The sequence below is a fragment of the Pantherophis guttatus genome, chromosome 1 (genome assembly GCF_059756535.1).
Source record: "Pantherophis guttatus breed Tessera chromosome 1, ASM5975653v1, whole genome shotgun sequence".
Taxonomy (NCBI): domain Eukaryota; kingdom Metazoa; phylum Chordata; class Lepidosauria; order Squamata; family Colubridae; genus Pantherophis; species Pantherophis guttatus.
Genome location: NC_142063.1, coordinates 265376058 through 265619850, shown reverse-complemented (window position 1 = coordinate 265619850; position 243793 = coordinate 265376058). Strand labels below are relative to the sequence as shown.

The 243793-nt window shown below is 37.8% G+C and overlaps 2 protein-coding genes and 1 non-coding gene across 5 annotated transcripts; 1 reads left to right on the top strand and 2 right to left on the bottom strand.

Annotated features, from left to right (window-relative positions):
• Positions 1-1283: 1283 nt before the first annotated feature.
• ESR1 (estrogen receptor 1) lies at positions 1284-231612 on the bottom strand. 3 transcript variants are annotated; one of them, XM_087882848.1, is made up of 10 exons: positions 231466-231612; positions 222251-222358; positions 141440-141945; positions 99896-100086; positions 73517-73633; positions 58307-58639; positions 23829-23967; positions 14319-14452; positions 8207-8390; positions 1284-7195 (listed from the first exon to the last, which is right to left on the bottom strand). In XM_087882848.1, exons 3-10 carry the CDS (start codon positions 141871-141873, stop codon positions 6967-6969), a joined length of 1761 nt encoding a protein of 586 aa, XP_087738974.1. In that variant the 5' UTR covers positions 141874-141945; positions 222251-222358; positions 231466-231612; the 3' UTR covers positions 1284-6966. The 3 variants fall into 3 exon arrangements, with proteins under 3 accessions (XP_087738974.1, XP_060548269.2, XP_087738973.1); XM_060692286.2 differs by lacking the exons at positions 222251-222358; positions 231466-231612 and adding an exon at positions 202624-202676; XM_087882847.1 differs by lacking the exons at positions 222251-222358; positions 231466-231612 and adding an exon at positions 143655-143815.
• Positions 118079-158978, top strand: LOC148116845 (uncharacterized). The gene is made up of 5 exons (XM_087882849.1): positions 118079-118246; positions 137601-137701; positions 139392-139533; positions 141907-142060; positions 158595-158978. The coding sequence occupies exons 2-5, from the start codon at positions 137696-137698 to the stop codon at positions 158728-158730; spliced, it is 438 nt and encodes a 145-aa protein (XP_087738975.1). The 5' UTR covers positions 118079-118246; positions 137601-137695; the 3' UTR covers positions 158731-158978.
• LOC148116844 (small nucleolar RNA SNORD36) lies at positions 161512-161582 on the bottom strand. Its single transcript, XR_015731643.1, has one exon. It is a non-coding gene; the product is annotated as a small nucleolar RNA SNORD36 (small nucleolar RNA).
• Positions 231613-243793: the final 12181 nt, after the last annotated feature.

The following is a 243793-nucleotide window of genomic DNA, read 5'->3' as shown; positions in this document are numbered from 1 at the left end:
ATAATAATAAAAAAAATTAGTTTCAGAACGTTAAAACCTTTGTGAGTCTTGTCAATCACTTAACTGTGAAATTAAGTGCTAAATTGCTGGTGTCTAGAAAAGAATGGCACATTAACCAAAAATTGCCCAAAGCAAACTTTCAATGCATGAGGCATCGGCACAAACAAATAATGCTTTCACATGAATGTTTCAGTAAGACTGAACAAAAGTAAACAATGTTACTTGTTTTATTACTCACGTCACATTTAGGAGTCTGGCCTAATGGTAATGAGATAGTACTGGTCATTAATCACATATCTGGTCAGTGTTTGCCAAGTGTAAGTTAAGTCCATTTCCCCCCAAACATGTGGTCATGTTATTTTATGTAAACTAGGATGATTGAACTGTAGACTACCTGCAAGCCAACATACAGTTCCCTGCATACCAATAATCAGGAGGTACATGTAATGCATTCATATTCTCCCAAGCCATGGTTAATTTATTTAATGTATTAAATTTATTTGTTAATAGCTTCAGTATAAATTATAGTTAATTTTAAGGCAATTGATCTCATCTCCTTGCCCTGATTTCTCTCCTAAAATGCCCTGCTCCCCCTTTATTAACTGATCTGGAATTTACTAATGACTATGTTGGTATAGCATCTGAAAAGAAAATATTGTTGCGTGTATGGCTAGGATACCATAAGACAAGCCTGCACTCACAAAGGCTAAAATTAGGATATGCCTCACTTTAACATGACGTCAATTAATCCAAAGTAGATCTCAGCTTCTGACCAAGGAGAAGAAATTCACTTTGATACTGGTACATATCTACAGACCTCCAATCCTGAAATGTGCTTCTAAATTTTAAGAGTGCTGTGATTTTGCTTACAAATTTGTTTTTTGCAATTACTGCTGGAGTAAGGGACAGATGAAGAATGAACAGCATGGTCTTGATGTAACTAGGGGGTAATTAGTTTTTTTGACTGAAACCAGCCGACGATTGTATATTTAACAAATCTGCTTTAAGAGGATAAATTTCATGATTTGCCCCTTTTATCTACACTTTAAAGCCATTGGAATTTTTCTTCATTCTGTTTTAATTATTAAGTTATTTATTTAATTATTTAATTATTTAATTAATTCCTATCCTTTTCTTCACATCATTAAGCATTCTATAACATTACTTTAGATTCAAAGAGAAACAAATACAAACTACAGCTAAATGAGACAAAGGTAAGTGTTAATTAATTAAGTGATTTAACCCCCTCCGAGATAAACTTAAGAAATCCACTGACATATTCCAATGGTATAATTCACTTTTTTATTTCAACATCAAAGCTGAGAAAATTTTGACAGATCAAGTATCCTGCTGATTTTTTTAAAAAGCTGTTTTTAACATTCTTTCAAATGTGCAAAAAAAAAAAGAAACAAAAAAAGGATTAAACCTTCTTTTTTTTTTTCATTAAACAAAGCAATTCTAACAAAACAAATACACCAATTATGCTATTATGTGCTTTAGCAAAAGAGCAGAATAATTCAACAAATACATTATGGCACACAAGCCTCATAATAAAGGGAAAACTTTACAATGAAAAGGTAATGTAGTGCACAAAGCTTCATTAAAAAAAAAAGTACAATAATGTGGCATAAAGTAGCCTGTTTGGGTTTATTTTCTAACTAGCATCTTTTGACTATTAATGTTTATCATAATCCAGCGGGCACCTCAAGATTGAGGAGCAAACGGCTTTGTTTTAAAAGGTGCATTGCAGAATAACATTCCTACTAAAGACAGATTGGCAGCATGGCAGCATATAAATTCAGGCACATTTGAATGCAAAACAAATAGGTTCATTACAAAAATCTTTCCAGGACAGTGCAAAACTGTAAAGTCCCTTAAAAGGCAACAATTGTTTACAAAACATCATTCAAGACCGAAATACATCCAGAATTGAATTAAAATGAGAGAATGCACCAATGACAGGAAAAAGGTTTTTGAGCATTAAAAGTATTTTTGGTACCTCCAAGGTTTACTGTATATGACAATTATACTTCAACAATGTTAGGCTGATAGCTTAAAAGCATTGCAAGAAGTTCAGATCTTGACTAGTGCTCACTTCAGATCTGAAGGATCACATTACAAAGCCATAGTGCATTTGAAAAGAGCTTTCAGAAGAGCGAGCTTGCAAGGCAGAACAATTGATTCATTTGACTGATTCTGCAAAAAATATAGCTTAAGATCCAAAAGTCCGCTGGTCGAACGGTTGGCTTCTAGCTTAGGTGTTAAAAGCAATAGCATTAAGAACATGTGTATAAAATGAAGGCTCAGGTTCACACCAAAACATATGGCAAACACTAGCACCAATATCCAGCAAGAGTTGGGCACAGGACCACTGTGTGAATGAAGACATTGCAATGCTTATTGAGGTGCCTTTTAAACCAGATGGATGCATTGTTTGATGTAAATAGGAATGCACATTTCAATTCAGGATGATTAATAAGGCTGTGATATATACGATAAAGACCTAGCTGATTGGCAATTTGGTGGTGTCCACCTTCTGAAATCATAGCAACGTGATTGATTTTAGAAACTGGGTCTCGCAATGAACCCTCACAATGATTGCCATTTTTTTCACAGAGAAGCAGAGGCTTTGTTGTATAGGGTTATCAGAAAGCTGAATGAGGACAAATAAGGGAAAGGACATGGCATCTGTGACAAAAATTACAGGGGGGGAAAAGCCCCGAAAGCTTAAGCCTGCATATACAAGTATATCAAAATATTTTTTCAACATCAGAAAGACTAATTTTCCAATTGCAGAATGTGCTAGAGGCATGTAACTGATTAAGGTCTTGTCAGTTTCAGATAGCAGCCGAGCCAGCAGGAGGGTATTAATCAAGGTCACAGTGTGGAGCTTGTTAACTTGTTGTTAGCACTCATTAGGGGAGTGCTGCACTCCAGAGAAAAGCTACTCAGGAAGTGATAGTTTGTAGATACTCAAAAAGCCAACGATATTTGCTTTTTAAGGCTGTGCCTGCCAGGCAGAGAACCTGAAGACATGCCCTCCTTTTGCCAGACAACTGGTAATCTTATATTTGTACTCTTGTTCCAGAGCTGCTTTGGAACTTAATCTGTGTCCATCTGACTATCAAAACATCACAAAAGGTGAATGTTTCTTAGCCGGAGCCTAAGAGGACAATCGTGGGAGGGACTGCCTTAATTGCACAAAACAGAGGGCAATCTTGTCTCAAGGGCTTAAAGAGCAGAGAGAATCCTGTGCTTTCTACAGCCATGGGATTGCAGCTGTTAATTTGTGTTCTCTCCCTATTTGCCTCTCACTGAGATTCCTTCATGGTGAAGAATTCTCAATAGTCTCCAAAATTACAGATTTATATGTGGCTGAAAAAGCAGAATGGCTGTTGCCATTTCACTGAAGGGCATAATTCATAACAACTAAGCCTCTTCACCCAGGAATCAGTGATTAATCTTTTTATAGATTGGGTTGTGAGTAATGGGAACTTGACCAGAGGGGCTAAGTACATCCTGCACTGCCTCAAGAGGAGGGCTGGAGGCAGTGGAGATGGTTGGCAGGAAATCAGCCTGAACTAGAATCCACAATGACACTCAAATTTAAAGAAAGGTTTTGCACACAGAAAAATCGCCCTTATAAAAGCCCGAATAAAAATTTACAGCTCCCTCTTTTCTTCTTTGAGCCTCTAAATCAGAGGTGTCCAACTTCGGCAACTTTAAGACTTGTGGACTTCAACTCCCAGAATTCCCCAGACAGCAAGGTGGGTTACAAACTCATATTTGCCTACTATTAGGAACCCATTTGAGGAAATGTCCTTTGGATGTGGAGAAAAAACAGAATTAGCTTCCATGAAAGTCCTTTGTTGAAGGACAAGGGTTTTTTTTTGTGTTTACTCCTAGACCTGTCTCGTCCCTCAGGAATATAACATTTGATTGACATGCAGTAATGATTTTTAACAATCGCTAAGCCTTAGGCACACCTGATTGCATATGAGAGAAGATAACTGAAAAGGAATTTATTTTCCTGTGGTTTTGTTGTATTTTAACCTGTCGTCTGGTTATATAGAAGAGCTACATTCAGTTGTCTGATAGGTGAGCTTTGCATGTGTGTATTAAATGCACAGAAACACACACACTGCATTCAGTAAGGTGCTTTCAACAAACAATAGCAATAAGGGTAATACAACGCTTCCAGCAAACTAACAATAATGACAACTAGATATTTTTCTTAAGTTTCACACATTTAACAAAAAGCGATTTCAATTCCCAAGCCGGACCTGTCCCAGGTATGCTGGCATTAAAACTAAACACATCTCACCTTCCCGTGCTAAGGACCTAGTTCCATTCCTTGCCATTTCCGGCTTCCTTATTTGCATCCCTTTTGCCTGTTAATTTGTCAAGGCAAAATCATGGTTTTTGTTAGAAAAATGGATGTAGTGTACATCACTTAAATAGACTGAGACCAATTTTAATCTTTTGCACTGTATGAGGATAGACAGAAACTGAGTTACAGTTACGTATATCTACTCAGAAGACTACCCAATTGGCATACAAAGGACCTACTGAGGTCCTGTACTTGAAATGTTCACCATTCACTCGGATGGGGAGGAAAGCTTCCAAGCCTTCTTTTTAGGTCTTAGATGGAATTTCCAATCCAGCAGAAGTGAAGGGGGGGGGGAACCGACCAAAGCAACACATACAATTAAATCTTTCTACCCTTAAAGAACCAGTAGAAAAATAGCAAAAGTGTTTTCCCTTATAAAAATAGAAATATTGAATTATATTACTGTAGCCTGATCCTATGCTTGTCTATTCAGAAGTATGTCCAACTGCTTCTGTGGGGCTAAACTCCCAGTTAAAAATATCTAGATTTGCAGTAAACAGCTGGGTATAAATGACTACGGTAAAATTTGCATTCTTTGATTATGGCCCTACAAGAACCCTTTTTGTTATTAATATATCATGCAATATATTACAATATAATATGAACAATGTAATATATTGTATATACAGCATATATACATTTTGGGCATTTTGTCTTATTTCAAAGGATACAAGTGTACCCATTTTTGGCAAGGCACTTCATATCAAATGTCAAAGCAGGACCATTGATTTTTGTTCTTTTTATGTTTTGAAAATAGGTACTTTATGCTATTAATAAAAAGCAAGGCCATTAGCAACGACGCTCAGGCTAGAAGTATTGGCAAGAGCACTATAAAAACAAGAGGAGATCCATAACATTTAGGCATATATTTGGGAAGGGAATACGTTTTAACAAAAGTGGTTGCTGTCGATCATTTGTAGATTTTGACCTGCCCTGCCCTGGATGTGTGCACTTCGCTTCGGAAGGGGTCAATATGTGCAGGATCCAAAGGACAGGTTGTGATCTCAGCTGCAGTGCAAAACTTTCTTGTCCTTTCTTCATTGTTCTCTCGCCACCAGTTGTGACTCAACATAAAGCTCTGTTGTTTTGTGTATAGAGATTCTCAGTCATCCAAATCATGGTTGTCCCAAAGGTGCTTTTTTTCAAGAGGCAACTGGACTTTCTGGTTTTTCTTTGAAGACATTTTGCTTCTCATCCAAGAAGCTTCTTCAGCTCTTGTCTGGATGGTGGGGAATGGAAGGAGAAGCAAAATGTCTTCAAAGAAAAACCAGAAAGTCCAGTTGCCTCTTAAAAAAGCACCTTTGGGACTTTGTTGCTTTGGCTGATATTGGGGAGCATCACATGCAAATCCAGGACCTTGCTCAAGGAGACAGATGACTTTCCTACTATGGAGCGCTGATTGGATTGAACAGACCTGGGATTTTCTGAAAGTTATTTTCAGATACCGCCTAGATATGTGCAGGTGCAGCTCTCCCACAAAGTTACCTCCAGTGGAAAGCGAGCGAGTAGAATGGACAGACCATTCCATTCCTGGCAGTTGGCAGCATGGACGTAATTTTTCACATGATCAGTTGGGTTTTCACAGTTCTTATGTGATCTGTCAGTTAAGGTATGAAGTAGATGGTGTACTATGTATAAACTGATCAATTATATTTTCAGCCAGAGGTCCTGAGGCGATTCACAATTAATTGATACAATTTCATATTTTAATTGGGCTATGGTTTATTAGCTTTTGTAATGGTCAGCACAGAAATTCACCCTCAGATTGATATGGGGAGACATCTGTTACGTTTGGACCCCTCATTGTGAATTTAGCAGGCCAATGAATTGAATTATGCCACTTTTTAAAAATAATGATATGAATTTTCAGTCCACCTGCTTATCTTTACTATGGTAAACTGTAGGGCTAAGCCATCCCCCTTGGGGATACCCCAAGAATTTAGCATCTCACAGTTATCTTAACAAGTTAACTGAGGGGCTTTTCTTGCTGAAATAAACTGGAGCATCCTTCGAAGTTTGAGAGGATAGATGAATCTATTTGAAAATTGTATATATGTCACTGAAAGGAATGAATCCCAACAGGGAAATATTAAATCCATATTTTCCCTTCTCTTTTCTCTTATTTTTTTTTTTTTTAAATGGGAGTCTAACCGAATCTTAGTCCTTAACCACCATTGCTTTGTATACTGTCTCTGGGTGGTATACTTTTCTTGTATCCACCAAACAGCCAATAAACGTTACATGTAAACATCATCTACTCAACTCAGCTGGGATTTTTGCCCAATTGATTTAAAAATGAAAGATCATCCAATTTCTCTATATGATACCAGCAAACAGAGTACAGGAATCCTCAGGCTTGTGTTTTACTAACACAAACACACTTTTTTATATATATAAAACCACCTATTATGTCCAAAATTATGAATGTTCTGCCATTAATGAAGTTGACCATCATTGTTTTGGGAATCACTGGTAATCGTTGAGTATTGGAGTGCTTAGATATGGTAGCAGTTCATCTAAGCCTGGCGTTTTTTGATGGGATGCTCAGAATCCTGTAGGCTGTTGGTAATCTAAATTCAGACTGCTTCTGGCATAGGTTCATCTTCCTGTTTGTTCACATAGCAAGGAGGTAAGGAATGCATTGAAGCAGGTGCCACGGCCAGCTGGTTTGAAATCTCCTCTTCATTGTGGGGCTTAGCTGCAGGAGCATGCAGACGGTGAGCATCCAGCATCTCCAGCAATAAATCGTAAAGTGGGACCACATTCTTGCACTTCATGTTATAGAGGTGCTCCATCCCTTTATTGCTAGAGGTTCACATAAAAATAAAATTAAATACCATTATCCCAAGAGATTCCAAGTTTGACTCTACTCTTGTTTGGGGATTTGTTTTGAATGATGCAAAGCATGTTCAAATATATTGATGACTAGCCTGCCTAAGTGGGGCAGTAAAATGTAGATTGTGGATTATACTGGAAAAGCAGCAATCTGACTATGGATAATTTAGTCATTTAATTAATTAAATTTAGGGTCCATCCAATTCCAGATTATTCTGGGTGGTTTACAGTTTAAAGAAAGAAAAAGAATCATGCACATCCAGGGGAAAAAAAATTCAAAATAAAATACCCAACAGGGGCTCAACATACACCCTACCCAAAACTTGGGAGAATAACAGGAATTCAAAGATTTCTGGAATTCATTGGGGAGGGAACTGTACAAATTTCAATGGAGGGAGATAGTACTCCAGAGACAAGGCATCAAGCCAAAAGAGTCATCTGAAAACCTCAGATTAGTACCCCATTTTAAGAACAATGGTACTATAGCGCTTTTTAAAACAAACACAGAATTTTCTAATCACATTTGACCTTTACAGTGCATTTGAAAATATTTGGGCACTGTATAATGGAATGATCCAAAATGAATGAATAAATTGAAAACATACAACAAACAAAAGAATGCAATGACAGACGTGTAACATGAAGTAAATTTGGCTGTCATAATAAAACTAGCACATTTACCATTGCACTATCCAAAGTAACTGAGGTCAAGCCCAAATAAATCTTGAGAACATCATCTAACACACCTCCCTTTGCATTTGCAGCACAAATGAATGCTAAAGTTTAAATGATTTCCAGCATTCTAGCGGCTCTCAAGGGATTTTAAACATTGGCAAAGTTTACCTTGTACTGTCAATTTCCCCATGACTCTTATCATTCCATTAAGTTTAACCATGATAGCACATTTCAGGAAGAGGTCTCTTTTACACAGAAGACAGCAGCAAGCAGCCATGTGCTAAAGCCTGCTGGGTAACCACTCACCTCATGTGCCTGATGTGGGAAAGGATGAGGAGGAGCTGAGCCAAGCGCCTATGTTGCTGCTGTTGGGAAAGACCGGATTTGGCCATTAAATGCATCAAAGTGTCAGTAATCTTATCCAGAACACGATGGATATGTTCTTTTTCCTCCAGGGATTTCAAGCTGCTAGAAAGAAATGTGTAGATCCCTGTGGGAGGAGAGGAAAATTAGAGGAGAGGAGAGGAGGGGAGGAGAGGAGAAGAGAGGAGAGGAGAGGAGAGGAGAGGAGAGGAGAGGAGAGGAGAGGAGAGGAGAGGAGAGGAGAGGATGCCTAGCATTATCAGTATATTATAGCAGATTTATTGATGAATCTAATGAACATATCATATAAAATGATAAAACAATATGGTGATATAAAAATATTCATTTAAATAATCAGGTAAGATCATCCCTTAGTAAACTGATCACAATCAGTTGAGAGTTATCTATCTAGATCACTCAATTGAATGGCTCACCTACAAATATGGCAGTCTTTCTTACTACCCATGTATTTGAATCTTGGGGGAAGTACGATAAGCTTTTTGATGGGGTCCCAATGGGCTGTCCTGTCAATTGGCAACTTTAAATGCTGTTCTAGGGCTAAAACATATAGTTGGTAGTCGGGGGGGGGAAATGTGTGACCAGGTAAGCTGATTATTATCGGAGTGCAATTTATCTGTTAGAAAGTTTTCTGGTTTTTTTAAAACATAGAATACGTATTAGCATAGCTGACCAGCACACTGTGCTCACCTTCAGGAGGTTGGACGAGGAAGGTACTATAGACAGAGCTTAATTTTGTATACATGTATCTGAGAGTAAGGCCCAAAAAAGTCAACGAGTCATCCTTCTCAATAGAAAGAAATTAACAAATGTTCAAGGCAACCTTCCTCAATCTGGTGCCTGCCAAATGAGATGGGACAACAGCTTCTGGAGTTCTGGAAGTCTGAATCCAAACGTATTTGGAGGGCACCAGCTTAGAGAAAATTTTCTCAAACTCTTAGTGAGCTAAATAAATGAAAACAAAACTGTTAGATAGGGGGTGCAAATAGAAGAGGCAGGACGCCGTAGTCCGTTCAGTACTTTATTTCCAGCTGCTATCAGGAGCAAGAGGGAGGCAGGCTGTCGGAGCTCTCTTTTTTAAAGAGCCCCGGCAGTCTTGCCGGCCACTGACAGTGGTTTATTTTTCCCGCCACTAAATTAACCAATCAGCGGCAGGCATGCAAATGGGTGCTCCATATGTCCGTATGTAATAAAAACACAACAAACTTGAAAAATTGATTTAACACAAATATTATACAAAAATAATTTGAATTGAGGTTCTGATCCTGACATATACATATGCAACAGAAGAAAATAACTGTATGACTATTAGCAAGCCTAGAAGTTTAGCACTGATCAAAACATTTTGTGGTAAGATGTATTTATTTGTTTGCTTGATTTCTATAGCTGCCCATCTCAGTAAATGACTCTGGGAGGCTTACAATTGAAAGATGGCCCAATCTTGCCAGATGACTTTGACGAGCTCCATAGGAAATAACATCCTTATGTGACTTACTGGTATGTCAGTGTGACATATTGAATCACAAATGATCAGCCTATGGCTCGACAAAGTGAATAAATCATGATTAAGTTAATCATAAGTTTCTGAATCATGATGGCCATTATGGCAACAAAGCATTCTCTCAGAGATGGCCATTTTTGAAACAACAAGCCTTTTATTCAGACCAAAAAGGGGGTGAGGGGGAAAGGAACAGAAAGAAAAGAGAGAACCTAACATAAACATTGATCACTCTCACAATAAGAAAGTCACATTGTCACAGGTTACATGCCCCTTTATCAGATCATCAGTATTTTGGCTGTATAGCTCAGGCTTTGCAGCTGGGTTCTTGGACTACAAGCTGAAACACATTAACTCCAGAGAATTCCTATAAAAGTCAGTCCGTCTCTTTCACAATATAGGAGGGAGCAGACTAGAAGCCAAGTTCTTAGTGCCATCAGTCTAAGTGCTGAGTATATGCATGGTTTTTTTTTATTATTTCTTTAAAGCAAACAATTTGAAATATATATAAACTTGGGTCTTTGGTTTAATTTTCTGACTTTATTTCCTGGTTTCAAAAGCTCCATTCTAAAGACAGTTACTTAGGTGGACACATGATAATCAAGTGCAAAGAACATCCTACCGGAGATCTAAATCTAGTGCAAAACACAATAGTTATAAGGCTTCTCAATAAAATCAAAGTATTTATTTTGGGATGAGACTCTTGCTTATGGCTATAATTAATTAAAACTTGGACCACACGTTTTCTGAATAGTTTTTATCCCAGAGCTATAATTACACTCAACAATGAACTAAAGGGCCACCATCAGTGAGCTCTTGGACAGCATTACTTGGTCTGGTGTGTGGATGTTTGGGTGGTTTGGGGTGGGGAATTTGTGGTGGGTGGGTGGGGGTGTTTGGGGATTGTTAGGTGTGTTGGACCTGGTCTTTGGGTGTTAAGTGAATTTCATTGTATGGGTATACTGTATATACATGTACAATGACAATAAAGTTGTTGTTGTTGTTGTTGTTGTTGTTGTTGTTGTTATTATTATTATTATTATTATTATTATTATTATTATTAAGCATGGCACTCAGAAGAGTCCAACGTTATGTTGCAGAGTCGCTTTAAAATGAGATGGGCAGCAAATACATTTAATAAATATGATGCTTTATTTTTATGCAAAAGATAACTCTATGTAATTAAATGGGCAGTACTTATGCATAGTAAACAACATCATGTTTGTTACTGAAATGACATCTTGATTATGCCTTTATATCAAGAAGCAAGCTGTTGTCTTAATACCTGGAGAAATTCCACTTGTAGTGTCTTGAATTGCAGAGGATGTGTGTAAATACCTGCCATATACAGTTAGGGATCCACCACATTTAACCCATTTTAACATGTACCCCATGTTTGCCAGATCTCTTCCATCTCTCTTCCCCCAATTTTTAGTTGGACAGGACCGGGCAAGTCAAAATCAGTGGTGAAATTCAGCCGGTTTTATCCGGCTCAGGCGAACCGGTAGTGCCAGCAGCGGGAGGCTCCACCCACCCGCCCAGGCTGTGCACATGCGTGGATGAGGCGCGTTTGCTCACATTTGCGAACTGGTAGTGAAGTGAATTTCACCCCTGGTCAAAATACATAGGTGGTGAATTGTATTGACCTTCACGAGACATTAATTGTATAGATCCAGGAGTAAAATGCTACCGGTTTGCTCCGGTTCGGGTGAACCAGTAGTAATAAAAGCTACCAGTTCGGGCAGACTGGTAGTAAAAAAAAGCTACCAGTTTGTCAGAACCAATATTTCCGACGATCAGTTGTGCTGTGTAATTTAGATTCGCTATAAAGCACGGTTTCCTGCTTTCTAGCGAATCTAAATTGTGCGGCACAGCTATTGCCCCCCTCACTGTTCTACTTACCTTCAAACAGTGCACATTTGGTGTGCACTGCGCGTGCGTGCTCGTGCAGTGTGCGTTTGGTGTGCACTGCACATGCACAGCATGCATTTGGCATGCACTGTGGATATGTGTGTGCGCAATGTGCATTTGGCGTTCAGCATGCATGCGCGGGCAGCAAACCAGTGGCAACCCACAGAGGATTTCACCACTGTATAGATCTGTAGAGTTTTTTTCACTTGGGACTCTGGGGGATTGCGTTATGGACATTTAAGATACAGCAATTTATGATTCTAACTAAATTATATTTGTTGCATACCAAGCTACGTTGCCGGCGGCCCCTAGCGGCCAGGCCGGTAACCCCGATGGTTCTGATTGATTGAGATGTTGACAGCTCGGGTATAAAAGGAGCTGTCAAGCGTGGGAGTTGTTGTTGCTATGCCTGCCAGCAGTTAGTTCAATAAAGTTACCAGTTACCTTTCCATGTCGCCTCAGCTCTGTCAGTCCAGGCCAATATTTATTAATATTAGCAGGTTGTACTGTATTTTTAAAAATTGTAAATTGCTTTTAAATGTAATTTAATTTTAATTGGAAATAATGTGTGTTCACTTTGGCATTGTTCCTCAGGAGAAAGTAAATATATTATGCATTATACATGATAATTGTATGTTGGATTTAATCCTGCTTTTTCTTTATGAGTTTACATTAATATGATATGCAGCCTGGCATATCATATTAATGTAATTTAATTGCAGTGGTACTATGTTGCTTTTGATTGCCTTAGTCAGAGATAGCCATTCAAAGTTCGTTTTCTGCCTCTTGCTCTTGATTTTCTTAATCACAATAACTGCTGTAAATGCTGTCTCGTCTTCTAACAAATCTTACTCTTCAAGCAGTTTCTAAAATAAAGTATGCTTCTCAGTGCTGTATCTTGTTCTTATTTAACATTAGCATTGCTATCCTATTTTGTATATATTAATGGTGGTTTTGTTTTGTTTTGCTTTTTGTGAAAACAGAAGCACTTCCTGCATAATCTGTTCAGAATGCTGATGCCACAATAATTTGTGTTGTTGGTTGCTTTGACTACAGCAGCTTCAATCCACAGAGAGTAGGCTAATGAGAATAAAATGACACTCAAAAAAAAATGAATAACATGCTATCCCGTAAGCACCTAACATCAAAGTGTTAGTTGTAAACAATAAGGGCCAGTTACTATCCTAATAAGATGGACTTGGAGGTAAGAATGCACTATGGGAGTCCCTGTGGATTTTATTCCGCTAGTCGTTGCTGACTATAGGGGATGGTGTTCATTTCCATTTCAAGGCCATTGAGCCAGCACTGTCCAAAGATATTACTGCAGTCATGTGACCAGCATGATATCATAGAATGCTGTTACCTCCCCACCAAAGTTGTACCTATTTATCTATTCGCATTTGCATGCTTTCAAACTGCTAGGTTGGCAGGAGCTGGGGCTGGGACAGGATTTCACCCTGTTGCGTGGTGCTTGGGTCTCGAACCTGGGCTCCCAGCTTTCCAGCTGACAAGCCCACCATCTTAACTGCTAGCCACCGTGCCACCCCAAGAATGTACTATACAGAACATATTTTTTGAGTATTGTTACTCTAAAACAAGACGGTTTTGCAAAACATTGTCTTAGCTCCAAAGACAAGTCGCTGTACTAACAACAATCAAAGAACTACACAGAAGAAAAATCTTCTCTTCCTGCAGTTGTCTCTATGGGATTTCCTATTTTGATCAGAACAGCCCAAATGTACATGTACATGGAGTGTTTTTCATGGAGCATGGGTGGCAGTGAGGAAGAGGAGAGAATGCAAAACTTTCCATTCTTGAATACCTGAACTATAGTAGCCACTGTCCATGCTACTATGTCAAAGCCAAGCCACAAATAAGGCCAACAGCTTAGAAATTCCTTTGCTCTCTTTCACACCTCAGATAATCTGCTCAAACATATACAGGTAGTCCTTGACTTACGACCATTCTTTTGGTGACTGTTTGAAGTTACAATAGCAGTGAAAAAAGTGACTGATGACCATTTTGCACATTTATGACCATTGCAGCATCCCATGATCAAAATTTGGATGTTTGGCAACTGGCTCATATTTATGATGGTTGCAGTGTCCCAGGGTCCCAGAAGATTTTGGGACCTTCTGACAAACAAAGTCAATGGGGAAGCCAGATTAATCTAACAGCCTTGTTACTAATTTAACAACTACAGTGATTCACTTAAGAACTGTGGCAAGAAAGGTCGTAAAATGGGACAAAATTAACTTAACAACTATTTCACTTAGCAACTTAGCAACTTAGAAATTTTGTGCTCAGTTGTGGTTGTAAATTAAGGACTAACTATATATCATATCAATGATAAAAGGACAGAGAAATAGAACAGAAACTTGACAGGTCCACAGCAGAATGCCAGGGATCAAAGGACCTTCACAGAACCATCTTCTGGAATCAATCTTCCAAATAAGAATGCCCTATAATATGGTGCCACCTAATAATGCTAGGAAGGATACAATGGTTGGTGATATCTAAAGCCACTGAGATATCCAGGAAAAAAATAATTACATTCTTCTATCCTTCTCCTGGAATAAGTCATCCATTAGGCTAAATTGTAACTTTAAAGATACATGTCTTACTTACCAGAATTGAGTAGGATGATAGATTTAAGGCATACAAATTCTTCCCCCTGGACATTCATCATTCGAAAGCGAGAAGAAGTGGCCAGCAGCATGTCAAATATTTCTACCATGCCTTCAACGCACTTTCCTTGATTCCTGCAAGAACAAATAAGTATCTAAGTGCATGAGTGTTCAATGAAGAGAGCTGAAATGGTCACGTGCCATTTGTCCCAGGCAGAAGTCTCCAAACTTGACAACTTTAAGACTTATGGACTCCCAGAATTCCTCAGCCAGCCCCCCCCCATTTCATTCATAACTATTCCCATGCTAATATTTGAATTTGAATACAGATGTTGGGTAAGGAAAATACTAGATTACAGAAAACAATGGAATGGGGTATACAAGCAAGCAATTCATAAATGCAACCGGTTCGCCCCAGTTCAGGTGAACTGGTAGTGGTGGAGCCAGGAGGTTCTGCCCACCCGCCTGGATGTCATCACGGATGCTCTGTGCATGCACAGAAGGTTCGACGCATGCGCAGAAGCACCGCACGCGAGCACTCACAGTTCCGAACCAGTAGCGAAGGTAAGTGGAACCCACTACCTAATACAACCATCCATTTTAAAATTCCCTTGATTCCGATACTGTAATCCAAATACATGTATCTGAGAAAATTCCAATTTCTTTTTTTTTTAATAGACTTTATTGAGATTTTTTACAGAACAAAAAGGAAATAAATGAGAAAAACAAACAAACAAACAAACAAACAAGCAAACAAACAAAACAATCATTCAAACAATAACGTAGAACACATAAATATAATAAACATTTTCAATTTGTATCGGATATGCAGTGTTTTAACTATTTACATAAATAATACTTGTTGATATTTTGACTCACTTTTAACCAATAATTAACACACCTTTGATCTTTCTTCCAATTTCATTTCAAAATTCCAAATATTGAATAACATCTATACAAATAATACCAATTTAATGTTTGACTTATTACCTACTCTTCCTATTCTAAACATAAATAGCTCACTGCTGTAGAAACTATCAGATACTTTTTCCTCCAACTATCCTGTCTACAGGACAAGGCTGGAAATTTACTGCCATTGCAAAGGCTTTCAACATTAATCCTGACTATGTAGCTGTGATAAAGCTGCATGATTTTTAATTATCAAAAATGCATTTTTTAAAAAATGTTCTTATAGATTGCTATAGGTAGAAGATTGCTTAGAAAGAGTTTCAGCCACATGTCCTATATTACTTAGCTTTCGTCTTTTGCATAGCTTTCAAATCTTGGCTCAAAAATTTCTAAGGAGGCCTGTTTGGTGATGTCTCAACACAATACCTACTGTGAGATGGTAAATCACATCATACAGTCAGAGGCAGACATTTCATCCAAGTGACTGAATGCATTTTCTTATACAAAAGTAAATGGACATATTTTAAGTGTGTGGTTTAATTTCTTTCCAAAAAAAGGGGATGATTAACAGTGATTATTTATGACTGCTGCTTAGACTTCTGAGCAAATATTCAAGTAAGTAGTCAGCCAATATCTTAATGTTCCTGAAAAAAGTACATTTTTTAAAGACTGAAAACAATCCTTAAAGTAAATCAATCCCTTTGGAAGGTGTTTCTGCTGCTTCAGGGAGTGGCAACGTTTCTATTGAGTCTTCCAACTAGGCCTTATTCTGGTAAATGGTAAAGAAATTCTGCAAAATATGATTCAAAGGACAGAGATTGTGCTGTGTCTGTGTCATCCAGTAACCAGGGAATTGGGTTAGGTTTTTCACTCCCTGGTCTCTCAAAAGCAGTGTGAGTCTGTTCCCTGAATAGCTTCACTTTTGCCAACTTGGGTGCCTGAGAACAAAGAACAACGTATTTCCTTCAATTGGTTGACAGGAGAATGTGGGGTGGTGGGGAACCCTGCAAGCATTTAATCAGGGCTCTGCCTTGCCTATCCCTTGAAAGTCTGGTTAAAAAGATGCACGTCAGCAATTTTGCAACAAGATGATTTTTATTATACTGCCACTCCCAGCTGTTTGTTGCTGTTAGGATTGGAGATTGGGTTAATTTAGGATTGGTGGCTTTCACTGCTTTCAGATTCTTGCAACTCTTCCTAAATGCAGGCAAGCCTAGATGTATCAATTTCATGTGTGAAATTGACAATGATTCATTATATTTCCTCTATTTTTCAGAAGGGGATCAGCCAGTTGCAAAAGGAGGGTTACTGTTCCGGGTGGGGGTGGGGGTTTCCCTTGTGACTCTGGTCCCAAAATGAAGAGAGTAATTGGTGCCTTCATTTTAGGAGCTAAGTGGCAAGACCTCTCACCAACTGGGAAGACAGACTAGCAGCAAATTCAAGGTTTCAAATTCTGCAAAAGAAAAGATTGACTTCACTGGGCTTTCAAATATATTGAAAGACAAGCATGTAGCTTTTTGGCCTATGTGAAAGCTACTTGGAATTGGGTTCAGTGAGATGCTGTCCAACCATCATGATAACGAGGTTCTCCTCTTGGGGGTATTTGCATTGTCTCAAAACTTGTGCTATGAGAGTGGCAAATACAATTTAAATAAAGATGTTTAAGCAATGCTAATTGTTTTCAAAAGCAATAAAAAAAAAAGCTGGAGAAAAAACAGTAGACCTCTTTCTGCAAAAAAGGTTTTAGCAAGTGCAATTCCAAGTTCCAAATCCAATAGTGACAGGAGCAATTTCCACGTTCCTGCCACTATTGGGATAGCAAATATTATCTCAGAGACTAAACAGGGAGAGGAAGCAAGAGATTTTGTAGAAAGTGATCTACAATGATGGCAGTTGTTTTCTTGCCACAAGAACTGGTACAATCTACTTTTATTTCTTTGGCAGTTCTTATGGACAGCTCATCCCAAATTAAATGGTTCAAATAAAATCTCTCTTCCCACGCTGTTTTCATTTTCCTAATAAGCTGTTGGTAAATGGGAGAGTACATTCATTCTCTTCTTTACACTAAGAAATTAAATTAGCAATACGGTGTCCTTTTAGGATTCTGGAGGTATTTTAGAGGTGGAATTAGGGGCAAGGGTGATATTTTAAATCAGGAGGCCTCTGGAAGGCCAGCATCTCCCTTTCCCACTTTAAAGCATCCAAACCTCCTCAGAACAGGCTGAATATGCACCCCTCAAAGCGACCATCTTATCAACAAACTTCAGTAGCATGGTTTTAGAGTGGAAGGAGGATACAAATGCATGCTGAAGTTGCATGCAGTCCTATAAGTGACTCGCGTGGTCTGTGGGTATGTATGTACTGCATAGGTGGATATAATTAGTCTCTTTCTATAGAGTCAGCATAAAGGGGTAGATTTACAGCACCAAGAAAACTGATGTGAAATAATATGAGCTGTATTGTATTTGGTGTTCTCAAATACTATCTAAATAGATCAATTTATCCAAGCCTCTAATCCAACTATCCATGGCTGGGTAGATAAATATAGTAACAAAGCAGTAATAAAAATCACTTCTCTATATTTCTTATTCTCTAGGTTTTTGCCTAAATCCAGCGGAATTGTTGGAAGCTACAGGTGCATTCTCCTTCCATTCTTCTCTAGAAAGTCCTAATTCTTTGGATTTGACTATGTGAAATTAGCTTTTATGAATATATATAGATTTAAAGATGATTCAGTCTTCATAAAAATCTAAATGCTTTAGGGGGAAAAATAAGTACGGTATAGTGATTAGTCTATGTAATCAACAGTTTATTAGCATATGATAATGCCACAGATGGGATGCTGTGACTTAGTGGCTAAGACGCTGAGGTTGTTGATAGAAAGTTTGGCAGTTCAGCAGTTCAAATCTCTAGTGCCGCGTAACGGGGAAAACTCCTGTTACTTGTCCCAGCTTCTGCCAACCTAGCAGTTTGAAAGCACGTTAAAAAAATGCATTTTGGTGGGAAGGCAACTGAGTTCCATGTGCCTTTGGCAGTTAGTCATGCTGGCCACGCGACCATGGAGAAGTCTTCGGAAAGCACTGGCTCTTCGGCTTTGAAACGGAAATGAGCACTGCCCCCTAGAGTTGGGAACAACTAGCACATATGTGCGAAGGAAACCTTAATGCCATAATTTGGCATTATGTTAGAAAAACATGAGTTAGAGTCAGTCAGACATCTTACAAAGTTAAAAAGCTTAAAAATAATAGAGATGAATATGTTATCAAAGGTCTAGGTAAGAGAATTCCTTGGACTTTTATCAGGTTTGCAGATGACACCCAGCTGGGAGAAGCGGCTAATACCTTAGAAGAAGAAAAAAGAAGATTCAAAAGCATCTAGACTGGCTCAATCACTGGCATTTAAAAATATACCTATAAAATTCTGCCTTCTAGATATGAAAAACCCTAAGTATAGGTTGGGGGGGGGAAAACAGGCTTTGCAAATAGTGCATGTGAAAGTGATCTGGGTGTTTTGGTTAGCAAGTTCAATATGAGCCAGCAGTATGATGCAACTGCTAAAAAGATCAATGCTATTTTGAATAATATTAACAAGAGCACAAAATCGGGGCCTCAGGGAAGGAATTGTTCCACCCTACTCTTTCCTAGACAGATCCCACTTGCTGCATCCAATTCAGAGGAGGGCTATGAATATAATAAAGGCCTTGTTATCTAGCCCTATCAGGAATGGTAAAAATATTTTTTTTTAATACAATATATGTTTAACTGACAGAAGAGCTAACTGATGGAGCAGTTGAAGGGGTTGTCACATAGAAGAGGGAACTTCTTTATTGCCCTAGATCAGGACTCTCCAACCTTGGCAACTTTAAGGCTTAAAGTTGCCAAGGTTGGAGAGCCCTGATCTAGATACAGTGGCTTAAACTACAACAAAGTTGGTTCAGGTCCAATATGGGGGGGGGAGAAACATCCAGATTGTATGAGTTGTCACCTGGCAGATCGGACTCCCAGTTGAGGTGGTAAGCTCTCCTTCCCTGGAGGATTTCAAACAGAAACTGGATGATCATCTGACAGAAATGCTCTGTGGTGGATCTTGCAATGACCAGGAAGTAGGACTAATTGACTTCTAAGATTAAACCCAACTCCATGAGTCTCAATAAAAGTGTGTAGGATAAGGATTACAGTGCTTTGCTATGATTGCAGGATCATTTACACAGAAACAAATCAATGCACCTGATTAGATGGGAAATGGTAGGTGGGAGATTATTACTAATGAACAGCACAGCATTATGGAGCCTTCAGTTTTGTTCATGCCTTAACATGGTGTTGCTGTAAATATTTTCTTGGAGTAATCTTGAACAGACATGCTAGCTGGTACATTCCAGATGTGCTGAGATTACAGTTTCCAAATTTCCCAACCATCCTGGCCAATATTCTGATTGACTGGGAATTCTAGGAACACTAATCCCCACACATCCAGAAGGCACCAGGGTGGGAAAGAATAATATATGTTAATGTGATGAATCACTGCAATCTCCCTATTGTAAATCAGGGTAGCAAGTTTTCAGTTAAATATATAGCAACTTTTGGCACAAATTAAGGATATCATGCAAGGTAGGGAACAGGTTCAACTACATTAAAGCATGAAAGAAAACAAAAATTGCTGAGAGAGAAGTGGCAGGTTGGATTGATAATTTATTTTATCTGAGAATTTTAAAAAACTGTAGAATTGAGGCATTAGTCAACACAGTCCAGTTTTTCTTTCCATAGAGACGGTAAATTGCTATGCCATCTTTAGAGGCTAAGCCTGGTTATTGCTGACAAAAATATTTCCTTTAGAAATGAGACAGACATGTGGCATTTGATGTCAAGGATGGGTGGTCCATCACAACATATCCACAACATTAAAAAAAACCTGCCTTTTGGCAAGTGTTTCTCATGTTGTTCTCATCAATATCACTCTATTTTGCTTTTACTGAGTGATGTTTTATAAATAGTCCTGAACAAAATTGCCTCAAAATCTGAAATAGCAACTTGGAACATAGTCAAGGTAAGAAGTGGACTTCTTATACATTGATGCCTGAAGAATTGGTATCACTGGTCAGAGTTTCGGCAAATGGAAAATTAATATCCTTGGTTTTTTTAAAATCAATATTTTTCTTCATGTTAAACAGCCAATAGAATATAATTTTGACCATAATATCATGTTTACTCAAAAATAAGCATCCCTGTAATCAATATTGCTTACTTCTTGTTTAGTGTCCTTAACAACTGCAGTTTGAATATGAACCTAGTCTTCATTTAAAAAAAAAAAGCTTTATACCTTGTTTTCAGTGCCAATACCCACAGGGTAAAAAGTCTCAATGGAAAGTTAGGCAAGGTTTAATTTTTCCTGAAAAAATAAATATTTCGGTTCTCTCTCCTGCCTTACTGTCTTTTATATAACTACTATTTCACTAGTAGACAATATTATTTCAGGAATATATTTCAGTCCAATTATCAGGTAGTGATCCAAAAGCAGAAGGATGAAATATTGTTGGCTAAGTAACAATGCAATCATAACTCTATTTGCACAAAAGTAAGTTGCACTGATTTCAATTAGATTTGTTGCTCCAGAAATCTGCTTCAGACATTGACCTAGATATTCCAGATGAAAAGTTCTTTCTATTCATTCTGTTCTCCACAAACTTAGGTTCCGTTAAAATTAAATCTATAGTGCCAATCCTGGTTAGAGACTAGACAAATTTATTATGGCATAAGTTCTCACAAGCCACAGCCTACATTTGAAGTTATCAGATAATATTTCATAGTAATCATCAAAGACACTTGAGTATTCCTGGGGTGTCATGTGAATGACTATTTTATCAAGGGGTAATTCTGAGGAAGAACTGATTGTACAGGCTCTTTCACCCAAAATTACATTCCTTTGAATCCACGCAATATGGTTGTTGTCTTGCCCTTCATGGGAAGTGGCCCCTTACCCATATACATCATGGCAGCTGTAATGAGCAGAAGAAATTGCCGTTAGGTACAGAAGGAAGAGTCACAATCAAGATAATGATCAGATAAAAGAAATTTGAGACCAAAGCAAAGATGTAATTTGAGAAAACGTCTCTGACATGATTGTTCTTAGTTTTCTTAAAGATAAAGGCAGGGATAGGGGGAAACACATTCAAAAGAGTTACTTTGAGGTATGATGGGCGGTGTGTAAATTTTATAAATACATGCATACATGAAATAAAGGCTCAGCAGGTCTCACAGAAGAAACAAATCTCAGAGCAATAAACAGTTTATGCTGTAACTTTTCTAACACAAACATCCTTGCAAATGATTGTTCTTAGGTGGAGAATTCTTTTCACCAAGCCTGCTGAGATAGAGCAGGTGGTGTTTTCAACATGTAAAATATTGCCAAGTGAAGTTCAAGAACAAATCTCCTATTTTCATAACAAGGCAGCTGACAGACAGATGGATGGCCTTTTACACTTTCCTTTTAGACATCCGCATAAAACCATTTATATTTTTATGTAAATCCATCATGTTATGTTTTACATAACATGCTGGATGGAGAAAATTAAGACTATTAGGTGGTAATTTTTATAATAATTTCTGAGTTGGAACTTTTTTAAAAAAATCCATAGGATAGAATAATGGCTCCTGACTCATAATTTAGATCATTTGGAGTAATGGGGGAAAAAAAGTATTGTCAAAAGAAAAAAAAACATTTTTTTTCTTGCTTGTAAGCCTTTGAAAGACAGAGAAATGGCTTTAAAATGTGTAACAAATACTGTATTGTTGCTGCACTTCCAAGTCAAAAATCCTATCTTTGCTCAGAATCGTATACCTCATACCAAGAAAAAATTTTCTCTGGGGTTTGAACCTTCTTCGTAGCTGCTTTTGATCTCTACAGTGGAGTCTTCTTGTAAATAACATTTTAAACAATATTAGTCTTTAAGACTTGGGAACCACATTTTCTTGATTATTTTAACTGGAATTTTTATAGTTTTGAATCACAAGATGTTTATTAGTATTATGTTTTATGAATCATATTGAATTTCTTAGCTATCAAATTGCTTTATACCATATAAACTCAAAATTTGTATCTTTTAATATTGGTTGTAAACTGCCTTGAAAGATTTAACCACTGAAGTGCTGAGAATGGTTGAGACAGTGGATTGGCTAATTTCTCTCCCCTCTCCCCCCCCCACATCAGCATTAGTATTCCTACAGTTCAAGAGACCCAACATCAAAGTTATTTTGGTCTATTTCCCATTTCCTTCATTACATATGCCTAGGTACATTGAGTTTAAGACCACTACTGCAATGAAACTTGAAATTTCAACTTTATTATGGCCAACAGCCATTATAAAACATTATAGAATGTCAAAGGTTTTTCAAAAGTCACATGACTTTTGGGGAAACATACAAAACCAGTCAGAGTATAGTTGACAACTGCCTTTGCTGGCACTAATAATCAAAATAATAAGTCAAAGCTATGAGAATACATAATAGGCAAACTAATCCTAATTATTTAAATATGATGGCTGCCCCTTCCAACATGCTATTTATTTATTTATTTATTTATTTATTTATTTATTTATTTATTTTATTAGTCATATTTCTATGCCGCCCACTCTCCAAGGACTCTGGGCGGCTTACACCAAAGACAGTATACTAAATAGCATATTGCCCCCAACAATCTGGGTCCTCATTTTATCCACCTCGGAAGGATGGAAGGCTGAGTCAACCTTGAGCTGGTGAGATTTGATCCGCTGATCTGCTGAACTAGCAGTCAGCTGAAGTAGCTGCAGTACTGCACTCTAACCATTGCGCCACCTCGGCTCATAATAACTGCTATGGGCAGTTTACAGCTCCCTCAGAAAGACACTACATAAAAATAAAGATACAATGCATAGACTCAAAATAAAACTAGACCCATTATACAATTATCCTATATAGAATATGCTAGGTGATGCATAAAATTAGAAAGTATCAGTTTATAAAAAAGTGAATCTAAAAATCCAGCCACAAAAAAAAAGCATAAACATAAGAAGTTATTCACTGTTCCAATATATATATATATATATATATATATATATATATATATATATATATATATATATATATATATATATATATATAATATTATATAATATTATATAATATTATATATATATAATATATTATATTATATATAATATATATAATAATAATATAATATAATATATAATATAATATAATATAATATAATATATAATATATATAATATAATATATAATATATATAATATAATATATAATATATATAATATAATATATATTATATATATATATATATATATATATATATATATATATATATATATATATATATATATATATGTATATATATATATGTATACATATATATGTATATATATATATATATATTACAAAGGAGTTTAAGAGGCTTGCATATTTTAGCAGGTGTTTTTATTACAGAAACCCTTCTTTCCTTTTGGCTATAGGATCTCACTAGTAACAAAATGGATAGGTCATAAGAGTTGCAATTATATTGCATAGCATGGCTTTTACAACAACAACAGCAATAATATTACCAAATTGCAGACCAACCTGTCCAACAATAAGTTGGGGGCAAACAGCAGCTTTCCTGGATGCTCCACCGATCTCCACACTAGGCCAATCATCAATATCTCTAACCAGGCACATTCTAGTAGATGAACTTGATCATGGAGTGTTAAGTCCACAAAGCCTAAAAAAAGTGGAAAGGCAGGATTTATTCAGTAATGAGAACAATTTATAAGAATTATGAGGTCTGTGCCAAACTGCAAAGCTTTGATTGACTCATTCAATTGCAAAAGGTTCATGGATCAAAATGAAAATCACTTTGACATAGTGAATTGGATCAGAGGGGCGCAAATAATTGGTAAATATATATGAAAACAAGGCTGGTAATTTGACAAGTTGTTGCTTTTCTGTGCTTTAAAAAAAGTAGAGAAACAAATCATACATCTTATCCAGTGGTGGGTTTCTACCGCTTCACCCCGGTTCGGGCAAACCAGTAGTGGCAGTAGTGGCGGCGGCAGGAGGCTCCGCCCACCTGCCCGGACATCATCATGGATGCTCTGCTCATGTGCAGTTCTGAACTGGTAGCGAAGATAAGTGGAACCCACTACTGATGTTATCATAGAATCATAGAGTTGGAAAGGACCTCAGAGGACTTTCAGACCAACCCTCTGTTCAAGGCAGGAGAACTTATACCATACCGGTCAAATGATTGTCCATCTATTTTTGAAAACCTCCAGTGATGAAGAATCCACAACTCTGAGAAGCAAGCTACTCCACTGATTAATTGTTCTCATGGTCAGAAAATGTCTCCTTACTTACTTATTTCTCTTTAACAAATTTCCATCCATTACTATTTGTCCTGCCCTTTATGCTTTGGAGAATAAGTCGATCCCTTCTTCTCTGTGATAGCCCTTCAAGTACTGGAAGACAGTTATCATGTTTTCCTTAATTTTTCTCGTTGACAGGTTAGACATACCTAGCTCTCTCAACCGTTCATCACACGATTTCACTTACAGACCCTTTATCATCTTTGTTGCTCTTCTCTGCATGCTTTCCATGATTATGATGTAAACATTAGAAGGCAAGTTCCTGTTTTTATAATGGAATCCTAAATGAAATGTGTAGTGGAATAATAGTACTTCTACATTTCAAAACTATTATGTTTTACAATGACTTACCATTCTAATGTCTTAAACCATGTATTTGGAATCAAACATATATTATATGCAAACACCCAAGTGCCCTACATGAAATTATGTTTGTATGCACGTACACACATTTATGTACACTACAGGCTTTATAAATTTATGACTTTTATTATTAGACAATCAGAACTTATTTTTGAGCTACGAAAAATATGATTTAAAAAAAATATTTCTCTCTGTTTACTTCCTAACACTGTTGTACCATCCAGACCACCATCCAGAAGCCAGACCACGGTGGCATCACCAGCTGCTGCGTCCCCTCTGATCGCCACACAAAGCAAACTGACACACTTCATGAACACATGGCAAGACCTCAAATTCGGAGCCAAACCAAAGCCCGGGATGTGGCATCACAGCCATCTGCTCAGAACCTTACATCAAAAAATTCATGATATCACAACACTAGAACTCAGGATGTTAATACACAGCCCATTACTCAGGTCGTTAAAACACAAAAGACTAATGGGCACACATCAAAGACCTCACCCACACAGGATGTTACGAAACAGCTGACTAATCTGCAAACATCAACTCATCAAGATGTAACAACCCAGGCAACCAACCCGCTCACAACAACAAAGCCAGCACCCCACACCTCCCCACCAGTATTTATAGAGAGTTGGCAGCTCTGATCACGCTTTCCTCGCACAAGCACGAAGCCGAAGACACCAGCCTGAAGATGACGAGTGGGACCTCGTCGAAACGTCGCCAAGATACTCTCAATCTTACACGGGAAAAGACCCGAATACACCAAAACTTGCATACCTCTACCCGTGAAAATCTACAAAAACAAACAAACACACACACACACACACACACACCAAATTTAAATTAATATATAAAGAAATCTTGAGTTATTTTTGATTTTGGGGTTAGTCCATTTTAAGATTGCATTATTAGTACTAAGATAGTAATCTCTTTAACAAAATAGTTACTATGTCCTGTTCATACTCTTAAAGAGGAAAGTTAGAGATTATATGATGGACATATTTCCCCATTGCCTAACATCTTTTGATTTTCCTGCTGCATTAAAATCTCAGATTTATCACTGAATGCAGTATAAAATTAGCTCCTTAACATAAATCTAAAAATGACACATCTATATCTATCTTTATCCTTCTCTTTTTTAAGGTACTTTTTAAGACACTTTTTTTCAGATTTATTCTCTGTCTCATTAAATTCTCAATTGTTTTGGCCTCAGCCAACATTTTATCCATATGGAATATTTTGCTTTCCATGAGTAGCGCCCCTCCATGTCCACAAGAACTGAATGGTCTCCAAGTATTGGATTTACCACAAGTGAAGTGGTGTAGGGCTTCCTGCCTAAGCAGGGGGTTGGACTAGAAGACCTCCAAGGTTCCTTCTAACTCTGTTATTCTATTCTAGTCTAATTAAGGATATATCTCACATTCATGGTAGAACCTATCCACAGGTGCTTGAATTAAAAATAATCAAAACAGTGTGGAATATTAGAATACAGATACATGTATTCTATGTCCTGAGCAGAAATTGGATTATTTTGAGCACTGCTATATTTCCCCACAAAGGCTAATTCTCCACAAAGGTAGAACTGTTGTACATATAGTCCTTGTTTAGCAACCGCCTTGTTTAATAAGTTTAATTTGCACTTAGGACTCTGATGAAATGTTTTTACGACCTTCACAGGTCTTTAAAACAAAAGAAAGCTGAAGTAAGATCATAAGCGTAGTCACAGTTTTCACCTAGTGACCGCTTTGCTTAATGACCAAGTTGCTGGTCCCAATTGTGATCACTAAACAAGGATTACCTATGCAAGAACTGAACAAACAAGTTTGTGCAAAAAGAAAAATAATCTATCTAATGTAAGACACTAAACAGCCCATCCTTATATTATTTGATAATAAAAAGAAAACTTTAAGGGTAAGCCAGAATGTAGCCAAGTCAGCAGTATCTCTTATATCTAAGTTTATTATAGATTTCTGCTGTAGTTTATACTTGAACATTATGCTAATTAGAAGTTTAATAGGACACCTGTAATTGATTGCTCAGAGCAGTTAGTTGCACTATTGATTGCTAAAACTCTACATTCTACAATTGATTGCTTAGAACTAGGAACAGGATGCTCTGATTAGATCTGAGAACTATATGTCTTCATTCTGGAGCTGGAAACAAAGCATTCTGCTTTGAGGATAGGAACTGTTCCTTCTTCTATTGGAGTTTAAACTGATGAAATACTGTTTCAACTAATCTGTCCATTCTGGTATATGTAGATAAAAATACAGGTATTCCTTTTTCTTTTTCCCGTTCTTTGAAATACTGTTTTCTAGTATATCCAGAGAGTACTAACATTATTGACAATATGAGAAATAACAGCCATTGAAGGAGACCAATTATTCAAAAACCTACCGATTACCAGTTAATGATAAAACAGAAGAGTTACCAGTTAAAATATTTGAGGCATCAGACGTGCCTGTTCATATTTCAATCTTTTGAAACGTATTTAAATGAAATTACAATGTACTCACAATGAACTGAATTTGAGGCTTTATTCTAATACTCCTATCACCTCTGGTATGGGATTGGCTATATTTTTGCACATCTATTCGGGCATCCTTAGCTTTCAAAAGATATCAGCCAGTGCTGATCTAAGCCAGGTTAAGTCATAAATGAACAAAACTCCATTCAGCTTCCTCCAAAACAAAATGAAAGATCTCACTATATCTCAACCCAATAATAATAGATGATCCATGTACTTGTCCAAAATTGCTGCACGAGTGGTGGGATAGCAAAAAAACCACACAGAGTAGATTTTCGGAGTGGTTGTAAATAAAGTAATATGCTAAGCAGTGGTGGGATTCTGCTGGTTCTAGGGGGTTCCGCCAAATCCTTTGTTAAATTGCTGGCTTGCCCCGCCCCTCCGCACCACTATTTATTGCCAATAAATAGTGGTGGGCGAGGGGCGGGCGAGCCAGCAATTTAACAAAGGGTTCGGTGTTTTTTTGTAATTTTATTGGCCTGCAGAGCTTCAGCATAGGCTAATTAGTCCTTGCTTAGATCGGCTCCCGAGTCTCAGCTGATTTGCTCTCAGCTGTTTTGCTCAGGGCTCTGCTGCTTGCTTGCAAAGAGTGCTGATTTTTTTCCCCCAGCTATACTGAAAAACAAAACAGAAAGTAAAGCAGGCTGTTGGCTTTGCACGTTAGAAAATTAGGCAGGCAGATTTCTTTTCTTTTTCCTCACCAAAAAAGGTAGGTGCAAACAATGGGAAATTTAGGGGAAAAGAGGAGAGTTCAAGATTTTAAAACACAAAAGAAAAAAAGCTCTATTTAACTAGGGAATTGTAATAATTGAGATACTATTAATTGTATATTGTGTTGAAAGCAGAAATGATTAAGTTGTGGTTTGGAGGAATATATGGGGAAAATTATTTGGTTTATTATTATTGGTAAATATAATTAATTGATTTGTAAGAAATTGGATTGCATGGAAATAATTGGAATATTCATGTTCATATTGATTAATATACAAAAAAGGTAGTTATATAACTAATTGATTTATATTAAAATGTTGAATTTATATTAAACAACTGTAATATTACATAATTAACCAATGTGAGGATGGATATAAAAATAGATGACAATGGGAAGGGGTATAATATAGAATAGAAGGGAAAAATTGAATTTGATTAAGATTAGAGATGAGGATGAAGGGTAATATTGGTTTTTTACAAAAATAGATGAGGAATAAATATGGCAAAAAGGAAATATAGAAATTGTAAATTTAATTGAAATGACTAAACACTGTTTAAATTTGTGAACCGGCCAAATACTCTGTTCAAAGAAAATACATTGTATGTTTGTATGTGTGTTTCTAATTATTGTTATTTATTCATATTTGTTCTCTTTTATTCTTTAAAGTTTAACAATTCATTCTTTATCTTAATATCTTGATATTTGTTTGGGGTTGGCTTTCTTCCCTTTCATCTTTTTTATTGTACAGCAATCTTTCTCCTCAAACCTACCACCTCTCTCTTTTCTTTCCTTCTTACTTTCTCTTCCTCCCCTTCTTCTTCTCCTCCCTACTTCCTCTTCCTTTCTCCTTCTCATCCTCTCTTCCTCCCTCTCTTACCCTCACTCCTACTCTAATTTCCCTTCCCTTCCTTCATCCCTCTCTATTGCTGTATCCTTTTATGCATATGGACTACTCAGAGGACTGAAAAAATTATTTTTGACTGGTCCTCGCACTTTTGACCAGTCCTCGAACTTACGACTGTCCTCACATTTTACGTTTTTGCCCTATCTTGTCACCATGGTGAAGAGAAGCAGTTGTGAAATGAGTGATACGGTTGTTAAGAATGCTACAATGGGCATAAATGATGACAGTCATAAGTGCGAAGACTGGTCAAAAGTGCGAGGACAAGTCAGAAATCACTTTTTTCAGCCCTCTGGGTAGTCCTTTTGTGCATATGGACTACTCAGAGGGCTGAAAAAGTTATTTTTGACTGGTCCTCGCACTTTTGACCAGTCCTCGAACTTACGACTGTCCTCACATTTTACGTTTTTGCCCTATCTTGTCACCATAATGAAGAGAAGCAGTTGTGAAATGAGTGACACGGTTGTTAAGAATGCCGCAACGGGCATAAATGTGAGGATGGTCATAAGTGCGAGGACCGGTCAAAAGTGCGAGGACCAGTAAGAAATGACTTTTTTCAGCCCTCTGTAGTCCCTATGCAGATAGCCACACCCACCGGTCACATGACCAGCTAGCCACGCCCTCCCGGTCACATGACCAGCTAGCCACGCCCACCCGGTCACATGGCCACCAAGCCACACCCCCAACTAAGCCACGCCCACAGAACCGGTTGTTAAAAAAATTGAATCCCACCACTGATGCTAAGTATACATGAACAAAGGTCTTATGAATGATAGGGAGGGGGATAATGACCAAGAAAGAGCTATAAATAATACACAAATACCATTTAAAGAAATGCCCAGTTTCTGAAAATAGCAGATGAACTGTTTGAGTTTCAAAAACATTATTGAAATTCCATACAGAGATTAAATGAATCCTCACATATTGTACAGCAACTATTCAACAACAAACCTTTCAATCAATGAGCTATAATAAAACGAATAGCATGTATTCACTGAATTTTGAATTCAGATTAACATCCGTGAAATCATTGTGCAGTGGTTTTGTAAAATAATGAATGTATTCAGTAGTATAAAATTGAATATCAATTATCAAATTAGTAGCATTTATGAAAGATATTTAAAAAGATTTGGTAGGTTTAATTATCCTACATGAACAATATTTGAAAACAATCCCATATATTTGTGTGGTATAGATGATTCTTGTGCTCAATCTTAAAAAGGCAGAGATATGTACATGGTTTATATATCTATTTTATAATCTACAAGGTACAGATGGTCATAATTTATATACTATTTGGTTAAAGAAAAGTAGAATAAAAGAGAAATAGCCATATTTAAAAATGAAAACATTAGAAAGGTTACAATGAAAAAGGAAAAACAGTTTGGAAAAGGTTAGATTTATATGGGAAATCATTATGTATAATCAATACACATGAAGTTGTTATAAAGGTGTTTTAATTAAAGGAAAAGGAAAGAAATGACGGTAATGTTTATTTATTTAAGAAATTGTATATGATTACGCAACTCATTTCAGTGAATCCAGGCAGCTTACAAACATAAAAACCTAATATAAAACAATAAAAAGTTATTATCCCAATTGCCCTGGCAACAACAGTTAATCAAACAAACCATCCCACTCTGGGTTCCCTAGGCCCATTAGCAAAACCAGGATCTTATGAAAAACTGTCAAAGTGGGGGCAATAAATGAACAGTACAAGTGAGATGACTTTTCTAGTTTGACTACTGACCTGCAAATGAGGAATAAATATGAATCTGTACTTTTAATCTCTCAAATGTTAGAGCAGATAATACCTTTTCTAAATTGTGGGACTCTCCTATGTATAAGAAAGTTTTTTTTTTTTTTAATAATTTGCTATTGCTTTCCCCAAAGAAAGGTTTCCCTCCCTCCTTGGGTACAGATAAGTGAGGCAATATCAAACTCCATTACAGATGGTCCTCTATTTATGATCACAATTTCTGTTACTAAGCGAGACACTTGTTAAGTCACATTTGCGGTATTTGGGGTATTTGCGGGACCGCCTTCTGCCGCTGATAGCCTCCCACCGACCAGTATGCTCCCACAGAGAGGGACTCCTCAGGGTGCCGTCAGCCAGGCAATGTTGGCTGGCGACCCCCAGGGGGAGGGCCTTCTCTGTGGCAGCTCCTGCCCTCTGGAACGATTTGCCCCCGGAGATACGAAGGATATCAGATCTCCGGGTTTTTTGCCGTGCCCTAAAAAATTTTTTCTTTTCCATCAAGCAGGGCTGGTGTGAACCCCCCCCCCTTTTTTTAGTCTTTTTAGCTTTTTAAATTGTCAAATGGCTTTTAGTTTTCAATGTTTTAAATTTTTGGGCCACAGTTATTTAATTCTTTTAATAATTTTAAATTTTGTATTGATATGTGTTTTAGTTCTGGCTGTGCACCGCCCTGAGTCCACTTGGAGAAGGGAGGGATATAAATTGAATAAATAAATAAATAAATTTTAAGACCTTTCTTGCCACAGTTCTTAAGTCAATCACTGCAGTTGTTAAGTTAGCGACACAGTTGTTGAGTAAATCTGGCTTCCCATCGGCTTTACTTGTCAGAAGTTTGCAAAAGGTGATGACATGTCTCTGCAACCATCATAAACATGAGTTAGTTGCCAAGTGTCTGAAGTTTGATTATGTGATCGTGGGGATGGGATATAAGTCACTTTTTTCAGTGTCGTTGTAACTTTGGACGGCCACTGAGTGAACCATTGTAAGTCAGGACTACCTGTATTGTCAGCCCGCCTGGGTAAACCAGGATTAGATGATTAGATGAGTATTTTATTGATTTTACTTTATTGTAAGGCTACATTAACAGAATCCTGCAAGTCTGCAGGTATAAACCTCTGGCCACTATTTCAATCACCTGATCAATTAGATTAAGGGTGTCAAACTCAAGGCCATGGGACGGATCCAGCCCATGGGGGTGCGTAGATCTGGCCTGCAGGGCTGCCCTGGAAACAGTGAAGGACCTGCCCGCGGTGCCTCTGCCGGAGAAAATGGAGCATGGGAAGGCCACGTGCAGCTCTCCCAAGCTCCATTTTTGCTGGCAGAGGGTTGCGGGAGGTCATTGCACCTGAAAATGGAGCTCACAAGGGCTGCGCGCAGCCCTCCTGAGATCCATTTTCCCTGGCAGAGGGTTGCAGGAGGCCGTCCCACTGAAAACAGAGATCAGGAGCCCGTTTTCACTGGCAGAGCACTCGGGCCACCACAGGTGCCCCCAACACAAGTGACATCAAGCTGGCCACACCCACCGTAGCCAGCGCCCCCCCCCCACACACTTTGAGGTCAAACACAACTCTGATGCGGCCCTTAATGAAATAGAATTTGACATCCCTGAATTAGATTGTAAGCTGACCAGAGTTGTACAACAATGAGATGGCCAGTGAATAAATTTAATAAATAAACAAACAAACATATCTATAAAATGATCTCTAAGTTTCTTCCTCTGACTGTTAAGTCCCTGAGACTCCCTATTCTGTCATCTATTTCCTAGGCAGCAATTCTTCTACTCGTCTCTCAAGGTCATTGCTACATAATATTGCATCATAAAGAAAGTATATTTTCAAAGGTAGCTTTTCTCTCTAACCCAAAAACTCCTTCCATCACTAACACTTTCTTTGAGTGACAGTCACCGAAAGTTGACAGCATGATTTGGAACCAGTATCAAGTTGCAAAGGGAATGATGGGGTGCCACTTTGGCTTCAAGAGCTTGGAGCTGCTGGGGAAATTTGGAAGCATGGAATCAACTTAAAGAAGAAAAATGTTTTTGGTTCTCACGTTTTGGTGCTTGCACCAAGTTTTTCACCCCCTCTTAAATTGTATGAGGAGAATGAAACCAAACCAAAACAAGTTGTTTTCTGTCTATTGATGCTCACCAGTGGGGAAATCCAAATTTTTTTTACTACTAGTTCTGTGGGCGTGACTTGGTGAGCATGGTGTGGCTTGGTGGGCGTGGCAGGCGAAGGGTACTGCAAAATTTCCATTCCCACTCCATTCCAGGGGAAGGATATTGCAAAATTCCCGTTCCTATCCCACTCTGGGGCCAGCCAGAGGTGGTATTTGCCAGTTCTCCAAACTACTCAAAATTTCCTCTACTGGTTCTCCAGAACCTGTTAGAATCTGCTGGATTTCACCCCTGATGCTCACCCAGATCCATTCAACTTCAACTCTCTTCCCAGCCAGCATACCCAAAATAAATTGAAGACCAACATATCTGGAAAGCATCAGTTTGAAGAAATCTGCCTTTCACCATAAAGTAACATGTTTCTTATCACTAGGAATAAGGGTACATTTTGTTTCCCACCAGTACACTCGACTAGATTAAGTAAAATTAAAAAGATCTTTTGAAATGATCTAAATTGCAAAGTCAAATGTCAGGATAAACTAGCAAAAAATAAAATAAATGGACTATCAGCGTCTTCTCCTGTTCTAAATGCAGCAGTTCAAATTTTGAAATCATTGCAAAAGATATTTTCTAATTTCAAAGGGAAAAGAAAATTGTGCTATTTAGAAATCAGATTGATCAATAGTGTGTCTGTGAATCTGTATCGGAATTCATTTGTGTTATTCAGTGTATTTCAGTGTATTCCTCATGGCTTCATAAGGATAGAAGGAGCACAGAAGAAGGACAGAAGGAGAACAAAATTCCTTAAATTGAATGTAGACTCTGAGAAACTGCCACATCATTCCTGTCGCAAGGATCATGCTATTCAATCTATTTTTGTATGCAAGCAAGGTTGCATCAATAGCTGATACTTTGGCAACATCAACCCACAACAGTACTTCTTTCATTTTAAACTCAAATTCAAACTTTTGGATGGGCTATCTTTCCAATCTATGTTCCAGACCACCAAGAACACAACTCTGCAGGAGAAAACACCACATTGTATAACTGCTGCCTTTTCCCAAATGTGTATTCAGATTTTTCTCAGGTAATTCCACCAAATGTACAGAAAAGGCTGCATCATCCATCAAAGGGCAGGTACCCTCTTGCAGACTTCATTCAGTGACTACATTCTCTGTAAGATTTAGCTTTCAGTTAATGCACATAGAATTATTTGCATTGTTGGTTTGCCCATGCAACTATCTTTGGCCATAAGAGAAAAAAAAATTATGATCATTCATAAGAGGACATTCAAATGTCCAAGCAATGCTTCAATTGTTGAATCTTATGTATCCTTTCCTACTGCCAGAAGCTGAGACCCTCAGTTGGTTGTTTTGGCTGTGGAAATCACTTTGCCAGAAATGACGAACGAAGCTCTGCCTGTATATACAAGACACAGAAAGATTTATTGGCTAAATCTTTCCTCTTCTGAATAACATCATTTAAGTTTTGCATGGCCTAACCCAGCTGTGGGTTGTTTAAGAGATAAAAATATCGTTGACAGTTTTACTGTGTGTATATTGTTTTCTGAGTAGCACAAGCAGGAAAAAAAAAGAGAGATATAGCTTGATGCTATCAGCAAATGCAAAGCTTTTCATTGCCATATTTTATTCTTTCTTAATAGAAAGGGGGGGGGATCAAAATTTATGAGTTGTCTTTTGTAGCACAGAAGAAAAACAAACATTACTATAGGTTGCATGGCACCTTCCTAATTATTTAGTTTAAGCTTCAAATAGGAATCCAAGCAGGGAAAAAAGAAATTGCATTTAGTCAAAAACTGAGGCAACGTGTTTCCCCTATAGCACATAAAAATATGGATTATATCCAGAGTCCAGTGATTGAAGCCGTCCAGGAATACCCTGAAGATATGGGTGAAATATGGCAAGATGGCAGAAACACCAGGCAGTCAAAGTTCCTTCTGTTTTTTTATGTGCATCACACAAATTACCCAAATAAAAAATAAATAAGCAGTCCTTCAATAGGGTCATGGACACTATTGGCTTTTTACACTCCACCTGAGGAAAACCTCTGAAGCCATCTTGTCTCGTTCAGATTTGTCAATTTACATGTTGTGTTAGATTTCCTCAATCAGAGTTTAGAAAAATATTTGAAATAATCTTACTCCTCAGCAAATGTTCTCTCGCTGCTCTTTTCCCTCTTTTCAAAAGTGCATTTTTTTACTTGTTCTTCCTTTCTTCAAAAAGATTTCTCTGACGTTTCCTCAGAGCTGCTGTTTTATATCTTTATTTTATTTTTATTTTATTGGAAGCCACCCAGACTTCCTATATCGGTGAAATAGGTGTGTGTCTATGTGTGTCCGTGTGTATGTATGTATGTATATATGTATGTATGTACATACGTATAAATAAATAAATAAATAAATAAATAAATAAATAAATAAATAAATAAATAAATAAATAAATATCAGGTCCAGTTACAAGTTTGAAAAGAAAAGGAATTGGAGAAAGAGAGCTAGTGCAGTGTGAAGGAGCTAAAATGAAGCACATGGATTTTTTTATAAGTTTGTTTTAGTTATTCATATATTCGTCTGAGTTATAAATGTGCCATATTCTGGGATTAGTTCTCTTTCCCAACTCTTTATAGTATTCTGGATACATCTTTCTTCTCTTGTACATCCATGTTCCAATAAGGCGTTTACACAGTTGACCGTTTTATGTGCTAAAGAGTCCTATTTGCAGAAAATTGTGGAAGATGATTTCTACTAAAATTAGAGATACCCTATCTTAGCTACAAAACTCCTGCTGATTATTTAGACGGCAACAAAGAACTACAGAAAACTCTGTCTTCTAAGTGCCATCTAGCGATCATCCAGAATGTCTGAGTTCTGGTAGATGTAAAGCACAACAACTTTATTTTGTACATAAATAGTTTTCTTTTTAAAGTATTGGTACATGTGTGTGTAAAAGTGCCATCCGTGAGTGTTGCAGGAAAAATAGTCTGTTGCAAATTGCTAGCTCCAGAACTCATCACCTTTTTTTTAACATTAAGACAAAAATGATATCCTTAAAAAAAAATGGCAGGGAGTTTGTTTTGGGCCCTTTCCTTTTTCATCACAAAACAAATCTGTGCATGTAGAATGAAATCCTTTTAAGCTTAATTATTTTGTAGCTTGCATTAGGGTCATGGTCCAAGATACCACATCTGGTGTTAATTATTTTAAAAGATCATTTTACATTTGCTATTATGGACTATCCTATATAAAAGTCAGAAGAAAACCTTTTAAAGGAAAATGGAGATAGTATTTACAATTGTAATTATAGAGATGGCCATAAAAATTGTCAGCTTTGCATTAAGTCCTCTATTTTAAAGGCCATGACAACTATTTTATCTAAACTGGTCAAAATTATGACTTCAGAGGAAATTTACAATAATCCATCTGTACAGTGTTCAGAGAGGGAGAGAGGGAGAGAGCTTCTTTATATAATCACATAATATAATTAAATGATTGCTCATTTCATCAGGGTACTTAAATATAAAGGAAGAAAGGCAGAAGCATCTTTTACAGAGACATAAGCCAAATTGAAGCCAATGTATGCTTGTTTTCAGTAACTGTTACAGTTGTACGACATTCTTTAGTTTTAGTTTTTGTAATAACAACTGTTCCTCTTGAAAGAAGATAGATAGACAGACAAAAGCCAGACAATATTGTCATAGCAGAAAAAAAATCTCCTTAATTACAACCATTTATGTTAATACATATGTATGAGACAGAATTTGGTGTACTGGTTAAGGCACTAGGCTAAAAACTGGGAGATTATGAGTTCTGGTCTACCTTAGACATGCAGACAGTGGCATAACTATGAACCAGTCACTCTGTCTCAAACCTAGGAAGAAGTTAATGTCAAACCATTTCCAAACAGCTCGCCAAGAAAATTGCAGAGACTTGTACAGGCAGTTGCCAGGAATCAAGAATAGCTTGAAGGCATGAAAAAACAAAAAAAAACCACAAATATATACCTATTATGAACTATAGCAAGAGAGCTTTCTTTTATGTTTGTTCAAAGTGACTTCCCCTTTTATTTTATTGGCAAAATAAATCTGGCATTGTCAACCAAATCTAAAAGAGCAAAATCCAAGCCACGTTACTAACATAATATAGGTTGAGAATGTGACCGGCATATTCTTCCCTTTGACTTAGATCCTACCACAGGGGTGCAACCAGTTTAGCCTTTTTTTCACAATTTCACACACAGCTATTTGCATAATTTATTTCTAGCTCTAGAACTTATTGAACTGTGAAAGTAGTGTTACCCTGATTTTGACTTCAAAAATCTGAACTATTATTACTGGATGATAAGATAAAAATGACATTTCTCTGGATTTTTTTAAATTGCCATCTGTAGTTGCCTCTATTTTTTCAGCCCTGGTAGCCCAAAGTTATGCAACCTGATAGAAATGCAAGATCAATGTAAGAAGAGTTGTGCTGGATCAAGCCAAAGGCTTAAAATTTAAAATCATGGCCTCCCAGCTACCGACTAGATAGTTCCCTCTTTTAAATTGTAATAATATATGATAATACCATATACAGGTAGTTCTTGACTTACAACAGTTCATTTAGTGACCAAAGTTACAACGGCACTGAAAAAAGTGACTTATGACGATTTGTAACAGTAACAGAGTTGGAAGGGGCCTTGGAGATCATCTAGTCCAACCCCCTGCTCACGCAGGAGACCTGGAATTCAAACCGCTGCACTGCTGACCTTTCTGATCGACAAGCTCAATGTCTTCACAGTTAAGACCTTTGCAGCATCCCCATGATCATGTGATCAAAATTCAGATGCTTGGCAGCTGGTTCATATTTATGATGGTTGCGGTGTCCCGCGGACATGTGATCCCCTTTTGCGACCGTCTGACAAGCAAAATCAACAGGGAAACCAGATTCACTGAATAACCGTGTTCTTAATTTAACAACTGCAGAAATTCACTTAATAACTTTGGCAAGAATAGTCGTAAAATGGAGCAAAACTCAATAAATTTCTCATTTAGCAACATCAAATCTTGGCTCATTTGTGGTCATAAATCGAGGACTACCTGTAGTGTTCAGGTGGATTAAATAGCAGTCAACTCATGTAGGCCATAGTTCCCATCTCCAGTTTACATAAATGTCCATGTAAATGGAAATGCATGAATGGATATTTTCCACACCATTTCATTATCTTCAAAGTTGGGCATTTCTGAAAAGTTCCTATCCAGTATGAGTTCACTCAATATTTGGGAAGCAATCTAGACTAGTAGCCTTCACATATCCCTGTTTCCCCCAAAATAAGACATCCCGTGATAATAAGCCCAATCAGGCTTTTGAGCGCATGCACTAAAATAAACCTCCTCCCGAAAATAAGCCCTTCCCGAAAATTTTTAAACAGAGCTGGAAATCAGATAAGATGGCAAGAGGAGCCCCATCTTGCTCCACACACCCCCAAATAATAAGACCTCCCCGAAAATACGGCCAAGCGCTTATTTCAGGGCTCAAAAAAATATAAGACAGGGTCTTATTTTCAGGGAAATAAGTACTTCCATGCTTTGTATTTCCATGCTTTGTAAGTGTTTTGAAGGATAAGAGTTTCACAGTTTTGTATTTTGATCCCAGAACAATATGCCTAAGCATCTCCATTCAAATCCTAGCATTATTTCCAGATTCCTTTTGTTAATGAGATGGAATCCTGGGCTACAATCCGTCAGCTCCGTTGCCACCTTCCTTGGCTTTCCATTTGCCTACAAACATGCTTAAGGGCTGTTTCTTTCAAGAAGACCAAATCTTTCAAGAAGACCAAATTTTAATCACCTCATTAAGCAGTATGATTAGTAGAAGGCAAGGTTGCTTACACTTCCCTGCCAGATAAATGTTTCAGACAAGACACTGTTTATTTTTGTAGTTGGTAATAAAACAATATTTGAATAAAAACCTTCATCTTATTACCATTATCTTATCACCCTCTGTACCAGCCATAAAAGACAACAGCTACTGAACCTCTCCTTCTGGCAGACAGCAACTGCTACTAAGGGCTTCATGGGAACTTTATAATAGACACATTAGTGTCCAGGGGGATACTATTTTGGAATTTCAAACTGGACCCACAGCACAAAAAATGCATTTATTCAATATCTCCATGTCCTATTAAGAATCAGTACATTTGTAATAAATTTTATAGCAGAAATTTCAAGTCCTATATACAGATCTATGTAGAGGAATACAGTGGTTATTGTGATATACATTAATCCCACTTTTGATGGGTCAGATCTCGTGGGGGAGGATGCCAGCACCTGAGCCAGGTTTCAGCTTCCGTAGAAGGAAGTCACTGGAGACTGATGCATGTTCCTGGGCTGTAAGGTTTATTTACTCATAAATACAGGCTAAGTATAATACTGTATGTGACACACATTCAAAAGATGCATCCACAGGTTTTCTTTACCTCAAAAAGAGTGTTCGGGGGTTGGTTTGTTTTTGGACCTCATCACCTCCTTTCCAGGGTACATTATAAATTGCTTAAGATTCTATTCTATTCTATTCTATTCTATTCTATTCTATTCTATTCTATTCTATTCTATTCTATTCTATTCCACTCCACTCCACTCCACTCCACTCCACTCCACTCCATTCTACCGTACTCTACACTACACTACACCTATCTGTATTTCAACCATGAAAATAGCATAGAAATTTCTTTTAAATAATTCCCTACACACTATTTCTTTGCCATCAACCTGAATGAAAATAATTCAGCACACATTTTTATTGCAGAAATAAAACGTTTCCCCCATCTGATTTCTTGAAGGACTTGGACTTTTAGAAGGTTTTAGGGAAAACATTTCCCCAAAGATTTTCTCCATCTTTCCTGGCCTCCTTAACAGTGACTGTTCAGTGGCAAGCCAGGATAGTAGCCACCTCTCTTTGGCTGATGGGACACTTCTCATTCAGGTAACTCCTCATCAGAACACTGTTTTGATCTTAACACAGATTCAGTTAGCACATTCCTTAAGGTGTGGAGAGATCTCTTTTCACAGATTGAGAAGTAGCCAAATTAAACTTGACTGACCAGTTTCACTACTTTCAAGCAATTTCTTTTCAGCAGCACATACTGTAATACTTGTTTCAATCATTCCACATTACCCTATTTTAAAATAAAGAGCTAACTTGCAGGTTTATTTCCCTCAGTTTCATTGCAAATACACAGCGGTTCTCCTTCCTATCTTTCCATAAACATGATTAAGGCTTCAACCTTATTAACTATGAAAAAAACGTGTCATCCTCACTAAGACTACTAAATAACACATGCAGGATACTAGCAAAGATTTCTGTAGCATTACCTAAACTCGCTGCAAGTTTCTTCCAAGGCTGAAAAACTGTGCTGCCTTTACTATATGTGTTAGATCACATTTATCTTGCAGACAGTTTTTTTAAAAAATCATTTTTTTAAAAAAACTGTGATTCTCTCTCAGCGAGGAACTTAACTTCCGAAACCAACTTGATTACTCCAGCAATAGCAAACTCTTCCACAAAGAAGCTTTTCCATCACCCATAATTCCTGGAATGTCCCTTTTACTAGGTTGAGCGATTGTCACACTGACATTCCAGGAAATGATACAGAAGGAGAAGCCTAAAACAAATCACATAAAACAGATGAAGTAGTAAACCAAATGTACCAAAGAATATGGCATTATGACACAGACTGACTTGACGAAATGCTACACAATATTGAAGGACAGTGTTGTGACCTGGCAAGTAATGTCCCCAGAAAGTAAGCACATCCTTTGTAGACAGCTGCTACAAAGTAGCACTAGCCATGACCAGTGGGGGAACTGAAAGAGTTGTACTTCAGATATAATGGGAGGAATCAAAATCTTAGAAATGCTACAACAACTGGAAGGGAAGCAGCTAGATATATAGCAGAATTTTGTCACAGAATTCATAGTGAGAAACACTTGAGGGTTCTGTTCACACATTAGATTTGTGGCCAAACACTTTTTCTCAAGGAGAAAAAAAATCAGCATGTAGTAATATATTTTCATTCTAGAACAGGGATGTCAAACTCACGTCATCATGGTGGTGTCACATGACGTATCAAGACTTTTTCCCCCGTTGTTAAACTGGGCATGGGCGTGGCTAGTGCATGACATATCTGGCCCGCGGGCCAGGAATTTGTTCTAGAAAGTATTTGAGAAATCTCCTCATTCTTGACTTTTAAAATATACTGCATGTAAATAAAATAAAATAAAGTGTTACTATCTTGGGAAATTGAAATTTTAGTTCCTAATTTCATCAAGAAGCATTCATTTCAAAAATAAATATTAGGGAAATAAAAATAACATTTAGTAGATTTTTTAAAAAGTAATTAATGCATTTCTGTAACGATCAGTGATCAGTGGCATAGATGCAGAAATGTGATCCTTCAGTTTTAAAAAATGCAGGTCTATAATATACTTGAATGCAGCAGAGCTTGATTTAGTAAACTGAACATACTGTGCTGTACCAAAGAAACGAATAATATCTTCAGAGTTCATGGCCTGGTTATTTGTTTAAGTCATTGAAAACTAGAATTAGTCTTTGGCAGAGGCATCTGCAGCTCTTTGATATCTCCTTACAAGTTAAACTTAACCCTCGTTTCAGAATAGCTAATAAATCCTTTGAGCAGAAAAGCCTCTAGTAAATTAGGTGTCTATTGAAATAGTTTTTAAAACATGAAGAATGAACAACGGAATTTGATGTAGCACAGATTCCTGTCTGATTCAACATTTGGCCTTTTTGGGGTCTATGCCACAGCTAGCTCTATACTTGTGGACATTCTTAAAAGAATTAACTGAGATTTTAAAGTCTTGCGTTTATAAGCAGTCAAAGGAAACAATGAGCTGGAGTGTTGATTTTTTGCAAACTAGGGGCAGGCAATTTTAAAACTCTAATTAGCCTTCCTTTTTGTTAAAATGCAATGATTGCATAAAAATTGTCTATTATTGTCTTGTTGTTGGACATATACTACATGAATTGGAGTATTATGCTGCTATTGTAATACTTTAATTCCTAGAATTATTAATTATAGTTATGTATATCCTAATTGTTTGGAATATATGAGGATGTCTGGCAGGTAGACAGGATACTGAGAAGATACATCTACAACTGATTTGCAACAGCAGATGATTGACATGTAATATTCATCAACATTTGAACTGATTCTTTTCTTGCTGGAAAGGCAAGAAAGTGTAATTTTGAGAAAGCTGGTCAAATTTTGTTGAGTTGTTTGGTATATGATACAAGCTTTCAGGCTTCTTTCTCTTTTTTCTAATTTTTTTAGGTTTTTTTTATCATATACTGAGTTTACATTGTTATTTTAAAATTCAGATAATATTCATTGTGAGTATTTGTAATAACTAAATATACATTTGCCATTTGTATTTTAATTGGTGCAATGGTACCATTATTAATCTGTTGGCATTATTAATAAAGCAAAAAAAGTAAACCATATAGCTTACATATTTAAAAGAAACCTATCAGTTTGTGGATTTATAGGTGTATACACAGATGTAGCTGTACTTCCACAATTCCTACATTATTAATTAACTTATTTTTATCTGGGCAGAACACTGATAATTTCAGTGGACTGGACCAATCAAATATTTATGAGGGAAAATCTCAACTTATTCTTTTAAAAAATATATTTTAACACAAATAATCTATTTTGTACAAGAGAAGATACAAAAAACTACTTAGATCTGTTTTCCTCAGCTTTCAGGCTCAAAAGTTATAGAAAGGAAAAGGCAAAGTAAATTTTAGGAATTTAACAAATGCAAATGCAGGAAGAAAATGCTTCCAATGCTCTATGGGAATTTCACAAATGGATGATTTGTGTTAAGGTTATATTATTATTAACTATTGAAGTTGCATTGAGGGTGTCTAATTTGTACTTTATTTCCTTCTTGAAGAATCAGAACCAGGTAATAAGCAGCAGTTCCTAAAAATCACTTGGTTATAACAAACTTGAATTTCTTGTATGAGATCAACAGTAACAAAAAAAATCAGAAAGTCTTAACATTGCTCTTCTACAATGTCTCTGAGTTCTGTTTCTTAGTCACATGTAACATGTTCAATGTAATTGTTGAATTTCAGGTGTTCAACTTTTTCAAGAAACTTTGGGCAAAGGATATAATCCTGATTTAATGAATCAGTAATTCTTCACAATTTATACAGCTGTGCAGGGTTTCAGATTTGAAGGCAAAAAAGTAGCTTGGAGTCCACAAAAATTTAGTCTCCTCTGTCATGTATGCTTCAACTAATGAAGACTTTGACTCTAAACCATTGCCCAACTCCAAGAATTATTACCAGCATCATCATCCATTTATTTAGATGTTTATCTTATGTTGGGGACCCCAGGCTTAGCAAATTCCTTCTGAGTACATGAACTGGCAAATGGCCCCAGGATGATGGTAATATTCTATTTCTCAAATATGACAGCATGACTTGTGACAATCAAGTCAAGACAATCATTCAAGTGGTTCTACAACTTTGTTCTCTTTACGCTCTTTCAGTATTTGGAAAATAGGAGATTTGCTACAGGACGCAATCTCGTTGGGTTTGCAAAAATAATCTTCCAATTCAAAATTGGCAAAGTCCCCTAGGAGTCTTTTTCTTCTTGGTACTGCCAATAATACAGAAGTTTTGAGGAGTAAAAGCTCCAGTGGAGGTGTGGCGTCTCGGAGGTGGTTAATGGATTAGACAGACTCTACCTCCTCCCCAGCCGTACTTTGCTCCCTTCCTCTCCAACTTGGTTAATTGAATTTTAACTGAAAGTATGATTTTTATTTATTGTTTTAATGTTTTATATTATAGTTTAATTGTATGACTGTAACCACTTAGAGTCAGGTCGGTGCCTGACTCTAGCATAGAAATTTAATAATAATAAATTTTAATAATAAATAAATAATTTCTAGGTAATACAGGAGCTGTCAGACTAAAAACTGCTCTGTTTCGTCGTGCAGTTTCCCCTTGAGACTTATTTCACTGAAAATCTGTAAGGAAACAAGGATGAATTCATCCTCTGATTTGGATTCAAATCAGAAGACTCTGCATGGAGCATAATTTAAAAACAAATAAAAATATGTAAATTTAATCCCACATGAATATGTTATCAGGTCTCTATTATTCTAAGCATTGGATCTTTTGAAAGAATCATGCTTGAAAGATCTCAAAGAGAGACTGGGGGAATAAATCTGTTTGTCTCCTAATTTCTGTGATAGGGTTTCATTCACTTAGGGATCAGCTTCATGTAGGAGTACAGATTTTAAGTAAAAACAACTTTGGAAAACAACATGATGTTTTTATGTTCATTCACGGCCAAATCTAGAAAAGAGAAAAACAAACAAGTGGCTTAATCTATTGCTTGAATGTGGGGGCATATGGATGATTTCTGAGAAACAGTGTGATAGACTGTTCTGTCACTGAGTATGACAGGTCACTGGATAAAAAATAAGGATGTGAAGAATGGCCTTCATTTTAGATAATGTAACAGCTAAATAAGATGGAGCTAGAAGATCGTCCTACAGGAGCATACAAAAATGAATGTATGGAGATGTTCTCACAAATTTTATATAGGGTGTGTATTTTTTTTTAACATGCATAATTAAATCAAGTCCAGAACTAACTATATTACAAAAAAGTTAAGATGTTAGCTTTTAAATCAATTGCTGCCTACCCACAGGGGCCAAATTTGCATTACCACTCTAGAATATTTTTTCTAGCGTAGCAGTTAGAAATATGGTCATGCTCTGTCATGCAAAGAAATAATAAGCAAAGAAAAGAATGTTCTGGCAAAGGAAGAAAATAAACCAGAGAAGACTCATGAGAACAATAGATCTTCAGGTTATTACTAAGGAAAACTCCTAAGCATCTCTGAAATATAACCCAGAAGGAAGCAGCATGGAGTTTCAAAACTTGATTCCACGAGCAAATTCCACTCAGGATTAACTAGTCCCATTTCATCTGTTATACTGGATCTCACGGTGGCCAACAGGATGTATTTGGGACGCTTACATGATTTGACTGTATCAAAATAAACCCTTTGCACTGAAGCTTTCTAACAATCAGCTCACATTGCCAGGAGTTTGATTCCTTCAATCCTGACTGGCTCAAGGTTGACTCAGCCTTCCATCCTTCTGATCAGTAAAATGAAGACCCAGATTGTTGGGGGCAATATGCTGACTCTGTAAACAGCTTAGAGAGCTGAGTAAAGCACTGTGAAGGGGTATATACTGTAAGTCTAAGTGCTATTGCTATATAAAGCTATAGTCGGTAGTGAAGAGGGGGTAAACAGCCAATAGTATTTTAGCAGCCACTGATAGCCTGGCTGTACATAAAACTGCTAGGTCCTTTTAAAATTATGCAAATTGATTGCTGTTCCCTCAGTTGCTGACAGACAATTTCATGTGACAAAGTACATTAAACTTTAATTTAGCAGACGTCAGTTTAATGGACTCTAGATAGCTCAGAGACATTTCTCACCTGGACTTCACCCTGATTTGATGGACTGATATCTGTTAAATCAAGGTTAAATGAAATTGGCATTATTTATGTCAATTAGGTAATTACACAAATGATGTAAATTGACACAAATAATACATATTCAACAGACACTCTCTGCCCCCAGAACAGTCTATTAAATTTAGGTTTTACTGCATTTTGTCTAGCCTGGGACTCTGTGCATTTAGAGGAGAGGAGAGGGAGAGGGAGAGGGAGAGGGAGAGGGAGAGGGAAGGGGAGGGGAGGGGAGGGGAGAGGGGAGGGGAGGGGAGGGGAGGGGAGGGGAGAGGAGAGGAGAGGAGAAGAGAAGAGAAGAGAAGAGAAGAGAAGAGAAGAGAAGAGAAGAGAAGAGAAGAGAAGAGAAGAGAAGAGAAGAGAAGAGAAGAGAAGAGATGAGATTTACATTCCTAAGTGTAGATTGGAGGTATGGAGCATTAGCCTAATTTCAAAATTACATCAAAAGAAAAATTAACTCCAATCTCTGGAGTGATCTGTGTGGTCTACAGAGTCTGATGTACTGAGACAAAGGCAAAGAAGCTGTTAAAAAGGATCTCAGAAATAGGAAAAAATGGGCTCTCCCATCCTTAATGGCTCTGGTTCTTCCTGCCACTTGTTTCAGTCCTGCCCAATGTTGGTATGTAGTCAAATCCTTCAAAGATGACTCCCATGAAAATGGAGTTCTCAGCCAAGCGAAGTTTCCCACCCATATTCTAGACAATGGGAGAACTAAACCAAATACATTTGCCGAGTTTGCAAAGCAATTTATAAAATTTACTTTTCAGCAGCAAATTGTTAATTCATTTTTCACAATGCCACTGGAAGACATTGACATTGCTTGCATTTTCATCCTTTATTTCAGCCAGAAATAAATTTTCTGTATTTCTACAAATGTAAACATTTCTCAGCTGCCTAGGCTCTGACTGTGCCTAAATGTTCCTTTCACTATGATCTTGTTAAAACCGTCAGCAATTTGGCTTTCACTTAAAATTCATTATAAATGGACTTTGCTCCCAAGAGCACTTTTTTCTGGCTCACCTCTCCCCCCTCCCTTCCTCACACACTTTGAACAACTGCAAATCCTACCACTCTGATTTCGGGAGCCAAACATAATTCAGCTTTTTTATCAGTGCTCAGCAACAGACTTTAAACTGTAATAATCTGTTAAAGTTAATAGTAGCTGGGTTTGAAAGTCAATAACAAAGTCTACATTCAATAACTGGATTAGGATTATTCACATTAAGATACAATTACAGTTAGGAGCATAGAACATAAGAAGCATGAACAGACAAGGGCTTAACAGTGGAAGATAAAATGAAATGACTATGAATCAACCTCTTTGGCATCAGCAAATTGAGATGGAATGGGATGGGACATCTTTAGTAAGAACTTCACATGATTTATTATTCAAGACATAAAAAACAAAGAAGAAATAGTTTTACACTTACGAAGAGTATAGCAAGAATATTACTTGACTACATGCATTCAATGACAAATAATATCTAGTAGACTTTATGGACAATCCTTTTATATGATGATCATTCAAGTTTATACTCCAACCACTGAAGCAAAGGATGAAAAGGATGCTCCTCTATGACCAAGTTCAATTTGAAATCTACAGAACATGTGCTGCTTCTGATTGGAGACTGGAATACCAAAGTTGGAAACAGGAAACTGTAGTTGGATTGTAAAACTTAGAAAACTGAAATGAAGCAAGAGGCCGATTTATCAATCTCTGCCACTCCAATGATTCATAGCTAACCTTGTCTTCAAACAAGTAAAATGATTCCTGAGTACATGGAGATCATCAGATGAAGTATATAGAAATAAAATTGACTCCATTTGTTAGATCATGGGGGCAAGAATGGGCAGGACACGCAATAGAAGCAACACTTTTATTAGCAATGGGGAATCCTAGCTGCGGCAGCTCCTTTTATAGCTAGGACCTGTCCGCGGCTTCAGCCACTGATGTTACTATGAATTTCCTGCTCTCGTCCCTGATTGGTCCGTTCAAATCTGCCATTCAATACTCAACACCATTACTGCTAAAAAGAGGTGGAGGATGTTAATTATAGCATCGAAGACATGGCCAAATGCTATCTGTGGAACAGGTCATGAACTTCTCATGTGTGGATGGCAAGTGAAGCTAAAAAGAAGAAGAAAGCCAATCAATTTTCACAATATGATCTTGAATCACCATTTGCAAGAAATTGCTTTGAAGACCTTAACTTCATTGAGGAATAATGGAATGAACTTAAACAAGTCATTAAGGATGGATATGAAAAAAGACTGTCAAAAATTAAAAAAAGAGAAGAAAGTAAACTGGATGTCAGAACAAACCAAGAAAAGAAAAGAATCAAAACCAAGGAAGACAAAAATCTCAGAAAGGAATTTAACAAAAGTTTCAGAGAGCTGTCAAAAGAGACAAGACAGCATATTACAATACTTGTAAAGACACTAAAGATGGAAACAGACATTTAAAAACAAGCAAAGTCTTTGAAAAAAATATCTGAACTCAGAAGGTTGTTCCAATCTCTAATTGGTATACTAAAGGATGCCAATGGACATTGAAAGGAAATTAAGGGAAGGTGGAAAGAATATGCTGAAATACTATATAGTAGAGATGTCAATGCCCAAGATATCCAACAAATTATTCCTTACTTTTAAGAGTCTTCAGTATTGGAAGATGAAGTTAGAACAGCACTATAATCATTATCAAGTTGGAAAACTATAGGAACTGATGGAATACCCACTGCAAGCAACAGAAGAAGTATCAGTCAAGTTTATAACCAAGCTATGTCAGCAAATCTGGAGGATACAATGGCCAACTGATTAACTGATTCAATACCAAAAAAGGAGGTTTAAGAGAGCGTGCAAACAGTTGTACAATATGCTTAATTCCACATGCTAGCAAAATAATGCTTAGGATCATCCAATGCAGATTGGAGCCTTACATGGAAAAAGAGATCCCAGATGTTTAGGCTGGTTTTAGGAAAGGAGGTAATGCAAAATGGATAATTGAGAAAGCCAAAGAATACCAAAAAGAAGTCAACATTTGCTTCATTTGCTATATAAAAGTCTCTGATTCTGTGGAAAGTGTTCAGAAAAATAGAAATTTTAGAATATCTCATTGTCCTCATGAGAAACTTATGTACAGGTCAGGAAGTCACAGTCTGGACAGAATTTGATGAAATAGAATGACTCCAGATGGTAAAGGAATGTGGCATGGCTTAATATTCTCCACTTATTTATTCAACCTATATGTGGAATATGTATTAGGGAAAACTGAATTGGAAGAAAATGAGTATGGTTTTAAAACTGGAAAAAGAAACATGGTACTACCTTTTTAGGATGGACCATCAACAGTAAAGAAATAAGCAATCAAGAAATGCATTGCATTTTAGTACCCAGAAAAGCAGTCATGAAGGTCTTGGAAAAGATATTCAAATGCCATGATTTATATCTACAAAGATCTGAATCATACAAGCATGGTATTCTCTGTGACACACTATGGAAGTGGAAGTTGGACTTTAAAGTACCGTTGTACTTTAAAGTACTGTTCCAGGATAGGAACAGTATTGACACTTTTGAACTTGATGTTGGAGAAGACTCCTGAGAATACTATGAACAATCAAGAAAACAAACTGATGAATCATTGAACAAATAAATCCAGAGTTTTCACTCAAGGCACAAATGACCAGGCTCAACTTATTTTATTCTACTGTGGACACATTATGCAAAGACCCAGCTCTCGGGAAAAGTCCTTAATGCTGGGAAAAGTGGAAGGAAAGAGAAGAACAAGTTCATAGCAGTGATGAGTGGAGAAGACCTATCTATGTGGTCACTAGGAATCAAATATGACTTGATGGCACTCAACTAACACAAATTTCTCAGCCTCTAATAAACAGAGAATTTTATATCCTACCCAAGGGAATCAGTAAATTTCTTCTTCTTCTTCTTCTTTTTTTTTTAAAAAAAGGCAGAATTAATGAATTTTCTATCAAACTAAATAACAGTTATTGAAAGAAATGCAGAACTTTTTGGCACAGTCCTAATTAGAAATGCTTTGGAAATGATTACTTTACTACTGAGTTATGTGTGCTAATACATTCATTTCAGAGCAGTGAGGGAAAGCAAGAGATAAGGAAACCTTGGCTACGGAGAAAAAGAAAAACCATGGAAAAAAGCAGAAGAAAAGAAATATAGAAAAAAATAAATAAAGGATATACTTATACTGAAAAGAAGTGAGTTCATTACATTACTTTATTTCCTGCTAAATGAGAATAAAATCCTCTTAGCAAAAAGAAGCAGCTACAGGATTAGAGTTTTTCGTGAAAATGACAAAAGCAGCATCACACCTTTGTGATAGAGACTCTGTCCCTTTTATCCATGCATGCAAGAACACATGTACAAAAGGAGTTGAACATCATTGCACAATAGTGATGCCATGTTCATCATTTTGTCATCCTTGACCCTTGACTACCCACCAATGGTTGGTGAAAGAGACTTCTTTCTATCTCCATTCTGTTTTAACTTCTTTAAAGATCTTGAATTAATTAGGGAGTTACAGGTTCTGGTATCCTCCAGCCTGAAAGGCAATCAATACATCACCCAGACTGAAATTAGAGCTTTGAGCTATAGTTGTACTCAGTCTTCTTTATTAGAGTTGTGCACTCTTAAAAAAAAAATAAATCAGAAGTAATTTGGCCCATAGCACTTCATTGCTACTCATTAAAGGACTCCGACTTCCTTTCAGGCTTCTAGAACAGTGGTTCTCAATCTTCCTAATGCCGCGACCCTTTAATACAGTTCCTCATGTTGTGGTGACCCCCAACCAGGGGTGGGCTCTAAATTTTTTTACTACCGGTTCTGTGGGCATGGCTTATTTTGTGGAGGTCATGTGGAGGTCATGTGACTGGGTGGGCGTGGCTGGTTGGTCATGTGACCGGGTGGCCATGGCTATGTGTATAGGGACTACTCAGAGGGCTGAAAAAAGTCATTTCTGACAGGTCCTCGGACTTTTGACTGGTCCTCACACTTATGACCATCCTCACATTTATGCCTGTGCAGCATTCTTAACAACCATGTCACTCATTTCACAACTGCTTCTCTTCAACATGGTGATAAGATACGGCAAAAAACGTAAAATGTGAGGACAGTCGTAAATTCGAGGACTGGTCAAAAGTGCGAGGACCAGTCAAAAATAACTTTTTCAGCCCTCTGAGTAGTCCCTGTGCACAAAAGGACTACCCAGAGGGCTGAAAAAAGTGATTTCTGACAGGTTCTCGCACTTTTGACCGGTCTTCGCAGTTATGACTGGTCATCATTTATGCCCATTGTACCATTCTTAACAACCGTATCACTCATTTCACAACTGCTTCTCTTCACCATGGTGACAAGATAGGGCAAAAATGTAAATTGTGAGGACAGTCGTAAGTTCGAGTACTGGTCAAAAGTACGAGGACCAGTCAAAATAACTTTTTCAGCCCTCTGAGTAGTCCATATGCATAAAAGGATACAGCAATAGAGAGGGATGAAGGAAGGGAAGGGAAATTAGAGTAGGAGGGAGGGTAAGAGAGGGAGGAAGAGAGGAGGGGAAGGAGAAAGGAAGAGGAAGTAGGGAGAAGAAGGGGGGAAGAGAAAGTAAGAAGGAAAGAAAAGACAGGTGGTAGGTTTGAGGAGAAAGATTGCTGTACAATAAAAAAGATGAAAGGGAAGAAAGCCAACCCCAAACAAATATAAAGATATTAAGATAAAGAATGAATTGTTAAACTTTAAAGAATAAAAGACAACAAATATGAATAAATAGCAATAATTAGAAACACACATACAAGCATACAACGTATTTTCTTTGAACAGAGTATTTGGCCGGTTCACAAATTTAAACAGTTGTAGGAGGTTAGCACCCACCCCTTTCCTAGAAGAATGAAATATTTTGGGAAATATTAAAAAGGCAGAATATTATATTTCCCTGGATGAGAAATGGAGAAGCATATTTTACAGACAAAGCAGCTCCCACCTTCCTGCCCCCCACCCTTTGTTAATGGGTCAGAGGCAGAAAGTCAATCCTTTGTCAAAGGACATTTGCAACACAATAGCAACAGAAACTAACACAATGGGCCCCATCAAGCCATGTGATCCTGTCCACCATTAAACCATCTTTCCAAGCAGTCTCCATGTTTCCAGTGCCTTTTTCCCCACTTGGAGCAGAACCCAGAAGGATATTTCTTCCAACACAGTATTTAGTCATTTCAATTAAATTTACAATTTCTATATTTCCTTTTTACCATATTTATTCCTCATCTATTTTTTTAAAAAACCAATATTACCCTTCATTCTCATCTCTAATCTTAATCAAATTCAATTTTTCCCTTCTATTCTATATTATACCCCTTCTATTTTTATATCCATCTTCACATTGGTTAATTATGTAATTATGTAATACAGTTGTTTAATACAAATTCAACATTTTAATATAAATCAATTAGTTATATAACTATCTTTTTTGTATATTAATCAATATGAACATGCATATTCCAATTATTTCCATGCAATCCAATTTCTTACAAATCCATTAATTATATTTACCAATAATAATAAACCAAATAATTTCCTCCATATATTCCTCCAAACCACAACTTAACCATTTCTGCTTTCAACACAATATACAATTAATAGTATCTCAATTATTACTCCCTAGTTAAATAGAGCTTTTTTTCTTTTGTGTTTTAAAATCTTGAACTCTCCTCTTTTGCCCTAAATTTCCCATTGTTTGCACCTACCTTTTTTGGTGAGCAAAAAGAAAAAGAAATGCCTCTCCCTGCCTCATTTTGTCAGGTTGCAGCGAAGACCCTTTCAGTTTCATTTTAGCTAGGGAAAAAAAAATTGCTCCAGCACTTTGCAGCTTGGAAAACAAGAGCTTGCAAAGGAGTCTGCACAAAACAGCTGAGAGCAAATCAGCTGAGAGTCCAGAGGCCGAGCTAATCAACTTATGCTAATTAACCTATGCTGACGCTGAAAGATCTTCTCATTTGTTTTCTTTTAACACTGATCTGCTGTAGGGCGGCCCTTTGAAGCCCCGCGGCAAGAATTTAAACAGTTTTTTTCCCTCTAGCCATCAGCTGGGACTCAGGAGGCAGCAATAGATTGGGGGTGGGCGGGGTAAGTGAACAGCGAACGGCGATCCAGCAGAGGCAGAGGGTGAGGGTGAGTGAAGGCATGGGGGGGGGCGAGAGAGGGCTTTGGCGACCCCTGTGAAATGGCCGTTCGACCCCCAAAGGGGTCGCGACCCCCAGGTTGAGAACCGCTGTTCTAGAATAAAGGTGTGTCTGATTTAACAAATCAATTCATTAATATTAATGAGACTCTTAAAGCAGTTATGTGGAAGGCTGAAAAAACTCACACTTTTCTAGAAATAGCACAGATGTGCAGTGCAATGCACAAGGATCATAGCAATTAAAAATATTTTCAAACCATGCACACTTCTTTTTTTTTTATTTCCTTTAACATCCTTTAGGAAGTTTATGATCAAATCTGCTGTAAACCATTCCGTTGCCATTATCTAACTGTAAGCACAGCTGCCTGAGGACATAAGGGGGCAATTGGTGAAGAGATGCAAAATTTCAGAGAGAATTTCCACCCAATTAACCAAGAGATGAATTAGTTACACTAATTAGATGGATCCAGAACTATCACCATCTTCCTGGTATTGTATAGAAAGAAAAAAAACATACATTTTTATTCTTGGGGTTGTTTTGTTTTAGCAGAGCTAAGCAGAGCTAAAGTTCAAATATCAGTTGTTCTCCTCAAATATTGGGAATATTTCTAAATTGCCAGATTCACATTAAACAGTGTGCATATGTACATATGCACAAATATATCACCAAAGATCTACTTGTGAGAGAAATAGCTTGTGTTACGTAGAGGTTGGACAGATAGGTTAGTAGTCATTTAAAAACCTGGGAAATCTCACTGTGACAGAAAGGAGGAAGAAAATGCTGTCTACCATCCTGTCACATGATTCTCTCTCTCTCTCTCTCTCTCACACACACACACACACACACACACACACACACACAACATTTGTGCACGTACCTTCAAATCATTATTGGCTCCTAACAACTGCCTGGACAAATCCCTGCACTTTTTAGGTAATATTTTGGAAGTAGTTTGCCATTGTGTCCTTCCTAGAGCTGAGAATGATTGGCCCAAAGTCACCCTGCTGGTTTTGTGACTAAGGTGAGACTAAAAATCAATTGTCTGGTTTCTAGCCTGGTGCTTTAACTATTACATAAAACTGGCTTTTATATAAACTCCACTTCTGTGGTAACCTAACACTTCAGAAGAACTGAGGAAAAAACACCTCAGGTTTTTCCCTCTCAGAAAGAGTCTCTCACAATGGTGGAATTCATTTTTTTTTTACTACGAGTTTTTACTACCCACTGTGGCTTGGTGGGCATGGCAGGGGAAAGATACTGCAAAATCTCCATTCCCACCCCACTCCAGGGGAAGGATACTGCAAAATCCCCATTCTCTCCCTGCCCCTTGGGGAAGGGTATTGCAAAATCTCCATTCCCCCCTCCATTCTGGGGCCAGCCAAAGGTAGTATTTGCAGGTTCTCTGAACTACTCAAAATTTCTGCTACCGGTTCTCCAAAACCTGTCAGAACCTGCTGAATTTCAGCCCTGGTCTCTCGGCAGAAGAGGAGAGCAGGAATAGACTTGGAGCAGAACTAGAAGAGAAATGGCTAGCAAACCAAGATTAAGAAATAGTGAGTTCCTGAACAGATGCAGGTTTCAGGCTGATTTAAGAATTCCCAAAGAGGATTCTGCATAGAAATCATTATGCCAGGAGGATAACTACATGGTGTGGGATCTATCTCCTGGTACTGAGATTCAGAGGCAGAAGAGGCTCTGGAGATATGAAAAGAAGATCTAGGTTAGGCTGCCAATGAGAGGTTGCCAGCTAAGCTTTACCTGAAAGCTTTGATTCACTCTTTGGGAAATTTAATTATAGCTATATACTTTTAGGATAGGATGCTGTCACATTAGCAGAAGCAATTTGGTTAGGCAGGGCACTTATCTTGGAACAGAAAATTGCATGGAAAATGTAATTAGGTCATAAAGCAATTTACCACATTTCTTTAAAATCAGAAGCCAGAAAGAGAAGGGGAGCTGAAGCTCTGGTTGTATAATCCTTGTCTAGTTAATTTACTAAAAAAAAAAAAAAATCAATCAGAGAAACTAATATTTTGTACTCATGAAATATTACAAATAAAAAAAATTGACCTGGTTCGTTAGAAGTTTCTTGTGTGCCGTGTCTTGCCTGTTCAATCCTAAAAGTTCACAACATTCACAGCAATGTTGAGTATCCAAGCTGAATTCCATCCAGCATCCAAGGCAAAAAATATTTGTGTTGCTTTAGATCTTTTCTTGCCAGGATAATTAAATTATGGCAAGACATATCTCTGGTACTAATTAAGAAGTACACAATAGCAATTCTAATCTAAATATTGTGTAAATTATTTTTAAAAAATGATTCTCATAATGACATTCTAGCACTGCATTTTAGGAATTGCAACTGGATAATTTTTTAAATTTGTTATAAATGCATCTAAAGAAGTAGTAACTCTCACTAATATTCAAATGACCAAATTCATGGTAAATATCATAGTATCTACTATGTATCTAATAGTATCATAGTATCTAATACTCAGATCCCTGAGAATAAATATTTTTAAATGCAGAAGGATAAAACTGGTTAGTGTAGCCCAGAGTCTCTGGGTGTTGGATGGCATATATAGTTACTAAATTATTATTATTAATATTAAATCCAAGAGGTAATTTTCAATTATGCAATTTTTAAATCAGGATCATTGGTGTCAGATAAAAACACGTCTATTATTGGTTCATCATAGTGTTCTTAATTTAATAAAACTGATGGTTAACTAAGACAAATTTAAAAAGAAACAATGTCTTTAGAAAACCAGCAGCTTTGGCAGCTTTTTAAAAAAAAGCAAGGTATTTATCTTTTCGCTTCAGAAAACCACAAAAAATAACTACAATGCTGTGAATAATCTTGAAACTTCAAAGCCTACATGCCCAATGTAATGTTTTAAGGTCATTAAACTACAGAGCTACTATAGTGCAAGTCAATAATTACCCAAGCTCTTTAAGACCAATGCCAAACATTTTGCTTATGATTAACAATAACAAACCCCTCCTCACAAACGGAATCCTTTTTTTCAACTTCAGTAGCTACTTGTTAGTACCCTGAGATACAACTGAACATTACTGTCTCCCTTCAGTAGCTACTTGTGGGTACCCTGAGCTACAACTGAACATTACTGTCTCCCAAAGAAGAGGACGATAGTGTTCTCTGTATCTTCAGCAACAAATTTGGCTTACGCATTATAGTTTATATTGGATTCAAGAAAAAGAAACTATAGGAAGTGAATCTATGTATGTTACCATCTCATAGAGAAAGTTCCAGAACTGAATGGATCTTTCTTTCTCCCATAATCCGTGTGCTACCTCCTGTGTTGCTGCAAATGTTTCTAAACATCTAACTGGCCAGAGCTGGTGGGAACTGTAGTCCAAATTATGTAACAAAGTCAGTTTGCCTACCTCTGAGCTCAATAGATTGCTACACAAATTCATTTCCCACTTGCTACTCATGGAAACCTCAGTTGAACCAAGAACCTTTTCTAACTGAAAGGAAACCGTTAAATATGACCCTATATAAAATTGCAAGGGACAATTTAGGCCAGTGCTGCTTTCTTAATACATAATTTAGTTGTGATGCTGTTATCTGCAATGACAGATAAGTAAGTCAAAGTAGTCAGCTCTTAGGTGACAGTCCACTATCCCAAAATAAGAAGAACCAGATAATAGCAGTGAGCTGCATTTGGAACAAGAGAAAGAATAACAGGAATAATCTGCATAAAATGACTTTTTTTTTAAAAAAAAACCCTGCTTCTGGGTGGTAAGAAAAGGGATTTGACATTGCTGAAAGTGAGGGAAGATGGCAACAATCCTAAAAAACGGTCCCTAGGATATGCAGCAAAATTAGACTTCTGCCATGCATTCTTCCCTGACCTATCTTGTCAGGCCCAGCCTAAGAACAACATAGAACAATCCAGCCAAAATTTAATTCTTTATTTGCTCTCACCCTATAGACACAAGGTCAGTTTTTTCCCTAATGCCATCACTCTGCTAAACAACTAATTCCCAGAACACTGTCAAATTATTTACTAAGACTGTATTACTATTATTCTTCTCATCCTTCCTATTACCTACCTCCTCCCACTTATGACTATAACCTTGTTGCTTGTATCTCTATGATTTATATTGTTTTGTTTCCTAGTATGATTTGATTGCTTATTTAGTAACCTATGACTATCACTAAGTGATATCTTATGTATCTTATGATTCTTGATGAATTTTTTTGTCTTTTATGTACACTGAGAACATATGTACCAAAGACAAATTCCTTGTGTGTCCAATCACACTTGGCCAATAAAGTTTTCTGTTCTGTTCTGTTCTGTTCTGTTCTGTTCTAGTTCTATCCTATCCTATCCTATCCTATCCTATCCTATCCTATCCTATCCTATCCTATCCTATCCTATCCTATCCTATCCTATCCTATCCTATCCTATCCTAACCTAACCTAACCTAACCTAACCTAACCTAACAGATGTACCCTGAGAAATTCTGGGAAATGGCTATGCTAAATCTTTTCCTCAGACTTTAATCCAGCTCTGGGCTGTGTTATCTCTTGTCTCATTCCTCTCCTTGAAATATGCTCCTTCCTTCCTGGGAAAGTGCCACTTCTTGGTAGTCCATCATGCCACCTCCTCCTTCAGAGACACAATTCATCACAATACAGTCTACAGTGTATAGTTACTTTAAAATTTGGCTGCCCAACTTCTCTCTGCTTCCAATAGATCTTTTAGCAGTTTTAATTGTTGCCATTTAGTTACTGGGCTAACTTCAAAGGGCTTGTTTTGATTTTTGAATCCAAAGTCCAAAGAGTTGTGGCGGGATTTTCCAAGAATTTCATTGGTTTTGGCTGGATCTATTGGGAGTTTATAGACATGCCAGGAAATAAAGCAGGTTCAAAACAAGAAGAAACTATGCCAAATATACAGTGAAGTCCATATGTATGGTAAAGTGAGATAGGCCATAGCTAGTGGCTGAAAGCAGTATTATGCAACAACAACTGAAACTACAATCTTCCTATATCACCTTACCAAGTACACTTGAGGCCTGTTGAGGGCAGCAGTTCCTTAGTTTTCTAATTATTATTGCACAACAATTATACCTATCTTTATCATGTGATTTGCAATATGGATTCTGCTTTACAGACCACAACCCATTTTAATTACTATTGTTGATACAAAGATGTGAAACAAACATCTTTATAACATCTTGAGGGGGAAGGCAGAAAGAACATAGTAAAACTTAGTCCCACATTTATCAAACTTTTGTTGCAATAGAAAAAAAAAATGATCCAGATATCTCCTTGAAGTTATGGACAAGTCAATTGCATCCAAAAGAATTTTGATGTGGGAGTTACATTAGAATTAATTTCATCTTAATGCTGTGATATCCACAATGATTTATGTAATTTACATCATGATGGAAATTATATATATTATAAAACAATATAGTAAACATGTGTCTATATGTGGTAGCATGTTTTGAAATGTGGAACAATATGAATAGTTGTTTAAATATCTTTTGCTAGTATTCTTACCTGGAACTCTTTTGGCCCAGTTGATCATATGAACCAGTTCTCGATCAGCAAGGTTGGTCAACAACGTCATCATTGAAGCTTCATTGAAGGGTCTGTTAGGGTCATATTCTGAATAGACAATAGGAGGTTCTGCCTCTAGCAAAGCAGAAACCATCTGATCTGCAGAGAGGGAGAGGGCTGGACTGTTTTTTTTACTATGTTTGATCATTAGTGGACTTGGCCAAAGATTTGGGCTCCTTGCCTCTACTACTGTGCCTATGTTTCGGCTATCATGTTCTTCTCTTTGACGTTTGTGCTTCAGTATTCGGCCACCTCTGCGATCTTTTCGAATTCCTGGAAGAAGATATAAATACAAATAATATATATTATCCACTGACTTCTCTAACGTGGCAGTATTGAAACATAAATCTGGAAACTATGTAATGTTTATTTAAGCCATCTTCAGACATGAGATACCCTGCAGTTAGCAATAGTCCATTCATAGCATCAAATCTTACAAAATTATCAGTATCTTGATTATAGAATGCAACAAACAGCATGCAGAAATAAAATATAGGATACTAACCTATATTTGAGCAAAAAGCATTTTATAGGAGAATTGTGACACAACATTAATTGCAACATTGTAAAGCATTATGAGGAGCCTAATGCATTGCAGGAATAAAATGCCTTGGGCCAGTTCTGAAATAAATTATTTCATACCAGTTATTTATTTGTTCAATTCCTCCTAAATTTACAAACAATTTCTGGAATATCTGATCAAGTCATATTCTTCTGTACAAAACATTAAACCAGTCATAGACAGTTAGGAATCAATATTCAAATATACTGTTATGCATTGGAGATAACTGCTAGTTGAAGGTTTTAGCCTGGTTATCTGTTGGACCAGGAGGTACTCCGCTATCTGTTTTGCCAATCCTCCAGGCCTATCCTTGCCAGTGCTTCCTTTGCTGATTGGACCATCTGCTCATCCTGGCCGTTGCTAGCAGGATGGAATGGTGCAATCAGGGCATGACGAATGCTATGACCCACCAGGAACAGCTCAAACTGACTTGATGTGAGCTGTGGCCCGTTATCTGAAATGAGGATGTCTGGCAGCTTGTGGATCGCAAACAGCCTTTTAAGGGTCTTGATCACGGCGTCCGAGGTGGTTGATGTCAGGAATATCACCTCAAGACATTTTGAGTAGGCATTCACTGCCACCATAAAAGTCTGATATACTTTCTGATTATTTTCAATTTTATAACATTTGGTTTTGAAGTAAGTCTTCTCTCAAACAAGCAAAGCATACATCTGACAAGGAATAATTAGGAATTGGAGAATAACCTTTTGGCTTAATTCCTAAATGGGAAAGAACATGGCAGACCCAGACTCTGAAAGAAAAGATTACATTATTATCAGAACTTTCTCACAAGTGAAAATTTGGTCCTGATTTATTTCTTAAATGCTCAAACTAACAAAGCTTGTTTTATGATTCCTGGAGATCAGGCATCAAAGTTTTATTCAGACTTGGTATTGTTTAGGTTCCAAGCTTTGGCATTCTTTAACAGTTTCACAAAGAAATTGTTTTCTCCATGTTAACAAATGTGCATGAAACTTGTGAAACTTTTAGAAAAGATATCCCCAAGATCAACAATGATTCAATTGTGACAGTCACAGGTAGAAATGCTTATATTTACTTAAGTTAGAGAAAGCAATTCTAAGCTGTTTGCACATCATCTGGTTGAATCATGAAAGATATAAAGTTCTGAATATCAGCACGTATAGAACAGAAGACTGATCAGAATGTTTATACCAGTATTATTTTTCATCTGGTGAAGAGTGAGGCTGAAGATAAGTTTTTAAACTTGTGGGAAATTGAAGGTAAAGTGGAACACAGAGTTTTGTGATTATTTTGATCAGAAGATTAGAAAAATATTGTGACAGATTCATCTTGGGGGAAAATAGCAATTATAAGAACAGTTTTGGCTTTTCTAGAAATAACCTAGAAAATATGGATGCTGAGTTAAGAAGCTTTTTGACAAGAAGGAAATGAGCAAGGCTGAAACTCTTCCACTTTTCTGTTTTATTCAAATATGAAGATAAAGACTTTCTTCAATTGAGCTTGATTCCTAGTGATTACATAAATGGGTCCAGGGGTGAAATCCAGCAGGTTCTGACAGGTTCTGGATAACCGGTAGTGGAAATTTTGAGCAGTTTGGAAAACCAGCAAATACCACCTCTGGCTGGCCCCAGAGTGGGGTGGGAATGGAGATTTTGCAATATCCTTCCCCCAGGAATGGGGAGGGAATGGGGATTTTGCAGTATCCTTCCCCTGCCTCACCCACCAAGCCACACTACACCCACCAAGTCATGCCCACAGAACCGTTAGTAAAAAAATTTGGATTTCACCACTGGATGGGTCCATGTAGTTTTCTTCAGCAATGATACAGAAATAGACTGCAATTGCATTCTGTGGGAAGTTATTTACTTCCCAGCTCTGGAATTTCTTTCTTAGGAATTTGGGAATAAATAAATGGAATTTATTTACTCCCGCGTTCTTATAAGTCTATCAGCAAAGGTGGTCCACCAGTAGATCCTGGTCCTGCTTAGATTTCTAATGTCAACTCAGGTTGGCTATGTGTTGTGATTTGCTACTAAGAAGAAATTCTAAAAAACTAGGGGTGTTGGGAATTGTCATGTTATTTTGATCAATGGATCATTCATTCATTCATTCATTCATTCATTCATTCATTCATTCATTCATTCATTCATTCATGTACGCAGGGGGGCACCCCAGGGCTCTGTTTTAGGCCCAGTACTCTTCAACATATTTATCAATGATTTGGACGAGGGGATATATGGGGAACTCATCAAATTTGCAGATGACAGCAAGCTAGCAGGAATAGCCAACATTCCAGAAGATAGACTTAAGATACAGAAGGATCTTGACAGACTTGAACATTGACAATAACTATTGCCTATGAAACACATATCACTGTCTCTGTTTTTCACTCTAGAAAACAAATAAAAAGTTGCATATACTTATAAATTTGGTAGAAATTTTCCCTGAAAGCTCTTTATGTTGTAATTGTGGGCATAATTTATGTATTCTGTTCCACTTACATCAGCAGTGGAAATGTACTGACTTATAGAAATTTGTATATGCAACACTTGCTCATAAGAGATTTATATGATTTTATTTCTATCTCGTTCTCCATTTATCCCATAGAAGGATAGGAAACAAGGAGAGAGCATTATTAATTCTCTGGTACTGAAAAGGGAGTATGAATGCTTTTTCTCTTGAAGGACAAAAAAAAAAAAGCAAAAAAAATGTTCCTATTTTTTTCAGCTCATCAAATTTTGTCATGATTCCTGATGTAATAAAAAGAGATAGAACCTCAGCAGCAGACAAGAACAGATTCAAGGGGCAACTGCTATGCTAGCATCTGAATGAGTCACTTCTATTCTGTTCTTTTTCAAAAGCTTTCAAACTACCTTATTTTAAAAGGGAAGGAAGGAAGGAAGCTTTCAATTTTATTTTTAAAATTGTAATTACCACATGTTTTATTCTAATTCTGCTACTCTAAAAGAAAAACTATGCAAAACGATTGACTTTCTTTATTTAATTTTTGCTACTTCTAGATAAATCAGTATAATTGTTGCACCTAATTGTTGGACCTAATCAGTATAATTGTTGGACCTAATGTTTGCAATATGTCTGTTTTTACATTCTTGGTACAGTATTGGAATATGTTATAAAAGGGAAATTCAATATAAATAGTACCTCCTCCAGATTTCCTATTCCCATTGTTCTACTACTATCACTAGTCAGCCAAATATTTCCAACAATCTCCAGATCCTTGTACAAGCACACAGAGAATTGGTATAGTATAATACACTAAACACTAATTTCCCTGCTTCCTCCAAACAGAAAAGACCAATCCCTTCAGAAAATAATTAGGAAACTCCCCAACTGCACATCAGACTAGATAAAACTATGTATTTCTAACCCTTTAAATTATATACACTGTGATAATCCCCTAGACCAGTGATGGCTAACCTTTTTGCCATTGTGTGCCAAAAAAGGGGGGAGCATGCAGGCCCACACCCATAATTCAATGCACCCCTCCCCCTGCGCATGCGCGCATGATCACCCCACGCTCCCCGCTTTTGGCATGTGATGGCACGGTGGGACCGGAAGGCCCGTTTTTCACTCTCCCCAGGCTCCAGAGGCTTTCTTGGAGCCTGGAGAGGGTGAAAACAGCCTTCCCGACTCCCTCAGAGGCCCACCAGAGGCCAGAAATGGCCCATTTCCTGACTTCTGGTGGGCCCAGAAGGCCTGAAAATTAGCTGGCCGGCGCACGCATATGTGCTGGAGCTGAGCTAGGGCAATGCTCATGTGCCTACAGATATGGCTCCACGTGCCACCTGTGGCATGCGTGCCATAGCCATCACGGCTCTAGACTGATCCATGCAATATTTGTTTACAACTACCTCTGAAGAACAAGCAAAATTTTTGAAAGATGTGTTAAAATACATCAAGTAGGCAGCAAACATAAGATGACACCTATAATATATTTCTTATAAGAGTCAAAAGTTGCTCTAGTTGAAAATGGACAAATTTAGGAGGTGTGGGAATCTTTCAGAACATAAAATACTAAGGATCAAAAGAAGCAAATGTTTTCCTTTGTTACATCAGTATATACCATATAAATGAGACAACATATGTCCGAAAAAGAACCTATTATCAAATGCAAATCTCATTTTAAAAACGCAGTTAACTATTAATTAGATCTACAACTAGCATCACCTGTCAACATTTTAGACAACATTATAAAATTTACAAATCACTTTCCCTATTTTCAAGCATCCCAGGAGGTTTTCCATCCTAGCTGCTTTTGTATTGATCCAAATTTTGCTGTTTTCTGCTCTGAGTGTATTTATGCTCTAGATAGTATGTTCTTTATGAAACATTGTAGGATATTTGGTTTTTTTCAGAAAAGTATTTCCTGAAGCTACTATTCCTGTTGTACTATTTAAAATATCACTTAATGCAGCATCTATTTATTTCTATTTCATAAAATATCAAAACAACTTTTGTTATTGAAGAGAACTTTATATAGATAGTATATTGTGAATAGTAGTTTCTTTTTTTAACTCAATGCTTCTAAGGTTATTTATGCTCTCTGATTTCTTCCATTTACTTTGCACCTTAAATGAGTTCCCTGCTCTTGAATCATCTTATCTAAATTAAGAAATTTTTCTTTTATCTATTATCTATATATGAAAATATGATTGGTCTACTGTGGTCCTTCTTCAGATGCCTCTATATAAATTTGTTACATAGAGTTAATAATCTTAATTCACTGTCTTCCACAAATGTCTACTTGGATACAGATCAGTGGTGGGTTTCTATCAGTTCGCCCTGGTAGAAAGCATGTGGGTTGCTCCTGGTTCTGTCCGGTTCTATAGAACCGGTAGTAAAAGCGTTGGGAGGCTCCGCCGACCCACCTGGACGTCATAATTGATGAACTGCACATGCGCGCATGAGCAAAGCAAGCATGTGTGTGCGCTCCTATTGCGAACCAGTAATAAAGATAAGTAGAACCCACCCCTGCCATGCACGAAGCGAACCGGTTGGTACACCGGTTGAAACCCACTATTGCTACAGATAGTTGTTGGATTATGCCTACTTGTTCAAAGTTCCAATGACACTGAACAAGAAAGACTTACAACCAACCCTCAGAATTCCAGGCATTCATGTGTCATGTGATTGAAATCCAGGCATTCAGTACTTGGACCACAATTACAATGACATGGTAAGCTGAGATCACATGATCACTATTTCCAGTGTTTCCTGCCAGATTCCCAGAAGCAAAATCAAAGGGGAAGCCAGTAGGAAGTCAAAGTCACTCCCACTGCTTTTTCACATGCTGTGTGCTCCATAACACGTGCCTGCAACACCAAATAAGAATTGCAGATGATATTAGAATGGAATGATCTTTAGAGTCCTTGGCTGGGTTTCCTAATCAAGGATTCGCAACAACTTGACAGAGAACTATATTGGCATGAAAATATTAAGATAAATGTTAAATCACAGTTGCATTCAAAATGAAGAGGGATGCTACATACAGTCTAATACCAGCAGGCCACAAGAATTCAGGCCGTTTCACAGAATAATTTAAAAACAATTCTAATTGTTTAATATTATGACATGCATCTATCATAGGAAGCATTAACATGCAAATTCAGGCATATTTACAGTCAGCTGTTATTTACTTGCAATAGCATTTTTCTTGTAACCCAGTACAAGCGAGCATCTGTTATTGTACCTACTTGCAGAACAGTGTGGAAATTGCCAGGAGACTGGCATTTCACACTTCCCTTCAATGTTCTGCAGCAGTGCTCAGAAGATTTTCTGAGAAAATTCATAAAAGATAGTTGCATAGTTGACTGCAGAGATTAACATCCAAATCCTATCCAAAACAACCACAAGAAAGGCTGTGATTAGAATTATGATTAAGTATGCTGCCCGTGGCAGAATTTGCTTTCATTGTCTGTCCCTTATGTAGAGATTGTTGATGATGAATTCCTCCAGCAATAAGGGGATGACTTATTTTTGTACACACACCACTATGAAAAATAAGTGTGGGTACTACATGGAAAATATATTTTGTTTTGCACATAGACAAAACAACCCCATTCAAAATATTTTATTGGAATTTTTCATTTGGAGTATTTTTGCTGGGACAAAATTTGGCATTCACTGAGTTCTGTGGTCCATATAGAGCAAAAGCAGGGAGTTTTCAAATGTTCTAGCTACTGGAAACACCGGGAACTCAGGCGAACCCCTTTGCTTATTTATGTTTACTTCTCAGCTACAAAAGAAGCTGAACTGTACTCCCTGCTGATTGTTCCTTTGCCACCCAACCTGTCAACCCCAGCATACAGTAGAAGGTTAGGGTTAGGCAAAAGAGTTCTTCCACAAACAACATTAACATTGTACTGGTAATAGCAACAGTTTAGATATTTTATCATTTGTCAGCTCAATAAATGAACAGGATAAACTCTACTTTGGAAATACAACATCAACAAGACATAACAGTATGCTGGTTGCCCACTGCATATACACTAAAGCTCAACAAACCAACAACAGTGATATTATAATCATTTCATTTACAACTTGAAATCTGAAAAGCATAATGATGTTAACAACCTTTATGTAATACACATACTGCAAACAACCATATTCTTTGCAACTGCCTGATTCTCCTCTGGAAGATTTCTGTTCAGGTCAGAACACTGCACACCACATGCACAATAACCCATGAACTCTAAGTTCCATTTTGCAAGGATTTAAAATAAAACTAAAGGGCATTACAGTTATTTACTGGGGAGGCAGGGAACTGGGTGATCTTCAGCAATGCTAATGCTTTCGATTAGCCACCCAGGACAAACTCTGAATGCAAACACAACACCCTGTCTGGCCCAGGCAGATCAATAGTTGGGATCGAAGAACAACTTCCATCTCTGGGCATTTATTTATTTATCCTGCAGGTTCTGTGTCATTCGGCTCCAATAATACAAAAAATAGAATAAGGAATTATAAAAAGAAAATAGTAACCAAACCCAAAGGTAATACATTTGCTAATCATTAGCATACTGAGGAAAAAGTCATAACAGCAATGGCACCTGCCTGTGCTTAATTATTTTCCTCTCATTCCCTACTCCCTGATCACTTCGTTCAGTCTCAGCCAATAGTTGTAAGAAGGGAACTGGTTCCTGTTGGCTATTCTTAGATATTGTTTTTTGGGGAGGAGAGTAGCCAGTCACAGCACTTGGAACAGAATTAGTTCTTTGAGATAGACCAGATCAGGAAACCAGGTCCACAAGAAGGCTAGGACTACACTGTATTGACATAGGCTTCGGAAACTCTTCCCTCCCTAGAAGTCTATGGAGATTCTCGGTCATCCAGGTCACAGTTATCCCAAAGCACCAAAGGTGCTTTTTCAGGAGGCAGCTAGACTTTCTTCAAAGAAAAAAAAGAAAGAAAGAAAAAGAAGGAAGTCCAGTTGTCTTCAGAAAAAAGCATCTTTGGGTCTTCCCTCCCTGTTATAACCCAGGGAGTCAAGGAGGAATCATTATGAGTCTCTTCTTAATGCCTTTTCTATTTCCTAGGCTTGATGCATGTTTTTGCACAGGTTGCGACCAGGAGTGGGTTCTACTTACCTTTACTACTGGTTCGCAACGGGGCCGTGCGCATGTGCAAGTGAAGCAAGTGCACGCACACTCTTCTGTGAATGCGCAGAAGCATTTTGATGACATTGGGGTCGGTTAGTGGAGCCTCCCACCAGTTTTACTACTGGTTCTATAGAACCGGTGCGAACCGGGGGCAACCCACCACTGGTTGTGATTCTCTCTGAATAGTTTCTCCAAGGTCATCTCTGTGGCTCCTTATAAATATCCAGAACATTAAAAACAGATGATTTGTTCCAAGGACAGAACAATGCCTTGGGTTCAGAACAAAACCTAGGAACACAATGTTTTATCATGATCTCAAAAGATGATCAAGTTGCCATTTTGCACCCCCTTTATTCAACTTCTGTGGGAGAAGTTTGCTAGACCATGTATGTGAAGAGTGGCCAAACCTTGTCCTCACCAAGATGAAAAAAATTGTAAATCGCTCAATAAATACTTATTCCAAAGGCAGTCTTTGGTTAGAAGCCAAGAAAAGCAGTTTCTATTTCTGAAAAATATCAGGATATAAGTGTGATCTGGTCCAGACAAGGGATACAGTAAGTAAAAGAACTGAAGGGATGCCTCTTCCTGTATGCTCCCACCTGTTCACAACAAACCTTTCCAGAGGGCCTACACTGGGTACCCTCACATGCTAAAGTGCAGCAAATAGCTACCAAGAAGGGGGCCCTGTCAGGGATAGGCCACTGTCTTGGGAAAGCCATTCCAATTGAGGTACACTTGGGACTATCTTGATTGTCTATTTTGTGCCAAGTAAAAATATGTTTATTCCTCCTCAACTTTTTAATTATTTGGTAATGCTGTGGATTTTGTTTTGGTTTTTACTGCTTTTTTCTTTTATTATTGTTTTACTGTATATTTTGTCGTTTATTTGGATATTGTACACAACATCCTCTAATCAACTGTTTTACTTTCTGTTTGAACTATTTGGATGTTATTACAAACCTGTCCTGAAGTTTTCTAAAGGAAGTGGTATACAAATACTTAGAATGAATGAAGTTCCCATTCAGACCCATTGGCACCCATCACAATTCTGACTTCCAAACCACCAAGCACAACCCTGCAATCTGTGATTTCTCTGCCATTCATCCCCTCTGTTAGGAAATGATAATTTACTAACTTGTTGGGTTGGCAATATATAAACCTCAATATAGCTTTAAGACTGTATTGCTGTATTGCATCATACTGTGTCCTGATTGGTTAGCTCTGTAGCCAATGTTCTTAAGAGGAAGCTTGAAACATGGTTAGTTTCTCTCTGCTACTCTCTGCTGATCTTTGCTGACCATTATTGATCGTTACTGCTATTTGCTGTGTTTGCTACTGTTTGCAACTGTTTATTGTGTATGACTACAACAACTGGTAAGAAGACTTTGTTATTGGAATATCCCTGGACTATTGTTTACTATCTACTGCTTTATCTGTGTATGACCTGGACTGTTTACTGGACTGTGCCTTATTGCTATTTCCTAAAAGTAAACATAACTCAGTGTATCTGTGTGTTGGCTGTGATTATTTGCAATTGCTCTCAGTCACTTTCATGTGCACACCCTTGCTACTCTAGGGTTGCTCTGCGAATTCCTCAACATTGGTTATGGGCCCAGGTACTACTAGTGTGTACTGCAGTGCTAGTGCTAAGTTTCTAGAGCATGTAGGTTGGAATAAGCTTGAGCAGGAATCCGACAAGGGAAATGATAGTGTTATTGTGGAGACTCCATTGTTTGCTATAACCCTGATAATGAGATAATTGAGGAAGGACCATCTCTTACTGTAAAGGAGAAAGAGGTGATAGGGAAGGTAGAAGAAGAAATACCTATACCGAGTCCTGAGTTGCCTAGATGTTCAACTAGAGAAAGACGTCCACCTGATAGGTATCAAGCCAGTGTAGTATGTCAGGTGAACATAGAGCTATCTAACTTTAATGAAATTGAACTGTATCCTGAAAAGGATCAGGTAGTTTGGAAGAAAGCAATGGACAAAGAGTTGACTTCATTGAAGGAGTTGGATGTGTATGAGAATGTTAGGTTACCACCAGGTGAGCATGCAATTAGTTGTAAGTGGGTTTATAAACTAAAAACTAGCATAGATGGGACTGTTACCCATAAGGCAAGATTAGTTGCTCAAGGATTTGCTCAGTCAGACAAGGACTATGATGAAGTGTTTGCACCGAGTCTGAGGGTGACTACTTTGCGAGCAGCATTAGTGTGGGCAGCTAAGAATAGATACAAGATAAATCATATAGATGTTGAAATCGCATATCTGCATGCGCCATTACAACATACAATCTATATGAAGAAATCACTAGGTTTGAAAACTGATGGGAAGACTGATTGCTGGAGATTGAAGAGTCTTTATGGCTTAAAGCAGTCAAGTTACGAATGGAACAAATGTATAGTTAATGAATTAATTGCAATGGGTTTTGTAGCTGGTAAAGCTGATCCATGTTTGTTCAAGAAAGAGAAAGATGGTTTAATTTCTTTATTATTGCTATTTACTGACAATATAGCACTTATAACAAAATCTGAACACGAAGCAACCAAAATTGTTTCTAAGTTGCAAAAGAAGTTCAGAATTAGGAATTTGGGAGAAATTATGCATTATCTGGGTCTTGATGTAGTTAAAACTAGTAAAAGTTACAAAATTTCGCAAGCCAAGAAAGTTAGCCAATTACTGAAATGTTACAACATGGAACTCTGTAAGTCTGCTAAAACACCAATGAGTCAGGATTTTAAACACAGTGATATTCAAAGTCCTGTATTCGACAAGGAAATATATCAATCCTTAATAGGCAGTCTATCATATTTGAGTAATTGATCTAGGCCAGATATATCTTATAGTGTGAACCAACTGACTAGATATAATGCTGAACCTACTGAACGGCACTGGCAAGCTGCTAAGCAAATACTTAGATATCTGAAACAAACGATTCATTTTTCATTATATTTAGAGCCTACTAGTGACCTAGTTTTAAAGGCATATGCTGATGCAAGTTTTGCAACTGATTTCCTACTTGTAAATCAACATCAGGTATTGTGATAATGTTGGGTAATTGTTTAATAGGATGGAAATTTATTAGGCAAAAGCATCTTAGTTTATCAACTATGGAAGCCAAATTTTCATGTTTATCCTTGATATGCACTGAATTGATATATTATAAACAATTAATTGATATAGGATTAAATGTGAATGATCCATTTATAGTTTATGAAGATAATCAATCTGCAATTAACATGGCTACAAATTTAGCTGTAAAAACACGGTCTAAGCATACTGTTTTGAGATATTTAAACATTAGACAGTGTGTACAAAATAAATTGATTCAGTTAGAGTACTGCATGACTGAACATAATATTGCAGATCATTTTACAAAGGCTCAGGGTGCAATTAAGCACAAATCATGTTGTGATAATTATGGTTTAAGAATGTCAGATATTATATATCATCCTACCCAAAGGGGAGAATGTTAGGAAATGATAATTTACTAACTTGTTGGGTTGGCAATATATAAACCTCAATATAGCTTTAAGACTGTATTGCTATATTGTATCATACTGTGTCCTGATTGGTTAGCTCTGTAGCCAATGTTCTTAAGAGGAAGCTTGAAACATGGTTAGTTTCTCTCTGCTACTCTCTGCTGATCTTTGCTGACCATTATTGATCGTTACTGCTATTTGCTGTGTTTGCTACTGTTTGCAACTGTTTATTGTGTATGACTTCAACAACTGGTAAGAAGACTTTGTTATTGGAATATCCCTGGACTATTGTTTACTATCTACTGCTTTATCTGTGTATGACCTGGACTGTTTACTGGACTGTGCCTTATTGCTATTTCCTAAAAGTAAACACAACTCAATGTATCTGTGTGTTGGCTGTGATTATTTGCAACTGCTCCCAGTCGCTTTCATGTGCACATCCTTGCTACTCTAGGGTTGCTCTGCGAATTCCTCAACACCCTCCGTTCCTCCACTTGGAAGTGATGGTCTTAGAGATCAAGATAAGAAATTTAAGATGCAGATCCATGCGATGATGCAGAGACTGGATCCGATATAGCTCTGAATCTTTGATCAAGACAGGAATCTCAAATTCCATATTTTTATCCTCTGACATCTCCTTATCTGAAGAGGACGATGAAACCCAGGGCATGCACGTAACCAGAGCATGTATGTAGCCAGGAAGCCTTCTTACATGGGTCCACAGAGATAGGCAAAATTTTCTCTGCTTGAGACAAGATTCCCTTTACTTCAGAAGAGACTAAGATACCTTCAGAGATATCTGTTTCAATTTTACATTTGGCCTTTATTTAAGAGAGGCAAAGATCTCTACTTAGACTATACCTCCCTATTCACACTTAATCTCCTAGCTAAATCACAGGGGCCTTGGTCAGAGAAAAGTCAGAAAAGCAAGTTTATAAACACAGAAGCAAAAAATGCAAATGCGCTTAACCAGCCAGTAGCCTATTTAAAGTAAACAGCTCTTGCAAAATCACTTCTGCATTTAGTATATCCTTTACACCATAGAAAAGTGAAGAGCTGACATAATCATAGATTTTTCACTGTGACGAACATTTACATAACAAGCACATTGTGTATGCGGAGGATGAACAGTCCTTTGAAGGAAATTTTATTTTGACAATGATGTTTCAACTAATTGGTTCTGCAAACACACAAGTACTGATAAGTATAATGATGCCCTTCACCTCTACCAGTTTGCATTTGAACAGGTTTATTTTGTAGATATTATAGTCAGTCAGTTCAGAGCAATACAAATAGTTTTCTGCACTTCTCCCTTTTACTATTTTAAGTATACTGTAATACTGAAGCATATAATAATTGAATGGCAAATTAGAATTCTTGGAATCAGTTCAGATGATGCATTAAAATGAATGTATCTGTGTTTCTGGGAAAAAAATAAAAATAAAACATCTGTTTCCCTTGTTTTATTTGTCATTCAATATAATCTCATCATGACAGAAAACAGGGAAAGGATAGATATAAACTTTTGAAGAACTGTTTTCCACAGGGAATAAATGTCCATCTTTAAAGACAATCATTGTGAATTAATAACTAATGGTTTTAATTTAAAACATTTTCACTGAGTCAAATGTGAATCTTGATGTTTCTCTAAAATAATTAATCTCTGCAAGCTTCTTCAGTATGGACTAATAGTAATTTTTTTAAAAAAATATGTAATTAATTAACTAATAAACAAACGAGCTTCTAAAAGACTGCTTTCAGTAACAATGCTTAAATTTAGTTGTGTTTGGGTAAGATTAAGATTATGATCTTCAAAATGGAAATAAATTATGAATTTAGTTCTCTCATAGGCTGACATATCACATAGCCTTTAAAACGAATACTGGGAATGTACTAGAGAAGATAATGAGATCTAAGGAATGTTTTCTCTTTCTAACCAAAGTTTATAAGAAGGACCAGTTAAATGATTATTTGTAAACACCAACCTATGGGTTAATAATAGCCATTTTACATATAGTTAATAATCAGTCATGTTTATTTTTCCATTACAGAAATTGTATTTCCAGTTAAGGGAAATCACTACTTACCATGTGTACAACATTTCATCATCAAAACCTAAAAGGACTGTGAATTAGTCTTAAGTCATATTGATTTTCACAGCATTTATTGAAAAACCATTTAATCAAAAGCACTTGTCCATTTAAAGGAAGATGATAATCATCAGCCCCATTCACAATTTGTATCTAGGTGTTACAGAATAGCAGAAATCCTAACATAAATTAAGTCAGATGTAGAATTGATTTTGAAGGGGAAAAAGGACGGAAGCTTTACCATATATACTCATGTAGAAGCCCATCTATGGATAAGCCGAACCTCAAATGTTAACAAAAATACCGTTAAAAATATACCACCCACAGATAAGACACCCTGTATTTTTCATAGTAGTTTGGTTAAAAATTCAAGGGTGAGCTTATTTGCATATGGGCTTGTACATGAAGATATATTGCTACTTTTTAAATGCATTACCATATATGCTCACAGATATAGGCAGTCCTCAACTTACAATCACAATGGAGCCCAAATTTTCTGTTGCTAAGTGAGACATTTGTTAAGTGAGGTTTACCCCATTTTAAGACTTCTTGTTACAGTTGTTAAATGAATCAATGCAGTTGTGAAGTTAGTACCATGGTTGTTAAATGAATCTGTCTTCTCTGTTGACTTTGCTTGACAGAAGGTCACAAAAGGGCATCACATGACCCTGGGTCACTGCAATCGTCATAAATATGAGACAGTTGCCCAGCATCTGAATTTTGATTACTTGAATACGGAGATGCTGCAACGGTCATAAGTGTGAAAAACGGACAGTGTCATTTTTATAGATGTTGGATTAATAGTTCATATGTCTGTTTGATTATGTATTAGAGTTTTGGAAAAGGAAAAATTACAATAAAAAATATATAAAATTAAATAAGTGTGAAAAACGGTCATAAATCACTTTTTTTCAGTGCCATTCTAACTTCAAACGGCCACTAAATGAACTGTTGTAAATCGAGGATTACTTGTATGTTGAACTCCATTTGGGAGGAAGTATTTTGCCATCTAAAATTTTTGACTTATCCACAATTGCAGTGATTCACTTAACAAATGTGGCAAGAAAGGTCATAAAATGGGGCAAAACTCACTTAACAAATTTCTCACTTAACAACATAAATTTTGGGCTCAATTTTGATCGTAAATTGAGGACTACCTCAATTTAGGTACCTCAAAACCTGTATGGAGTTTTCTTTCCTTCCTTTAAAAGTGAGATTACATAAAAACTTCAAAAATAGGGATTATGCATTGAAGATAAGCGTTAGTTGAACTATAACCGTATTCCAATTTACCTGAAGGTAAATATTACAAGGTGCAATGTGATTAATTATTGACAAGGGAGCCACATATGGGATTACAGGGGATGAAAAATATTTGTAATACAGGTTAAGACTAATAACGCAATACATACCACCTTTCATCATTCCAACTTCATAGCATTTTCGGAGCCTACAAGCCTGGCAGCTTTTCCTTCTGTTCTTGTCAATGGTACACTGGTTGGTAGCAGGGCACATGTAGTCATTATGACCTATAAAATAAGTAGGGGGGGGGGGAAACTATCATTCTACAGCACCTTCTGGTTTAGTTTGCTGAATAGTTTCCCCTGAAATTCACTACTAAATTTGTAATGTGTTGATTCAGTACTGAATAAACCTTGAATGTGCAATGTTTAAATACCTACAATGTAAACTGGTATAAGTATGATTCAGGGGTGGGTTGCACTTAACTTTACTACAGGTTCGCAATGGGGCTGTACACAGAAGCTTCCTGATGACGTCGGGGTCAGTGGGCGGAGCCTCCTGCCGGTTTTACTACTGGTTCTTGCGAACCAGTCCGAACCAGGGTAACCCACCACTGGTATGATTGCAGTAGCTTGTTTTTCAGTGCTATAAATGGTTACCACATTTGTTACCCTTTGGAAGAGTCTAACAATGTTAGACTTATTTTTTCTGATTATAAGACTATAGCTTATCCAGGTGCACTTATCCTTACTGCAATTCTTATGACAATGAATGGTGAATCCCCAAACATGTACTAGCATTCACCTGTACATTTTATAATAGGACAGATTTGATTCCAATAAAAAACAACAAACCAATTCTAGTCATAATACCTTCTTCAACTGGCTACATAGATTAAAGTGCACCACAAAATGTTTATTTGTAGCAGTAATTTTTTTAACTCAGCTGAGCTGTTAAAGATGGCTGGAACTTGACAGAGCTTGAATCTCATTAGATCAAGCACTGAAGTTTTTCTTACGTATTAAGAAACAGAAATTAAAAAATACAGCTACTGTATCAGATTATACCAGGAACATCTGCTGACTTGTACCAAACAATGTGAACTTTCCAGTGGTGGGATTCAAAACTTTTTATTACCGGTTCTATGGGCATGGCTTGGTGGGCGTGGTGTGGCTTGGTGGGCGTGGCAGGGGAAGGATACTGTAAAATCTCCATCCCACCCCACTCCAGGGGAAGGATATTGTAAAATCTCCATTCCCTCCCCACTCCAGGGGAAGGTTACTGCAAAATCCCCATTTCCTCCTGATCAGCTGGGACTGGGGAGGCAGAGAATAGATGGGGGTGGGGCCAGTCAGAGGTGGTATTTACCAGTTATCCAAATTACTCAAAATTTCTGCTACTGATTCTCCAGAACTGGTCAGAACCAGCTGAAATCCACCTCTGGAACTTTCCTAGAAAGCTCCATGTAAATGTGTTACCTTGTGCCACTCCCTACTATGCGTGAAAAAGAAACATTCATTGATAACATTTATAAAGCAGCAACAAAATCTCAGAAATTAACATTTTCTTAATATTTCATTCTTGATTTTGACCTATAGTTGGTCATATACAGCAAAGTCCCACTTTCAGAGGCACTTCTGGAAAAGTGTACGGGGAAAAAATCAATATGATGGTTGAGACCATAAAACTGAAGTTTTACTGACATTGATGTAAAAAAGGGAGTGCAGGTTTAATCATAAAGTCATAACAGCCTTATTGACTTTCTCTTGGATGGCCCTGCCCACAGTGAAAAATCATTAGAAAAGAGTACTAATACATAATTATTTTTTTAAAAATCACTGCACACAATGGTTGGTGGTATTCTCTTATAAATCATAAACCATGGGAAATCACCAATACAAATTCAAAACCAAAAATTATATTCCAGACCTTTTTCATAGGTATTGTGTTTTCCACCAGAAGTAACAGAGAGAGATCATACCAGTGATTGTAAATAAATTTTCATATCATATTCATGGAAAGATTTTTTTATCCAATAGTTGCCTCTCATTAATTACTGGATGTACCTCTCTGAACCTTTCCAAAATTTGGCACCGGATTGTAATTTCTAATTATCAAATGAATGCAGAATAGGCACATTTATGGCTTAAATCTGCTATTTCATCAGAAACAATAGAGACAATGTCTTGATATTCCACTGCATTCTTCAATCCAAAATCAGTGAAGGAAGGCCTACCTATGCCCCAATGGTGGGTTGCCCCCGGTTCGCACCGGTTCTATATAACTGGTAGTAAAATTGGTGGGAGGCTCCGCCCACCGACCCCGATATCAACAAAACACTTCTGCGCATGCATAGAAGAGCGCCTGCGCGTGGCCCCGCTGTAAACCGGTAGTAAAGGTAAGTAGAAGCCACCCCTGCTATGCCCTCAAGAGCTGCTGAGGGAAAGGTAGCTTATGAATCTAATGCCTTGATAATTAAGCATGATTGAACATTTCAATAGAATCATATCGGGATAAAATGTAGAAGCCCACCTGAATCAATATGCAAATCTACAAGAAAAGTTTTTTTATGCAAGGGGAAAAAAAGACTTGATATAAATACAGTCCACTGTAAATTCTTCCTATTATGATATGGTCAATCTTTTCCTGACAGGAAATTTACTATTAAAAAAACATTTACTCCTATAGACTGCCATCAATTTCACTTCACAAATCTTCCAAAACAGGATAAAAGAGATCTGCAATCCTTTTCAGTCCTGCTGACCTAAAAAACCTGGGAAGAGGCAATAAACACCATCAGCCAAACAACAATCTTTCCAGTTTCCCCATGGGACCATAAAAGAATGTAGAGCAACATTATTTAATCAATGTGCTGTCCCCTCAGCTCTAAAAGTAATAAAAATGTCCTAATCCTTTCTACATATTTTAAAAAGCAAATAAATTATTAGTGCTTCCCCATCCATTTTTTAAGTACGTATTGCATCCAACCAATTATCTGGCTATTTATAAATTAAATTTAAGACCTATCCCCACACAGCTGTCATTTTTTCATTTTTTTTTAATTTAAAAGCAACAGGGGGCTTTGCAAATAAAAGGATAGCTTTGTTGGTATTTCCCAACATGTTTTTAATAATATTTGCTTATTGCAGCTGCATTTTTTTCCCCAAACTGTTTGCAGAAACTTGCAATTCTGTGAAGGTGCACACTTGCCCGGGCTAAGCAAGAGAATATGAAATCAATAAGAGTTCTACCTGTTTCCTCAGGCTAAATCCCAGAGGAGAAAAACAAACTGCAAAATGCAGGCTACTGGTTTGAAACCTTGAAAAGGTGCATTTTTGAAGTTGAGCCAGTGGAAGAGAAAGTAATTATTGCTCTCAGTTCTGGAGGCAGGGCAAGGCAAGAATTCATGTATTTATTTACTGCTATATTTTTACATCACCATATTCTCCAAGGACTCATGGGAGCACAGTATTAAAGAGTTCCTATCGATTGGGAAACCAGACTATCGACAAGTCCAGCATTTCACATGTTGCAGAAGAAACCCCAAAGTTTTACTGTGAATGTCTAATACGATGAACATTACCAGTTGTGCTGTCAAGAAGTCTAGAGCTGGTGCAAAAATGTGCACCTACTTTCAGTAAAGTACTGAAGATCCACTACTGTAGATATGTTCCCAAATATGCGAGGTTTTTTTTATTTATTAATATTGATTATTATTCACCATCTTGTTTGGAAAAAAAAGACCCATTTGGAATTCTTCACCATGCCTCCATTACCACTGTCGCCATATCAACACCGAGTTCACTATTTTTATAAAATAAGTTATTGATTTGTATCCATTAAGATTTTTATAGCGTCTATCTTTTTTTCCCCATTTCAGACAGTTAATAAAAAGGCAACATTTCTTTTCCAGATGACAGTGATATATATCTTTTCCTCAGCCCACAAAATGTTGCTGGCCATTGGAGATTCCAATCTCTGGATTTCTGGCTCACAGTTATGATATCTTGTCTCACTCTTCCCATCTGATAGATCACAATTGCTTTCAGTATGTGGCATATGATCAAACTAACAGCTGGCGTTTTGGCATAAGAAAACATAATTAATCATTCATTTTCATTTTTCCTACGATCACCCTTGAGATAATCCACATTTTTAAAAACACATATGGCTGAATAATAAGTTACATAATTAAGCAGACATGTGGATTGCTTTTCTTATGTGCTGCAAACGATCATTGATATCTCAATTTTTGAAATGAATTTTGCATAGTGGCAAAAACTGTCACAATAATATGACTGCCTGTAAAAGCTTCTCAAATGGTACAAAATAAATTTGAAGGAATTTACTGTTTGCAGATTAAGCTTTCATTAGCCAATACAACAGGAGGGAGTTTTTTGTGGTAGAAATCACACGAAAAATATTCTGTTTATTTAAGTTATTCATACATTATAGTTCTGTACCCTGTTTCCCCAAAAATAAGACATCCCTTGATAATAAGCCCAATCAGGCTTTTGAGTGCATGCACTAAAATAAGCCTCCCCCGAAAATAAGCCCTCCCGAAAAATATTTAAATGCAGAGCTGCAAATCAGGTAAAATGGCAAGAGGACCCCCATCTTGCTCTAAGTGCCCCAAAATAATAAGACCTCCCCGAAAATAAAGCCAAGTGCTTATTTCGGGGTTAAAAAAAAATATAAGACAGGATCTTATTTTGGGGGGAACACGGTAGTAGTTGTCACAGAGGCCATTTACTTCAATCGCAGATTGAGAAAATTAAAAAAAAAGATTTATTGTGTCTTCAAGTCAGTTTTTAACTCTTGGCAACTGCCTGGACTACTGTACTCACTGGAGTTCTTTCAGAAATGGTTTGCCACAACCTCTTTTCTCAGACTGAGAGTGATTGTTCCAAGGTCACCCAGTTGCCTTTGTACCTAAGGTACGACTAGAATTCTCAGTTTCCTGGTTTCTAGCCTGTGCCTTAACCATTACACCAAACTGGGTATCTGAAAACAAAATCAGCATGATGAAAACTGGCATTTCAACTGGCATTGAATTGGAACTACCATTTTAGCTGAGCTTTCTTTTTCTTCTTCAGAATCTGTGGCACCCTTTTTTCTTGTACAATTACAGTTACTAGTGTAGAAGAAGCAGGTAGAATAGCTAAAACCCAAATGGTAGTAGTTTGCAAGAGCGGGATGTATTCACACAAACTGTCTGCACTGAAACTATCCCAGACCTTTGGACACCTTATTCTCACTACTGTTTCTTGCTGCTAAGCACATGTTGATCAGATTCCTTTTATTCAGCAAAATAATTTCTCAGCAGGAATAGGAAGCTTACACATTGATCATTCAATGTGTAAGCTTCCTATTAATTCAACTTTCATTCATGTTATCTTTCTTTCAAGATGTCAGACAAGGATGATAAGCGACAGTAGTACACATGCATTTCTTTTTCACATACTGATGTACTGTTGTAATCTTAGATACACTGGATTACATTTATTAGAAATGCATTATTTGAAAGGGAAGAATTGAATCATAGAATTGCTTTAGTAACAACCAACAGTTGTTTGTTGAGGGAAACTTTATCTTATAAAAGAAAAGTATTTGTTTCCTTTTTGCACAAACAGGACCAATTATTGAAGTAATGAACAATAAGAATCAATCTAAGCATTAGCAATGTTGTTATTTTGCTTAACTGAACTAAAGCCTAAACAAAGCAAAAATTGAGACAAATAATAAACATAAAACTTCCTATTCCGAAGAAATGAATTAATAAAGCATGTTGATTTCCCTCATTCTGCCTTCAAATTGATACTTTTAGTTGAATCCCTTTTATCAAGCTGTTTCTCCTCTCCATTGTTTTCTTACATTGTGCCATAATAATTTGTACAGCTTCTACTACTGTAATTATAATTTGCATAGCTTCTGATTGTTTATAACCGATTTAACTAAAATTCACTATAACCTTTTAAGTGAAGCAATTTTATGCATATCAAATAAACATTAAAATTGACATCTTGCCAAAGAAATGTATAATTTAAAAAGAATAGATGTCAGTATTTATGGGTAACTTAGAACCAATATGTAATTTACATTATCCTAAATTAGATAATAACCTGCACCTTCCATGTAGCTGATACATTCTGAGTGTGTACAAACTAGGAACAATATAATTATTTTATCATTAAGGAAACAATACTAATGCCACAAAACTGGAGTCAAGGTGATTCAGGTGGTTAAACTTATGAGAACAATTACAATTATACTGTAATTCAATAAGGGGGCAGAGAGAGTAGTATGTACAAAATTTATCCCAGATAAAGCTATAGAATGAAAACTAGTGTGGTGCGGTTAATAAAGTGCTAAATAATGGGGAGACACAGGTTCTGGTCTATCCTTTGACACAGGAATTTGGGATGGTCACTTTTCTAAACCTAAAACTGAGACTAGCATGATATATTATAATTCATAGTCTTCAAATGAAGAGGACTTTATCCTGGAGTGTAATGACAAATAGCTTTGACTGAAGACAATGGCTCTGACACACAATGATCTACTGAATTTCCATGGCTGAGGATGGGTCTGCCCAGTCCTATTCCAATATATAATTACTACAGTACACCAAGAAGAGTGAACCATTAAGGAAAGTGGAGTGGCTACTCCACTTACTGCATTTTATTTCAGATTCCAAAGTAACTTCAGTACTATGAATCTTGATCTCATATATAGTCCTGGAACTAAAAACACCCCACATTCTCCTCTGCTTTTGAGAACTGTTATATTATTGTAGATTTTCCCCCAAGACTGGGAATTTTTCTTAGAAAAATTGCACAGATGTTTGGTACCATTGAGGGGCAGGAATATCAGATAGCAATGCCACTAAATCTCCCTATTCTGAGTTCTGTTCTAAAGACCTATAGAATTTAGCTGCAGCAGTGGATAACAAAATGACACAACTGCTATTATGCAAATTCCATATTCCAAACCTGACATACAAATGTACAGTGTTGCTTCAGAGAAATTTAAGAATTATTTTTTGGGGGCTGGGAAAGTGGCATGGGAAGAGTCTAATTCAGCCCCTCCCAACTGTGTATATATACACCTTAATGCTTTTCTTGATATTCCTTACAACTCGGGAGATGGGATAGAGCATCTGTAGAGAAATGTTTGCTTAGCAAAAGAAATGAACAGTGCATTTTTTTTTCACTCTGTTAGTCCATTCATAGCCAAAGTCAGCTCAAAGATACATGATATTTAATAAGGTGAGCATTAAAGAGAAGAGTAAACAAACAAACAATAAAAACTGAACAGAACACTATTCTGGCTAGTGAATTAAGGACTTATTAATACAAAATATCTCCAAATGGAAAGATATTTACACTTAAGTGAACCAGGACCACACACAATCATGACAAAGCTCTAAGAAACTCAATCAAGCCTCTTGATGAATTCCAGTTGCCCACTATAATTGCCTTTTGAAATATCTTCCATTAAGTCCTATTTATATTTATTGGCCTAATGTTTTGTATCCCATTTATATAATGACTCTCAGCAAAATATTGCAGTGTTTCAAATTATGTATGTAGCAGACATTGAAGAGATCAAAGAAGCAATATATTAAACTTTGCATGAAACATTATATGAACTGAATAGAAGCTTTTTATTCTTTACTTTAAGTACGTTTTATTTCCAACCACAAGTTTTTTATATACAGATTGCTTACTAAATGTTGGTCTGTTGATTTCTACTTTGAGTACATTTGGATGAAGAGGTTTAATTCCTTTTTCAACTTGCCCAATATTGAAAAAGGAGAGCTGGGAGATTGTGAAGAAAGTCCTAGAGCTATCCAATGCCTCACCACCACCACCTTCCTAAGGGCTTTGAGAGCTCATCTGAGTAGGCTGCTCTCCTCCTGAGTACCAGGAAAAGCCTGACAACCTGAGGGAGAGGAAAACCCCAATCATGGCTGTTGGGTTGTCCAAGTAGTTGGACTTGCAACATTTCTCAAATTTGTGCACCCGTTTCACCACACACACAAACTCCTGATGCCACATTGATGTCAGCACTTGGTCCTGTTCTACCTCAATAAGCTAGCACAATTGAGCTTCCTCTCCTTCCAAGTAAGGCAAGTCCAGGTTACCTTTGGGGAATGATAAGGTTTTCTTTCACTTTGTGAACTGTGAATTAAGATCTTCCTGCTCCTTCACAGAGAGGACAATGAGAAACTCCCCATAGGTATGGATGTTTCTGTAGGTTCTAGTTCTATTATGACTGTGCTGGGATATAAGCATAACAGCCAGATCAAGAAGGAGAGCTGAGCTAAAACAAAATCTCCTCATTTCTCCTGCCCTCCTTGCTGAAGTCATGTTTCCATGGCACCTCAGCATCATTTCATCACAGCTGTTGAACTGCAGACCTGTGGCAATAATACTGACAAGAGACAGGAGAATGGGGTTGGCTAGAGATACCAATTTCACTCTCTCTCATTGTCAGCTGTTTGTTCCTAGGAGGACCGAACATTGTAAGGTTGGCAACAGCAGCAAGCAGTGGGCAAATATTTCTGGAGATTTGGGGACATGAAACCAGTTTCAAACATGCCCTGGGGTTCATTTAACAGCTTCATTTGATTGGTTCTCCTTCCCCTTTCTTTCTTGTTCAAATTTTTAAAGGCCATTTAAAAATTTATTATCTCTTGTATTAATTACAAACATTGGTGTTTACTCAATCATGGCACTATCTGTTTATTATTTTATGTTAATCAAAGCTTAATTGTAAAGCTGCTGGCATGGAGAAGATCATTCAAGAGAAAGATGAAAAGTGAAAGAGTGTAATACTACATGAACTAGAGATTTTTTTTATATGTGCCTCTCAGACTAAACTTTAGAAACATTAAATTTACATTAAATATATAAAAGTAAAATAAATCAGTTTACAAATCTGTTATTGTAAATTAAATATAAGCTGTTGTCCATCAGGAAAATACTTGTTAATTAAAAATTCTTAGAACCTCTAATATGGGGGGGGGACCCATAAAGCTTTTATCTGTTATTTATTTAACAGAAAACTTGAATTTATTGAAGTGAAAGGGATTGTTTTAATGATAGGCTTTAATGAGAGGGTATCTCATATGATTACATAAATAAGCAATAATTTTTGCTAACTATAGTCATGTGAGATGTTGATTACATGTGGATTATAAACAATTCATTTTATGAAGCTGCAATATTATTACACCAAGCATCAATTAAAAGTCGCTATGGGTAATTTCTGAAATGAAAATAAGAATGTGGGTAGGAATATAGCTATAAGGAAACATAAAAAAACCGAAGCTAATAATATTATTAAGATGTATGTAAAGGATTGTTTAGAAAAGTCAACAGCAGCAGATTTTGGCTCTACAGAAATTTTGGCAAAGCAAATAGTTATTTCATCTGGATCTGGCCTGTTTTGTTTTTAAACACTGACAGAATTACTGACCGCAAAATCTTTCTGTTCAAGTAGATATGCTAAGTGGGCTTTTTGTATATACAAAAGATCTTTAGCAAAATTCATATATTGCAACATTAATAGTTCAAATATTTCTCTACAAAGGAGAGTTTTATAAATGACTTATTTCTTGCAAATGAAAGATCAAAAATCATTCTTGGATCCCTTGAAATCAATTCAGTAATATAGGTTTCAGTGACTCAGTTGTTAATAACTTATATAAATATTCTTTGGTCTATTTATGGACAAAAAAATTGTAGGATGGACCACTTCACTGAATTTTTCATTGGCAAACAGAACTTCTGTAATAGTTCCACAGGGTGGAATTGTTATTATTAGTGACATAATATATATATTTTCCCCTAAGATATTTGTCTTAGTTTCTGCAAATAGCAATGACAATTATGTGGGCTTGTGGTATCTCATCTTCAAAATGTCTTTGACCCAGAATGACCTATTATTCTAAGCACTGTAAAGGAAAAATGCCAGCCACCATCCAAAATATAAGGTAGAAAGTTCTGTAGAAATTTCTGTAAACTGGGGGAATAAGAATAAGTCCAAGAAATATTATCAAAAATATATATTCTGATCAGTTTTGGCTCAACTCTCATTCCAGTAGGACCTAAGCATTCTTCAAATGTGTAAAGAAACAATATGGTAAGGTAACTGGTTGAATTGTCTGCACAGTTTGGACCCTGTCTGGAAACCAATTTAATTGTGATTAGATCCAAATACAGAAATACTCAATAGAATTGGACCTCATTCAGTCATTTGATAGAACACAAATTTAACAAATCAAAACTCATAAGAGTAAATTACTTCCTAAAGCAATCTGTTCCATTGTTGAACAACTTGTACCATTAGGAAATTCTTCCCATTGTTTGGTTGAAAGCTGTTTCTTTGTAATGAAAATATATTCTCTCTTCTCTTCTGAATCAACACTGAGCAAGTCTACTCTATCTTTTACATAACATCTCCTAGATACTTGAAGATATTTCTCATCTCCTTATAGACTTCTATTCTCCATAAACGTAGTCAACACTTCCAACAATTCCCATAAGTATTTGCTTCCTGAACACTTATCATGTTGGTTGTTTTCCTCTGGATACACTCCAGCTTCGCAATGTCTTTCCTACTATCCAGTGCCCTGAACTGGATGTGACATTTTAGATCTGATCTGTCCATCAGAAAATAGAAAGGAAAGTGACTTTTCTTCATCTTCATTTAAGGACTGCATTTGGGTTGGAAATGGAAAAGGGAGACGTTATGGATACCTTACTGTTGGTTTATGTCTTATTTGTGATCCACCAAGACACCCAGATCCTATTTGCATATTCTGCTGCCCATCATGAGTACACACACCTATGCTGTCTCATGTCTTTGATTTTTCCTATGCAAAGAACATTAGTAATTTGCAATTGTCAAGATCCTTTTGCATCTAGAAGCTATCCTAAATTGTTAACTACCTCTGTAATTGTGTATTTTCTGCAGATTTGATAATTATCTTTTGAACCTCTTATTTAAGTCATTTACAAGAGAATGTATATGGTATAGTACAAGCCCTGCAGTTTTCCATTTGACATGTCCATTATTGATATATACTTGTTAAATACACTTTTTGAACCAGATCTCTATCTCTTTCAGTCTGGAGAGAGAGAGAGAGAAGTTCCCTGAGGATGGCTGAAAGCTTGGAAGTATAGCCTCTGGTACTGGTGACCAACTCAGAGTGGATCCTGCAGATCTCTATCCATCTAACATTAGCATAATTTAGCCCACATTTTGTTCTAGTAGGATTTCAGGATTTTAGATGTATTTCTGAACTCCATATCCACCACTCTTCTATGGTCAACTAAACTGGTTTTTCTACCAAAAGAAGGTTAATTTTGATATGACTCGTTTTTTATAACTGCTGTTCACTCCTGATAAGCAAGGCATTCTTTCTAATCTAAATGCTTATGAACTGTTTAATAATCTGATCCAGAGTTTTGCTGACAGTAGTTACTCATGTCCTCTTTTTCTCTTTTTGAAGGCACAGTATTTTTCCTTTTCAAGTTTTCTGCTACCAATCTACCTTCTTTTCTAAATAATGAGCTCACTGTTTGATAATTACACCTACTTTCTATTTCCTGTATGTATTACTTTTAACTTCGCCTCAATCCAAGGTTGCTTGTACAAGTACCCTTATGTGTGACTGTCACATATAACTAAGTGGGATTTTTTTGATTAAAAATCGAATGCCTGGGATTATGAATAATGTACAAAAACAGATGTGGACTGGAAACAGATGTGGCACCATCTTAGCTGTGACATCTGTGTTTGCAGGATGATATGGGACCTTCTTTTCCCAATACTTCAGTGTAATGGATTCCTGTTGCTCTCATTTTATCAGTACAGGACCTGGGTCCCTGCCCCTGAACTGGAACATCTGAATAAAAATCTACTATTGCCTCAAAAGAAAAAGGAAAAAAGGGGGAGGGGAAATACATGAGATACCTTTGAAATCTATTGACAAAATGGCAGGAAATTATGAACACTCTGTGCTTCTTTTTCAGCCAACTGTTTTGATCTATGGCTCATTTGGAATATAAAACAATCATTTTTTAAAAATACATGTTGTTATGTCACATTTACAAAATAGAAAGCTTTTTGCTTTCATAAAATGAATAATCAGTATGTGTTGAGAATATTCTTCATTTTCTGGGCAAAAGCTCAACTGTGATTCCAGCCACAAATGTAGTTTTATTTCTTCCAGGAAGCTCAGACTTAAAGAAGAGAAAATCTGTCTAGATCATAGATCAACTAGTCATGCTCCAACATAAGTGGTAGTTATAAACTACAGAAATGGTTTAAGTACTGTTTGTGATGGTTCCTTTTTCCTTAAGTAATTTTTATGCAAAGGAGATTTAACCAAGCAATAAGCCTAAGTGATTTTGCTTTCTGGCTGCTTCATGGAAACAGCAGCTAAAGCTGAAAACAAACCGCTTTTCTAAAAATACAATGAGATGAAAAGAGCAGGAAGGAATAACAAGTGGAATGATGTCTCTAGTTAACTTTGTGGGGCAATAATCAATAGAATCAATAGAGTGGCCTTGGGAACAGAGATGCTACTAGATTTTCATGCATCAACACAACACAGAAAGGTGTTCATGCAAGAAAACAGTTAAACATGCAGGTATTTTTGACTTTCAGGAGTCATTACAATTAAGGGGGGAAAGTTGAGCTAGGCATATGACAGAGAAAAAATGCAGCCTAGACTAAACCCTACACATATTTCAAGGATTATTTCCTTTCCTGACAATATTATAAAACTCTATTCATCACTGTTCCAGCAAGCAAATGCAAACCAAATGAAATTTTACTTCATTTGACTCATTTCCACTCTTTTTCTCACTGATGCTCTTCTCTAGGATAGCTTTCAATGTCACCCATTCAACTAATATTTTGTGAAATTAACAATAAATACTATTCTTTTTGAAGGTGCAACTAAACCTTATAGTTACCGATCAGGGGTGGGTTCTAAATTTTTTTACTACCGGTTCTGTGGGCATGGCTTATTTTGTGGATGTGGCTTGGAGGTCATGTGACTAGGTGGGCGTGGTTAGCTGGTCAGAGTCATTTCTGGAAGGTCCTCACACTTACGACCAGTCCTCGCACTTACGACCCAACTCATTTGTTTGCTTTTAACACTGATCAGCTGTAGGACGGCCCTTTGAAGCCCCGCGGCAAGAGTTTAAAGTTTTTTTCCCTCTAGTCATCAGGTGGGACTCAGGAGGCAGCAATAGATTGGGGGTGGGACCAAATAAAAGGTAAGAATAATGTGGGGGGGTGGGGGGTGGGAGGGCGGGGGGGAAGAACCGGTTCGGTGACATCATATGGTCACTGCTACTGGCTTGGCCGAACCGGACCGATCCGGGAGGAACCCACCACTGTTACTGATTCCCTAACAAGAAGGTGAGTAGCTTACATCACAAAAAGCACTTACACATGTTTGGCTCATTTGCATTTTAGATATAATTAGATATAGGTTAAATTTATTGAATAGTTACAAAATTGAAATTTAGACAAATACTAGACATCATGGTTATACAGAGTTTTAATAAGCACAACTGGTACTCTTCTCAAAGGATCACAGCTCCTAGACAAACCTACAGCTCCTACAAAATTAAATTGGAATCCATGCAGAAATGATTTCCTAGAAAATTCCAACTAAATCATAAGGAATCATTCAGATATACAGAAAAAGCTTGTGGGGCTGATGTTGTAATTGGGCAACAAATCATAGAATCATACTTCATATATTTCCCAGCTATGTTCATAGGAAACAAAGCTATATAGTCTATATTCCATTGCTCTTTGGAGTAGGAGAAAATATAACTTTTTTTATTCCTGTTCATAGCCCAATCATGAATGTCCTAATAAATTTTGCCATGCTTTTGATGTGTAGAAGAGCAAACAGCTTGCTCCCTTCAAATTCCTCTCCAAGCTTTCCATTCTATGAAAGGGGTGGGGGGAGGATCAGTGAAAGGAGAAATTGCCTACAGAAATTGCTTGCCACCTCCCCCCAAAAAAGAGAGATTGGAGAAGAAACGTTTGCAGAGGCCACCTGCAGCTCCCAAGCTGCTAACAGGATCACATTGCTTTCCATGTGTTCAAGGGTAGACACAGTAAGTAGACACTTAATTATTCCAAAGGGAGAGAAGGAGTAAATAGAAGAAAACAAAAGCAAAGGGCGAAACTGAAGAGTCTTGTCTCTTTACAGCTGGAAAAATGCAGTCGAGGTCATGTGATTTCCCACTTAGCAACTGCTTTGGTTAGTGGCAGAGTTGCCGTTCAACATTAGAGTCATTAAGTAAAGATTACCTGTTTGTATGTTTATTCTTGGTTGTAAGCCACCCAGAGTTTGGTTTAAGATTGGTGGCTCTAAAAATATTTTAAATAGATAAATAAATGGAAAATGGCTAAAAAAACCCGCTTCATTATTTATCAATTCGAGGATAAGAGTGATCAAGAGAGAGTCTTTCTGTTTTTATTCCTTTCATTCCTTAACTGAAAGTTGTAAGAAAAGACAAAATACTAGCTCAAAAAGCTTGTATATTAAAAATGCCATGTGAGTTAACAAGTAATTTAAAATCTATTGACTTGCAATAATGCTGCTAAGAAGGACCTTCTTGATTAACAATTTTTATTATTATTATTATTAGCATCTAATGAAGTGAGTTGCAGTACAGACAAGTAGTGTAATTCTCATTTCACTGCACTTGTGTTAAAAGTGTTCGCTTCAGTATATGGTACATGAAAATAGACTCTGTGTCTACAAAAGTTTTAAAGAATGCAAATGCCAACCTCCTCTCTAAGCAATGCCATCATTCCTGTTTCTGCAAAGCAAGGAATTTACACAGCCTGCATCTTCACACCAAGTTTTGTTTACTTTTCTTTTAAAAAAAGAACCAATGAAAGCACACAATTGGCAAAAAAGAAGATATTTTTCCCTCATGTGGATCATTGCTACTACTGTTTTTAAAAAATAGCTTTCTAGTGTTTAGTATTCTTGCTGGACTGTTGTGATATCCAAGCCGAAAACAACTCAATTTGGAAAAGATTTTACAAAATTTAACGATTTTTTTCACAGCAGGAAAAAACCCTCTTTTCACACCTAAGATGTCCATAACATTTGCACAACTCAGATAAACAATGATGCTCATCATCCAACAAAAAATTTAAAAATAAAATAAAAATAATTAAAAAAAAACAATACATACATTAAAAAAAGAAAACAAAAAAATCCTCAAAGGACCACTAGGTCTTTTTCTGCCATCATTTTTCTAAGTTTCTATGTCCTAGTTGGGGTGAGAATTGCATTCAACCAACAACTTTCTCCATGGTTGTTCCACTTGGTGTTTATAAGAAGAGAATTATCAAGCATAATCTAGGATGCTTCAGTTGATGCTCTGTCCCTTTCTATTTAATATCTACATGAGGTCACTGGGCCAGGTCATCTATCAGTTCAGTTTCAGGTATCATCACATGATACTCAAGTATAAAACTCATCCCTGAGCTGACCAACAGATGCTGTTGAAGTCATGTTCCAGGATCTGGAGACTGTAAGAGTTTGGATGGGAGTAACAACTTCAATTCAACCCTAGCAAGACTAAGTCCATGTGAGTGATTGAGCTACCTGGTACTAGGAACCTTCTATCTCTAGCCCTGAACAGGTTTGTATAGGTCTAGTGCACAATCTGGGGTCCTCTTGGATTTGCAGCTCCTGTTTGAAGAACAGGAGGCAACTATGACCAACAGCACCTTTTCACAGGTTCATATGTCAGCTGCATCCTTGGGAGTTCCTTCTTATTGTCACTTGTGCCTTGGTCACATCACAAATAGACTTTTGCAATGCACTGTAGTTGGAACTGCCTTGAAAACCAATTAGAAACTACAGCTGCTACAGATCACAGTGGCATGGGTGGTGGTAGGTGGGTCACAAATGTTCATAGATTACTAGGGCCCCCAAGTACTGCACTTATTACCAGTTTGCTTCCAAGTACAATTCCAAGTGCTGGCTGTCACCTTTAAAGCTTACAAAAACCTAGTTAACTAAGGGTTGTCTCCCACAGATTCAGCACCAGTGGTGGGTTTCAAAATTTTTTACTACCGGTTCTGTGGGTGTGGCTTGGTGGGCATGGCATGGTTTGGTGGGCATGGCATGGTGGGGGTGGCAGGGGAAGGATACTGTAAAATCTCCATTCCCTCCCCAATCCAGGGGAAGGTTACTGCAAAATCCCCATTTCCTCCTGATCAACTGGGACTTGGGAGGCAGAGAATAGATGGGGGCGAGGCCAGTCAGAATTTTTACTACCGGTTCTCTGAACTACTCAAAATTTCCGCTACCGGTTCTCCAGAACTGGTCAGAACCTGATGAAACCCACCTCTGTTCAGCACCCATTGTAAGATCTGGCAGATGTGGCTTACCTCTGATCCTCTCAAGTGAGCAATTTCATCTAGCAGGACCCAGGAAACAATCTCCATGTTGTTGGCCTTTAAAAGAACATGAAATTATGGTTTCCCCCCCCCAGATCTTGAGCTAGGGTGTAGAGCATTTCTATAGAACTCTAGAGCCCAGATGGGTGGCAGCAGCTAGCCAATCTTGCCTGATCTTGGAAATTAAGCAAAACCGGACCATTTGGTACTTGCATGGGAGACCATTAGGAAATACTAGATTGGGAAGCTAAAAAACAAATGAAGGCAGTGGGAAACAAGAAAACTAAGTTCACAACATCACCAGAAGTTCAGCTTGATAGATGCTTTATCTCTACATTTTCCCAAAATGTACTTGATGGCAAACACTATTCACGAAAGAACTGCTCAGATTGTCAATGTCTGGCTTTACATAAGCTATGGCCTGATTTTATGTGCTATAACAGAACACCTAGAGGGGTCTCCTCATTGAAAAGATTAGTGCATTTTGTCTATTCAGATCTGCACTTGATGGTATCTATTTTAAGGTTTCCTATATATGCATTAAGTGGAAACTTAACATGAATGACTATTATTACTTGTAATAATAGTTTGCACTTACATACCACCAAAGCATTTTCAAAATACTTCAAATACATTAACCAGTGGCTGTAATCTTAACAACTATGCCATAAATCAGAACTCTAAATATTATATCCATAATAGGAGATTTGAGGAGATGAAGATGAGTGAAAAGTGGCTTGCTTAAAGTTCCCATTGATCTGGCAACTATCTGATTTGCTGATTTATGCCGCAATGGCAGACATTGTTTTCTATTCTTGCCTCATGATAATCTGAAGCATGGATGTGCATATCTAACTATTCCAGTGAGAGCAGTATACATTTATGACACTTCATTGCTTATTTCTAGCCCTTTGGTTTAATTTGCATCTTTCTGAACTGGACCGAGGAGCCTACTGGTAACCCCAGTGGTTTCAGAACTGAGGTTATCTTTCAATGGCAAGATTAACCTCTCCGCATTGAATCCAAAGATACTGGGACCAGGACCACCAACCAATCAATTCTATCCTAGATGTGGAAACCACTTCAGAATAAGGATTGGAAGTTTCTACAAGATACATCTGTGTCCACAAGCATTACAAAATTCAGAACATTCACACATACGAGCTAAAAATAAACTAACACTGGCAAGATTTCACACTGTCATTGGCTCCTTCTCCATTGACAAGGCAAGATACAGTAGCATGGCTTAGCTACTGCGGTCTGGTGACATTTGGAATGGATCATCTCTCCCTCCAGGCTTTGACAGTATGTTGTATAACTGAGAGGTTTGCTTTTATCACTGCTCTTTCTCTCCATGCTTTTCTTGGAGGACTAGATAATCAAAACAAGTTAACTGACTAGATTTACATATTGCTACAACATGTCCAATGGAGTGATCTTTGTGCATGACAGAATATATTTGAGGTTAAATTGACCGAGTGAATTGACCTCTCCTTTTTGGTAACCCTCCCAGTTAAGTACATTATGGAAAGAAGGCCACTGAATATAAAGGATAGCTGGTTCTAAGAACTTTGAAAAAGAGGGAAGGATACAAACTGGAAGCAGACATTTTACATCTCCAGACTTGCCTTACCTATTTTGTGGCTAGGTATTCAAGGTTAGCAGCTCTACGTAGCAGAAGAAAGGGTTTGGGATTCCCTTCCAACTATGTTCTTGTCCCACCTGTATGCACCATAAAAAGGAGTTTTCATCTTAAGGAAGCCATGCAGTCAATAGTTGAAATATCCAAAGAAACAATGCTAATCATTGCCTAGACAAAAAATATTACACTTCTTGGTTTGTAACATGCCAGCTGTGTGGGGTAAAATGTTAATTGTCAATGGCCATTGCAGATGATGAGGTCAACACAACAGATTCTGCCCTTATCATCCTTGTGCGATTGACTTTCATCTGTATTCATGCTGGTGGAAAAATAGAAGATGCACCCAGGGAGGCATATTTTCCACATCAATGTGCATTTGTCTCTCTCCCTGTCTCCCTCTCCCTCTCCCCCTACTCTCTCTCTCTCTCACACACACACACACTTAAAACCTATTTGTTGAGTAGCACTTGAACTCAATTGCTAACATAGTGCTATTGTTTTAGCAATATAGCATTATTCAAATTATATCAATATAATCACTTTTTTTAGTCACTAAAAAAAAGAATGCCATAAATTTTCAATGACCCAATGTTTCACTGCGATAATCTAGGTTCTTCCTAACTAAGAATAAATGAGAAATTATTTGATTCACATGTTAATAGAAATGAATCTAATTATTTCAACTTCTCTAGATCACAGTGTTCATGTTATTTCATGTTATTGCTTCTCTGAATTTTACAATCTCCACACAGCAACCATGGCAAAGTATACATCAAGAAATTTTGCTGATTAAAAAAGAAAAAGTGCACAAACAACACCAGGACATCCAAGCGATGCTGTCAAGATTCTAATGGAGGCTATGGCAACCCCAGAAATGCAATACATAAATTGACATTTGTTTATGTGTCCTTCATATAGCAGAAATAGCATCGAAAATTATTTATTGAAGTGGACATTTTTATTTGTTATTTATATGCCTACTCACCAAGCAACTCTGGGCAGCCAGCTAGATAAAAAGCAACCATAAAAATAACTCTACCTGGATACTCCAGGGATGAAATCCAGCAGGTTCTGGAGAACCAGTAGCAATAGCAAATGCCACCTCTGGCTGGTCCCAGAGTGGGGTGGGAATGGAGATTTTGCAATATCCTTCCCCAGGAGTGGGATGGGAATAGAGATTTTGCAGTATCCTTCCCCTGCCATGCCCACCAAGCCACACTCACAGAACCCGTAGTAAAAAAATTTGAATTTTACCACTGGGATACTCATACAGCATCGTCTCCTGCAGCAACATCAGAGGCATCCAAATCTTAGGAACAATGCTCCTCCACAGGGCAGGAGTAATGATAGAAAAGGCAAACTTCATTAGTTCCATAAAATGTCCCTGTTTACTAGATGAGATTCTGATCATGCCAGCCCTGTTGGATCTTGTTGGGTAAGAATAAGTTAAAAGGTTCATCAAATATAGCAATAGCACTTGGACTTTTATAATGCTTCACAGTCCTTTACAACCCTCTCTAAGTGGTTTACAGAGTCAGCATATTGCCCCCAACAATCTGGGTCCTCATTTTACCCATCTCAGAAGGATGGAAAGCTGAGTCAACCTTGAGTCTGTGAAAGTCGAACTGCCAAATTGCAGTCAGCTGGCAGTCAGCAGAAGTAGCCTGCAGTACTGCATTCTAACCACCGTTGCTCTTCAAATATCCTAGCTGTGAGCCATGAAGGGGTTTATAGATGACAACCAGGTCTTTGAATTATAGGTAGTCCTCAACTTATAACCATTCATTTAATGACTGTTCAAAGTTACGACGCTGCTGAAAAAATGGCTTATGACCAATGCTTGTGCTTACAACCATCACAGCATTCCTGAAGTCACGTGATCAAAAATTGGAAGCTGACATGACGACGTGAGTTTGACATCCCTGGCCTAAAGTCACCCTAAGGTGGAACTAGAACTTATTGTTTCTAGGTTTTCCAGGCTTACGATGATTTGAAGATCATACATCTGTAGAACTACAAAATAATGTCTCTATTTTATTCAGGATTGATTGTTGATTGAGTAATTGAGTGACATTGAGTAAAGGGACATTGCCCGTTATCAGTCCATAGCAGTGCTATGATAGTTAGAATGACTATTTGCTTCATGAACCTTTTTTGCTGTTGTTGTTGTTGTTGTTAGTTGTGAAGTCGTGTCTGACCCATTGCAAACCCATGAAGAACATTCCTCCAGGCCTTCCTGTCCTCTACCATCCTCTGGAGTCCATTTAAACTCACATCTACTGCTTCAGTGACTCCATCCAGCCACCTCATTCTCTGTCGTCCCTTTCTTCTTTTGCCCTCAATCTTTCTCAGCATTAGGCTCTTCTCCAGTGAGTCCTTATTGTACTGATATTAATTCGTGTACGTCAATTCTTCAGCCACAAAAAGACATCTCACATGCTGAGTTCTGAAGTTGGCTGAAAAATTTCCAGAATATTGTCTCCATGAGAACTTGAGACATTTTACGTAAAGACTGGGGGAGGGGGGGGAGGCAGCCTAATGCGATAGAAAACCAAAGTACATTGGGCAGTTATTCCATCTTTCCATCCTTAATGACTTTCTCAAACCAGAAAGGCAGACGTAATAAAAGAAAACAGACCGAACAACTAGATATGGAAGACTACATAGATTCCTTCTCCACACCATTTCTTCTGTGATGAAAGAAGGCAATAATACAGTCAGAATCTCATCCAAAAATGTTGTGGATGACTTCATGTCTTCAGCTTCATAGCCTTCTCTTCAGAAAGAGCAGAAACATTCCAAAATAAATTAGAAAACTTTCAAGGTACTCTTGTTAAGTAACTTTTAAGTTTTGAATATCCATGTCTTGTGAAAGTTACAATAGTATTGCCTTGATTGATTTCACAAATTGTAAGAAAATAGGAAAAAAAAATGAAGATCCATCTATTGGAAGTACCTCAAATAACAAATGATTTTCAAGTACTTCAGGAGCTGAATAATGGCAGCCATCTCTTTCAGAAAGAGAATATGATTGAATATAATATCAAAAAATTTCTTCCATGAGGGTAGAATTGAAAATCGAAACCATGGAGCATACTTCTGTGAGGTTGAGATAATAGAATAATCTGCTCACTTTTCAACTGCTGAAAACTTTCTTTAAACTAAATTTGTGTACGTGGTGACAATTAGTTCTCATGAAATGGTGCTTCTCTGCTGTATTCAAAATATTAAGAAGACTATTCATTGTTACTCATTTATTACATGGAAGAAGTGCAGATACACATTCTAGCTAACTAAAGTTCACATACTTTCTGTTTCTATTAAGGAATATAATAGATGTACATTGAAAAACCATTCAGAAGAACTGCTTCATTTTTTTCATATGTCACAATCCCTCTGCTCTGTACACCTAACTTTTGTCAGGCTTTTAGAAGAGTCTGCAAAAAAGATGCTGCTGTTTTAAAAGTTGGATTCATTACAACATTGTTGTGCTGTAATGCAAACAGCTCAGCTCATGTGGATGCCTGAAAAAAAGACATCAGTGCTTTAACGAGTGGCAGAAAAGTGCTGTACTCATGTGAGCGCCAAAACTTTCCTTCTAAATCATTTTCAGAATGTGCACAATCCTTTAAACGTTTTTATTTTTCTCATGTTCCAGATTTTCAACATGTGCTTCTCAACCCTATGAACTTGACCATTATTGCTGAGTTTATTACTGAGGTAGGATAAGATATTGCAGGGTCCACTGAATTCACAAATATTTAGTCCAGGAACCTCAACATTTGTGAGGGAAGGGGTAAAATATGTATAAAATAAATGTCGCACATAAACAGGATTGCAATTTTCACTTGTCATACGTTCTCCTATCTCAAGATCACTCTCTACATGTTGATACAGAAAATCAATAAAGAGCAACATGTACTGACATGAAACTATATTAAGAATACACATGGCACCCCTTAGTGGCAATTGAGAAAAGCTTTTGGATGAAACAGAAAATCTTAAAGCAGCAGTGAAATTATTGTGGCGGGGGGATGACGGGGGATTACAGCATAAGGGGTGTACATTTTTTTAAAAAAAGAACATGTCTGTAACCAGATTACAGTTCATTACATGAGAAACATCACTTTAAGAAGACAATGAACAGTAATAGATTCAACTGCAGGAAATTTCTCCCGAGAAAGGCAAAAGGACTGAGTACTGAGCAATGGAACGTTAAGTAGGAACCTAAAGTAATTTATCACAGAAAGGCAGGACTGAGTGTGGTTTGGCAAAAATTTCATCCCCAAATCAAGAAACGACAGTTGGGCTAGTAAGAGGAGCCAAGAGGAAGAGAAATGCATATTTTTATTCTTTCATGTATTTACTTTTTCTTCCATATATGTCAGTGGTGGGTTTCAAATTTTTTACTACCGGTTCTGTGGGTGTGGCTTGGTGGACATGGCATGGCTTGGTGGGTGTGGCTTGGTGGGTGTGGCAGGGGAAGGATGCTGTAAAATCTCCATTCCCACCCTACTCCAGGGGAAGAATACAGCAAAATCCCCATTTCCTCCCAATCAGCTGGGATTCGGGAGGCAGAGAATAGAAGGGGCGGGGCCAGTCAGAGGTAGTATTTACTGGTTATCCGAACTACTCAAAATTTCTGCTACCGGTTCTCCAGAACTGGTCAGAACCTGCTGAAACCCACCTCTGATATATGTTCTTTGTTTCTGCCTTAAAGGCTTTAAGACTTTCAGTTTCCATTCATACTGAAAGTCTGCCCAGGATGTTTAGACAAGGCCAAGAAAGAGGAAATAAATGGCAACCCACCATCAAGCTGGTAATACATATAGACCTTGACTTACCAACACAACAGAGCCCAACATTTTGGTTGCTAATCGAGACAGTTAAGTGAATTTTGCCCCATTTTATGACCTTTCATGCCATAGTTGTTAAGAATCACTGCAGCTGTTAAATTAGCATCATGTTTGTTAAGTGAATCTGGATTACGCCTTGACTTTGCTTGTCAGAAGGTTGCAAAAGGTGATCACATGACCCCAGACACTCATAAAAAGGAGACAATTTCCAAATGTCTGACTTTGGATCATGTGACCATGAGGATGCTACAATGGTCATAAGTGTCAACCCTGAAGTGAGCCTGGCTGAAGCCATTTTAGAGGCTTAATAAATAGAATAGAATAGAATAGAATAGAATAGAATAGAATAGAATAGAATAGAATAGAATAGAATAGAATAGAATAGAATAGAATAGAATAGAATAGAATAGAATAACAGAGTTGGAAAGGACCTTAATCCAACCCCCTGCTTAGGCAGAAAAACCTACACCACTTCAGACAAATGGTAATCTAATCTCTTCTTAAAAACCTCCAGTGTTGGAGCATTTACAACTTCTGGAGGCAAGTTGTTCCACTGATAAACTGTTCTAACTGACAGGAAATTTCTTCTTAGTTCTAAGTTGCTTCTCTCTTGATTAGTTTCCACCCATTGCTTCTTTTCATACCCTCAGGTGCTTTGGAGAATAGCTTGACTCCCTCTTTGTGGAAACCCCTGAGATATCAGAACACTGCTATCATGTCACCCCTAGTCCTTCTTTTCATAAGACTAGACATATCTAGTTCCAGCAACCATTCTTTATATGTTTTATCCTCGAGTCTCCTAATCATCTTTGTTGCTCTTCTCTGCACTCTTTCTAGAGTCTCCACATCTTTTTTACATCATGGCAACCAAAATTGGATGCAGTATTCCAAGTGTCACCTTATCAAGGAATTATAAAGTTGTATTAACACTTCACGTGATCTTGATTCTATCCCTCTGTTTATGCAGCCTAGAATTGTGTTGGCTTTTTGGGCAGCTGCTGCACACTGCTGGCTCATATTTAAGTGATTGCCCACTACAACTCCAAGATACCTCTCACAGTTACTACTATTGAGCAAAGTACCACATATATTGTACTTGTCAAAACGGTCATAAGTCACTTTTTCCAGTGCCGTTGTAACTTTGGTCACTAAATGAACTGTTGTAAGTTGAGGACTACATGTATTTCAGCATAAGAATCTAGTACTTTTAAACATCTTCCTCTCTACCATTAGAACTAAGATTCAACTAAGGTTGACTCAGCCTTCCATCCTTCCGAGGTGGGTAAAATGAGGACCCAGATTGTTGGGGGCAATATGCTGACTCTGTCAACTACTTAGAGAGGGCTGTAAAAGCACCATGAAGCAGTATATAAGTCTAAGTGCTATTGCTATTGCTAGTTTGGAGACTTCCTGGAAGCCTTTCCCAATTTTGAATTGGAGTTGGGATTTGTTGGTGTCTCACATTTTAGGAGACTCAATCAATCAGCATAGAGCTGGAAGGGACCTTGAAGGTCTTCTAGTCTAACCCCCTGCTCAAGCAGGAGAACCTATACCATACATACATTGACAATCATCTCGTGGAAAGCTTCTTTAAAGAGTCCTGTATTTATTTTATCAATTATTGTTATATGAACTGAAATTGCAGCATTACACAAAGATAGGGCAGGCAAGTATTGAAGAAACAAGCAAAATGGGTATTTGGAATTAGATCAGTGGTGGGTTGCTCCCGGTTCGCACCAGTTCACAAGAACCGGTAGTAAAAATTTGTAGTAGTTTGGAGAATCGGTAATAACATTGGCTGGTCACACTCCCGAACTGGTCCCCGGTCCGGTCGCCGCTTGCTTACCCCGCCCACCTCATCAGAGGCTTTTTTTTTTTAACTTTTAAAAGCATTTTTTCTACAACCTCTTTGGCCGAAAAAATGTTTTTAAAAGTAAAAAAAAAAGGCTCTGATGATCATGAGGCTCAGCTGGGATCGTCAGCTGAAAGCATTTTTTCTGCTTTTTCGGCCGAAGAGATTGCAGGGAAAAAAATGCCTTTCAAAGCCTCTGGTGATCCCCCCTGAGTTACTTGATCGTGAGAGGCTCCTGAAAGCATTTTTTTCTGCAACCTCTTCGGCCAAAGAGGTTGTAGGGGGAAAAAATGCCTTTCAAAGCCTCTGGTGATCCCCCCTGAGTTACTTGATCGTGAGAGGCTCCTGAAAGCATTTTTTTCTGCAACCTCTTCGGCCAAAGAGGTTGTAGGGGGAAAAAATGCCTTTAAAAGCCTCTGGCGATCCCAGCTGAGTTGCCTGATCGTCAGAGGCTCCTGAAAGCATTTTTTTCTGCAACCTCTTAAGGTTATAGAAAAAATGCTTTTAAAAGTTAAAAAAAAAAAAGTTGGCCACGCCCACCCAGTCACATTACACCCCCCACCAAGCCATACCCATAAAATAAGCCACACCCATAGATCCGATAGTAAAAAAAATTAGAACCCACCCCTGGATTCGATGGGTTATTTACAAAATACTTCAATACAGATAATAGTCCAGAATAGTCTTTTTTTTAATTTCCAACTCATGCTTCAGTGGTGGATTGCTACCAGTTCTACCTGGATTGGCAAACCGGTAGTGGCGATGGCGGGAGGGTCCGCCCACCCACACAGACACTTCTGCGCATGCACGAGCGAACCAGTAGCGATGGGTTTTGCAACTCACTACTGACACACTTCAATCTATTCACACTGTATATGTTAAACAGGGACTAAATATGCATTTTTAATATGGTATTTTCTATTTATTTTGTTTATTTCTTTATTCTAAAAGTTTAATTTTATGAGCCATATTGTTGTGGTCCACCAGTGGCCTGCAGAGCTGGCAGCAGAGTCAGACAGTGAGGAGGTTGGGGAGGAACATGGGCCAGTCCTGGAGTCTGGGAAAGGCTCGGACAAGGGCTCTGCATCGGAGGCAGAGATGGGACCAGGGCCTTCTGGGAGTTATGTACTGACTCTGGAGCCTCCAGAGTCTGACATCAGCGAGGCAGAGGAACAGGGGGAGCCTGTTCCCAGTGCGTACATGTGCAGAGCTGCCAGAAGGCAAGAACAGTTAAGACAAAAGGGGCGACTTGGGAGTAAGGCTTGGAGATGATTGGCCCCTCCCATAAAAAATAAAGGTGGAGCAAAGGGACATGAGCCTTTGCAGGAAGCAACTTTGTTCATTCTGGTCGGTTTAAACTCTGAAGTTCCGTTTTGATTTTGTGCTCCGTTTGGCTTACAAAGCTAATTGGCAATTAGGTCTTTGGCAGCATTTCAAGGGAGATAAAGGAGGGTGCTTATCAGCCTTATCCCAAAATTCTGTGGCAGACTTCTATCGGACTATTCACAAACTGCTTGGGACTCATTACAGGCTGTGAATGAACATAATTCACAGCCGTTGAAATAAAAAGAGGGGTTTGGGGACTAAGCGTGTGATTGTTACTGTCTCAGGAAGCCTTGGTCAGAACACATATACCAATCCAGTTTCAATCTATAAACAACACTCTCATTACTTGGTTAGAATGGGCATTGAGCAAGATAGTTTCATGCCAGGTGTGTCGATGTTATATTACCTTGTATGCTCCTTTTAAAAAAGGCTTTGCAGCCCTCGCAGGACCAAACCCCATAATGATAGCCAGAGGCATAATCGTTGCAAACAGCACAATAGCGGGTCTCCTTGGTAGACTCCATAGACAGGTTTCCCCTTTCATTGGTGCTAGTCATTCGCTCTCTGCCATTGTGACGTCTGGTCTCCGAGCCAGGCCTGTAAAATGAACAATAGTGAGTTCAACAATGAAGAATAGCTCAGGGTGAAAATACTGGGATCTTAGTAACCTACTTTGGTAATGAAATGTTTGTAAGAAGAAAACTAAACTCAGCAAACAACAAGATCCCAACATTAGTGAGCTGGTTGGCACTACAAGTCAACACATGAAAGTCTCATTGTGGTTGGGAGTAAGAATTCACCAAGCTAATGAAGTATGATCATTCATTACAAGGAACTGTCAACTCTGGGAGGGATGAATTGATGCCAACCACAAACATTAGGGTGTCCCCAGAAGCTGAGTTCACCTCAATTTATTTACATCTGAAAGGAACTGTGTACTGAGAACATAATGCAGACAAGATTATTGGAACCATTTCCCCCTTCATCCATAAGTAGCAAAAATTTGCACTTTTATCATCGCCATTATTCTTACTTCCTAATGGTGCATTTGGCTATGTGCTCCTCCAGCTTTTTCACACTGACTAATATAACCATAGCTTGAAGAGAGTCCCATTTCCCGAATGACTAAACAGGAAGCATAGGAAGTCATTTCTTGAATGTTCTGGCCAAAATCAATACATTTAGACGACACCATCATGATTAAGCTTTAGGTACCATGACCAGAGGGGGGTGTTGGCTATACCATCCAAAGGAGTCCTAGACTTATGACCATTCACTTAGCAACTCTTCTACGTGACGATGGTGCTGAAAAAAGTGACTTATGGCCAGTCTTACCAGACCATATAACTGTCACTGTGTCACTGGCATCATCACATGATCATGGTTTGGGTGCTTGCAGCCAGCATGCATTTATGGTGGTTGCCGCATTCCAGGGAAATGTGATTGCCACTAACAAAATTGTTGTGGGAAATCAATTCACTTAATGCCCCGGTGAGTTGCTTATCAATCATGGCAAAAATGGTCATAAAATCATTCACGGTTACATGATGACTCACTTAACAATTGCATTACTTAATGACTGAAGTTCTGATCTCAGTTGTGGACAGATGTTGAGGACTATCTGAATAAGAATAACTCTCTTAGATTCTGCAAAATCTGCCTAGTCTACTATCTGACCTTACATAGGATTCCAATAGAAGTTTCCATTTCTTGATCAAACATTTCATGACCCCAAATGCTCAATTTGCAGGGAAGACACACCAATAGTATGTTGCTTAGATCCAGTTCAAATGAAGATGGGATTAATATTTCTAAAATAGCAGATAGATATTTTGTACTAAAAACTTTCTCCTTCATTCCTACCATCTTTTACTCACAGTCAAAATATGAAAGTAATGTGCTAATTTCTTATGGTTATATATCATTCTTGGATATCTAATAACTCAGCTTGGCCAAAATGAGAAATGTTAGTCATTTCCATCAGAATAAAAAGGAATTTAGTAATCCCAACTAATTTAAAGAGAGATGCATTGTTAAAGAAATTAAGTACATGATTCTACACATTCCTGGACACAAGTTTCATTGAAATAATTTTGGAGAAACATGTTTATAGCTGAATTTCTACTCAGAGACTCAAATGTATGGTATAAAAGGTACAAACTGTCCTTCCTTTTTGTCCCTTTGTGTCAACTTACTGTAAGAACATGAGACTGACATAAGCACACTGCACATCTTTTCACATAAAAAAGGAGGTTGGAGATATAATGGCATTATATGGAACCATATAACGTAAGGGAAAGGAACCTAAGAAAGGATCTAGTCTACCTCCTTGACCACTGCAACAGCCAAATATTACAGCATCCCCAAGAGATGGGCCTTCGTGAAATGATTGTCTTTGAAGGAGGTACTGCAACATGGCAATATTACCCTTGACAACAGTAGTTTTTCTGACTATTGGCATTATTTTATCAAATGATGTCTTAACACTACCAATTAATGGAGGAGCCTAACATACAGCTGAGATCTAAGCAGTAGATCTGTCTCAGGTCCTTTTAAACCCCGCAACTTCATAAATCAGAAAGACAGCACATGTTGAACAATTATAGCAACTGGCTTGGTATATACAATAACAAACGTTTATGTATAATAACAAACATACATTATTCTAGTAAAACCATGGCATGAAAATAACAACAAGATTGTTCCAAATGACTTTAAAACTTAACTTTCTGTTGTTTTTGTTCAGTGTTCTTCTGTGAAGGCAAATGTACTTCTTTCTCTCATACTTGGGAAAAAACAGCAGCGCATGAATAACTGAAGTGTATGGAGACAGCTCGTTCTCAGCCAAAATACTCAGACGTTTCCCTGTTAACTCCTACTCTCAACTCTTTTGAAGAAATATTAGCCTTACATGCCTAGTTATCTCCACATTTCTATCTTCCAATGTTCCTGGAATGTTTCCCACTTTTCTGATACTCATATTCCTTTGATGACTGGTAATATAATGCTTAAAATGGGCTTTCCTTAGTACAAATTAAAAAAAAAAACTTGAGAAAAAGAAAGTTGAAAGACCAAAAAAAATCATGAAACATTTGGAAGAAAAGCTGTACAAAAAACTCAAAAGGTCCCGAATGCTCCCGTTTATTTATTTATTTTTATTTATTTTATTTGATTTATATGCCGCCCTATCTCCATAGGACTCAGGGTGGCTCACAACAATAAAATGTCTGAATAAAAGTGTGTTAAAATACATGTCAACCCCTACAGTCCAGGCTGAACAGCCATGTCTTTAAGTCGCGGCGGAAGGTGCAGAGGTCAGGAGCCAACCGGAGCCCCAGAGGAAGTTGGTTCCAGAGGGTGGGAGCACTCACAGAGAAAGCTCTGCCTCTAGGGGTCGCCAGTCGACACTGTCTAGCCAACGGCACCCTGAGTAGGCCCTCCCTGTGAGAATGCACCGGGCGATGGGGAGCTGTTGCTGGTTGCAGATGGTCCGACAAATATCCTGGACCTAAACCATATAGGGCTTTATAGGTCATCACCAGCTCCTTGAATCTCACCCTGAGGGCAACCGGCAACCAATGCAAGTCACGCAGGAGAGGTGTAACATGGGCGTATCGGGAACCACCCATCACGACCCACGCGGCTGCATTGATACACCTACATAGCAGTTTATGCTATGATACACCTCTTCAGCTAAGAAATTAGAAGAGTAACCCAAGAGCAATTCAAGCATAAAACAGGGGTACATGAAAACAGAAAGGAATCAGGTTAGCATGTGAAAGGAGTTGAATGACCCTGTGCCTTGTTTTAATCACTGCCCTTGGTGCCGTCAGAGCTTAGTTGTTTTCTTGCAGACTTTCAGCACTAGCACTGATGATGTTACCTAGTTTGGGTAATGAAATGAAACCCCTCATGTCAACCCTGAACTACAAATATTCTCTTTTATTTAATCACTGCATTAGTATTTTACTGTAAAGAACAGTGAAAACGTTTGTGGTTCACGAAGAGATTATTCTGTTTTAAAATGTAAGAATAATACCGATTGTCGTTGCTCAAAATATTATCTCTTCTTTCATGAATAGATAATTATTCAAGGCATGAATGGTTTTTAATAATAAAATATATATTATGTTTAAAATCTTTTTGAATTTGTGACTGATACCTGTATTTTGGAGTAAGCATCTTTGAAAGTCTTTGTTAGTAAGGAATTAATATCTTTTCTCTCATATATGATTTGAATTGGCTTCAAATTTCATCTCAAATCAGTCAACCCAAATATATTAACCCATTGAAAGCTAACATAATTATAAGATAAGGACATAGGTTAATTAGCAAGAGTTAAGCCTCCATTTAATTCTCATTATAATTTGCAGAGTGACGTGATATTACTTCTGGTAGACTGCAACCTTATGACACAATGAAATTTCTTAGAATTATATTGTAATCATTCATTTCATACTGTCAAGTGCTGTTCTATAAAATCTGGAAAGATTTTGATGATTTAATAGGGCTCATTGTTACAGCTTGTGAGAGAAGAAACGTCTTGTTCGACAGGGACCAATCCTGTTGAAAGAAACTAATCAGGGAGTCACAAAAATTATAGTTTCCAAAAGAAACCTGCATTTTCTTAAGTTTCAAATCACTCTATTAAAACCGAATTGTGTCATGCGCGTGAGAAGGAGGAAATCCTTTCATAAAATACATCTATAATTTGATCAGACACATTCTGAGTATTGCAGATTGAAGATTTCTTCCTGATTAGTAAATATATTTGGGGGGGGGGGTTGGAGTAGAAAACTCTCAGAATTCTGGGAAATTATGGGGTTTTCTTCTCAAAAGCAAGAGAAAAGGTTATTGCTTCTTTGGGTAAACGCTAGGCTGCATAGGTTGAGTGCCCGAACCGTTCTCTAAAAAATTACTCAGGAAAATATCACACTCAGGATATGGGGTATAACAGTGAGTTATAAAATTGTTCAGTCAGGTGCCTTAAGCCTGTTGGATAATTTCTCTGAATAGCATTTTCATCCTTCATGCATTAGAAAATCTATTGTCCTTCCATAAGAAATAATGTTGCCTTGCATAGCAGCCTGGTAGAGGTCTCTATCCTTGGTAACAAGCAATTCTTCCTTCTTATCCAGCATTGAGACCGAGTGGGCACAGGCAAGTCCTGACTCCATTCCCCAGTGAGTTTAGACTAGGAGCAGTGACCATTCCTTCCCAGAGGAAGGAAAGCAAGTGAGCAGGAAGATGATAGCAGCTTGTTGTCATTTACCTACCAACTTGGATTGGTGAGTAACCAGTTCTGTTAAAAAAAAAAGCAGCCAGGTTGTGTATGATTCCTCTGGGGCAAGAGTGATAAAATCATCATAGATGGAGTTATGGAAAAGTGCTCCCCAAACTTGATACTCTCAAACAGAGAATCACAGCCTTCTCCTCATTTGTGTGGGTATCTTCTTCTCCTTCTTCCTCTTCCTCATAAAGTAAAGGTAAAAGTTCCCGTCGCACATATGTGCTAGCCGTTCCTGACTCTAGGGCAGTGTTTCCCAAACTTGGCTATTTTAAGATGCATGGACTTCAACTCCCAGAATTCCCCAGCCAGTATGCCTGGTTGAGGAATTCTGGGAGTTGAAGTCCATACATCTTCAAAGGGTCAAGTTTGGGAAACACTGCTCTAGGGGATGGTGCTTATCTCTGTTTCAAAGCCGAAGAGCCAGCGCTGTCTGAAGACGTCTCCATGGTTATGTGGCCAGCATAAATGCCAAAGGCGCATGGAACGCTGTTAGCTTCCCACCAAAGGTGGTCCCTACTTTTCTACTTGCATTTTTTACGTGCTTTCAAACTGTTAGGTTGGCAGAAGCTGGGTTGGCAGAAGCTGGGACAAGTAACGGGAGCTCACCCCATTACGCGGCACTAGGGATTCAAACTGCTGAACTGCTGACCTTTTGATCGACAAACTCAGTGTCTTAGCCACTGAGCCACCGCATCCCACTCCTCATAAGAATGTATATTTCAAAATTAAAGTTTCTCAAAAAAATTAACTTCCCCAAGAATGAAATGATATGTTTTAAGAATAATCTGTTATTATTATTTATATACTGTTTCCAATGTGCTTGGAAATTTACTAAGCATGTATTCTTGCCCTAATCAGCCTACAGTTTAAAATCCAACCCAAGGACAGTGGAAATAGGAAAATAACAAGTGGTTTTTCTTGGTAATGCTTACTTAGGCTTACATGAATAGTCTGTTACCAAACAAGATTGGAACTAAAATTTCATTTATAAAATCTCAAGTATCGTCCACTCTTTAATGGATGGGGATATTTATACTGATATCTGAACAACAGGACCAACTATACAGAGAAAATTGATTGCATACTGCCACATAATCTATTGGTTGTTTAGAGAATCTCTGACTCGGTTATTCCTTGAAATCTTCTATTATGTCTTGCTAAGAAAAGATTAAATTCAGTAAGAACTAGCCTAGAGGCTTTGGAAGATTGAAATTGCCAGGAAATGCAATTTTCAGACATTGAGACAAACATCCTTGATTTTGTCTACATTTACTTATTAACTCCATCCCACCCCCCAATATCTTCCACCCTGGGTTTTCCTTCTTTATTCTTTTAAGATTCCTTCTTCCTTATTAGCAAGAGAGTAGCAGACCTATAGTTATAAAGTACAATTTAAACTTTAAAATCCCAGACATGAAAACAAAAATTGATGTGGTTATCAAGAAAATATATTCAGAAAGAGAAGTTTCAGAGGGATTTCTCCTTGGGCACCAATTCAGCCTCCTCAAATAGAATGATAGCTAAAGTTGTATTAACAGAGAAATAATTTATTGTTCAGTGTATTATATCTTCAAATCTGGAATATCCAGATAATGCTTTTTAATGTCATATATGCCAACACATATATGAACATCATTATAAAAAACCTCTAGTCTCTATGCAAATCTGTCAGAGTTTGTTGCAAAAACAAATCTATAAAGCACACACAGGCAGACTGATGCAGCAGGATTCATTAACTTCTTTATATACATAATAATACATGAAGTAAATTTATAATACCAATAGCAGATTCTTCCTATGTAGCAGTTACAAGCAAAACACAAGGCAGGAGAGAACAGTTAGTTTCATTTCAGCAGAGCAGACAAGTCCAGGCTTGTTTCATTTCAGAGCTGAGCGCAGAGTTTATTACAAAGAGAGCCTCCTCTATACAGGGCACTTAAGCTTCTGCACAGACTCAGTTGCCTAAACCACACCCAGACTTCTAGATTAAGTTTCTGTTTCTAAACAGCCTTCACTGGCTGACCTTGTTACCATGTCTCCATTCAGCCCCCATTGCCTGATCTATTCCAGTCCATGAATATTTATATTCTGACAAAATCTCTATTACTTAATGCCTCACATCAGTGGTTCTCAACCTGTGATCCATGGACTACTGGTGTGGGGAATGTCATCACAGAGGATCAGCAAAGGCTTGAAGAAATGTTCTGATTTAAATCTTTTTGTTAAGTCAGTGGTGGGTTGCTACCGGTTTGCATTGGTTCGCATGAATCATTGGTGGAAATTTGGCCAAGGTCGCCAAACCGATAGCAATGGCCAGCTGGCCACACCCCCGAACCAGTCCCCTGGTTGCCGCTCGCTTGCCTCGGCCGCCATGTTTGGCGCTGCCACGTTCTTCGCGCACGCACATCCCCATTGCCTTGCAAGTCCAAAGGGATGTGCATGGGCAAAGAACATGGCGACGATGGCAGCAGCTTTTTCCGCTGGTACTTTTCAGTGGCCTGCGGAGAAAGCGGCTGGCAAAGAAGCCTTTTCAGAGAGAGAAAGAAAGAGATGAGAAAAATTAAAGAAAAAGAGAGGAGAGAGAGGAGATGAGATGAGAAAGAGGGAGAAAGAAAGAGAAAGTGATGAGAAAGAAATGAGAAAAAGAGAGAGATGAGAGAGGGAGGGAGAAAGACTGATGAGAGCGAGAGGGAGAAAAGAGAGAGACAGAGAGATATACCTGTTTAAAAGAAAATAGAAAATGGCTCTTTGAGTGTTTAAAGTTGCAGACCCTGGGTTAGGCAAACACCATGATTGTTAAGTGAACCTTGTGGTTATTAAGTGAACACTGTGGTTGTTAAACAAGTCAATTTTCCCCAATGGGCATTTTTAACTGGAAATCAGAAGGAATTGTTGGAAACTGGCAAAAAGCATAGAAAACCTCAGTCACATGACTGTGTGGGATGTTGTAACTGGTCATAAGTGAGTGTGTGTGTGTGTGTGTGTGTGTGTGTGTGTGTGTGTGTGTGTGTGCATGGCTGTAAAAACTCCAAAAACAGGTGAAGTAGTTCTGGGGAGGTCAGTTATAAATTAGAACACTTGCTAAGCAACTGGCCATTAAGCAAGGACCACTTGTATTTGGTTTGCCTTAAGGGTTCAGAGCTCTTGGGAATCTGTTTTCCTTTGACCCTTAGGAGGATTGCAAAAGGTCCAGATGGGGGAATCCTCATAGGGGAAACTAGGATCGTGACCACCTAGCCACACTCACCCAGTCACATGACTGCCTAGCCACTCCCACCCAGTCACATAACCACCAAGCCACTCCCACCGTCACATGATCACTAAGGCACTCCCACCCAGTCACATGACCGCAAAGCCACGCCCACCCAGTCACATGACTGCCAAGCCACTCCCACCCAGTCACATAACCACCAAGCCACTCCCACCCAGTCACATGACCACTAAGGCACTCCCACCCAGTCACATGACCGCCAAGCCATGACCACCCAGTCACATGACCACCAAGCCATGCCCACCAAATAGGCCATGCCCACAGAACCGGTAATAAAAAAATTTGAAACCCACCACTGGGTTAAGTGGTCTGTGCCACGGTCCATGACCACAAAGGGTATTTAAGGGAGGTCCATGGTGAAGAAAAGGTTGAGAACCACTGCCCTACAATGTTTGGATATCTTCAGCTTTTAGTTACAAAAAAATATGGCCATCATTTGCTTTAATAACTACCAAGAGAACTCTAAACAATTTTATTAGCAATAAACAATAACCTGAATATAATTCAAAAGCTGGTTTAGACCATGACAAATGCATGTAATTTGTTCTTGGTTTGCTTGATTTAAACATTATTTAAACATTAACAGAGCTATTTTCCACTGGAGGCATTATTTCTTCTCATTTCAAGACAAAAACTAGTTACAGAATGTACTCTACCTATCAAACACAGGAGTGACAACTGATAATTCTAGTAAAATCAAGTTAACCACCAGTCTTAGGCACATACTTTATTTTAGGAAATCTCCATGTTTTCCATTCCACTGCCAAGCAATAAAACCAAACATTCTGTCTAGACTAAATTTGTGCAAATAAATGCCAAGATCTATGCATGAATAAGAACACCATCCCTAAACACAACTTGGAGCGGCGGTTCAGTTGCATTCAGTAAACCCTTTCCACTGAAACTTCACTACTCTGTCACCTGAAGAGTTTACTAACCTAACAAACTTTGTTGACAAGTAGCTATAGCTACTAAATGAAGCATTACATAGCAGTCAAGGTGTTAGGTTCTGGGTGAAGAATGGAGGTGAAGCCAGAATGATTTCTAACAGCTCTTTATTCAATACTGCCTCTGAGGCAACTGTTGCTCCCTGGCTGACACAGCTCCTTTTATAGGGAAGCTGATCAGCCCACAACCAATCAGGAGAGAGTATTTTCCTGCTCCAATAGAGGACCAGACTGAAAACTTCAACTGACAATTACCGTATTTTCCGGCGTATAAGACGACTTTTTAACACATGAAAATCTTCTCAAAAGTCGGGGGTAGTCTTATACGCCGGGTGTCGTTCTCCTGTAACCAGCCAGACCAGCCTGAAAGGCTCTGTCGAGCCTTAAATGGCTCTGGCGATCCCAGCTCTGACGATCCCAGCTCTGACAATCCCAGCTGAGTTCCCTGCAACTCAGCTGGGATCGCCAGAAACCACGTAAAAGGAAAAAAGTTTTTTCCCTTTTACTCTGATGATCCCAGCTCTGACGATCCCAGCTGAGTTCTCTGCAACTCAGCTGGGATCGCCAGAAACCACGTAAAAGGAAAAAAGTTTTTTCCCTTTTACTCTGATGATCCCAGCTCTGACGATCCCAGCTGAGTTCTCTGCAACTCAGCTGGGATCGCCAGAAACCACGTAAAAGAAAAAAAGTTTTTTCCCTTTTACTCTGAGGATCCCAGCTCTGACGATCCCAGCTGAGTTCCCTGCAACTCAGCTGGGATGGCCAGAGCCATGTAAAAGGGAAAAAGTTTTCCCCCTCCAGCTTGCTTACCTCAGCTGCTAGTCGCAACGCTTGCCTTGCTTTGCTTGCCTGAATCTATTCAGGCAAGCAAGCAACTCCCTGCCTGCAATCAAGCAAGGAGGGAGTTGTGGACTTCAACTCCCAGAATTCCTCAGCCAGCAAAGCAAAGCTGGCTGAGGAATTCTGGGAGTTGAAGTCTACAAGTCTTAAAGTTGCCAAGGTTGGAGACCCCTGTTCTATTGGGTAAGTTTTTTTCCCCTTTGGGAGTTTTAAAAAAAATAGTCAATTGGGGTTTTTTTAGTTGTTCTTTTTTAGACCTAGCCATTTAAAGTTTAGGAAGTTTTAAATTTAGCTTTCATATAAAAATAAAAATAAAATAAAATAAAATAATATTTGTGCAGCTTTCTGAGATTTAGTGTGTTTCTGTAGTGTTTCACTCCAACTACACAAACACACAAAATCTCACAAAGCTGTATGTGGAATTTTGTGTGTGTAAAGTGTGAAAGTTGGTTTTTTGGACTTTTTGTGGCTGTGTGAGGTTCCTGCTTGTTGCAGGGGCCATTTTGGGTCTAGCACAGCTGCTTTTACATTGTGGGTGAGCCAGTTGTGTTGTGTTGTGTGTATTTAGAGTGTGAAAGTTTTTTGGGGGGGGGCTTTTTGTGGCTGTGTGAGGTTCCTGCTTGTTACAGGGGCCATTTTGGGTCTAGCACAGTTGCTTTTACATTGTAGGTGAGCCAGTTGATGTTTTTTAATTTTTATTTGGTGTGCATTGGAAGAGGGGCAGTCTTATATGGTGGGTATAGCCCAAACCCTATATTTTAACAGGAAAAGTTGGGGGTCGTCTTATACGCCCAGTCGTCTTATACGCCGGAAAATACGGTATATACAATACATAACACAAGGTACATGAGACCCTATAACAGAAAAGCGAGCATTTTTTGAGAATGTATTTAGCTTATTTAATCTTAAAAATGGAAATAGTTGGAGACTATGGGGAGGAGGGTGGTGAGTAACAAGTGCCTGTTACCATAATAAGCTCCATTACCTTAAAATAGCGGTAAAAATTATCTCTCGGGTTGCCAGCAGGATCCGGTTAAGTTTCAGGGTAACTGACAGAGAGAAAGCCTTTAAACATTACAGAATCATAGTATGTTGGACTTGAAGGGAATCTTTTGGACAGATAGAACAACCCACAATGTCAGAATAATTTATTTATTTATTTATTTATTTATTGGTTCGATTTATATGCTGCTTTTCTCCGGAGACTCAGGGTGGCTTACAATGCATTAAGCAATAGCCTTCATACTTTTGTATATACCTGCTTAGTAGGGCTTTCGGGGGTCCCTAAGCGGTGTTCTTTTTTTATATATATACAAAGTCAGCTTATTGCCCCCACAATCCGGGCCCTCATTTTACCTACCTCGAAAGGATGGAAGGCTGAGTCAACCTTGAGCCTGGTGAGATTTGAACTTGCAGTAATTGCAGGCAGCTGGTGTTACTTAACAGCACTTTAGTCTGCTGCGCCAGCAAGGCTCTTGGTGACATGTGCATTACTTGTATATTTGCAGTTTTGTATTTACCTCATGATGTCTGATGCAAGTGCAGACACTGCATGCTGGTGTTAGGATTCAATGCTTCGCCTACCCCAGCTGTAATCATTCATAGTTATAGTCATTGGGTGTCACATTCACATTTAGTTTAGTTTAGGACTCCTCTGCCAATAGTTCTCCTTTCAGACCTCCTTTGAAAAGCTCCAGTGAGGGAGAAGCCATCACTTACTGTACTTCCTCATTTATTTATATGATTTATAAAACCACCCATGTATAAGCCATAGGTGGCTTACAAGATTTAAGCATACAAACCTACCAATCATATCCCCTGGCACTCAAAGATAAATACCATACATTTTGGAGTATAAGACACACTTCCCCCCCACCCCAAAAGAGGGTGGAAATGTTGGTGCATCTTATAGACCGAATACAGCCATTTTTGGCCTTCTGAAGCCCCACCCCATGTGTCCAGTTTTTGTGAAAAATAGGCCCATTTTTTGCAAAAATAGGGCACACAGAGGCTTTGGGAGGCCTGCAGAGTGCTCCTGGGGGCTAGGGAGGGCAAAAACGCCTGAATTTTTGTGAAAAACAGGCCCTTTTTTGCAAAAACGGCATGTGCAGAGGCTTTGGGAGGCCTGCAGAATGCTCCTGGGGGCCGGGGAAGGCAAAAACTTTTTTTTTTCTTGATTACCTTTTCAAAATCTTGGTGCATCTTATACACCGGTGCGTCTTATGGTCTAAAAAATAGAGTAGTTGATCCCCACTTAAAGTTCATCTACCCCACACCCAAATGCCTGGGATGCCTTTATGAAAGGCTAAAGGGTTGGGGCCTTATGAGTCTCTGGTGTGGAGATGCTGTTCCACAAGAAAGACTCATTCTTTACATCTCTTCACAAGTGGAAGTTCCCCCTAATATTCAGCATGAATTATCTTTTAATTTCAACCTGTTCATTCTCCTAACACAAAGCAAGTTTGCGTGTTTTCCACATAACAAGCTTTTAGATACTAGTAGCATATCTTACTTGGTCTTCCCATTGGCCAGATAAATATACTGAGCAACTTTAACCATTTCTTAGTAAACTTCATTTCCAGTTCTGTTTCATCCTGGTATTCTCCCCTAAACCCAAACTTCTCCATACTCTTTTTTTTTTTTTTTTTAAATTTTGATTTATATGCCGCCCTTCTCCGGAGACTCAGGGCGGCTTACAATGTGTTAAGCAATAGCCTTCATACTTTTGTATATTTATACAAAGTCAGCTTATTGCCCCCATAAACTGGGTCCTCAATTTACCTACCTTAGAAAGGATGGAAGACTGAATCAACCTTGAGCCTGGGGAGATTCGAACTTGCAGTAATTGCAGACAGCTGAATGTTAATAACAGGCTATTAGCCAGCTGCGCCACCAGGCCCCTTGAAGGTTAGTCTCCAGAATCAGATAGTAATTGTCCAAATGCAATCTAGTCAATTCACTGTATGAGATTACTGTATAATATTTGTATTAATGAAGTTTGAATTGGCCTTTTTAACAGCTTTAATGTCACTCCTTGCTCATGTCCACTTAGTACTTCATTAAAGACCATTAATCCTTCTAACATGTACCTTTGACAAGATTGTTTTCCCCATCATATACCTAGGCATTTAATTTTTTCCTACTTAGTACTGGATCTTATTATTGGACCTTGCTGAAGATCACCCTGTTGGATTTGGCCCTATGATCAAGCTAGCTGAGGTAATTTTGAATCATGATTTTTGTCCTCTAAAGTAAGGGTTCTCAATTTTGCTCATGGGCTCTTTTGGGCCACATTTACCACCTCATATGACCTTCCTCTCATAGTTGCTGTTAACTGGAAAAAGGTACTTTATCTGCACTGTTTATTAATGTCAGCTATTTCATATAAAGACAAAGTATTTGTGAGAATTAGGAGAAATTAACCTAGCATTTACATTTAAGCAACCCCCTAAGAAACCTACCGTGGCCCCTTAAAACTATAACAGAGCCCAGATAAGAACCATTGCTTTAAAGCAGGAGTCCCCAACCCCTGGTCCATGGACTGGCACTGGTTCACAGAATGCCAGCAAGTGGGCCATGGAAAAAAGTGAAACCTCATCCATGGGATGCAGACAACATGCAAAACCACACCCCCTCCGGTCCATGGAAAAAACTCTCTCCATACAACCGGTCCTTGTGCCCAAAATGTTGGGGGCCGCTGCTTTAAAGTATTAACCAGGTCTATTAGATTGATGTCATCTATGAACCTAGTTCTGTAAGTATCCTTTCCATTGCCATCTCTTGGGTCATTTACAAACATATTGAGCAGCCCAAGACTGAGGATAAAGATTTGAGAAATTGGCATTGTTATTCACGTCGATACAAAATTATACGTGAATATCAATAAACATGGTTATTCAACTAGTGGCAAATCCACTAAACTACACTACTTGCTAGATCCATTTATCATTTTGCCACAAGGATATCATGAGAGGCTTGTCAAACATACTTTACTGAAATCAAGATACATTTTATCCACAGCATTTCCTTGGTATACCAAACTAATTTCAATATCTTTCCCTCTCACCCCTCCCTTCTCTCATAAAAAATGACAAGATAAGGTTGATACAACATGCTTTTGAGAAACCATACTGGCTCTTGGTATGAAGGCTTGGTATAAGTTTATTTCGAATTTGCGAATAAAACAGGAAGATGGCTGGCCTATAGATTGAAAAAAGACAGAGATAGAAGAATGATATACCATTCCATACCAATGATATACCAATAGGAGAGATCATGTTGGAGGTATATAACGAGGCCTTAGAGAAGGCAAAAATCCCATGGACCTGGACAGAAGCAATAATTACCATCATACCTAAAGAGGACACTGACCTCCAATTAATCCAGAATTACAGACCAATATCTTTACTAAACCCAGATTACAAAGTGTTCGCCATAATTATAGTGGAAAGACTTTAAAAAGTATTGAACAACTACATTCATTTGAGCCAAAATGGATTCCTACCGGGCCGCCAAATTAAGAACAACATGAGAGTGATAATAAATGCACTTGAATATTATGAAGCCCACCCGGAGAAACAATCTGTGCTGGTTTTCCTTGATGCCCAAAAAGCATTCGACAATTTAAATTGGAAATTCCTAAAAGAACAGTTAAAGAGTATGCAATTTGGACCAAATCTGGAAAATATTATAGGAGAAATCTACACAAAACAAACAGCAAAGGTAATTTTGAATGATGATATGACAGACCAATTTTACATAACAAAAGGGGTCAGACAAGGCTGTCCACTTTCCCCTTTACTGTATATCCTATCTTTGGAGATCTTGTTAAAAAAAATTAGAGAGGACCAAGAAATTAAAGGACTAAAAGTGAGACGAGAAGAATACAAGACCCAGACTTTTGCCGACGATCTTGTACTTATAGCAGAAGAACCACTAGAAGTAGTACCAAAACTTCTTAAGAAAATAGAAGATTATGGAGAGGTGGCTGGTTTAAAGATAAATAGAAATAAATCAAAATTACTGTTAAAAATCTGATGAAAACTCAGGAGATAGAATTGGAGAATAGTATACAAATTCAAGTGACTAATAAAATTAAATATTTAAGTATTTGGCTGTCACCAAGAACCTTCTCTATAAAAGAAAATAATTATGACAAACTAATAACACAAATAAAAAAAGACCTGGACAATTGGAAAAACTTACAAATCTCATTTATGGGAAGAATCTCCACTATCAAAATGAATACACTACCAAAACTGTTGCACCAATTAAATTAGAAAAAAACTTTTTTGTGAGCTTAAACAAGATCATTTCTAAATTTATATGGCAGGGGAAACGTCCACAAATAAAATTAAAATTACTCCAGGACTCCAAGGAAAGAGGAGGAACAGCACTCCAGGATTGGGAACTTTATTACCAAGCAGCAGGACTAGTATGGGTTAAAGATTGGATGGAGTTGAATAACAGCAGAATATTATCTATTGAAGGCCATGACTTACAAACGGGCTGGCATTCCTTTTTATGGGATGAAAAGTATAAGTCACATACTTATTTTAAAAGACATACACTTAGAAATGCTTTATTACTAACTTGGTTAAAAATTAAAAAACAACAATATACAAAAATCCCGATTTGGTTTTCACCTTCAGAAGCCCTAAAACACCCAAACCTTACAGAACCCAAAAATATAATTAGATATAAAGACCTAATTGATCGTCAAGGAAAACTGAAATCCAAACAACAATTGGAAACGGAGTTAAATAGAGAAATCGATTGGTGGACCTTCTCACAGATACAATCAAAACATAAGGAATACATAAAAACGTATGAAATATGTAAAGAAAAACAGGAACTAGATAAAATTATATTAGATTCTGGAGAGAAATTTATTAGTAAAATTTACAAATTTCTGTTGAGATATAAGATGGAGGAGGAAATAGTTAAAAATACGATGATTAAATGGATGCAAAACTTTAAATACTCAACAGAATTGGAGAGATGGGAAGAATTCTGGCAAATGAACACAAAAACAACATTGGCGGTGGCATACAAGGAGAACCAGCTAAAGATGTTTTACAGGTGGCATATGTCACCTACAAGATTGGCCAAAATAAACCTGAAAAATAGCTCGGTGTGTTGGAAATGCAAGAATCCACAAGGCACCTTTTACCACATATGGTGGACATACCCGGTGGCAAAGAAATTTTGGTCCATTATTAAGAAATGGCTAGAACAAATCACCAAACTACAAATAGATAAGAAACCCAAAACCTTTCTGTTAGAATTTTCACAAAAACCTACCCCAAAGAAATAAAATACTTGTTAATACATATTTTAACGGCAGCAAGGATATTATATGCCAAAAATTGGAAATCGGAAAAAACCCCAACGGAAGAAGAAATAATAGATAAAATTACACAATGTGCTGAAATGGACAGGTTGACAAAAGAGCTAAAGGAAAAAGAAGACACTGAATTTTATAAAGTTTGGAATAAATGGTATCAATGGCGTATGGCTACTATGGAAGAAATATAACTAGAAGACAGATAGAATAGAAGTACAAGAATGCTTATAAATACTTCCTTATGGGCGAATAAACCTACAGAGAGAAACTCAGAAAGTGAAGGTATAAGATAAACATATAATACACAGATTATTAAAGCAGAAGTCTTAGAGAGCAGAAGAGAGGAGAGGGAAAAAAGGCAATAAGAAACTATTAAGTTAAGATGTAAGGGAATAAGTATAACTGTATTACTTGAAAGACCATTACGAAACAAACGCTTCAAATGATTGATTACTTATAATTGTTTATTGTATAATGTATTTTTATGTTTTTGTTATATGTGCTTTATGTGTTTTATATCTGTTTTAATAAAGTTTATAAATTAAAAAAAAAAGAAAGAAAGAAAACAACCAAGATAGAGAGCACCAAGGACCCCTCATTTCAACCCTAAGTTACAAATATTCTCTTTTATTGGTTCTGGATAATAATAGCACTGTGAGCATTAAAAGTGCTTGCAAATATGTCTATAGAAGACTGTTCAATTATCTTGTCCCGTATGGATGATAAACAAAATGTTTTATTTAGTTCTAAATTTCCTGAGTGCACCTTCTTCCCCTTTTGAAATACCAGGAGTCTTCAAAGATTATTATAAATGGTTCTGAGAGTTTCAATACAGTAGGATGCAGGTTGGTCCTGAAAACTGATATTTATTTAAAGAAACAAAAAGGGCAGTGTCACTATACCTTTTTCAATTCTGAAATGTATACTTCTCCTTTATTCTGTCATGTTGGAAATCATGTTTTGATAGCTGATGGATACAAATAAGTTATTCCACCTCTTTTCTATTGCCTATCATTACTTCTCCACATTTCTTAAATGGCAGACCAACTGTCTCCTTGACTCTACTGCCCTTCTTATTATATTTGCATTCCTCACCAACCACATCTCATTCAGAGCTTTAGCCTTCCTGACTCCGTCTGTCAAACCATGCCAGGCATGTCAATAAATCTCAGCTCCCAGACACTCAACCCTATATTCAGGAACATACTTCCAGCAGGAGCTCACATACATGCCATGACCAGTTTAAGCATCTTTTTTTTTCTTTCTTCACCAAAGTCAGTTTGGTAGACCAAGGAAATTCACAGAAATAAAACCTTTATATACTGCATATCTGTTCTAGGGTTTAAATTCTAGGTCTTTTCCAGTCAATGGAAATTTGACCATCATGCTACCTTTCTTGTTTATATTATTCCTTAACCAATGATTTGGTACTGGAAAAATGTTTTTCAAATGCCAGTAAGTCAGATGGAGATGATTAAGACAGCAAGGAAATGCATTAAGTGATTGTACCCATGCAACATCCTCCCCTTTAAAATAATGCTATGCCCAGCCTGAAAATTACTGGTATTTGGTGACATTGAGGGCAACACTGAGTAGGCTAATCTCTTGTGACTTCCTCTACTCAGTTAAGAGGTGGTAGAAGTTTAGCTTTGGCAATAATAGGGTAGGGTAGGGTAGGGTAGGGTAGGGTAGGGTAGGCTAGGCTAGGCTAGGCTAGGCTAGGCTAGGCTAGGCTAGGATAGGATAGGATAGGATAGGATAGGATAGGATAGGATAGGAGCTGGAAGGGACCTTGGAGGTCTTCTAGTCCAGCCCCCTGCTCAAGCAGGAGAGGCCAAAGGAAAGTACAAATTGCCTTTATTTCTCTTTATGTTTGATTCAGGAGTTGCACTCACAGGCTGGCAGAACATTATCAAGTTGAAGTGGAACCCTGGCAAAGAAGAGATTGTCAGTGGAAAGTTCCTGAATGTGGACACATGGCAAAGTGTGGACTTTCCCAAGGGTTGTGTAAATTCTCAGCCTATTCTTGCCAATTTGGGCTTCTACTTCCTCAGAAAGTACAAGTAGGTCTTTTAGGAAAGCTCCTAGATTCATGATGTTATTAGAAACTATTACCAACTGGTGAAGTCCACCTTACCTGTATTGGATACCTCATTTTTGCTTTACTGTAAATGTGATTTATGTTAGGCTCCTTTTTGAGTATGGTCCAGAAGCTGCAGTCTGTGCGAATACAGCTGCCAATTGGAGACATTGGGCTCTTGGTTAAATACACAGTACACCAGTGATGAAACAACCCACTGGTTGGCTAGCTAGGTTCAAGGTTTTGCTCTTGGAACTTTCTGCCTTACAATATAAAAGGTTTACCTTACCTTACCTTACCAGTGTAAAACCTTACTGGTTTTACACTGCCATAACTGAGTTTATTTGGCAGGTCACCTCTGGGTATATGGTTTCGAGTGATCATTAAGATGATCAGAGGATGCGTTTGTTTTTTTGTGATACAATTTTCAGACTCTTGTTTGGTCTTTGCTTATCCCCTGATATATCTAAATGCCCCCTACCGTGTGTATAAGAGATCTATCCAGGTTTTCCTAGGTAAGTGATATGTGAAAGGAAATTGCAAACGCTTCCTCCTTTTTGTAACATTTTACTTTGCAAGAAACTATTTTGACTGCCGTAATTTAATGTTAGGTTTTTACCATAATGATGTGCAACCAATTAAATATTAGATAATGATGTACATGATGTATAGAAATGATATACAACTATTTAAAATGAGATAATATTCACTTTTCCTAACACAAAATAAAATTGGTATTCTTTAGTATATAAAGCTGTACGATCTATACATGTTTATGTAAAAAGAAGACTCACTATATTCAATAGTTTTAATCTCAAACCAAGCAAAGATTGTAGCCTAAAAATCTATCTAGACTAGATTTTATAAGGAAAATGGATCCTTGACAAGAAAAAGGGACATAAAACTACTGACCCCTGACTTACAAAAGCAGCTTACCTCTGCCCTTTATAAAATACCAAAACTTGCACAACGTTTTTCAAACTATACTGAGGTTCACTAATCACTGAAACCTTACATGAGCCAGGGCCAGACAGAGTGCATTTATAAACTTGAATTAATAATTGACTGTGGGATTGGTCTGTCATCCAAAACAAATTAAAAATGCATTATCGAATGTGGATTCTCTGCCGATCCAAAAAAGGCCAAGAGATAAATTGAATACTAACAAACGTTTCATATGGCAAAAAGACATATTTATGAAGAGTAATCATAAGTGTAGGGAGAAAAACAGGAAAGAAGATAAAAGCAAAAAAATGGTAACTAACAAATAAATTGCATAAAATAATATGGTATGATATTACAACCGAGTTTTAAAAAAATAAGATGGTGGGGAAGGGATGAATTCAACCTATTAAAAATTCCAATTTACAACATTATCATTATTATAACAATTCTACAGTTATTGTAATTTCGTAAATCATTTGTAAATAATCTTTTATATTTGTAGAATTTTTCAGTTCATAAAAATTATAGGTACTTGGGAATCCCATAATATATATAATATATAATATATATAATATATACCAAGAATGAGGACATACTCTTTAAATTGTTAATATGGTGAAGAGAACCAGAGATCTCATATCAGAGATATCAGCAAAAAAATAGGGTGGTGATATTTATTTATTTATTAGTTGTTAGGCTTATATTACATCTCTTCTCAAGGAGCTCAAGATAGATTACATGGTCTGTCATTTTATCTCCACAATAACCCTAACTCTGTGAGGTGGGCTGACTAAGAGGGAGAATGACTGTCCCAAAGTCATCCCATGAACTCTTGTGGCTAAGGGTGGACTTGATCCTGGGACTCGCCAGTCCTAATCCAACATCTAAAGCAGGGGTCTCCACACCTGACAACTTTAAGACTTGTGGACTTGAACTCCCAGAATTCCAGCCAGCTGAGGAATTCTGGGAGTTCAAGTCCACAAGTCTTAAAGTTGCCAAGTCTGGAGACCCCTGATCTAAAGCACTGCCTCACCATATCAAGGGGAGGGGGGTTTAAGAGGTAGAATAAATGCTTTTGCAATACCAGTATTGTCCTGAAAGATCCATTTTATATACCGTATCCGGAAAACTGAACATTTCAAGAGCTTAAATGATTCATTGTGATAATGTAAAAATAACTAAGTAAATAAGTTTATTTTCCACATTTGCTCTGTTCTATTCCTATGTAAGACATTGACCTGAACTATAAGCATCTTGGAGCCAAAACTTATCTTCTCATAGTAGCCATTAATAGGACCAGAAGAGTTCACTCCTACTGTACCAATTTAGAAGGAAGCTTCACTGAATACAGTGGAACATCTCCAGAGTGCACAGAACTAAAACTAAAATAAAAGATGGCATTCTGTGAATGCTTCCAGTAAAATGCAATTAACAGTTATCCAAATCTTGTTAATGTCTCAGTACATCTGTCATTCCTTTATTATATAGGTAGTCCTTGACTTACAACAATTCATTTAGTGAGTGTTCAAAGTTACAACAGCATTGAAAAAAATGACATATGATCATTTTTCACATTTATGACCATTGCAGCATCTCCATGGTCATGCAAACAACATTCAGACTTATGACCATCATCCCCATGGTCACATGATCAAAATTCAGATGCTTGGGAATTGATTCATATTTATGACAGCTGCAGTATCCTGGGTACATGTGATCACCTTTTGTAATCTTCTGGCAAGCAAAGCCAATGGGAAGCCAGATTCGCTTAACTGGGTCACTAATTTAACAACTGCAGTGATTCACTTAACAACTGTGACAAGGTAGGTCATAAAATGGAGCAAAATTCACTTAACAAATGTCTCACTTAGAAAATTTGGAGGTCAACTATGGTCGTAAGTCGAGGACTATCTGTACTAGTCTTACATGATTTTGATCAGTAAAAGTATCCTTTAAAAGTAGCCTAATGTTTTAAAGCATGTTAGACAGCACAAAGATGTGGCAGAGATTAACATGAAAAGTTCTATCCATAGGAGTTGGTTGGAACTCCATTTTCATAGTTAGCTTAAAATGAAATCTGGATGCAACTAAGGCAAAGGATTCTTTATTCCAGGTTGCAAATGTTTACATTTATCTGTAATAGATAGAGAGGAATGACTAAATAAACATGAACAAAATTGTCATTTTAACTGTTAATGTTGTAATTGTTCCAAAGACAGAGACACAGAACCCAGAAGGTTCCTAAAATACAAAATAATAATAATAATAATTTTTTAAAAATCAGAATTTACAATCCAGCCCTTAGATTGGTTTCTGAACCTTTCTCTTGGACCATGTTGAGCACATAGCACATTTCAATATTTATGACAGATTGCTCTGGTATCAGATCATATACCAAAAAAACAATTCATGTCTGCTACTATTTACAGGTTGTATTTAAAAAAAAAAAACATATCCAAAATCTCTTAAACAAGAGGAAAAGTTTCAAAGCCAAGTATTTGGAAGATCAAAGGGTCCATTTTTTGCGCAATTTGCTTCCATGTATTACAGTACACATCTACTGATAGGTAATACACTCCCTACATTCCTTTTGAAATGAGAAGAAAGCTTTTAGCTTTCATACTTTCTTTTAATTATTAGCACTGCTTTCCAAGCTTTAGTTTGGTGTTTGTTTTTTAAATAAAGAAGGTATTTCCTGCCCCTCCAAAAACAGCGGGAAACGGTTTCTTTAGTGCTTCCTTCCACCCCTCCCTTAAGGATTTGCTTATTACTAGTCTGATCCCAGATAAACCTTTTAGATATTTTTTTTTCTTATTGTAATATAATAAGGCTGCCATTATTATCTGCATATAATAGATACTTTGGTCCCTTCTGAAATCAGTTGTTGTTTTCCAGCTGTTCTAGTTAACTCTGTTTTGCTGAAAATATATTTCATATTTATTTTTAAAAACAATTGATTAAGAAGGGGGGGTGAAAATGATGTACCATTTCTAAATAGATTTGCTAAGGTAGAAGATATTTAGTTTATTTATTTATTTGTTCAACTTGTATGCTGCCTTTCTCCAAAGACTCAAAGCGGCTTACAATGCATTTAAAAACCATATATAAAACATTAAAAGTTAAACCATGAAAACCAATTAAAACCCATTCACACCATTCATGGCTGGATCTCGCCAAATCGCAAGAGCGAGATCAATGGCCCCAGGCCTGCCGGAAGAGCCAAGTCTTCACCGCTTTTTGGACGGCCAATAGGGTGGGGATAGTCCCGATCTCAGGAGGTAACTGGTTCCAGAGAGCTGGGGCAGCCACAGAGAAGGCCCTCCCCCGTGGGCCTGCCAGCCGGCATTGTTTAGCTGACAGGACCCTGAGGAGACCAACTCTGTGCGATCTTACCGGTCGCTAGGAGCTATGCAGTAGAAGGCGGTCTCGAAGATACCCTGGCCCTGGCCATCCATTCTTTATCTCTTTCTGAAAATTAGATGCATATATTCAACAGAGAATTTCTGATCTTTTACAGCACCATCATACTATTGCTTTATTAATTCATGGCCATGTCTTATAGAAGTTGAATATGTGTGGGTGTGTGGGTGTGGGTGTAAATATATATATGTAGCAACTTATGCTGATTACCCATTTCTGAGGTCAGTAAAATGAGGACCTAGATTGTTGGAGGCAATATGCTGACTCTGTAAACCACTTAGAGAGGGCTGTAAAGTACTGTGAAGTGGTATATAAGTCTAAGTGCTATTGCTATTGCTATTGCTATGAGTTCTGTAAACAAATATTTACTGTAAAGGTTCCAAATCTATAGATTTATACCATTACAGACCTATATCCAGTGGTGGGATTCAGCCAGTTCGCACTACTTCGGGAGAACCGGTTGTTAACTTTCTGAGCAGTTTGGCAAACTGGTTGTTGGAAGAAATCATTAGGGCAGAGAACTGGTTGTTAAATTACTTGAATCCCACCACTGCCTATATCCATTATATATGCAAGGTCTTTTGAAATCTTGCCTAACTTTTTCTCACTACTGAAGACCTTCCTTCCTGAAAACTGCATTTGGAGAAGAAGAAAGAAAATTAACATCATTTTGTGTAATATTGAATTCAAGTGTCAATTGCTGACAGAATGGAGCCATGGGGGGGGGAGCAGGGGGGAGGGTTTCTACATGATAAGATGAAAGTTGACAGGAGTATAGAAACATTTGTAAAGAGGAGAATACCTTCCCACAGGCAAAGATATTAAGTTTTCATCTTTTGGAATATTTGGAAAGAAAAATGGAAGGGGGTGGGCAGACTGAATGACATACAGGAGGAAGACCTAGTCAAAGTAGCCAGAAATATCTTAGAAAATTAAAATATATTGTAAGTAATTCTACATGTTTGTTAATAACTGTCCCTAACATGGCAAGTGTGGTTTAAAAAATAAAATGAAGCTATGCTATTATTCTAAATCCTGTCTATTTAATCTCTGTTATGACTAAAACTAGAGCTATTTGCATTTTAACCTGAACTGATGTGGAAGGGTCTAAGCATGACCTTAATCTTGTCGTATTTCAGACCGAAGTATCAAAATATGCGATGTTTAAAATGCATTTTCCATATCTTAGATAGATGTTCTACTTTCTAGCAAAGGTGCAATGAGGACATTCACCAATTTTGTGAAGTTACTTCATAAGTCATACTTCTTTTTGGCTTTGAATCCGTATAATTGGACAAGATGGCTTGGTGGTCACATTGTTTCTGCAATTTATGAAAATATAAGAACAGCTAATGGAAGGCACACAATTGACTAACTATCATCATTCATCATCATTTTAGCCATTATCTATCCACTGCAGGATGAAGGCCTCTTCTGCATGTTTCCAACCAATATGGTTTTCAGCTTTCCTTTGCCAGTTGGGCCCACAATACTTGCTGAGTATTGTGGGCCCAACTGGCTCTCATCTTGTTTTAAATCTCTTTTGTGGATGCCTTTTATCAAGTGGTATCCATTCTAATTGACTAACATAAACACAGGAAAAGAACAAAAATCTCACCAAAGCAGTTGACATTTACCTTAAGATCCAACAAGGATTTGCCTATGAATTTATTAACACACATTAAGAGCAATCGTAGCATGAAATTTTTAAAAGTGGATAGTGCAGATAAACAATATTGACAGAAATTTGGAAAACGATCTTGTTTAATGGGTGGGACTGGAGTTTAGAAGTGGAGAATTTGAATGAAGAATGAGGAGAGAAATTAATCAGCCTCATTCCAGCTGCTTTTCTGTTCTCGTCTGAAAATTTCATGGTTGCTTTTCATTTTGGGCGGAGAGGGAATCTACTGAGGAAAGGAGATATACAGTTTTATGTCACGTCTGGTTTAGCTCTGAAAATAAAACAGTTGCTAAAAAGTTTCTGTGGTTATTTGAATTCCACAGAAATGTTGGACAAAGTCCTCCTGGCTCTCAGAAGCAGGGGGGAAAAAAGTGAAGTGAAGTATTTCCTGTACCATTGATATATTACTGCCCTACTTTATTTGCACCAGCACAATTTGAACTGATGTCCCAATACATACCTTCATTTTGCTGTCTGTCAAAATAACATTATATAATTCCATGCTATATGATCAGAGGATACAGGAGATTATACTGTTATTCTGTATCCTGGGTAACAGCCCAGTATTGCATATTTAACACCAATACAATTTTTGTATTGTCATTTTTTGAGTTTGGTGGATGTATTGCATCCAAGGTTGGCAACAAGGTCCTGTAAGCTTCAGGAAATGTCCTGTACCCCAAGAGGCACTCTTCCGGCAACCAACTGAAATAGTCACACAAGATTGCAAAAACATGCCAGCTTTCTGAGATATCATATGAGATTAGCAAAATTCTCATAAGTGACAGAAATCTCACAAGATGTTGGCATTCCATGAGTCCTCACAAGAATTTTAGGGTTTTATTATTATTTTTTAACTTCAGATCATAATCTGAATTTGCATAATGGGGCTTGGGCTACCAATATTGCCATTCGGTGAGAGAATGGATCAGTTGACAAATATATTGTTGAGATCAGTCATGAAACAGATTCTGTAATCAGGATCCTGCTGGGGTATTTTATACATTTCTCCTAGCTACAAACTAAGGATTGAAAATGTTGACATCGATGCAAAGGGAAATAAAACAAGTGTTTCCTTTGAGCATTCCTAAAATCTTGGCAAAAAAATCCAAGAAAACTGGATTGTGAGGAACCTCAATTTAGAGGACACAAGGAATGGTCTTGAAAGACAGGAGGAAGAGCTGTGGTCAGATAAAAAGGCCTTGAGCCCAGGCCAAGAAAGTAACTTGAAAAAACATCTCAGATAAGCCGCTCCTGAGTTTACACGGAAATAAAGGGAGCAAGGGGGAAAACACATTCAGACTCACAACATTTTGTTTCTATAGCTTTTACATCCTGACCTATATGACATTGGTTTCTTAATCTAGTCTACAGTGTAGGGTTGACATTCAAAAACTAAACATCCATGCCAATTGGAATAGCCATAAGGAAATGCACGTCACCTCTATTACAAAAAAATAATAAACAATCTGGCAATGCAGGCATTAGGAAAGATGTGCTAGTGTAATTATAAAAGTCCAAGAAGAAGAAGAAAGTCATATTCACTAAACATAAGTAGATATCAAACAAAAAAATGAATTAAACATAAAATAATCCCAGGCTAAAATATCTTTTCCTAAGGGAATTTATTTTATTTATTAATATGGCTGCCATCTTGCAAATGTAATTCTGGGCAGCTAACAACATGTAAAAACAATTTTAAAAACAGTATTAACAAAGAGTAAAACCTCCCTTATCTCTTTATTGCTCCTGGCCCAGTTGCATCAGAATAAAGCTCAGTTGGGTATGAGAAACAGGCAGCTGACCTAAAATTATACCATAGGAAACTAGGCATAAATGGAACAAGAGATTTTGGTTTTCATTCCAGACACAATGAATATTAATGTTTGTTTGTTAACCATTCATATTACTCAACATTTCTCAGGGATGCATGATTGCTTATCAGTAAAAAGCAGGGCTGTGCACTGCTTCAGATTTAACACTGAAAATGTTCTTCAGACTGTGCAGGAGCATGAATGCAGCCTTCACTGTGGTGTATTAAAATAGCCACATCTAGCTGCTTTTAAGCTGACTGCTTCACACTAGGATAAAACTAGCCAAAAAAAATATATATCAGAAACTACTTTCATAGAATCTGTTGCTATCTTACATAAACACATCTATGGAGATATCTGTACTTGAGGACAAAAAACCCTTCATTTCAAGAATTCGAGGTGCTGATTGCCACCTTTAAAATCCTATATGACTTGGGACCAGGCTATTTGAAGGACCGCCTCTCCCGTATTGCACCTATTGACCCATCAGGATGGGAATGAAGGGATGTTATTGGTCCCATCAATTAGGGATGTACATCTGGTAAGCTCATGAAAAAGGGACTTCTTAGTGGCGGCCCTTTCTTTATGAACTATCATTCCCCCAAGGCACAGTTGATCCCCACCCTGTTTCTCTGCCAAAAAGTCCTTTAAAAATGTAGATTTGTCAGTAGGCCTGGGGACCACAAATGGAGACAGAGACAATTAAGTGTCTGATTTGATTGTATTGTTGTTGTGGGGGATGGGGGGGCTTTTTTATAATAAACTATTATAGTTTAAACAGCCAAAAATCAAACCATATAATAAACTATTATATGGTTGATTTTCTAAATCCTGTTAAGTCACTCAGAGTCACCTATGTGTGAGTTGGGTGGCTACATAAATTTGTTTAATAAGTAAATATTAGATAATTCTTTCCTACTTCATCTCTTTTCCCGACAGAATAGAAATTTCTTCTCAAATTTTACTTCAGTAAGGAATAGAGTGTTTCCAATGATCTAAAACCACTTAATTCCCAGAGAAACAGAGTTTTCTATGACTTAGGGATAGCTTTCCTATTCTGCAGAAAAAAACCAAAACATTTAAGAATGATTCCATTTATTTACCATATTTTTTGCACTATAAGATGCTCTGGACCATAAGATGCACCTAGCTTTTGGGGAGGAAAACAAGAAAAAAAAAATCTGCCTCTGCCTCCCAGCATCCATCGGTATTCATCTGGCTAGTGTCCTTGCAGCAAACCGCAAACAGCCTGGTCAGCTTCAGCACGTTAGCCTGATTTAGTATGAGTAGCTGATGGGTGGTTGGATCAGCCTCCCAGAATACCGCCAATCAGCTGTTCTAGGCTACAGAGATTGCCACCACCCATTGCTGCCACTGCCTATCGCCGCCTCCACGCATCCTGTTTTCAGCCATGTGCCCTGTTTTCGGCCTCCGCCAATCCCGTTTTTGGCCTTGTGCATCCCGTTTTGGGTCCTGTTCCAGGCAGCGGGGATTGCCGCCGATCACCACCGATCACCACCACCTATCACTGCTACCACCGCCTATCACTGTTGATTGCAGCCACCTATCGCCCCCACCCCTGATCGGTGGCGCTGCCTAGTGCTGGCAGCAAACAACAGCAATCGGCAGCAATAGGCTGTGGCGGTAGTGATCCCCGCTGCCTGGAACAGGCCAAAAATGGGACACACAGAGGCTGAAAATGGGGCATGCGGACACCGAAAACAGGGTGCACAGAGGCTGAGAACAGGGTGCACAAAGCCAAAAATGGCCAAAAGGTGGGGGGTGGGCTTCAGCAACATTCACTCTATAAGACCCACAGACATTTCCATCCACTCTTTGGGAGGGGAGGCAAAGTGCATTTTATAGTGCGAAAAATACGGTACGTATTTATTTTGAAGATTCTGCCTCGCTCCCAAAAACCAACTAAAGTTTTAGTCAATGGTTTTTTTCCCCTCAGCCTGATTCTTACAATATGTTTTCAGGTGATATATGTTCTCTAGTCATAAAATGGTATAATCCAGGAGCTGCAAACTCAGAACAGCATGTTTCTGACCTTTCTTACATTGTCATAAAATCACATTATAGCAATCTTAGAGGAGTGTTTTTCTCTTGCATTGTGTGACAAACCACTCATACAAGCAATTTTACACACAGCTGAATATGATTTTAATGGTCAGGAATGATGAATGAAAATTCATTGAGGCCTGTATAAACCAATAAAATAATAAACATTTGGCCTTTGATCATTATTCTCCTCTGTAATCATTGTTTTTCAAAGTCCCTTCTATTCCATGGTTATTTTCACTTTCCAAACCTCAAAAGCTATTGCAAAGCAGGCCAATGGTTGTGTTCTCTGTCACCAATCAAAAAATTCTGGTAGCAGCACAAGAGGCAATATCATCACCCAATTAGCTGGCCAAGAAGAGGGTATAAAAATGGCATCCAATCATTGTACTTTCCACTTCATGCTCTGGTTGGCATTTGGTACTTTGCAAAAAAAACCCTGAGCATTTGGAGGGATGGAAGCCTGCAACACTGACAAGTGTTGAGAATTTCTTGTTCTCTGCTCAAGAAATCATTTACAGTAGCTTCATATGTCTGGGGAAGAAAGAGGTGTCAGGAGGCAGAATGGGTTCCACCAACTACATTCCACCAATGAGACAATAAGAACTTCTGCAGCAGTCCAGGGCTTTTGCTAGAAACTGAGCCAGAATAAATCAGGTCAGCTGCTGAATAGAGACGGATACTGAAGCAGTGCAAAGGGTGCTTGTAGAGATGCCTTATGTTAATTGCACATTAGTAGCAATCAAGAAGACAGAAACAGTTCATATGTGTATATAGGTATTTTACAAATACTTAACAACCCTCGATCCAATCAATATGATACAACTTGGAGTATTTTTTTCCTTTGACTTCAGCATAAAGATATTCTTGCTCTACAGACGTTTTCAAATTCTAAACTATTTTTTTTTCCATGGCTGCATCATGGATCAAGGCAGGGGTCTCAAACTGGATTTCTTAAGAGGGCCAGATCAGCATTGTAGTCCATGGGCTGGTGGGGGGGCAGATGCCTCCTACAGCACCCTGCTGGCCAAAATGGGGCACGGGGTCCATGTGCACCTCGTTTTCACCCTCCATGGCCTCCTGCAGTTTTTGGGCCAGTTTTCAGCCAGCAGAGTACTGCAGGAGGCCATGGAGGGTGAAAACGAGGTGCAGGAGGGCCGCACGCAGCCTGTTTTAGCCACCAGAGGCACCGCGGGCTGGTCATTTGATATTTCCAGGGCAGCCCTTGGGCCAGATTTAAGCACCCCGTGGGCCAGATCTGGCCCGCAGGTCTTGAGTTTGACACCTCTGGATTAAGGTCACAATACACAGAAGTATTTAAACAAGCATGATTAATTCTCATATTTAAATTTTTTAAAAAAACAAGGTCCAGCATTTTTGTACGAAAATCCATGTTTCTGAACTCTGAATGTTTTGGGGCTATTTCTTTTTGCTATGTTTTATAAAAACCCTTTTAACATGGATAATCTGTGTAGCGTAATCTACTTAATTAGCCTAATTAGCCTTTAATCATTAATTCAATGATCTTTAATCACATTATTTCAAAGTTACTGTATGATTTTATAGGACATTCAGTATCTAGGTCAATTTTAATGAAAACCAACTTTTGTCCATATTCAATTTAAAAATGTTCTCTTGAGTTTCCCCACTCAAATAGTTTCCCGTTCAACTGATTTATTTCCTGCTGAATCAGAAAAAGCAATGTTTTCTTCAATACGAAATAAATGCTGCTGATAAATGTTAAGTTTATGGACATTATGAAACATCTGATCATATATAGTGAACTGATAGAAGCAAGCAAATCTATCTGCATCTAAAGCAAACAGGCAAGCTATTGCCCAACCAGGGAAAAGAACTTTTCCTAACTTAATTTTCTCAATATCCATTGAACTACAGTTCCATCAATTCAAAATCTAGAAGGACCCTTGACTAGATATCAAGTTGGAGGAGAATTCATTAATCTAAATTCTAGAGAGAGAAAAAAAACCCAGTGGGATCCCCACAGGCTTTACCACATATTGCTGATAACTAGTAATACCCTCTTAAAGATGAAGAGAAGTAATATCTTTTTCAGGCAATTGAAGTTTTTCATAGGATAGTTAATTCCAAATTCTAAAAGCAAGGATACTGTTTGACGTCTTTATATTGACGTTATATTGAGGTATATTGAAATAGGATATATCTCATCATTATGGAGTTAGGCAACCTTGTACAATAGATGAATGGATGGGTGTATGGCATGGCCTATTAAAACTGTAGGCAATAAAAGAAAATAAGAACAGATCTGCAACATATACTGTATATGAGATGTAATGGATAACTCTGGGTAAGTGAATGTCTAATTAAGCCTACTGATTTCCTCATTACCTACATTAAAAAGGACAGCAATTTGGTAGACATTCAGTATGTGTAATAAAAATGATTACAGGTAATCCTCGATCTACAACCACAATTGAGCCCAACATTTCTGTTACTAAGTGAGACATTTGTTAAGTGAATTTTGTCCCAGTTTACAACCTTTCTTGCCACAGTGGTTAAGTGAATCTCTGTAGTTCTTAAGTTAGTAACATGGTTGTTAAGTGACTCTCGCTTCCCCATTGACTTTGCTTGTCAGAAGGTCACCCTGGGACACTGCAATCGTCATAAATATGAGTCAGTTGCCAAGCATCCAAGCATCTGAATTTTGATTAAGTGACTATGGGGATAATACAATGGTCATAAGTGTGAAAAATGGTGATTAGTCACTTTTTTCAGTGTCATTTAACTTCAAATGGTCACTAAATGAACTGTTGTAAATTGAACACTACCTGTATTAGTACCAATCCCTCACTTTCAGGTTTGCTATTTCATTGTTTTCTATAATCCATCAGTATTCATTTTTTGCCTTTATTAAAATCAAAGCAATATGTAAACATAGAAATTCATGTTTACATTGGGAGTCAATTTTGTCACAGGGGGAAAAGGGTCTCTTGAATACTTTTCAGAATTTCCTCTACATTATTTATAATATAAATGAGTAGTTGATTGAGCCCTAGTGGCACAGTGATTAAAATGCAGTATTGCAGGCTAACTCTGTCCACAGCCACGAGTTCGATCTTGATGTGCTCAAGGTTGACTCAGCCTTCCATCCTTCCAAGGTTGGTAAAATGAGGACCCAGATTGTTGGGGGCAATATGTTGACATTGTAAACAGTTCTAAAGCACTATCAAGCAGTATACAAGTCTAAGTACTATTGTTATTACCTTTTTTAATTCCTTTGACTCCTTCAATGATTAGTCATGATTCTTTCCACCTTCCCTGCATGAGCGTTCACTATGATTTTTGGACTGCTATGTACTATACTTTTTTCTTAATGTACTCTTGCCAAATGCCTACATAAAAATGTATGTAGACCAGAACAAGGTTCCAGAATACCAACGTCATATCCATGATCAAACTACCTTGCAGGCATGGAGTCTTGCTTAGGATCCTTGAGCAGTTTTCATCCATTGTTTCTTGTTTTGTCTTCAGTTGCTTTGAAAAATAAGTCCCCCTCCTCTCTGAGACAGCCCCTTAAATATTGGAACACTGCTATCATGTCACCCCTGACCACTGGTGGGTTTCAAAATTTTTACTACCGGTTCTGTGGGTGTGGCTTGATGGGCATGAAATGGCTTGGTGGGTGTGGCTTGGCAGGCATGGCAGGGGAAGGATACTGTAAAATCTCCATTCCCTCCCCAATCCAGGAGAAGGTTACTGCAAAATCCCCATTTCCTCCCGATCAGCTGGGACTCGGGAGGCAGAGAATAGATGGGGGCAGGGCCAGTCAGAGGTGGTATTTACCAGTTTTCCGAACTACTCAAAATTTCCACTACTGGTTCTCCAGAACAGGTCAGAACCTGCTGAAACCCACCTCTGCCCCTGACCATGATAGCAAATAGTTGTTTTGAATTCAGAACAGTTCAAATGTTTTTCAATTACCTGTTTAATTCCAGGCTTTAGAATAAGCAAGCTATATTTCCTGGATAGATCAAGGGACTCGTTTTACTAAATATTTTGTCATGAACAGTAAGCAATCTTTGAAGTATTTTGCAGATGTGATCTCAGTCCTTACTGCTGTACAATATTGGTCCATGTTATGACCTCCATATTATAGTTTGATACTGAAAGATATCAAGCAATACCCAACCAGCCACATTCCATACACAATCAATATGTCAAAACCAAAGAGAAAGAACATCCCTGATACATTAAGCTCCATAGAAAAGGGAAGGCTAACAAGGTACAGTAGTTTTCTTTCTAACTGCATCAAATATTGTGTCACAATATTTTTTTCAAGGGGTTCCCTTTTAACAGTATAGTTAGGCTCAATAGTCAAACTTAATCTTCTTCTATATAGTTATGACATCTAGTCTCAACATGATATAAAGAATAACATATGCATTTGATAACATCAAATTCAACAAAATAAATATTCATAAATAACTTGGGCTTAAAGTTGGCAATAAATGTTTCAACATTTCAGAATGATTAGGAAATGATGCCTGGAGATTTTTGCAATCTTTTTTGAACCAGGGGGAAGGGAGAGTAACCTGGGCTTATCTCCAAACCAGATAAGTCTTTAGTATCATTTAAATGAGAGTCGAGTATAATATGCAGCACCTCATCAAATGTGGAAAACTGGCGTAAGAGGTACAATCCTACATTAGGATCTAGCGATGTCCCCAGAGTCATTTGCAGTGAGAAAAAAAAATAAGTCTGGAGGTGTCCATGATGGTATGTGTATATGTGTGTGTGCAAGTGAGTGTGTCTGTGTGTTTAATAAAAGTCAAGATGCTGACTATAATCATGGGATCTAAGCCCTGCCCGCTTTCCGTGGATCAAACTGGATACACCAGAATGAGGACAACACAGAAGAGAATTTACTGAGTGGGTGGGTCATAAGATAATCAACACATTATCACACATAAAGCATTTTTTTTAGTCAAACTACAAAGTATAGAAAGTATACCACAAGGTGTTCCTTCCATCCATACGCCATTTGCTTAAAAAAACCAAACAAACTCAAGAGCAGAAATATATTTTAATGACATACTTTTTCATCCCTCAAAATTATGTTGCCTGGCAAGAAATATGACTTGCTTTGAATGAAGCTGTTAAGTCAGATTTATTTCATAACCACCATTCTCGTGTTCAGTTCTGTGCCATGTATGATTGCCAACACTGCAATGGAAAATACTTCTAATTCCAATCATGTGGCTTTTTATATCTTTTTATACCATCTGTCATCCAAATACACAAGAGATAGCTGGAAACTTAAAGTCATTTCTAAAATAAAACAAATGTGGATTGTAGTGCTTTGTTTTGACTTCCCAACATCAAAAGATTTTTTCCATGTAATATTTTATGCTACTACTAGTTAAAAAAGAAATTTCCTTCTGACAATTTTATTTCTGAATTCTTTGCAGAGTCCCTTCTTCTAGTTGACATGGAGAAGATGCCAAAATTCTAGATTTTTTTTTTAGTGCAACTTTTGAAACACAGCTCTTTACAGTTACTATTTAATATCTGGACCTCCCTAAACTAATAATAATCATGCAATAATTTGCTTAGCAGGTGAGGTATGAACCAGGCTGGATTTGATACTTAACAATTACCTCAAGGTAGAATTTTTCAGTATTAGCTTTTTTTAGGAAGTAGGATTGTGATGCCTGAACTTTTTTCTTCACAACATAATTCTTCTGCTCTTTTATGAGAACTGGGGCTGAGTTAAAGTAATTTATTCCTGGAGATTTCAGAGTTGAGAGTATTCCACAACTAATAAATCTGATGGCCCAAATATGTCATCTAATCACAAAGTAGGATGAGACTATTTGAGGTAGTTATTGGGAAAACACTCTTTTTTAACATCACCTCAATGGAACATCTTCTCTAAAGGAAATTAAAAAAAAAAACATTAGTCAAATTTAAGCATTAAAAATATTTGCTCCGTATGTGCATGCAATGTACTCACACCAGGGTCCTAATTAATGCTGTTTTGAAAACTTTCATGGAATGATTTCTTACTCCATTTCAATTTTTTAAATATATATATTTCTAGTTAATACATTGTTTTATAGAATTTTAAGATGTGTAGGGCATCCTGATTGAAGTAAAGGGGAAAAGTTTACCCTGTTTCTCCCAAAATAAGACATCCTCTGATAATAAGCCCAATCGGGCTTTTGAGCGCATGGCAATAAGGCCAAGCGCTTATCTCAGGGTTCAAAAAAATATAAGACAGAGTCTTATTTTCGGGGAAACATGGGTAGAAATTACATTGTTTTCATATCATTACTTCTATAACCATTTTTTCATATACATTCCTCTATACTTCAAAAGATTTTATCACCATTTTCATTACATAGCTACCTTGAAGGTTAAATCTATTTATTTCTATGTTGGGGGAAGCTCTTCACTTCAATGGGATAAATCCTTAATATCTGAATTCTTAATATCCAGAACAAATGAACAGTTTGTCAATATAAGAAATATATACAGACTTTTAATTTCTGCTAACAGTTAATTATGATACCTCTCTGGAAACAGATACATGGGAAGAATGGAGAAGAATACTTCTACTGAGCTATGATAATTCCCCATGCATAAGTGTTAGTATATCTATGCTTACAGTATCATCTATGCATTTAAGATTATTCATATAATATATTAAAAAGCCCTACCCTACTGCAAAACTGTGAGTTTGGGCATAAGAGAGTTAAAGGGAAGGAAGAGAAAAAAAGAAGAGGGGGGAGGTTCTATGTTGTTCAGAGAAGAAAGTAAAAATAAGATGTGTGCCTTTTACATTGTGACAAGTTGTTTGATGCTCCACAAATTATGCAATCTAAACTGTAGCAGACTCTGCAAACAAAATCGTGTGTTTGACATCTTGGCTGAGCAATGCTGTTTCAAGCTCCAAGTGATGGAACTGGGAACAGGTCAACTACAGTAATATTCATTTTGCTAATGGGCACACTATTAAATATTAATTATCAATGTTGTGAAGCATATTGGTAAGCCATATTTTCTCGCAAAGGCACCTGCATGGATATTTCAACAAATACTAATGGGTGGAAATTAGCCCAAACTCCAGCCCAGTTGAGCTCTTTTTAGTCTTATCAGTGGGACAAATGTAAGTAAAACACTGGATTTAAAAATGCTTCATTCTGTTTCAGTTATGTCCAGTAATAAGTTTTAAAAATAGGTATTTGGCCGTTTCAAATTGCATTAAATGTTGCAGAAGACAACATTTCTAAATAAACAAAAGTGGTCATATCTTTTAAATACAGCAGATTCTTGCATTGTTTTCACAAATGATAATGTAATATAATGAACATGCGCTAAATCTAATCCCATTAATTAGAACCCCATTAGGTAGAATACAAATGTACTCATCAATTCTCTGATGGCCAAATTATTCATGCAAATCGTTTTTCTCTTGCCACCCTCACCTCCACATTACTAACATTATTAATTCCAGTGTTATTTTTATAGCTAATTATTTGATTAAACTAGGGTGCCTCTTATTATGACTGAGAACCCAAGACATATGGAAGGTATTTAGGAAAGCTGTGGACAGTTTACTGACCCAACAATGGGATAGGATATAAAGACTTCCTGATCTGATAGAAGGATACAAACAATGGTGGGCATAATGATACACGCTAATAAGGATTTTAATAACGAATGGTCAAAATAGTAATAGCCCTAGCAATAATACTTAGACTCATATACTGCTTCATAGTGCTTTATAGCCCTCTCTAAGTGGTTTATCAAGTCAGCATATTGCCCCCAACAATCTGGGTCCTCATTTTACTGATCTCAGAAGGATGGAAAGCTGAGTCAATCTTCGGCTGGTCAGAATTGAACTCCTAGCTGTGGGCAGAGCTAGCCTGCAATACTGCATTCTAACCACTGTGCTACCAAAACTCTTTATAATAAATGTTGCTGTCTAAGGTACAAATACTTCTTTGGACTGTTCTTTCATCCATACATTTGAGAGCAGAAGGTACTCCAATTTCTTACAGGAAGCTTAACAAATAGCACAAAAGTTAACTTTTAAGTCCAACAGCCATAGTGGCTGAAGCCAATGATATAGCCAACCACATCTCCTATCTTAGTTATGGCTAAGATGTCTCTAGAAAGCATTCCACAAAAAAGCAGCTATTCAACAAGACCAAATAAAGATTTTTCTAGTTCATCTTCACCTTGGTGAATATTCCCAACTTGAAAGGGCAATGAAAGAACAATAAAGAGGCAGATGCAAAGAATTGAGAAACCATCTAGAGATAAATCACCAGGCCAAAATATGAGTAGGAATAATACAGCTGATCAACAGATTAGTACATGGGAGGACAAAACTCTAAAAACAAGCAGTGGAAGCAGATGTAACATGGTGATTCCAGGAGAACAATCCTGTTGGATTCCATGATCCATGCAGTACATGTTCAAATAAGATCAAATAAGAGACTAGGGCAATATTTCTCAACCTTAGGAACTGGTTGGGTTAGGAACAGGATGTCTGGCTGGGGAATTCTGAGAGTTGAAGTCCACACATTTTAGAGTTGTCAAGGTTGAAAAACACTGGATTAGGGATTGGCTGTCTAATTTAGATTTAGATAATTTAACCTTGATTGTTTTTTAACAATTGGGAGACATTTGCTATTCTACTGCAAATCACTTAGAGTTCTACCAATAAATCCTGCTCGATTATATGCCCATGACTAGTCTGATAACCTGGACAATGAGACATTGCAACGCTTCCTCTCAACTAAGAGGCCACTGAACTGCATGTACCTTCAGATCAGTGGTGGGTTTCAAAAATTTTTACTACTGGTTCTGTGGGTGTGGCTTGGTGGGCGTGGCATGGCATGGCATGGCTTGGTGGGCATGGCAGGGGAAGGATACTGTAAAATCTCCATTCCCTCCCCAATCCAGGAGAAACTTATTGCAATATCCCCATTTCCTCCCGATCAGCTGGGACTTGGGAGGCAGAGAATAGATGGGGGCGGGGCCAGTCAGACTTTTTACTACTGGTTCTCTGAACTACTCAAAATTTCCTCTACCGGTTCTCCAGAACTGGTCAGAACCTGCTGAAGCCCACCTCTGCTTCAGATCCAACAACTGGGTGGTCAGTGGAAAGTTACAGAAAAGCGATTGTGAGATAAGGATTCTAGCACATCTGTTTCCATCTCCTATGTTTTATTTATGAAATATCCAAAGGTGGAAATCAACACTCAAGCTTTATTAAAACAACCAGCTGTAATTTCTAATATCATCAAAGCTAATGGGAAGATGAGCGGGGAGATTCGAACTAGATTAAAATGTGAACCCAATCATTATCTGCACCAAGTGAAAACAGTTGGATACATATCATGTTTTTTTCCCCCATTTTGCAGCCAAGAAAAGAAAAGCCTTGTAGAAGACAGAACATTTTTCTTTGGCTGCCACCATGAGCTAATTCCATAGAGCTGTGTACGGCGAAAATGAAGGAATGAAGGTAATGAAGTTTAAAAACAGCATTCCTCTATTATCTTTATGATCTCTGCATACTGGAAAATGTGAATTCATAGCAGACTAGGAAAATAAAAAAGTGTCAGTAGAAATAGTAGCTTATCAATGTTACCAGTGTACATATTTCAGGCCGATGTGATATTAAAAAAACCATAGTCTACAACTATAATCTTTTATAGAAGCATCTTCATAAGAGACTCCTGGTAAAAAGTATCTGTAGTAACTAATTCTAATATCTAGTATACTACTTAATTTGCATTAGACTAAAATTCATAGGCAAAGCACAACCTCTGAACCTGGGAATAATTCATTTCTAGCCCTATAATTCAAGGAAGATTGTGAATATACAATCATTTTGGCAAGGCTGTAATCAATACATTTCAGGGAAATTTACTGTATTTCTGAATGAATCATTTCCAGGATGTGTTATATTACCATTATATTATCATTACCAAAATTAAAATAAAATGAAAGAAATCTGCAAAAAAGGAAGCCATCATAGAAGGAAAATACACAAAAGAAATTTCCTGACCACAAACATAATAAATAACACTTTATCAAGACTGAACTATTTTCTTCAAGGCTAATGAAAATTTAGCTTTAAAAAAAACAGCACCAAATATATAAGAGACAGATAGATAAACTAGTAGTCATGTTCTCACTCTTTTTGGGAATAAATCTGATGGCCATTTGGATTTATTTCTAAATAAACCTGTGCAGAATTGCACTGTGCAATTATTAAAATAATATCACTGGCCAATTCAAGACACAGGTGCTACAAGCACTGCATAGCTATTAAAAGCATCTAGATTAACAAATCAGAGCAGTAATTTAACTTAATATCAGAGTCTTTAAATTTACCAAGAATATTTAATTAAAAAAATGAACGGATACAAGATTGCAAAATCTTTTGGACCTGAAGAATGTCATAGCAACAAAATGCACTACGCTCCCTATTGCTCCTTAGGCAAATCTAAAGAGAAAGCTAAGACCTTTTGAAATTCACTTATATCCTCGTATTTGTTAAAATGTTCCCATTTCCTGAATTAGAAAATTACACCACAAGGAAATATTATGTCCCACTACAAATGATAAGATCACATCCTAGAATATCAAGTATTTTCCCTTCCCTTTCCCAGTAAAAATATATTGAGGAAAGAGAACTCAGATCCTTGGGTCCAAGTGGTTATTTGGGCAAAATTAGAATAGCAAACATCTGGGTAACATCAGAGGTAGGTTTTCCTCCTAAATTCCCTAGCTTGTTGAAAGCAAAGATATATACCCACGTCAATATGTTGGCGGTCAAAGTCCTTAAAATGGCCTATACAGTTTTCTCCTTCAATGAAGAGAAGCAGCCAGCAATTCAGGTGATTGTCCTTAACATCTGCTATAAATATACTGCCTCCTATACATGGAAGGAGAATGGTATCCTTAGGCTCAAACAAAGAAGTATCTAGTCATAGCTTTGTCTTTGAGTTCCTTTAAACTGCCCAAAGCAATCAATGATAGGGAGCCGTTCTGTATGCTATCTGTCTGGGGAAACACCCATCATCTTCTGCTACTACTTTAAACAAAGTTTCTCAGCAAAATCCCCACTTTTGAGGATTTGGGCTAATGGAATTACAGGCATTGGGCATTCCTCAAGTGCAGTATTAATCAAGTGCTGCTTTTTTTAGGGCTGCCAAGAAGACCAATGCCGAGAGGGAACATGGAGTGCTTTTTTCCCACCCTATACAGTCACCAACATAGATATCAAGATATGGCCATTCCTCAAAAGCCACGTGTGGTCTCACTACACGTGGCAAATTTTCCATTCAGGTGAGAAACACTTTCAGGTCCTTTCTTCCTGATTTCAGTCTTTCATCTGGTAGTTAAAGTAAGTTTTTCTTGTTATCCCTACAAAATGAGTGCATCTGTTGGATCTGTTACTGACTTCTTTTCAAGTAATGAAACATTTTCAAGAAAACAACCAAGCTCAGAGAACACCAAGGATTTCACAATTTCTATTCCCTTTCTTTTTCGGTAACTGTCATTTCACCTGTTTGATTTCATTTCTGACCAATATCTAGAAAGAGTGTAATTTTTAATATTAGCTAAATGTTTAAAATTAGCGACGGCAGTATTTAACCCAGAGTTCAAGGATTTTTTAAAAAATATTCTGCGGTATAAATAGGGCACAAAATCAACCACATACCAATTATGGTTTGTGAAGCAGCAATCACAAATTTTCTAAAATGTCTAGGAATGGAAAGTGAAAAGCAGAATAACCGAACAGTTAACATTTAACACAGGTTCACTTCCACCTATGCAAATTAAGCCCATATTTTATTGCAGAACATTAAACAAAATAACAAATGGAGAACAGATCCGATATTTTTTTCAGTAACGCAGACATATTTTTTATGCATTTATGTTAAATTCTGCTGCCTATTCTGTGTGCGGGTGTGTGTAGGTATGCACACACACACACACACACGTTTGTCCCGCTGTCTTTTGTCCAAATTCTCATTCAAGAACCAACGGAGGCTCTGTTTCTTCTTTTTTAATGGATAGTAACTAGGAAGACAAATAGCTACGAGATGAACTTAAAATCTCTACTCTACATGTGGCAGTCTTGACCCAGATTAGAAACCACACAAACTTGCTTTTGAATAATTAGAAAGTAAAAGAGCAACTGCGCACTGCAAATATAGCATGATAGGTAGCTTGATCCTAAATCCATTATGCATAGTGCATATATCTGTATTTATTTTTTCATTTTAATTCTGCATTAGCTAATTATAAACCTGACAGAGTGAAACAATGCCTGCTATGTTTTGTTTTTATTATCTTGACACCATTGCAGCAGCCACCTACTTCAAAGATCTCCAGAGCCTCTTTACAGCTGCTAGAATAGTGATCTGTTACTCCCCCTTGTTTTCCTAAAAGTGTGTGGGTGACTGTTTAAAATTAAGTCTTAACTCTTCGATGAGAATACGAAGAGTAGAGAATACTCTGTAGAGAAAATACATTTGGAAAACACTGTTTTAAATCACAGACTTTCTCTCTGTGTGCAGAAAGAAAGAAAGCCTTCCATTCCAAAGCCTTAAATATACTTTCCAAAGTCCGTTTTATGCTCTCATTATGTCAGTTGTGACTGTTTATGAAGGTGAATCATCAGGTACCCTGAACGTTTTATATAAAAATCAGTCAGTGCAATATAAAGGCAGACAAGGAACAAAATATTTCCAACAATGGAGTGCAAATTCAGCTACATAAATTCAGAGCAGGAACAGCCTGGACTGAGAGGAGCCAAAACCTGAAGTTTGCATCGTTCATTTTAATTTCCCGGCATCTCCACTTTGGGGAGTTTTTGTTTTGCTTCAGTTTATTGTTTTTGTAACTCAGTATTGGGGCTTCTGTTCTGGTTTTTCCCCAGGCTGCAGATTTTCTGTTGGAAATCTGATTTGTGTTTCATAAACACTCCATTTCTAGCATACACAGCAACAATAGTTGCTTAATAGTCATAACAGAGATTTTTAATTTTCAAGACGCTAACACAATGTCTAATTATTCAGCAGTGACTCAACCATCCTGAAGGCATACCCATCCTAACATTGAATTTCCCCCTTCCTTGCCTTAACTTTTTATATACTGTATTTTTTTTGAAAAGAAAGAAAGAAAGAAAGAAAGAAAGAAAGAAAGAAAGAAAGAAAGAAAGAAAGAAAGAAATTATAGGATTTACCTGTAGAACGCTGTTGGGGCAGCTTCTCTCATGGCGAAACTGTTTGCTTCGTTCTCAAGGTAATAAGGTACCTGTTGGCTGTGGTGATGAATAAAAGGCGAAAGTTGTGGAGCCGACTGTAAAAAGACAACAGGGCTTGGGGGAACATTGTTCAGGGAATGAAATCCTCCCAGGCTGCTGGTGCCAAACGATTCACTCGTAGGGGCATAACTGAGGCTGGTCGAACTGTACACTGGAGCGGCAGTGGAAAAATCGTAGGCAGCACCGTCTGGGTAGTTAAACCCCCCAGTCTTGCTGCTGTCCACATACATTTCGCTGATCGGTCGTTCCAGAGGAATCTTCAGCTGTGGTCTGCTAAGAGGCTCTAATTCATTGCCTTGTATTTGGTGCAATAAGGCAACACCGGAGCTTTTTGTGTGAAGGGTCATGGTCATTGTCAGTGGCAGTAAATGCGTCGCATTATCTAGGTTCCGTGCTTGAAGAGGAATCAGCAGCCGGCTGTCCACCTGGAAAGGGAGCAGAAATCGAATGGAAGCATTTGGCAAAAGTGTGCTCCTCAGCCACGTTATGCAACCATGCATGTATCCAGCTAATCCCAGCCCAGAAGAAGACACAAGCAAGGTGAGTATAAGCACCGGGAGCTCTTTGGCTCTCTCTTTCTGCCTCGGAGTCTAACTTTTCATCTGAGCTAATATGCTTTACAAAGGTGCTGGCATTGAGCCAGGTATTTGCCTTTCCTGACATTGGTTTAAACATCACTCCAAACACAATTGCTTCTGGATCTCTACCAAATAATTGTTCCACTATTCTAGTCATTTAATTTTTCACTATATGAGGTCCCAGCAGTCAAAAACAGGCACAGGAGAAAAGTCTAGAGCAGCGCCGATTCAAAGCTCTGTCCATTTTACACTGTATTTAGTAATAAACTGGCTCCAATTTATCTCCGCTTATCTACACTCCTTGTTTTGTTCATCTTCATGTTTGCTAGAAATATGTAATGTGTACAGTGCAATGACCCTGAATAGGACTACAGTGTAACAGAGATACAGTATGGCAAAATGTGTTTGTGTGGCTGCACTTGCTCCTGGGTGCAGCCAGCCACAAACCATCAAATTCCAGCAAACAGAAATGAAAGGGTGGACTATATCTATGTAGGAGAAAAGGCACACAAACATACTTGCTTGCTGCAGTTATCCTGATTTCTGTTATTTAGCTACAGCCCAGTAGCTTTTTTAAAAAAGAAAAAAGAAAGAAAAGGAAAAAAGAAAGATAAGTTAAACTTGCTGTTGTCTCATACTTATTATCAGCATAAGTCTTTGATGTGAATTTAAAATGAAGCAAAATATATAGAAATGAAAACTAAACATGCACCGGTCACATAATTGCACATTAGCTATAAGAAGAGAAATCCAGCAAAAATAATGCTCATTTGGAGTTTTTGAGTTTCCCATTACATTTTTAGTTTGGAGATTAAAAAATATCATTTTGGAAATATCAACATAAATAGATTTTGGCACACTCAAATAAAAAGTAATTAAAAGAGAATTAAAATATTTATTTTACTATATCATACACTTAACTCTATAAAATAATTTATTTGTCCAGCCTATTTTTGCCAATGGATAACTATGTACTTCTACATCATTCATAAATGTTTATAGTAATATAATAGCTGATACAATTTATTTTTTCCCTAATACTAAAATAGTCAAATTTTAGTTAGCCAATTTGAATTAATCAGATTAGGTTATTTCAAAGAAGATTTTTTTATTATGTACTCTAAAATCTCTTGCTTAGTTAGACATATATTATACATGCACAGGACTGTAGTGATAATCAGTTCTGAACTGATAATCAGTTCTGATAAGAAATAGTTTTAAAACAATGTTATGAATCATGACAAAAATGTCTCTGTTAAGTATGCAACATATATTTGACAATTCTGCAGGACACAGATTAACAGTATCTGAAATCCAATGAAGTCCTAGATTTTCTCGAAATACAGCAAAGCAGTCCCAACATGGCATTGGTCATAACTATAATTTTTCAAACAACTGCTAAAACATTTCTAATTATCATGACTGAAAATTATTTCAAGTATTATTCTAAAAATCTGAAGTCTTGATCTATTTGTGTAGTTTTTTATTGCTCTCATCTAGTTTAAATTTTGAAAAAGAAAGAAAGAAAAAGAAAGAAAGAAAGAGAAGTCACATACCTCACTATAGAGAGGCAGATCCTAGAGAAATTCTACCAATCTGAATACAGTGCAAGCATACACTTCGAGAACAAGTGAACCGATCAATGGATAGGTCTGTGTTCATGTATTGACAGTTTTCATGAGACAGCAATGAAACTCTCTGCTCATGCATCTTCTGAAATTCGAAACGGAATAGCATTGCTACATAAAAGCTCTAAGTTAAAGGCTAGCTAATGCATGCAGAAAGTTTATTTGTTCAGCCAATCATGTAATGTTGCAGTGTTATACTCTCCTACAGAAGACTAGTTAAACAAACAGATGTTTCAGCTGGCAATTATTTCAAAGCTGGAATCAATCCTGTAGCAGAAAACAGGTTACAGATTACCACAAATACAATTACATAATTTCTTAACGATTTAAAAAGACCTGTATGATGAATGGATGGTGTGGTTTTTTTTTTTAAATGCAGTTTTATCATGGTACAAGAAAAAAGACTCGCTTTGAAGTCAAGAGCAAACAGGGGGCATTAAGGTGTCCACAGAATAGAAGGTCCAGATGACTGGAAAGCGATTATAAAATAGTTGCAGCTGTGAAATAGTGGGAAACTCAGGCTCCATGACTAGCATCTAATCATGTACCATCCCTAACATAACAACATAACAACTATACCAATTTTACTGAAATTGTCGTTCTGTGCAGCATAGTTGAAATGCACATAGGCTGAAATACATTCATTGAGAGCACAGGGAAAATGGAAGGCGCTACTGAAAGCAAGGGAGCAAGGTAGGAAATGGAAGGATAAGCCAATAGAAGAAAGGACAGAGAAACAGAGAAGAAAGCAGTGCCTTTGCTTCAAGAGGGCACCCCCAATGTCTTTAGGTCTACCTTCTTGCTCGTGAGGCTATGTATCTCCCTTGTGGAGAGAATAAAAGCCTTCTCTGGCCATATGGTTGTCCATTCCAGTGAGGACTCAAGAAAATTCAGAACCTTAATCACCGGCATTTCCATGGATGGGAAGACTGGGTATTGCAGTCCTCAATCACTATACAGGTAGTCCTCAACTTATAACCATTCGTTTAGTGACTGTTTGAAATGGTAACTGCACTGAAAAAAACTGACTTACAACTGTTTTGCACACTTACGACCATTTCGGCGTCGCCATGGCCACATGATCATAATTCAGATACTTGGCAACTGGTATGTATTTATGATGGTTGCAGTGTCCTGGGGGTCATGTGATCATCTTTTGTGACCTTCTGATGAGCAAAATCAGTGGGCTTAACAACCATGTTACTAATTTAATGTAAGTAATGTTTCATTGAACAATTGTAGCAAGAAAGGCCATAAAATGGGGCAAAACTCACTTAACAACTATCTTGCCTTAGCAACTGAAATTTTGGGCTCAATTGTGGCCATAAATCAAGGACACAGAGGAGAAGGGGGGGAACAAAAAAGGGCTAGTACTCTTTTTAAACATGTCCAAAAATCAGAAACTTAATTATGTGGGACTGAGCGCTTCAGAACTCCATAGGACTTACGACAGAAGGAATCCATAGGTGTCCTTGAGTTTACAATCTCCTGTGTGTAAGTAAGTAAATGAGTGATGGAATAGTAGTTAGTATGTGAAACAATGGTTTGTGCAGACAGGCACATGAGGTACCTTGTTTCATTGCCAGTTGTTTTTAATCAGTTGCTATTATTTCAGTTAATATGCATTGTAATTGTTTTGGGGGCTCCTGCCTTTTTTTTTAGTTTTGAGCATATTTGAGTGTACATATTTGTAAAAATGCAAATGTGTCACATACGCACTTTTGTTTTGGGTATGACCTGGATTGATTGAGGTGGGAGTTGTCTACTGAGCTGAAAAGTTAAGGGAACAGAGTAGAGGAAGTCCTCATTTACTGACAGCAATAGGGACTAGAAACTCTTTTGCTATGCCGCATGGTCATCAAAACCGATGTCATGTGACCGCATCAACTTCTGATGACAGTTCCAGCTGTGGCCTTGAAGCAAATCAGCCACAGTCATTACGTGCAAGGCAGTAGTGGGTTTCAAAAATTTTTACTACCGGTTCTCTGGGTGTTGCTTGGTGGGCATGGCATGGCTTGGTGGCCGTGGCTTGGTGGGCATGGCAAAGGAAGGATACTGTAAAATCTCCATTCCCACCCCACTCCAGGGGAAAGATACTGTAAAATCTCCATTCCCACCCCACTCCAGGGGAAGGATACTGCAAAATCCCCATTTCCTCCCGATCAGCTGGGACTCGGGAGAGAGAGAATAGATGGGGGCGGGGCCAGTCAGAGGTGCTATTTACCGGTTTTCCGATCTACACAGAATTTCCGCTACAGGTTCTCCAGAACTGGTCAGAACCTGCTGAAACCCACCTCTGGTGCAAGGTCATGTGACTATGACTTTTAACCTCCTGCTGGCTTCCCCATTGACTTTGCTTCTTGGAATCCAGCTGTAAAAGTCTCAGATGGTAATCATATGAATGTGGCATGCTACAAATGTCATAAATGCACACTAGTTGCCCAGCACCCAAATCATGATCACATGACCATGGGGATACTGATGTCCACAACTTTGAGGACCTGTCATACGTCTAGTTCTACAGCTAAGTGACGACTACATGTAACTAATAGGATATCTGAGTGGGTTTGCATTCGTTTTTTCCACTGTCATTCTTGAGGGACAGCCATTTTGAAATTCAGGATCATCTTCCTTTTGGTGGTATGTTCTTTCCTCACAGAAATGGTAAGGCTTGACATCTGTCATTTGCTCAAAGGCTGCTGAGGTTTTTGCAAAATCATTTGTATGATTGGAGCCGAGTCATTTGTTTCAAAAGTTAACGCCACCCAATAAGTATTTATAAAATCAAATGGATTTAAATATGGCCATAATTTTTAGATCTGTCCATGTATTCATTCAGACATCCACCGCTAACAAGCTTTTATAAGTAAGTATTTATGCTTATTGCCTACAAAAAAGTGCAAAAACTCAGCAAAAGCAAACTGCTGAATAAATATATACATAAAGGGGGGATAATAACCCACCAGGTATTTAAAGTAAAACAAATGGCTAATGAGCTCTGTTCAAGTATAAGTAGCTACACTTCTTGAGACAAAGCAGAAAAACAAGTGATTTATGACAGAAGATCAAAACTGTCTAAATATATACCTCTCTTGATACATGCAATATACGGAGCCAAAGAAAGTTTCTGTATCCACTTATTCCTTTGCTACCAATGGTGTATTTATTAATAGCATTTGAGATATAAAATATGAAGTAGTGGGACAGCTGAGAAAAATAACCTGGTTGAGGCAGAATGTCTGCCAAAAAGGTTTACTGAGCAACTTGTTCTTCTTTACAAGTCTTTTCAAGCATATCCTTCCTTGTTAAAAATATGTTCTTTCCAAAAGCATTCTCTTGAGTAATGTGGTTACGTTTTATGAGCTTCAGGAGATGGGTTTGATTACGTTGCTTATATTTCCATGGTGGCTGTGACTGTAAGAGTATTCAGTCCTCAAGTGGTGTTTTTCAAAAGATTACCCACAAGAACCTCAAGAAAAATGGAGGTTTAGGAATCAGTCCAGCAGTGTGGGTCTTCAGGAACAGATGTGTTGTTATAGATATCCTGGAAACAATAGGTGAAAGGAAACAGGTATTTCTGAATGATGATGGCCTAGGATGGTGAGAATGACTGGAAGCAGTATTGGATCAATTCTTCTAGTTCCTTTTTTTTTTCTGTTGATGTGCTCAACTAGGACTTCAGATCTAGACTGCAAAAAATCCCTAGAAAGTCTTTTAGAACAAAGTTCAAATGAAGACATGTCTCCTATATGTTTAAGGAAAATGTTCACAATTTAAAGAATTTAACTTATTTTAGCTTTAGAATTTGAAGTTCATCACTCTTTAAATTAGACAGCTAAAGAAAGAGTTATCATTACCAGAGGATAATTATGATAGTCTTCTTTCTACCAAATGAGTAGTCTTGTGAAACCCTAAAGACTCATAACACAATTGCACAAATTGTCATCATAGTCCACTTAATCAGATGCATGGAAAAGGCAAGAGTCAATCTGTAGGTTTTTTTACATGTCACAAAACTCCTAATTGCTTTTACAAGAAAGGAACACTGTTAAGTAATGTACCCAGTCAAAGACCTTTCGGTGCACTTTCTCATTATCTCTCTCGCATAATGTAGCATTTTTTAAAAAATCAACAAATAACTGCACACTAAATAGCATAAATGATTTTTTCACCTTAACAAACCTGAAAACAACTAGTGTGATTACTTAGCTAAACTTTATAATTTCAGAGGTGAGAGAACTATTTTAGGACAAGACTACAGATGTTTTAAAAGAATTTGCTTTAAACTCTTTGGGAGCAGGGGAATCACAAGGATGTTGCTAAGCAAATATTAATATATAGAATGAGAATGAAGCAGAGCCTATTTCCAGCATTTCAATTGGCTCTGAAAAACAAATTATTGAGATTCTACTCTTTCATGTGTATGTGTTTATTATATACTACAATGTTCTAGGTAAGGTTGGGATATGAACTTAGTAAATGTGAAAATAACTGCATGTACCTTTATTATACGTTATATCTTCCAGCTGGGAGAAGAGAAGGAAGAGGAAGGGAACTATCCTGATTTTAACTTACATTTATGCTGGGAAGAAAACATGTTTAAGTATCCTCCAGAGCAAAAAGCTTGAAATTTTACATTTTGATATGAATAGAAGATATTTTACACTGAATCATGCTATTGATTTTTCTTCCCTTTTAAACAAGAATACATTGATTCCAATAATTAAGTAAAGATTGCCATGTTTATCATGCTCCATCAATATCTAAATATCTACTTTTTTTTTTTTTGAAAGACTAGAAAGGTGTAGGATTATAACTCTCCAGTGAAAGGAATAGGCTTTTTCATTTCATTTTATTTCCATCAAAGGAAAATGGAATCAAAATTGCTTCTCTTTCAGTAAAATGACAAAGACTCACACAAATGTCTGTCTCTAACAGAGCAATGCCAAGATGATGAAATGTGTTTTGTAACATCATGGTGCAAGCTCTGCCCTTTCATACTTGTGTTGCGATGTTGCCTACAAATAAGTGAGGAGTTGAGTTTGCATTGCAACAACACAATAAATTTTCTCATTTGCCTCCTATTCTATCCTGCCTGTGGACATCTATATGGAGTTAGACTTCAGTTCTTGACTACCATGCTATGAAAGAGGATAACGCTTGCAGCATTAGAATATGTATTGTGGTCAAGTTATTTCTACACTCATCCACTGAAATATCATATGAAATTGCAAGATGAACTATCATAATTTTTCAGTAGAAAACTGTCACTCATTCAGAGACACATACAGATAGAGAGACCCTCTAGCTTGCTAGCCATGATGAGTTATCAAACTGCGCCAGGCAGTTTGTCTCCAGTCCCATTCATCATTGGAAGGGAAACCACAAATAAGCAGCCTGAAGTATGCAACAAAACTCTATCATAGTAGTTAGATATAAAATTTGATTAGTCCCAGACTCTGTCTGAATTCCATCTTGCAGATGCTGTCTTTAGAAGAACAGTAATATACAACATCATTATGAATGAATTCAGTATGAATGAGACAATATAAAGCAAAAAAAAACTTAAGCTAAGAGGTAGGGAGCAAAACTGAAACCAACAACACTGGTTTGCTGAAGGTACTAACAGTTGAATTTTCTTTTTCACTCATAGTCGAACTAAAAAGTATAGAAAACACATTAAGAGTGTGTGTTGTTTTCTAGCATTTGCTCCACTTGATAGCAGTGTCCTCTTGTTTTGCACTGTGCCCTCTGCCGTTCACACAGTGAAGCAATCAATGCATGTTGTGGCAAAGGGTTTTGCTTCTCGGCCAGCTGTCACAGAGCCTGACAATACTTAAGGCTTAAAGGGAATGAGTGGCTGGCACTCTTGCAAATGATGGGAGACATTAACATTTGGAAGGTTCATAGCTAGAGAGGGAATAATTCAATATCCCCTTATACATCCTGTGTGACCCTGATCTGCTTCAGACAGGGTCACCAAGCTGGCTTCTGGGCCTAAAGGACAGCTAGAACCTGGGTCTTCGCCCTTAAGCTCCTTAATCACTGCTCCCTACTGGCTTTCAGAAGATCCATATATGTATCCTGATGAGCATGAGAAGTCTTTTGGTGGCAACATCAAGTAACTGAACTTTCTTTCCAACTGAATTACATCTGAGTTGTCTTCTCATCAAGACTGCCTTTTCTTAGAAGTACTAATGGCTCCATGGGGCTCAGGGTCAAAAGGGCAGTCTCTACTAAGTATGTAGTCAGGCCATGCAATGCTTCACAGTCTATTAAATACAGTTGATTCTCATTATAGAGAATGCTCTTTAAGAAGTCCTCTTTATAGCACTTTCTGTTTTATAAAGTTGTGGATACTGAACCATTGATCCCAAGGGAAATACAGCTCATTTCTTTACTGCATGAGAACTGTAACAAGAAGGCAGAGTGTCATCTTGTTCAACCTCAGTTGGAAATGCGAACGTCAAGGCAAGTCAATTTTTTCAGCGCATTTCCACAAATGTCCACTGGAGTGCTGCAAGTGTTAATTTTGGGGTTACAAATGCATTTTAGCAAGTAGGCAGATTTGCAAATACAGAATCTGCAAATAATTATAATAATTCAATACACACACACACACACACACACACACACACACACCATGCTTTAAGGCGTTTAGGAATGCAAACATTTAGTTATTTATGGCATTTACGAGATTTATGAGATTTGAGATTGATAAGATGCCCAATTTGCTACAACACCTGGCAGCTTACAAAGTAAAATAAAACACAATATAAGCAGAAAATAGATCATCAAAGCACAGTCTAGAGAAAATTAACAGTCAGTTAAAGGACCAACCCACCCCCCAGCCACCAGAGTCTACTTACTCCTTCTAACTCAGTCTGGGGACAGAGCCAGGTTTTAAAGACTTGGTTTACATTGTTACAGCGGGAGCCAACACAGCACCTGTCTGCAACTTTTAAAATAGCTATGTCTTTTCTTGGGATAGCGCCTATTCCAGTGTTGGCGAACCTTTTCGGCACTGAGTGCCAATGTGGGAGTGCATGCATATGGAAGCTCTGGAAACCGGAAGAGCAGCTCCCCGGGGCGCACGTGTGGGAGTGCCAGATACCAAAAGAGTTCCCCGGTGTGGAGCTGAGCTTCCGGTTTCCGGTGTGCACATGCGCACCAGTCACCTGGTCTTCCAGTTTCTGGCACTCCTAAATGTGCGAAGACCAGCTGGCGGCGCTAGGACCCAGAAGAGCAACAGGTGATGGCTGGGATGCCTGGAGAGATGGCTCTGTGTGCCACTTCCGGCACATGTGCCATAGGTTCGCCATCACTGGCCTATTCTATCTGTTTTAGGATTTGTAAATGCAAAAGTCAGTTTTGCAGTCTAAACCAAATGGGGATTGTGGCATGTAATATTTTCCTCCCCGTACGTAAGTCCCCTGAAATTTACATATAAACATATACACGAGGTAGTACTAGTAAATCTCTAAGTGCCAGATGGGAGGCACAAAATTTGGAAGGTTCATAGGTAGAGAGGGAATAATTAAATCTCTCCTTACACATCCTGTGTGGCCCTGATCCACTTCAGCCATTCTCTTTTTTATTATTATTATTATTAAATAAAAAACAGATGCAGAAATACAGTGAGGCTTATGTGACCTTCCAACAGCTTTCTCATAATAATAGTATATTTTCCTGGTGAACCTAATAAATTCCTTTCTGTGATGTTGTGTTGTGAAGGCTTGGACTTGAAAATCAGCTTATAAACATTTCTAAAATATAAATCAGGCATGAATTCATTTAGCTATTATTGGACAAACCGTTATTCTTGTCTCTCTCTCACACACACACACATACACACACAGCTGCAATATGGAGTAATTATTTCCAGGGATTCAAGATTATTGTAAAGATTACTTACATGAAGCTTACCAACTACTTCAAAAGGTACAAAAGAACAGCATCACTAACACAAGATGTGATGTCTTCAAAAGCAGAAGGTTCCCTCTCTTCCAAGAATGTAGTCATTGTTACTGCAACTCCTAACATGGCACATCAGTACGTGAGCATCACAAACACAATCTGTTTGACTAGCTAACTTTAGGGGGTTTTTTTCCCTGCTCCCAGGTGGAAGTAACATTATCTACCTTTTCCAAACACGGGTCTTGCTATGTGCTTGATTTTGGATACTTTAATGAAACTACAATGGCAGATGTCCATTGTATATTTCAGCTTTGTGAGCATACCCTCAATTCCATATGAGGAATTTACCCTCTGAGACAATACTTTGACAAGCTCACTTGATTGGCCAGGGGCACAAATGTATAACCAAGGGCCCCGCTTCTTGTCTTGATAGGTAGTCCTCAAGTTACAACAGTTTGTTTAGTGACCGTTCAAAGTTACACCGGCTCTGAAAAAAGTGACTTATGCCCATTTTTTCACACTTACGACCGTTGCAGCTTCCCTATGGTCACATGATGAAAATTCAGATGCTTGGCAACTTGTTCATTTTTTAAAAAATATAAATAGAAAGAGCAACATATTCAATATCCATATAAACAGTGTGTTGTCTGGTTACAATTCTTTTGAGTAATACTCATCATAGTAATAATAATAATTTCTAGTAGTAATCTCGTAATGACAGTGTTTTCCTCTCAGCATATTAATGCATATCAATTATTAATACTAATCAAAATTCATAAGTTACAATAATGAACCCTAATAGTGAAATTATTCTTTCTCCTGTAATTTTAGAAGTACTAACTTCTGTTTCTCTTATTTAACCATCGATAGAACAGATCCCATATGTCAAAATATTCAGTGTCTTCCTTTTCTTTAATTTCAGGTGTCAGTTTATTCATTTCTGCACATTCTAAGATTTTTGTTATTATCTTTTCTTCTGTAGGGATCTCCTCGCCCTTCCAGTGTTGTGCAAACACGATTCTGGTCACTGTTAACACATGTACTATTAAATATACATTCTTTTTACTGTATTTTTCATTTGGGTATAATGCCCAACAGAAATATTTTTGGTTTTAAATCTATATTTATTTATTTATTTATTTATTTTATTTTTTAAATTTTTATACCGCCCCCTCTCCCGAAGGACTCGGGGCGGTGAACAGCCAAAATTAAAAAACATACAATATAAACATTAAAATACTATAAAAACGAAATTAAATTTACCTTTGGCTTCCCCAATTTAAAACCCCTTACCCATAAAATTCCCCAATTAAAAGATTTTTAACCCAGCCCGGCTTGCTGAAATAAAAAAGTCTTCAGAGCCCGGCGGAAGGTACGGTATATGTTCCTTTATCATTTTTTCTATCCAGGTATGTATTTTAGTCCAATATTTTTTTGCTTTCAGGCATGTCCACCACATGTGGTAGTACAATCCCAGGATTTGGTTGGACTTCCAACACTGGCAGACTTATTCTTAAACATTCTAGCTAATCTTGCTGGAGGGAAATGCCATCTTTAAAACATTTTGTATAGGTAGAGGTAAAGATTCTCCTCGCACATATGTACTAGTCGTTCCCAACTCTAGGGGGTGGTGCTCATCTCCGTTTCAAAGCTGAAGAGCCAGCACTGTCCGAAGACGTCTCCGTGGTCATGTGGCCGGCATGACTAAACGCCAAAGGCGCATTGAACGCTGTTACCTTCCCACCAAAGGTAGTCTCTATTTTTCTACTTGTATTTTTTTAAGTGCTTTCTAACTCCTAGGTTGGCAGAAGCTGAGACAAGTAACGGGAGCTCACCCCATTACGCGGCACTAGGGATTCGAACCGCTGAACTGCCAACCTTTCGATCGACAAGCTCAGCATCTTAGCCACTGAGCCACCGCATCCCTTTTGTATTTTGTATTGGTTTTCTTTTTATGCAGTGGACATTGTCAATTTATAGTTTCTATCCCACAACTTTTACCATTTGTCCAATTCTATAGAATACCCAAAGTTTTTGGCCAATGCTATCATGGTTTCTTTTACTTGCTCCTCCTCCATTCTAATAGTCAATAGATAATTATAGAATTATTTGTTCATATTTATGAGGGTTGCAGTGTCCTGGTGTCACGCGATCAGCTTTTGCGACCTTCTGACAAGCAAGCAAAGTCAAAAGGGAATCCAGATTCACTTAATAACCGGGTTATTACCTTAACAAATGTAATGGTTCACTTAACAACCGTGGCAAGAAAAGTTGTAAAATGCGGCAAACTCACTTAACTCTCTTAGCAACATAAATATTGAACTCAGTTGTGGTTGTAAGTCGAGGACTACTTGTACTTAATAATTATTATGATAATTTTCTTGGCTTTTGTATATACTTATTTTGTACTGTTTTTAATACATTTAAATGTTTTAGAATTGCTTGCTGCCAGTCACTTGGTTGAAATAGGTGGCTATAGAAAATAAATAAATACATCAGCATACTGATGATATTGCATCCAGTGCTGATGGATTTCCTCCCCCAGCAATTCCCTGTAGTTGTTTAAAAAAAAGCAGGAAGAGGGCCGAATTGGACTCTAGGGCTAGACCACTCCGTCCCAGCAACACTGACAGTAATTGGCCCTAGAGGAAATAGAAACATCAGAATACACTCCTACTCGCAAGTTGGTACCAGGGGTGGGTTCTAAAATTTTTTACTACCGGTTCTGTAGGCGTGGCTTATTTTGTGGGCTTGGCTTGATGGTCGTGTGACAATTCTTTAGGATTTAGCAGAAGTACTGGTCTACCAGGCTTTTAACTGCTTGCAGAGCTGTACCGATCTACCCATTTATTTTTGCAGATACTGGTCTACTCATGTATTTTTGCAGGCACTGGTCTACTACTACAATGGCAGATGTCCTTATAGCCCATCAGCTGGGACTCAGGAGGCAGCAATAGATTGGGGGTGGGGGCAAATAAAAGGTAAGAATAATGCGGGGGGAGGAGCGGGGGAACAGAACCGGTCCGGTGACATCATATCATAACCACTACCGGCTCGGCGGAACCGGGAGGAACCGGGAGGAACCCACCACTGGTTGGTACCATATTACATCTTCTTATAACATCTGCTTGTTAGAATATGTAAAAACATTTTTCAAGTCGCCTCAGATGGAGACCTGAGAATTGATTTACTTTCAGTGTATCACTGATGTCACTTAATCTCTTATGAACATTGATCATTGAACTGATTTTTTTCGAAGTTTAAACCAAACTTGAGAACATTCCAATTGGATCAATACGGGAGTCCTTGACATACGACCACAACTGAGCCCAGAATTTCTGTTGTTGAGTGAGACATTTGTTTAGTGCATTTTGCCCCATTTTACAACTTTTCTTGCCACAATTGGTAAGTGAATCACCACAGTTGATAAGTTAGTAACCTGGCTGCTAAATGAATCGGGTTTCCTCATTGACTTTGCTTGTCAGAACGTCGCAAAAGGGAATCATGTGACTTGGGGTCCCAGCAAAGGTCATAAATATGAACCAGTTGCCAAGCATCTGAATTTTGATCACATGATCATGGGAATGCTGCAAAGGTCATAACTATGAAAAACGGTCATAAGTCACATTTTTCAGTGCTGTTGTAACTAAACGAACTATTGTAAGTTGAGGACTACCTGTATATTGCTGAATTAGAAGTGACAGTAACTTCAGCCAGCATAGTTAATGGTATGTGATACTGGGAGGATCAGGAAGAAGATAGGTTTCCCTATCTTGCTTAATAGCAATAGCAATAGCATTTAGAGGTATATAGTGCTCCGTAATATTTTACAGCATAAGGATAAGGCATAATGATACAAGTTAATAAGGATTTTAATAACAAATGGTCAAAATAGTAATAGCACTAGCAATAGTACATAAACTTATATACCGCTTCACAGTGCTTTACAGCCCGCTTTGAGCGGATTACCAAGTCTGCTATTGCCCAAACAATCTGGGTCCTCGTTTTACTGACCTCGGAAGGATGGAAGGTTGAATCAACCTTAAGCCTAGGATAGAACTTCAGGCTGTGGGCAGAGTTAGGCTGCAATACTGCAATCTAACCACTGTGCCACCATGGCTTAATTGTTCAAAGCTACTACAGAGCTGACCAATCCATTGCTAGCCTTTATTATAGGCTGTTAACTGTCCCCCATTTTGGAGAATACTTTCCTCAGCTCACATTGGAACAAATGTTTACCTTCTGTTGCCTTTTCTGCTTCTGCAAAGTTCTATTAATACATAACTGTTCAACCGAGTTTCAACACCGCTAAGGATTTATTACATCAAATAACAAGCTACTCCTTGTATACCATTCCGCTACTAAGCATCACATATGACTGAAATATGGAATCAGTATTTGCCAAACAGTAAGTACTCCAATCAAATTGGGGGGAAAAACAAAAAGGCTATCCCATTTTTGCACTGACAAAGGAGCTAGTAAAAATGAACCTTGCTACTAGCTAATTGGCTTTTTAATGTGTTGTGTAAACACAATAATGTATTTTCATCTCTCAAGTGGAACAAATAGGACCTCAGTGTTTCAGTAACCATTTCTTTTCTTTTTTGGCAGAAATCTCAATTCACAGATCAGAAAAGATCAAAGAGCAGAGTGCAGTGCCAAAGGAGAGAACATCAGGGTTATTTATTACTTTAGGATTGTTGTTTGTTTCTTTTTCTTTGGTTTGCATTGTTTTTGACCCATAAAAGATGGTATCGCTCCAAGTTTGATTTGGCTTTTCTGATAGGACAGCAAAAAGTGCAAAGTTCCCTTACCCTCAACATCTCCTAGCCTTTCCTTCTAGCCCACACACAGTCACACATTGCTTTAAAGTATCTAAAGTGCCACTTCCTGCCATAATTTCCTAATTACTAATTCTACATAACCATTTTTCTTTTTTCTTTTGGCCTCCTCGCCCTGTCTACCTGATCCTTATGTCCTCACTATGAACTTCCCTTCTCTGCATTTCCTGTGTTTTTTTCCCCTGCCTTTTCTTCCAATCTATTTTGCCCTCTTACTACTTCTCACCTTATTCCCTGCAAACAACCTACATTGCTTTTCCCAACTTGTCATTAACTTCTCAAATTTCTGTAGCTCTTTCTATCTGACCCCAAAGGACAGAAATGCAGCTTTCTTCCTCATCACAGATCTTCAATGTCACACTCCCTCTAGGGCAAGGGTCTTCAAACTTGACAGCTTTAAGACTTGTGGACTTCAACTCTCAGAATTCCTGAGCTAACATGACTGGGGGAGGAATTCTGGGAGTTGAAGTCCATAAGTCTTAAAGCTGTCAAGTTTGAAGACCCCTGCTCTAGTTTTTTGGTTTTGTTTTTTTAATAAATTGTCTAAAAGACTTCTCTCTCTCTCAAAACGCCCTCTGTTGACAAAGAAAAAAGCTAGTTTGTTTTTTAATGTTATTGCACTAATCCTTTATTTTATAAAATAAGAGCAAAAGACAGAAACATTAAAAAATCCAATAATAATTAACCCCTCTCCAAATCCCAATAAATTAGAAATATAAAATGTGGCCCCAGCTACTTTAGATTCTGTTTGCATGCATTTTAGAGGGCAGGCCTCAAATGCTAGGCAAAGCTCCAGTATGGCTGTCCCATGCCTTTTTCAAGAGGCAACTGAACTTTCTGGGTTTTCTTTGAAGACATTTCGCTTCTCATCCAACCAGGACCTGGATGACTGGGAATCTCCATAGACCTCCAGTATGGCTATCAAATCAACAGAAGCTATGCTATCTTCTGCCTCAAAGTCCCTAGAGTAAAATAAACAATTTTTGCTTTTTCACAACCTGGTATCTAGCTGTGCTGGACTTCAGTTCTTGCAATTCTGGCAGTCACAGTGATTATCAATGCAAACTAGGAATTATGAAAGTTAAAGGCCACCACAGTTGAAGAGCATCTAATTGGAGAACCTGCATGTCCACTAGTCTTTGGGAGAAAGCTCTTTCTTATGCTGAATATGGTACCTTTTTTTAGTGACTAATAAATCATAATGAAATGCGATTAATTTCTGTCAGGCAATTTCTGAAGCGATATCAATGCAAGAGTTTTTACCTATCCAATTTGATCCAGCAGTTTGGATGGTACAGATCCAATCAGCCAAAGAGTGTTGACTAGTGAGAACTAGAAAATAGGCTTTCTCTGCTGAGGGCCCTGCTTGGTGGAATATTTTTCCCTCAGAAATTAGAATGGTCCCAACCCAGTTGGCCTTTAAAAAGACTTTTAAAATTTAGCTATGTACCCGAGCCTGGGATTCTAAGGGCTCTGTTTCTTGTCTTTACTGTTAACTATCTTGGCTGCTATAAGTATTTCTTTTCTGGATTGTTTTATTTTGTTTTATTGTTTTTTATTGTTTTAAGAATTATACGATAGCCAGAGTCATTTGGCTGAAATGGGTTGCTATAGAAAGTGAATGAATGAGTGAGTCTGTGAATCAATGGACGATTGAACGAACAAATACATTATTAAATAAATGCTTTAAAGACTTACTGTAACTAACCATAATTTCCCCTTTTATCATCAAATGTAATGATTCACAGTATATTAGTTTGCTCAAAGACACAATATTCCACAACTTTACTTACCCTGTTTCCCCGAAAATAAGACATCTCCTGATAATAAGCCCAATCGGGCTTTTGACCACATGTGCTAAAATAAGCCTCCCCCCAAAAATAAACTCTGCCCGAAAATATTTAAACACAGAGCTGGAAATCAGGTAAGACAGCAAGAGGACCCCCATCTTGCTCCACATACCCCAAAATAATAAGACCTCCCCAAAAATAAGGCCAAGCACTTATTTCAGGGTTCAAAAAAAATATAAGAGAGTCTTATTTTCGGGAAAACATGGTAGATATTGCACAATATGCTTTAGAAATAAGACTAACTATTGCTTTCTTTTCAGTTTTGAAAAGGTCATCTGGAGTTTGCGGGGCCCCAAATATGCCATGAGGCTGAAATTTCTTAAGCAGCTACTGGTATGTCTTTTCCCAAAGGATCCTGGAGAAAGATGCAGTTACGTTAAGAAGTCAAACTTGTAAAAGATTTGGACTCATTCACTTTGAAGCATTTTTTGGAATAAAATACAAAGCATTGCACAGCCATTCTTATAAATGTGCTACAAGTTCAGCTGGAAGCAGAAATGTTGTAATACGTCAAAGCAGTTGGAAGTGAGAATAGACAGTGATATTGCACACATCCAGTTATAAATAATTACTATTGTATAAATCCCATTCTTTACAATATTTATACATGTCTCTTCATTCCAATAAAACTTGAACAGAATATAGTTTAGGACAGCGGCACTTTATGTTTTTTTAATGGTGTAATAAACAAGTGGTTCAGCTCTTTCATTACTCAGTCACAGAAAATAGCTGTCTATTTAGGTGCATAAGAAATCATTAAAACAACAATATAAGAGGATATCAAAGTTCTTTATCCTGAGACAAACCTTTCAGAATTGAAAAAACCTAAAGTTTGGCAACTGCTTATATTTTCTCCTGAGTCCCCTTAATTGTCTAGGACAGTGCTGGTGAATATTCAATAATCTCAATGGGAATTTCCTGGTGATTTTCACATGAACGAAATCAGAGTTGGATAGGCCACTAACTTATTTATAATAATTTTTCTGGTCGGTTTTCATCTAGACTCTCAGCAATGTTCCTGGCCACTTGAAACACTATGAAGAGGAATTAATCAGATTGACCCATAATCAGTTTGATAATTAAAATATATTTAAATGGGATGATATTTCTCTTCATCCCTTGTGAAGATGTGAGGTTAGCTAATTGGACAAGAGCTTGGGAACAGAGGCTCCCAGGAATGCTTTACATCTGCAAGAATATGATATGATATCAGTCCTGCAAGGATTACTCTGGATAGCCATTTGTTTCCGGGCATATGAGAAATGAAGATTTTAAAGTTCTGAAGAGTTTTAATCCAAGACTCATCATGGATTACTCCCTCTCATATCAGACTACTTAGTCATTTCCTACAAATTGCTGGAAAGATCCTTCCATAGGCTCTACCTGTGTAACAGACCTGTTTGAGACTACAGAAAGAGCTTTTCCAGTAGCATATTGGATGGAGTCTGGAAGTCTCCATATTGGGAGGCCAAGAAGGCATTCTCTCTGCTGGAATTTTACCAATTAGTTCCTCTGTGGGAAATTTTATCCTACAAACAAAGTAAAAGGAAGATGATATTATCTTTGATCTTTAACTGTTTATAATTTGAATTATATGTTATTATTGTTGTTATTAGTTAGTACATGTACATAGGTTTTTGGCTCTGTTTTCCAAAACATTTAAGATGAATTAATCTTAAATGTAGTCAAATGCATTGGGTAATGTATTGGCATTGGAACAGTAGCATATCTTTATATCATAGTATAATAGTATTTATATAATACTATAATAGTATTATATATTGCTATGGTTTTATTGCCTTATTTGATTTATTTGTACACATATATCCTTTTCTACTTTAGTGAACATTCGTGGTAGCTAACAAACTACGGGGGGGGGGAAATGCAAAGATGTTAAAAACATAAATTAATAATAAACCTACATGCTACACAACCCTCACAACAATTAAAGAAATTACAATAAAACATAAAAAGTAAAGAAAAATAAGATAGCAAGCATGATGAAGTGAGGCTTCTCGCTCTCCCTCACCGAAGGCCAGAGTGAATAGCTAGACCTTCCTAGCTCTTTTAAACAAAAACAGAATTGGAGACATTCAGATCTCAAAGTCTGAAACTCATTCCAGAAGACAGGAGCTGCTACAGAAAATGTGCCCTGCTGCGATCTGGAGAGATGACATTGTTTTATCAAAGGAACACGCCAACCCTGCAGGATCAAGTTATCCTGAGAGTCCCTCAAGTAATCAGGCCCCTAAGCCATGTAGATCTTTACAAATAACAATCAGTACCTTCAACCACACCTGGAAACACACTGGCAACCAGTGCAACTCACAAAGCAGAGGTGTTACACTGACATCTGGAGTCAAGTCCATTGCTGCTTTTGCTGTTGCATACTGGACCAGCTGAAGCTAATTAAAGTAGAAAAATAATCTCACCCTTAAAAATCTGATGGAAAAGATGTCTCATCTCTAAGCATGGAAAAGGGTGGGCAAAATGTGTTCCTTAGCCTGGAGACTATTATCTTCTTCCACCAGACTGAGAGGCAGGCCTCTGACACATCAACAGAGCTTCAACCAATTAGAGATATTAGAGTTTCATTGTAATGTCAATTATATGGACCAGTGAGAAGGCACTGATGAACAAACTCCATTACAAAACAAAAGCATTGAATTTTTATTTCTAAACACATATGTAAGAAATACCAACGGACTGCTGTTGGATAGCTTATATCCAGAAATGTGTGTCTCATGAAAGAGAGTATCTTTAATAATAATGTAATAATGTTACACATCATGTAACAGGAGAACAAGGAAAATAGATGGCCATATATCTTTGGCTGTTTCTTTACAACATGTCAAACAATTCTCACGGAACATATCCAGTTCCATGAATAAGAGCTGTGTGGAAATCCTCTAGTCAAAAACAATAAAAGCACTTTGTTTCTGGCAACCATCCATTCCACTTCCATTACAGATGCTTGGTCTTGAATGATAAATGGTTATCCTGAGAAACAATTAGAATGATTTACAGTAGGTGGATATGACAAAGTCTTCAGTTGGTTGGGCTTCTCTTCAATGTGGCAAGATGAAGTTAGAGTAGTATGTTCCAATTTGGTAGGAAAAGAATTTCAAGTGGTTTAGCACAGTTGAAAGACTTAACACTGCAGGCCTATACAGGCCTGGTCCTCAGATGTAAAATGGGTTGGCTTCATCAGGGTTTATTTCAGAACAAGGTTAATTCCATCACTAGACAGAATGAGGTTGTTCCCAATTTTGGACCCCACAAAAAGGTAGCAAATTGTGTAATTATTTTAAGACTCCGGAAATGGAAGAGGTGCTTACAGGTAGTCCTCAACTTACAAAGTTAATTTTTGTTCAAAGTTACAACAGCACTGAAAAAAAGTGACTTATGACTTGGTGGCTTTTCACACTTATGACCATTGCAGCATCTCCATGGTCACATGATCAAAATTCAGATGCTTGGCAAGTGGTTTATATTTATGACACTTGCAGTGTCCTGGGGTCATGTGATCAGCTTTTGAGGCCTTATGACAAGCAAAGTCAATGGGGAATCCAAATTCATTTAACAACCATGTTACTAACTTAACAACTGTGGCAAGAAAAGTTGTAAAATTAGCAACATAAATTTTGAGCTCAATTGTGGTTATAACTTGAGGACTATCTGTACATAATTTTCTGTCCCATGTGCCAAATTGATGTGACTGGCTTCAAGTATGGGTCTGATATGAAAAGAGGAACAATTACAGCCTTCCTTCAAGTATCAATACTATGAAATAAAACATCATTCCAAAATAGCTGCACCTGGGACTGATCATACGGTTGACAGCCAACAAAACAATGACTCGTGAGACAAATTGGGTGGGGATAGAATTAGTAGGTAACTAATATTTGCCTCTTAAGATTGCTGATATGCTGGATCATTGTAATTTTTGACTTCCTGGGCTTTTGCGGTAGTACCCATCATTCTTGTGCCTTAAGAGGAAGTAGCAGATTGAATTTCTGTGGTGTTTTTCTTTCTACACACTACAGCTGGTTGACTCTGCTATCACATGTGATATGTAAACCTTCCTCTGGAGGTCCCTGGCAAGTATTACAAGCTTTTGCAACCTGTGTGCACCTGTGTAATGGAACTTTAAAGCCAAAGCTTTAGAGTGAGGGTCTGAGGGTTAGGTTACAAGTATTCTTGTGGCTTTTATTTAACCAGGTGTTGCATATTTTTCAGTACGAATCCAAGATATATATACATGTATGTATACATAAAATATGGAACATATACATATATGTGGATATGTAAATGGTTTAGATTCATGCCTTGTTACTATAATACTTTATAGTGGATTATACATAATAATGAAAAAAAACCTTGGCGATGTACTGCTTATTAAAAAGCAGCATTTTACTAAATAGAACAGTTGCTCTCTGAAGCCAAATCTAATCATTTGTTAAATCTCTGGATTAGCAGATATATATATATATTAGCTGGATACCCGTGCTTCGCTACGAAACTATGTGATTGGGCTTGATAAATTGACACTTAAAGCTTGAAAATTAATGAGTAGTTACATCAGGCTTGATAAATTGACACTTCAAGCTTGAAAATTAATGAGTAGTTTAAAAAGGCACTGTATTATTTCTAGAGATGGTAAACTAAGTTTCTGTGACAGATTAAGACATTATTGTAAGTCTAACAACAATAAAATAAATGGGCTAAAACTCTTTAATCCCACCAGCAACCGTGGCTAAAATTACTCCCTGGAGTAATCAATCTGCGGTTCATACACACACACACACACACAAACACACATACCCCTTTGGATCTGAGATTAGCAGTTATATTACATATATATATATATATTTGTTTTCTAAGGTTTTCGCGAGTGTTTGTATGTAGGTCTTTGGTTATTCGGGTTTTCTCCCACGTAAAATTGGAAGTGTCTTGGCGACGTTTCGACGAAGTCTCATTCGTCATATTCAGGCTGGTGTTTTCGGCTTCGTGCTTCTAGGAGCAATGTGTGATCGCAGCTGTTTCTTCCTTTTAACTGCCAGTGGGGGTGTGAACTGATTGGGCAGGAGCTTGGCTGTGTTCTGATTGGGTGGAGGTGTGTTCTAATTTGTTGGGGGCTTGGCTGTGCTCTGATTGGATGGGGGGTTGGCTGTGCTCCGATTGGATGGGGGTGTGTTCTGTTTGGATGGGGGCTTGGTTGTGCTCAGGTTAGTCTGAGTTGCAGGGGGATTTGAGCTGGTGAGCTCAAAGGAGTATATGAAATCCCATGCACCGCCTGCCCCACCACATACATCGGACAAACCAACAGAAGAATAAGTGCACGCATTGAAGAACACAAGAACTCAGTCAGAAAAGAGGAACCAACTTCTTCCCTGGTCCAACACTTTAAAGCCACAGGACATGAAATTGACTTTAAAAAGACCAGAACTATCGCCAAAACTGAACACTTTAACAACAGAATAATCAGAGAAGCCATCAAGATAGAAAACCGCCCACACAGCATGAATAAACGAGATGATACCTCCCGCCTTCCAGCCATTTGGAAACCCGCCCTTATTGACAAACGAGTCCCTAACACAAAGGATGACACCAGACCCATGCTCACGAAAACCACACAGGATGTCACCACCACACATCCACGCAAAAAGCAAACTCAAACCCACACCAATGATGAGGCACGACCACAAACCAGAAGCCAGACCACAGCTGCATCATTAGCCACTTTAAACCCCTCCAATCCATACATGAAGCAAACTGACACCCACTATGAAGATGTGGCACGACCACGAACGCGAAGCCAAACAACAACAACGCAGCTCACCAGCTCAAATCCCCCTGCAACTCAGACTAACCCAAGCACAACCAAGCCCCCACCCAAATAGAACACTCCCCCATCCAATCAGAGCATAACCAAGCCCCCAACCAATCAGAACACACCTCCACCCAATCAGAACACAGCCAAGCTCCTGCCCAATCAGTTCACACCCCCACTGGCAGTTAAAAGGAAGGAACAGCTGCGATCACACATTGCTCCTAGAAGCACGAAGCCAAAAACACCAGCCTGAAGATGACGAATGAAACTTCGTCGAAACGTCGCCAAGACACTTCCAATTTTACGTGGGAGAAAACCCGAATAACCAAAGACCTACACACACACACACAAACACACAAACACACACACACACACACATATACATATACATATACACATGCACATATGTATCAGGGGTGGGTTCCACTTACCTTTACTACTGGTTCGCAACAGGAGCATGCACATGTGCAAAAGCTTCTGCGCATGCGCAGATCATCAGTAATGATGTCAGGGCAGGTGGGCGGAGCCTCCTGTCACCATTACTACAGGTTCACAAGAACCGGACCGAAGCAGGAGCAACCCACCACTGGTATATAGGTATGTACATTTGTATGTTTGTGTGTATATATACGTACACACACACGCATACACACACACACCTTTGGATCTGAAATGTCTGACTGGAATGCCAAGTAGAATGCTTCCCTGGGTAGAAAGTGGAGAAGATGAACACTGCAGTTTCTCTGCAGCCCACTCCACTACTTCTTCCACTATCCCATAATGTCTTCCATCCAGTGGAGATGGTTTTTGATTTACAACCATAGTGAACCTGGAATTTCCATTCTAAATCATGACAGTTGTAAGCCAAGGTACCAACGTGACCAATCTGATTTTACAAGCTTGTTTTGCAATCCAGAAATGGGCACAAAAGGCTGGAAACTGGCAAAAAACATAAATCACATTTACATGACTGCAGAATGCTACAACCAATCATAAAAATGAGCTGGTTGCCAAGCATCTGAAAATGCAGTCATGTACCCATGGGGTATGCCACCATCACAATTCCAGAATGAGGATTATAAGTATTTTAGGGGAGAGTCCATCATAACTTCAAATGGTTGCTATCTGATTAGTCATTAAGCAAGGACTATTTCTAGAGTTCTAATTTATTGGGATCTATACAGTATGTACCTTTTTTCTATTTCTGCTGAAGGGATTTTCTTCAAAAGCAACAGTTGTCAATCCTTGCTTTTGTCATACATTTGACAATCTTTTGGCCAGAATATAGCAAAGCCAAGGTTCTGTCTCTTCCGTATACACATATAAAATATACAGTATTTAAATTACTAAATACACTTTTCAAATCAAATGCCCTTTCTTTATAACCACTGTCCCATCTCTGCCATAGCTTGAACTGTGGTGGGGGAGAGGGGAAAGCTAGGATACTTGACAACATACTTTAGATCACAGGAGTTATGGCCGCAGATCCTCTTTTTGCTGAAGGCAATTCATCTGTCCTGGTCAGTATGATGTGATCTTTATGAAATGGCAGCATATTTAATCTGCCTCAGCCCAGGCTCATTATGTGTTTTCTTGTCATCACCAAAAGAAAGACAAAGGAAAAGTGCCAAGTTTGGCAGGTGCCTTCTCTTGTCTTCGTCTCTTACAACTCCTGCTCCAGATTCTTGCTTACCCAAACTTTTGATCTGATGCTGACCAAATGCTGACCAACAAGTTGCCTGAAAGTGAATTATACAGAGGAGTATACCAAACACAAGTTCTAAGAGGGACTGATATGAGAAGCACAACACATATCTGATGGAAACCTTGATCTTCTTTCAACTATCCTGCAGTGGACATGAGTGAAGACTGAAGGGTTCAGGTCCAACTCTTCTTACTCCTGACTTCTAGAGTATCAGTCGAGTCTCTGAATGTTTCCTTACGAACACACCAGACCAGGATTGCAATCCAGCAGGTTCTGACAGGTTTGGAGAACCGGTAGCGGACATTTTTAGTAGTTCGGAGAACTGGGAATAACCACCTCTGGCTGGCCCTAGAGTGGGGTGGGAATGGAACTTTTGCAATATCCTTCCCCCAAGAGTGCGGTGGGAATGGAGTTTTTGCAGTATCCTTCCCCTGCCATGCCCACCAAGCCACGCCCACCAAGCCACACCACGCCCACCAAGCCACGCCCACAGAACTGGTAGTAAAAAAATTTGGATTTCATCACTGCACCAGACAAATAGTTTCTATAGCCTGCTCAACAGGTATGTCCATGTATGTTGACACCAGCACAATGCTTTCCTCCTCCCTGGTAATGTTGAGTTTCTCTGATTGGCAGCTGACCATCTGAACCATAGAAGCATAACAATAAAATATTCAGAGCAATGTTGAGTGAATTTGATTATTTATGCAACTCAAATAATAATTATCTGCATTCTTAAGTGAATATAACCTTCAGGGAATTCAATCACTTCTTACTTCTAGGGAAGTGTAAGCTGGGTCATGGTCTAGGGTTCATAAAAGTGTAATAAAAATAGAAGAATTTTTTAAAAATACTTCTAATTGATGTTTAAATATGCATAATTTGCTATAATAATTTCTCCCCTCTATGATTTAGTGGGAGGGAGTTGTATTTGAGATTAGCAGGAATTGTCCTTTTTACCTAATTGTAGCGTCCCTATGCATAAGAGTTAAATCCATACCTCTCTATGCACTTCTTTAGCTAAAAGATTTTAAAACTTAACTCCAACATTTCAAAATACTACAATCCACTGTTATGAGGGGGGGTGGGGAACTTCTATCCTTCATCTCTATCTTTGTTTTCACTATTCACTTTCAAAATAGTGGGAATGTTGTCCTGGATATATCTACAGTAGATGTGGATGGCCATTTGTTATAGGAAAATTATCACATGTTGTATTCCGGAATGCTAGTGTAATAACATGGATTTTGAGGAAAGGAAAGAGATTCAGCAAGCAATATTTGTACAGAAAAAAAGTCTCATTTTTTGCTTCCTCCTCTTTCCTCAGGAAACAATATTTTTTGTCTATGTCTACAGTTGGAATTTTGACTGCATATTGTGGATTTTTTTTGGAAAATACTGCCTTAGAATTGGCTTGCCTTTTCATGAAATAGTTTACAGGAAGGTAAATGTTGTTTTTACAAAAATTTTATAATCTTTTTGCTTTGTAATTTTTAAAAATAATTTCCTACCCCTTTCCCCATCCTTAAATGCCCAGTTTCCTTTTCCAAGAGAGGAGAATGGATGAAGCTACAATAAATGTGCAAGAATCCACACAAACACTAAATGACAGCAAAGAGTTCAATTTTTCTGCATCTTTTCTGCCATTTAGCAATTGTCTACAATAGTGATTCTCAATCTTGACACTTTTAAGTAGTGCGGACTTCAACTCCCAGAATTCCCCAGCCAGCATGACACCCAGTGGACATCGAGAAGACTCCATGAAAAAAAATCTCTTGTATCTATGTTTGATAATAGACGCTTTATTTTACTGTATATAAACTCCAATTAATATAAACTCCAATAAACTGCACTGGAATTTATATGAGAAATGTCATGTTAAAACAAAAAGGACTTCTGATAGTAAGAATCTCCTTTTCATGAAATGCCCGTTCTTATCAATTGATTAGATTTTCAAGTAATAATCCTAAATGCCTTACAAATGACACTATTCTGTGGCATGATTACAAGTATCTGCCAGTCTGCCTACTGGTCGTAATCATCTCATACAGCCCTACTGCCTTCTGTATGCATACGTTCTATGTTCTGCTTGTAAAGCAGTATTTTATTTTAACCCACTGAAGTGCAATATCTGGATTTTAATTAAAATGCAAATCACCTTACAAAAAGGTATTTTTAAATGCCAAGGTTCTAGTTTAGATTTTTGCTAAGTAAAGCATCACCAAAGGTTTTGCCTTGGGCTTGATTTGTTTCTTTTCTTTTCTTTCTTTCTTTCTTTCTTTCTTTCTTTCTTTCTTTCTTTCTTTCTTTCTTTCTTTCTTTCTTTCTTCCTTCCTTCCTTCCTTCCTTCTTTCCTTCCTTTCTTTCTTAGTTAGTTTGTCAACAAGGTTGTATCCGCCCAGCTTGCAATTGGTGTTCTGATTTTTGTTGCCAATGTGTAGGACAGAGCATTTGTTACTTGAGATTTGGAGTTGCCAATTGTGTGACCATTCTGATACATAAGTCGAGGTCGCTTTGTTTCTAGTGCATGGGTGGATCTGGGCCCAGAACAGCAGAGCCTTCTTGTCAATGACACCCTCTATTTTTAAATCAGCTTAACTGTTAGCATTTGATAATTACTTTTTGACAAGGGGATATTGCTCCAGTTCAGAATTCTGAGAAAATAAAAGTAAAATCCTAGGAGTCATCTAGTTCTTGGAATCTCGTAAAGCATCCTTCCTTCTTTGCAAGACTAGCATGGAAAAGAGTGGTTGGGATTTATTCCAATATTGCTGCTACAAAGCAATTGCATTTGGGAGAGTATTCTAGAAACCACACTGATGGTACCAAAAAGAATAATGAGCTACTATCACAAAACTCTGAAGTTGGGTTGTTTTTTTTTTTTAAGGTGTTTAAAAACATTTTAATTTCACTAAGTTTTTCCTCAAATGAAAACCTTGTATTATTTTTTCATTCAAGAAACAAGTTGTTTGACTTCACATACAAGTTCTTTATCAAACATCTTCCTCCTCCTAATTCAATAAGTATTTTAATAAACACATAACATGCAAATTATAATATTAACAAGAGGCAAGCATCTTCATATAGAATACCCTTGCCTACAAAGATACTATTCACTTAATTCAGCAACATTTCAGAATATTTGAACAAAGGCTTCTATTTGTCAATGAAATTTCAGCTATGTTAATTGTTGTTTCAACAGGTACCATAAACCTATGCATATTGATTTACTGATTAAATTCTTTGTCTGCTTCTCAATGGAGCTTCTTATAACGTTATGGTTTCTGAGAATAAATACAATAGTCCACACCTTCTATATCAGGGATGTCAAACTCATGGTCCGCGGGCACTGGCCACACCCACGCCCGGTTTAGCAAAGGGGGGGAGTTGCAATACATCACATGACAACGCCATGACAACGCGAGTTTGACACCCCTGTTCTATGAGGTCAGTAGGAATTGTGGATGACAAAGGGAGCAAGTGACAAAACACTGGTTGAAATGCAAACTCAATCTCTTGTTGAGGGGTTGTGTTCCATTTTGTGATTTTTAGTTATTTTCAGATACAAAAGGGTGGACCTTGCATAAAGGAATTTCACCATTTTGGCTTCATTGTGGTTAGATACGAATATCTATGTAGGGAATAGCATAACACCTAAAAAAGAAATTGCTAAATGATAGCAAGAGCTAAGTTTTATAGCTTAGTTACTTATATGGTAGTTAGCCCATTAACTGTGCTAGTGTTGTCACCCAAAAACACCATCTAAATAGGAATAAAGGCATCAGCTGAACATCCAGCACTGGAGCATTCAAGGGTAGCTCGAATGCTTTCTGTACACTTAACCTTTTAGAAAGCTCTTAATTGAATGATCTCTCTAGCCATAGATTCCACACATTTCATATAATTATTACACTCACTTAAAACCCCACACACTCTCCCTCAAGCTATAGAACATTTCCACCTTCTTTCATCTAATAAGACATAATAGCAGTTTACATAACAGCAGCTTTTTTCCACAAAGCAATTTTCCAACTCGTCTAAACTAGTCTGACAACATTTCACTTATCCATTACTATACGTGTTAAGTGTACCTACATGAAGAAGATTTATGATGAATCTGGTGGGCTATATTTGGTTTGGCCTAAGTGTGTTAATGGCCAGTGAGTCATGAAAAGGACAGAAAGGGGTTATTGAAGAAAGGAAAGCTTTCAGCATGGAAAAAAATGGAGCAAGATTCTTAACAATAGCCAGATAAACTGAGCCAAGCATCAGTGGAAAGAGAAAGAACATTAAGTAAGTTACTAGAATACAGTACAGTAAGTTCCAAGAATCCATGGTACTTCCAGGGATGGTGTTTTCAAGCTCTGAGCCAAATCCACAAATCCCATTAGGAATCTTTGAGTAAGGGATGAGGAATGGGATGCCAAATCCCTTTTGAGTGAAGTTACTTTTTTCCTCTGTCAGAGAAGGGATAAGATTCCCAGGGAACATATTGGGGAGTGGGGAGATAGGAATGAAGTCCTATTTTGTCTGTAGAACAATGAGTTAAAAACAATTAATTGTCAAGCTTGCTGCTACTTGCTTGCTGACAAGAGCTTTGCACAATTGACTGTCAAGGTTTTTCCTGAGCTTGCAGAGTCACGAAATCAATAGAAAGGTAGTATCATTACCAAGGATAATAATTGGGAGTCTGTGGCACATCTGGTGTAATCATTTTAAAAGCCATCAGAATCTTCAATGTTCTTCCCTTAATAACATATATGTTCCATTCCCAAAAGGTCATTCAACAGAAAATTGAATACTATTCTGAGAACAATGCATGTCTCTCAAGAAAAAAAACACACCAGACAACCTGAGAGGCATGCATCTGCAGTACAGATTGTTAGCTGTTCATTTGTAAGATTTTAAAAGGTAATAAGTTTTTGACAACAGTGACTTCTGTGAATCCCTCCTCCCCCTCCTCCTCATTTTGCCTTCTTTTGCAAGAAGTATAATAAACAGATATACTATATTTCTCTTAAATGGTATCTGCACTGCCCATTATTCTGGGTATTCTCAAACTCAAAAGAGCTTTTCCTAAATCCCTACCAAAGGATTCCCAACTTCTTAGGATCTTTGTACAGATACTTAGCATTTTTCTTTTTTCTTTCTTTCTTTTTTTTTTTTGTTAAAAAAATACTTTAATCTTCTAAAATACAATTTTCTATAATTTTAAAAATCCACTTACAATACAGCTGAAGGATAGAGTTACAATTTTAGACCAGCAATTTCAGTTAAAACTATTATGGCAGAGAACTTGGAAAAAATCTTCATAAAACCTTTAAATTTATTTTTTTAATCTCTAAAGATTTCTAATTATTATATACGTAGTATATTGCTATTTTTAATGGTAAAATTATGAAAATATTAAATGTATCTGATGAACCTGCATATTGAATTTAGATTTACTCTCTGTTAAAGAAATTCAGTAAAATCAATAAGTTAACACACAACAAATGTATTCATTTTATGATAAGTTTTATCCAGTAATTCCTCAAGGACAATAGTCCTGAGAACACAGAACAGATCCAATTATCTCCTTCCTATTAGTTATTTCTGAGATTTTAAAAGAACAACCTCAGAAACTACAAAAGAAGACAAGGTATGGCTGGACATTGTGCAGGATAAAGAGGAACATTAAAACTTCTGAAGGATTTAATCGACATTGGTCCCACATTATGTCCCAAACATAATGGCAAAAAAATAGTTTATTTTATAAGTTACTGGTCAAGAAACTGAATTTCTCAGAATATACAGAATTGGATTTTAGATTGCCTTTTGTAAATTAGATCCAAGTCATCTAAAGTTATTTATGACTATGTTCTAGATCACCAGAACTGATATTCTGATGAATATCAGTTGTTGTTAGGTGGCCATTGTATATTAGGAATATCTCCATTTTTATCTCCACTTAGCATTTTTCAAAGGTGTCACAGCTATTGTATAAGATTTGCTTGTATTTCTGATCTCTTACAAATAGACAATGATGCAAACCCTATGCCCGCATGTGAATCACAATGCAAGTATGAAACAGCAGAACTTGCAGTGTGACATCACAAGGTAGGTTTCCCCCACTTTAGCATCATCATGAATTTGGAACAGATGCCTATGGAATGTGGGATACAGCAAGAAACAGGCAGAGACAAAGCAGCTGACAGGATTGAAACAAAAAAGAGAAAGTGCAGTCAGAGGTACAGAAACAGATGATCATATATCCAAAGGATAGATGGATAGATGGAAGGTCAAATGCAAAGATGATTGAAAGGAAAACATATACACAACTGTAGTGGGTGAATCGGAACTATGGAGTGCCATAAACTCCAAGAGTAACAGAGAATCTTGGTGATTCATGCTCTTCCACCCAACATCAGCCTATTTCCAATATATGTTTCTCACTACCCAGAATTGTGAGACTGACAGCACAGAAACTGTATTCACAAATAACCATTTATAGACCATTTAAAAATTGCAGCCAATTGCATAAAGAATGTTACTGTTACCTAATTGGTGGAAAAATCAATCCCTGACCCAAAAAATCAAGAGTTTTCTACCACAAGTATTTTATGGAAGAGGAAAGTGATGTTGCTCTCCAGGGCTGGTTTTCTCCAGGAGCAAATTAAGAGCTATCACTTTAAGGGCCCTGCAGGAATCTGATAGTGTGATTCAGAATGTTCATGGGCATGCACATGACACCTGTTGGAATTCCTTAAAAGAATCCCAGATACAAGGATACCTGATTTAAAGTCCTCTGATCCCTGTATCCAGTGGTGGGATTCAGCCAGTTCGCACCACTTCGGGAGAACCGGTTGTTAACTTTCTGAGCAGTTTGGCAAACTGGTTGTTGGAAGAAATCATTAGGCCAGAGAACCGGTTGTTAAATCACTTGAATCCCACCACTACCTGTATCCCTAAAAGATTGCATCAAAGGCTTGGTGAGTTGCTTAAGAATAGCCTAGTGGGCATGTAGGTACTTACCCCACTTTTAGAAAGACTGCTCTATTCAATGCAGGCAGTATGGGCATGGTATGGATACTGTCAATCTGATGAAAACAATGGCTTCTTAAGGATTCCTGTTCAGTGGATTTCTCTACATATTTGTTCACTTGCACGCAGCTTCCTAACCATCAGGCTGTACAGGTCTTTCGTGGGTTATTATATATACACTGCAGGTCAATGCCCAACCCTTGTAATGCTGTCTATAAAACAGGGTTATAGACAACAATAGAAAGCATCCTGTATCTCTTTCAGAGATCTGCAATGCTGAGAAAAAAGGATTTGTCAAGTCAGGCCTATAATGCTAGTTAATTAGTTAGCCATTATATATATTCCAAACCTCACATCCTAGTTACAGCAAAGAAGGATAAGCATACTTGTAACTTTACCCAAATAGAATTGCAGTGACTTCCATGACAAAACTTACTGACTCCCTATTTCAAATATTTAGCAAGAAGATCAGATCTAAGAAGTCACCATTTCATGACCACTCTAGAAAGAAAATGTACTCAATATAACCAGTTAATTATATTAACTAGTTTTTCCTACCAGCTCTTCCTATTCGGTGCTTCAAGTGCAACTGGGTTTATCATGCCCAATACCTGACCCTTACATAGTTGGGCTGACCAAGAAAGCATACTTTGTCCTGTGTCATATACCAACAATTATGGAAAGTGTGCGTGCTATATCAGCAATCGATTTATTAGACACTTTAAAAAATAAGCAAAACCACACAGTCGTTCTTTACAGTAACTGCCTTTACCACTTGATGGCTTATGCCATATAAGCCATATAATGCTTCAAGAAATGTGGAGTTCAGCCATTTTTGCTTGTTGAGACAGAGAGGAAGAAGAGAGCAAAAATAACATGATATCAAAACAAGAAGAATTTATGAACATAATTGAAAGAAGAAAAATAATATAGGAAAGAAGAAGGATTATTCCGTATAGACAGCAATCTTGATCTTTGCTAGAGGACAATGAAAACAAAAGTATTTAAGGCCATTGATTTTAACAGAAAAAGATGTATTTGTAATTAGAAGAATAGGATTGTCACAGATTCTGTTCTATATAGGTTAAAAAGTATATTTTTCACCTGAAATATATCACATAATTTGCTGACTATGTTGCTGTTGTAAAATCCATTTCCCATACCCAGAAGATAAAATAGATCTAATGTATTTTTGAAATACTAAAGTTTGAAATATTTTAAATAAATATGAAGGTTTATATCCTACTTTATGGTATATAAAGTAGTATTAGTCTTTTTTCAAATTTCCATGTGAAGAAAACATTAATGAGAATTAAAATTACAGTTTTTCCCCTTCATAGGCCAAACCTGTACATTGGTAATCTTGTGAATAAAGGCAGACAAAATAAATCAAACTGAGATTATTATTTTTTTATAATCATAAATCATTGTATGAACCAATGGAGCAGGGAAAAAGAAATACAATTTCTGCCTGAAATAAAAATTTCAAAATTTCTCTTTCACTCATTGCTTGCTTCTTCTTATACCTTTCTTTCCTTTTCTGGAGTGGAAGAAGAGCATATTCTTTAAGTAGTACATTATTATCAGCCTACAACCTTATTTGGAATATTCTGTCTTCTTCAAACTCTATTTGGAAAAAAATTCTGATTGTGTTCAGTTCAAAGAATAATAGCGAGCTTCTGCTAGAAGGGCATAACATTCCTTTAAGCAATGTGGATGAAGATAAGTAAATAAATTAATTGCATCGCTACATTATTAGGAAACAAAAAAGCCACCAAGTCATTTTGAAGACTGTACAGGCATGCTTCAGAAGATACTGTGGGTTCAGTTCCAGACCATCACAATAAAGCAAATATTGTAATAAAGCAGGACACACGAATGTTTTGGTTTCCCAGTACATATAAAAGTTATGTTTACTCTATATTATGGTCTACTAAATGTGCAATATTGCATTATGTATAAAAAAGAACAATGTACATACCTTAATTAAAAAATACTTTATTGCTAAAAAAGTTAAATCATCATCTGAACCTTCAGCAAGCTGTAATCTTTTTGCTGGTGGAGGGTCTTGTAAAAAAGCAATGCCTCCAAAGTGCAATAAAGCAAAGCAACAATAAAACAAGGTATGCCTCTACTTCTGAAAGTCCTTCAAGTTTTATCATGTTCAGAATCCAATTATTAAATTTACTTCTTAAATTATTACTTTGGGGTCCATCTTTTCCTTCCCCATGGAGGGAAAAGCCCCATGGAAGCCTTTTTCAGTAAGTAAATTACCTCATTCAAGCATACTAAAATATTTCAGGTCAGATCTTGTGTTTTCGGTAACAAGCAAATGAGCCAGTTTGACTCATCCCAATCAATGCTACTGCTCGCCACAATAATTTTGCCCCAGCAACTTGCTCTACAGGCCATCTGCGATGTGGGGAGAGGGGTGTTCAAAAAAAAGCAACGATGATAGCCATGACTGTGTAACCACCAGTTACACCTCCTTTTTTTGTGGATTGCACACAAAAGTCCCTGCCAATAGCACATCAAACCATTGCATAATTACCAACCTTCAAACCTACTATGAAGCCCTATTGCTTACTTAGAAAATGTAATACGTGAGGGGGAACACAAAGATAGGGGGAGCAAAAACAAAATCCAGGAAATGTACTGAAACTGAGTTCAGATTTGACAATGGTAGGAATATCTGGGGGAAAGGGGCCAAATTTTAATGGTGGAGGCTAATTGGAAATGTCATGCCCAAAGACCCATCATATGCCTTAAAGACCTTTATTTTTATGTTTTTATATCAATCAAGTTGGTTGAGAAATTGTTAAGGATGCCATCGTCTTCTTTTCCAATCCAACTAAAGTACAGGAAAACAGAGTTTTGCCCTTTTTTTTTTATCATGCTGTGTCATTTTCACAGAGTCTTGTTTTAAATTTTATGGAATGTCAATGAATACTTTTAAACAAGAAATAATTATCTCCAGATAACTGAAGTAATGGAAATTAAGAGAAGAGGAGAGGAGAGGAGAGGAGAGGAGGGGAGGGGAGGGGAGGGGAGGGGAGGGGAGGGGAGGGGAGGACAGGACAGGACAGGACAGGACAGGACAGGACAGGACAAGACAAGACAAGACAAGACAAGACAAGACAAGTAAAAAGCATTACTTTATTTCTTTTTTGCTTTCAGGTCACTAATTAGATAAACAGGCAGACAGATAAGACAGACAAATGAGCAAATCTAGAAAATGCCCCTGTAACCTAGTAAATTTTCTGAATTATAGCTGTTTTAGGACTTCAATTAGCTTTTTCATTACATTTTTATTGACTATAGTTTTATACAATCTGACACCTTATAGATTCATTCAGTCATATGGTGTGCAATCTAGAGGTCTTCCTAGACTCAAAGCTCCTGCTCAATGAGAAGGTTTGTATAGCTGAATCTGATCCGCTAATCCAGATGAGGAAATTTCCTCAAATAGTCATTCATATTCTGATCACCTCACAGCTTGAATACTGTAATGCTTTATACATGAGGCTTGATATGCTTATGTAATATCTCTGCTTCATGAGCTGCACTGGGGGCCAGTTTGCTTCCAGGTGCAATTCAAGTTGCTGATCATTACCTATAAGCCCTATAAGACTCAGGACCTGATTACTTACATGAACACCTCTCTCCCATTATATCTACCCAACTATTTTGTTCTAACAAGGTTAGTATACTCCAGGTTTGTCCAATTAAACAATACCATCTATTTGGAACCAAAAAGTCTGCCTTCTCAGTCCCAGTACCTGCCTTAATTAATAATACTGTAATCACAACTCCCAAATTCCCAACTAACATAATGAGCAATATTGGTTGGGAGTTTTAAAAAATGCAACCTTGTGAACCCAATAATGGGGGAAACTATTTTTAAAAGTGTTTTGAAAACAAGAAGATGCTTTCCCCTAATACAAGTGCATACTCATATGCAAAATAACTAAGTTGGTAAATTAGAATTTTCTTTATTCATAGAATTTAATTGCCTAGACCAGGGGTGTCAAACTTGCGGCCCACATGTGCTGGCCATACCCACGCCCAGTTTAGCGAAGGGAGGAAAAGTCACGATACGTCACATGATGCCAACATGACGACGTGAGTTTGACACCCCTGGCCTAGACAATGCTCTATCAGATATTAAACATTAAGAGAGATTGTAATACAAGTTTTTGAACTATAACTTAAGATAAACAGGTTTCAAAATATTGATTAAATTCTTACATTCTCAAGTATTCTTTAAATATTTTTTCAGGGTTTGCAACATAAATAGGCCATGTATTCATCTTGCTATGGTTACCCATATTTACACATCCACAGATACATCGTCAATGCATTATTTCTATTTTAATGAGTACTTCATATATTCCTTCCTTGCTAAGAATGCTGAGACTAAAGATATATTCCTTCAATATTATATGTATGAAATGTATTCAAAGAAGATTGTTCACTGAAATTCTATTCATGCCTTTATTATTTGCATCTGACTAATCCTATACAGTATGGTCAGCAAAGCAAATATCAGAAATGAATCTCCTAACATTTCATATCTGGATAGCAGAGAAATCACAACGGAGATTTCCTCTTTTTTTATTCTTTTTTTTTTTTAAACAAAAGTTTTTTATTTTTTATATTCAAACAACCAAACATTACACAATCAATTATCATGCATTATTTTATCCCCACCCAAATCCCCCTCCCCAATTCCCCCCCGACTTCCCAGAGCAAAAACAGGATATAGCATTTAACAAACATAAGCTAAAATATGCTAGCTATTACAGAATTCAAAACTCTCTCACACTTGTTAACTCCCCTTTTAAAAATTATACTTCAACCTTCCTTTTATAAATTCTCTTATCACATTTCACATTTGTAAAAAAAAACAAAACCATAATCTTATTTTAAACATTTTAAAATCTCTTAATACATTAGCAGAACATTCTCCAAAATATAAGTTTCAAAACTTTCAAAAAGTTATCCATTAAATTTTAAGTTATCCACCTTTAGACTTCAATACTTTAAAGCTACCATAAAATTCAGAAGTTATCCAACTTTAATTAAGTCTTTTAACATCATGAGACAATCTCCAAAATATGACCAGTCTTTCTTTCTTTCTATATTTTTCCAGTCCTTCTTCAATAATACTTTCTTCTTCAGCATTACTCCTCCCCCTGCTCCAACTTTAATTAAATCTTTTAACATCATGAGATAGTCTCCAAAATATGACCAGGCTTTCTTTCTTTCTATATTTTTTCCAGTCCTTCTTCAATAATACTTTCTTCTTCAGCATTACTCCTCCCCCTGCTTTTATTTTCAAAAATTTTTGGGTTTGAGATTGTAGTTGGTATGTCTTAGGAATTCGTTCTCTTCTTGGGGTTGTTTCCTTTAATTTGAAGCCCCCATTTCGACTCTTCCTGCATTTGTAATCCATCAGTTTCTTCCTTATATATTGATTCTGTCTGTAGAGCCAAAACTTGTCAAAATATTTATCAACCTGCAGTAAAGAGTCTTCTTACTGTTTCTCAGTTAATTGAATGGAAGCCTCCTCCAGAACCTGTGATTTCGATATAATAACCTCCATTTTAGCCCCAACAATGTCTCTTTTGTCCTCCAAAGGCACATTGTCCTGATTAATTTCTTCCTCTTTTCCAGCCAGCAAGTCATTATTATTCCCCAATTTAAAATCTTGAATAGTTCTTTTAATTATCTGTCTTATCTCAGCAGTAAAAGATTTTAAAAAGTCTTTTAAGTCCTTCGCAGTCACTACTTGTAAGTTTGCTGACTCATATAATCCATCTTTAATTTCAGCCATTTTTCAATTGTCTCTTTATATTTGTATTAATTCAGCTATCAGGTCATTAACTCAAATTATTTCCAGGCAAATTAGGGATGTAAGTTAGTTAAAATCAATACCACTGTCTTTTCCAATCCACTTCCACTTTAAATCTTTTTCTTAAGTAACCCAATAGCTTTAACAATGTTACTGTTGTTAACAAGGACTTTCACTTATAAGTGAAGGCGCCATCTTTCCCTTTTTAAACGGAGTTAACAACAATACTTGCATTTTTAGTCTCCTGGATTAACTCTGCCAGCATCCAAAATCCAAAATCCAAATTCTTCATAATCTTTCTAGTTGCTTTGCTTGTGTGGTTGCGATGCTTTGGTCTGCTTATTTTTAAGCAGACTCGTCCCAGCTCCGGAGCTTTGAAGGGCTTTCAGGGAGCTCTCACCCTGAAAACCCCAGGATTAAAAAAAAAAGCTTGGGGGTCTAGGGGAGCTCTACCCAGACCCTTCTGCTCTTCTCTCCCCCTTTTCCATGGGGGAGAGTTTTAAAGCCGCTAGACAGCTGATTTTCGCTGTTCTAGCGGCTATAAAGAGTCACGGGGCTGGAGCTCCTTTTAGGAGCTCTGTCGGCATTTCGCGGAGCCACCGGAAGTCCTCTTTTTTTATTCTAAAGTGCTAAACATTTCACAGTGACAACAGCAAAACAAACTGTCACAATTGAATAAATGAAATGAAATGAATGAAACTGAAAGCTGTAGTGTGCATCCTTTGCTACACTTCCATATCTTTCTGGATTTCTCTAATATAAATATACTTGCCTCTATGTTCAGGCTGCTAAAATCTTCCACACTGAGTTTTTTTAATGTTTTTCCAAATATAATAAACTAATTGACAATGCAGTCTGTTCGATCTTAGTCCAGCTGTTCTAAATTTGACCTATTCCAGAGGTGTTAAGATTTCATTTCCAGAACTCACAACCTTCCGAATTGCCCAATTCCCAATTGGGAAAATTTGGAACAGCTGAAACGTGAAATTTTCTTTGTCAAAAAAATTACAAACAAAATAATATAGACTTCACAATCTGGTTTCTAGTTATCCCCAACTTTTCCTCAGTTGAAGTTTATTATCTAGAAAATAAAGTTTGTTCTTGCTATTTTTTAGACAATTAGAAATTCATCCTTATTTATGGCAAATCATAAGAAATCTACAAGATTTCCTATACTTTATTTTATAACATTTGAAATCTAAATTTTTTTGCATTTGACGAGCATAACATAGATTACTTCATTGTAACAATAGACAATAAAATTTTCTATTATATTGTTCAAGTAACATGTCACATAGGCAGTTTTTTTATTTAAAAGAGAATTTCCACTCTATTACAGCTATTATTAGAAATATCTATTTTTACCATCTAGTATAATATCTGATTAAACAATCCCCTGGCAGTTCCTTTTCACAGCAATTGTAACTTTTTAAAAAAGCATTCATTATATGATTTTTATTGTTACTAGTAGACAGAATTGCTAATGAACTTATAATGATTCATTACATGAATAATCTGCAAATATGTTCCTGAAAACTATTTCCAAACCATTGGGCTCAAAGAAACTTATTTCTACACACAATTAAATTGGTAAGGAAATAATAAGATTACACCATACACTGTAGACGGTCTAATTATTTTCTGAAATGAATTCTGTGCTTCTAGAACATTAAAAGTGTCTTCTTCGTTGTGAATGTTGATTTCACAATGTTACAGGACTATGAATGACCTTTTAATAAAATGCATTGACTCATCTTTGCAAAGTTCAGATATAGGGCTACATAGAAGATCATTTGAAACCAACTGGAAGCTATAGTTGGTCCAAACTATGATAATATGGCAAGTGTTGGGATCATCATATGATACTTATGTGACTCACTGCATTGCAAGCTACACAGGTAGCCAGCTGCTCCTCGTTACAATTCAAGATGCTGGTTAGCACATTCACACCAGTGGTGGGATTTAAAAAAATTTACTACCAGTTCTGTGGACGTGGCAAGGGAAAGTTACTGCAAAATCCCCATTTCCTCCCGAACAATTGGGACTTGGGAGGCAGAGAATAGATGGGTGAGGCCAGTCAGAGGTGGTATTTACTGGTCTTCTGAACTACTCAAAATTTCCACTACCGGTTCTCCAGAACTGGTCAGAACCTGCTGAATACCACCTCTGATTCACACCACACTATGGCATGAGCCCTGGCTATTTGAGGCACCTGCCTATCAGTATTTTTTTCTGCCCATTCAGTATGACGAATCAAGGTAGGTACACTCTGTGACCTATCAATTGATCAGGGTCACCTTGTGGCCCCCAGGAAGTACCTTCTATGTGGTTACACATGCCCTTTGCAACAATTTCCCCAGAGATTCATGCCACTCCCATCTTTGTGATGTTTAAGAAACTGTTACAACTTTGCTTGCCCTCTCAGGACTTAGGATATTAAGGGATCCCATTTTTTATCACGTCTGGTGAATGGCTTTATGTGCTGTTTCCCATGGTTCTTTTTTACTTATCTCTCTATATGCTGCATTTCTTATTTTATTTGTAAGTTGCCCAGAATTATCAATTATTGGGTGGCCTCTACATGTGAATTTAAAAAAATAGAATAAAATAAACGAACTACTTTTATCTTACCCGTACAGGCTTACCAAGGAGGAAAACCAGTGGTGGGTTGCTCCCGGTTCGCCCCGGTTCGGGTAGTGGTAAACCGGTAGAAGCTCCACCCACCCACCCAAATGTCATCAAAAATGTTCTGCGCATGCGCAGAAGCGCCATGCACTCGCAAAGCGAGCAAGCACGCCTATGCGCTACTGATAGCGAGTGGATAGTGCCGGGATTTGAAACCCACTACTGAGGAAAACTGTCATGAAATAAAATAGTGCTACATAATTTAAGAAAGAGAACGGGTACAGTTAAAATTCAGCAGATGGACTGCACAATTCCCTTCCCAAAAACCAGCATGCTATAGAAATGAATAACACTGTATTTCAGAAGTCTGCTGATGTTAAGACCTGGGTTTTTTTCTGCATTATTGTACTATAACAAATATGCTCAGTAGAAATATAAATTAATTCTGTGAGTTCTGTTAAACATACATTATTTTTAGAAATGAACATTAAAAGATCTTTTTTACATTGCTCTAATTTACAGTTTTATAGCCAAGAATATATGGAGTGCAAAACTCAGCAGCGAATCTACATTCATCTAATGGTACATTCATGAGTTGTTTTTCTTTTCTACAATGAATATTCCTTATTCTTATCTTCAAAAAGGAATATTCCACTAAGGAAAAGTTGCAATTGTTGATGTTTGTGGCTCCAATACAACCAACTATGTGCAAAGATTATGGCTGAAAAAAGATCAGGAGGTTGCCTCAAACAACCACAGAGACCCACAACAGAAATTTCTGGCAACACAATATAATTTCTGTCTCTTGCCTCATAAACTAAAAGCAGTAAACAGCAATAGAGCAAAGTTGTAACTGAAACATAAAGATATCTTGACTTATTAAAAAATAGCACTGAGGGCATGTAATGTAATGTATTCCAATTTAAGATTCAAAGACTGCAGACTGCCATCACCATCACCTATTTATAAATTGGGAAAGACTCGTCTATTAGTAATTAATTAGAAATCTTGTTTTCCTCCACTCTGACCTTACAAAGGAATGTTCTTGCATCAAATTAATGAGATAGGACTTGTTTGAAAGTTACCATACCAATCTCTTTAGTTTATAGTTTATAAATACAAGAATTAGTTCTGAAAAATAGGCACAAATAAGTACAGCAAAAATAGGAAAATTGTCCAGATGTTTATTTTAAACCTATAACATTAGCTTAGCACAGGCTTGGTCAAATCCTAAACTTCCTCCTTGATTTTCCTCCAGCATAAAATAAGAGAATTGGATTGAAAGGAACTGGTTAGTGTATATGAAACAAACTCTAGATAATTTTAACCAGAGATACATTATTGGAGTTTGGGATGGCAAAAATATGTAATATTTGCGAGCCGGTAGGGAAGGTAAGTGAATCCCACCGCTGGATAGAGGGTATTTTATTTTTACGCTGATATTTTATTAGTTATTAGCTGCTACATTTGATGCTACATTTGTTTTTACTTTATTTATTTATTTATTTATTTATTTATTTATTTATTTATTTATTTATTTATTTATTTATTTATTTATTTATTGGTTCGATTTATATGCCGCCCTTCTCCAGAGACTCAGGGCAGCTTACAATGCGTTAAGCAATAGCCTTCATACTTTTGTACACACCTGCTTAGTAGGGCTTTCGGCACCCCCCAAGCTGTGTTCTTTTTATACAAAGTCAGTTTATTGCCCCCACAATCTGGGTCCTCATTTTACCTATCTCGGAAGGATGGAAGGCTGAGTCAACCTTGAGCGTGGTGAGATTTGAACTTGCAGTAATAGCAGGCAGCTGGCAATTAAGTGCTACTTTAACAGCACTTTAGTCCGCTGCGCCACCAAGGCTCCTTACTTGCTTTTACTTGCATGTAATTATGGTTTGTGACCATAATAAAGTGGTGCATATGCATGTGTGCGCGAAATAAATAAATAAATAAATAAATAAATAAATAAATAAATAAATAAATAAATAAATAAATATCTCCACAGTCATTACTATTATGGACATCTGCAGTGTGGATCAAAAACAGTCAAGATAGCAATAGCATACTTATATACTGCTTCATAGTGCTTTTACAGCCCTCTCTAGGCGGTTTACAGAGTCAGCATATTGCCCCCAACAATCTAGGTCCTCATTTTACCCACCTCAGAAGGATGGAAGGCTGAGTCAGCCTTGAGCCTGGTGAGATTGCAAGTGCTGGAAGCCGAAGTAGCAGTCAGCAGAAGTAGCCTGCAGTACTGCATTCTAACCACTGCACCACCATGGCCACAGATACCATGGATGGTGGCATTATGATCATCACAGACTCCACCTTGACTGTTTTGACACCTTGCATACACACCCCTGGGAATCCTCACAGCAACCACAATGTTTAGTTTACTATTCAGCAAAGTGCATCTTGCAACATGAAATATTTCTATAGCCTGTATGTTCAGTTCATACCATAAAGTAGACACCTCATGTTGCATTTTGTACACTAAGTAATAGATGAGAGATAAAAGAATTTAATCATATCTGATCCTCACTGAAAGTTCAATTGAAATATTTTTTTTTTAAAAAAAACAAGGCTTCTCCACTTTTCTCAGCTATTCATTCCAGACACTTCCTGCAATTATACCGTTGCTTTATTTTGTAGATACTTCTTCCCAAAACTAACTTCTCTTGACATCAGCTGGCAATTGATAGAGGTGGCGGGATTTTTTTGCTTTGTTTTGGAAATGAAATGTAGCCATTTTCTCAGATGACAGGAAAATTGTTTCTTTTTAGTCCTTTTCAATAAAGCTTTGAATTGCATGTTGTTAGCGTGAACTGAATTTCTGTACAGAATTTCTTCTTAAGAAAAGAAAAAGGAGCAGGCATAGGGTTTTTGCCACTCTCACAAGGTAGAAGAGTGAGCAGCAATAATTTGTTGTTCAGAAAAAAGGGGAATGTTCTTTGCTTCAAGTACCTGAAATAGTGGCTGAGCAAATAGCAATGAACATCTTGTCAAGACAGAATAACTTTTCACTATTTTTTTTAAAAAAAATATCAGTTGCCCAAAGAAAATTCTGTTATAGCACGAAGTTTGTTATTCGTCATTTTTCTAATACCATTTTATGCACAGACTTCACCATTTTGCTTCCTTCCATCCATGACATGCAGTCAGTGAAGTTATTTTTTTTTAAAGGGATACTGAAACTGCAAGGAAGTTGTTGTTGTTATTGTTGCTGTTGTTGCTAGTTTGCTGCCTGGATCTCAAATGATTCTGGTGGCTTTCCATCAAAATCCTCCCAGGACTAACACTGGCTAGCTTTTCAATATTTGTCAGTTATTGAAATGCTGTCCCCATCTTTGTGAGAAAGACAATAACAAGAACAACCAAATCAATAGCAATAAACAAATGAATAGATGTGCAAGACACTCAATATTTCCTGCCTGAAGTAATCGTTTTTCTTTGCTTGATGGTAAAATGGCCACAAAGGTCTACATTCCACACCCAGGCTCACTACCCTGTGCCAGCACTTCAAGCTGCATTTACTCTAGTACTGACATAAGAAGGAGAAGCGGAGGTGTCTGGAAAGGGACATTTGACTTTTCACCTACTTATTTTCCCTGGAGATAATATCCCCTAGGAGATGGGATGGGAGGGGGGAAATTCCTTTGAGCTGGAGCAGTAGATTAGGGGTAGAGTGACTTGGAAGATGGCCAATGACTGCAGGGGAATGGGAAATGGAAAGGGAGGGTTTTGGGTCTGGAAGTCAGTGTTGGCTACGATGGAGTCGGAGTTAAAATGTCGTGCTTAATAAATGGGAGTTTTTCACCAAACTCCCATTTGTTTGAAATGCAATTTATTTGAGACGACCTCGAAATCTGACACCCTGTTTGAAACCTTGTTCATCCATCCAACTTGGAAACTCACACATATTGCACAGAACATTTACGAAAATGATGGCTGAGACACTCAATTCCGCTCAGATGCTAAAGCACCTTAAATAACAACTGAAAGCAGAGGTAGTAAAAGCCACTTCCAAATTGCTTAGAATCATTCTGGTTACCAAATAGAATTTCTTAAAAGGTTTATTCGTTGTCCCAAAGGTGCTTTTTCAAGAGGCAACTGGACTTTCTGGTTTTTCTTTGAAGACGTTTTACTTCTCATCCAAGAAGCTTCTTCAGCTCTTGAAAAAGCACCTTTGGAACAACCATGACCTGGATGACTGAAAATCTCCATAGATGTTTATTCGTTGTATTTCACTTTGTCTATATTACAGATATTTAAATGGTTAGATTAGCCATCCCCAGTTTGGTGCCCTCCGACAGCCATGCCCTCTGGATAACCTTAACATATTTGAAAGACACTAGGTTAGGGAACACCTTGACTTACAAGATAATCTTTTCTTTGCCCGGGGCAGAGTTGGACTGTAAAACATTCAAGCTATTAAGAGTATTTTCTATTCTAATCTATATCACTCCGATACTGTATTTTTGTACTTCTGGCCCTCATGCCATTATGTTGGGAAATGCTAATGCAAAATAATTATGTTCAACTAGTAGTCGCATGCTAATTAATATCTTTTCTCCTGTGCTTCTGAATCAGAGCTACAGCTCCAGTCAATCCTAATTATCTTTAAAGTCAAATTGCTGATCCACTGTGTAAGATACATGGTCTTTTTTGCCGGTAAGGAAGTCTGTTTCTTTTCTGAATCATCTCATTGCAAAACAAACAAGCCACAAGAAAACCTTAAATAACCATCCCTCTCAGAAAGAGAGGGTGAGTAGTTTAAAGAACAAGATACACGGCATGGAGTAATAGAAGCGAGATGGTTGGCAAGAAGGGGAAGGTATGGAGAGGTATAATAAATAAATTTAGTGTAAGCTAGTTTTGATTGTCCTTCCATATCTTTTTCTCATCTCAGGCCTTTCATTTTAATGGCTTACTATTTCTTAATCCTTTTCCAGGCTCTTACTCATGTACCTTGTCCCAAATAGGAACAGTGTATTGGGTACAGGGTGGATAAAAATCAATGATTTTTTTAAAAAAATAAATAAAAAAAATCAGATTTTTAAAATTTAAATCGGATTTTTTTAATTTAAATCAGGTTTTTTTATTTAAACCAGAATTTTTTTTATTTTTACTGAATTTATTTTAATAAAAAACTTTTGGGGTAAAAATCTATCGTAAGATAGTTTTCTATTTAAGATACATAAATAATTTAGTTTATTCAGCATGAAATGGAGCTTAGTTAAGTAGCACAAGGCTGTATATTCTGCAACACTGGGACTATCGGTGAGTCAACAGCGGGTCAAAGGAGTAGCAGAGATAACAGTTGCTCTTTAAAAATTATGATTTTTTTTTTTAATTTGATTTATATGCCGCCCTTCTCCGGAGACTCAGAGCGGCTTACAATGTGCTCAGCAATAGCCTTCATCCTTTTGTATATTTTATACAAAGTCAGCTTATTGCCCCCACAACTGGGTCCTCAATTTACCTACCTTAGAAAGGATGGAAGGCTGAGTCAACCATGAGCCTGGCGAGATTCGAACCTGCAGTAATTGCAGGCAGCTGGTCTTAATAACAGGGTGCTTTAGACCACTGTACTACCAAGGCTCCTTTAAATTGAGTTGATTTAAATCAAGTCTTTTTACTAGTGATTTAAATCATGATTTAAATTATGATTTAAATCGATTTGATTTAAATCAAATCCACCCTGATTGGGTATGTATGTATGTATGTATTTATTCATATACTGATGTTTTTAATTCCTAAATATGTTATGAAGTGAAACAAGAATAGAAATCCAGCAGAAGTGACGGATGGATCATAATGCTTAATGCTGCAAAAATGCATTTTCACCCCTGCGATCATTAGGGTGACAAAGCTGCAGCCAGATTTCTCTCATTTTAAACAAATTCTAAAGAACCAGCTTAATTAATTAATATTTGATGTAACATACTTACCTGAAACCTTGAAAGAACCAGTATGGCATAGTGGTTAGAGGGCTGGATTGGTCCTGGGGGGGGGGGACTCGGGTTCCAGTCCACCCTTAGCCACAGAAACTTATTGGTAATTTTTGGACAATTATCCAGACTTTCAAAATTTAAACCTTTCCCCAAAAAACGTGATTGTTGTAGAGAACCCCCAAATCCCACTCCTATCTGGCCCTGCCGACCCTTCCCCGCCCCTCCCAGTAGTCCCCACATGGCTCATTTTGGATGCAGGTAAGTACAGGGCGTGTGCAGAGGCTCAGGGAGGGCAAAAAACAGGGCAACCAGAAGTTCAGAAAATGGGCCCATTTCCGGCCTCCAGGGGGTCTCCGGAGCCTGGGGAGGCCATTTTCACCTTCCCAGAGGCTTGAGGAAAGTCTCCGGAGCCCCAGGAGGGCAAAAACGCCCACCATGGCCACGCTCACCCAGCAACCGGACAGAAAACCCCTTGCTAAAATTTTTGAAGCCCGCCTCTGTATATAAGCCAGGGGTGTCAAACTTGTGTTGTCACGGCGTTCTCACGTGACATATCATGACTTTTCCCCCCTTTGCTATACTGCGCATGGGCGTGGCCACTGCATGGCGCATCTGGTCCATGCACTGTGAGTTTGACAGCCCTAATAAAAGGTTATAATGGCACAGTGGTTAGAATGCAGTATTGCAGGCTGACAATACTGCCCACTTCCAGGAGTTCGATCCTGACCGGCTCAAGATTGACTCATCCTTCCATCCTTCCGAGGTTAGTAAAATGAGGACCCAGTTTGTTGGGGGCAATATGCTGACTCTGTAAACTGCTTAAAAAGTGTTGTACAGCACTATGAAGCAATATACTGTATGGCTACTTGCTATTGTTAATAAATACGTAAATAAGATTAACCATACAAAATGTTGCAAAATTCTTCTGACCATTTTAACATTGTCCAAAAACTGGTTTCCACTTTAAGGGTTCCATGGCTCTCATCTGGAAGAGGCAGATGCTTTGATGTTTTGCCACACTAGACTTTTTATTAGAACTTCAGTGCATTGATTGGGAGGGGAGATAAAATTGACTTGTTTCTGAAACCAGATCATATAATGCTATCCGTCAACCTTAAAGTGAATTGTCTCCTGCACTGGTCAGACTTCAGGAAACGCATGCAAACAGCCATCAGCAAGATTTAGTTTTCAGTGCAAAGATCCATCTTTCCAAGGGATCACAGGAAGTAACTAAAAGTACTAGAAAGTAACTAAAAAATTCTTTGCCCTAACATACTTGGTGGTGAATTGTTTCTAAATGGGAAGTAGCTCAGTTGTTGCAATTCTGTGTTACTCTCATTCCTTTTATGTTAAGCAATCTTAAAGAATTTATTTCAGTCTGAGGAAGCTCCCAAATAGCTTGATAAGGTAGTTGAAACCCCAGAAATACATTATGCCAAAAGGAGGAAGGGAGGAAGGGAGGGAGGGAGAGAGGGAAGAGGGAAGGGAGGGAGGGAGGGAGGGAGGAAGGAAGGAAAGAAGGAAGGAAGGAGAAAGGGGAGGATTAAGAAAGGAAACATTAGGTATAACTTCAACTATAAATAGTAGTCTGTGTTTGCACATTTGACTTTTTTTATTGGATTACATCTTTAGGTTGTTCATTTTGGGTGATATAATGGTTGATTTCTCCAGTTTGATACAAATAAGGTTTACTATTCTTTAACAATTATGGAAACTGTCGTGTCTTTTATTATTTTCTAGCTGAATTCAAATTAAAGCAAGATTTTCCACTGCTGTGCTTAGAGAGAGACAGAGAGGCTCATAAATACATAGCCATACAAACATAAAGATATACGTCTTTGTAGCAGAACTGTAGCAGAGCAGTAATTCTATGCCTTGGGAAGTAATGGCCTCATACAATGAATAATGCTCGTTAAAAACTGAATCTTAAAATTTCTCCAACTGGATACAACCAACACATTTTGCAGGGGTTATTCAAGGTTCCTTGTCCTGCAGTCCTTGAGCAGTCAATGTCTTATATATCATGTCCAAGATTGTTAATTTAAAAGCCTAGAATTTATCTTTTCTCTTCAATCTCTGATTACTTAGCAAAATAACTGGGGGTCAATGGCCGAAGTAATTATAATGCTACAGTTTGTATTTGGAGATTGAAAGCACTGACTTGTCCATTTGTTTTGTCTAGTTTTTGGACACTTCAGTCCAGGAGTGTATGAACCTCCTGCCACAATCCATTTTGGTTTTGGCTCTCCAGAGTTTCTGTGCTAATATTCTTGTTTCTCACATTATGGAGAAGAAAATCTCCAGCCGGATATGTCCTATTTGGCTGTGGTTCTGTGGAATTAATAGTTTCAGACTCACTGTTAGAACCTTATTTTAGTACTTCCTGATTCCATACCCTTGGAATAGGACAAACGTTCACTATTCTATTATTTTGATAGGAACTCTTGAGCATGCAGCTGTTTAATAAGCAATAAAAACATTTCTTTCTAAAGGCATACACAAGCATAGCAGAGGTGGTATTCAGCCGGTTCTGACCAGTTTGGGTAAACCGGTAGCTCTGACGATCAGTTGGCCCCACCCACCCACCCCCACTCTATCCTGTTGTTTATTTCCTGCTTTCTAGCTCATCTCAATTGCGCGGCACATCTGATTTCCCCCCCCCCCACTGTTCTACGTACCGTTGCTGAGGTGGAAGGTAAGCAGCTGAGCTTCTAAATGCTCTATTTTCAGCGCAAAGCATGTGCTCACCAAACCAGGAGTAAAAAATTTTGAATTCCACCATTGAAGCATAGTTATAAACTCCAGAAAGAATTATATTACAAGTGTTGTGTATTTTTGACAATAGTAGTGAAAAGAATAAGGGTAATGTACAGGTTTCTTTTTAAAAACTGCTTGCTTATATTGCTAGTACGAAAATGGTTTCACAAGGAATGCATTGCCAACCAAAAAGAGGAAATGAATTCCAACAAGTAACAATTCCAATATGAGAAGTCAGAATATTGCACTTAGCCTTCTGTATAGATGAGACTCCATATAGAAGTTATCAAGTTATAGAAGTTATCAAGAGCCTTGGTAATACAGTGGTCTAAGGCACCCTGTTATTAAGCTGGTTATTAAGACCAGCTGCCTGCAATTACTGCAGGTTCGAATCTCGCCAAGGCTCAAGGTTGACTCAGCCTTCCATCCTTTCTAAGGTAGGTAAATTGAGGACCCAGTTGTGGGGGCAATAAGCTGACTTTGTATAAATATACAAAAGGATGAAGGCTATTGCTGAGCCCATTGTAAGCCGCCCTGAGTCTCCAGAGAAGGGCGGCATATAAATCAAATTAAAAAAAAAAAATCATTGTCATGAGGACCATAAAGACTGAAATACAAAATGTCTGCCTGCCTCCCTTTCCATTTAAGAAAGATAATTCTGCATCCAAGTCAGAAGTAGCTAATTCCAACAGAACGGTTACTTGGGAGAATAAGATCATGGCTTGGCATACCCCAAAGACAAACATACTCTAGAGAACTTCCTGAGATTTATGGTGTTTCCAGAACAGCCAAATTAATGTAATAAATACTTGCTTGAGAAACATGCACTAAGCCTTCAAATGAGCCAAAGCTATTTGTTTCAACCACTCCCACCACAATTTTTCTCATTAAATAAAGAATTGCATCCAACCCTCTGAACTTTGCAAAAAGTAAAATCCAAATGGCCTACTTTGTATTAAGTCCTGGTTTTGCTTGTCTCTAAATGAAACAGGACAAAATGAGAAACATTCCATTTCTCTTCTCAGGAACCTTTCTGAGTTCAATTTTCACCCCATAGTTGTAACTCACAGAACTGAAAAAGGAGGGGCTCTCTGCCAATTTACAAGAGTTGATAAGGCACGGGGTGAGTCAGGGGTGGGTTCTACTTACCTTTACTACCGGTTCACAACGGGGCCGTGTGTGCGCGTGGGTTTCGCTCACGCGTGCATACACAAAAGCATTTTCATGATGTCAGGATCAGTGGGCGGGGCCTCCCGCCGATTTTACTATCGGTTCTATAGAACCGGTGCGAACCGGTGGCAACCCACCACTGGGGTGAGTATTCAGACAATTTTTAGAAAGCACATGAATTGTTTTCACCATCTTTTTAGGACTTTGTTAAAAGAACAAAAATTGCAGATGGGGAGGGGTGAGCTTTCAAAATATTCTTTTTCAGGTGAACCTGCCTAATACTGGAAGATAAATCAAATAAAATGTGGGTAAATGCTTATTTATTTAGCCATCTCCTTTCCTGTTTTTTCATGTCCTCTTAGTCACAGAAAATCAGACTTTAAATAAAAAGAAACTAGCTATAGAAACCAAATTAATTGATTATGCAGGACCAGCTTCAGTAAATGTCCAATTTAATGTGTAAAAAATATACGTGTACCATTCAAAATAATGAACTAAGTTAAAGTCACCCATGTTATACAGCCAGATGGGATTTGACTAACAATAAGTTAATGAGATCTTCACACAGGTCATGTGTAAAAAACCAAGGTAATAAATTAGTACACAAATTAGAATATTCTGGGATGGGAAAGTGATCAGTCAGCATTCTAAAAGACATACAGAGGACAAAGTGAGTCATTAAGCACAAAAAAATGTAAAGCCTGAGCACATAAGCAAAAAAATAAGTTAAAGCAATACAAAATGGATACGTTTTGCTATGCATGTTTACATGTAGTCATGGTTTAGCAACTGTAATTGCATCAACTCCGTCATTAAGCAGTCACTAAATGAAACTGCAATTGTGTTTACGACATTACTTCAGCTTTCCATTGCTTTATAGACCTCATAGGCCACAAATGCAAGGATTGATCATAAAATTACTTGTTCATCATCATCATAACTGCAAGCAGTCATCGAACAAGGCAGTTGTTAAATGAGGACTACCTGTATAAGTGCTGTAACAATTCTAGAGCTGGTATTGGCTCCTGCTGTGTAGATTCACAATAATTGCTGGATAAACTTTTCTTGATCTCCTCGACTCTTTGGGTACAGAATCATTATTCTACAACACTCAGATGATGAGGGCAGTCATAGTCTAGTTTCAAAACAGACAAGCAAGGGTATATACATTTATAATCAATTAGTAGCTCAGGGTCTCAGACATGGATAATATTATGAACCTCTTCGCTGAGTTCTTGGAATTAATTCAGAATTTGATACTCTAATTCTTACTTCCAGCAACTGATTCCTATTATGTACTCATTATTATTGGAGTCAGTCTAACTCTGTGGAAATGCCAAGTCATTATCTAAACTTCTGAGACTGAATTTACAATCAGCTTTATTTCACAAACCCAGGGTCCATATTATTCCCAACTGGCCTGAAAAGGTTCTAAATGTAGATTCAAAATCCATCTCTCTGACTACTGGACTGCTGAATCAAAGATAATCACTCACTGTACATAATAAATGTTTACGTCAAAGACTAAATCAGTGGAAAGGGATAGGAGGCTTATTGTGAACAGTATTCACAGTTCTCCCACAATCATTGAAAAAGAATCTTAATGCCCGGAAAAAAACACATAGATAATAACATCCAGAAAAACAACAGAGGATCTTAAGAGACGTCCAAAAAACTTGGAGGGCAGTAGTTCATCCCATTGGGGTTGGCCCGGTCCACCCGCGACAGCAATTAAGGCATGCTGAAGGCCCCATTGGCCAGAGTATTCCGATTGGCAGATCCAGGAGAAGGGCCTTCTCTGCTGTTGCGCCTGCCCTTTAGAATATCATACCCTCTGAAGTGAGCTCCGCTCCAATCTTCCTGACCTTCACCAAGAGCCTAAAGACCCAGCTCTGCCAGTTGGCTTGGGGCTCCAAAGGAGGGGCTTCATGTTGGGGTGGTTGATAGATTAATATCAAATCCCACCTATCTGCCTGCTCACCCTACTCCCTCCCTCCCTCCCCATCTTTTAGCTATTGTATTTTGTATTTTTATATTTTTGTACTATTTTATTTATATACAGTATATAGTATGTGTGTATGTGTATACACACACACACACAAACATACCATGTTTCCCCAAAAATAAGACCCCAATTTTTCAGAATGCTCGTAATATAAGCCCTACCTGAAAAATAAGCCCCAGTTAAGATCGTCAGCCAGACAGACACATTTAGTACCACATTTCCTTGAAAATAAGACCTAAGTGGAAAATAGGCCTTAATGCGTCTTTTGGAGCAAAAATTAATATAAGACCTGGCCTTATTTTTAGGAAATGTGGTATATATATATGAGAGAGTGTGTGTGTATGTATACATATATACATACATACACAGACATATACCTATACACCAGAGGTGGTTTCTAAAAATTTTTTACTACCGGTTCTGTGGGCATGGCTTATTTTGTGGATGTGGTTTGATGGTTATGTGACAAACAATTCTTTAGGATTTAGCAGAGGTACTGGTCTCTCAGGCTTTTAACTGCTTGCAGAGCCGTATCAGTCTACCCATTTGTTTTTGGAGTGCACTGGTCTACCTATTTGTTTTTGGAGCGCACTGGTCTACCACCACACTGCCTTTTACCACTGATCAGCTGTAGGGCGGCCCTTTGAAGTGCCGCGGCAAGAGTTTAAACAGTTTTTTGCCGCTCTGCCACCACCAAGTGCATCGGAAACTGCTTTCAGGCAGCTTGGCCTCAATTGCCAATCTACCACCACCGAGTGGTTTACAAGGAGCGGATTGCTTCCAGTTGATCAGTTGGGAGGCTTCTTGGCTTCTCAATTTAAAGCTACGGTGTCTTGGTTTTTTTTCCTCTTCTTTGTCAAGTGAGCCCCGACCAGCTGGGGCTCGGGAGGCAGCAAATAGATTGGGGGGGGGACAGTCAGAGGTGGTATTTACCGGTTCTCCGAACTACTCAGCACCTGGATGAAATGTCGCATCTGGATCCTTTCCAGTCGGGCTTCAGGCCCGGGTACAGCATGGAAACGGCATTGGTCGCATTGATAGATGATCTCTGGAGGGCTCGGGACAGGGGGTGCTCCTCTGTCCTGGTCCTGTTAGATCTCTCAGCGGCTTTTGATACCATCGACCATGGTATCATGCTGCACCGGTTGGAAGAGTTAGGGGTGGGAGGCACTGTGTTGCAGTGGTTCTCCTCCTTTCTCTCTGACCGGTCGCAGTCTGTGTTGACAGGGGGGCAGAGGTCGACCCCGAGGCCCCTCATATGCGGGGTGCCGCAAGGTCCTCTCGCCCCTCCTGTTCAACATTTATGTGAAGCCGCTGGGTGAGATCATCCGTGGTTTCGGGGTGAAGTACCACCAGTATGCTGACGACACCCAGCTGTACATCTGCACCCCAGACCACCCCAACGATGCCCTTGAAGTGATGTCCCGGTGCCTGGGGGCCATACGGATCTGGATGGGGAGAAATAGGCTCAGGCTCAACCCATCCAAGACCGAGTGGCTATGGTTTCCGACGTCCCGATATAATCAGTTGGTGCCATCATTGACTATTGGGGGCGAATCACTGGCCCCCACGGAGAGGGCGCACAACTTGGGCATCCTCCTGGATTCACGGCTGTCTTTAGAAGAGCACTTGACGGCCGTGACTGGGAGGATTTTTCATCAGGTTCGCCTGATTCGCCTTTCTGGATCGGGACTCCTTACGCACAGTCACTCATGCCCTCATCACCTCCCGCCTGGACTATTGTAACACTCTCTACATGGGGCTCCCCTTGAGGAGCACCCGGAGGCTCCAACTGGCACAGAGTGCGGCCGTGCGGGTGGTAATGGGAGCGACATGGTGTTCCCATGTAACACCCCTCCTGCGTGAGCTGCACTGGCTCCCGGTGGTCTTCCGGGTGCGCTTCAAGGTTTTGGTTACCACCTTTAAAGCGCTCCATGGCTCAGGACCTGGGTACTTGCGGGACCGTCTACTACCACCAGTAGCCTCCCACCAGCCGGTACGCTCCCATAGAGAGGGGCTCCTCCGGGTGCCATCGGCCAAACAATGCCGACTGGTGGCCCCCAGGGGGAGAGCCTTCTCTGTGGGGGCACCTATTATCTGGAACGAGCTCCCCCCGAAGATACGGAGGATCCTGGATCTGCGCACCTTCCGCCGCACCTTAAAGACCTTTTTATTTCACCAGGAGGGCCTGGCCTAATTTTCTCCCTCTTTTATAAAAGATTTTTAATTTTTTAATATTTTTTAGTATTTTATATATTCAAATTTTAAAATTGGTTTTAAATTGATTGGGGTTTTAATTTGTCTGGGCCAAAACTATTTAATTTGATTTTAATTCCACTTTTAAATTTTGTATGTATGTATTTTATTGTTTGGCTGTGCACCGCCCTGAGTCCTTTGGGAGTAGGGCGGTATAGAAATCAAATCAAATAAATAAATAAATAAATAAATACTCTAAATTTCCACTACTGGTTCGCAAGAACCGGGGAGAACCGGTAGCAACCCACCACTGATACACACACATACACACATACATACATACATACATACATACACACACAAGGGGCAATGCTGTTCCAAAGGGAAGGGACCACAATAAAGAAGGCACACTTCTTGAGTCCCATAAGATGACAACATTTAATCGAAGGGACCCAAAGTATACCTATTCTGCCTGATTGTACTGGGCAGGCAAAAACATTTTTTTTTAATATATCAGACAGGGCATTCCCACAGATAATCAGGCCCTGTGCCATGAAAGGCTTTATAAGTGACAAGCCAGACCTTGTATTGCATCTAAAAACCAAGAGGTAATAAATGTATCTTGAAAAGCAACAATGACATATGGGCATAATGAAAAACATCAATACTGCTGCATTTTAAACCAGCTGTGTAACTTCCACATGGACTTCATGGTTAGCATGATAAAGCACATTTCACTAGTTCAATCCGAGTCCATGATTAGAGCATGAATGATTATGTGAAGGAAGGGGCACAACTGACACACATGGTGTACTTGTGCAAAGGCCTTCCTGTGCAAAAGTGCATGTTGGTCCTGAATCAATGACAGTGATAGATGAAGCAAGAATCAAATGTCAGAAATAATTATTTTTCGTTTTGGATAAACTGAGATTGCCTTATGAAAACAGCAGTTATAATCTACCATATTTTCAATGTTAAGGGACTTTTTATTTTAATATCTCTATTTGCATGGAATAAAAACATCTTATCTCTATTTGTATGGAATAAAAACATTATTATTATTATTCCCTCAAGGCTCATCTCCTGATCCAGTATGTATCTCTTTTAAAATCCTGGCAAGTTCTTGAATCAAGCTGTGGTAAGCAGCAGCTAACTTCTCTAGCTTTAAAAATTGCTAGATATAGTTGGACATTAATAGGGAATTAGTTGAATTTTGATTGGAATCCACCTAAAAGACCGATGTTAGGAAGTAACCTTAATCTAGATATGGGAAGAGGGATGATTTATTAAAGGTTTTTGGCCAAACAAAGGATTGAATCAGTTGATTAGCAATGAGTATTTTAAGAACATAAATCAATTATTGATACAACAATATAATCCAAATGTTTCAGAAAAATCCAGTTACTTGGATGTTTAATAGATGCTGCATTTGAAGTAAAATCAATAATTCCATTTTATATAAAATTAAGAAATATAATGAAAATTAACATTGATAATAGTATATGTGACCCCTGGAATATGTAATAAGAATATCCAATCTTGGAAAATCAGCGATTCAAGCTCTAAATGACAAGTGTACTTTTTTTCACTTAGGGGTGAAATTATTTTTTGTTTGATGTTTACTGAATACTTTAAAAAGGATTATCTCAATTCCTGCACTGACATTACTGGAACTTTGAGGACTCTTTAACAATCTGGTCCTATTCTCTTTTGGCTCCCTTTAGGTCTCAATTTATGATGAATCTTTTTTTTTTAATTAGATTTATATGCCGCCCTTCTCTGGAGACTCAGGGCGGCTTACAATGCGTTAAGCAATGCGTTAAGCAATCTTAATACAATGTTGGACAAAAATACTATTGTTGAAGATATAAATGTGATGTTGAACTATTGATTGAATTTCATGTTCTATCAAGTCTGGAAATCAGCTAAGAGAATCATACTATGAAGGCAGAAAGAAAACAAGGCTGCAGGTGTCAAAAAAAGTAGATTCTTTGTTAATTTAAAAAATATATCTACAGTGTAGAAATGAAAAATGGAACATATTACTATAGTTCTTAGACTTAACAATAGGTTAACAATACTAAATTAGGCGCATATTCACAGTACAAGTAGTTATTTTTTTAAAAAAGTTCATACATATTACTTACTTTTGCCCAGTGGTGAAATCTAAAATTTGTTACTACCGGTTCTGTGGCCGTGGCTTGGGGAGGTAATGTGACTGGGTGGGCGTGGCCATTTTTTTTTAACTTTTAAAACCATTTTTTCTACAACCTGTTTGGCGAAGAGGTTGTTAAAAATGCTTTCAAAAAGCTCTGACAATCCCAGCTGAGTTGCCTGATCGGCAGAGGCTTTTTTTCTTTTAAATGCCTCTGACGATCAGGCAACTCACCTTGGATCGTCATCCTAGTTGTTCCGCTAAAGAAGCAAACACCTGTATTGTGCAGCTGATATAGGAAGATGCTGGAGGCAAATGATTGCTTTATTGACAAGGGCAAAGGCATCCTTTCATACGGCATAGAGGATGGCAGTGGTAAATCATTCCTGTATTTTACCAAGAAAACCACACAGATGGACAAGATAAAATAATTGACAGTATGGGGCAAATCGAAATGGACTGGAGTTCAGTCAGAAGATAACATTCTTTACTACTCCAGAGAGAAAAACAAGGAAGGAAGAGTGTTGGTTTCATCATCTGGAAAAATATATGAAGAATCGCATTGGCTACAATGCCATCAATGATTGAATAGTATCAGTTAGATTTGCAGACAATTCATCAATTATATATACAGACAATTGGCCAGGGGCTGATTATAGAAAATATCAAATATTCATGTGCAATGTACAAGTTAGGCTAAAGTGGAAGAAGAAAGCCAATCAGTTTCCATGATACTATGTTGATCATATATACCTACCAATTTCACGAATAACATCAGGAACAGAATGGGACTAAGTTTAGTTATAGGGATCAAACTAATGACAACAGATATAACAACCAGCCTTAGAATGTACAATAGCGTTGTATGTTGGATTTGCTTACCATTAAGAGTTGAGATATGGGAGGATGAGATTTATATTTACTAACTAATGTTATATTTTTAGGACTAAGATTGGACTTTTTGCTGACACCTGGATTACTTATTGGATTTGTCAACAGGTAGCTCTTGAGTTACAACCATAATGGAGCCTTCCCATTGCATTTGTAAATTGTGACAGTTGTTAATTGGGTCGCCCATGTGACCGATCTGATTTTACAACTTTTTTTGCAGTGGTCATTAAGTAACCACCATGGTCATTAAGTAAATTCTGCAGTCATTAAGCAAACCAAATAAATAAACAAATGCCAGGTTTGGGCAAAAGCATCATAAAATATAATCATGTGACCACAGGATGGTGCAAACAGCCATAAATGCTGGCCAGTTGCCAAGCGCTCGAAGTGCAGTCATGGAACTTCAAACCCAACCCGTAAGTATCCCTAGGGAGGTCTGTCACAGTGGTGAAAACTAAAATTTGTTACTATCAGTTCTGTGGGCGTGGCTAGGTGGGGGGGGGGTAATGTGACTGGATGGGCGTGGCCAATTTTTTTTTTTTTACTTTTAAAAGCATTTTTTCTACAACCTTTTGGCGAAGAGGTTGTAAAAAAGTGCTTTCAAAAGGCCCTGACGATCCCAGCTGAGTTGCCTGATCGGCAGAGACTTTTTCTCTTTTAAATGCCTCTGACGATCAGGCAACTCAGCTTGGATCATCAGAGGGGTTTTTTTTTCTTTTAAATGCCTCTGCCAATCAAGCAACTCAGCTTGGATCATCAGAGGCATTTAAAAGAAAAAAACCCTTTTTTTCTTTTAAATGCCTCTGACGATCCAAGCTGAGTTGCCTGATTGTTAGAGGCATTTTTTTTTTACTTTTAAAAGCTTTTTTTCAGCGGAAGAGGTTGTAGAAAAAATGCTTTTAAAAGGAAAAAAAAGCCTTTGATGATTGTATGGCTCAGCTGTGCATGGGGGGAGGGGATTTTTGCAACCGGTTCTCCGAACCACCCGCCTCCATCGCTACCGGATTGGGCAATCCGGTCTGAACCAGAAGCATTTCACCCCTGATCTGTCATAACTTCAAACAGTCATTAAGTAATGTATTATTATTTATTATTATGACTAAAACTTTTAATAAAAATTAAAAATTATTTCAGAAAATATTGACAATGAAGATAATGCCTTTTTGGATCAATTATCACAAGAAAGGAACCAACCCTCAAGAAATAAATTGCACTTGGTAGAGAAAGCCATGAAAAAGATAGTCAGATGCTGGGATATGCTATGCTTAAAAAGTTCAGGATGGTGCAGGCTATAGCTTTTGCTGTGACATTCTTTGGAAGTAAAAGTGGACTTAGAAAAAAGCAGGATAAAAAGTCTATTGATGCTTTTGAATTAGTGTTAGAGAAGACTCTTGAGAATATCATGGATAGCCAAGAAAATGAACAGATGGCTCATCAAACAAATCAATATAAAGTTCTCACTCCAGTATAAATGATCAGGCTCAAATGATCCTAATTATTTGGTCGCATAATACTGGAAGAAATAGAAGGAAAAAAAGAGAATGACCAGCAACAAAATGGATGGATTCCATTATGTTGGTGCGCCAAGGGAAGACCTGAAGGAACTGATTGAGGACAGATAGTCCTGGAGAAAACTCAAAGTTGTCACTAAGAGCTTTTAATATGATATTTTATACTGCCACTATCAAGATAAAGAAAAGCAAGATAGAAATATTTTGGAGGGGAAAAAAAGTAATTTATTATTTATTTGTCTTCCAGTTTCCTGTGGGAGATCATTGTTGCCATGCATTTAAACATTAACCTTACAATCCTGTAAAGTAGGATGGGTATCTAAAGTACATGCTCGGTTACACCAACACATGGCTGTTTTGTCAACTGCACCATGGATTAACAAAAAAGATTCAAATCAAGGTTTAACTCATTTTACAATTGTATTTGCTACAACGGAATTCTACGTTGACAAAGTCTGACTCAAAATAAACTCATCCTTTGCATCAAGGGGGAAAATATCACTTTTATGGTTTTAGACAAATCATTTTACATACATGGCATGGTGGCATAATAATTTTGCCCATCAGTTACAAAGCAAAATAAGTAATTATGTGGGATACCAAAGATTCTGACTACTATGAAACTACCATTTGGCTTTGACAATATTACTGGGTTTTGCATATACTTGGGAACATTAAAACTAGAAACGGTCTTTTAAAACCTCCTGCAGGCTGACATCTGCACCAGGTACAGAATACTGCATTTCCTTGTTTCCTCTGCCTCTTTGTATTTTAAGGGCCGGGGCCAGTCCAAGACATTAGCATCCCTGAAGTATATCAGCAGGTAGTTCTTCCTGTGATCGACATTAAGGTATAATATCTGTGTTATTAATGAAAGTAACAGAGAATCCCAAAACAAGCTGTCTCACCCAAGCTTTAGAGATACTTCCACCAAGAAAACTTTGCTGCCTTTTTTATGTTGCCCCAAACCAGTGGTGAAATCCAAATTTTTTTACTACCGGTTCTGTGAGTGTGGCTTGGTAGGCATGGTGTGGCTTGGTGGGCGTGACTTGGTGGTGTGGCAGGGGAAGGATACCACAAAATCTCCATTCCCACCACTCTGGGGCCACTCTGGGGCCAGGCAGAGGTGCTATTTGCCAGTTCTCCAAACTGCTCAAAATTTCTGCTACCGGTTCTCCAAACTGCTCAAAATTTCCACTACCGGTTCTCCAGAACCTGTCAGAACCTGCTAGATTTCACCCCTGCCCCAAACCTTCTATTTAGGGCAGCCGCCGCCACCCCACTCCTTAAAAGAAGGGTTACCTTTCCTTGAACTGCATGTGACAATTCTAGAAAAACCATTTTTATTGGCATGCATGGCCTAGTGACTGCTGGGTCTTTCCCACTATCTGCTGAACGATAGAAAATACAAACATTTGCTGTAGACACAGCTATAGAAGCCTCAAATATTCAGATAGTATTATCTTAATCTAGTGATTCAATCAATGCCTAACATTACAGAGCATATAGAGTAAATAGTATCCTCTACCCGGAACAATTAAAATATTAGAATGTTTCAAACAATTTCTGTTTTTATAAACTTAGCCACTTCTTATTTTTTTTGCCAAAGGCAGTATCTCTGTAAGCTTATAAACTTTTTATTGCTTTGCAGAGATGTAACAGTCCAGTAAAATAAATCACATTATCTGTTTCAAATTTGCGATTCAGAAATACTGAGTTGCACTTGAAAGCTAATAGCATCAATATGACTTACTGAAGGAAAAAAAAATAGCTAAATGCAATGAAATCTATTTGGACTGATATGTCATTTCAAAAGACCAGTGCTTAACAAAAAGAGATGTGATTGCTTTTCATACAAAAAAATATGAACAGTAGAAGATCATCAAATGAATTTGAGAATATATCAGAGCAAATAGGGAAGAACTCCCACACAACACACACACACACACACCAGAGTAAGATATCGTTGTCTGAGTTCATTGTTTGCTTTAGGCAAATTTTTTATTCCTGATATAACAAGTATTATATAAACACAAAAACTGCATCATTTTCAGATCTGATATTGTTTACGTTTCTCTTAAATTAAATGTGCTCATAATTTAAGGGCAGAATTTTGAAGCCACCGAGGAATAACACGTTGTCAACTTTAGCAAACAATCCTGATTCCAACTTTATGTGTAATTGGCTAAGACTGGATCATGGGATGTTTATGGTAACCATTTCCTCTCTCGCTCTTAAGGTAGAGAAGAGGTGGGAGTGCCTGTCACACAAATGCTTGGCAAGTGACATTTGTCAAGCTCTTAGACCAGATAATTGGAGGAAGATTGCTAAAACTGGCATTTCTCTGTAAATCACAGCTTCTGAATCTCATTCCTTTAAAAGAAAAAAAACAACCACCAATCAGCCACATTGCAAATGCACGAGAAACACCATAAGGAAAACTGACATTACAATAAAACTGTTTAAAAGAAACCGGGTAATTCTTCCTCTGAGCAGCACGAGTTGTGTTTAACCTAATAAAAGCCAGGCAAGTCATAAAAATGTAAATCTGAGGAGCCGTGAACCTGAACAGCAGAACGTGAAAAGGGCTGAACTATTCTGACTTACTTTCATCTCAGAAAGACGTTTCCATTCCTCTTGCTGTGTTGCAATTGGCTGACCGGATCACATGACCTTGACAACTAAAATAGAAAAGCTTCACAAGAGGGAGACTGAAGCAGCAGAATGCCGAGGAGTGAAAATGTGGAAGAGCTTCAAAAATCTGTATGACCCACAAACCAGATGGACCTGAACATGAAGAGTTTCCAAAAGACTCCCTGTCACATTCCAATACGCTCTCTCAGCAATATCTTTCTAAAATTCCTGCTGGAGCTCAACTTTCAGACTTATATTTGCCCCATCTGAATTTTGTATTCTTGTTGCAAAAGACATTTTGGAAGCTCTACCTCTTTATTGTCTCTCTGATGTTCATTGCAATTGTTACAGCTTAATTACACAGCACTCCAGGAGAAGCTACTCAAATTACAATCACTCAGACTATTGCAATTATTGCACAAACTCATGATTATTTGGTCTCCTTTTCTGCTTGTGAGAATGAGCAAATGACAAAAACTTCATATTTAATTAAATATTCTCTTTGGTAAAACTGCCCATTTATTGAGGTAATCTTTGGGAGGCTCCTCTGAATGTTCCAAGCAATTTTGAGGTAGATTGGTTGCAACCATGGAAGGATGTGGTTAAATTCTGAAACCTCCTTCCAAGAGATGCCCCATCACTGTTTAACTTCTTTGCAAAAAGTTATTAAGAAGTCTATGATAGTTAAGTTTTACTTCCTATTTTAATTAGTTACTGTTTCTAATATTTGTTAATCGCTAGATAATTATTCTCGCTGTTGTTTTGCATATTTTCCTGCAAATTAAGGATTTGTGAGAAGGTTAACTATTTGGTAAATAACTGGAGAATAAATTGGATAAAAGTAATTCAAACAGAATTAATTTAAAACTTATTCATGTTGAGATTTATTTTAAATTTGTACTGCACAAATTTTAAAAATGTATGAATGCATCCAAAATTGTTAAAGAATCACAACATACAGACAGACACCAGGGGTGGTATTCACTTACCTTCGCTACTGGTTCGCAAATTGAGCACACATACCTCCTCCATGCATGTGCAGAGCCTCCTGCAGCCGGCGCTACCGGATCGCACGATCCGGATAGAACCGGCTGAAATTCACCACTGACACACACCAAAAAAATTCATAACAAAAAGCTGATTTAGGAATTATAAATGGAACTCCAAAAACACTGACTGATTTTTCAAAAGGCTTTTTTGTGCGTGTGCATTCTAAAACAGACAAACAAAGCCACTTAATTTCAATGTGACAAGCTGTAGAGACTTTGGAAAAAGTGCAAAGAAGAGCAACTAAGATGATTAAAGGCCTGGAGACTAAAACATATGAACAGTGGTGGGTTTCTACTGTTTCGCCCCAGTTCGGGAGAGCCAGTAGCAGCGATGCTGAGCTAAGAGTGAACTGGTTCACTCCGACTGTCAGCTGGGCCCTCCCACCCGTCCCTGCGCTATACCTACCTACATTCAATCATTTTTAGCCCAGCTGATAGGCGCTGCAGAGCAGATTGCCGCACCTCAGCTGTTCTGAAATCCAATGCGCTTGTGCAAAATGCGAAGCGAACCAGTTGTAACACCGGTTGAAATCCACCACTGCATATGAATGGTTGCAAGGTTTGGCTAGTCTAGAGAAAAGAAAGGCTAGGGGGAACATGATAGCAATATTCCAGTATTTGAGAGACTGCCCCAAAGAGGAGGGGGTCAATTTATTTTCCAAAGCACCAGATGGCAGGACAAGAAACAATGGAAGCTAGCCAATTTGGAATTAAGGAGAAACTTCCTAACAGTGAGGACAATTAACCAATGGAACAGCTTGTCTTCAGAAGTTGTGGCTGCTTCATCACTGGAGGTTTTTAAGAAGAGACTGGACAGTCACTTGACTGAAATGGTATAGGATCTCCTGCTTGAGCAGGGGGCTGGACTAGAAAACCTCCAAGGTCCTTTGCAGCTCTATTCTGATTAATTGTATTAGCAAATTCTTATTGCAGATCAGCAGTGGTGGGTTTCTACTGGTTCGTCCAGGTTCGGGCAAACTGGTGGTGGCAGTGGCGGGAGGCTCTGCCTACCCACTCGAACGTCATCACGGACACTTTGCGCATGCGTAGAAGGTTCTGCACATGCGCAGAAGCACTGCGCGCGAGCAAAGCACACGCAAGCATTCCCGGTTCCGAACCGGTAGCAAAGGTAAGTGCAGATCAGGTATGGGTAGTCCTTGACTTATGACTGGTAACTTAGCAATCATTTAATGTTACGACAGACTGGGTGTACTTATGATCCAGTTCTGAAATTCTGATGCCTCCCTCCTGAAGTCATGTTGGGCACTTGGCAATGCAATGGTCCACAGTCACATGACTGTGTTTTATATCATTTTTATCTAAATATGGCATTTATTGGTTCACTTAACAACTGCAAAAGATCACCACAAAAAAGATCATAAAAGCAGGTAGGTCATGTGGCTTTATGACCCTCACAACTTATAATCATGATGACTGGATTCCATTCTGGTTGTAAATCAAGTACTATCTGTATAGCTTTCAGGATAATATAATACTTTTTTAGCAAATCCCTATACCTAAACAATCCATAGTGCTTGATAAAGTACCAGTCACCTTGAACAATATTAATAACCCTGCTGATACCAGCCTAAAACACAACCATAACAGAACAAGACTAAACCATATTGATCTTCAACAGCAGTTTGATTACTACCAACCAACATTAAATGTAGTCTAAATTGTATACAAACTCTTTTTTTTTGGCATATTAACCTCAATTTTAAAAAATATAAAATGGATTTCATATTGTTTAATGCAACCTTCCATTGATTTACCATTCAAGCTTGTTATTCAAAAGGATTGATAAAAACCGAAATCAAATTTACCAATTTCTCAGCAGAAGTTAATAGAATGCTGTCTCCTACTTCTGAAAAAAGCGGATAGTTTCATTTAGGAAACTATTTAAAAAACCTTAAGAAACTGCTAAAACTTACCTTAGATCTTAGAACAAACAACTCTCTATTTCTTATACGTCTGCTTTTTTGCTTCTCTCAAGATACTTAGCTCCCCTTATTTTAAATACAGTATGCAACTATTTCACCCTTGCTAGGAAGAGAGATAAAAATTTTATTTTCTAATTCTTTTTCTACATTTCAGTAAAGTCCCATGAAAATATAATATTCCTACTGATCATTTAACATTTTTCCCAAGAAAGGAAAAAGCAAAGAAGGTAAAGGTAAAGATTCCCCTCACACATATGTGCTAGTCATTCCCAACTCTAGGTGGCAGTGCTCATCTCCGTTCCAAAAGCTGAAGAGCCAGCGCTGTCCCAAGACGTTATGGTTATGTGGCCAGCATGACTAAATGCCAAAGGCACATGGAACTCAGTTACCTTCCCACCAAAGTGCATTTTTTTTACGTGCTTTCAAACTGCTAGGTTGGCAGAAGCTGGGACAAGTAACAGGAGCTCACCCCATTACGCAGCACTAGGGATTCGAACCGCTGAACTGCCGATCTTTCAATCGACAAGCTCACTGAGCCACTGAGTCCTGTAAAGAACAGTAGCTTCAGATTAGTATCTATCAAACCAATTCTGTGTGGGTACAGATGTAAACAGACCTATAATCCAAAGCACAGCATCCACTAGGCATTTATCTAGATTCAATTTCCTTAGTAGCTAGCTAAATATTTATCTACTATATAAATATCCCAAGTACTGTCTAGCCAAATGCAAGCTAAAATGTTCACGGGTTAAGTTTTGGGGTATTAACTTCATCTGCTTATGATACTCTACCTTTTGTACAGGAATCAAAGCAGTGATGTGTTGATAGTGCTACTCCAAAGTCACCAGCTTCTATGGTAGAAAGTGGACTTGAAAGACATCTTCTCTTCACCCACTTAAAAAAATGTTTGTTCCTTATTTGAAAATTAAGCTTTCCCTTGAAGTTCCATTGAATTCAGTGAAGGAATTAAGCTTAGAATTTAAAAGGTTGTCACTGAAATAAATTGAACTCATTCTGTTGTTCTTTTAGGATGAATTATACCTATGAATAATTTTATATTTTTTTTATTTATTTATTTTTATATGCTGCCCTTCTCCGGAGACTCAGGGCGGCTTACAATGCATTAAGCAATAGCCTTCATACTTTTGTATATTTTTTATACAAAGTCAGCTTATTGCTCCCACAAACCGGGTCCTCATTTTACCCACCTTAGAAAGGATGGAAGGCTGAGTCGACCTTGAGCCTGGTGAGAATTGAACTCGCAGTAATTGCAGGCAGCTGGATGTTAAATGCTGCCTTAGTAGGAGGCATTAGCCTCCTACGCCACTCAGGCTCCTGAGAGTTATTATAGATAACTGAGTAGTTACAGTAGGCAGTTACAATAGAGAACTCTGATCCCCTATCCATGGCTTTTGAGATTGCTATCAGATCTTATTTTGAATGTGTCATCTCTGTCCTTGGCCCATTGCACGCTATCATGTGTCTCTCTCTTATGGTTGTTTACTCAAAAATTAATTCTTTCTCTGACTTCATCCACAGATTTCTGAGACTAGCAAGGATTCCAAAAGCTTATAAAGCATGCTGGCTTGGAAATTCTGGGAATTGGAGTCCACACAACTTGAAGTTGCCACGGTTTAGAAACATTGTTCTAGAGCCATGATAGTGAACCTATGGCATGCGTGCCAGAGGTGGCACGCAGCACCCTTACTGTGGGCACGTTAGCCGTCACCCCAGTTCAGCTCTGCCATGCATGCACGCATGCCTCCTGCTGGCCAACTGGTCTTTGGGTCTCTGACACACACGTATGGGGATGGGGCCTGTGCGGGGGGGCGTGTGTGCATGCATGGGGGTGGGGTGCATGCGGGGGCATACGCATGTGCATGAGGTCATGCACACACATGCATGGGGTGAGGTGCATGCGCAGGGGGTGGGGCGCATGCATGCCTTGCATTTTGGGGATTCGGGCATGCGTACTTTGGGCATTCGGTCCGGAAAAGGTTAGCCATCACTGTTCTAGAGGCAGATGTGGGCTGCTACCGGTTCACACCAGTTCTCCCGAACCGGATGTTCATTTTCTGAGCAGTTCAGAGAACCGGTTGTTGGAAGAAATCTTTTCCCACTTTACAGGGCTAATCCTGCAAGGGAGGTAGGAAGGAAACATTCTGGTATGCCTGTATTTCTAGCCTAATCTTTATCATAATTTCACTGCTGCTTTAAGGGTTTTCAGAAACTGCTTCTGGGTTAAGCTTGTTATATTGTAAGCCTTATGCCGAGACTTTCTGTCTGTAGACTCAGCTTTTCCAGAGCCCCTACCCCCCCCACCCCGGAGTTTTTTGTGGTACTTTTATTCCTGGTGCTTGACTTTTTTAAAGATTGTTTTAAGCTTTTTGGAGTATACTTCCAACATGGCTGGAACAACTATTTACAGAAGGGTTGGTACAGCCATAGAAGAAGTGGCTGAGAGGTAGGATGCAAGCTTGGCATTCTGTCTGATTTTTTTTACTGCCTTTCTGGGGGCATGTGACATTTCCTTAAATCTGGATGATTACCTAAGGATATCTTGTGAGATGAGTGAGACCAGCTGCTATCATTAAGTGGTACAAATGGATCTAATTATTGCTTCTCCTGGGTCGGAAACTGTGCTTTGTCAATTCACTGAGCACAGGAGTCTCTTGTCTATGGAGATTCTTCAGTCATCCAGGTCATGGTTGTCCCAAAGGTGCTTTTTTCAAGAGGTAACTGGACTTTCTTGGTTTCCAGAAAATCCAGTTGCCTCTTGAAAAGCACCTTTGGGACAGGAGTCTCTTGCATTGCTTCGGAGCGGGCAAGGCACATGATTGCTCACTGATAATAAGTGGAGCCTCCTTCCAGTTTGTTTTAGTTTTCTCTCATCATAATATGGCATAGTAACATGGCACTAATTGTAGAAAGTTAACACCTACCCCTCTCCTAGAAGAATGAAATATTTTGAGAAATATTAAAAATGAAGAATATATTTCCCTGAATGAGAAATGGAGAAACATGTTTTCTTAGAGGGAGAAAGCAACCCCCACCTTCCTTAATAGCCCACAGAAGATGTCAGCACTTAAGAGTTAAAGAGATAGATAGCTATGTTCATAGGCAAAAATTCCCTGCAGCACTCAAGATGTTAATTTGTTAATTTGTCTCTTTAGCTTGGCATTTTGTAGCCCAAATATGCCCAACCACTTTCTAGAGAGCTTAAATGACCTCTCTGCTAAAAGATTTCAGTTTATGAGCAAGTAACTTGGCTGTTGATAGTTATCCTCGTATTTTAACTATTTTAATTCCTCAATGTTATCTGGCAACCTGCCTGATTTGTAATTCCAGGTTGCAGGTATTGCTGAGGAAAAGAAAGGTATTCAGAAAGAATGGTTTAGGTTGCCCTGTTTGAAGTTAAAAAGGCTTTTAAAAGGGCCTGTTTATTGATTTATTTAATAGGCTGCTCAACTCGCTGTCAGCGACTCTGAAAATTGTAAAAGTAACTTTACAATCCTTAGAGTCCTTGCCCTTACACACTATTGTAGTGTCCCTATGGTCAGATGCTCTGGTTTTGCTAATTGTTTTCTTCCAAAAGTGTCACTGGAAAAATTCCAGAAATGATGGATATAATTTCAAATATCTAAATTTGAAATATTTGTGGAGGCATTAAATATGAATCAAAATCACTAGCAATGTTTGAATGTGCAAATAGCAGGAAACTACTGTTCGCATTTAATATTTAACTTGTCCACGCTTGATGTTATCCAACTCTGAGTTCCCTGATACTTGTAAGCTTACTCCTGACAGTTTAGCCATTTGGATTTCAATTTCATTACTGTTTATGCTTTTACCCTGGTTTATTGCTATTGCAGCACATTTCTCTAAGCCAAATTCTACTGCTATATCTGTACTAAAAATTCTTAGTGTTTGTCAAGTTTCTTCTACTGTTCTACTATTGTTTTGGGGCCTTCCATTTTCATAATTTTTTTTTAATCTCTTCCAGTTCTGCATCCTGAATAATTTATTTCTGGTCATGAATCTCTTTTGATCTGCTAAATGTTGTTCAGTGATAATGTCCCGATAAAGTCTTTTCCACAGTTCAAACATTTAAGGACGCCCACTTTGTATGTTGTGATTTATAATAAGCGGCTGTAATGTTACAATTTTCGAACACAGTATACTTTTGTGTTGTCTATGGTTATTCTTCTAATCATCTTACAGATAAAAGCCCTGGTTGCCCAGCCGTACCTCTTGAGTCCTGTTGCCCACTTGCTGACAGATGTCCAGAAACTCTAATATTTGATGCGACGGATCTGGTATAAGATTCTTTTTCTGTTTTCCATCAACCATATTAAATGAGTTGATGGATACATAGTCTGACTTATTTGCTAAGACCTGTCTAATGTAGCGATCCTTCTGGTAGAATAGTCTACCACCAGCATAGCTCTCAATCTCACCAAAACCTCACAAGCCCCCCATCAAGCAAGGCTGTAGCATTGTTATTAAGATTATGATTGGTTGCACAGTCAGCCAGATGTTTAGACCGGATTTGACATTTTTAGCCACCTATCAAGTCCTTCCCAAGGACATGGGATAGAAGATGTTGTTATACGATGGTATTAAAAGTATCATTGCAGGATGTAAGCTGTTCCAAGTAAAGGTGCCTTTTGCAATTGATTGATGGTGATTTTGTCAATGCTGATGGTGTTCAAGTGTTGCTCCAGTTTTTTGGGAATTGCTATTGAATATTGCTATATTACTATTGGTACTATCTTTAGTGTTGCTGTTGTTGTTATTGTTATACTTTTATTCATTAAATATGAAACTCAGTCAACTGAACATTTAAAAATGTATCACAAATATTATTGACTGGCTCTGATGGTTGATACGGGTTGCTTCCAGCATCCTAGGTATCGACCAAGTATTATCTCTTTTATTCATTAAACATGTATTATTATTATTATTATTGTTGTTGTTGTTGTTGTTATTATTATTATTATTATTGATTTAATCTTCAATTTGATTCACAGTTTGGGACTGGTAAAAACATAACAGTTCAAGTCCTAACCAAGAACCTAAATGCTACTAAGGTAACATCTGAGTATATAGGCAGTTCCGAGTAAGGTGGCTTTTTGCAAAGTCAGACTATTCAGGTCTGATAAGTTCACAATTTCCATCAGCTGGGACTTGGGAGGCAGAAAATAGATGGGGATGGGGCCAGTCAGAAATTTTACTACCGGTTCGCTGAACTACTCAAAATTTCCGCTACCAGTTCTCCAGAACTGGTCAGAACCTGCTGAAACCCACCTCTGGTAGTACCAATACAGTGGGTATTTGCCATAGTCATTGTATTTCTATTTGTAGGTCTTTGTACTTTGTTATCTTCTCCAGTTCTTTCTCTTCTATTCTGCTGTCTTCAGGCACTGCTACATCCACCATCCAGACTTTTTTGTCTTTCTTATTGATGATTGTTAAGTCCAGGGTGCTATGTGGCAGGTGCCTGCTGTCTGAATCCTGCCACTCTTGTCTAATTGTTTCCTAAGCAGCATCTCTCCTTCTCTTTATTCAAGGCTAATAAGGCATTCCATTACAACAACTCAGTGAGTTATAATAGGGCAGGAAGCTGTGCAACATCTGTCCACTGCTATGATTCTCCTGCTGTTTGATTTGCAGAGACTCCATTTCATGTGTTAGTTAAACATAACCTAATAAAACCAAACACCTGAAAAATTATTACTTCTCCATTCTTAGTGTTAGCATTCACCCACTGATTTAAATATGCTGCTGGGAATACATTCATACATATTTTTTACTCCCATCTGTTCTGCTGAAACGAGAACCTACATCTTCTATTAAAATATATGTGCATATGCTTGAAACCTTTTTTCTAAGTCACTTCCATGTGTGAACCATATTGGAAGTTATTGTCTAATGCTGTGATAAAAAAAAATGGATATTTTTTTTATCCCACCTAACTCATTTACTCTTCATTCCATCTAACTTAAGCAGCTAAAAGGATCTATTCCCATCTACATTTTGCCATGCATGCAGAGCAGGAGTGAAATTTGACCGGATCAGACCGGATCGGGCAATCCAGTAGGGACGATTTGAATTGGTTCGCCCAACCAGTAAAAATCACTCCTAGTTGGCCACGCCCATGCCCACCCGCCCATCCGCTCGCTGCTCACCCGTTCCAGCTGCTTGCTCGCCCCTTCCAGCCTCTACAGAAAATGTCACCTTTTTGGAGGAGCATTGGAATAGATTGCAGAAAGATATGAGGGTTTTTTTTTAAACCCAAGCTTAATTAGGGCAGGAAGCAATATGAACAGCAGCAATAGGTTAGTTTGGGGGTGGATTAAAGAACATCTCGCTCTCTAGCCACAATTTATCTCTATTGCATAGGAAAATTTCGCTCTGCAAATGTGCTGGATCATTTCACTAGAATTTACTCTTAACTGCTGGTCTATATAGAACTTAAAAAGGAAACTGCAAAACTAGGAGGTGAGACAATTATAGGGGCAGGACAAACAGTGGTCCCTGTCCTGAATTTTATAGCTACCAAAGCTTCCAGGTTTGAAATCCCCTAATGACTGCTTTCCTGCAACACAATATTTAATTTAATCTGCCATATTGCAGATGGCAGTGGATATTTAACTTTGGACTTAGAAGCTAAACACAACTGGTTTTTGTGGTGGTAATGTGAAAGACCATTATATTTTGAGGAGTTTAATGACATATTTCAATTTCTCCTTCATATTAAAAAGAAAAAGTCTAATGGTTTGGAACTTATTCTAAAGCCAACCTGATTGTTTTTTCGCTCTTGCTGGCAAAATAAAGGAAAAGGCAGGATGGAATCTTCACATAGCTGCACATCTGAGACAATCTCAGATTTTTGGTTCCCACCCCAGAGCCATGTGATGCCCAGTCAAAGTCACGTCTTGCAATCTCATGACTATGGAAGCAGGGCCATGAAATCACGGCGCCAGGTTTTGATAAAACAACAACAACAACAACCTTAAGTTGTCATTTGGAAGCTTTTGCACAGAACCTAGCATTAGATACTATGGAAATTGGCCACCCTTGGGGTATCTCTGCTGCCATTATTAAGGAGCTCCTGACAACGTATAAGAGATTTGGGTATCATTTTTCTTAGTAAGTATGCTTATTATATTATGTTTGCTTGAGTTAATAATAAAGCTTGAAATCTCTATATTAGCTGCTGTGCTTATTGTGTCTGGATCCCAAAGAACAAATTGCCTGGGCATCCAATAAGTGCCCTGACACTTGGCAAAACAAATACTTAGATGGTAAACTATCAAGCTGACTGAAAGTAGACTGGTAATTTTTTTTTAAAAAAAAAAAGCATTTTGGGAAAAAGCAAGAGCAAACTACTTTAGAACTATTGCCAAAATGCCCAAGAATTTACCAGGAGTCAAGAGTTTTCAGTTCCAAAACAAAAGCTAAAATAAGCTTCTACTAAGCTCACCACATCTATTCTGAGTTTCAAAAAATTTCCCCAAACACCATCCGAAATGATGTGAACATTCTGAAGTGACCTTTCTACTGCCCCCACGGGCCAGAAAGTAATAATAGAAAGCAGACCCTGCCCAGATCAAAATCCTTTGCCTGCTTCTGTTCTATAATTTCAGAGTGGACTTTCAAAGTGCTGTTTTCTCTGAACAGCATTTTTAGAGAAAGCCTCAAGACAAGTTAAAATAAGAAAACCCACAGAACACAGAGGGTTGTTTGAAAGCTCTCTCTCTTGCTCTCTTGGATGAACTGGCCATTCTGAGTTCAATTTTCAAAATCAAGGATTATAAGAAATGAAATTAAGGATCCACCAAATGGTTAGACTCAGCAAAGCAGAAAATAGGTACTTGTTCGACTGTCAACGTTTCCCCTCCCCGCCCCCCAGGTTTAAGGGAATGAAAAGTTTCTATCTACCATACTTTTCAGAGTATAAGACACACTTTTTTCTCCCCTAAAAGAGAGTGGAAATGTTGGTGCGTCTTATACATCGAATACAGCCATTTTTGGCCTCCCGAAACCCCGCCACGCACATCCTGTTTTTGCACAAAAACGGCACACACAGACGGTTTGGGAGGCCTTCAGAGTGCTCCTGGAAGCCAGGGAGGGCAAAAACAGGACACATGAGGGGTTTGGGAGGCCAAAATGGGCCCGTTTTTTTGTGAAAACGGGACACTCAGAGGGTTTGGTAGGCCTGCAGAGTGCTCTTGGGAGCCAGGGAGGGCAAAAACCAGAAGCGTGGAAGCCAAAAACTTTTTTTTCTTGTTTTCCTCTTTTTGTACATTTTTTTTGTAGTTTTTGTACATTTTCAGCACTATCCAATAGCCTGTGATGTATGCTAACCATGTCATTTTTAAAAAAAATATACACGTGCTTACTCATAGTAAACAAAAGAAAAACTGCTGAAAAATGCTCTTCCACATAATACCAGAAACATTTATGCAAACACACTTTCTAATTAAGTATCATATTGCTTTCAAGCTATACTGCTAACCATAAAGCTCTTGTTTTCGGCCAGAGGATTTCCTGTGCTCCGAGCAGACAGTGTTTTGTTTCGTTTTATTGCTTAACCTTTGAAATTGTCATGCACTTTGTTCTAAACTCAGACTAGTCATAGACAAACTTATGAACTCCTCAGCAATAAAATATATGAGGGAAATACTTCAAATGATATCCATAAGTATTTAGAAGTAGCAGGCAGAAACAGGCCAATTTATAAGAATCTGGAGTGATATCTGTGTTTGCAGGCCTTAAAGCTTTTTTTAGCCAACACCTCTCTCCTGATAGAAGGAGCAATTGTTATTATTCTTGAATGCACTGTGTAAAATTAGCAACACATAGGACCAAATTAAATGTGATGGAGCATGTATCTCTCCTATTCAACATAAAGCTGGAGACCGCTAGCTAGCTAGCTAGAGAAGGAAGATAAAGGGACTTTCTATTACAGGTGCAAAAAAACAGCTTTTTGTGCACTATGATTTGTAGAAATGAGTTGGAAAAAAATGTTAAAGCAAACAACACTCCACATATGAGGGAAGGGGAAGGAAAGGTCCATCATAAAGGCTGAAAACTTTGTATGATTCTGATACAGCCATACAAATGGAGATAGAATAATGAAATAAATGAATTTTCTTTATAAACTCTACTGCCTATTCTACACCTGCCTTCTATTACCTAAGCAAAACATTTTACATTAGCTTTTTTAGAGTTCATTCTGATATTTTCATTCTATTTTATGACAAAATTTATTAATTATATTTCAGTTTTCTAGCACATTATCTGGCCCACCCAATTTTGTGTCATCTGCTAATTTGTTAATCCTTCACTTCCCTTTTCATTCAAGTAATTAATAAACACATTGAAGAGTACAGGAATTTGGAAAAACTTTGTGGTGACCCATTGTCCCCATACTCCAGTTTGATGAGGAACAGATGATAACATCATGAATACGATTTTTGAACCAGTTGTAGATCCACTTATCATGCCATCTAACCTATGCTTAACTAACTTATCAATCAAAATACCATGGGCTACTGAAATTAAATATATTATGAGGGGTGATTAATGCCTGTAGGAAGTTAGCACTCACCCCTCTCCTAGAAGAATAAAATATTTTAGGAAATATTAAAAAAGGCAGAATATTATATTTTCCCGGATGAGAAATGGAGAAACATGTTTTAAAGACAAAGCAGCTTCCTGCCTCCCCCCACCTTTGTCAATGGACCATCATCTGCAACACAAAGGACCCATCCAGCAACAGAAACTCCCCACATGGCACCTGGGAAGATTACATCAGCCAGCAAGGTTAGCTAAGACCCTTGCCCCCTGGAAATCTCACAACCAATCAGGATACATTTCTTATACAGGAACAAGAAACTCTGAGGTGGGGCACAACAGAGGGCATAAAACCAAGGCACTCCCAGCATCTCGGGCTTCTTTTTTCTACTCAGGAACTCAAGCCATGTCATTCTGCTCAGGAACTCAAGCCATGTGCTCCTGTTCAGAAACTCAAGCCATGTGATTCCTGTCCACCATTAAACCATCTTTCCAAGCAGTCTCCATGTTTCCAGTGTCTTTTTCCCCACTTGGAAGTGAACCTAGATGGACATTTCTTCCAACATGCCTTTGGTGTAATAATGATGCTCTTAAAAGTTCTGACATGTTCTTTAGTATCTATTCTGTTGCATGCCAGACGTTAATAATGAGAAAAGCTATACTAAGCGAAACCTGCAGTGAGTATTCATCTGTGTGCTTTAAACAATGTGATGTGATTCAATTTTTGACTGCCCTCCAATTGAAATTTGCTATCAAATGCAGATTGTTTATAATAACAACTATATTGATCTAAATACTAAAAATCTCTGGGCCAACACCCCCTCCCCCTGTGAACCAGGATGAGCTGATTTGTCTTATCAAGAACAGAAAGAGTGACTGACCTTTGATAGCAACTAACAAGTTTCACTTGAGAAAGGTTAATGAACTTATTAAAGACAATTGGTGGATCACCCAAAGGGAATGTGCTGTCAGACTTGACATTTCACATATTCACATAATATGTGGGTCATATGATGTTCTTCAGTACCAGAAGGTTTGTCTAAGATGAGTTTTTCATATACTGATGGCAAAAATGAAAATTTCTAGAGTTGAAATTTACCAGCAATTATCACAACCCAAGCATGATGGTGAGAAATTTTTCACGGCATTGTGAAACAAAACAGCAAAACAGGTTCATTACTTTGAAACAGAAATGAAAAGTAAGTTCGTTTTTATATCATCATGAAGTTTCTCCTGCAGGAAAAAGAAGCCAAAACGTGGACTTTGGCAGGAAAGCTGTAGTCTTTGTGTCATATGGACAGCAATGTCAGCAATGTACAATCCTGAATAGGATTCATACCCCACATGGCATCTGCTGGGATGAATGGAGCATACTATCCTCCCTCGGTATGACTGTGGGGTACCACATCAAACTATAGATCACATCATGATCAGCTGTAAGCTGAGGGTATCTACCAGTCCAGTATCTGATTTTTTTTAATATAAACGATGCTATGCTTCAATAGACATTGGTATTTGAACATAGAACTTTTTAACATTTACATTTTATTGTGTTTTATTGATCTAGATGAAATGCTAGTCCATGTATGATATGCCATACAATCAATCAAGCAAGCAAGCAAGCAATAGGTACTCATTGTACTACATTTCAATACCCAAAACACTGAAACAAACAGAATCACAAGACAGAGACAGCTGTGAAGTTGGCTTTCATCAACTTACCACCCCCATTATACAATCCATACTTGGCACCACATATCTTCCATTGTTTTTCCACTATAGTTAGGGCAATCAGTAAATTTAAATAAATAAATAAATTTTAAGGAATATCTTCATAGCGTCCATGTCACTCAAATAAAGAGCTGGAAATGATTGTCTGGACCTGGCTAAAGAGACAAAACGTGAAATTCTTTCATAAAAGCTTCAAGAAGATTGCCCATCATTGTAAAGGTGTGTGGCAAATTGTGGTAATTACAGGGGGAAGTACATAGGACTTGTTTCAAGAATTATTTTCCTGTTTCATTTATTAAAATATTGCTATTTAAAATAAAGATCTCAAAGAGTTATTTTTCATTCATCCTTCATATATCTATAACATTCTCCTAATCAGTTAAGGAATTTAATTAAATCCTGAGAATGTTCACAATACTTCATTACACCAAGATTAAGTTCATTCATAACAACTTCCTTCCTTCCTTCCTTCCTTCCTTCCTTCCTTCCTTCCTTCCTTCCTTCCTTCCTTCCTATAATCTGATATCAGCTGTAAAAGTCTCCTTCATGAATTATGTTTTATTAAAATATAAAGTTATCTAGATTAAAATCTATTTTAAATCATTTTTGAGCATTATTTTGAAATTCAAATAATAAGAAAACATGAAAAATAATAAGGTATTGGAAAATAAAATTTTATGTTTCATGGTTATTTCTTTGCTTGCTTTCTAACTCGATGCACATAGGAATATTAACTGAGACTTCGTGCAGCTAGTGAAACAAGATTGACAAAAAGAAAGAAGCAGGGACTGTAACAAGGGAACTTGCTGTCAGGGTTCCAACCAATGCCCTAATTAAATCATGAACCTCAAGCCAAGCTTCAAAAGAAATCCAGTTATTTATTAGGAACTTCATGTCTGCACATTTCAAGTGAAGCCAACTCTGACCCCACTTAATTTACGTTCCGGGTCTGACCCTGTTTCCCTCATTCCCCCAAGGTGTGTCATTCGTCACATTCTCCAAGGAAGCAATTTCCCAGGTTGTAGAGATCACTCCCCTCTGGCCATTGTGAGTAACCGCAAAGACAGCCTTGACAGAGATATGGCTGGAATGTACTTTTTGACTGACATGCTGTCTCCCTGTGGCTGCAAAGTTTCTTTTCCCATCCCCTCTGCCTATGGCAACTCAAGAGCAGGCCAGGGATGCTTTGCGAGTTGACACTTGCATTTGCCTCTGCATAGATACAGTACATACCCCCCAAAAATATTGACAAATGAAGAAATTCAAAGATGATAAATATTAAAGTAGTAAGTGTTATGGGATAAAACTAAAGAAGCTGGACATATTTTGTTTAATTAGATGATTAACAGCCAACAGGGAATCCACAAAATTATACAAGGCAAGGCAGATCTCTTTTATTCCTATGTTGTTCTGCTTTTGAATGCATTGCCAGCATGGGAGATTTGATCCAGATCTGTATCTTGTAAGGGTTATCAGGAACATATTTTTCATCCTTTGCCTCCTGTCTGCAATGTAAATTCACACTGAAACAAATATCATTATCTATAGCTGGATTAATAATATACAAACAAGAGCTTTCAGTTTGCATGACTTTTAAAAAGTAGTAGGCAGAACTTGATCCTGAGAAAGCAATTCTCTAGTTACCTTGAAATGAACTGCATAATTTCATAACTGTTTGACCATTTGATACTTTCTCTCATGTGGCATTGATTTTTCTCTTTGAAGACTGAACCCTTCAGGCTTCATTTTATGCTACCAGCTAAAACTGAGTTAGGATATCATCCTGGATCAGTTCAACTGAGCAAATCAGATGAAAACTAATTGAAGTAAAAAGAAATCCATTCTGTTTGAATACAAACAGTTAAGCTTACAGGGTTATAGATCATACCGTAAATGATCAGATCTATCCCGGATATACTGTATATTATTAAAGAGATTTTCGCTTTCTTTTGCAGAATTGTTTCGTGCAATCTGAGACTGACTGTGGTGAAAGGTTGCATTGTGTATTCATCTGGCAAGGTAGGAAGGTATATTAAACATTACTCAATTGATGAATTATCAAATCTGAACAGTGTAATCTAAATGTGACAGGCTCTTTTATCTCCCCAAAATAAATTAACTGGTCCCAAGTCAGCTTTTATCCATGAGATTCATATATCACCATCCATAACCTGCACTTGTTCCGAGAAAATGGAATATGTTTGAATTTATGAGATGAAAGGAGAGAAAGATATTACATTACTATCAGGTTAAGTGTTCTATGTAGCTGTACAGTTCTTACAAATTTATCTTTACAGATGCTAGCATAGAGTGTTAACCTGGACCCAGCAAATAATAGATTGCTCCCATTATTGTCCATCTTGTGGGCAACAGTTGGAAAAGAATTCTTCTAAAACTCTAGATGACTTCATGAAACAAATCAGTAGTCCTTGATTTACAATCCCAATTGAGCCCAAAATTTATGTTGCTAAGCAAGACAGTTGTTAAATGAGTTGTGCCCCATTTCTGACCATTTTTGCCAGGGTTAAGAGAATCACTTAAGGGAATTGTGTAGTCATTAAAAGCAAATCTGGCTACCCCCATTGACTTTGCTTGTCAGAGGTTCCCTAAGAAGGTTTGAAAATTACAAATTACAAGGTTGGCAAATTACAATCCCAGGACCCAGCACCCAGGAATGCTGCAACTATCTTAAATACATGCCAGTTGCCAAGCACCCAAAGTTTGATCACGTGACTGAAATGGTCATAAATGTGAAAACTGGTCATAAGTCCATTTTTTCAGTATTGTTGTAACTTCATTAAATGAAAGGTTATAAATTGAAGGCTACCTGTAGTATATTGCAATAGACTGTACGTTCTATTTGGGGTTTTTTTTAAAAAAAAATATCCCTAATGCTGTGCCATTAAATGTGGTCTAAAATTCTCTCTCAGGGATATTTAGTTAGAATCTTTTATGAGCAAGTCATCCATGAGAGCAGATTTTCATTACATGAGTCCAGCTGAAATCAGTATTTTTGAACTTAGTAATTGCATTTCAAGAATCTCTTGAACTCCTTCTTACCTCTGGGTTGATTCAGCTAAAGAACTTAGCTATTTCGATTTTCAATTTTCCAAGCTTAAATCACAGATGTTTCATTTTGGAGACATACAATCTCACTCTCCTGGATATTTGGATTGAATACACCAACTCAAAGAAAGAAAAAAAAGCCAAAAATGATTTGCTCATAGTTGGTTTGAAAAGCATTAAGATTTACCCTTATAAAAAAAATAGATTAATTTTTCTTCCACAGGATTCTGTACATAGGGAGGCAGAGACCCATACATAAAAAAAAAAATATTTGTCCAGCAATAGGTTTATATCTGTGGTTTATAACAAAGCTTATAAGAAACGCTTATTCTTTTTCAATATTTTCATTATTTTGCTGCAAATATTTCTTCACTAAATACTAATAACTAAAAAATTAATGCAAATGACCTGCTACGGAAACTTCATTTGGTTTTGAGTTGTATCAAGATATTCCCAGTTATATGTTTCTTTCCTTGCTGAAATACAATGTATTATACTTAGCATGTAGAGCCAGGTAAAAAAATTGTAATCCCAAATTATCCACATCTCATGAAATATTTTGAAGGAAAATAGCTAAGGGTGTAATTTGATTGCAGAAACAACGTCCTACAGCAATTGTCTTTCTTTTAGGACTGATGGGCAGATTTGAAATCTTACAAACATATTGTCCATACTCACATAAAATAACTTATTGGAGGCTTCACAAAAAGGTTACCTTGAAGAGTATAGCTAGTTAAAAAGCACTGATTAAAAGAATACTACTGTACCTGTTGATATTTCTAAGTTCTCAGATACTTCTTATTAACCCATTTTTGTCCATTTTCTGCACAGGTAGGCATATCTTTAAGCAGCACTGAGCAGGATCTGAGCATCATATTTATTTCTAACAAAATTACAGGATTTGCCTGGAACCTGATGAGCATCAAGATAAATTACTGCAGACATGCTAGCATCTTAAGTACTAGGCTAATGATTTCAGTTGTAGACGCTATACAGTCTCAAAGTAGAAGCAGAGAAATAATGTCAAATCCCCATTGGGAGACAAGTTCTTTCTGCATTTTTAAAATCTTAACCTCAGAAAGGAGTATACCTAGGACTAGCATATGTGAATAAATAGAATTCAAGGATTGATGAATCATAAATCAACTCCCAGATTTCATGATTTAGATCAACAAAGTCTGGCAATTTTCCCTCCTGTTGTTTGTAAAAGGAGGGAAAGATTGTGTGCTGTGTTGTTGTTGTTTTCAAAATTAACTCTAAAGAAAGCTACTACAATCATTTGGGATTACATCCCCGTTTCCATCCTGACAGATGCAACTAGCAAATCAGCTGGTGATGAAGTGTACCTTCTACACAGTAGTAGGTTCCACTTACCTTCGCTACCAGTTCAGAACTGTGAGCACGTGCATGTATGCGACGCTTCTGTGCATGCAGAGAGCATCCATGATGACGTCCGGGTGGGTGGGCGGAGCCTCCCGCCGCCGCCACTACCGGTTTGCCTGAACTGGGGCGAACTGAAGAAACCCACCATTGCTTCTACATCAGAGTTAGAACTGCTTTGCTTACAAATCAACCAATCTACCAAACAATCAAGAATATATTCTGGTGGTGTCTAGGGAAGTCTATAGACTGAGAAGAAGTCTGACCTTGATGGCATCATCCAAAAAGCAGCAAAAAGGACCCGGTCAAGAAACTCCTTTCTTGGGAGTCTAACAGGGGATCTTTTGGATCAAACTCAACACATTTTCCTGACCTATCACATTATCTTAGACTGATCTGAACTATAAGGGGAAATAATTTGCCTCCCATTGGGAGAAGTGAAAGGAAGAACACCAACAGAAAGATAGAGATACAATATTGTGGCACTTCAAGCCTGACAGGTCATTATAGAAGTAATAGTTTGACTACATAGTATTCTTTGTCTACAAGCCATCCTCTTGCATTCTTGCACTAAGAATGATGATCAATGGGAATATAAGCCAGGCAGAACTCCCAGGAAGATGAACTGGTAGACCAACATCAAAAATCTGTCACTAATTACCTTAAAACGTTCATGGAGTATAGATAGATGAGGGTAACCTGGTCACAATTGTTTCAACAAATATGCTGGTCATTTTCTTCAGTGAACCCAGTGTACTCGTTGTCTGTTCTGAGCCTGCCAGTTTGGTTTTCCCTTACATTTAAACAACAGCAGATGTTGGAAGACAAATATAAAACTTATTTACTTACCTATCTTTTATCTGACTATTCCTATTCCTTTGGGAGCTTAAGGTGACATACATGAAAGTCTTCTCTAAATTTCTTCTTTACAACAACAGTCTTGTGAAGCGAGTTGTGCTGAAATATAAAAATTGACTCAAAGTCAATCAGCTCCATGGTGAAGTGAACAACTGAACTTGAACTTTCCCCAGTTCCAGTTCAAAATTTTAATCACTGCTCTCCTTGCATCTATTGACAAGATTCTACAATTGACTGATCTGGAATAGCAACACAATGATCATGGTATATCTATTCAGCTCTGCATAGCTATTCTATTGCATTTAGAAAACTGAAGGATTATTTTCTGAACATTCCTGAAACATATGAGATGATGGTGATAATGCATTTATCATAAAACTCAGAGTAACAATTGTTTAATCAGGCCACATATTCCAACAGTTCTAAAGTATCTGGGAAAAAAAGATTCTTGATATCAAAGTTCTTGCATACTAAAGTTTTCTTTTCTACGTTGAGGATTAGCTCTACAGAGCCACGAGGAGATTTGGCTCAGATTCCAGAATCTTCAGAATTACATTTTCAAAAAGCTGAAACAGGTCAATGTGCAAAGAGGTCATGTGCACTGATTGTGTCAATATAGCGTTAGTCATACATAATGTGTGCCAGCAGACAGTCCATGTTTATTACTTCTCTGTTAGAGTTTCTCAGTGAGGCCTTTCCAAATCTGGCTCCCTCCAGATGCATTTGGATTATAATTCCCATAATCCTAATTGCCCTATTGAATGGTACTGACTTTATATATAAACATTGGGTGTATTTATTTGCTTAGAATGAGTGTTTTAAAAAGAACCTGTCAGATTAGGTATGGAAAACGATAGATTTGGCAAAGATTCCTTCCTCTATGGATGTACAAATAATTACATCCAACCTGCAAAAGGATTCTTTTTCTCATGAGCAGTCAATCCTTGGTGCTCCCTGAGCTTCATTGTTTTTGCTTTCATTACCCAAACTAGGTAACATCATCATGAGGTTACCTAATTCGGGTAATGAAATGTCTGCAAGAAAACAACGAGGTTCAGGGAGCACCAAGGACCTCTCATTTCAACCCTGAGCTACAAATGTTCTCCTTATTGATTCTTTTTCTCAGCTGAGTAAGAACAAGTGTGGTTGTTACGTGTGGTTTCTAAGGCTCCATAAGTTCACTCAGTATGTAGTCTCTGATTTCTTGCCTATTAACTAGGTGTCAATTTCCAGGGCTAATAATAATGTGCATCTATTGGAAGCATTTCAATAAATCCATGTGTAAATTGAAGGAAAATCAAGGAAAATGGAGGCAATACTGCCTTTCTGATTCATTTTTCATGCAGGAGACACCAGTTTGCAATAGAGGATCTCTTCTATTCACAGACGCCCTCCAAGCAAATTGAAGCCCTGGCCTTCCCAAGCTTTGGAATCGCATAGCCAATGGAGAATGCCTTACGTTGCAGAAAGCTTCCCTGTATATCTGGAAGCTTTGTTAAACCCTGAAGGAGTTTATTTATTGTCTCTTACTCCTCCCTCAAAAAAACCCAATTATTCTCTCATGTGACTTGACTCCTAGAGACTTCATTCACATGGTCATGTAATAGTCTTTGGCAATAATAGGAAGGGGCTTGCCTTTGCCTTTTCTGGATTTTATTTTATTTTATTTTACTGCCAACCTGCCTTCCATTGAGGACCTGTATACTGCACGAGTCAAAAAGAGAGCTGTGAAAATATTTACAGACCCCTTGCATCCTGGACATAAACTGCTTCAACTCCTACGCTCAAAATGACGCTATAGAGCACTGCACACCAGAACAACTAGACACAAGAACAGTTTTTTCCTGAATGCCATCACTCTGCTAAACAAATAATTCCCTCAGCACCATCAAACTGGTTATTAAGTCTGCATTACTATTAATCTTCTCATCATTCCTATCACCCATCTCCTCCCACTTATGACTGTATGACTGTAACCTTGTTGCTGGTATCCTTACGATTTATATTGACTGTTTCCTAACATGATTCGATTGCTTATTTGTTCCCTATGACTATCATTAAGTGTTGTACCTTATGATTCTTGACGAATGTATCTTTTCTTTTATGTACACTGAGAGCGTACGCACCAAGACAAATTTCTTGTGTGTCCAATCATACTTGGCCAATAAAGAATTATTTTACACCTTCCAACTTATTTGCCCCGATGGTCTGCTATCCATGTACAAAGCAGATCCAACTCTGCTTTGCTTCTTCTGAGATCAGTTCAAGTCCCTAAGCTGAACGTGGGACATCTGTTCCCCTAAAAAATAGTGACCTTGCTCAAAATATAACTGATAATACAACTTAAGCCTCTGTACTGGGCACTTGTCGTGTCACTTTTAATACTAGCAGTTATCTATTCTGAGATAACATCTCTGATATCCTAAAATGTATTTCTGAAAAAGTGTGAACAGAAGAAAGGTAAGATTTTTTCACATAAAGTGTTCTCAAAAATATGCCCAGTTCACATTTCTGCCAGCCCATTGAGGTGGCCCAGACAAACAGAACTAATGATGTATATAACACTTAATTTAAGATGACAGTAACAGACTCTTGCGTGTATGAAAGTACATCTTCCTTCCCTTGCTTTTACTTTCCACCAAACCCTTCTGAAATATTTCTACCCCCACTACTCCTTCTAACTCAGATTTTGTTTATAAGAGCGTTGTCTAGGCCAGAGGTCTTCAAACTTGGCAGCTTTAAGACTTGTGGACTTCAACTCCCAGAATTCTCTAGCCAGCATAGCAGAGCTGGGTGGAGAATTCTGGGAGCTGAAGTCCACAAGTCTTAATGTCGAGCCCAAGCCTCCGCTCGACAATAATGGGATGGGGAGGAGGAGAAAGAGAACATGCACACGTACCTGATACCTCAAGACTGTGCTCAGCAAACCGAACAAACAAGGACGCAGGACTGCACCCAGATGCTGAACACAGAAAACTCACAAATGGTGATGGTGGCACCGGGAATAGGCAGTCCGGGCGTCGGGCTAGGGAACGGTGAGGGGGGGGGGCATTAACGAGATACCCGGAAAAGAGGCCTGCATGACTGCATGTCACAGCTGAATGCTATCCGGCCAGTAATAAGGGAAGGGTGGAGCAAATGTATAAAGGGCACTACGTAGCAACTGTTCGTAGCGCCAACTTTAAACTGCTATAGTGCTCAGCGTTGTTCCGGAGTTCCTGCTAAGCATTAAACCAGCTTCACTGAGGACTCTGCATGTGTCCCGTTGTATTTTCTTGCTACCTGCGAATCGCCCAGGAGAAGGAGCTGAGACTTAAAGCTGCTAAGACCTCTGGTCTAGGCTACAGCTTTTCCTCCTGTCCCCCAAGGTCATTTTTTAAAAATGCTGCCTTTTTTCATGTACAACTCAAGGGGGCAAACATACCAATATTTCTTCCTTCTCCCATTTTCCCCACAGCAACAACCCTGTGAGGTAAGTTGGGCTGAGAGAGAGAATGACTGGCCCATGATCACCCAACCAACTTTCATGCTTAATGTGGGTCTAGAACTCACAGTCTCCTGCTTTCTAGGACATTGTAACCACTACACCAAAGTGGCTTTTTATATACCATTACAGCTTTTTTTTCAGTAGGCTCTTCGGGAAGGCACAACTTCATACAGTATATGCATACATTTCAGTTGTGCCTTTCTATATATCAGCATGGCAACACAAAGAAATAAATCATGAGCGTCATAGTTTACCACTTTGCTTTCTGCCTGGGGAAACTGCTTTATTCCTGTATGAAACCTGCAGAACCAGTGATACTACATCCTACCACATGCAGAATATACAAACAAAACACAAACACTGAGGTAAAGCCTGCAACAGTATTTTAATCATTGCTAGAAGGTGATAGTTCTCAGGTTTAGGCCTTGGGGAAAAAAACTTCTTATGAGAAGTATAATCATTTTTTGCTGTTGATTGTTAAGTATTTTGATTATTTAATTAACTGGTTATTAAGTCATTTTCAATTCCTAGCAACCACATTAAAGCTTTCAACAGAGAACTGGATCTTTCTGCAATGTGTCCTAAATAGGAAACCTTCTCCTGGTAACCTGTGTCTCAAGAAAGAACTGGGGATTGAGTTGTTCAATGATCCAACAATTTGTTTTCTTGGCTGTCTACAGTATTCTCAGGAGTCTTCTCCCACACCAAAGTTCATAACTGCTTCTTAAAGTTCAATTTTAACTTTCATGGAGTGTCACAGAGAATACCATGACTTGCATGTTTCTGAACTTTGTAGGTATAGACGCATCACAGCATTTGAATACCAATTCCAAAGCCTTTGTGGCTGCATTCTACTGAGTTCTAGTAAATTTTAGTCCCATTTTTTCACTGAGCTCTTTTAGTTTTAGTACTAGGGCTTGCAGATACTTTACATTTTCAGCTTATCAGGATAGTCATCAGCATATCACAGATTATTGATGTTTATTCCTCTAGTTTTTGTAGGAGATGACCAGGCTGAGCCTGAGGGAGGGGTCAAAAATGTCATCAGTCATGAGTCCCTTCTTGCCCACAAGACAGCTAAATCCAGCCCACCTTGAATTCCTGTGACTCTTATCTACCGCCAATTTGCTTGGGCTGTTAGTAGTTCAGATTCTTGTAGAGAGCTTAAGCTTGCAATAAATCTTTATACCCATTTGAACTGCCTGAAAACCATGTTTATCTTCTTCCAATCTAACTTCCCTTAACAGCACACAGGTTGAATAAATAAGGGGAGAATATGCAGCCTTGTTGCACTCCTTTGGCAATCTGGAACCAGTCTATTTCACCATATTCTGGCCTGACTGTGACTTCCTGACATGCATGCAAGCTTCTCGTGAGGATAATGAAATGTTCGAGGATTCCCATTGCTCTGAGCACTTTCCACAGCTTGACATGATCAACACAGTCAAAGACTTTTCTATAAGTGATGGAGCATATACTGATTTCTTTTTGGCATTGTTACTTTAAGTAAACATAATTTCAAAACACTGCAGAACATAGCCAACTTGCTCGAATGATAGTGGTAGATACTATTCTAATGCCACTAAGCTGTGTATTCAAAGTGCACGCTCAAAATCTTCTTTTGAGATGACAGCCTGAATTCTCAGAGAGCTTACCTATGTAAAATAGACCCATTTGATATATCTGAGAGATATTTTTTTTCCAGCTAGTTCTTAGGATGCCATCACACAAAGGTAGCAGTTTGAAAAACCTTCCTAATTCTAGGAAATATGTGGGATGGAGGCTTTTTCAATGGTAATACCTCGTTATGGAAAGGTCTCACCTTAGAAATCAGGTTGATCCCTGTAGTTTCTGCCTTTTGGAAACTTTCGAAATCTGAATTATTGCAGAGGGTCTATAGCAGGTATTACTATCCAGGATTGTTAGATACTATTTTATGTTCGTGGTTTCATAATCTGATATGCTATTTAATCCTACGATAGACGTTTTAATACCAGCTGCTTTCATTTTTTTATGGTTGCTCTTAATTAACTCAGAGAATCAGCTTGATTACAATAGGTATACATTTGATAAAATAAATGAGGGATAGAGGAAAACTCTAGTTGATTCATATTTTGATGGGAACTTATCAATATATTTTGTCTATCAGGCATTACACCGCAGTTCCTTATGCAAACAAAAAGTGTAATAGGAAAAGATGGGTATGAAATGCATATTATTAAATTATTATAAGACTTCAAAGATGAAACCATCTTTGGTTTCCAAAAATAAAAATTGGCAAGATTGTCCATCACTAATCTGAAGTAAGACTAATGATGGGCAGAATCCATTTCATTCCATAATCTTCATAATGGTCTCTGAGGGTGAAGGTACAGAATCCTACAAATATTTCAGAAGCTTTAAGTACTATCTGAATACCTAAAACATCAAATCAAATCTGAGTACTATGGATCTGGTGGACAATCAAGTTCATTACAATGGTTTTAAAACAGACAAATGGCTGTTTTCCCATTTCTAGATCCTTAAACAGTCTACACTTCCCGAAAAAGAAGAACCTGCAGTAAAAGGTTGTATTGCGACTGACTATAGATGATTATTACACATTGTCAGTAGCAATTCACATAAATGTTTTATACATTAAAAAAAATCCTGCATAGAGACAGCTAACAAGTCAGGGGGAAAAGACGTGCTAAAGCATATCTGATCTTTTATTTTCTTTACGCCAGTAGAAGCAGAAAGCATGCAATCTACCAGAGCTACAATCTCAGAGGAACTTCTTTGTACATTTGTGCTGAGTGTGTAACTTGCATCTTAAATCATTTCTGCATTTTAGGCACTGAAGCACTGATAACTAAAGACAACTAAAAATGCATATATATATATATATTTAAAAAGTGTTCTTGGGTCAATCTTTTGACTGCCTGGAGAATCCCTGGAATTTTCTTGGCAACATTTTCAGAAATGCCTGTCCATTACCTTCTTTCTAGGGCTGAGAGAGAAAGTCACCTAATAGCTTCGTGCTCATGGCAGGAATAAAACTCACCATTTCTCAATTTATAGTCTGGTGCTTTTATCCAAGTGGTTATCAAAGTGGGGCCTAGAAGCCAATACATATTTTAACATTTTTCTTAATAATTAATTCTTAACACAATACATATTGATAGACATAATCCACATAAACCAAAGCGCTTTGGGTCCTTAGTCATTTTTAGGAATGTAAAGGGGTTCTTTTTTTTTTTAGTTTAATGTTTTATTGAGTTATAAAATATTGTAAAATACAAAAGTAAATAGAAAAGCAGTGGGGAGGAAAAGGGGGAAGAGAAGTGAGGAAGGATAAGGAAAAAAAGAAAAAGAAACATTGACTTCCAACTCTCTCTGTTGCAGTAAAATAAAGGCATTAACATCTAATCACAGGAATGTCAAGGGTTTCTGAGACCAAAATGTTTGCGAATCTCTTCACTACACTAAACTGGCTCTCAAAAATCTATTATAGGTGGTCTTCAACTTATGACTACAACTGGGATCAGAATTTCCTTTGCTAAAAAATGATGATGGTTGAGTCACATTCGATTTTACGACCGTTTTTTTGTTTGCCAGTTAAACAAATCACTGCAGCTGTTAAATTAATCTTGTGGTTGTTAAGTGAATCTGGCTTCTCCCATTTACTTTGCTTGTGAGAAGCCAATGGAGAAGGTAACAAATGACCCTGGGACACCGCAATCATCGTAAACTATTGTCAACTGGAGGAGAAAATGAGTAGCCATATATAATACCAAAATATAATGTGATGTGTTTAGTTATAGCTTAGCTTGTTGTGCAATACCCAACATAGTGTCTTGGAAACTTGGGTTTATATAGTTTTAGGTAATGTTTAAACCCACCAATTAATCTTTTTTTTCAATGCACAATGGTTAAAACAAACTAGCTTAGTGTATGCATAGTCCAACTAGGTATAGTGCTATTTACAAAAAAGGAAAAATATATTCAATTTGAATAACAAATTGCACAATGCAATTTGCACAAAAATGGCCTTCCCATTGCTCTCCTATGTTGCTTAGAGTCCCTGCAAATGAACTAATATATAAATTTAGTAAATAAATAAATGAGCCTAATTATGCTAGGATACCTAGGAGGTGAGTATATTTTCATAGAATTTCTATTAAGCCGCCCAGAGTCACCTTATAGGGAAAATGGGACACATAAAAAATGAATAAATAAATATAAATAAATAAAATGTTAACTCTTTACTAGGCCGTGCAAAATGAAAGATAGATAAAACCGTAAGTTTGACCAGCCATTGCGGCAGAATTTTCTGAACACTTCAGAGATTGCCAAGCTAAACCAACATGTGAGAACAACTGACTCTGTCTGTACCCATTTAATTAAGTACTGCCTAGGGAAATGATAGACAGATACTTGATAATCTTTACAAATATAATTGAGTCTGTACCATATTTCAACCTTATAGAAATAAAGTGAGTTTTAAAGAAACTAAATTAACACAGATTCTATTACATTCCATGTTTTCCCTAAAGTTTTAAGAGATTTTATCATTATTCCCTTGGCAATTTCTTTTTGCCTTAATGATTTACAATGTATTGTCTAATCAGGAGATGGTTCCACTAAATTTCTTGAGTTTACCACAAAGAAATATAATCTGCTTCCTTCCCAAGTTCTTAGAAGACATCCATTCCAACATTTAAATGTTCTGCTTACAACTTAAAAGGTGTTTTATGATGTGATATTATGTCAGTAAACACATTTCCAACTAATCATTTAGTCTGAATACTTATTCCAGGAAACCATTTGGTTGTCAAGCAATTAAGACAACAATGAACCTATCTATTGAGGCATTATGTGGTGAGTTTGATTTTGGCTTAGCGGAGTTGTGTGGACCCAGCCATTATGGCTAGTAAACTGAAGTTTTTATGTTTTCCTCTAATTTATGAACTGGGTCACTGAGCTCATTCAAGAAAATATGCTTAAAACAAATCATAAATTAATGCCATATATGACTGCCTCCATCAAACAACTTCAAACTCACTAGGTTCAAGTCAATTTGGGAGCTGGCAGATGAAAAAATTTTTTTTGCAATGCCGTGTTGGCCGATGTCAGAGTTGTTTCTCAATAAGATTATTTTTTAAAAGAAAAAAAAAGTTGTCTCAAGTTGGAGCCTGTTGGCTTGCTAATTTGCTACATTTTCTTTCCACGCACCTGCTTTACTTGCTAAAGTGAAGAGCAACTTAATGGTCTTTTCTGTTTAAAGGCAGCTTTACATGTGCACATGGTTTCAAAGTTGCATAATACTTAAACACCAAAGCAGTGGACTTAGTTCTGTGTTCATTCATAAATAACTGAAAAGAGAGGTTCAATGTATCATTTCCCTGAGGTGAGTTTCATAAGAGAGCATGTTAGTAGAGTTCTAACACCACTAAGACCAAACTGTTATTCCCTCCCATGGAAAAGGAAGTATCCCCCCCCCCCATATTTCCAGTGAGTACTATTCCAGGAGTCTGTTTTCCATAGCAGGAGAAAAACCTTCCCAAAATCAACACCACAACTGACAGAAGGGCGGAACCTGCCTGCAGCCCTTACGGAAAAGGAATAACTGAAAATTAGACAGACAATTCCTGGCGTGAACTTAAGTTATAGCCAGTTGTTTTTCAGAAAATGTACAAATACAGCAAACATCCTACCGGGAAAGAAAACAGTTACCTACTTTGACAGGATCGTCTGAATTGCAACCAGTCTTCTCATGTTGAAAGAAAAGCAGAAGCATGAGATATTAAAATGTCTCTCCCATTGAGTGATTCCTGCCACACGTGTGCTTGTATTTTCAGCTCTGATGAGATCTGCTTGCTGGCAGCTACCAGGAGGCTGATACAACAGGAAAATGAAGACATGTCATGGCTGAAAAATAAAGTACTAGCACCACCATATGCTAGAGGCTGGAAAATTGATCACAGCCCAGAAAAAAAATACCCTGCTCATCCAATTTTCACTGTTTGTCTTTTCTTTTAAACATCTTTGTGTGTGTGTGTGTGTGTGTGTGTGTGTGTGTGTGTGTGTGTGTGTGTGTGTGTGTTTTAAATTGCAACTGCAGGTAAAGGCAATATACAGCAATGTTGACAGGATTACTAATTTGCCAGGAAAATCCTAAACTGGTCCATTTGAATTTCCCTTCCCATGGTATAATCCAAGACACTTAAAAATCCATTAAATGGGGAAAAGGAGGGAAGTGCATGCTGAAAAATGTGAATATTAGACAAATGCCCAGATATTAATAACGCTTTCTATGAGTCAATATGCCAATGCTATGTCTCCTTTGGCAGAAAAGTGATTTTATAGCCATTTTATTGCTTCATCCTCCCCTCTTTGCTTGTCAAGGAGTACAGCTTTGTCCAAAGTGGCTCTGAAAGGATTAACTTCCTACTTATTTGTCTATGGAGATTATCAGTCATCCAGGTCATGGTTGTCTCAAAGGTGATCTTTCAAGAGGCAACCAGACTTTCTTGGTTTTCTTGGAAGACATTTTGCTTCTCATCCAAGAAGCTTCAGTCAGAGTTGAAGGAGCTGCTTGGATGAGAAGCGAAATGTCTTTAAAAAACAAGAAAGTCCAGTTGCCTCTTGAAAAAACACCTTTGGGACTTCCGACTTATTTATAAGCCCTTTCCATCTGTCACATGAAGAGGCCATTTCTAACCAATTTTTATCCAGTTTACCTTGAATATAAACAGAGACTGTGGAGCAGAAAGTAAGCTCACAAGTTATATTTCCAATTTAAACAAGGAAGAAAGGGAGGACTACAACCTGGTTTTAAACTGAAAAGTCTGGCTTCTATCTTTGAAAGATCTTTTTAGCATGTCTTTTTAAATTGCTCTTGGTGTTCTACTGCTTTTGTGCTTTTCCCACTAACCTTTTATTATTTTGAGATTTGTTGTGCATCACTTTTGTGCCTTTTAAGAAAGCTGTCTTCCAAAACCCTATGATTTATTACACAGCACATAGATGCAATATTTTGAGGGAGCACAGTTCTGATGTGGATAAATTATAAATGACTTAGCTTGTCAATAAAAAAATTCCACAGACAATTTTCAGTTACAATTATTCAAAGTAAAATGACTCAAAAAGCTTAAGGTTTGGCCCTGTTGGAGAATTGCTTACTACTTAGATGCAGTTACAAAGTGATTCACTTTTATCCCCAAATTTCTCAAAAGCAAAGTAATAACAACATTCTAACATTTCTATTTTAGTTATGTGTGCTACACAAGTAATGGAAGGCAGTAATGAAATCACACAGAACTGGGAATAAGAAATTTCTCCCCGTGTGGATATTCAGAGTTGATGGCAACTAGAGGCTTATTAGAATTCTTTTCTCCTTTCTGTTTTCAATACCTCTAACACTCTTTTATTTCACTCATGCATTTCTTTGAAACCTGACTTAAATATAGATAGATGAGAAAGAGTAAAAGAGAGAATTTCTTCTCATTCATATTCAAATATCTCACAATCTGCATTTTTGCTCAGCTGCAAACAAAACTGAAGATCTCAACATATTTGTTCACTTAATGTTTCCTTTGTTAATCCACATATATTATCTCCCCTGCGTGCTTTCATGCTCAAATATCATAAAAATGTCATAATTATGTCTCCTGGGCTCATAAAGATTCCTTATATTTTGTAGATCACCTCTATTGCTAATCCAAAGATTTTGGTACCTTCTCTATATTCTATCCCTATTGAGGACTTCCCTTGCTTTGATCAGCTTCCTAAATTATTGCTTTTTAAAAAAAAAAATTAAACAGTTTTTATCATTTTACCATGTTTTAATTATATTCATTGTATCCATTGGAAACCCATTTTTTTAATATTTCTGAATGAAAAGAAATATTGTAAATAAATAAATGAATGTTTTATTATTCATTCTACCTAATGCATGTCCATTCCAAAACTTTGAACAAGGTGTGCAGAGGAAATATAGATATAAACTTAAGTATTTTAGAAACAAAAACAGAACATGCTTAATTATTTATTAGTATCTTTTTAAAAATCCTAAAGCTTTCTATCTGATAGAATAGCTGATTCTAGTTCATAATAAGAAATATATTAATGAACTTTAACAGATATTGCATTGATATTGCAGTGAACAAGAGCTGTAGTATCTCACAATTTCAAGATGTTGGCTTTTGATTGATCATTTGGTTGACTTGTTCAATTAATTGACTAAGTAGTAAAGATTTTATTGAATAAGTCTTCAAACTATTGTAAATATACTGTAGGTAACAACATTACATACCTATCTTAAAAGGAGATATTATTGTTAAACCTAAAAATTAATAAATTATAGTCATTACAATTTAAATCTAAACAATAATAATATTAACATTTTAGGTTTTTAGGCTAGGTTAAAAACACAATACCTTAACTGATTCATAATTAAACCAGATCCATTTCATCTTGTGAACCATGTAGTTGATAGAGAATTGGAAGCAGTGAATAAGACTGCTGTGAAATCAGGTTAAATAAATGAATTTCTATCAAAACCTGGCACTGAAAAATATTAATCGTATTCCTAGATCTCAATCTGAATGCCATTTTGCCCCTCCATTATTACACTTTTTAGAATTTATTTGTAATTTTTAATTCTGTTTCCAGTCAAGCCAACTTAAACATTACAGCAGCAGTTCTTTGCTTAGTGAGAATACATTGCTCTGCCATCTATTTTTTTATTCCCGTCTGTTTTTATATCAATTAAAAAGTATTTTTTTAAAAAATAAATCTTACCTACTTTCATAAATTCTGCTTTGGTCTGCTTTGGTCAAACAAACAAATATATCAGCAATTGTGACTGCATAAAATACACCAGAATTTTGGATCAGATATCTCTGAGCTGAAAACAATAAAGTCACCTACTTTATTGTTTCAGGCCTGATATTATTGCAGAAGTTGGCAACACGTACTTACTTTTTAAAGACATTCGACAATGTATTCCATAGAACACTGTTTCTCATCTTCAGCAACCTTAAAGTGTGGACATGAACTCTCAGCATTCTCCCAGGGAATGCTGGGAGTTGAAGTCCACACATTTTAAAGTGGCTGGGGTTGGGAAACTTTGCTATGGAATAACTATCATTATAGTTATCTAACTATATTTAACATTTATAAATGGCATTTGTTTTTTTACCAGGAAGATATTGCTTCCTTACCAACTGTGGAGTTTGAGGTCTGTTGCAAACCCTGAATTAAATCCACTAAATGGCTTCACTGAGGATGAGATGTTTAAATTCTGTTTACTACTTATAAACTGAAAAAGCTTCATTGGTTACAGAGTCAAGTGGCCGGAGAAAGTCTCAGCTTTTGTTTTAAATGAAGGCAAATTTCATTTTTTAAAAAATGTAAGGCAAGTATCAGATTGGAGGTCATGCCTGTGAAAATTTCAAACGCCAGAAACATAATTAACACCAATGAGAACTTTTTCCTCTTCCTGGATCCAGGTGAAACAGTCAAAATTAAAAATAATATATATTCAGCACACAAAGTTCTACCTTTTTGACATCAAATTATGATTACCAGTGCATAAAATTTTGCTCACAAATCCATCTTTATCTTATAACGATATCTTCAATGCCTAACAGAAGCTGGATGTGAAGGGGAAGCTTTTAAATCTCTATCCAAGCCGCTGGCTGAAAGCTGACACCAGTTTATCGCTAGCTTAGCTGTGTCCTGTCCCTGACATTTCTTATGTTTATTTCAGTTTTTCTATTTTTTTAAGCCTGATATATAGTCTACCTCACCATTTTATTATCACAAAAATACTGTTTTTGTGTAGATATATATTGTTCTCAGTTTCCAAAATTGAATCAATCGCTCAGTAGAAAACCTGATTTTATTTTTACAGCACCCTACCCTACCTATAAATTATTTCTTTCAGTCCTGAACATTTTTCCCCTTCAGAGTATCTCTCCATCATTTTCCTCTGTCTAAAACTCAAGGTAACGATTTGTGGTTGTAGTCAAAACAGACACAAATAAAGGTACTATTAAACTGGATGATCAGCTTGCAATCAAAGTGTGCGTTTTGTTCCCTGATTATATTTCCACCTCTTCTTTCAGTTCTAGCAATCAAGTTAACTGAGCATTTGGGGGCCATATATATTATATGATACGAGGCTTCTGTGGGTGAAGAGAGAGAAAATTTTAACAAATTATTACAAAGGGATTTGATTGCCATGTGTATTTCTGAAATTTGTCTCACTGAGAATCATGGGCAATCCTAAACCAGCTACTAATAATTGACACTGTAGGTCATACACACAATTAGCACCTACATTCAACAGACAGACAGACAGGCAGGCAGGCAGGCAGGCAGGCAGGCAGACGGATAGACTCTCTTTTTTATATTTTTTATTCGAGATTTGGCACTCAGCTTGGTGTCCGAGGTGACTGTTTGATTCACATAAATGACTGAGCAACCACTGCTCATAATGAACCTTGAGCCTCTATTTTGATCCAAATGAGTTGATAGATGAATAAATGCATGGAGCAATTTATCCTTTATAAATTTTCTCATGTTTCTGAAGTTCCATACTGTTTAGGAATAATATATCTGAACTCTAACCTCCAACATTTTGAAATTATGATTTGCACTTGGTACATTCATTTAGGCTACATTCTAGCATGTTATTCAAACCTGGATGTGGAAATTAATATATGTTATCCTTGGTCCATTAAATTCTCCTTTGTGCTACTGTAATGCATTATATGTTTATCTGCTCTTGATGACTTCATAATAGTGGGGGGAGGGGAAATATGGCAGTTGTGATTGGGATTGCACATTGTGAATATCCATTTTTAATTAATTTTATTTCTTTATGTATTAATAAGAAATAATATTCCAATTTGCACAATGTTAACTGGCTCTCAGGTTATTTTTAATTTTGGATGAAGGGATTGATGTTAAGCTACTAAAGTCTACCAAGGTTCACAGCCACAGATCTAAAAATACTCTTTCTAGAAGATTTTATCCATATCCTTAGATTATCTGCAGAAGTCGTGCCTGGGTGTTTTCCCATACAAAGATAGAGCGTCAACTTTACCAGGTGGACCAAACAGGAAGTATGACCAGACAAGCTAATTCTACTTTATTGTAAAGCTATGTTACAGGTAGCCCTTGATTCATGACTACAATTCGGACCAGAATTGCCTCATAAATCATTGCTTTCATAAAGCAAGTCATCATGTGACCAGATACAATTTTACAACCATTTTTACCATGGTCATTAAACAAATCATGTGAATCAGTGATCATTAACCAAATCCAGCCCCTCCCTCAGTTGACTGTTTTTGTCAGAAATTGGCTGGGATGATCATAAATTGCAATCACCGGACCCAGATTATCAGTTACAGAAAAATGCAGTCTGAAAGTTTGTACATCTTCTTTACAGCTGAGAAACTAAGGAGGGTCCCTTCTGAGTCTCTTGCCCCGCTCACTATCCAGCTGTAGGCAATGCTGACTCTTGTCTGACCATTCCCTAGGCAGCATCCTCCTTGTCCTGTCTCCCAAGGTCTTTTCCACATACCATGACATGGAGCAACTGGTTACCTAGTGTTTTCAGTGATGGTACACCCTACACACAAACACACATCCAAGCTACAACTTTGAAATGCCTTTTCTGGTCTGATATAAAATCTGGTTATGGGGGGAAAAACATAATTTGATTTTTCTGGCCTTTAATGCGGCTAGAAAATGGTACTATATTAATCACAACATCTCAGTGATCGCATTTATTTCACTCTTCAGGTAGGTAAAGGAGTAAAAGAAGGACACAAAGAGATTACAGGAGACTCGGCACCCTTTTACATCTTGAGCATTGCTCCCCACCAGGGGTCAGAAACCTGCAGCTCTGGAGCCACATGTGGCTCTTTCACCCTTCTGCTGTGGCTCCCTGTCACTCAAAATATGTGTCACAACCACCAATGTGGCTGCTGGCACGCAATTTATTGAGCTTTTCAAACCCTAGTAGGCCAACCATGGATAAATCCAGGGAAAGAAAAGTTTTAGAAGAAAACAGAATGTTTAATTCAACTACATATGCTAGTTTTGTGGCCGCTCAAGAAATAGTCAGGCACAGTAAGGGTTTTGTGCAGGGGTGGGTTCTACTTACCTTTACTAGTGGTTTGCATCGCGCCCACATGCGCACTCTCTTCTGTGCATGCATAGATCACCTATGATGATGTCCGGGTCAGTGGGCAGAGCCTCCCAACAGTTTTACTACCGTTTCTTGCGAACCGGTCCGAACCAGGGGTAACCCACCACTGGTTTTGTGGCTCCCGGTGTTTTCTTTTCTGTGGGAAATGGGTCCAAATGGCTCTTTGAGTATTTAAGGTTGCAGACCCATGCTCCACACCTAGTCTGACCACTATGGATTCCTACTTATTCCTAAAAGTAGGAAAATAAACAGAATATCTTACATATTGGATACCATCCAATATTCAAGCTAAGGAAACCAACCCCAGTACAAATTGCTTAGACAAAAGTTGAAGGTTTATACATCAATTTTTTTGCAACTTACTGGTTTCCCAGCTGCAGAATTGATGTGTTTGATGCATATTTAGCTTGAGATGTTAACAAGTGAAATTATGGTGTCTGAATTCAATCAGTAATGCTTTTTAAAAATACCTCTGCTTCGAAGTTTTGTGCATGATCTAAATCCCATCAGACTATCATTTTATAAACATGAAACGAATTACAAAATTAACTGGAAATATTTGGGGGAAACAATTTGATTGGAGAAACAATTAAAAAATAAAACTTGTCAAAATATTATTTACTGTGGTCATCCCTTTTGAAGGGATGATAATTAAGTCAAGATGACACAGTGATAAGGCAATGTAGCAGGATGGAGGCTGTCTACAGTTAATTTAGAAAGAACACTATTCGTTCCTGTAAATAGTAAACATTTCATTACTATCACATCAAGTGTGCTAGATGTCCCAACCCCACAATCTATTATCCACAACTTGTGAAATATTTTTAAATAAATAATACAATACAATAATACAATATACTATAAGATAGAATAAAATATTAGTTTTAGATAAAGGTGTAAAATATACCATACATACAACCTGCTAGCTCTGGGTGATAGGAGTGTACCATTATGAGATGTCAAATGCCAAAGCTTTATTTAATTCCTTCTCTTGAGAAGTCTATAATGCTGGAAAAGATGGATGAAAAAGAAGAGAATTACCAGCAGCAAAATAGATGGACTTGATTTATCATGGCAGTGGATGCACTATTGAAAGATTTAGGACCAGGCCTCTTGAACAAGGACTAACTACGCAGGGGTGGGCTTCAAATATTTTAGCAAGGGTTCTCTGTCCGGTTGCTGGGTGGGAATGGCCATGATAGGCATGGCCTATTCGGCCTCCTACACCATGGTGGTGGGGGGGGTGTTTTTGCCCTCCCTGGGCTCCAGAGGCTTTTCTCGAGCCTCCGGGAGGGCAAAAATGGCCTTCCCAGGCTCCGGAGGCCCACTGGAGGCTGGAAACAGGCCCTGAACTTCCGGTATGCCGATTTTTCACCATCCCCAAGCCTCCATGCATGTTCTGCACTTACCTGTATCCAAAACAGGCCATCTGGGTACTCCTGGGAGGGGCGGGGTGGGCGGGATGGATGGGGCCAGCCAGGAGTGGGATTTAAGGAATCTCCAAACTGCACAGAATCTTAGCTAGAACCCCCAGCAGCCCACCCCTCTAACTATGCGATCATTAAGAGGTGACCCTAACTTGATAGTACATAATCAATATCATTTCCAAAAAATTGTAAAGTAAGAAGAAAGGGATAAAATAGCATTGTAAAAGAGTATCTGAATGTAGTTCTAGAGCCTTCAGCCATCTGCTTTATACCTATCATTTGTGAAATTGTACAGAATTCAGCAAAAAGGGTGATAAATGCAAGTTCAGTAGAAGCAGCATCCAGAATGTTGATGTTACATCAGTGGAACCAAACAGTGAACTGAATGTATCTACAATGTCATGAAAGCAACTTACAGAATAACACATGGGAGAAAACAATATCTTGATGGTGGTAGAGACCTATTATCAACTCAGAAATGTTTTCCTTTCGCAACCTCATACCCTCATACCCTCATATCTTGAAACTTTCTTGCTGCTATGCAAGCTTTGAAGAGCCACCACAGGGGTGCTGACTGAGCATATGCCATGCAGTTAATTTGCATTTTAAAATATAGTTTTAATCTCTCACAACAAGAAAGAATCTCCTCTCTTCTTTTATCACTCACAGCTTCTAATTGTTATCTGCTGCTTCTCCATTGTGTAGCTGCTTAGTGTACCTCAACAGCCAAACCCAAAGTCAGAAAAGAAGTTACAAGGGAATTCTTCCAACCTTGCAGTTTAGTGTATTTTCTACTCTTCCTTCATATAGGAATTCATACTGTAAAAAGCAGCTATAATCCCTGTTGAATATTGAATGACAATTCAAATGGACCAATTAGAAGTGAGTAAATAGAGCGGGAAATTTAGAAGAACATCAATGGCTGAAGCCGTGGACAGCTCCCTTTAAAAGGGGCTGCCATGGCTAGGCAATCCATTGCTGTACTGGAGCTAATAAAGAGCTGTTACTGAAGTCCTGTGTCCTGTGTCCTTCCTGTGCCCGCTACTTAACAATCCCATTGCCATGAAGAACTAAGAAAAATAGTCAAAAATTTAGAAACTCGAATGATTTTTCATTTGGCTTTCTAATTCATGGAAAAGGGCTTCGTGGAAAGAAGAATAACTTGCTTCAGTAAGTTCAGTAACTTCAATAAGAGATTTGTCTTAGGGCAACGTTTCTCGGCCCCAGCACCTTTAAGATATATAGACTTCAACTCCCAGGATTCTCCAGCCAGCATACTGTAATGAGTATAGGGCAGTGGTGGGTTGCTCCCGGTTCACCCTGGTTTCGAGAGAAGTAGTAGCGGCAGCTGGAGGCTCCGCCCACCCTCCCAGACGTCACCAAAAATGCTCTGCGCATGCGCAGAAGCTTCTGAGCACGTGCAGAAGCACCACGCATTACCGATAGTGAACCAGTAGCACCAGGATTTGAAACCCATTACTGGTATAGGGGTTAAGATAAATTCAGGAATGATTAAATATTGGCACTATCATTGCCAATATTTACTCTCATGCACTCAACCAAGAAAAATGAATATTTTTTCAAAAGCAATTTGCAGAATTTGCACAAAGGCACAGGTAGCATCTTCTCACAGGAGCTGATACTGATTTGGAGGAGGGAGTGCAGAGAGAAGAGGGCATGGCCTTTAGGGACAGGAGGAAGAGCTGCTACCAAGGCAATGGTCAGATAAAAGCGGCCTGAGTCCAGGGCAAGAATGTAATGTGTGCAAAGTCTCAGACAACCTCCTCCCCAGTTCAAACAATGATAAAGGGACTTGCAAGATTATGTTACTATAGTTCTACAATTAAAGCAGTATTCACCTACAAAGCATTGTTTTTCTAGTCTGATTCACGTTGAAGGGCTGATAGGATGTCACTGGCCCAAAGACACCCAACTACTTTCCATGCCTAAGGAAGGACTGGAACTCAGATCTTTCAACTCTCAGTCTGGGACCATTGCCACCCCAGCTCTTAAACAGAAACTCTTCCACAAAATTCCTCACTTCCTTGCTGACAACTTTCTCCTTTGCTAAGAGGGGAAAGACATAAGAGGATCATTCTTGACATGATGCTAATGGAGCTAGGGAATAATGCTTCAGTTGAACAATGACAAAATACTTGCTAAAAGAAAGGTATGACCACTCTATTCATTTTTTCTGGCAAAAGAGGAGGACCGCAGCATGATGAAGAGTCCTCCCTCTTCCTCCTTCATTTCTGCAAAGAGGGAGAAAAAAAACAGTAAGTCACTGCCTTCAAAATGACAAGCCATACTTAAAGTCAGCAAGCTTTATGGTGAGATCGCTTTTAGTCTCTCTTTGAAAAGTACTTGTCAAGGAACAGAGAAGAATCACACTGCCATTCATGTCATTTCATTTGCCAGTTTAAAAGGAGGAGGTTTGGAAGAACTTGGAGAAAGATATAAGTGGACCAAAAATCGGGGAGAATGAAGTAGCATATTTCCTTTGACTATAATTCCCCCATTTATTGTAAACGAGTACAACATATATAAAGACAACCATCATGTAAACTAGAGGGAGGAACCATAGGAGTGTTTGCATTGCATATGTGTGCTTATGTGTATGAATATATAAATAAATGTACGTACATATATCTGTTTCAAGCATCATATATTCATTTCAAGTGAAATAAAAGATGTTCAGCTGGAGAACTGAAGTCAGTCAAAGTTGACAATTCTGTATTTGATAGGCTAACTCTTTAGAAGCAACTTGCTTCAAAAGTTGAGGTACATATATAAAACCAGTGAATTGCTCTACATTCTTATGAAAGTCTATAGGCATGTGAAATAGCATATTTGGTTGTTCTGTAGGAAGCTATCTTAAAGGAACCGAATTTTTTTTTTAAAAAAATAATCTGGCAAATTAATTGGGCCGCTATGCACAGCTAACAAAGAAAAGCCATAGTCTAGTTGAAATGCCCTTTTAAACCCTTCTGCAATAATCAAATAATTGGGAAAGATACTCACAGTCTGTATACATAAATAATTGTGAAACAGACAGACTGCTATTCAGAAATATTTTACTGCTTCTTTAGAGAGATATTAATGTCCAGGTGCTTTTTGCCAGCCACACTGCAGCTATTTAATGTCTTTGGTTAAATATTTGCTGTTCCCAGAAAATGGCTCCTTTAACGGCCCTTGATTTCCACAAACCTAGTTTAAAATGAAGCAGGCAGACATCATTAAGGTTTTATTTTAATATACTGTGCCTGAAAGTCCACATGCTTCTCCTTGACAAACTGGAAGGAAAGCTTTGGAGCATTAGCAACGAAACTCCCTCAAAGTGGATTCTTCATTTTGGAACCAGCCTTCATTCCAAAAGTGGAAGTTAGGTTAGAAGTGCATTTGCATACCTACATTCATAATACACACACACACACACACACACACACACACACACCACTGGGATTCAGCATTTGTATCCTATTTAAGCAGAGGAATTTTATTCCAAGGAACACAATTCTCATGGCTAATAAAAATTATTAAATCTTTACTTAAGTACTATATTCTGTTTCTCTATATCATTTTTAATCCATTTTCCATTAAATTTAATTACATATCAGGGTTCTTTTTTTCCCCCAAAGTCAACAGCATGTCCAAATCACTTCATGTTCTGACCCTATTTAGGTGTTCAAGAGCTGACCTTTATCAGATTGGCAAAGCCTTGGTTGATCATTCTGTTAAAAGATAAATACTTGCCATCTGCTGTCCTAGGGGCTGAGGGGAAAATCTGCCTGTATTACAGGTGATTCTCCACTTACAATCACAATTGGAACCAGAATTTCTGTTGCTAATCAATTAAAGTGATTCTAAGAGAATTCTTAAACAAATTTACGTTTAACTCAGTTAAATGTGCCACACCCAATATTATGATCTTTTTGTCATGGTTGTTAAGTGAATCACTGCAGTTGTTAAATGGATGATGTGGTTGCTAAACAAATCTGGCTTCCGTCATCGACTTTGCTTGTCAGAAGCCAGTGGGAATGTTGCAAATAGCAATCAGGGGGTCTCAGACCATTACAACCATCATAAGTACACGCCAGTTGCCAACTACCAGAATTTTAACCACATGACCATGGGGATGCTGCTATGGCCATAAGTGTGAGGATTGTTTGTAACTCACTTTTTTCAGTGCCATTGTAACTTCAAACGGTCGCTAAATGAATGGTTGTAGTCAGTGGTGAAATCCAAATTTTTTTACTACCGATTCTGTAGGCGTGGCTTGGTGGATATGGTGTTGCTTGGTGGGCATGGCTTGGTGGGTATGGCAGGGGAAGCATACTGCAAAATCTCCATTCCCACCCCTCTCCAGGGGAAGGATACTGTAAAATCCCCATTCCCTCCCCACTCCTGGGGGA

Excerpts from the sequence above, each read along its gene's own strand:
- LOC148116845 (XM_087882849.1), top strand. Across the intron at positions 139,534-141,906 it reads GTGGCAAATTTTCCATTCAG|GTTCCGTGCTTGAAGAGGAA; the intron begins GTGAGAAACACT and ends CGCATTATCTAG. Across the intron at positions 142,061-158,594 it reads CAGAAGAAGACACAAGCAAG|TTTTGAAAAGGTCATCTGGA; the intron begins GTGAGTATAAGC and ends CTTTCTTTTCAG.
- ESR1 (XM_060692286.2), bottom strand. Across the intron at positions 100,087-141,439 it reads GCCCCAACAGCGTTCTACAG|GCCTGGCTCGGAGACCAGAC; the intron begins GTAAATCCTATA and ends TTCATTTTACAG. Across the intron at positions 23,968-58,306 it reads CTGGGCCAAAAGAGTTCCAG|GCTTTGTGGACTTAACACTC; the intron begins GTAAGAATACTA and ends CACTTTTTTTAG.